Genomic DNA, 273,821 nt, shown 5'->3' with positions numbered 1-273,821 from the left:
CTTGAAAAATAAAGGCCTTACCCCTCGTGCCTTTCTCCTCCCCTTGCTCCTCATTCTGCTCACAGCCTGTGCTGATAACTGAAGCCACATGCAATCCCATGCCCCCTTGCTAGCTATCAAACCCATCAATTTATTAAATCAGTGAACAGCCAGAACTAGTCAATCACAGTGATTCTCTACCAGAATACTTAGAGTGGGCCTGTGAGGCGTGCATCAGCAGGGAACCTTGGGAAACTGATGCAGGGTCCAAGTGGGAGGGAATGTGAGGACGCATGGAAGCTGCATCATGGGTAATGCTTCGGGTTCATCCTTAGCTGAAGCTATTATTAGTTTTTTAGTTAGTAGTTATTTCCCCAGTTGTAATGTGATCTCTATCCACCTACATGGTGTGTGGCTAAATGCACTAAAGCCTTTTGAGATCTGGGCTAGGAAGCTGCTCCAGCAAGGCAAAATGTTTTTATATATGTGTACACAGGATTTTAAAGTATTGGTTCCTGTGTCCAGTGATTTTTCACTGGGTTGTTTACACTTTTCCTTCACCCAAAGACCAACCAGACAGCTAAAGCCATTGATCTGTTCCTTAATGAAATCAGAAGCGTCTCCTTTTCCCTGCTCCCCTAACCTTTATTGATGTTAAGTGCGTTAATTTTATTCCCCATTCTCTCTCCTCAGTTCTTCCTTAGTGTTTTTTATCGATTTTCCTTGGACTGTAGTATTGTTGAAGCCTGTGCTGGAAATCCTCTGCTCCTCCGTTACCAAGCATTGTATATGTTAATGCTGCTGGCAGCATGTTACCCAAGGAAGCTTAATTTCACATTGGTGCCATTGCGCTTATGGATTTTTCTGGCCTCATTTTTATTATCAGGTGGTAAAATGTTGCCCTAGGGAATCTTCACCAGAAAACGTGCAAATTGTAAGCTCTGTGCATGCCTAGGCCACTGGCTGCAGCTGTTATAGACCCAATACATGCATTACAGGCTGAAGTAGTGACAGAAACAACGCTGTTCATGGCCAATTGGAATCCGTACATCATGAGCCTAGCTCATTACTGGTGTAACTCCACTGGCGTCAGAGGAGTTACATCAGCAATGAATTTGGCCCTACTGTGCTAAAACAATCTGATTGATCTGCCTTAGAGGTTCTCATGTACGGAGTGCAAGCCATGGAGGATTGCTCTTAAGAGCTATGGCATACAGGTCAGTCCATTCACGGGAGTGATAACACGCACTGAACCCAGTCCTGGGGAATTTAGAATTAGTGAATTTCCCTTTATAGTGACATTGGAAGAAACAACCAGGAGTCCAGGGGCACCTTAAAGACTAACAGATTTATTTGGGCATAAGCTTTCGTGGGTAAAAAACTTCACTTCTTCAGATGCATAGAGTGAAAATTACAGATGCAGGCATTATATACTGACACATGAAGAGAAGGGAGTTACCTCACAAGAAAGGCCAGAACTGCAAAGGTATGTAGGCTCCTAACTTCCATACCTTTGAGGATCTTTGGTACACACTGCATATTCAAAGGAGCATGCGGGGCGTGTGAGCGCCTCTGAAAATGTATTCTCACATGCCTGTAAGAACATGCACCCAATGTAGCTCCATCAGTTAGATTGAGGAGCGGAGCACAAGGGCCTACAAACTCCAACCCAACAAGCACCCGTGCACACGGTCAGGTGAGAAGGTAGGGTTGCATCCATGGAACAAAAGGAGCAACCTTAGCGAATGCAGCATAGGGATGCCGGGTTTGGTGTTTTATCGTGGATGGAATGATTCTTTCAATGAAACGCAGCTCATTCTTTCCTGGGCGCACACAGGCTCCTCCAGCTGCCATCTGTGGAGACAGGGACAGAAAGATGAGCTACCAGCCACAGAAACTGAGTATGTAGGAGAGAGGGGGTTCTTGTAGTGCTCCCCCTACTGCAGTACAACAGCAGCCAAGTGGGCCATGACACTGCCAATCGTAGTGATGGTGTTCAGGGCGCTAATCACCAGCCTCACCTGTCGGCAGCAATGGCTGGTCCCATCCACTAGCACAATCCCAGGGGAGGGCAGAGGATGGTGGTTGAGAAGGACTTGCTTATATTGGCAGTGATGGATGGTGATGGCGGAGGCAGAAGGACAAGTACCTCGTGCCCTGGCTTTACAGATGGAGAATTCTGGGCACATGTTGCTAGGTCCTTGGTCAGATGAGGAGAGCTAGCAGCGGATGCTACGCTCCAGGCAAGTGCCGGGGGTGCAGCTGCTGGGAAGAAAGCCACAAAGCTCTGAAGTGATGTCTGACCATTCTAGCCCCAGAGCAGAACCTGCATTCTTAAGGCTTCGAATGGTTTTTCAGACTTTATCTTGTGGTCTCCGCTCTCTCTGCCTGAGCATTTTCACTTGTACTAATCCAACCAGTTCTCTCTGAGGGAGCACTACATTGCTGCTCCTGATGGAAAAACGTACACTAAGATCATTCACTCCCAAGCAAATCCTTACGGGAGTGCATTCTTCTCAGGGATCTAGCAGAAGAATTCACATGGGGTCTAGTTAGTGACTCTTGGGGGTTAGTTTATGCCCATAAAGTGCCCATAAAGTACCCAAAACTCCCTGTGAGATGATTGGAAATTTTACTCTTATAGTTCTTATCTGCAATATCACTAGCATCTACTTTTTAAAAAAATCATATTTCTTATCCTGGCAACCAGTGTCTCAGATCCTTCCCCCCTCCGCCCCACCATTCCAGTCACTAGGACATATTCAGCTGTATAAAATGTGTAAATCACATCTAGCCAAGCCATCATTTCTACAGAGCACCTTTCCTCTAAGCAGCCATTTCACTAACATTAGAATTCGTCTACCCATTTTGATGCACTGGCTCAACGGGGGACTTTGATCCAGATCCTCAAAGATATGGAAGTTAGGAGCCTACATACCTTTGCAGTTCTGGCCTTTCTTGTGAGGTAACTCCCTTCTCTTCATGTGTCAGTATATAATGCCTGCATCTGTAATTTTCACTCCATGCATCTGAAGAAGTGGGTTTTTTTACCCACGAAAGCTTATGCCCAAATAAATCTGTTAGTCTTTAAGGTGCCCCTGGACTCCTGGTTGTTTCTTCCAATGTCAGTATAAAGGGAAATTCACTATATCTAAATTCCCCAGGACTTCAGTGCTTCTTTACAGATTCCTCATAACAAACGGGGAGAGGGACAGAGAATAGGGTCACATGCAGGAAAGAGCATAAGGCTAGAGGGAGGAGTGAAAGGAATCTACTGCACTGCAACCACAAGGAAAAGAGTAAAAAAAGATCATGGGCTGTGGTATATTTTTAACCCGTCACAGCAGCATTGCTGTGGAAATGCATCCTAGAATACTCAAGGAGCTAATAGAGGAGGTATCTGAGCCTCTAGCTATTATCTTTGGAAAATCATGGGAGACGGGAGAGATTCCAGAAGACTGGAAAAGGGCAAATATAGTGCCCATCTATAAAAAGGGAAATAAAAACAACCCAGGAAACTACAGACCAGTTAGTTTAACTTCTGTGCCAGGGAAGATAATGGAGCAAGTAATTAAGGAAATCATCTGCAAACACTTGGAAGGTGGTAAGGTGATAGGGAACAGCCAGCATGGATTTGTAAAGAACAAAAAATGTCAAACCAATCTGATAGCTTTCTTCGATAGGATAACGAGTCTTGTGGATAAGGGAGAAGCTGTGGATGTGGTATACCTAGACTTTAGTAAGGCATTTGATCCGGTCTCGCATGATATTCTTATCGATAAACTAGGCAAATATAATTTAGATGGGGCTACTATAAAGTGGGTGCATAACTGGCTGGATAACCGTACTCAGAGAGTTGTTATTAATGGTTCCCAATCCTGCTGGAAAGGCATAACGAGTGGGGTTCCGCAGGGGTCTGTTTTGGGACCGGCTCTGTTCAATATCTTCATTAACGACTTAGATATTGGCATAGAAAGTACGCTTATTAAGTTTGCGAATGATACCAAACTGGGAGGGATTGCAACTGCTTTGGAGGACAGGGTCATAATTCAAAATGATCTGGACAAATTGGAGAAATGGTCTGAGTTAAACAGGATGAAGTTTAACAAAGACAAATGCAAAGTGCTCCACTTAGGAAGAAAAAATCAGTTTCACACATACAGAATGGGAAGAGACTGTCTAGGAAGGAGTACGGCAGAAAGGGATCTAGGGGTTATAGTGGACCACAAGCTAAATATGAGTCAACAGTGTGATGCTGTTGCAAAAAAAGCAAACATGATGCTGGGATGTATTAACAGGTGTGTTGTGAGCAAGACACGAGAAGTCATTCTTCCGCTCTACTCTGCTCTGGTTAGGCCTCAGCTGGAGTATTGTGTCCAGTTCTGGGCACCGCATTTCAAGAAAGATGTGGAGAAATTGGAAAGGGTCCAGAGAAGAGCAACAAGAATGATTAAAGGTCTTGAGAACATGACCTATGAAGGAAGGCTGAAAGAATTGGGTTTGTTTAGTTTGGAAAAGAGAAGACTGAGAGGGGACATGATAGCAGTTTTCAGGTATCTAAAAGGGTGTCATAAGGAGGAGGGAGAAAACTTGTTCACCTTAGCCTCTAAGGATAGAACAAGAAGCAATGGGCTTAAACTGCAGCAAGGGAGGTCTAGGTTGGACATTAGGAAAAAGTTCCTAACTGTCAGGGTGGTTAAACACTGGAATAAATTGCCTAGGGAGGTTGTGGAATCTCCATCTCTGGAGATATTTAAGAGTAGGTTAGATAAATGTCTATCAGGGATGGTCTAGACAGTATTTGGTCCTGCCATGCGGGCAGGGGACTGGCCTCGATGACCTCTCGAGGTCCCTTCCAGTCCTAGAATCTATGAATCTATGGTTGAAAGCTGCACTGCACCGTTTTTCCTCACGGGGGAGCCAGAGAATTAAAAAAAAAAGACTGTACAGTAATTACTTTAAAAAGTAATCTATCCCTGAGATCTGTGGTAGCTCAGTGCTTGTCCCTATCTGTGCATAAGTGTTGGACTGCGGCAGGGTAATCGCCTCAGTTTCTGCTCTCTCTAAAGGGAGTTTTATCCCGCCGAGGCATTCCTGGTGGATTTTCACCTTCCAAAGGGGATGCCTTCCAGCACACACACCTGGACAGCAAACGCAGCTTTGAACAGCTCTAGTGTGCCTGCGACTTTCCGAGTCCCCTTTGTCAGAGTAAAAAGCGACAAAGAGTCCTGTGGCACCTTATAGACTAACAGAAGTATTGGAGCATAAGCTTTCGGGGGTGAATACCCACTTCGTCAGACGCATGACAGAGTCTGGTTTGTCAGAGTGACCTTCGCTGGCTGAGGCAGCTGATCTCAGTGTCTCTCTTTTCCTTCCCTAGGGCCTGAGCGTTAGGAGAGCCCTTGGGTGGGGGGGGGGGGGGGCGCGAGTGGAACTGGGAACCCAGCCCAAGTTTCTCACCTGATAGCACTGTGTGCACAGGGTCACTGGTAACATTTACAGGTAGCCAGGGAGATCAGGATTGCAATTGTGGGGTCCTGGAGGTGGGTGATTAATTGTATCACCAGTGCACTGACCCCCACAGGCCACCTGTTCAGGTACTTGCATGGCCCTTGTCTCTGTAGTATCTAAGGCCCAGCTCCTCCAGGCATTTAGCGCTTCCCAAGTAATAGAAGTAACCACAGCAGTGCCCCCCCCACCATCCCCCCTACACTCTCTCCCCCTTTCCCCCGCTGGAGGAGTGAACCCCAAATAGGATTTCCCCCCCTTCTTCACACCCAGCCTGAAACCTGTCCCCACACTCATTCAAAGCCCTAGTGTCAGGATGCGCCTCCCTTACAGGCACTGGTTTTGGACCCCGCTGTCCAGCACGTGGTCCCGGATGGCACAAGCTGAAGGGGCTCAGGAAGACAGATGGGCATACTCAGGGTGATGGATGATCCTTGCCACCAAGCGCTGCCCCCCTGGGGAGCTGGTCCCACCCCCTGCTTGTGTGCACGGCATACGCTGAGGATTTGCTGACAAAAGAAAAGGGGGGGGGGGTTATGCAGGGCAGCAACCCGATGCATCGTTGCTAGAGGACTGCTGACGTCTAGGTCTGGCCAGCTAGCACAACTTCCATGGGCCAAAGACAGACAAGATGGGATGGGCTTGCGGTGAAGATGCTGGACTGAGACCCAGGAGATCTGGGTTGGATTCCTGGCTCCGCCACAGACACTCTGTGCTATCCTGGGCAAGTCACTTAGGGCCAGATTTCCAAAGATATTTAGGTGTCTATTAATGGGAGTCTGGCACTTTTGAAACACCAGTAGGCACCTAGATGCATCTTTAGACACGTCAACACCTTGGAAAATCTGCCCTTTAAGACTCTCTGGCCCAGATCCTCAAAGACTCCTAATTGCCACTGAAATGAAAGGGCCATGGGAGCCTAAATATCTTTTTCAGGATCTGCCCCTCTACGCTTCAGTTCCTATCTGTCAATGAAATTTTCTGTGTTCCAGCCTTTTGTCTACACCTCAAGGAAGAGACTGCTATCAGTGTATATACTATGCCCCGCGGAATGAGCCCTCATCTCTGCTCAAGCCTCTAGGTCCCAAACAAACTGCAAGGATCTTTGTGCACAAAAAGCACATCCACGTAACTAGGGCCTGACCTAATCCAGCAGGAAATTCAGGGCAAAGACCTAAGGCTGGCAGATGAGACAAAGCTGATGACCACGTGTGCTCATTGAAACAGGATGGGATGGTACATGCAGTGTCCTGGTTATATTTCTGTCTGGGTAATTACCACCTTCCCTCCCTGTAATGCCTTGCAGTATCGGTAAGAAATGGCATTCTTTGCTTTGCTTCCTGGCCTACGTGCAGATAAACAGCTGCCACCTTCCATTATGAAACTGGCAGTGGCGTGCAATGTGCTTCTTGTCTATGTACAGTATGTAAATGCTCTGAGAGCCTTCAAGATAAATAGTGCTACATCAAGGTCATAGGCGTGCGCACGGGGTGTGCCGGGTGTGCCCCGGCACACCCTAATGCCCTGAGCTCTGGGTGGGAAGGCTGCTCCTCCCCCCTCCCCTCCTCAGCTGTTTGCCGGGCAGGCTCAAATCAACTGCTTCCTGCCTCCCTGCTCCGGCAGGGGCTGAGTGAGTCTCACACACACACACAAAAAGCCTTAGGGTTAGGTGTGGGCGGGAGTGCGGGGCTATCAGCAGCCGCACAGCCAGCCCCTGCTTGCCTAGGGCTGCCCCGCACCTCTTGGGCTGGTGGCCATGGCGTCCACGTGTATGGCTGCTCCCTGCCAGCCAGGCTCCACTCTGGCCACAGTTGGCAGCAGGTGACCCACGGGAGCCCAGCTAGGCTAGGGCTGGGTGCAGTGGGAGAAGCTCCAGATACCGGCAGGAGCCATGCGGGGGTGGGGGAAGAGAAGCCCCAGACGGGGCTGGAGCCACGTGGGGGGAGGGAGTGGGGGTGGAGGAGAAGCCCGGACCCCGGCAGGAGCTGCACTGGGGGGGGGGGGGGGGAGAAGCCCAGACCCTGGCAGGAGCTGCACTGGGGGGGGGGGGAGAAGCCCCGACCCCGGCAGGAGCTGCACTGGGGGGGGGAGAAGCCCGGACCCCGGCAGGAGCTGCACTGGGGGGGGAGAAGCCCGGACCCCGGCAGGAGCTGCACTGGGGGGGGGGGGGGAGAAGCCCAGACCCTGGCAGGAGCTGCACTGGGGGGGGAGGGGAGAAGCCCAGACCCCGGCAGGAGCTGCACTGGGGGGGGGGGGGAAGCCCAGACCCTGGCAGGAGCTGCACTGGAGTGGGGGGCGGAGGAGCCACACTGGGGCAGGGAGGAGAAGCCCTGGACCCTGGCAGACGATGTGGGGTTGAAGTCCCCATCTCGGGAGCCCCAGCCACCCTAGTGGCAAAAGTTGCAGGGCTGAAGCCCTGAGCCCACTCTGTGTGGAGCTGGCCTGAGCCCCTCTGTCTCCCATCCCACCTGTGGAGCTGGGGCTGCGTGCTTCTGCGGGGCAGTGTTTGGCTCCGCGGGGAGGCTAGGACCCTCATCTCATGGTAAGGGGTCCAGGGCCAGGGGGGTTGGATAAGGGGTGGGGACAGTCAGGGGACAGGGAGCAGGGTGGGTTGGATAGGGGGTGGGATCCCGGGGGGATGGTTAGGGGCAGGGGGTCTCTGGAGGGGGCAGTCAGGGAGCAGGGGGGGTTGGATGGGGCATGGGAGTCCCACGGTCTGTCAGGGGGCGGATAGGGGTCAGGGCAGTCAGGGGAGAGGGAGCAAGAAAGGTCCTGGGGGCAATTGGGGGGGGTCTTTGGAGGCGGTGGTCAGGGGACAAGGAGCTGGGGGGTTGGATGAGTCAGGAGTTCTGGGGGGGCTGTCAGGAGGCAGGGGTTGGAGAGGGGTTAGGGGAGGCAGGAAGCAGAGGGGGTTGTATGGGTCAGGAGTTCTGGGGGGGGCCTGTCAGGGGGTGGGGAGCGGTTGGATAGGCGTGGCAGTCCTGGGGGTCTGTCTAGGGGCAGGGATGTGCATAAGGGTCGGGGCAGTCAGGGGACAGGTAGGGGGTAGGGTCCTAGGGGGGCAGTCAGGGGACAAGGAACAAGGAGGCTTAATGGCTCTCCATGCGTCTCTGGACCCTCTCAGCTGTCGGGCTTGGACGGAAACATTGCCTGAGGGTAGTGAGAGAATGGGTTATCGGTGAGGTGGGGGTGGGCGTGAGCCCGGTCAATAGGGGCAACCCCTACCAAGATCTGAGCCTTTTCTCACACGCCCGTTAGAGCTCGACATTATGCTGTTTGGGACCCCTCTTTGAGGAAAGCCTCTGGATTGCAAGTCCAACCGCTACCTCCTCGTGGTGAGAGTCGGTAACTGGCTTGGATAGCCAGGCGGATTGCGGAGGACGAACCCACATCCCACATTCAGTGGGGTGTGGGACGGGGTTGGGCAGCCCCATATGGTGCCACATGGATGCCCCCCTGGTAAGGGTAGCCTCCCCCAGGTACGGGTTGACTCCCCCTGGTAAGGGTTAGATTCCCCCTGGTAAGGGTAGTCTCCCCCAGGCACGGGTTAGTTTCCCCCTGGAAAGGGTAAGTTTCCCCCAGGTACGGGTTAGTTTCCCCCTGGAAAGGGTTAGTTTCCCCCTGAGAAGGGTAAATCTTTTAGCTATGGAAAAAAGTAATTTATATTTTTATACCGGATTGGCGCTGGACCGGGTTAATAACGCCCCCGCTGTTGGCTTTGATGCCCCGGCTGACAGTGTTAAATATATTAGGGGTGTGATTAGGGTCGCTGGACCAATGGATAAAATGGTGTGGACTATAATGAAGTCTCATGAGCATGAGAGTGAGAATCAAGTCCTCCCAGTGGAGCATGGAGAGGAGGTAGAGGAGACTGTTTGTGATGATCATGGTGAGGAGATTTTATCTATCTTACTGATGGTTTTTACAAGGGACACTTTTAATGATTTAACTATGGAAAGTTTTAATCCAGATTTTAAGTATTTAAGTACATTTGATGATCCATATGTTAGCGAATCGGGATATCTTAATGCTCATTTAGTTAATGGGTCTAGTTTATTAAATAGTTTTAGACCAAGTACTGATTTTAATAGGGATCGTAATAAGGATCTTAACAGTACTGGTAGTAATATAAATATATTAGAAAGTAGTTCGTGGAAGGATGGGGTTTTTTATTTAGAGTATCCCGTTGATAGTTTTAATTGTCCAATATGTCCCCAGATATTACCAACATTTGGTAAATGGGCCAAACACATTAATGTGGTTCATAAAAGTAAAGCCATACGAGTTGTATGTAGTAAATGTGGAAAATCTTCTCAATATCATAATATAGCTTGCCACTACCCCAAGTGCATACCCAAGAAGGCGGATACCCCAATGAAGAGCCATACATGCTCGGTCTGTGGGCTTGGTTTTCATACTAGATCTGGATTGAGCCAACACTGTAGACATAGACACCCTGCTGTGAGGAATGAGCAAAGAAAAGAAGATATGGCTGCTAAAAGTAAGATCAAAGAGGGATCGACTAGATCTCGTATATGGACCAAAGATGAGGTTGCGCAGCTTATACAGTTGGAAAGGAAATATATTGGGAAAAGGAATATAAATAAATGTATTGAGAGCGAGATGAGGACCAAAACGAATAAACAAATATCAGATAAAAGACGAGAATTAGCAAAGAAGAAGTTAGTGGTAACAGGAGATAGGGAGGAAGTGACTGAGGTAGAGGACATTAGAGTAGATATATTAGAAATTCCGCCCCCAAGAGAGAGGATTTTCCCACTAAAAGGACATCCAGAAGTGGATTTAGTGGAGAAAATATGTAAACGGGGAAAACAAAGTAGGGAGGGAAGAGAAATAATAAATAGTTTAGGGGAAATTGAAGGATTATTAAAGGAGGATTTAACAAAAGCTCTCGGATGGGCAATGTTGGAAAAATTATGTTATTCATTAGTAGAGGGAAAGGACCCTAGAAATGAAAGTCAAATAGAGTTGAGGAATAAAGGAAAAGGGAAGATGAGAAAGGAGGGGAGAAGGAAGCAATTTAATGCAATTACGAGATATGCTACAAAGAAAGCTAAGTATAAATTCTATCAACAATTATTTGATAAGGATAGAAGAAGATTGACTCGCATTATAATGGGAGAGCCAGATAAGGCTAAGTGTGCTATCCCTATGAAAGAAATTGAGGAATACTATGTGAATATTTTGGGAACAATTGGACATGGTAATATGATAGGGTGGCCATCATCCACAGAGAATGCGGATAATGATATATTAATGAGTCCGATCTCTGTGGATGAGATTAGAATAGCTTTAAGAGAAATAAGAAAAGATAGTGCTCCTGGCCCAGATAAAGTAAAAGTGAGCAATTTGTGGGATATTTTTAATTTAGACTCCTTAATACTTACAAAAATTTTTAATATATGGTTTCTAAATAGACAGGTACCAGATGAATTTAAGAAAAATAGAACGATTTTAATACCAAAGACACAAGATGAGGAGGAAATGAAGAAGTTAACATCTTGGAGACCATTGACAATTGGGTCAGTTTGGATTAGAATCTATACCAAAATATTAGCAAAAAGACTGGTGGAAACAGTTAAGATATGTAGTAGACAAAAAGGGTTTATATCCGCCCCTGGGTGTGAGGAAAATATTGCTATATTAGATAATTTGATTAAAGGGGCTAAACGAAATGGGAATGAAATTGCAATAGTGTTCGTAGATCTGGCTAAAGCTTTTGATTCTGTGGGACACGGACATATAATAGCCGGGTTGAGAAGATTTGGTATAGATGAACATTTTATAGATATTATTAGGGACCTTTATGATAATTGCACAACTAGGGTATGGGTGGGTGATGAAGTTTCTGAGTCTATTTTAATTAGGAAGGGGGTCAAGCAGGGTGACCCGTTGTCCCCAATTTTGTTTAATATTGCTATGGATCCCCTTTTAACTAGATTAGAAGTAGAAGGAAGTGGTTTTTATGTTAAGGGCAATGGTGTCACGTCATTGGCTTTTGCCGATGATGTGGCAATTTTAAGCAGCTCATATAAAGGAATGATTAAAAATTTGGGTATCTTAGAGGAGTTTTGTAAAAATACTAATCTCTCTGTTAATGTGAAGAAAACGAAAGGCTTTCATATTTTAACTAAGCATAAAACCTATGTAGTTAATCCTAAGGATAATTGGCAGATAGGGTCAGAGGAGATTGAATATGTTCAACCAGGGGATTTTGAAAAATATTTAGGAGCTAGAATAGATCCCTGGATAGGTGTAGGGGGACCGGTACTTAAAGAAAAATTGAAAGATTGGAGTGAGAATTTAATTAAGGCCCCATTAAAACCGGCCCAAAAATATTAATTTTACAGACATATATTTTACCGAAGCTATTTTATAATCTTCTTTTAATAGAACCCCCTTTTAATCTTTTAAACGATCTTGATGTGTTAGTTAGAAAAATAGTTAAAGAGATTTTACATTTACCTCAGTGTACCACAGATGGGATATTTTATTCTAGAGGTAGGGATGGTGGTTTAGCTCTCACTAAGTTTAGTGTGCAAATCCCAAATATGTTAATTCGTAAATGGAGGAGACATATTGTCTCGAGAGATGATTGGATGGACCTATCTTATCTATATGCAGGAGAAAATCTTGTGGATAAAATATTGTCATTTAGTGCAGTAACATCTCATCCCAAGAAATGGAGGGAAGAGGAATTTTTAAGATGGTCGGAACTGAGATGTCAGGGAATAGGGATAAAATATTTTAAAAATGATTTAATTAGTAATTCGATTTTTAGAAACTCTAGTAAAGTTAAATCGTCAGCGTATATCGCAGCATTGCAGCTTAGGGCAAATATTTATCCTACTAGGGAGACATTAGCAAGAGGAAGAGGAGGTGTGAATGCTCTTTGTAGATGGTGCGGTAAAGTGCGGGAGACTGTTCCCCATATCTCAGGACAATGTTATAAGACTAAGAATGCTAGGATAAAAAGGCATAATAGAGTAGTGTCTGCAGTTGTAGATAAGGTTGGTAAATTAGGGTGGAAGGCAATGATAGAGCCCCATTTGAGAAATAGTAAGGGTGAGTTAAGAAAGCCGGATATTATATTTATAAAAGGAGATACAGCAGTGGTGGTTGATGTTACAATGCGATGGGAGGATAATGCCGGAAGTTTGGAACAAGCCCACAGTGAGAAGGTGGCTTATTATCTTGAGTTAGAGGAAGAAATTAAAAACTTAACGGGAGGTAAAAATATTCACTTCTTTGGTTTTGTGCTTGGGGCGCGTGGCAAGTGGAGTGAAGGTAATAATGATTTGTTACAATTATTGGGAATGGACAGAAGTAAAAATTTTAAGGAGAGTTTATGTAGACTTGTTTTATATTCCACTATTGGTATGATGGCTATATTCAGTGACAGGTAAAGATCCCGGAGTTTCCATTCCGTGTATCTTGCCAAAACTAAATTTTAGCTATTTTGGTTTCCATGCTCTAAATTTTCAAATTTTTAATATTGTTTTGAACATTAATTTATTTAGTGTTATTTAATATCTGTCCTTCAATAGAATGGTTTTAATTATATAATAAATACTTATTAATGGATGAAATTCCAATTTAAATTATTAGTTTATTTTTTTTTTTAATTACTGGATGTGGATGCGGACTGGCCGCGTATAATAACCAGGAAAGGGCAGGTAGTCACGCCTGTACATAAATAGGGGGAGGGGTCCCAGGAGGTGGTAGTCAGGGGACAAGGAGCAGGGGGGGTTGGGGGTTCTGAGGGGGGCAGTCAGGGGGCGGGAAGTAGGAGGGAGTGGATGGGGGCAGGATGGGGGTGGGGCTAGGGCAGGGTGGGGCTCCCTGGGTGCACACCCTAATGAAATGGGCTGCGCACGCCTATGATCAAGGTACAATATTATCTATCATCAGCTTGGCCTAGAGCAACTGATGTGGCTTATTGGCACATTCATCACATTAGCTCTCCCTGTCTCATCTCCACAGCTGGGTCCATGTATCGGTTTTCAGACTGGGGGCACCCGTGTTCTCTCACTCCCTTGCCCTTCTGTTGCGCTAGCGGTATCCATAGAACTTCCTTCCCCTGATTAAAATGAGCCAGGCTGATGGATCTCACCGACACGCACCTGGTTGTGACACAACTTGCCATGCACAACACCCAGCCCTCTGAGATCAGGCTTCCTGCACATGCTGGGTCTCCGTTCTTCCGCTCTGCGGCTTGCCATGGCCACGGTGCATCGGTGTCACCCCCAGGCACCGACGAGCAAGTGCCATAATCTAATGGGAATCAGGTGGAAACCAGTGTCAATGGTCCTATATATTACAGTAGCGCCTGTATTATATACATATACAAATTGAGATGCGGCTCCCTGTTGCACCAGGTACTGTACACACACAGAATGAGCCTTTGTCTACGCACCCAAGTGGCACCGGTTTATCAGGTTGTTAAACTGGTTTAGTTAAACTGGCTCACGGCCCCATGTGGACACATTTTGCTTTAACTTCATGCAATTTTTTTTGACTGGATGAAGCCAAATCAGAATGAGCTACTCAAGTTGAAATGCTGACCTTCGCTACATACTAATTTAGATCCAATTAGAGCAACCCCCTGTGTTGCCACTCCTATTTCAGTTTAAGAGTGGCTTATTTCAGCTCAGCTTAAATCTGTTCTTAAATCGATTTCCGGGCTTGTCTACATGACGGAGCCTTTGCTGGTATAGCTCTGCTGGCGAGGCCCCCTAGTGGAGATGCAGGATAGGCCCACAAAAGTAGTTCTGCCGGCATAGCCACACCACTTCCCTGAACAATATTAGCAATGCTCCCAAAGCACTCTTCTCTTACTATTGTTGTGTCTACACAGGGGTTTTGATGCCACGGCTATGTAGGCTAGGGAGGGTGATTTCCCCCCACACTTGTAGCTATGTTTGCAAAACTTTGTAGCGTAGACCAAGGGTAAACTAACTCAGCATAAGCCTGGTTTAAACCAAAATACAAGTGCCTTTGGCCCTAATGTAATGAAAGTGGTTTCAAATCACACCTGAAGTTAAAACGCTGCAGGGAGACAAGGCCTCAGGTTGGTGCTAGTTTGTGGGCAGACCAGGCCTGAGAGACCGTCCCTGCCCCAATGATCTTCCAGACAAAGGGGGAGAGGGAGGAAACGAACATAAACAAGAAACCGTCTGATTCTTCTACGCTGGGCAGGACAGAAAGGAGTTTGGGGGTCATCTCACCAGAGGAGGCCAAAGCTTTTTCATGTGCTCTGTGGAGTTGATGGGCAAAAGGATCCTTTTGTTTATCGAGATGGTAAAAGTGGTTTTAGACTCTGGAATGTGGACTCCTTGGAATGTGCTAGGAACTGGCCTGGGGCCAGCCACGCTGGCGGCTGGAAGAATGTGTTTGGGTGATGGCAGGGAGATTAATATGGAGGATTTGCCATGAAGGAAAAGGGGTGGCTTTCATCTAAAGCCATGGGATTAGATGTAGCTGCTGGGTGGGGTGCAAGTTTGGACTGTTGGGCATGGGTGGGTGGTTTTAGGGGGGGCGGGCACTGTTTGAGAGAAAAGCATGAGCCAGTGGGTGAAGTACTAGTCTGGGACTTGGGAGAGCCCCCTGCTTTACCACAAACTTCCTGTGGGACCTTAAGCAAGTCAGTCAGTGTCTCTGGGCCTCGGTTCCCCTTCTGGACAATGGGATCCCTGCCTCGCAGGGGGGTGTGAGGAGAAATCCATGAAAGACGGTGAGGCTGGTGACGGGCCATACGAGGGCCTGAGACAGATACTTGTCACTGAGGGAGCAAGCGTCTCCTGGCTCCTCAGCTAGTTCTTATTTACCCTCCTAGGGATCCCTCACCTCACATTGCCAGGGCTTACTGGTGATGTGTGCTCTCCTGAGCTTCATAGCCAGACAGGGGCTCTCTCTCCTGGGTGGGGGCGGAGCAGTTCTCTCTTCTGCAGCAGCCTGATCCTGTACCACCGCAAGCAAAGGGCATTTTCACATTGACTTTAATGGGATCAGAATCAGGTCCTGGTGCATTCCTCAGCCAGAGGCACATTCCATAGCACCTAGGCATGGGCCAGGCCCTGCTTTTCACACCGATGCTTAGTGTGTTAAAAGGTCACAGTAACCCGGAAAAAACACGGCACTCCGGTGCCTGCTGTTGAACCAAGGGCTTGGTCTCTGTTTCCTATCCCACTTGCATGCTGCATTCCAGGCCAGGCTAAATCACACAGGCCTCATGACGGCAGAGGGACAGGGCTCGGAAACACACGCTCACCTCTCACCAGCAAGCTGCCAACGTCCATGGACATTTCGGCTTTGTCCCCTGCGCCCTGGTACTCTTGTGCCAATTCGTGCGCCACCGCGGCAGTGCTGAGCCTCGCTGACGTTTCAATGCCACTGACCTGCAGGCTGAAGTGCTCCGTGAAGGGACTTGGGCTGCAACAGAAGCAGAGGTGGTAGCGGCAGGGAAATGGCCTCTGCCCAGCTCCTAACCCACTCCCCTTTGGGAACAGATGCCCTCGTTACCCATAATCCACCCTGAATGCATCAGAGGCAGGAAGATCGCTAGAGAGGCAGCCTGTGGTACCTGGCAGACCAGTCTGTGCGACCCCTGGCACGCTGCATCCCAAACATCAGGGGAAATCGATCTGGAAGGTTCTGGATGTTCCGGTCTCAGAACTTGGTTGAGACGATCCAGACATTCCCCAGACAGCACCCTGAAATGCGAACTGCGAAACAGCCCGCCGGGGTGCTGAGCGCTCACAACGCCGGCTGCACTCGGCACTTCTCCGAGCCAGGCCCGTCAGAGCACCGGACAGATAGCGACAGACAACGGCACCCACAGGATCTCTCTGAGCCGGTTTGAATGAGCCGGGCCAATAAAGGGGGAGGAGGGGACGTGGTGTGCGGGGAGGCTATGGTGATTTTTATCCCTTTCATCACCTGCTCCTGTAATGTACCGTATGGCTCTGGCCTTTTATTCTGATCCCTCTGGCAGATAAATGCCTCAAAATATACTCCTACAGTGTGAGTGGCCAAAGTCACTTAGGGGCTGTTATGTCCCATTGAATTTTACTGAGACTTTGACTTCTTAGGGCCAGATTGCATTGTTGGGTGCCTAAATACCTTTGTCAAATAGGCACCTAGTAGAATTTTCAAAAGTGCCTAAGCACCTGGGCTTGAAATCAATGGGGGTTCGGCACCTAGTGCTTTTGAACACCTTGCTAGGTGCCTAGCTCCATCTTTAGGTGCCTAAATACCTTTAAAAATCTGGCCCCTGGTGTCTATGTCACTTTGATCATAGGAGTCTAAGTCTTGGTGAAATTCTCCTATGTCATTTAGGCACCTCTGAAAGTTTTACCCTGTAGCAAAATCTAAGGCATCACTAATATGAGTTAATTCATGTGGTCATTTTTTATTTATTAGTACAGTACTTTTAATCATAATCAAGCTATGAAATGTAATCAGTCCTAGGAAGTGTAATACTGTAGTTTGGCTTGTCATTTCTTTGCGGTGTGCGCTGAGGGTGCTGAGAGTGACAGTGAATTTGTTAGGATTTGCTAAACATGTTGATGGTCGTGGGCAGACGCTCTGGGTCTGGTATAGTACTGGGTGAGACAGCTGCTCTGGGATTTCCTTGGTTTTTAGTTACGGCGGTGTTCTGAGGTAATAGATCAGGCTCCAGCCTTCACAGCGGGCCCTTTCGTCAATAATCAGCCAAATCAAAGCCCTGGCCCAAACTCTGGGACAGTCCAGATGTGACCTTTGTGACGCAGCGTTACTACTTTTTAATCCATTTAAGCCACATGGCTAAATCTCAGCTCCATGCAATTGGATAAGAGGAAGGGGAGTAGGAAAGGAGAGAGAGGAATACACACCACGTTATTCCCACCTCTAATTTTCCTAGTGTAGCCTGTTTGCCAGTGTAAGGTCTTCAGGGCAGAGGCTGGGTGACCTGTGTGTATGCATTGTCAGGCAGATCACAAGAGAAAGAGAGCTGGCACAGAACCTGAACATGTCTGCAGACTTCAGGGATGATGAATTTTTGTGGAGACGAATGTCCGTACATTGTGTGTTCAGGAAAGGTGGCTGTGTCCACTAAGGATGTTGTACTGGTTCTGATCAAATACGAACCTGACTGAACACTTGATCGAAGACGCTTGTTTGAGCTTTGGGTTTGTTTGGGTCCTTTTCCTGCCCTTCTGCACCTCACAAAGTAGAAGGCCTGGGATTCTTACCAGGATCACAACTCCTAAAGCATTTCTGAGCCAGGGGCTCTCAGAAGATTTGCAGCCAAATTGATTAAGCTTCTCAAAATTGGGGAGTCTGCCCACCACTACTGTCAACACAGTGGCAAGACTGCGGTTGTGTGATGAGCCAGCATTGTGAAATACACCAGGCTACTGCACCTACCTCAATGCCAGCACAGCCAAGCCCTGGTAGCTCTTGTTCAGGGCACTCCTACCAAACGCACCAGCGATCTGCAACAGAGAGGGAACAGAATGAGTTCCAGACTGGTCCTCCCTCTGGTGGGTTGGGGGTGGATTTCCCCTGTGCTCAGAACAAGGTTGGGCTTTATCTTAAAAATAAAATGTATTTTGATGCTGCCTGAACAGCCCTGGAAACCAACGCCCTTGATTTATCCAAAGCCTGGGCAGCAGCAAGGCTCCCTTTCCACATGGTGTGCCCGCTGCTGTGCCAGGACTACGTGGCGGCATGTGGTAAGAGTTCATTCACCGCGGCCCATCAGTCCGTGACCTCTCCGCTAAGCCACAGCGGGAATCCCAGTGAGAGCCAATAGTGAGGCTGGGTTTCATGATGTAGACGTGCAGGTCCATTAGGAACTGGGTGTGGGAGCACATCTGAAAGCCGATCCCTGCCAACTGGTCTTTCCAGCCAGCTCTCTGTATGACTCAACCCCTCCATGACTTTTCTTCTCCTTATCTCTCTTGCTTTGTGCTCTGCTGAGCTCTATACCGCCTGCTCCCACCCAGCGATTGAGGTCTTTAACCCGAGCAACTGCTGAACTCTGATGAACCAAGAGAGCAGAATTCCACTCTTGTCCATCCTGACTCCTGATCAGAATCTAACCCACTTTGTACTTTCTGCAAGAACTTTATTGACTTTGCAGTGAAAGTCAACTGAGTTTAGAAACCGCGCAACAGTGGAAGGCCTGTGGACTCCTTCATGTAGCTAGCTGAGGTCAGCCCTACAAGCCCCCTCCCCCAACACAGTCAACCTAGTGTTGATCTCAACTAGCTGCACGGAGTAAAACGCCCAGTGCCTTGCCTCTGGGATTTCACAGCAAGATAGCTATCTCCATGCAAAACCACCCATTTTGTGCTGTGAATCATAGAATCGAATATCAGGGTTGGATGGGACTTCAGGAGGTCATCTAGTCCAACCCCCTGCTTAAAGCAGGACAAATCCCCAGACAGATTTTTACCCCAGTTTCCTAAATGGCCCCCTCAAGGATTGAACTCACAACCCTGGGTTTAGGAGGCCAATGCTCACTTGCATCAACACTCAGCCCCAGTTTGTGAACCTCCTGGGAACCTGGCCTGGGTTCTCAGCTCACCGACATCCTACTACTTAGCCGCTTCACTTTCCTCCTTAGCAATATGTCCAAGTAGGGGGAAGAGTTTTGGGTGGGCTATGCTGCTGTCAGAGGTGTGGTTGCAGCTTGGGTAGATATACCCATGCTAGCTTTAATCTGGCCAGTGCAGCTAAAAATAGCAGTGAAGACTCAGAGGCGTGGGCTAGAAACACAGTACATACCCAGGGGTCCCGGCAGGCTTGTACCTGGGCTGAAGGTCATGCCACTGTCGTTCCTGGTAATTTTAGCCATGCTAGCTAGCATGGGTGTGCCCACCCGAGCTGCCATCACACCTCCGATCACAGGGAGGACGCACTGCCACAGGCAGTCTGGATAGTGGACCAGCCCTGCCAAAGCCATAATTAGCTGCTCCCCAGCCTGAAGGGGCAGGACTAATGGGGTCATGTGACAGCCTGGTAAACACCTGGGCTTTAAAAGGGCAGAGGGCTCAGTGTGGGGAGGAACCACAGGGAGCGTGTGGGCTGCTGTGGCAGGGCCTGAAGCGGGGTCTGGAAGGGCTCCAGAGAAGCAGCCGGGAGTCAGGGCTCTGTCCAAGAACAGAGGGACTGGAAGGGAGCCCAGAGGGCTGGAGCTGAGCCCGCAGGGTGGGCTGAAGAGAGGCCCAGCGGGTGGAAGAACCTTTTGTTTGTTTGGCCGTTTGTTACCCTGGGAGGGGTTAAGGTTTAGTGAGTCACTTGGCCAGAGGGCTCAGCTGTGGCACCACCTCCAGCCTGTGTGGGAAGGCAGCAGGGGCCCACCAGGGAGGGGGCAACTGAAGCAGGGAGCAGAGGAGCGGAGGCAGTGCCACATTAGGTCAGCAGGAGTTGCTACAGGTGTGACGGGTTGGATCACAGAAACCCCCTTGGGAGCTGCCACCCAATGTGCAAAGACGACTCCTGCTTCTGTTTTCCCTGCCAGCTCAGGATTCCAGCACCCTGTCTTGCTGAGCCAGACACTCCCGTCTGCTCCAACACAGACCCAGGGTCTGAATCACTTGGCCCAAAGCTGCAAGTTTACCTGAAAACAGCTCACAGAAGTGTGCTTGTCTTTAGCACTCAGATGCCCAACTCCCAATGGGGTCTAAACCCAAATAAATCCGTTTTACCCTGCATAAAGCTTATGCAGAGTAAACTCATAAATTGTTCGCCCTCTATAACACTGAGAGATATGCACAGTTGTTTGCTCCCCCAGGTGTTGATACATACTCTGAGTAAATTACTAAATAAAAAGTGATTTTATTAAATACAGACAGTAGGATTTAAGTGGTTCCAAGTAGTAACAGACAGAACAAAGTAAGTCACAAGCAAAATAAAATAAAATGCGCAAATCTATGCCTAATCAAACTGAATACAGATAATCTCACCCTCAGAGATGCTTCAGTAAGTTTTTTCTCAGACTGGACACCTTCCAGGCCTGGGCACAATTCTTTCCCCTGGTACAGCTCTTGTTCCAGCTCAGGTGATAGCTAGGGGATTCTTCATGATGGCTCCTCTCCCCCTTTGTTCTCTTCCACCCCTTTATATATCTTTTGCATAAGGCGGGAATCCTTTGTCCCTCTGGGTTTCCACCCCCCCTCACTGGAAAAGCACCAGGTTAAAGATGGATTCCAGTTCAGGTGACATGATCACATGTCACTGCAAGACTTCATTACTCACTTGCCAGCACACACATATACAGGGAGACTCACAGGTAAACAGCCATCTGCAGACAATGGGAGTCATCAAGATTCCAAACCATCATTAATGGCCCACCACTTTACATAATTACAATAGGCCCTCAGAGTTACATTTTATATTTCTAGTTTTAGATACAAGAGTGGTACATTTATACAAATCAGATGATCATACTCAGTAGATTATAAGCTTTGTAATGATACCTTACAAGAGACCTTTTGCATGAAGCATATCCCAGTTACGTTACATTCACTTATTACCGTATTTTCTCTAAAACTATCCCAGTTACATTATATTGACTTATTATCAAGTTTTTATAAAACCATATAGACTGCACAACGTCACAACAGGGTAGTCACGCCTGTGACACAAACCCTTCAAGATTTTCCTGTTAATATTTATTTAACCACCGTCCCCAAGCAGCACGAAGATGAGCCAGAGTTGCTGCTTTCTATGCGAGTGAGTGGTGCTTCAAACAAACACGAACGAGTTCCCTGGACACCATGAGAAACAAAGGAAGATGACAAATTCCCTGCCTCCTATAGGCTATGTCTGCACTTAAACGGCTACAGCGGCCCAACTGCAGGGTAGACCCTCACTACAACGACGGGAGGAGTTCTCTGATCGCTGTAGGTGATCCACCTTCCCAAGAGGAGACCGCTAGGTTGGCTGAAGAATTCTTCTGTCGGCCTAGCATTGTCTATGCTGCTGCTGAGGTCGGCTTAACTACGTCACTCGGGGGGGTGGATTTTTCACATCCCTGAGCAACGTAGTTGGGTTGACCCAATATTTTAGTGTAGGCCTGGCCTGAGTCACTGAGGAGACCTGTGTGTTTGTGTTACTAAAGAACAGGGGCAAAGCTTTTGTCCACCATTGCTCTGCCCAAATCCCTTGTTTCTGGGCATGCACAGGTAAAACAGCAGGAACATACAAGAACCGTGTCATCCTCTGCGCTCAGCTGATCCCTGTGTTAGGACAGATGGGCCAGATTTTCAGCTGATGTAAATATCGGTGTAGCTCCACTGACTTCAGCGCAACTCCATCTGTTTACACCAGATCCAGCCTGGCAGTGCTGCCAACCCTAAATGTTCAGAAATCGTGATCAGGCCTTAAAAATCACGAGATTATCTTGAAAATAATGATTTAAAAATATTGTCTTAGACGTTCTTTTCATTTGCCTCCTGTCATTAGTGAGCTTAGGAGTCACATTTTCAAGCTTTTTCTGCACCCACAGTGGCCAGAAGTTTATTTTTTCAGAACCAGAAAGGAGTTCCCGGCCTTAACAGCAGCAGAGCTGGTGTGTCGCTGTGACGAACTGGGACTGTTCTTACTGTGGTCTTTGAATGCTGAGTGGGGAGTGTTGGCTGGGAAGGCAGGGGAGTGTGGCTAGGACGATCTGCATTGGGGGATGGGAGACTGACCGAGGGAAGCTTCCTGAGCATGTAACATGAGAACCCAGGAAGGGGTTAGAGGCCAGGTGACACCTTTGCCTGGGAAACTGAACAAAGGCTGTGGGAGGGGACGCTGGGGGGAGAGTTTCAGAGCTGGCTGGTGGAATGGCTGGGAGGCAGACGGGGCTCTGACCCCCCAAGGGGGCTGTGGTGCCCTGGGACCCCAAGATGCACCTAATTGGGGGGGGATCCTGTTGTCTGTGCCTGCAAGACCTGTCTTGGACTGTGTTCCTGTCGTCTAAATAAACCTTCTGCTTTACTGGCTGGATGAGAGTCATGGTGAATCGCAGGAAGCTGGGGGTGCAGGGCCTTGTGTCCCCCCACACTCCGTGACAGTTGCTATAATGAAAGCTGAGATTCTCAGGTAATAACCTGATTCCAACAGTTGGGCCTTCATGAAAAACACCAAATAATGGAAGAGTTGCAACAGTGAGTCCTTCCAGTTCTTTGCAGTAATTCACGGCTTGTTTTATCATTACAAACCAGTCAGATCTCCCCAGCTAAGCAGGATTGAGCTAGATCAACACTTGGATGAGAGACCTTGGTGATTCGTACATCCAAAGGGATGGATCTGCCAGGCTTACAGGGGTCAAGCAGTCACCTGTCCCAGCTGTGGATCCACTATACCAACCCACTTCCTTCACACGCCATGGGAAGTACGGCCAGATCTGTTGCAAGCAGGGATGTCAACAGAACACCAGTTCTAATTTCAATCCTACATATTTATCTTCCCCAGTGGCACAACATATAACTGCACTGTTTACACAACGCAACGCGTACGCCTCGCTGTGTTTTATACACCAGCCCCTCGTCGTCCCGTTCTAGGCGGAGCTAGCCATGAGGGCTGGCGCACTCACAGAAGTCACAATGCAAGCGGCAACAGTCACTCCGCTGGCCAACAAAACTCTCACACGTGCACCCAGATACCATGGGGACGGGCACCTTGTATGTGTGGGTAATAATAATAAACGATGATGATTCATAACTGACGGGGCAGGCCCATGGCTGTTTTGAGGAGAGAGTTTATCACCGCAAGCTCTTCAGCTCTTGCGCTGTCACCGGTGAGCTTCAAAACAAGTCTAATAACACCTTGTAATCTGTCCAGGAAAAAAGTCAAGCTCCTCTACATTCTGGCTGCATTCAGGTATCTTAATAAGACTCTGTGGACTTCTCACTACGTTCTGCAGACTAGAGCACTTCCCTGAGGAGGGCTTATTACACCTCATTGTGGGGACTGGTCCCTAGGGCCCTGTTTCCTTTCTTTTAACGTTACCGTTTCATGAATTAGTCATGTCACAGGCACTCTTGGCCTCTCCCCCACGTGAAAGCCACTCTCCCTTTATAGATGCATTATGGGAGGAAATAAGCAGGGGTCAGGCTTTAGGATGCTGTGTGGAGTTGCAGGGCGATTCTGCTGATTCACCCTGGCAATCAAACCAGATGGGGCTCATTAGCTCCAGCTTTACTAAGGCCTGCCCTACACCTAAAACCTAGAGCACCAGGGCATCCTTAGGCCTCCATTGCTGCTTGCTCAGTCACATGGGGTCTGAAGAGTGACACAAGGTTCTTCTTCCTGTTCAGATAGTTTTACTGCAGGATAAATGTGTAAATGCTAGGAAAGAAAGCAGAAGCCAGAGATTCCCTGGGCAACAAGGGCTTGCTGTTTTTTCTCCTCTAGGGCACTTATGAAGCTAAGTCCTATGTAAAGTGATCCTGCCACACTGATAAGAGCTTCACAGAGACCTTAGAGAGATGCAGGGTAAAGAGCAAGTGACTGTCTCAGCCTGTTTCCAACAGAGCTCTTTGAAGCGGTGACTGATTAAGATTCCTGCTGCCACGGAAGTGAGGGGATTTGAAATGTCTTGATCAGGTTGTTCTTCACCTCCCGGCTGGGTGGGTCTTCATGGGAAAGGTCAGAGGAAATAACTCAGGTTTGAAGTTAAAGTCCATTACTTCTAAATAAGAGCGTCCACACAGGGGTTTACTGCGCTTTAACGTCACACCTTTAGTTAATTCATCTTACTTTCCTGAGCGTCCCCATGTACACAAGCCCAAAGCGGGGCCAAAAATGCATGATGTGTCTAGACACGTAGATTTCTTCCTCCAAGGTGGGATGTTTGAGTCCACAATGGGCTCTCTCTAGTCATCTTAGGCCTGGTCTACACTTCAGAATTACATTGGCCTAGCTACATTGTGAAAACTGTCATGCCCCAAGCACCGTAGTTAGATCAAACTAGACTCCAGCGTAGATGCAGCCAGGTCGACGGAAGTATTCTTCTGTCAACTTAGCTCCCGCCTCTCGGAGAGATGGATTAACCGCATCAGCGGAACCCTCCCCCGGGAAGCATCTATAGTACGGCCCTACAGCAGCCGTAGTGCAGACATATCCTTCGGATCTCCCAGAATGCTCATCACCGTCATCTCTTAGTGCCAGTATTCGGGCTTTATACAGCGCTCGGCATGATCAAAGCCCTGTACGGACCCCAGCTAATAAATCTGAATTCATTACAGGCTTTGCTGGTTCCCAAGCAGGTCATGTTTCAGGGGCAGAGGATTAGAGAACGAATAATTAATCAGGGGCAAAAAGGTTAAATTCTTTCCCCTTTCCTCACTCTGGAACTTTGTAGGCCCGAAGGAGCTTTACCCCACTCCACATCCCAGCACCTCCATCAGGGCTGCTTGCTTAGCTGTAACCCCTCTTGCCTCTCCAGACAGCAACCTGACAGTCCCTTTCGGAGGGCAGCCCTCACCTACCTTGCCGTGGATTAGCTGGCAGTGGGGAGAGGAGTGTTTCTGTCCATGCTGCCCTTCGAGCCCCAAGGCCGGACATACATCTCCCCAGACCCCAGCTACAAGCTGTGTCATTCATTTCAGACCCATTTTCCAGCATCCCTGTTTATTACTGTCACTTGCAGGCATCACCTATGCTGGTTGCAGAACTGAGCTCATAGAGAACTTGACACCCATTCAAGAAATTAATCCTGCTCGGTGCCTCCGCCGGGCCTGCAATCTAAGGGTTGCAAACCCGTCTACAAACACAGCGGAGCTGAGCCTCACAACCCCCCATGGGGAAGGGGGCGGCGGAAGGGTCCTTATCCCTGTCTTTAGTGATGGGTCCAAACTGGATCCAAACCTCCCCGCTTTCGAGGGGCTGCTCGGACTCAGCTCTGCTCTCTGACAGCGGCCAGCTTTGGGTGCCGGACGGGAAGATGTAAAACACACACAAGGCACCTAATTCTGCGACACGCCAGCGGGGAAGTTCTGTCCGGACCCCACCTCATGCCCTGACACACGAGGTGTCAGAGACCTGGTCACCTGAGCCCACCTACGTTCAGTGGAGAATCCAATGTTTGGCTTTATATCCCCTGTCCCTTCTAGGGGACTGAGTTACCCCATCTAGAAACCTGTCTCTTACCTTCGATCCTTGCCAGATCAGACGCTATGAACAGGTACATAACGGGGGATTTCTGCTGATGCTCCTCCCAGCAGCACTGTGAGAAGGATCAGTGTCTTTGGGAAACGAAGTTGACTTGGACTTTTCCTGCCTCTTATTAGCCTTTTATTTACCGACAAAGCCCTGTAAGATAGGACAGAATTTTCAAACCCGCTGCCTATCAGGCTGACCAATGTTTCCTTGTACTCCCCCCTTCTGTCTGTATCCATTTGTTGTCTCTTATACTGAGATTGCCAGCTCTCTGGGACAGAGACCGTCTTTTTGCTCTGTGTTTGGACAGCACCATGGGGTCTTCGTCCAGGAAGGGGGCTCCTCGGCTCTCCGAGAATACAAATAAACAATAATCATTCATTCATAATAAATCCGAGCGAGCTAAAATGGTGCTAGCTTTGACCTCTGCTCCAAGCCATGTTATTGCTCAGAGATTATCTCGGACAAGTCATTCTGAAAAATTAGGAACAGCGAAATGACTGGTTCCTAGAACTACTGTTCTGCCTTCCCTCGGCAGATTCTTCTGCCATGGCACATGTCAGGCAGACCTTGTACCGTAATGCTGACACAGGAATTACCGTAACTGGCGGGTTCTCCTTGACATTCATGTGTGCAACGCCCATTTGTTATGTTCCTCTTTTATGTCAGTGGGAAGAGTGGGGTGCTTCTCTCTGCAGTCAAAGCTCAGATGAATGAACAGATAGAGAAACGCACAACTCTTGCAGTTTGATCACAAGTCTCGCGATATTTGGTGTTTTTAACTACCCCCTCTCCCCCCGCCCCCAGCTGCTGGATTTAAGAGATTGCAGGGGAATCTCAGCTTTTATTTAACCCCCCCCCCCCCAGCAAACAGCAGTAGGTCAAAGCGCGCTAGGGAACTTTTAGTGTGCAGCAACAGGGTCCACCCGGACAATTAGTGCGTGGCACCCTGGTGCGCTGTTGAGTTACATCTCAGCTTGCCATACTCTGTGCCGTGGCTGCAAAGAGAAGGTTGGAAGTGTGAAGCAAGTGGATCCAGAAGGCAAATAAGAGAGCCCAAAATTTACTATTTAAAAAAAAAATCTCACGAATTTTAAGTCAATCTCGTGATTTTCTGGGGCTTGGCTCCGGATTTTGGCGCTCATGAGTTTGGCAATATTTCAACGCCCCAACAGAACAGCTTCCAATTTCTGACCATAGAGGAACCATGACGTGTACACACATTAAGGGTCCCCTTCTCTTCATGGGATGCACAGCTGGGGCTCCCACTGATTTAAGAGACTCTCCCTCAGAATGTGTTAATGACAGTTGGCATTTCTGAGCTGGTGGTGGCCCTCTTGACTTCATCGTGGCACACCTGGAGTGAGGAGTAGAACTCCTGTGATAACGATTTAATGATTGTAAAAGGAGCTTTTCTACCCTGGGCATGTGCAACGGCGCATGAGATTTGCACATGCATCTGCCCCAGTTGTGTATGCAAATCTTGCAAGCCAGGCATGGCCCTTGCCAGTTAGACACACAACCTGCCATCTGCGTGTGAAACTGCCTGACTGCACTAAGCCCCACGCAGCATCCCTGCTCCAGACGCCCGATCCCCTGATATGCATGTCCCTAACGTCCCCTCATCAGTCCTCCAACATCCCTCCATGCATCAACCATCCCCCGTCTCACAATAAATAAAAACCACGGCAATGAACACAAACGAACACTTACCAAGACTATACACCATTATCATAACTAATGATTACAAAAACTTTGGCAGGGATATTAAATCTTAATACCACCTATGGTGTCTATAGCACTTTTGAGCCATAGATCTCAAAGGAGGTGGGTATCATTATCTCCATTTTACAGGTGGGGAAACAGATACAAGGAGGAAAGTGACTTGCCCAAGGTCACCCAGCAAAGCAGTGTCAGAGCTGGGAACTGAACCAAGTTCTCCTGAGTCCCAGTCCAGTGCCCTATGCACTAGGCAGCATAAGAACATAAGAATGGCCATACTGGGTCAGATCAAAGGTCCATCTAGTCCAGTATCCTGTCTTCTCACAGTGACCAATGCCAGGTGCCCCAGAGGGAATGAACAGAACAGGCAATCGCCACGTGATTAATTAATTAACTTCTAACTATTAGAGACCAGGATGAGAGCTAATGTAGGGGGCAGATTCTCCCCCATCTGCTGCAGTGGGGGGAGGGGTTCTTACATCATCCTCTGAAGCATCTAGTGCTACCAGACATGCATCTGATGAAGTGGGTATTCACCCATGAAAGCGTATGCTCCAATACATCTGTTAGTCTATAAGGTGCCACAGGACTCTTTGTCGCTTTTTACAGATCCAGACTAACACGGCTCCCCTCTGATACGTGACACTGTCAGAGACAGGCCACTGGAAAGGATGGTCCTTGGTTCTGAGCCAGTCTGGCAACTCTTGTGCTCACCCCAAAGCTTTCTGAGCCGCCTCTCGAAGGATGTCCCCGAAGCACCTGGATGAGCGTGCAGGGGAGAAGCCTCCTGCATCTGCACCAGCAGGAGTGAGAGGAGAGTCAGGTACCCCGAGCTCTGCTGGTGGCAGGAAAAACAAACGACTGTACATCTGATGTATCATGGGGTACCAATGGTCAGCACAGCACAAGCTGACGTCCACGGGAGTTTGGACTGTAGGAGTGACATGGCACTGAAATGACATCTTGGGATTTATCTGCTATCAAATCACCCCACAGGCCAGTCTCATTGGCACCTATAGACTCCATGAGGGGAGGGTTTCTCGTCCCATCCCAGACTGAATTTGTGAATGTTCCATTTAAAAGCACTCCCGTCCCCCAGTCTCTACCCAGACACAGGCACAACCCCACTCCCTGGGGATCACCTGAACCTGGGACATCACACGCTGCCCAGCTGGCTGGCGCCCAGGAGAGTGAGCATGGACTTTGGTGCTGAATGGGGAGGTTAAAACCTCGCCCCAGGCGTGAGCTAAACACATTTCACACAAAGAAAAGGGAGGGTGATTTGCTGACCTCATGGAACAGTGGGAACGCCAGAAAACACACAGAGGAGTCGGGGGGGGGGGGGGGGGAGAGCCAGAGAGGATATTAAGTCATTGCCTAATGGTTTGCAGCTCATAATCCAAACTGGGGTCTGGAGGAGCAATGGTGCAGTTGCTTGGCCGCTCCCTGCCTGGGGGAGTTGACTAGTGGCAGAGCAGAGGGAAGCAGGACTCCGGGGTTCTCACCCTCACTCTGTCTAAGCCTCACTTGATGGACCCTCTGTCACAGTTCACTAGTGACGTGCTTTGAGATCACCAGATGGAAGGTCTTTCCCAGCTCCCCCAACGCTTGCTGGATCTCGCCAGACCCTGCACCCCATTCCCTCCTCAACACAGTGTTCCCTTTGCCAACAACTTGGATGAAAGTTCACTCCCCCCCGACACACACCATGCACTGGAATGACCGGCCGTGCCGAGCCAGCCACAGCTGTCACGGGCAGGGCACAAAGGGGAGAAGGGAGCCCGTCCAAGAGCGTAAGTGCTCAGTCATGCACATGCAGCCTGGGCAGGCCTCCCAGCCCTTGGGAACGAACACGGAGCTTCGCAGCCAGAGGGAGAAGGAGAGATGGGGCCTGGGAAATATCATTCCTGCCTAAAGTCGGGGGAGCGTTTGGGCAAGATTCCGCTGCTGGGTTCACGGGAATTGCTGGGATCAGCACTACCATGGGTGCTGCAAGCCCCAGGGTGAACATGTGACCCCAGCCCTGCGGAAGGTGAAGTGACAGACACCCGCTGCTCCAAAGCCCCTCTCAAGCTAGAGTGCGAGGCCCCGAGTTGGCCGGGGCAGCGGGCAGTTGACACACATGGCATACAAAGGTATACTGATGCCAGCATCCCTGCTATGCACTAAAGGAGGAAGGCAGAGTTAGAGGGACGGTGGGGAAGTGGGTTCGGCCGCTGAGCACAGACGTCAGCCCAGCATGTGCCCAGCGGGAGGCCCTGCGTTGGTGCTGGAGGGAGCCGAGCTGAACAGAGCCGGTTCAGGGCAGGAATCTGATACCACCTCCCCACCCAACCCTGGAGATCGCCCCGTGGGCTGGCACTGGAGAAGGGAGGTGCTGGACGTGCCTTGTCCTTGCTGATGTCAGGGCCTGTGCGTATATGCGTGGGGCACAGGCTGAGATGATATCTGTGTTCAGAGGCCTTCACTCCCCAAGGTTCCTTCTGGCAGCCAGATTTATCCCCCCGGTGGTTCCGGTGCCCTTCACCCCGCCCCCCGCCCGCTGGCAGGGAGTCAGCAGCACAGAGCAGCCCTTGCTCTGGGTGATTCCCTCCTCCCCAAGCTACACCTCGTGGTCTGGAAACAAGATGGTTATTCAGCCAATTAACCCACGTCTGTCCCTTCCCTCTGTCCCACGGGCCATGTTTCTGCAGGGATCTCTCTTCTCCCCGGTGCATTATGGGAGGCCTCCAAGGGTCTTTGTCCCCCCCCACCCCAATGCATTATGGGAAATGTTTCCCAGGGGGCTCTCTGTTCCCCCAGTGCATTACGGGAAACATTCCCCCAGCCTCAGGGGTCTCTGGTCCCCACCATATTATGAGAAATGTTTCCCTAAGCCTTGGGGATGGGTCTCTGTTTCCCCCCAATGCATTGTGGGAAATATTTCCCCAGCCCTCAGGGGCTCTCTATTCCCCCCAGTGCACTGTGGGGAACATTGTCCTTAGCCCAGGAGCATTTGTGCCCTCACATTATGGGGGGAGGGATAGCTCAGTGGTTTGAGCATTAGCCTGCTAAACCCAGGGGTGTGAGTTCAATCCTTGAGGGGGCCATTTAGGGATCTGGGGCAAAAATCTCTCTGGGGATTGGTCCTGCTTTGAGCAGGGGGTTGGACTGGATGACCTCCTGAGGTCCAACCCTGATATTCTATGATTATACTGTAGGAAATGTACCCCCAGGCTCCTGGGGCTTCTGACAATCCCAACTCTCTGTGCTGTCACCACAACAGTAAGAGCAAGGGAACCAATTTGTGCCAACTGAGGTGGTTGCCGTCACCGTGGGTCTCCCTAGGGTCTGGATTGAGGCCTCCCCTCTCAACCCAGGGTTACGCTGGGGTAGCTGGTGTTTAGGAGAGAATTGCTCAAGGAGTTGTGCTTCTCCTCTTGAACAGTGCAGAGCTCAATGGCAACATCATGAAACTCAGCCCCACGGAAGGCTCTAGCGCAGAAGGGACTGGGGACCCCAAATCTCTGCCTGGTAATGATCAGATGCATTGCCAAGGTGATACAAGATGCAACTGAGGTTCAGGACGACTCCGTTGCTAGAGCCCCCCTGCTGGCCCACGGAGGGAGCCACTGATGGAGGCACATGAGGGAAATGTGCCTGTTGCACAGCTAGTAACAAGGGGGAGGGAAAGAGCCATTTGGATAGTCAAGTGGCTAGTGCTCGGGCATGTAGGAGACCCAGGTTTGAACCCTCATCCAGCTCTTCTGTCCACAAGTGATCAGGAGCTGTGGGTGCAAAGGCTGGGGACAGCCCGGAGCCCTGGGAGGAAAAGCCACATGCTCCTCAGCAATGACTGGTTGAGGGGAGGGTTTAGAAGGGAGCCTGTTGCATCTTCAGCCAGTGGGGAGGAGGAACGGGGTGAGGGGAAGCCATCAAGGCACTGATGAGGGTGCAATAGGATCCCCTCTCCCCCACTCAGGGAAGGAAGAAAGGCAAGGTGCTCATGATCACAAGGAGGTTCTCAGATATTCCCACCCCTCAGCGTCCCCAGCCCCTCACGCCTTCCCCCATGTGCTATTCCAGGGCTGGCCTGAGAAGCACAAGGAGACAGAGCCATGGTGACATAATTGCAGCACCAGGGGCAGGTTTAGCTCAGTGTATTCCATTCCCAGCCTGGTCCCCATGTGAGTGGGGGCTGCACAGCCCCCATATGCTGTTAACGGGCCAGGTGGGAAACCCGATAACCCTCTCAATGCGCATGCTCAATCCATCCTTTGTCTGCACAGGCAGGTGACTGGCCTTGGTGCCCTGCTTCATTCCAGCTCCGCATAGCCCAGGCATCCTGCTGAGTGGCAAAAAGTTACCCTCCACCCCCGCAGATTTAACTTCTTGTTTTAACTGCGGGCCCAATAATCTGGCTCAGTCAACATGCCATGTGTAAACCTGGGCCTCGGAGCAGGAAGTCTACATGGAGAGAGGATTAGGAAAAGCAGTAATTTAGATAAATGCTGTCAATTACACAGCAGAGCTGCCAGGTTCTCAGCCAGAGGCCCGGGAATGGTCTGAGCAGGGGCGGAAGACAGGAGTAGGGTTGCCACGTCTGACGGCAAAAAATGGGACATAGCAGGGATGATCCTGAGCCCATCAACTGGACAGCGGGCAGGGTGTGCTGAGCCCCCTGACAGATTTCCCAGGACAGCTACCTCAGAGAGGGCTGATCCTGGGGAAATCTGGACAGGTGGCAACCCTAACTAGGAGTGCAGGGATTTCGAGGGAGTCTGGGAGGTCTGTGTGCGGTGGGCAGGGGCGTCTGTATGGGGTGCTGAAGATAAGTCTTGCAAGATCCTGGGGTGAGTTCTCTAGGTGGGAGGGAAGGAGAAAATCTTTGTAGTGGGTGGAGTGAAGAGGTGAGAGGGGGGAGACAAGGCCCAGGAAGGTCTGTAGAGGGGCTGGGGCTGGAGAGGTGTGGAGATTGGGACATCCTTATGGTAACCCTTTGTAACGATTCCTGCTACGGCTGGCCATCAAACTACCCTGCCTCTCAAAACCCAGCGGTGTGTGTAGAAGAGTGGCTCACCCCTAACTTGACCCACCATGGCTGGGGAGGGCAGGACAGACTCTGCTTTGCCTAGAGCCCTCTGCCAACAGCCCTTCCAGCCCCATAGCTGTTGCCCACCTCTTCTTGTGACTCAGCTCTCCGGCCACGTCACGTTTAGTTCCATGCCTTCCAGGATAAACAGAGAGTCCAATAAACTAAACTCGAACGCACCCCTCCCTGGGCTCACTCCTCCAGACTCTTCGCCTCTACCCAGGCTCTGCCAGGGGGTCCTCACTACCATTTCCAGCAGGCAGTAGGGGAACCCAGGCCCTCCCTCTGCTCTGGGCTCTAGTCCAGGGACTGTGTGGTGAGCAGCTGAGGTCTGCTGTCACAGATTCCTCACTGCCTCCTTAGACTTCTTCCTACCTTGGCCTTCCTTCAGGCCTTTTCCCACAGCTCCTTCCTGGGCTTACGGTACAATCTGCCTGTTTCTAGGCCCTTCCTTCACTCTCTAGTGACCAGAGAGGAACTGCATAGTTCTTCCCCTCTCTCCTTGCAGCTCCTGTCTGATCTGGGCTTCCTCCCTTTATGCTCACCACCCAGCTGGGCTTCATCTTCAGTTGGGCCTGGCCCACCCTCCAGGTGCAGCCAGGTTCTTTAATTGAACATGCTAGCTCCAGTTAACCCTCTGAGTGCCAGTGTGGAGTATATAATCCGTCACACAGTGCTTGCGTCCACCCTCCTGCAGCAGTGAGTTCCACAGGTTGATTATCTGCGGTGTGATGAGCTTATTAGTAATGATTGGTTTTATGGTATCACCTAGAGGCTTGAGATGAGGGCCCCATTGTGGTAGGTGCTGTATAAACACATAGTGAGGGACAGTGCCTACCCCAAGGTTTTTGTAATTTAAATAGATAAGTTAGACACAGGGTGGGAGAAAGGATTAATATCCCCATTTAACAGATGGGAACTGAGGTCTGGAGAAATCAAGTGACTTGCCCATGGTCACAGAGGGAGTTTGGCAGAGCTGAGTACCAAGCCCAGTTCTTTTGAGTCCCGGTCTAGATTCATAACCACAGGGCTATCCTTTCCCTTCAGTTCCTTTTACTTGTGTTAAATGCACCTGTCATTAATTTCATAACCTGATCCCTTGTTCTTGCTTTATGGGACAGGTCAAAACAGGAGTGACCCATCTCCACAGTCCCCTTCCTAATCCTCAATGCCCAACCAAGTCTCCTATAGCTCTTGTCCTGTCTACGTTAAATAACCCTAGTGTTTGCAGTCTCTCATCACATGGAAGTCCGGCCCAACCTCTAACCTTCTTACCACCCCTCCCACATCTCTTATTTCAGCCAATGGGATTGCAGTATGCAGATGAGTTGAGGAGGAAACCAAGAAGGCGAGGGAAGAGCTGTAGAGGTGACTTATCTCTGATGCCTCATCTTTACATCTAAGCAATATTCTATGACCCTGGGTCCTCAGCTCAAGATGAAACAGTGCATACTGGGAACAGTAGTCTCTGCGTGGTACACCCCTGAATTAATGAAGGTAGATGCTGGCCATATAGTAAAACACCATAGGCAAAATCCTGACTCTGTTGAGACCAATGGAAGTTTTGCCATTGACTTTAGTGGGATCAGGAGTACACTCCATGTGTGTGATTTGGGACACATTTTATCTACCCCTGAAGCAAGGCACTGGGTAATGAGATAAGGGGAGCGAGGACTGATGGACAGACAAGACAGTAAACAGAGACTGGCTGGACAGACCAAAATGGGGAAGGGACAGCTAATGGAGATACAGATTTCTTGTGTGGAGCATGAACAATGAAAAAGAACCATGCCTACCACGTTCTCCAGCTTCGCAACCTCCCTCTTGAATGTGTCCGAAGCAGAGTCGCTGTGACGGGAATAGTAGATTTCATTCACCAGCTGGAATGAGCCCATGAAATATCGACTGGTTTTAATTCCTTCAGCCTGCCCAGGGATATTTTGGGCTGAAGTTAGCTGCTGAGGAGGCATAAAATTCATGGTTAAGTATCCAGAAAGAATCCTGGAAGATCGAGAGTCTTTCACTAGCATAGGCTGTTGCCTGGGTGTTCAGATGGCAATAGCACCTGTTAGGACCCTGGTTATGTTCACAGCAAACGGTGACACAAGCCCAGAAAACTCTGGAAAAGAACCATAAGTTTATTTTAAAACCAGCTGTTTGTTAGAGATGGGCCCAAACCAAGATCCAGATCTGGGAGGTGGATCTTTCTGAAGTCTAACCTAGACCCAGATTTGAATTTTGCAAATGCTCCCTGAGCCAAATTCTCACAGATGTAAATGAGTATAGCTCCGTTGCCTTAATAATAATAATACCTAGCTCTTATCATCATTAGATCTCAAAGTGCTTTACCAAGGAGGTCAATACCAGTCTCCCCATTGTACAGATTACAGATGGGGAAACTGAGGCACAGAGAGGGGCAGTGACTTACCCAAGGTCACCCAGCAGGCCAGTGGCAGAGCTAAGAACAGAGCCTTGCTCTCCAGAGTCCCAAACCAGGGCCCCTACACACACTATGCCACGGTGCTAGAGCCATACTAGTTCACCTCACTGAACGTCTGGCTCCTTTCTTTGAACCCAAACCTGAGCTTTGGTGTGCTCTGACTTTGGATCCGGTTTTGGCTTGAGCCCATTTCTGCTCTGCATCTGTTTTACTGCCCAGGTTACACCTGTTTAAGTTACTGCAGGCATATGTGGTGGTGTGGGCCCAGAAGTAGCCTGCCTGTGGCTCTTTCATTGCCTCAACCAGGCTGTTCCCAACTCTGCAGCATCACTCCCCAAGATTGTTTCCTCAAAAACTTCTTCCAATGGTAGACGTTTGTAACTTTTGCCTTTCAATTTTGCTCCCAATCTCCAGGGCCTGATTCTTCTCTCCCTTCACCCAGTTTGACACGGGGGTAACTCCATTCACTTCACTGGCGTCAGTCCTGATTTACATCAGTGTAACAGAGAGGGGAATCGGGGCTTTAGGACATGATTCTGCTCTCACAGCAGCTTTGCATTAGCTTAGCTCAACTGATGTAAACAGAGTTAGGTCTGATTCACACTGCTCCCCCCCATGCTTCATTACACAATGTAGCCCTTGCATTAAAGCTACTCTAAACTACTGAAAAGCTTTTACTATATACTCCAAGGGAAGAGACTTTATTGATTGTCATGTATCACTTATATCATCATTGAATATTATTCTTATAGACAATCTGGTTTGCTCTTCTGCACAGCCATTTCTTATTTTAAATATATAGGAATGGAGCTTCATCAGTTTACACTACCTGAGGACCTGGCACCTAATTAATGAAAATTCCTTATTGTTATTATTTAAGCACTGACAATGTGCTCAACACCAGCTTAGGATCTGTCTTCACTGCAGAGTTAACGTGAGTTCTTACTCGTGTGTTGTCCCTCACCCCATCCCGTCCACACATGAAGCCCTCTCTCCTGAGTTTAGTGGTGCTTTTCAACCCAGGTTGGCTGACCCATCCTGGGATATAGGCTAAAACCCGAGTGAGGCTTTCACTTGGGCTTGTAACCCGTCCGCTAGGCAGTGAGGACGCAGGCTAAACCACTCGAGTGCTGACAGTCCTGCACTGCCTTCCCACAATTTTCCCAGTGTGCCCAGGACAGACAGAATCTCCCACAATTCCCTGGGACTGGGCTAACTGCACTGCAGACATACCGATAAAGACAGTCTTTGCTCTGAGGAGCTTACATAACCTAAGGGCTTTACTCACGTTGGGTAATACCATACTCTGCTCAGAAGGCCAAATCTCCCAGTAGGTACACTCCCATTCAGGGGAACTATACCATGTTACTCCAGCTGAGGCGTCTGTCCCACTGGTGTCAGTGGGCTCCTATTCAACTGGTTTAAGGGCATCAGCATCTAGCCCAAAGTGGTGAGACTGGGAGCCCGAGAGGAGGGTTTGGCATATTTTTGTCTGACTGACCTCATTCTCTTCTCTCTCTCTCCATAGGAGCGGTTGGGTGGAGAAGGCTTTTGACATGGGCGAGGGTCTGTGGGTGTTGCAGAAGAAAGGAAACAAATAGGCTACTGAAGTGGCGTTGCTGGGAGCACGATGAGCAAGGGGCAGAATAAGAGAGGAGATCCGAGGGGCAGACTAGAATGGAGGCATGCAGCACCGTGAGGGCAAGGATATGGGGCTGGAGGAGTGCCACTGACATCAGTGGGGCTATGGACCAGTTTAAACGTGATACGATGGTGAAGGGAATGGAGAGCAAGGATACCCTATGACACCCTCATGAAGATGAGGTCCTAGTTCAAGGCTATACAAACTATGGGTCTGATCCTGTAAGCCAGGCTCAAGTGAGCAATCCCATTGGCCAATTTGCACATGTGACTGGTGATTTGGGGGGGCCTCCGTTTTCAGGTGACCAAAGTGAGATGCCTCAAAGTGGCCTGATTTTCTGAAAATCCCCTTCTAGGTGTCTTAGGCAATGCCCGGAAACCTGACCCGAACCCGTCAGGACTCCACTGCAAGTGTCCGATCTGGCTTGGGAGGCCCTCAAATCGCTGGTCACTTTTGGAAATCTTAGCCATTTCAATACACCTGATTCCCCTCGGCATGTCTGAAAGCCTGCTCCTCTGTGGAGTGAGGCCCTTACGTAGAAAATACCACAGCACCGTGAAGACTGATGCTATCAGGATGAGCAGGACGAATCCACCGACCACCTTGATGCAGTAGTAGCAGCAACGCGTGGACCTCCTCTTGGACTATGGAAATAATCACCAGAACGATCTGGTTTGTTCATGCTCCAGATAAGAACCTTGCCCCAGACCCTGATGGAGAAAACATCACAGCCAGGCTAGCTAAGTAACACAATTGCATGTCTGAACATGCACTGGGCCTCACAAACTACCTGGGAAAACTGGCTCAGGAGTATGAGGCAGGGTGAGCTGGTGCTTAGAGCATGGGACTGAGACTTGGCCAATCTGGGTTCAAAGCCTGGCTTTGCCACAGCATTCCTGTGTGACCTTGCCCAAGTCACTGCCTTTCGCTCTGTGCCTCAGTGTCCCTGTGCCTAAGATGGGGATAACCCTACTCATTTAAAAGTACAATGAAAAGGTGGGAAATGTCTTGGGGATGTATAAATACAGGCAGGTACAGTAGTTAAGGTAATCTATATACATATGCTGTTACTACTTTTACTTTTACAGTTCAAATGTTTGCTCAGTGGCAATATTGACTTGCTGGACACATCTCTGACCATGAAAATTCATCTTAAACATGCTAATAACAACCTTAACCAGAAGAAGAGCTCTGTGAGACTCAAAAGCTCATCTCTCACCAAAAGAAGTTGGTCCAATACAAGATATTACCTCCCCGACCTTGTCTGGTCTCAACCTTACCTCTGACCCGCAAGGTGAATTTATGAATTCTTTCAACGATGTGTCATCAATATGTGTGTGTATTTGAATATGTAAAGGATGTAATTAGTAATATATGTACTGTAAGAGTTCATAAGTATCTCTGCTAGGGGGTATTATCAGCAGGTGTAAGTTAAATTTTCACATGCCAGTAGTGGCATTGAATGACTGTATCAACTACAAAGATAATGGTATACTTAACAAGTCAAAGTCATTGCCTATCCTTTCAAGGGCTGAAGATTTTTTTGCCCCAGATCCCTAAATGGCCCCCTCAAGGATTAAACTCACAACCCTGGGTTTAGCAGGCGAATGCTCAAACCACTGACCCCTCTCTCTCACACACACACACACACACACACACACACACACACACACACACACACACACACACACACACACACACACACACACACACACACACACACACACACCAGGCAGTTTGATGACAGTGTTTTGCCTAAGGGTTACATTAATCATTTCACTGTAAGTTATTGAATGTTTAATAAAATATGACTCCTTCACGTTACTATGGATCACAGCACCAAAGTACAACTGACAAGTGTCTGTGATTGGTATTAAAGTCATGGCTAGTGTCTCCCATTGTGCAGACCGTAGCGAGAGACAGGCACTGTCCTAAAGAGCGTACAGTCTAAATGGACAAGACAGACAAAGGAAGTATCATTATCCCCATTTTACAGACTGAGGGTATGTCCACACACAAATCAGTCTGAGCAAGCGCTCAGGAACTGGGTCCTACGGACCCTGCTGGGAGGTGGGTCAGAGCCTGAGTCTCGCTGTAACTCGGGTCCAAGCCCTGACATTTTGCAGTGTGGATGCAAGTCAAGCCGCAGACCTCAGTCAGAAGGGCTGCGTAGTGCAGTGTGGACGCGTTAGCACGGCTGTGAGAGCTGGGTCCGACAATTCTAAACCCAGGTTTACAATGCAGTGTGAACGCTCAAGTGCGGGCTTGGAAACACTGAGTCCACAAACCTGGGTCCCCGAGCCCTGGGTTTACAATCAGTGTAGACATAGCCGTAGAGACTTGCCCAAAATCGCACAGTGAGTCTGTGGTAGGCTAAGGAATTGGAGCCAGATCTCCTGAGTCCCAGTCCAGGGCTTTAACCACAAGACTATTCCTCCTCATTGAAGAGTATAAGATTCCAAGAGGGTAGGGATAGATTGCAAGGGGCACAATCTGGCCCCATGTATGTTACACCGACTTAGATTGCTTTGTCTCTAAAACTTCCTTGTCTAGACCTACACCCCCACATTGCTACAGGTAGGGCATGTCTACACTACAAGCACTAAACCCCGGTGCACCGACGCTGCTGTCATGTAAACACTTGCTACAGGCACAGAAGGAGTTCTTCTTTGCGGTGGGAAATACACCCCCTCCAAAGGCAGGTAGCTAGGTCAAGAGAAGAATTCTCCGATGCAGTGACAACGGCAGAGAAGGAGGCGGTCTGATTTTAACTAAGCGTCTCGGAGTGGGGAGGATGTGTAGACTTGAGGGTTCTATCCTGCCGCGTCAGCCTAGCGTTGTCTGCACTGGGGTTGAGGTCAACTTAACTGAGTCTCACAAGGGGGTGAATTTTTCACAGCCCTCAGCGACGAATTTAGGTCGACCTACATTTTAGGTGTAGAACAGGGCTTAATTTACACTCCGTTATTACACAATCCCTCTGAACGTGGCCCAGAGTCTAGCGGAATGGAAAGAAAGTGAAGTAGGTGTAAGAAAAGCAACTACAAAAAGGTGTGACCAGGTGCAAGGTAAAGTAGCTCCCACCTTGCTTAAACTTATATCTCCTCCGGCTCCTCAGCAGGTATATTACACTCTTAGGCCTGGTCTACACTACACCTTTAATTCGGATTTAGTGGCTTTAATTCGAATTAACTCTGGAACCGTCCACACAACGAAGCCATTTAATTCGAATTAAAGGGCCCTTTAATTCGATTTCTGTACTCCACCCCGACGAGCGGAGTAGCGCCAAAATCGAATTTGTCAATTCGAATTAGCGTTAGTGTGGCCGCAATTCGATGTTATTGGCCTCCAGGAGCTATCCCACAGTGCACCATTGTGACCGCTCTGGCCAGCAATCTGAACTCGCATGCACTGGCCAGGTGGACAGGAAAAGCCCCGGGAACATTTGAATTTCATTTCCTGTTTGCACAGCGTGGAGAGCACAGGTGACCACAGAGAGCTCATCAGCACAGGTAACCATGCAGGCTGATAATCGAAAAAGAGCACCAGCATGGACCGTACAGGAGGTACTGGATTTGATCTCTATATGGGGAGAGGATTCAGTGCTAGCTGAACTGCGTTCGAAAAGACGAAATGCCAAAACTTATGAAAAAATTTCCAAGGGCATGATGGAGAGAGGCCACAATAGGGACACAGATCAGTGCCGCGTGAAAGTCAAGGAGCTCAGACAAGCCTATCAAAAAGCAAAGGAGGCAAACGGTCGCTCCGGGTCAGAGCCGCGGACATGCCGCTTCTACGCTGAGCTAAATGCATTTCTAGGGGGGGCCGCCACCACTACCCCACCTCTGACTGTGGATTCCGAGCTGGGGATAATCTCATCAGGTACACCTGATGATTCCATGGAAGGGGAAGAGGAGGAGGAGGAGGACGAGCTGGCAGAGAGCACCCAGCTCTCCGTTCTCCCCAACAGCCAGGAACTGTTTCTCACCCTGACTGAAGTACCCTCCCAAGCCTCCCAAGCCAGCACCCAAGACCATGACCCCATGGAAGGGACCTCAGGTGAGTTTACCTTTTAAAATATAAAACATGGTTTAAAAGCAAGCATTTTTAATGATTAATTTGCCCTGAGCACTTGGGATGCATTCGCAGCCAGTACAGCTACTGGAAAAGTCTGTTAACATGTCTGGGGATGGAGCGGAAATCCTCCAGGGACATCTCCATGAAGCTCTCCTGGAGGTACTCCAAAAGCCTTGCCACAAGGTTTCTGGGCAGTGCAGCCTTATTCCGTCCTCCATGGTAGGACACTTGACCACGCCATGCTAGTAGCAAGTAATCTGGTATCATTGCCTGACAGAGCCTGGCAGCGTATGGTCCCGGTGTTTGCTGGCATTCAAGCAACATCCGTTCTTTATCTTGCTGTGTAATCCTCAGGAGAGTGATATCGCTTAGGGTAACCTGGTTGAAATAAGGGAATTTAATTAAGGGGACTGAGGTGGCCGTTCCTACTGGGCTGTTTGCCTGTGGCTGAAAAGAAATCCTTCCCTGCATTTAGCCAAGTGCAAGGGGGGGGGGAGGATTGGCCCAGAGTTTTTCGCGTTTTGCTAGCAGGGATCTTCCCTGATACCAGCCACGCGGTGGGGGGAGGGATAAAGCACTCATCCCAGAGAATTCATGGCGGGTGGGGGGGGGGGTGTTAGTTTGGTTCCTGCAGGGATCTTCCCTGATACCAGCCACGCGGTGGGGGGAGGGATAAAGCACTCATCCCAGAGAATTCATGGCGGGTGGGGGGGGGGGTGTTAGTTTGGTTCCTGCAGGGATCTTCCCTGATACCAGCCACGCGGTGGGGGGAGGGATAAAGCACTCATCCCAGAGAATTCATGGCGGGTGGGGGGGGGGGGGTGTTAGTTTGGTTCCTGCAGGGATCTTCCCTGATACCAGCCACGCGGTGGGGGGAGGGATAAAGCACTCATCCCAGAGAATTGGATGGGGGGGGGGTGTTAACCTTCAGCAGCAGAAAACAAGCTAACAGGAAAACTGCAGCACAACGGGCTTTGCTTGGTATGTGGGAAAGCAGGGCGCAGAAGCCTAAAGACAGTGGCTTACCATGGCAGCATGCAAGGTGAATTCTGTTGCCCCGACCTGCGTCTGTGATCTCTAGCAGCAAAGCCACAGGCACTCAATATTAAGAGGCAAAATGCGACCTTGCACAGAAATCACATGTGCTATGTAATGTGAATAGTATACACCGTGAAAGAGTATAAGCATTGTTCTGAAAAATGTATCTTTTAAAAAAATTCTCTCCTTTTTTCACTCCCTCCAGCAGGTGCAAATGTTTCAAGCCTCCCTCCTCCTTCCCGAAGGCTATCCCAGATAAGGCGTCGTAAAAAAAAAACGAGAGAAGAGATGTTTTCCGAAATCATGCAATCCACCAGGAATGAAAGAGCTCATCTGAATGAGTGGAAGGAGACGGTTTGCAAGTATAGGAAAGAAGCCAGTGACCGTGAGGACAGGAGGGACCAACGTGAGGACATGAGGGACCAACGTGAGGACAGAAGGGACCAACGTGAGGAGAGGAGAGACGCTCGAGATGAGAGGTGGCGGCAGGAAGATCAGAGGAGTCGGGAAGCAACGCTGGGGCTGCTGCGTGAGCAAACAGACATGCTCCGGCGTCTGGTGGAGCTTCAGGAACGGCTGCTGGAGAACCGAGTGCCGCTACAGCCCCTGTATAACCCCCCTACCTCCTCACCATGTTCCATAGCCTCCACACCCAGACGTGTAAGAACACGGGGGGGGAGGCTCCATACACCCTCCCATTCCACCCCAGTGGACAGCCCAAGCAAAAGGCTGCCATTTTTTTAACCTTTTTTTACTGGGCTTTTCCTTCCCGCAGATCCTCCTCCCAAACCCCACTCAGGTTCTGTGCCGCTACAGCCCCTGTATAACCCCCCTACCTCCTCACCATTTTCCATAGCCTCCACACCCAGATGTGTAAGAACACGGGGGGGGGAGGCTCCGTACACCCTCCCATTCCACCCCAGTGGACAGCCCAAGCAAAAGGCTGCCATTTTCTTAACCTTTTTTTACTGGGCTTTTCCTTCCCGCTGATCCTCCTCCCAAACCCCACTCAGGTTCTCTCCCTCTTTTTCTAATCAATTCATAAAGAATAAATGATTTTTAAACAATGGTGACTTTATTTCCTTTGAAAGCAAGCTGGGGGAAGGGGGAGGGTGGGTTCCTTACAGAGAATGAGTCAATAAAGGGGGCGGGTTTTCAGGAAGGATAAACAAACATAAATTTCACACTGTAGCCTGGCCAGTCATGAAACTGGTTTTCAAAGCTTCCCTAATGCGCAGCGCTTCATCGTGTGCTCTTCTAATCGCCCTGGTGTCTGGCTGCGAGTAATCAGCAGCCAGGCGATTTGCCTCAGCCTCCCACCCTGCCATAAAGGTCTCCCCCTTGCTCTCACAGAGATTGTGAAGCACACAGCAAGCAGTAATAACAATGGGGATATTGGTTTGGCTGAGGTCTGAGCGAGTCAATAAGGATCGCCAGCGACCTTTTAAACGGCCAAATGCACATTCTACCACCATTCTGCACTTGCTCAGCCTGTAGTTGAACAACTCCTGACTCCTGTCCAGGCTGCCTGTGTATGGCTTCATGAGCCATGGCATTAAGGGGTAGGCTGGGTCCCCAAGAATAACAATTGGCATTTCAACATCCCCCACGGTTATTTTCTGGTCCGGAAAGTAAGTCCCTTGCTGCAGCCGTTTAAACAGATTGGTGTTCCTGAAGACGCGAGCGTCATGAACCCTTCCCGGCCAGCCCACATGGATGTTGGTGAAACGTCCCTTGTGATCCACAAGTGCTTGCAGCACCATTGAGAAGTACCCCTTGCGGTTTATGTACTGGGTACCCTGGTGCTCCGGTGCCAAGATAGGAATATGGGTTCCATCTATCGCCCCACCACAGTTAGGGAATCCCATTGCAGCAAAGCCATCCACTATGACCTGCACATTTCCCAGAGTCACTACCTTTCGTAGCAGCACCTCCGTGATTGCTTTGGCTACTTGCATCACAGCAGCCCCCACAGTAGATTTGCCCACTCCAAATTGATTCCCGACTGACCGGTAGCTGTCTGGCGTTGCAAGCTTCCACAGGGCTATCGCCACTCGCTTCTCAACTGTGAGGGCTGCTCTCATCTTGGTATTCTGGCGCTTCAGGGCAGGGGAAAGCAAGTCACAAAGTTCCATGAAAGTGCCCTTACGCATGCGAAAGTTTCTCAGCCACTGGGAATCGTCCCACACCTGCAACACTATGCGGTCCCACCAGTCTGTGCTTGTTTCCCGGGCCCAGAATCGGCGTTCAAAGCCTATAACCTGGCCCATTAACATCATAATCTCCAAAGCACCGGGGCCCGCGGTCTCAGAGAATTCTGTGTCCGTGTCCATGTCCTCATCACGCTGGTCGCTGCGCTGCAATCGCCGCCTCCTCCTCCTCCTCGCCTCTTTTTTCTGGTCCTGTGTAAGCATAAACTCCACGAGAAAGCGCGAGGTGTTTATAATGTTCAAGACTGCGTTCTGGAGCACAACGGGATCCATGCTTGATGCAGAATGGAGTCTGCAGAGTTCACTCAGGAAAAAAGGCGCGAAATGGTTGTCTGCCGTTGCTTTCAGGGAGGGAGGGGGAGGCTGTACCCAGAACTACCTGCGACAATGTTTTTGGCCCCATCATGCACTGGGGTCTCAACCCAGAATTCCAAGGGGGGTGGAGACTGCGGGAACTATGGGATAGCTATGTAAAAGCTACCCACAATGCAACGCTCTGGAAATCGATGCTACTATGGTAGCTTGGACGCAAACCACCGAATTAATGGTGCCTAGTGTGGCCGAATACATTCGATTTTACAAAATCGGTTTCCTAAATTCGAATTATATAAATTCGAATTAATCCTGTAGTGTAGACATACCCCTACTCATCAGGAAGTAGGTAGAAGTAGGTTTAAGGGAATCCGATTATGAGTGTAACTTACCCGGCCTTACACAATCCCTCTGGATTTGGCTGCTTCCCCAGGAGTGAGCAGCTCCTGCAGTCAAAGCTGAGTGGCGTAAAAAAATAGACAAGCAAAATTGCAAATTCGCCCAGAGGCCCCAATCCCATAGCTGGATCTCGGTGCATTGACCATGGCTCCCGTCTGGATCCAGCTGCTAGATGGGGACCTTAAAACAGAGAAGTTGCTTTCCTGGCATGTGTGGGAGGCAGATAACTCACTGACCTTGGCAGCGTGAGGGGGCGGGTGTTTGGAAGGATGGCACAGCCCCTACTTTTCAAGCTTCCCCCTTGACAGCAGGAATGCAAGTGAGCCTCTTCCCTGCCTTTTCATTTTGGAATATACATCATTACCAGCCCCATAACTACCCCCTCACTGCTGACTCCACTCAGCCTGCGCCCCACACAAGAGACTTTTTCCTATTACAGTAAACTATTTGCATCAGGAATTCTGAGTCATGAAGCTGAGGTCAGAGACAAATGGGGCTTATTTCACTGCAGACACCCCTGAGCTCCAGCTCTTAACTTTGCATGTGTCCCACAGTTGTATTCCAACATCTGGAGGGGTGTAGGCTCCCCTCCAGATGTTGAGCCCTCTATCTTATCTGGCTGCTGTTACTCATTCCCATGCAGCTTCAGAGCCCCTATCTTCTCTACCTCTTCTCCTGAACCAAGGACGCACCAGCAGAACTTATTTTTTGGCTCAGTGGCTGAACTAAAAACTAAACTAAACAAAAAAAGTTTAGTTTCAGGTTGATCCAATATGAAAAAAATCTGTTTTTTTTTTGGCACACTGCAAGGCTCAAAAAATGTGGTTTGTTTGACCTGAAACGACATGTTTCATTTCATTTTTGAGGGTTATTTTTTTTTAAAACTTTTTTTTGTTTTAATGAAACCGAAGTCAAATTTGAAATGAAAAGTTGTTGCCAATAAAAAATTCAAAATGTTGCATTTGGAAACGGTCGAAACAAACCGTTCCCATTTTGGTTTGGGGCGGGGTTTTTTTTTTTTTTTCTGACTGAAATAATTTGGCGGATTCAACCCCGATTCTTGACCCGAATCTGCATCGTTCAGCAGAAAAAGTTTCATCTGAAAAATGTCTCCTGGCTCTGCTCGGCAGAGGGGGAAATAATGGATGAATGGTGGGGAAATACAGGACTCAGCGGGGTAAAACTTGAGCCCCCAAATCAGCACGTAACCAGGGGAGCTGTGGAGCCCTGCTTCCCAGGGGGCTCGGAGCCCAGGGCTCAGCATGAGGGAGGGGGAACATGGGGTAAAATCCAGAGCCTACTGAAGCCAATGGGAGTTTTGCCATGAACTTCAGTGGGGCTAGGATTCCCCCCTCGCCTCTGGGCTCACTGGGGTGGGCAGCAGGACAGGGAGCTCTGAGCTCCGCACTGTCAGCAGGGAAGCATGGAGCCATAAAGCTTTATTACAAAAGCTTTGCCATCCACCTCTATCGCTTTGTGCTTCTAGGCCACTTTTCCCTTATCCCCACAGCCCCTTTCCCCTTCCCCCCAGCCTTGCCGGACCTTCCCTGGACCAGACTCCCAGCCAGCTCGTTATATAAGAGGCTGAGGAATTGCTTGTTTGTGTCTTGGCATTTATACAGCCACACACTGAAATGTTGAGAACGCCAAGGCAGGCCGAAAATGGCAGTGAGCCAGGCGGTGAAAACTGTGCAATGCGCCCAGCACAGCATGGAGAGTGGGTCCCTGATCTAATCATGGTTCCACACCCCAGTGCAGGGGGCACAGGACCATACCCTGTTGTAGGGGGCGCAGGGCCATCCCTCAGTGCATGGGGAGCAGATCTTTGCTGGAGCATATAATCCCGCACAGATGGGTATTGTAGGCCAAGAACTGAAAGGGCTCTGTGGTTGATGCACACTAGCAGGGAGTGCCGTGGCGTGGGCAAAGCCTGCACTGCTGCGGCCTGCGTTGTACCTATGCTGTGACTAGTGAGAGGATGACAGTTTCCACCAGAGCTGTTAAGCAGGCATGTTGCCCCAGCATGACATTCACTTACCCATGCAATGCAGACTATCCTGCCCTGAACTGGGGACTTAACCACAGCAAACAGCCTGCAAAGAGTTAACAGTCATTGGGTAGCAAGTTTCTTACACAGAAGCGAGATCATAGAGTGGGAGGCATGTGGTCTATATCAGGCTCCATCTGGTCCATCCCCTAGAGTCCTATAGAGTCTTTTCTCCAGAGTATTGTCCTATGGCTCTCAGGGTATGTCTACACAGCAATGTAGGCCCAGGGTTTGAACTCAGGCTCAACCCTAATCCCCCTTCCGTCTACACCCAAATCTCAGGGCTTGGACGTGGACTCCCAGAGCATGAGTCTATACTACAGTGCAATAGGGATTGAACCCTGGGTCCTGGCTTGATTCAGGCTTGGACCCTCCACCCCAAGTGTCTATGCATCAAACAACTGGCTGGTGGCACCTGTTTATGCCTTCCAGCATAACAATCCCCTTATCTCTTTTCTGCATGCCCTGCCAATAGAATTTAGCATGCTGACACCCTGAAGGACTTTCCTCCAAGGCAAATAATAATGGTGGTGGAGGGAGAGGGAACGGGAATGTGCCGAAAGCCCCTGGCATGGGAGGAGAATGGGGGACCATAGTATGGAGGGAGGGGGCCACACAGAATGCCTAGCATGGAGGGGAAGGTGGAAATGGCTAGTGAACCCTAAAAGATTTCCCCTAAGGTGTCTGGGAGCTCCTCCCTGAAACCGGGTAGCTCTTTGCTGCATCAGTTCTCCCCGCCTTTTCCTCCCCCTTGCTGTTACCTCTCAGACAGCTCTGCTGCTGGGCTGGGAACCTGCAGTCACCGAAGGATTCCCAGATCCTCCTATAGCGAGACTGAAGGGCTTTTGGCCTCCGCAGCTTTGCTTCCTCCAGCTGCATGGCAGCGATGTTTACCCTGCTTCAGTAACGTCCCAGAACAATGCCCAGGGATGGCTCTAACCCTGTCACTGGAGAGCTGGCCCTGCCCATCCACCCTCTACAGATGGCAGCCTGACACATCACCGGTGCTAGCAAGGACAGTTGCTTTGCGTAGCCTTATCAGCCCAGCAGGTGCAGGCTGGCTTAGGGGATGCACCAGGCAATATGCAATTATTGACAATGGAGATGGGCCAAAACCAACCTGCCAGCCCCAGCCCAATCAAACTCAGATGAAGGTCAAATCCAGATTTCAAAGCTGTCTCCTATCTGTATAATAGGCCAAACCAAGCCTCTGGATTTAAACGCCGTGCACTCTGGGGAACGGCAGCTCTGGTTTGGCTCTAAATGGGGCATATTGTATGACACAGGCTGCAGCCCTTCTGTTATACAGTGTAACTTCAAAATGATCGAGGCGTGGAGAGGAGGCTAAAACGCTTGTCTTGTCTAGCTTGGCAAAGCGGAGGCCGTGAGGTGATCTGATTGCTCTCTATGAATACCTGGTGGGGAGGGCAAACACCAGGATGGAGAAGAGCTATTGAAGCTATTGGACAATGGAAACAGGGATACACTGGCCCTGAATAAATTTAGGGTGGAAATGAAAAGATTTCTAACCATCAGTGGCAGGAGATTCTGAAACAGGCTCCCGGTAGGAGCTGGGGGAAGCAAACAGCCTAACTAGGTTTAAGATGGAGCATGGTAAATCGATGAGTGGGATTGCATGACGGGGCTGCCTGGGCTAGCAGGGGACTGGACTCGATGACCCAGAAGGTCCCTTCTAGTCCTATGCTCCTAAGATAAGGCTGGAGGGGGGGAGGAAAATGAGAAGAGCCAGTTTGCTGTATGACACCAGCCTGCAAAGCAACCAGCCAAAGTGAGCTGGGCTCTGCCCTGCAGGTGCCATTATCCAGCATGTCCTGCGCTCACTGGTAGGGCTGGTTCTAGGGTGGGTGAGCGGGGCCGCTTCCCTGGGTGCCAACTTCTAGGGGCTGCCATGCCACTCGGCTTTTTTTGCTCCTCTCTGATTGGCCAGCTGGTCCACTCGAGGGGTGGGGAGGGGCATGTGCACTGAAAACGTTTTCCGCCCTGGCTGGCAAAACAGTGAGGGCTTCTATTGTTCACAGGCCTTTCCTCGTGCGCAAGAGAGGCAGCATGATACGAAGATCTACTGCAGTGTTCCCCAAGTTGGTGACCCTTTATTTGAAATCAAAATTTTTCACGCCCCTCCCATCTACTATATGAGTAAAAAAAAATGCACCAATGATAATAACGCTAAGCGGGTATCACTTATTTGTGCCTGTGTTCCGAGAGACTGAAGGGTCTCTAAAGGGTCAGGGTGGGCAGGGAGGTGAGTGCGGAGCAACGTTTTCTTTTCTTTAGATTGTAATAAAATGTTCAGTGCTTCCCGATCTCCTGCCCCGCTTGTCTTTTGTGACCAGCTCCCCCACAGGGGTCATGTCCCACTGGTTGAGAAACACTAGTCTAAGCAGGGGACTGGCAGCCAGGAACTTCTGATTTCTAGTCTTGGCCCTGCTACTGACTCCCACTGTGACCTTTGTCAAGTCAGTTGACCTCTTTCTACAGTCACACTGAGCTGATGGTAACAGTACTAGCACTTCCCAGATAGGCCCAATAGTTTCTGCAGAATTTAAGCTTCTGTTTTAAACCAAATACGCTTCTGGCTTAGCATTCCCATTTGAGGTGGCAGATCAACACTCTGCCATGTGGCAAAGGTGTGACTCATTTCAGGGTTGCTCAAGTTGTCTGGGTGAATCACTACCACCTGCTTACAGTAGGAGGGAGCCCTGTCTGCGTTCACCAGGGGAATCTCCCCAGCCACTGGCTGATGGCAATACAGGCCCTTCGCTCCAGGCTCTGCGAGCCCCCCACTTTCCCCCTGCAGGCTAGCAATTTAGAGTCTGCATTTTGTTACACTCAAGTGCCAGTGCCTTGTCTTCTGGACACCCGCCGTTTACACTGATCTGCTGCCTCGGTGAAAGGAGTGCACCCCAGCTCACTGATTTCATCTCAGTCCAACATGCTTGTTAGCACACGAAGCTACGGTTTATGGTAAAACCAAACTGAAGTTCATTGAACAGAGCTTGTGATAAAGAATCAAATAAAAGCAAGTAGTAGGATTTGGAAACACCAGAAAACATAAGATGCAATCCATAGTCTAGACTTATTAACAGGTTACTTTCCCGGCTAATAATGTATTCCTCATTATTGCTTGCAGCACTAACCCAGTCCAATGAGCGGGGATCTGCTTTTCATAAGACATCCCCGCTGGCAAAGGATGTCTTCCTGTAATGGATCACAACTTGGGCCTTTTCTCCTGCTCCTATAAAGCTACAGGCCACTGTTTCTTAGCCCAGGGCACTCCCCTCTTCAGAGCACCCTACCAGACTTCCTTTGTCTTTGTGGATGTTCAAGTCTCCACCCGGCCCAGACAGTAAACAAGGGGCTGTCTCCATGATGTCCATTGTTCCCAACACTGATTGAAGTAGTCCTGAGACCGCCCCTCACTTCAGGTGACAAGAAGTCTGAGGGCAACAGTTTTGCAACCTAACATTCTATCATTTTACATACGTTATCTGCTCTTTCCCATAAAACATCTCGCAACACCCATGACAATCAGCTAGTTTTTAGCTCTCAGCAGAGACACCACACAATCCCTTTCCGTGTAATATCGAGAAGACATCCAGACGCAGGTGTTACCCCCAATCGGGGATATTGCAGATTATGTATTCCTTATGCCACCCGATCTTAAACCAAACTTTGCACCCTCGATAATCTGTACGTTATTCCCTGATAACCAGAAACTTCTATGCTTAAACTCTGTACCATTCACTTTTTTTTTTTTTTAACGTCATCTTAATAAAAAATTTTATACCCACCTAGGCATGTTTTGAGCACGTCTGCGTCACAGAAGGGTACTTTGTTGGTGCTAACGGTACAATTGCTGTGAATGTGAAGTGGTTGGGGTCATCCAGGAGGAATGATAAGGTATTTGCACCTGGCTTGGGCGTGGCTCCGGCATGTTGGTGTGACTGATTAAACATTATTATTACTACAGGTGGAGCTGGTAGATGTGGAATAATAGTATGGGAGCATGAGCACGTAGTTAAAAACTGTATCATAATGCAGACACATCAGGGGTCAAAATTAAGGTTGCACAGGCAACTTTGGGGTGCTTGACTTTGCACCTTAACATTCTTTTAACATCTTTTTTTTGGTAGGTAATTTATCGTTTATACTGCAGTACCGGCCAGACACCCCAGTAAAGATCAGGGTCCCATTGTGCTACACAGCTATGGCTGTAACCCTGGCATCTCGTTCTGTGTCATACGCTGGGGGAATACGATGCTGCAATAGCTCGGGGGAGAGGTGTGATGCTTTTATTGGCCAGTTGTGCTATTGTTTATATAAGGAATATATTCGTTCATGGAACTAATGACAATCATTGCTTTCATGCCCAGCTGCTTCTGCCAAAGGTAGGTTGACCAGATACCAACTGTGAAAAATCGGGACGGGATGGGGGGTAATAGGAGGTAATACATAAGAAAAAGCCCCAAACATCGGGACTGTCCCTATAAAATCGGGACATCTGGTCACTCTAGTCAAAGGAGCTCTTTATCCTTGTATTCATCTATACCCGTGATATATATTAAAGCAGACCTAACAGAGTGGTTTTCAACCTTTTTTCATTGGTGGACCCTGGAAAAATGTTGAATGGAAGTCCCTTTGGAAATCTTAGACATAGTCTGAGGACCCCCAGGGGTCCGTAGGCCACAGGTTGAAAACCACTGGTCTAACAAAAATGCCAGTAGGAGCAGTTGCCACCATTATGGAGGAATTAACTCTTTTGCTCCCAGGCTCTCAAGAAGTGACCTGCTGTGGTGCGCACACCTCTACCCCGATATAACGCGACCCAATATAACACGAATTCGGATATAACGCGGTAAAGCAGTGGGGAGCCCCGGGCCCTTTAAATCACCGCCGGGGAAGCCAGTCCAGTCTGGCACGACATACCGGCTCTTGCCGGTACACCATACCGGCCCGAATCAGATATAACGCGGTCTCACCTATAAGGCGGTGAGATTTTTTGGCTCCCGAGGACCGCATTATATCCAGGTAGGGGTGTACTTGAAGCATAGACTGATGAGGAGGCAGAGGGGAAAGTGTCTTTTGCCTCATGTACCACACCTGGATCGGTGCATGAGGCAAAAGGGTTCTTGGCCCTGCGCTAGGCAACATTTCTGTTAATGACCTGGAAGCAAACAGAAAATCATCACTGATAAAGTTTGCAGACGACACAAACATCGCGGGGAGGGGTAAGTAATGAAGAAGACTGGTCACTGGTACTGAGCGATCTGGATTGCTTGGCAAGCGGGGCACAAGCACACAATATGCATTTGAATATGGCTAACTGTAAAAGATCTGCTCTAGGAATTATTTTAGGGAAGTTCTCTGGTCTGTGTTATGCAGGAGGTCAGACTAGATGATCACAATGGTCCTTTCCAGCCTGGGAATCCAGGCAGAAGGAGACTGCCACGCTGCTCAGTGCCCTGGTTACATCCTGTCTGGCTGCCCCAGCAGTGCTCCTGAATGACTGAAGTGTGCAGGTAGCGCTCCTGCTGCGGAGTTGAATCTCTCTACGTGCACTTTAATGCTCTGTTGATTTCCGTGAAATACTGAGAAATGAGGGCAGCCCAGCAGGTGTGGTAGAGGGCCAGCAGTGAAAAAGTTAATTGTGTAACCAGCTGTCATTTAGACGAGAACACTGGCCTCTTCCACAGAAACGTGCAGATTCCATACTGTAGCGTATGGACAGGAAAGTACAGAGCGTCCCTAGGACATTTCCCACTAAATATGAATTCTCATTTCTGATTCTAAGGGGCTGGGCCACGGAGCAAAGGCAGAGCCCCCGCAACTGGGTTTAGCATAACCCCTCCTCCCTGCCATCTCCGCCCTTTCCACATCTGACTTTCCCTTCAGCTTAAACCACGCAGGGTCAGCCCTGGAGATAAAAAGGAAATCGGAGGGCACGTCTCTGCAGGCAGCTCTTCCTTTTGCAGATACAGTCAACTCTCCAGCAGAACTAAAGAGCCCCAAACCTTGTTACTCGGCTTTATGTGGAATACGGACCCCAGAAAAGGACCCTGCCTGTGGACGTGTGAATGCAGCAGGCTTTTCCACCTCAGGCAACATCATATGATACCAACTGGATGGTAAAAATCAATCGATCAAAATAATCAAAGAACCAGGACAAGAAAAGAGCCAAAGCTGGTGATATTGGGCAGATCTACCTTTGAGAAGGTTGGTGGTCTTAGTTCCTACCTGCTGCATTCACTTTGACTAGTACCCACAGTTGTTGTGCCTGTATAACTCGCAGTTAGGGGGGTGATTTTTACTGGTACAACTCCTTGTGTGCACACAGTTATATGGGTGTAAAGGTGCGTAATGGATAGAGCACTAGACTGGGACTCAGGAGACCTAGGTTCTAGTCCTGGTTTTGTCCTGCTGGGTGACCTTAGGCAAGTCACGTCACTGTCCTGTGCCTCAGTTTCTCCATCTGTAAAATGGGGATAATGATACTGACCTCTTTGTAAAGTACTTTGAGATCTATGGATGAAAACTTCTATGTAAGAGCTAAGTATCCATATAGCTCATTCCTCTTCTATACTATACGAGTATAAACACTTTTTATACTAGTATAACTTGGTCCAGACTAGGGGGCTTTTACTTCTTTAACTATACCACTTAAAGCAGTACAACTTTTGCTTGAGGACAAGCTCAGGAAATCTTTATAGCATGTTTGACTGGTCTGGCTTCTGCTCTGGCGGTCACCGGTTTGCTCTTGAATGAATATTGATTGTGTAACAGAGGCAAGGGGCCTAAGTCACCACTGTTACTTCACTTTTATGATGATGCAACTGCTGAAATCACTAGTTGGATTTACACCAATGTAAAGATGGAGGATTGCAGTGGGGAATCAGACACAGGAAATCCAAGGAACTGTCTGAACAGTAACTGGAAACAAAATAAGAGTGCTCTACTTTGATATAACTTACATAATTAAAAATCAGCTTAAAATTATATATAAATCAGACATTCTTATTTTTAAATAAGTGTCCTCACACACACTTGCACTGAAGATGCGAATTACAACCCATTTAGTTATTTTGGTTTTAGTTACCTTGTAGACAAGCCCCAAGACCAAAATCTGGCGGTATTAAAATAGGTTTTCCTTCAGCGTTAGATAGTGAATTATCTTTCCAGGAACAATAGTTTTTTAAATTAAATTTAAGAGCATGTAACATTGATATTAAGTGACTCACCCATGGCTTTTTCTTAGGAAAGATGCTCTCGCAGAAAATCTTTTAGTCACCAACTCTGCCACAGCTTCCCTGTTTGACACTGGGCAAGTCATTTAGGCCACGTGTACACCATAGCCGCTACAACAGCACAGTGTACACTTGCTACATCAACAGTAGAGGTTTTTCCATCAATGTAGTTAATCCACTTCTCTGAGAGGCAGTAGCTAGGTTGATCTTCTGTCAACCTAGTTGCATCTGTACCGGGGTTAGTCGCCCTGTGTTGTTGAGGGTACGAAGTTTTTCATCACCCTGTGCGACGTAGCTAGGTTGATCTAATTGTTAAGTGTCGACCCGACCTTAGGCTCATGTCTTCAAAGGTATTCAGGTGCCTAACGCCTATTGATTTCAAATACCTGTGAGGATCTGTGCTTTAATTTCTCCATGCCTCAGCGCCCAGCTGTAAAATGGGGATAATACTTTGTCTTGTCTAGATAGACTGTAAACCCTCTGGGGCAGTGACTGTCTTTTGTACAGCTTCTAGTCCCATGGGGCCCCAGCACCCCCATCCTTCCCCACCCCTCAACTGGGCCTTGCATCCTGAGCCCCCAGCAACCCTCCCCCTGCCCCCCAACTGGCTCTACACCCCAACCCCCCCATCTTCTCCCCACCCTCCAACTGGCCCTACATCCCAACCCCCCCATCTTCCCCCCACCCTCCAACTGGCTCTACACCCCAACCCCCCATCTTCCCCTGCCCCCACAACTGGCTCTACACCCCAAACCCCCCATCTTCCCTCTGCCTCCAACTGGCCCTACATCCCAACCCCCCCATCTTCCCCTGCCCCCCCAACTGGCCCTACACCCCCAAGCCCCCATCTTCCCTCTGCCCCCAACTGGCCCTACATCCCAACCCCCCCATCTTCCCCCTGCTCCCAACTGGCCCTACACGGTACACCCCAAACCCCCCATCTTCCCGCTGCCCCCCAACTGGCCCTACACGGTACACCCCAAACCCCCCATCTTACCCCTGCCCCCCAACCGGGCCTCCCTGGGCGGCGCTGTCGCTTTAACACCCTCCCCCCCCGCCCCACGCCGGCGCTCGCGCGGACTGTACCAAGTGGGGCCGCGGGGGGAGCGGTGTCAGCGCCGCTCACCGCTCCGGGAGGTGGCCGGGGGGCTCCTCAGGGGAGCTCCGGGGGGCGCCGAGGTCGCGGCCGCTCCGAGGTCCGGACGGCGGCGGCGCAGGAGGCCCCGGCGGCGGGGTTGGGCCCCGTCCCCCGTCCCGAGGTGGTAGGTGCCGCCGGACGTGCCGGCCCGGCTGTACTGGGCCCAGCTGCAGCCGCTGAGGAGTTTCAGAGTAGCAGCCGTGTTAGTCTGTATCCGCAAAAAGAACAGGAGTACTTGTGGCACCTTAGAGACTAACACATTTATTAGAGCATAAGCTTTCGTGGGCTACAGCCCACTTCTTCGGATGCATATAGAGTGAACCATATATTGAGGAGATATATATACACGAGGAGGAGCTGCAAGGTGGGTGCGGGGGCCGGGGGGGTCTATTGGGTGAGAGCAGCGGCGGCTGGGAGCCAGGACTCCTGGGTCCTCTCCCGGCTCGGGGTCTGTGTGGTCTATTGGGTAAGAGCGGGGGGGTGTGAGAGCTCGGACTCCTGGGTCCTCTCCCCGCTCGGGGGGTGAGAGCTAGGACTCCTGGGTCCTCTCCCCGCTCGGGGGGGGGGGGGGGGGATCTATTGGGTGAGAGCGGGGGGGTGTGAGAGCTCGGACTCCTGGGTCCTCTCCCCGCTCGGGGTCTGTGTGGTCTATTGGGTGAGAGCGGGGCGGTGGGAGCTAGGACTCCTGGGTCCTTTCCCCGCTGGGGGGGTCTGTTGGGTGAGAGCAGCGGGGGCTGGGAGCCAGGACTCCTGGGTTCTTTCCCCAGTGCTGGGGGGAGGTGTCTAGTGGGGTACATAGTGGGGCTGGAAGCCAGGACTCCCCTGGGTTCTCTCCCTGCTCAGGGAGGGGAGTATGTGTGTGGGGTCTAGTGGGTTAGAGCGGTGGGCAGGGGATTGGGAGCCAGGACTCCTGGGTTCTTTCCCCAGTGCTGGGGGGAGGTGTCTAGTGGGGTACATAGTGGGGCTGGAAGCCAGGACTCCCCTGGGTCCTCTCCCTGCTCAGGGAGGGGAGTATGTGTGTGGGGTCTAGTGGGTTAGAGCGGTGGGCAGGGGATTGGGAGCCAGGACTCCTGGGTCCTCTCCCCACTCGCGGGGGGGTGGGAGCTAGGACTCCTGGGTCCTTTCCCCGCTGGGGGGGTCTGTTGGCTGAGAGCAGCGGGGGCTGGGAGCCAGGACTCCTGGGTTCTTTCCCCACCATTGGGTGGGGAGTGGGGTCTAGTGGATTCAAGCAGGGGGGTGAGAACTCCTAGGTTCTGTTTCTGGCTCTGGTGGATTTGAGCCAGGGAATTAGGACTCCGGATTCTGTCCTTGGCTGTCTGAATGCTGACCGAAGTCTTATAGAGCTGTGTGGCTCCTGGTGCTGGCTAGCCAGGTCTGCCATGTGCCCCACAGAAGAGCTGGGTGAAACTCTTCAGATGAATAGTTCATTTGTTGGAAAGTGCCGGGTTTAATTGACCTGAAACTATTGGCAAATTCGACAGGAGTCCGTCAAAAATGCAGTTTGGTCAGAAGAAGAAAGGCAGGCTAGAGTCACAAAACTGGGGAGGAGGTAATAGGGGGTAGTGCCACTGCCCACCTTCTATTGCGGTGGTTAGGACCTGCACCTGGGATGTGGGGACCCAGGTTCAGATCCCCATTCTGGAGCAGGGATTTGAGTCCAAGTTTCTTCTCTCCCAGGTGAATGCCCTAGCCACAAAGCTATAGGCTATGCAGGGGTCGGCAACCTTTCAGAAGTGGTGTGCCGAGTCTTCATTTATTCACTCTGATTTAAGGTTTCGCGTGCCAGTCATACATTTTAATGTTTTTAGAAGGTCTCTTTCTATAAGTCTATAATGTATAACTAAACTATTGTTGTATGTAAAGTAAATAAGGTTTTTAAAATGTTTAAGAAGCTTCATTTAAAATTAAATTAAAATGCAGAGCCCCCCGGACTGGTGGCCAGGACCCGGGCAGTGTGAGTGCCACTGAAAATCAGCTCGTGTGCTGCCTTCGGCACACATGCCATAGGTTGCCTACCCCTGGGCTATGCCTTTCTCAGTCTCACCCGTTGAAGCTGTTCCACTTTGTGAACATAACTAAGTATTCATTGGCACAAGGACTGGAACCCCAGGAGAGCTGGAGGAGAACTCCCCCAGAATACCCTATAGCCTGGTGGTAGGCTCTGCAGTCCAGTGATGTCTGTTCCCGTCCAGGTCCTGTGCTGGGGTAGAGCTCTGACTTGGCTACTCAAACTCCTGTGTTATCTCCGCAGCTGTTTTTCTTGCCATGTAGGCAGCTTGGCCCTGGAAAACTTTTTCCATCTTTCAAATATCTGTAGCCAAAGGGACATCGCTAGAAGTAGTGGGGTGAAGTTTTTTTTTAAAAAAAAGTAGGTTGAAGAGACTGAAGAACAATCTCCCCAAAGGAGGTGGTGGAGATTTAAAACTGATGGGACAATCTGCAGGGAACATAATGGCCAAGTTTAATCAGCGGAGTGGATGCCATCATTTATCAGGTTTCCTCATTCATAAGAGTAAGTGACCCATCCTGCGGCACTTAGACTGGGTTTTGGCCAAACATTTTATGCAACCTTGGTTGAAAGGAGCTATTGAAGCTAAAATAAGTTGTCAACTAAGCCACCTATTAGGGGAGGATCTGGCCAAACTAGTTGTTTACATATATTCTCATTCGTAGGAGGGAAACACCATGGAGTTATAATAAAAGCAAATAAACTCTTCCAATCTCTTTTGTTTATACTAAGCTTACCTATTATTTTGAAGTACAAAATTTGAACAATAGGTGGAAAAAATTTGAGACTATTTGGCTTTGTAAGTTGACGTCTCTTTAAGCAATTAACCTGTACTTACAGTAATTTCAGTTACAGAGCAGTCTGTTACTGAATAGTCAGTTTCTCACTTTTCCTCTGTTGTTCATTTGATCAGTTTCCCTGGTTTGTGGGGATCTTTTATACATCAACAGGAATGAGAAAAAGCAGGAGAACTTGCTTGTGAAATCCACCAAAATGATTGGGGGCCTCAGAGGCAGGTGTAAGACCTAAATGACTTTTAACCTTTTGTTTTGTTTTGTTTTGTTTAAACTGACTGGAGTTCAAGTTAACAGGGCCCTCTGAGCTTCAGACATGTGAATGAAGCAAATTTGCTTCATAAGTTACAGATAAAGAGTAACTATAGAATTTCATAGGGTAATTTTTTAGTCACTCTTTTGACAATAGCCACACACCAAAGGTTATGTGTTACCTTGTTCAGTCCCATACTCATCCTGTTCTCTCCCTTTTTCTCTTATATAAAAAACTACCAAGAGTTTATAGTTCTCTTATATAAAAAACTACCAAGAGGATGTTATCTACCTTGGATGAACTTTGTTCTTCTTTCTTAACTAAAAAAACATGGTTAATATCTTACGTAAGTTGCTTTCCCAGTATAACTTGATCTAGTGCTAGGATTACGCTTCACAAGGTATTGTAAAAGGTGTGTCACATGTTCTACTGTATTGGTGTACACCTATTCAAAAGATCAATATTTAAAGAGTCTTTAATAAGCTTAATTACCTACTCTATCGTATGCAACATGGACAGTCTGAAATTTAATAATCTGTGGTTACCTCTTACTCGGTTAAACGCCAAAATCCATTTGTGTGCTGCTTCTGGGCCATAGAGCCTGCAGAAAGAAAACATTGAACAAGAAGTCTTTGTAATACTGAAGGCTACTCCTAAGAACCATGACAGTCCAAAGTGACACATAGGGACAGTTGGTTTGACTTTTAGCTGCATATTATTTTAATGTTCTTGCTTAGTTAGCAGCTAAGGGAGTTTTCCTAATTGTGTGTTTTGTTTTTTTTAAATGATACTTACATAGTTTCTTTGGAATGTTCCGAGGAGTACTAATAGCCTAATTGTTCTTTTACATTTGTACAGTGCCTGTACAGTTCTGAACATTTCGAAGCACTTTGCTAGCAGGTCAACTTCATCACCTCTTGTGAGCCAGGTAAATATGTTTCTGTTTTACAGATCAGAAGAGGAGATGGATTGGAATTGTATAGGGAAGTGAGTCATATTTTCAACTCTGAAAATCTGGCCTTAACTGGGGGTATTGAAATTTTAAAAAAAATCTGGCCCTAAGTGCCATGTTTAACTCACTATAAGTTGGTAGCAGAGCTGGAAATAGAAACCAGAAGTCCTGGTTCTCACTTTTCTGCACTGACAACCACACTATCTCTCAGTATAATATCCAGATACCATGCAAGTCACTTCTAAAATGCAACTATTGATCACCTCTCATGGAACATAACGAGGGTTTATTCCAGTTTCTGGTCAGCCACTATGTTGGGGTATCAGCCTGGTAAAGTACAGGATAGAATCATTGCACAAGTCATGATTATGTAATATTGGAGTGGCATCTACGTAACTGTGTGAGGCAAATGATGAGCCGCTCACACTGAGACAAAGAAAAAACACTCCAATAATTCTCAAGTATATAAAGAGAAAACAAATACACGTGAAATATTTCATGCTCACTAAACCCCAACTGCAAAGACTCTGTCAGAGAGCACTGAATTATAACTGTCCCCGTCCCCCCCCCCCCCAAATGTTTCCTGGTAAAATAAAGCTCTTTAACTCCGATTTCTTAACCTTCAGCAACTATCATGTTCTTGCACATTTTGCATAGGGTGGTTGTATTTAAAACACAGGACTGGGAGTCTGGGGATCTGGGTTCTGTTTTGTGCACTACCACTGTAGTGTGTGTCATGGGCAAGACACAGCATCTTTACTCTCTCTCATGTAAAATGAGGGTAATAATACTTCGCACCCTTGCGGGGGCATTGAGACAAACATTTAATGTATGTGACGTGCTTTGAAGAAATAGTGCAATAATATACTAATGATGAAATCTTGGGTTTTAAAACAAATCATACTGATATTTGCTACTTTGGGTTAATAATACATATTTGCAATTCTTAAACTTTGCAGAATTTAAGCTTTCATTTAACATCCCTCCCCCATCACCCACATTCTTTTTTTTTTAAATCACATATGGTTGCAAAGAAACTGTCAAAATAAGAACAGAGGAACCGCTGCAGGGCTGTCTGCCTGATTCTGCAGCCAGACCGTTCTAGAACCTCTGGTGCTGCTCAGTGCTTTGCCAAGGGGCATCAGAGTGAAAACTGTCTTGTCCCTTGTCAGGGCTGCTGCTGGAATCATTGGGAAACAGTGAAACTGACAAAAATTAGGTCAGTTGCCTTCTGCTGGTTGGGAAATCTGAGAGCAGCAGCAGAGGCAGACACTGGAGTTTCTCACTGGGGAGCAGGATTTGGAGGCTGGGAACCTACCCTTGCGACAGCCAGGAAACAATGTGCTGAGAGAGAAGCGCTTTCCCTCCTTACCAGAAGCCACAGTGTGGGGGATGATGGGACTTCACATTTATCAGACACCTAATGAATCCCCTGGCCAATTCTGGTGGCTTTACAATCACATGTTCATCACATGCATCCGAAGAAGTGGGTATTCACCCACGAAAGCTCATGCTCCTATACGTCTGTTAGTCTGTAAGGTGCCACAGGACTCTTTGCTGCTTTTACAGATCCAGACTAACACGGCTACCCCTTTGATATATGTTCATCAATGTATCTTTCCCCCCCTCTGTCCCCTTGCTGTGTGAATAGCCTATTTCCTATTTGTGTGGGTCAACTGAGTACAAGGAGGCTCAGTGAAAGGCGTATGCACAAAGTGCTCTCAAATGCCCAGAGTAAAGAAATTGATAGAGGGAGAAGATACAGTGATTGTAGGTGTTGCTTGTAACATTTTAAGACAGGTGTGGGATATGTAAATTGGCAGTATCCTTTTAATCATATCCAAGTCTCCAAACACAGCCACCTGCAGATAAATTGTTAAACCCTCCACAATATTCAGATTTACATGGGGGCTCTTAAAATTCTGCTGCCACAATACAGTGTGCAGGTTTGAAGTTAATCATCTCCTGCCCTGTCTGGATACATGGACTTTTTTACAGTGTTGGTTTTGCCCTTTACCACGCTGCTGTTTACAATCTGAACTTGTTTTCCACTGGGAAATCAAACTGGTCAATGGTTTTGGTTGGAAGAGGGTGTTCTTTTACCTTGTGCCCTCTTTGTTTCAGTTTATCTAGGGTTCAGAAACAAAAACCTCCATGCTGACACACGTTAATCTGTGTATAAGGAACTGTGGAGTTCTTGGTAGGGCAGTTTGACATTGAGGCAAATACCTCACAACGGTTGGTGCGTAAAATCAAAAACAGGCAGGCTTTTCAAGGCTGGAAGCTTGCAAGGGAAATGATTCAGGGCTACTGAAAACAGCTGTTCTCTAAGATCACAGTAACTAATAACATCAAATTAAATACAAGAGGCATCAAACGACAGAAATAAGTTGACCTGAATTGGCATGCAATATACATCTTTTCAAGTATCAGGGGGTAGCCGTGTTAGTCTGTATCTACAAAAACAACAAGACTCCTTGTTGTTTTTGTAATATACATCTTTGTCAGCCCCAAGGACAGAATTCTCTCTCTGTCCCTGTGAAACCATCCTCTTCTTTCTGATGTTCTGTCTTCTAGCTTTTACAATCATTCTGCTCTTCTCAAGTGAGGGCTGCTGCCAGTTTTTTTGTTTTTGGTTGATAATTAAAGTGCAAATGTACAATGCTTGAAGCTGAGATCATGTTTAAAAAATCTGCTAGGAAGAAATGCACTTGGTTTCTATATTGTACTTAGAATAGAATCTGTGCTAGTCTCCATCTTGTGAGTTACAGCATCAAGGTTTGATTAGCAGGGAATGCATTGTTGAGTGGTTTTTTTGTTTACTCTGTGTACGTAAAAAAATACCCTTCACAGTTATGCGTTATGCAACATGTTTTTTACTCCTACTTCACTTGCTCCTAGAGCCAAGCCATCTGCTTTAGACTAGAAATTCTGAGCTGTTGAAAATTGTCAAGAAAGCAGTGTCTTGCAAGGGAAGACAACAAAAGTGCTTTTTGGTGAGGCTGTACCTCATTGCTCCATGCCCTAGTTTCCTTATCAGAAAAATAGTACCTAGTCCTGGTTGTGATGCTTCATCAGCGCTGCTTCTGCCCTTGGTTGGAAGGTGGTGTAGAAGTGCCAAGCAATGGTATAATAAATATTTATGCAAAGCAAGAAGAGATTTATTTGAGCTTTTCCTCAAAACTTTTACAGGAGGAACAGAAGATTTAAAAAAAATCTAGCTCACATAAAAACTGTGGAGTAGGTGCCTGATCCTGGTTGGCGCTGAGCAATCCTAAGTGACCTGGATTTTGTCAAGAATTGATGGAGCTGAACATCAGTCAGGGCTGGGCCCGAGTGCACTGAAACATTGGCAGTCAGGGTAGGAATTGGACTAGGAATGTGCTTTGTGTCTGTGTATTATATTACCCTCTTCATTGAGATCTGTGAGAGAAGAGATGATTCCTTGTGTCGAGGCTTGGGAAGCTCATCATGCCAATTGTGGGGAGTTAGGAAAAATTCTTTTCACCCAGAGCGAATAGAACTTTTTTCTTTGGGGGGGAAGGGGCCAAGAACAAATGAGTAAAATATTCTTGATAATGAGGAGGAAAAACTAACCACGTGGGTAGATGGCAGGCAAATAGACTTTGTGCCTGGGCTGATGCATCTTCGTGGAAGTTGTGTAAGGCTGGTTAAAAGAGGTTTTGGCATAGTAGTTTTTCTTCTACAACTGGGTATTGTCTTCTATCATTGAATCAAATAGCTGCATGCAAAGTTATCCTTGTATGTTTCAGCATCCCCTCTGTAGATTTCTCTGTAGTTTCCACCACGGATTAATTTTATTGACAGAATCTTGACATCTTTCTGGACCTTTTCTGTTTCCCTACTGGAGAAATCCCATTTTCCTACTGGAAGCTGTATGTTGGATTGCTGTCCTGTATTCCCACTGACCACAGTGGGGGTTCTGTCTGCATAAGGAATATAAAATCAGGCCCTTTGACTATAGCAGGCTGAGGTAGTGCCATGCTCAAAGAAATGCTGCTGGATCTGAGAGAAGATGGGTGAGGTCTTGTATTGGACCAGCTTCTGTCGGTGAGAGAGACAAACTTTCAAGCTACACAGAGCTCATCTGCAGTCTTTGTGATCTCTTCACCGTTGCTGAAGTGAGTGTGACAAGCACCCCGAAGCAGAGGTCACTTGGGCTGCTGTGGGGCTTCCCTCCGCTGTCTTTTTTTGTCTAGATACCAAAGAATATGTCTGGTACCAACCAAGAAAACACAGAATAGCTGGTACTTTAGCGGGGACAGCCCTATAAGTATGATGAGGGACCAACTGTTTTTCAGCAGGATTTATTTTCAGAGGTCAATTTTAATGAAAGTTGGTTAAATTCCCGGTGGGTGAAGTGGGAAGGAAATGGTAATACCCATAGCAAGCCACCCTGACGTGAGACACTCAGCAGCACATCTGTTCAGAGTCCTCCCTGTTTTATCTGGTCAAGTGAGGGAGTATTATCAGGGTAGGCCATGTGCTTGGGACTGGGAAGGTGTGGAGGAAAAAAAATCTACTGAACTGCCCTGAATTCAAGAGGTGAGGAATAGTAAACAATCCACATCAGAGCCTTTATTCTAGTGAATTGTGTTTGTTTAGGAAAATGGTGCTGAAAAGACATGGAGAAAACCCATGGTGCTTTCAGTCTAATGTTGTGATGTATAAATGCCATTTACCACAAAGGCTGTGAGATGGGTTTCTGTGCTGAGTATCATGAAACAGAGGGCACTGATTTTTAAGGCACAGGGTGGTGTTAATAATGAATACCTAGGCGTTGTATAGCATTGTTCATCATTAAATCTCAGCAAGCTTCACAAAGGAGGTCAGTGTCATTATCCCCATTTTACAGATGGGGAAACTGAGACTCAGAATGGGGACATGACTTACCTAAAGTCAACAGCAGGCCCATGGCAGAGCCTGGAACAGAACCCAGGTCTCCTGAGTCCTAGGGCACGTCTTCACTACCCGCCGGATCGGTGGGTAGCAATCGATCTATTGGGGATCGACTTATCGCGTCTAGTGAAGACGTGATAAAATCGATCCCTGATCGCTCTGCCGTCGACTCCGGAAATCCACCGCGGCAAGAGGCGGTAGCGGAGTCGACGGTGGCGCGGCAGCGGTCGACTTGCCGCCGTCCTCACAGCCAGGTAAGTCGACCTAAAATACGCAACTTCAGCTACGCTATTCACGTAGCTGAAGTTGCGTATCTTAGGTCGACCCCCCGCTGTAGTGTAGACCTAGCCCTAGTCCAGTGCTTTAGCCACTAGGCCACAACACCTCCCTTAAGTAGCCTTAGTTTATGTATCGCTCCAGATATGTGTCAGTTTGTCTCCTCACTGCTTATTATGACACTGGTTGGCTAACATTAGCTGTGCTCACTTTAATGCCTCTCTATTAAATATGTTTTAATAACATCTCTCTCTTGTAACTTTGATAGCTGAAAAAACGGAGTCCCTGCCCTATATTTCAAAACGAACACCTTCCTTCATATATATTGCCTGTTAAAGGTCACCCCTTGCCCTGTTCATAAGAGCCAGGTATGTGTCCGTTCTTCATCTAGGCTGCTGCCCTCCACTCCAGAAGTGGTTGCATTTCAGTGGTGCTGTTTGTGTACAGTTTGTAAAGTGCTCTCAAGCACTTTACCCTCGCACCTCTCCCCCCGCCCCGATATTTTTATTGGTATTTCCAGTTAAGTTGTAAAGAGGAGCAAATGGTTCTGCTGTGCCTTATCTTTGTGTTCATTTCTGCTCAGCTGCACGCAGGGGAAAAGTTCCGTTGTATCCTAACTGGGAGAGATGATGATTTCTGCAATGATGGTGTAATCCTTCGTGTTCTTAGCAATGCCAAGGTTCCTGGGGATGGAAAATCATTGCTGCCTTGTGTTTCAACTTCCTTTTTATTAATGGTATCTGTGTGTTGAGTCATGCCGATTCAGGAACATCATGTGGCTGCAGAAATGTGACACAGAGTGTGGATCTGCCAAGTCATCCCATCTGTTGCCACAGATATTTAGCTGTGATTCTCTATATCGGCAGCATATGTTCTCCGCTTTCCCTTTCCTTTGGTTACTTGCGTCAGCATTTTCTCTGTAGCCGTCATGTGTTGCTCTGACTGGAACTTCTGCTTCAACAACTCATTCTTAAAATAAATATTTTCAAGCAAATTGAACTTTGCTTAAAGCTTTGAACAGGGACTTGGGGGCTGTTAGTGTTTGCCCTTATGCTGTTGAAGCCACTGCTAGATGTGGTGATGGTTTTTGTTCTCTGCCCACCTTTCCACAAAGAATAGCACAGCCCTCAACTAGTAAGGACTTTCACTTAATATCTGCGTGGTGGGATCCATTATCAGTTCTCTGACTCTTGTCTATAATTGGAATGTACATCTTGGGTAATTGAAACTATTCTCTTCAATTCCTAATTGCAGGCCTCTGAGTATGTGTTGCCAAACATGTCCTCTGCAGATCTGCCAGCAGCCTCTTATTTTAACCTCCATCTCAACCTCCTACAGGCGGCGGCTGCCACTGATTTTACATGTTTGGAAACAATGAGCAGCTTGGCTTATTGCTTAGACTAAAGGTTCAGGGTAGAAGAGTAATGGTGCAGAAAACCTCACTCTAGATCTCTTTTCTTCTGTTTTCTGCATTGCAAAGCCCTGGACCAAAGGTGCCAAAGTCAGTGATTATATAGAACCAGATTCTGGATAGACCTTGCGTGGGTGCACTGTGGTTGTGGATGGAACTGGAACACTTTCTAGCTTGCATGGCTTGTCTATGGGCTGGGCACAGGTGCAGACCTGATAGCAACGTGTCCTGGACGATCCAGTGCCTGAAAACTCTGTGAGACTGAAATGGGCAGAGCCCGAGTTGTTAAGTTAGGGAAAAGGAGGGAACAGCCCAGAAGAGTAGCTTGGAGCTTCGCTTTGTGCAGCGGTCCTGAATCTTCTCATGCATGCATGAATGTAACTCGGTGTCAGTGGAGCTACACCCGATTTACACCAGTACAAGTGAGAGGAGAATCGGGCCCAGAGATTTTGTCACTAGGTGTGGTAGGGAGAACCCTGAACTCCAGTCGTGGGGCATATGTAAGACATGGGGTAATTCTTTCACCCTGTGTGACACTGGCGAGGCCTCAGCTAGAGAATTGTCCAGTTTCGGGTGCCACATTTAAAGAAAGACGTGGGCAAATTGAAGAGAGTTCAGAGGAGAACAACAAAAATGATAGAAGGTCTAGAAAACCTGCCCTATAAGGAAAGGTTTAAAAAACTGGGCATGTTTAGTCTGGAGGAAAAACGTTGGAGGGGGCCTGGTAACATTATTCGTGGTCTGTTACAAAGAGGATGGTGATCAATTGTTCTCCATGGTCACTGAAGGCAGGAAAGAAGTAATGGGCTTCATGTGTAGCAAGGGAGATTCGGGTTAGATATTGAGAAATCCTTTCTAACTATAAAGATAGTTAAGATCTGGAACAGGCTTCCATCGGGGGCTGTGAAATCTCTGTCATTTGGAGGATTTTAAGATCAGGTTGGACAAACACCTGTCAGGGACAGTCTAGGTGTACTTGGTCCTGTCCCAGCGCAGGGGTCTGGACTAGATGACCTCTCCAGGTCCCTTCCAGCCCTTCAGTCTTATGATTATGTAACCTGGAAGTGAAGCTGACTTAATATATGTAATTTCAACAATGTCTCTACACCTATCTGTTTCTATTAATGTTGGGTCACAGATGTTTGTATAAATAAAAGGCCTCTTTGTTTACCTTGCAAAAAGCCACAACGTTTATTTTTTTAGAAAGTTGGTTTGGTTTTCACATCTCTGGGCTTTTGGGGCACGTTCTGAGTTTTGATTCTTTTCTAGTAACTTCATAGCAAGGGCTCACCACCACAGTCCAAGCCCCACTATGGCGACAGGATGAGTAGCTTAAACCTGTATTCTTGCACACCCACAACTGCTGTTGAAGTCTGATCAATCCCAAAGTCAGCTTTGGGGAGTGAAACTTTCCTTGCAGATAGAGAACAAAACAACTGTGATAGAGAAATCTTTGAAATAGGGACGGGGGAACTCCTTTACTTTCTGGCGGTAGGCTTCTGTACCTTGTGCCAAGTAACTTGAGTTTTAGGGCTCTCTCTCTTGTTCTCAAGGATGTCTGTGCATCTCCATTTATCGTTGACATACACTGTGTGCCAGAGTTGCAGGGAGAGTTTTTTAGGCTGCCGGCAACTTTTCAGGACATTTTCTGCCAAGGACTGTGTTTGTACTAATGACTTAATTGACAGTAATTCACTAGTGTTAGGGCCTGGTCCTATGACGTGTTGAGCACCCTCCACTGACTCTGAACTCAATGGTGGAGGGTGCTCAGTGCCTTTCAGAATCGGGCCCTTTGATGCTCCTGATTTCGTGAAATGTCTGGCGCTGAAGTTAGATGACTTTTAATTAAAGACAAATTAAATGTGCCTGAATTCACTGCTGTAGAACGTCTCTGCGTGACTTCACAATGACCTGAACTATACATGGTGTTTAGAGACCAGACCTTCTAAATCTAACACAATACAGAGCTGAAAAGGGACCGTTTCAAAGCTGAATGGGCTAAAATATAACCTTGCCTAACATATCCCCCCATTACTACCTTATTTGTATTCTATTACTGCCTAGAGGTCCCAGCTGAGATGCGGGGGGGGGAGGGGATTCTGCATTTTGCTGACGGTCTAAATAGACAAGGCCGAAAAGGAAATATACCCCACTTCACCGATGGGAACCGAGGCTCACAGAGATTTAAGGCCCAGGTTTTCAGAAGTGATTGGTTATTTTTGGGTGCCTCAGTCTTTGCCCATCTTCAGTCGCCTCAGAGGGGCTCAGCGTTCTAAGTGCCCACCGTCTGTAAAACAGGCCTTTTAAGGTGTCTCAGGTTGTGCCTATTTGAAATCACCCCCTGAAAGACACAAGTGATGGGAGTCTCTGAAGTAGAAATGCTGGTTTGGCTTTGTGCAAAGGGACAGTGGATGTTAAGAAGGGTGGGTGAGACATCTAGTGCTTGGTCCTGCAGTCCTTCCTCATGTGTAACCCCACCGATGCCTGTGAAGCTACTCCAATGTGAGTTGGGTTGCAGGATCGGGGACCCTCTTTATTTTCTGCATGGACTGGCAAAAATGCACCTTGTGGAAATATCTATCTAATCAGCTGCCTACTTGTTAGTAGGCCTTCCACTTCCTCCTTTCTTGGGCAGATCGGGGCTATAAAACAAAGCAGCTACCATGTTCAGTTTCCCATGTAGGAGTCAGCAACTTCCATCTGTACTTTTTGCTAAGACCTTAAAGAGAAGTTGAGAATAAACAGGGGCATAAGGTAGGAAGAATTAAAGAAAACAGAAGTGTGTATGAGAATGTGTCTTATCCAAATAGTAACTCAGGGTGTTAAAGGCAGGGCTTTCCTTGGAAACAAGAGGCCAGGTGGGGTCAGAATTAAAACTTGTTAGCTCTTGTCAGCTGAGACTCAGTGTCTCATCTGCCTACAGATAAGTTTGTATAGGCCAGTTAATACTGAAGAGCAAGTACAGCAGTATGAGAGAGCTGGATTCTTCCCTGACTCATGCATCATTCTGACAATGATGTTCCATTTACAGAGGCTTTATCATAAAGCCTACTCTGCAATTGCATCTATGGTATGACCCACCTTAGTTGGCTCAGGGCAACCTGTGGTGATGCTTAAAGCCAAACCTTACCTCACGGTTAACACTCAGGTCTCAGAGTTAGTTTGCAGAGCTGGTGGCTAGAAAAAACTTCACTTTTAGGAAATCCAGGCAATAAACAAGGAGCCCCATGATGTCTTTTTCAATCACTCCTCAGAGTAGAATTGCATTCTTAAATTCTTGAGTCAATTAGAACTCTGAACAGGTCTGAGAATCAATTGTTCTGTGTTTATTCCTGCACTAGCCTTGCAAAGTTGGAAGTGCAAGCTCCTTGAGTGGTGTACCTGAAAGGCCTGTCAAATGTCACTGCAAGGTGCATATGTGCTTCTCTACACCCTCTGCTGAAGTGCTGATTGTAACTTTCTACAGCAGTGCTTTTCAGCCATAGTCCCACAGCAACATCCCACTAGAAGGGTTCTCACAACGAAGTTTTTGGTGGCCTCAAAGTGTATATACTCGTTCATTAGCCCGTTGGTTTATAAGCCGACCCCACAAGATGGTTAGGTAAAAATAGCAAAAACTGTATGTCCCTTTCATAAGCCGACCCTATATTTCAGGGGTTGGCAAACTTTGGCTCCTGGCCCGTCAGGGTAAGCCGCTAGCGGGCCTGGATGTTTTGTTTACCTGGAGCGTTCACAGGCACGGAGCCCCTCAGCTCCCAGTGTCCGCAGTTTGCCGTTCCCGCAGCTCCCATTGGCTGGGAACGGCGAACTGCGGCCACAGGGAGCCGAGGGGCTCCATGCCTGCAGACGCTCCAGGTAAACAAAACGACAATGTATTAGATATTCAATTCAATAATTCCATAGAGTTTAAAATCATTAAATTTTGGTGTAGACCCATTTATAAGCCGACCCCCGCTCTTTGATGCGTCACATTTTTACCAAAGAGATTCGGCTTATGGACGAGTATATACGGTAATTAACTTTAGGAAAAACAAACAAATATGGACATATACACGTCCAAGTCATTGTAATTTATTTATATAGGGTTTTTTTTTTGCAGACTCAATAATAAAAATAATGTAAAATTGTGTGTATTCTTTACTGGACCTAAACAGAATAGAAACACAAATAAGGTGCTTTGCACGTTCTTGTCTTTTTTGTTGTTTCTTTTGCTTTCATGTTTGTTTTTTTTTTTTAATGTCCCAGCTAGTAAGCCTGCTGCTGTGAAAAGTGATACTTGTATGTTAATATCACTTTTCACAGCCTTCCAGCTAGCTATTAAGTCTGCTGTGAAAAGTGATATTAACAAACATACAAAGATCACTTTTCACAGCAGATTTACTCAGCCTTGGCAAGACCAGGGACAAATTAAGCCCTGGATGGGGAGGTGGCAGCAGGGGCCAGGGACGATGGGAGGGGTATGAGCCCTGGGATGAGAGCCTGGGGGCCGGAGCCCGAAGCCCTGTGCCTGGGGGGGTGGGAGCCTGCCACCGTGCTGCCGGAGCCCAAAGCCCCACAGCTTGAGCCTGCTGCCCACCACCCCAGGGCTGAAGTCTGACCCCATCGCCTCCAGGAACTCAGTGGCTGCCTGCTCCTCCAGTGTTTGTCTCTCCGGAGAGGGGCAGGGCCTGCTGGTGGCCCCAGGGAGAGGGGCCACTGCTTTGGCCCCCCACATCACCGCTCAGGAAGCTCTAGCCGCAAGAAAAGCCCCTTGTGGCAGCGTTTGAGAAACGCTGCACTAGAAGAAGCCATTTCATCCTGCCCTCACAAAGCTGTGCCAAACCAAGTCACTGGGACCGATATGTACTTTCCCCTTCAGATGTCTGCATGCGTCTCCCCCCGACCTCAGTGAGAGAGAACCTCTTGTTTAGAAGCGTGTGTTTGTGTGAGAGAGAGTGAGCTCTTTTGAGAATCTAGGGCATGTGAGCTGAGCGTGAATTGCCAGCCTTTGTCAGGGCTTGGCTCCATGAGCAGTTGGACTGTAATTTACGGCAATTCACAGAGCTTCCAAGCGAGTGAATTTTATGCTAACATACACATCCTGTCTTGTATTTTTTCTGGAGGATGTCATGCAAAAACCATGCTGCCTCAGGCTGTGATCTTGTGAGCTATGCTTCCTTATACTGGTCCGGTACTTGTAACAGGAGACACACTCCAGGGGCTGCCCGGAGGGGTACTGATGATTCAGTATACGTGGCACACTTCCCTATGATTCAGTGCTGGACCAGCTTCCCCATAAGGTGTTCAGGGACTCTGTTCTTGTGGTGGCACCATCTTTCAGACCAGATATAAAATCAAGCCTTTGATTCCCTTTGACTATTAAATTTTCTACAACACTTCTTGCAAGCTTGTTAACTTCTGCCCTGGCGAGATTTCAGCTTGACCTCGGCCTACCTCAATTTGCCTGGTGGTTGTACTTCCGGGTAGTGTCCCCCTTACTGCCCTGCTATGCATTATTGAACAGCTGGTGACTGTAGTTCCAGTGGGAGATAGAGGATCATGGGCTGGTGGGTGGGCCTGGCTCTTTCATAGCGATTAAACCATTTTGAAATCCTTCAGGATGAATGGTACCATATTTTCCAAAGATGCAGAATAAATCTCTCCTCACTTTTTAGGGGTTGGAGCTGGTTCAAGATGGTGAAAACAATATTGTTGAAGCATGTGTCCAGTGGCTGCTCCCTCTCCCTTTGGGATAGGGCAAGTGGCTTTTGAAATTCACCACCTATCGCACTAGACAGTTTTCCTTCTACGCTTCCAGCCCTGCAGTGAGGTTTGCGAGTGAAGCCCAGATCGCACTGTGATTTATGCCTCCTATAAATGCCTTGACAGAAGCCAGCTGTAGCTAAAAGATCTGGAGCTGAACTTGGCTTCTTGGTCTCAGGCAAGGCTCTGTACTATAATTGCTCTTGGTTGTGCTGTCGCTTGGCATTTGTCTCTTTAACACGAGGCAGCGACTTTGCCTAAACTTCAAAACAGGTGGTGCTTATTTGCATTGCTTGGGAAGGAGGAGAGTGAGCATTCTGATTATCCTCATGTGCCATAGCGTCATCACTCCTAACCCTCTGGCCTTTGGATGAGAGCTCTGTGAATGCAGAGAGTGGAAGTGGCATGAGCTGTAGTAAGCTGGTGGGGAGACTCTACATTAATCGGCTGGGTTTTTTTCAGCAGGAGCTGATCTTTGTTACTTACGGTAACGTTGTCTAGTATGTTTTTGATAATAAACACAATAGAGGGATCCCTCAGCCCTCTGCTTCTGGGAGTGTGTCTCTACACAGCAGTTTGGAGCAAGCCTACCAGCCTGGGTCAACAGACTTGGATGAGCGGGGCTTGTGCCGGCTCTTTAAAATAGCTTTGATGTTGCAGCTCAGGCTCTCACCCCCTTTCTTAGGCTTCAGAGCCTGCACCCAAGGAGGAAGGGTCCCAGAACCCAGGCTCCAGCCCGAGTTCAAATGGCTACACCTCAGTTAAACAGCCCCATAGTCCGAGCCTCGTGAGCCCAAGTTAGCTGACATGGGCCAGTGATGGGTGTTTAATTGCAATGTAGATCTAGCCGGTCCATTGGCACCTGGCGGGGGGGGGGGGGTAACTTAATCACATCATTTCTGCATCTAAGAACAAAGAATGTCGGCCACACTTCCATGACGAGGGACTCTATCCTGGGAAGCAGCAACTCTGCAAACAGTTTGGGGCTGTGGTGAATAATCATCTGAACAGGAGCTCCCAGTGAGATGCTGGGGCCAAAAGAGCCAATGTGATCCTGAGATGTATGAGAAGTAGGAGCAGAGAGGTTATTTTACTTCTGTATTTGACACTGGTGAAGCCGCTTCTGGAATGCTCTGTCCAGTTCTGGTGCCAGCAGTTCAGGAAGGATGGTGATAAATTGCAGAGGGTTCAGAGAAGAGCCCTGAGAATGATGAAAGGATTAGAAAACCTGCCTTACAGTGAGAGACTCAAGGAGCTCAATCTATTTAGCTTAGCAAAGAGAAGGTTAAGGGGTGACGTGATTACAGTCTTCAAGTCCCTACATGGGCAACAAATACAGTCTAGCAGAAAAAGCTCTAACATGATCCGTTGTCTGGAAGTTGAAACTAGATAAATTCAGACTGGAAACAAGGTGTCAATTTTTAATTGTGAGAATAACTAACCATTGGAACAATTTTCCAAGGGTTGTGATGGGTTCTCCATCACTGACCATTTTTAAATCAAGATGGGATGTTTTTCCAAAAGATCTGCTCTAGGAATAATTCTGGGGCAGGTCTCTGGCCTGGGTCACACAGCAGGTCAGACTAGTTGATTACAATTTTCCCTTGAGATCTATGAATCACCACTCTGCCAGTTTCCTAATGTGACACCACCATTGCAAAGACCTCTGCTGCCTACTCTTCCCCTCTGTCGACTTTGTCACTACTCTGTACACAACACGTTCAAATGTCCATAGTCTGGATTGGCAGAGTGCCTGATCATAAGGGAAGGAGCCACTCTGCTCTCATGGATCATGGTTCAAGTTAATCATCTGCTTGCCCACTAAGAAACTAATCTTCCAATGTGGAGCTGGATTAAGAGGAGTTGGCAGCTTGGGGAAGCAATGGAGGAGGAAAAGCAGTAGCTCTTTATTCTCGAAGGGCAGGATGGCAGTAGTTCAGGCAGCAGCCTGGGACTTGTGAGACCTGGGTTCAAGTCCCTGCTCTGCCACACGCACCGTGTGTGACCTTGGGCAAGTCACTTAACCTCTCTGAGCCTCAGTTCCTCACCTGTACAAGGGGGATAATAGCGCTGCCCTACCTCACAGAGGTGTTGGGAGGATAAATACATTAAAGATTGTGAAGCACTGAACTAATGTGGTAATGAGGGCCAAATAAGTACCTTAGCCAGATGGATCAGGGGAACTGCTAGTCCGACTGTGCTCACAATGATCAGCTCTTTTTTTGATGCTTTTCAGGAGTGGGTAGGAGAAATAAGAATCATTGATAAGAGATCGGTAACACACGATTAATTGCATGCAAATCAACATAGAGGTGTTCCTTGAACAGTCCCATCCAATCCATTACATTGCTCTTTGTCATTTCAGAAATCTGTCTTCATCTAACCACTTTAATGATCTAGAACAGGGGTCGGCAACCTTTCAGAAGTGGTGTGCCGAGTCTTCATTTATTCACTCTAACTTAAGGTTTTGCGTGCCAGTAATACATTTTAACGTTTTAGAAGGTCTCTTTCTATAAGTCTATAATCCATAACTAAACTATTGTTGTATGTAAAGTAAATAAGGTTTTTAAAATGTTTAAGAAGCTTCATTTAAAATTAAATTAAAATGCAGAGCCCCCCGGACCGGTGGCCAGGACCCGGGCAGTGTGAGTGCCACTGAAAATCAGCTCGCGTGCCGCCTTTGGCACGCGTGCAATAGGTTGCCTACCCCTGATCTAGAAGAAAGAAAAAAGCAGGTATTAATAAAACTGACAGATACTAAATGAGGGCAAAGGCAATACTATAAATGGACCTAGGATTTACTAGAGAGAATAGAAAAGTGGACAAAAATGAACAAACTGGGATTCATCTTGTGGAATGGGAACGCGAATGCTGTAGTGCCAACAGGGACCTAGAGGTGCTAGTGGAGGGCAAATTAGACATGAAATTGAAGCAAAACAAAAATGAACGCAGCTTGGGGATGCATCCAACGAGGCCTCGCACCACTATGGAGGAAGGTAACAGGCTCTCTCTGTGGCTCTGGTGTGGTTGAGTCAGATGGCAATAAAGTCTGCCCCAGAAAGATACAAGAGAGAAGAGCAACAAAAATGATCAGGGTGGCTGAAGGAATTGACTCCTCCAGAATATGTATTACTGAGGCAAGGGCCAGCTGTGAGTTTGATCTGGCTCCCATCACAAGCTTTGCCACTGATGTCGATGGGAACCAGATCACGACCTCTGGGAGAGGCACAAGGCTACAGCTGTTTGAAATGTGCTCGCGCCAAGGATGGAGTGCAAGCTGGCTGGGGTTGAAACAATTGGAAAGCAGGAAGTTTGGCTGAATATAGCAAAAAGCCGCTTTTTCGCAGTGAGATGCATTAGGCTGTGGAATGATCTCCTAAAGGACGGGCTAGCTCTTGGGACATTGAAAGCTATACTGGACTCAGCATGTACTGGTTGGTCTTCTAGGTCTCTCCCATCTCATTCCAGTGATGCTCTGGCACTGTTTGCACTTTCATTATATGTAATTTATTTTTTTTCTCTTTCCCCTTTCTAGTGTTGCCGGTTGCCATGGGGGATTCTGCCATGGACTCCACTATCCCCCCTCCTGAGAGCGCTGTCCCGGAGGGCACTCTCTTTAGCATGACCGATGTGTTCCTCTTCTCACTCATCGTTGGCCTCCTTTCCTACTGGTTCCTCTTCCGCAAGAAAAAGGAAGAAATCCCTGAATTCACCAAAATCCAGCCAACGTAAGTGACTGTCCTGATGAACTCGGGATGAATGTGCTTCTAAATAGCATTGGTATGTTGTGAAGGGGAATGCTCACCGCCAGTCACACCTAGTGTCAGGCAGGGGTGTGGCAAGTTGTCTTCCTCTTGGGTGATCCCCTTTCTCATTATATAGTTGCCCTGTGGTGATCTGTCCTTTCAGTGTCTCAGCACTCCGGCCGGGTCACATGTTCAAGTCTAATTTTTTTCGGGTTACACAGAGTCCAATGATGAAGTCTTCAGAAGTCAGCGAGGGCTTCAGGGCTTCCTCCCTTGCATCAGGGTCTTGGGTGTGGACCCTCTTACCTGCAGGGTCTTCCCAACTTGGTTTCTTGGTGAGGGATAGACTTCTGTCATTGTCTCCTTTTTAGGCGCTGGTAGAGGAGCCTGGGCCCACCCTCTCCACTGGGTGCCAATCTGGGGCCCCAGTGATTGGCAGCTAAGCCCTGCACATTGGGGTGCTCTGCAGCTGCCTCCCTGGATCACTTCCTGCCAGTGCTCTCTCTTCCCATAGGGTAAAGTAAATCACTGAACACACAGATAAAGTTTCTGACCTTCAGAAAGTCACCAGTCCCTGCTTTGCAGGCTGGGTCAGGTCAGTATCACCTGGCTTCAGTCAGCAGGAGCCCCTGTGGTGCTCCTTCCCAGGAGTTCAAAGTACAGGTCAGCTCACCTCTGTTGTGTCTCTGCCACTGAGTTACTCAGCTTCCCTTTTTACCAGCTTTGCAGGTGTGTGTTTGGGGGGGCTGCCTGGGCCCAGAGAAGCTCCTTAACCCTTTCTTCTCCAGTGTGGGGTTTGTATGCCCCATCACATACAGTCATAAAGTTTCTCCAGTTTCCCCTCCTCCCACTCCTCTGTAACTTCTCTGTTAAGTGAGATTAGCATGTAAATCCTATTCTTCCCAGCCAGGGTGGAAAAGCCAGGCTGGCCTCACACCTCTGCCAGAAGGGGAGGAGCTGCATCCCCAGCTACCAGAGAGTAGTTAAGTGGTACCATCAGTGCTTGTCTTTACCTTGTCCCACTGCGTTGTAGGGTGGGATGGGGAGGCTTGCCACTCAGAACGGTGCCATGTAGAACAGGAATAAAGTCCGCCTTGGTGCCAGCTGTTGTACCTGGCCTCTGCTTTAAACATACTTCCAGAGTGAGGAGAGAAAAGGCTGCCCTGTTTGGTTATTCTCTTCACTGTCATCCACTGCTTTGATTTCTGCCAGCCTGGAAGGTGAGACGCCAGGGATCAAATGAATTTCCTGGGTGGCAGTGTAGATTCAGTAGACTCCTTCCCATGCAGCCGCAATGGTATTGCCCAGTATTGACTTCCTCCACTAAGGTGTGGGGTTAATGTCTCCAAAGGGATCCTCCTTCAGAAGAACTGTGATGTGGGGCCGTATGGGTGGATGGAGGCTCTCCGACAGTGGGGGGGAAGGTCGGAGAAGCAATGATCGCTTAGACAGGCCTTTGTTTGGGGCAAAGAGCACCTCACAAAAGGATTGGCATGGTGGGGTAACGTCAGGAGACTTTTCTTCATAGTTTCCAGTGTAGAGGAATCATTAACAGAACTAATCAGATGACCCACCGGCCTGTGACCTGAATATAGAGCTGGATTAACGGAATGCTTTTGAAACCCAAAGAGCCAAATTCATGCCTCTTGCAAGTGCTTGCGATGCCACTGAAGTCAGCGGAGTTGTGCATGCTTAGAGGGCTGCCCCACATCTCTTCGCTCTTGACAGGTATTAGAGGGAGGAGGAGAGTTAATGACTGTCTCCTTTATTTATTTGTGGGCCGTTTCACCCTCTCCTCGTGTTGCACTTGCCCGTCTCTGAAACACCTCATAAGAGCAAGGTGGCAGTGCTGGCCGATGAATCACAATGGCCCACGTCCTGGCTGTTACTCCCCTTACTGGTGCCAGCCTCCAGCAAGACAGGAGCAGCCTGTCTGAAAGTATCAGGCTGTACCTTGCACTGCTTAGCAGTCGCTTCTGTCTCTGGCAACACGAGCATCACATCTAGGGAAGCTCCTTTATTAGTTACTGAATCAGAAAAGCACTCCAAGCATTCAGGGGTTTAACTGGGACTTGTCTTTGTGCCTGACTTTCTTGGGCCTCATATATCTGCCCTACAACGTTATAATTCTTCTAGATCAGGGAATATATTGGGAGCACTAGCCCTGGGCACAGTATTCCCCAGTGTTAGTTGGGGCTGGGTGTTTGAACTCCCTTGTCTCAGTAGTGTGTGAACCCCTCCAGCCAGTTCCTTAGTTCTCCCCATCAGCATTTTTAGTCATTGTCCTTTTATTTTCTCCTTTATAAACAAAGCCCAGCTTCATTAGTGCCACCTTAAAATCAAGGTGTCAAACCCACAAAAGCTAAGAAATTCAGAGTTCTTCGAGTGCACATGTCCAGTCCCCTTCAGGTATGTGCGTGCCCAGTGCCCCACGATCAGGGATTTTCCCCTTAATGTTACCGGTTGGGGCTGCACATGCGGCCTCTGTTGCCTCGTACTGCGGCATGATGGTAGAAAGGGCGGAGCTGCCCTGGACCCCCTCCATTCTTTCTTGTTGTCTGTGATCAGTAATCGGCGTGTGTTGGCTTGCTTCTGCAAGTTTATCCCCTTCTGGGGAATCTCTCAGCTTTACTAGAAATAGCTGGCACTTGTTAGTGGTTTAGATTAATGTATGTTTCATTTGTTGTTTGGATTGTTTTATTGGCGCATCAGTTCCCCTTTTGTACCGGGCGCAGACCCCCAATACTAGGGTATGCCGCGGTCTCCAGTGTTTAAGCCTTGTGCCGGCTGCAAAAGATCTGTGCCGGTAAGTTACCCTCATTCCACCTGCCTAAAGCGTCTCAGCAAGGGTCACATTAGGGACCGCTGCCAAATTTGCAGGGACTTTCAACCTCAAACGAAGAAAGACCGAGATGGAGGCTGCCCTGCATCCACCTTCTGAGCCTTACCGCTTGGGGCATGCAGCACAGGGCGCTTCAGCGTGGGTGCGGAATGCCTCTCCGGACACTGTCTCGGGATGTCGGCAGTGGGTCCCAGGTGAAAATGAGTGCATGGGCCTTCATGGTAGTCTCTCTTCGGCCACTGCTTTAATCTCGCTCCGGTGTTCGGCATAACTGAGGCTGTGCCCTGCACTTGCTGGGCTGTAACTCCCCCGTGTGGATGCTGTGGGCATGAACTGAAAGCTTCCTAGTTTTCAGACAGGATTACGTGAATGAGGAGGAGGATGGTAACGTGGATTAGAAACCTTTCAGTTCGTGCCCGCAGCAGCTGCACTGGGGAATTACAGCGCAGCACTCCATTGCAGCAGTGTAGACAAGCCCTGAGTCTCTGCTCAGAAGAGAGGCCGGGAGTGAGGCGGATTGTGAAATCCCTGAGGCGAAATGTCACACGCTAACAGAGAGGAAACAGCATGGCTTAGTAACCTAAACCGTAGGAAAATGGATCTCGCCGGAAAGAGGGAAGTTCACTCCCTGGCTAGAAGTTTAAAGGGAGGAACCCACATTGTTCGCAAGCATCTTGCAATGAAGTCGCTGTATGGGGCAAAGAGGGGTGTGTGTGTGTGTGTGTGTGTGTAAGTGTGTGTGTGTGTAAGTGTGTGTAAGAGAGAGAGAAGCAGCTGGTACTATGCATGGTCGTTATTCACTAATTGTCATCTGTCCTAACTTCAGTCCTAACCTGTGAGTTTCCTTGGACCATTCAAGCACGCCTCCCCCCACCAATGGACTTCATTGTGAATGGTGTATTTAGGGTGACCGGATGTCCCCTTTTTTTAGGGACAGGCCTGATATTTGGGGCTTTGTCTTATATAGGCCCCTATTACACCCCCACAGCCCCACCCCGGCCTGATTTTTCACACTTGCTATCTGGTCACCCTTGGTGTATTTATCTGCTCCAGCCTTCATCTCTGGGGAGTTTAATAAGAACCAATCTATCATGATGGGAGCTGGAGTAGCCAGGGAACTCAAACTGGGACGCTGAATTAGATTCCTGTCTCATCATCTGCTAAAACTCCCAGGGACAGCTCTTGTGAATGCGAATCGCACACAGCTTCAAAGGAGACGGTCTTGCGCCTTGCAGAGAAACATGCCATAGAGGAACACTGAGATTCATCTAGCTCGCTTTGGGCTGTTTGCTCCTGCCTGTCCAGTATGTGACCATCTTCCATGTAAAATCAGTAGCAATTAGCAACATCCCTAAAGGACTTCACAGAGTCTCTGGCACTTCCCATTTGATGTGCACTGAAGGAAGAGGGCATGCCAGGGTCATATGAGAAACCCCTGTCTCCCATCCTCTGTTGCATATCATGGGATGGCCGGCAGTATTAACCTGATTCATCTCAGGCACTGCAATAAGACATAGGGCAGTGATGGCCTCTGAGATAGCTTGGCCCTGTATTAAGGCTTTAACTGTAAGACCATGGCCCCTTGGCTGGAAGGAGCATCCCAAAGCCCCCGCTCCCCCCTTTTATCTGCAAGAGTCATGTTGCCCCTAGTTTTATATTTTTGTTTGGACAAGATGATTTGGTGTTTATGAAAGTGAAGGAGCGAATCACTTATTGGGGCGGGTGGTTAGTGCAGCGAGTCTCCATCCTGAGCTTCGGTCCTGCCCATAAGCAGAGACTGCTGGCGTTGCGAGGCTCTTTTATTTATTTTTGTGATGTTGGCCAACTCTTTTCTGGGGCTGAGAGCCGCTGGCCATCTTGTAGGGCCTGATTTCCCCCCCACCCTCACCCCCGTCCTGTGCCTTGTGTCATCATTTACTGCTGTATGGGTGGCAGCTTTTCACACTCACTTTGCACAGGTGTCCGTGACTACACTAGTTGCAAGGCTGGGGAGAATCAGGCTCCAGATCTCATCAGGACCGTCTTTGAGCTGAGAGGAGCTCATGTCCTAGCACCCCTTCTGTGTCTCCCAGCAGAACACGTCATCCATTCTGCACTGAACACCAGGTCTGTCTGGGCTGCTTTGTATGGTGGAAGCATCCAGCCACACACATTCCGTTCTTTTCCCCGCTAAACCTGAGCAAGGCGTATGGGCGTTTAGCTCAGAATGTAGCTAGAGGCTTGGGGCCAGTGGGAGTCGGTTCACGGGGTTTTCACCCCTTTATCCTGCACTGTCACTTATTCTAGTTCTAGCGGTTTTGCACCGTTCACACCACGCTGTCGTCCTTGTGTGGCTGCACTGGTGCTCCACGGCGGGGTCATTAGGAGCTGTGGAAGAGCAGTACCCCCTGTTTTCCCTTGAAGTGTGAACATCTCCTGCCCACTGGGACATTGCCCGTTTCCAACAGCTGAATGAATGCAGCTCGCAAGGTTGTTCTGTAACGGGTGTGGCTGTAAAGGGGGCTGGGAAATGAGCCTTGAAGTGGCTTCTTCCCATGCAATCCGGAGTCGGCTCTGCTGAGTGACTGGCTGAGGCTTCATAGCAAATTGCCTGGATGGTTTTACTAGTTGCCCGAGCCGTAAGCCAGTGGCCCCAGAAGCTGCGTGCCTGCCACCAAAGGCAAAACTAGCGGCTGCAGCTGGATTGGGGCCCTGTGATTATGGTTGTAGCTACATTTTTAGGATAGTTGGAATCTGGAGGGAAAGGAATGAGCGAGGCTGTTTTATCTGGGGATTTACTTCCCTCCCATCCTCTAGCCCAGGGTAGGGTTTCCTACTTGATAAATATGCAAAATCAGTGCATTGCAGAATGAGTCTATCAGTTACTACTAACTCTGGCTTAAAGATCTGGCAGCTAGCCTAGCCCTCTTGATGGCTTACCCTGACGCTGATCATGGATTGACTAGTCAGTCGTTCTCAGCTGGGTATATTAACCAGGCAGGACTCAGAAGGCCTGATCCTAGTAAATGCTCAGCACCCTCAACTCACTTGGATTTCAGCGCAAGCTGCAATTGCTCAGTGCCTCTGAGAATCAGGCCCACAGGGGCAGTTGGCTCTTGGCTGAGGCTACCAATGACTTAAGCCCAGACCTTTATCGTTACAGTGTGTTGGGTTTATTCAGTGCTGGGATTTTCCTCCCTCTCCTCTGGCTCAAAGAGGCTCCGTCATCTCCCTCTGGTGGTGGCAGACGTCATGGCTGGCAGAAGGCTTCCCAGGTTGCATTGTCTTAATACCACTCCTCAGACTGTTGTGGGCATGTTTGTCCCTATCACGGTATAAAGTTGCCGTTTGTTTCCTACCTCTCTCAGTTCAATCCGTAACTACAGCAGTGCCGAGCTTTTGTTTTTTAAAGTCATGAAAATCAATGTGGCACATTACACTTGTTTCCCTTGGTAGATTTCTTCACTATGCTTTGATTCACGTCACTTACTAATATCACCCTTCACTGGTGCTAGATGTTTGCAACAGGGCTGTGTCCAGGGCCGGCGCAATCCATTAGGCGACCTAGGCGGTCGCCTAAGGCGCTACAATTTGGGGGGCGGCGACCGTGGCGGTATTTTGGCGGCAGCATTTCGGGGCGGGACCGTCTGTCGCCTAGGGCGGCAGAAAAGCTGGCAGCGCTCCTGACTGTGTCCATTTAAACAGAAGAAAAATCAGTTGCTTGTCGTCTTCATGGGTATTCGCTATTTGCTCAGCATCCACTGGGTGTGTCAGGGCAGTAAGCATTGAGTTAGGTTGCTGGCTCTCTGTTGTTGCAGTGTCTGTCTGTGCTGATTATGGAGCAATTTAGTGTGTAGCCTAAACTCACGGGATGGAATTTAATCGGTTGCCACGATGGATGGAAGAGGCCAGATAAAAAGACCTCACCTCTGCCCGTGAAAGGAGGGAGCTATTGATAGATTAGTCCAAAAGACATATTGGATATGAAAATGCTACTACTTGAGAGGTGGATTAAATCCCAAATTGAGATGTAGCTGTCAGTAAGTGAAGAATTTGAGTAGCTATCCAGATTTCAAAGAGGATAATTCCTAGATGCCCTGCTGGAGAAAATGCTGCAAATCAAGACTCTTCCGTAATTGCATTGGGCTAGAGGTTGCAGCCTGCCCAGATCTCCACGCAAAACAAACTGAGCAGTGGAACCAGGAGTTGGGAGGGAGACGGGAGGTGTCCGTGCACTGTTACTTCCCAGAAGGATTTAGTTAGTATGAGCTGCTGCTGGGATGTTTAGATTGCGCTTTGTTAGACAGAAAGTGTTCTCTTGATTGTGATCATGCAGAACAGGATGTGATGGTTCCTTGGATTGTGTGTGGTGGGAGTCTACTACTGTGTTTCTGACCCCAAATGCGGCTGTTGAGATTATTATGATCACTAGGGAAACAGTGCTTGAGCCAAAGATCCTGTTCTGGACAGTCTGAATTGGATGGAGAGCATCCAGCAATGCATGCGATGTGCCGCGGTAGGAATGGCAGCATTCTGTCACGGCTGGGGCATAGAAATAGAAATCATGACTCCAAAGCTCACTCGCTGACTTTCTCTTTTGACTTGAGCAAGTCACTTGACTCCTCTACGCCTCGGCTTTCCCTCTGCAGAATGGAGGTAATTTCCTCACAGGATGGGATGTGAGGCTTAATGTCTGTAAAATGCTTGAGACCTTTGTACAAAAGACTGTGTCTAAATGCACAGTATAGTTGGCCGTTCATGGCAGCTAGCACATTGAAACCTAGAGAAGTGTGCTTGCGTTTTGACCATTCAAAGACTTAATTGAAACCGTTAGGGTAGCAATCTTCGAGCGCCTGCTCTGCAGATGTCATTAGAGAGGAATGTCCCTTTGATCTCCATGGGCTCAGGGACCAGTGAGTCTGCAGCTTGCCTTTGGGTGGAATTTTTGGGGAGCATCTTTGCAAGGCAGCATATGCATTTTTTGTGATCTTAGACTTCTCGCCAGGCCCCAGTGCATTTCTCTGCTGTGGTATTTGTGAGACAGAGAAAACGTTGAGACATGTTAGATGGTATGTAATTATTTTCCATCTGTCCTGCAGCATTATTTGGGACGGAAACTGGCTTATCTGTATCCTCAAATGTTAGCAAGATTCATTCCCTGTATTTAAAGGGCTTCCTAGTTTTAGGAATGGCTCCAGTTTCTTAGCTTGATTAGTTAACTTATTGGGGGCGGGGGGTGAGAGAGAGCGAGAGAGCGAGACCATCTCTAATTTAATTTAATATGACCCCAAAGGGAACAAACTCGCTATGATCAATACAGCCTTTCTTCCTAATGGATGGCACTACCATAGTAACATTCAGCGCTGCCTCTCTGGTGTCTGGAATCGCTTCATTCAACCTACATGGTTTCCTTTTTTAAAAAAATGAAAAAAGCGGCTATGATATAAACTGTTGCTGAGGTAACAAGGGTACATGGGATACATGGGAGGGAGTTTTATCCCCCCCCTTCCATACAGAAGAAGGGAAGTTGCGGGGGGGGTGGGGGTGCGGGAGTGTGCTGCAGAGAATCATGGGAGGTTTCATTCTCGACTCCTAATTCCTTTCTGCCACTGCTGCCAGATGTTGCAGTTTCTCAGGGTTGTGTGGATCTGCTTGGTAACTTTCAAAGCGTCCGGCGAGAACCCTAGCGAACTGGACTGCTCCGACCATGGCCTGTGCAGGGACTTGGCGTGCAGGCTCCGTTCTCCGTAACAAAAGGAAACTGCCGATTTGGCTTTAAGCTCCGAGAGGTGCAGAATGGAAAGGCCTGCGTGCACATTTTTCAACAGCTAAGTTAAAATCTCTCCCTTCTCTGACGGATACAAAAGCTGTGGGATTCTTTTCGTTTGCCTGTTTTCCGCCCTAACCATGGGATGTCTGTACTCGGTCCCACAAGAGGACCTGACTCTGGGGAGGTGAGTCAATCTTCCTGATCAAGCAAACTGTAGATCTTACTCCCAGGACCGCGTCTCTCTTAAGAGCTGCATGTAATTGTATATTGATCTCCCTGCTGAACTCTGAGGGCAGGAAGAGAAGGGGAAAGGAGGTTCTGCCTAAGGCATGCTACTCGGGCAGAGAAGTACAAGAGACTGCTTGCTCTCTGTCCAGCGGGGCGGAGGGTGTAAAAGGCAGTTCCTGTCTTTTTCTGACTCAGAGCGACATCTGGACCTAGGATCTTGTGCTGAAAAATACGTACAAGTTAGTGCCATTGGGGGTCCTAAGGAGGAATATTTTGGGGGCCCCCCCACACAATACGTGCCAATAATAGGGGGACCCCTGAGCTGCTCCAGGCCTAAGCAGTTGCTTAATCTGCTTATGCCTAGCGCCAGCTTGCAAGTTGGTGACTAAACAAGACTGCTCTGCTGGGAGGCTGCTGCCTCGGGCGCTTTCTGACGGGATGTGGATGGTTATGATCTGGAGACTTCGACCATCCGGCTGCGTTGGCGTTTCTCTCTTTTGAACTGTTGGCTTTAAACTCAAACCAGAGACAGAGTCTCAGGGAGGTTCTCTGCATTTTTGGGTGTTGGTAGGAAGAGCGAGAGAAGCACAGTCTGTATAGTTGTATATTTTAAAGCTGTAGGTTAAACCGAGTTAACACCCCCTCCCTCTGCCTGGTTTCTCGCTTGTGGTACAAACCGTACCATAGACTGTTAGAAATAAAAGAGCATTGTATATATTGATGGTACTTTTCACTCCTTAGGTTTACTGTTTTGGTTCTCTCTCCTTTTGGGGCAATGAAAATAGACTTGTGGTATGGCTTTTATCATCAGTTTCTGTTCATTTTCACATTCAGGTTCTCCTGCTCTATCAGGGTGCTGCAGTGGGTTGTAAAAACCAAAACCTGTTGTCTTTAATTTGTTTGGTGTTTATGGAGCGCCCATCACCACAGTAGCTAAACGCTAGATGAGTGTGTATCTAAATAAGAGACACAATCTTCATACTGTGTATGGAAACATATTTTCTTTTGGTCTTAAGTTGTGTAACAGCTTTTAACAACCTAATCCCCTGATGGCTTTCCCTTAAAATTGGTTTAGTACAGCTGCTGTGTACGTTACAATGTCTCCGTGGATCCAATCGTTGTCTGATGCTAGTTTCTTCTAATAGCTTAGACCTCCTTGCACAGTTCTCTCTCCCCTGACACTTAACCTGTAGCCGCAAGGGACTTATTTCTTGCAAAGAGAACAGGGTCCAGTCAGCCTAGTGAGGGGAGCTGTAGCAGTTCATTATTTTGGGGTGGGGAGAGGAGGCCTGGAGAGAGATGTATTTGAGCACATCCCCAGTGCAAAGAGAGCTTTAGACACATTCTCTGGGATCCTTCCCTCGGGGCCGCGCGGGTTAGGAAACTGTTAGCGCGCTCTCACACGGTCAGAAGCCAAAGCCTCTTGTTTTTGCCCAGAGGCTCCTCTCTTCCCACGGGAGACCCAGCCTCGCATTCTTCCACTGTGAAAGGGAAATGGGAACGCGTCCCATGTTCCTCGCTTCCTGCGTGCGGCGAAAGCCCCAGGCGGTGAATGAGTGAGCAATCGGCTGGCACTCATCCTGCTGTCTGGGAAAAGACCCCAGTGTCTAATATGACTATAGCTAGAAAGCCACAGTCTCTCCTGGGGTTCCCGGGACTGGATCGCGTTCTCATATAGTTTATTGCCGTTCACTTCCAGAGTCATCTGGGTCGCTTACACCAGTGTCACCCTTGTGAGGCCAGTGCGGTTGCACTGGTGTGACTGAGCCCTTGTTTATACTGCCTTTCTAGCCACTAATGTCCCTAGTGTAGACACTATTTGGGCTGGGGCAGTTTGTCCCTGTTTCAAAGTGGAGCAAGCTGCACTGATACACATTGCACTATGCTAGTATAAATTGTGTCTATACCAGGGGCCTGCATCAGTGGCTGAAATCCTTGTGTAGACAAGGCCTGAGAGGAGACTTTAGCCCTCAGATGGCAGCAGCCTGCTTGCAAGGGATTTTTGGTAGCTCTAATCAGAGGTCTCCAGGTGTTTGGTTCTTAGAGTGTGTCTACACTGTGACGAAAGACCCGCAGCCGGCTTGGGTCAGCTGACTTGGGCTTGGGCTGCAGGACTATAAAATTGCACTGTAGTCGTTCGGCTCTGCGAGCTGAAATCATCTGGCCCAGGCTCTGACACTCGGTGCTGTGGGTTTCTGATCACGACGTAGACATACCCCTGGAGGCTTGTGGCGCTGGTTCATTCTGTGAGCAGAGCAGCCGTGTTCCTGCACATCCATCTAGGCTTGTCCTAGAAGCTTTGTAATGAGGGGCAGCTGCGCCTGTGGGCTGATGTGCCTGCCTTCTGAGTTAGATGTTGTGTTTAAAACATACTTTGCTCTAAGGCTAAACTGATGAAAGAGCATCCCTTTACTGCCCCTGGAGAGAGGCAAGAACTTCATCCTTCCCTTCTCTTGCCCTGCATTTTCCTCAGCCCTGCCCCATGGACAGCGCCAGGAAGGGGATATCAGTGCGGGGCAGTCATGAGAACCCCGTCAGATAATGAATCTCAGAACGGATCATTTCAGCCAAGAGGTGGGAAAGGACGTTTGAAGGGACTCGGGTGGAAATCCATCTGAATTGGAGGCCGGTGTTGAGCCGCCAGGTTTCGAGCTTACGTCACATTGAAGTTTGCCTGAGACGGGGAGGGAGTTCCGGGGAGCTGTGCAAACTGGAACGTCTGTTCGCAATAGTGAGCAGCTTGTTGGCTGGATTTTGAGATGAAGAAGCCCTGTGGCTGACCAGCCGGGGTCCTTGAGGCTTCCTGAACGTAGGGACTGCCAAACCAGAAGAGAATAATTGCACAGCTAGTCTGGTAGCATGTCTCCAGCAGTGGTCATTGCCTGCCGGCCAATGCTGCAACACTGGTGGGAGAAGGAGGTGGGAATCAGCTTTTACTCAGGCCAGGTCTCGACTAGGAGCGCTTTGCTGGTACCGCTATACTGGCAAAGCACTTGTAGTGTGGACACAGCTTATCCCAGCAAAATTGCGCTGATCCCAGGCCCCCGTCCTTGCTGAGCGAAGCAAGCTATGCTAGCAAAAGCCCAGTGTGATCGATAGAACTGTGTCTGCTCTGCGGGGTTTGCCCAGCACAGCTGTGTCGGTCAGGGATGTCTCCCCAGCACACCTCTGACTGATCTAGCTAGGCCATCCAACGTTGGTAGTGTGGCTCTGGACTTAGAAGCATGAGGAATAGCAGCTCCTTGTCGTTTGTATCCTAGCTAGCTTAAGAGCAGATGCTGCTTTGATTCATATAGATGACGAATCGTTCTTCCTCCACTCGAGCTCTTTCTTCCTGCTGTAGTGAGTTCAGTGGTTAACGTTGCATAAAAACATTTTGAGTGTTTCCTTTGCATAACTTCATTGAGCGCCTTCTGGGACTGGTAAATAAAAGCATTTGAGCATCTCTGTGCAACTTGCTGTGTTTACAGACGTCTATCAGAGCTCTGCTTGCTAGATTAAATAGTCCTTGGGGTAGATTTACAAAGGGATTTAGACGCAGATGGGCACCTAGAGGGATTTTTAAAAGTGCCGAAGTGAGTTAGGCACCTGACTCCCATGGATGCCCCAACCCCAGTGACTGATTATTTCTGCTGTCCTTGTCTGTCTGTCTGTCTCTCTCGTGGCCAAAGCTGAAGCACCACTGCTCAAGGTGAGGGTGTACCCCTGGATTCATAAAGCAGTGATATAATCTCGGTGGCTAGGGCAATTAAACCAAGAACAGTGTCTGGGAGAGAGGGAGCGTCGCTGTTCACTGTGTGTTCTTGGTTTCCAGTGACGGTAGCTTGTGAAGATGAAGGAGGGAACAGAAGTAGTTAGGCCCTACCACCATGAAGAGGTTTATGCTTCCAACATAAGTTTCAATCCATAGCTCAGTGTTCCCCAGTCTGGGGGAGGCACCGGGGAGCAGAAGGTTCATGTATAGCATGCAGCTAGCTCAATAGATCTTTGTAATCCTGAGTCTTGTCTGCATTTCAGGGTGGGAAGCTTAGGAGAGGGGAAACAGGTGTGCGTGTGTGAGTGTAAGTTACTGCCCATCTCCTTTTGGGGCTGACTTTCCCCTCCCCTTCCTTCCCCACCCATTGGTCTCCCCTGCACGTGTCATTTTGTGGATCATCCAACTGCTAGTGCTCTTGGAGAGGGCTGATCTCATCTCTCAGGGTGGCGAGGGAAAGTCCTCTCTGCCCCATCACTGCCGTCCTGCTCCAGGTTCCATGTAAGTAGGATCTCAGGGTTGTTAATGCACCTGGGCCCTTGTGAATGGCAGCGGGACATGTTCACCAGGCTGCTCTCCTCTGTAGCCTTATCCCGCCTCTATGAAGCAGGTCTCTTCCCTAGCCATGTGTAGCAATCCCCTCGTCTCCTCCCCGACCTGCTCCAGGCTCTCCGACTGCCCCATTCTGCCTCTCTCCGGATTACACATCCATTGAAAGGGAGGCCTTTGCTGTCTTTCAGAACATCCTCGGTGAGGGAGAGCAGCTTTGTTGAGAAGATGAAGAAAACGGTAAGTTTTTCTTTCTCCTTTCTGAGGCTGTGGAAGGAGCAGGGTCTTCCTGTTCAGCCGGCGTGGAGGGGATGGAGGCCTCTTCCTTTCCAATTCCTGCCACTGTTCATGGCACTCTGGCAGCGGGCGGGTGGGCAGCTTCTTGTGTGAGGTACCGGCCCCCTCCAGCGCTAAAGAAGCAGGAGCCGCTTAGCAACTGAGCTGTCTAGCTAACATCAGCAGGGAGCTGCTGGGAGATGGATTCGGTCCTGCTACTAATGAGCATCTTCGTGCAGTAGCTGAGTTCTGGAAGGCCAGTAAAATTAAATAAAAGGGGTGTGTGTGTTGGGGCAGAGTGCGGGGAGATCAGGGCTGTTTCTAGAGCACTCTGCAGATATCCTTTTGTACTAGACAGATGAAATCTGCCTCTTTGAAGAGAGAGGTAATTCGGGTGAGGACTCAGCAGCAAAGGGAAGTGTAATGTGAGGTTGGGGTCAGGAGGAAAATCGTGGAAGTCCTTAAACTCCCTGGCTGATCATTATTTATGGTAGCACCCACAACATGCTAGGCGCTTCCCAAATGCTTCAGAATGACCAGTTCCTTCTCCAAGGAGTTCCTACTCGAAGGAGCTGTTCTCCAATCACACACTGTTCATCGCTCCCCCAACCCCCTCCACAGAATAATCACGTGTCACATTTTAGCAGGTTTCCATGGTGGATCTCAAAGCACTATACGAGCAGTAGTTTAGCCTTCCAGTCCCAGTGTGTAGGTATTACACAGAAGCCCAGAGATGTGATTTTGCCCAAGTTTGTGTCAGAGCCAGGAACAGAATCCAGGACTCCTGACTCCCGGTCCTTTCCTTTAACCAGGACAACACCCTCCTCTCCCCTGAACTCCAGTGACTGGCCAAATTAGCAACTCCTGTGTAATTGGGTCTCTGTCTTTACAGGGGCGGAACATCGTGGTGTTTTATGGTTCCCAGACTGGTACAGCAGAGGAGTTTGCCAACCGCCTGTCCAAAGATGCCCATCGTTACGGCATGCGGGGCATGTCAGCGGACCCGGAGGAGTATGATTTGGTAAGTTAAACTTCGCTGCATACAGCATCTTTACTCCATTATCGAATTCCATGCGTGCGAAGAGTACATAAGTGGTGCCTGCGACCAGCTCTGATGCTGGGCACACTGAAGGGATATGTTGTTAATTAACAAAGAAGGGGATGAGCTGTTAGCATTGGCTGCTTGCAGCCATTATTAAGTAACTGTGGGTCCAGTAAGATATGGCACAGAGAGATGAGGAATGTGCCCTTGAACCATTTAGTGCTAGCAAAATCAAGGGCTTTAGCCCCTGAAAAGTTATGTGCTGCTTGCTATGGGAACGAGGAGAGGTTACCACCTTCTTTACAGGGTTATTCCCAAAAGGGGAGTAATTGTGAACTGAACCAACCATTTTTAGGCTCCCCCAAAGAGCCAGACCTTCCCGTCTGCTGGGAGGAGAGATTGGGCCAATGGATTTCTCCCCTTCTGGCAGTGGGACTGAAGGGGGAATGGGGCAGGGCTGTGAGCTGCAGAGCTTGAGTGTGCTCTGGGGCTTCAAGCAGCTGCTTGGCTTGATTGTGCCGAAGGCAGGAGCTGAAGAGGGCATATCATGCTGGGCAGCAAAAGGGTGGGAACAAGCAGGAAGCTGGTGTGGGCCGTTTGGAAAGAATGAGCCAGCCGCTTCTGGAGAGCTTGCCCGCTCTGGTCCGTGTTCCTCCATTAGCTAACAGCCCGCTGAACTGAGACCTCTGTGACCTCGGCATGACAGTCAGATGTGCTACTGACGAGTATAGAAAATAATAGCTGCTTACAAAGTGAAGTGAGCCAGAACCCCTCTTCTGAGGGCTGGCTGGGTGGGAGGCCACCTTGCTCTGGGATCTGAGTCGGAGAGCAACTTCACACCGAAGAGGAATTGGACCCCATACTCTGAGAACCAGTGGGTGAGAGAAATCTCTCCGTTGGGGCCAGAGCCAGTGCAGATGTTCCACCACCTCCGTATCACAGAGAACACCTCGGTTCTGGTGATTTGATAGGTCACCTTTACCCTGGGAATCTGTCGCCAGGCAACCTGAAGGGTTCTGAGGTGCCATCTCTTCGATTAAACATTTGGCCTGACCACTTGTAGCCTGTTCAGAATATTCCTTGGTGCTTTCCTGCAGAGTAAGAGTGTTAACTGCAGTGTCCTAGCCGCAATCCTGTTGGTTAACAATGCGAAGCAACTCCAAACAATTGCCACGTTGCACACCAGAGGCGGTTGCATTTTAGTGGTGGTGATGTGAAACCTCTCCCCCCCCCCCCCCCCGAAATAACGTTCGCAATAATTGCTTTGGGATCCTCGAAGATGAAAAGTGCTACATAATGTAAGGAACTTAATCTCTCTGGCCTTGTTTCTAGTCTGATCTGAGCCGCCTCTCTGAGATTGACAATTCCTTGGCCGTGTTCTGCATGGCTACGTACGGAGAGGGTGATCCCACGGACAATGCCCAGGATTTCTATGACTGGCTGCAGGAGACTGATACTGACCTGACTGGTCTCAAATTTGCAGTAAGTAAACCAGCTCTGTGTTACTGCTTATGCCTGATTTAGGCATGAAAGTCCCCCATGCATATGCCCAAATCGGACATGAATTTACAGGTGAGCATGCAATCTCAGTTTGCATGCCTTGCATCCATGACTTGCACATCTGTGTCAGGTGCGCACCGTTGTGTGCTGCACATGTTTGCAAACATGGGTCTGTGTGCTTTACAAATGACTCATGTCTCCCTCCTTCCCCTCTACATCATATTGCTGCAGACGGCGTCTAGCACACACTTGAATGCGAAGGCTGTAACTAAGTTACAGGCTACTGTTATTGTTTAGCAGGCTAATTGGACAGCCTTAGGCCAGATATTCTCCTGCAAATTAGATTATTCCAAGAAATGTATTATTTCTTTCCTGTACTTAAATTTAATCATGGCTGAGATGGAACTGCCTTACCTACCTCCCCTGCAGATTTCTGGGTGGTACCCAGAATTGCAAAGCATGAGATAATCCATCGCTTGGTCTCCAAATTAGGTAGTTTCACCCCAGTGGGGGTATAACATACGGTACAAACACGTCCATCGCTGACAATGGAATGGAAGGGATGGTAGGTTAGAGGGCTGGGTACTGACGGTAGGGGGAGATGTAGAGCCAAGTGCTCTGATCAGCCCCGGAAGAGGTGCCACTTCCCTCACTCTGTCCCACTCCTGTGCCTGGTGGATAGCGCTCAGGCCTGGGACTCAAGAGACCTGGGTTCCATCCCTGGCTTGACTGTCCTGTGGGGTGACCTTGGGCGAGTCACTTCCCTGCAACATACCTCAGTCTCCCCCTCTGTAAAATGACCACTTTTGAAATCTACTGATGAAAAGTGCTAGGAAAGAGCAAGGCGGTGGTATTCATGTTATTTATAATGGGGGAGAGGACAATTCAGACGCATGGCTCATTCAGTGCTGGGCCTCTTTTTTGAGGCTTCTAAAAAGGAGCTAGTTGTGGTGGTGCTTTTTAGTGCGGTTCTGTGCCCCAGGAACCAAACCCCCCGGCTCACTTCAGAGAACACCGAATAATCGGCAGATGGGGACGGCTTTTGGTCACTGTGGATCTGGGCTGAATTTAAACATGTGACCTACAATAGTGGTGAAAGTTTATAGCCACAGAAAACCTACCTCCTTAGCCAGCCAGAGCCCTCCAAATGGACTCCCTGGCTCCTTTTGATAGAGATATTGTATGTATAGCCAATCCTCTTTGGCGTGAGGTTTTTGAATTAACGCATTGGCTTCGTCTGATGGATTGCCTGTCATTCCCTTCCAGGTGTTCGGGTTGGGCAACAAAACTTACGAGCACTTCAACGCGATGGGGAAATACGTGGACAAGAGGCTGGAGCAGCTCGGAGCCCAGCGGATGTTTGAGCTCGGCACGGGAGATGACGACGGGAAGTGAGTAGAGTTGGATGTATGGTTTGAGCATTGGCTGGCTCGGAGCAAGCGCAGCAGAACAGACCATATCGTGTGTGCACGTCTGTATAAAACGTAGGAGAGCTTGCTTGGTGTAGTGGAGCTGACTTTCTGCTAGGTAGCATATGTACCTGGCAGGGGTTGGTTGGGGGCTAGGATGTCTGCTGAAGTGGGCTTTACATCCTCACTAGGGCAGAGACCTGTGGGATTGCTGTTCGGTTCGGAGTCCCTTAGTTTGCCAGATCCCTTGGCGCTTTTCATAGAGGCGGTGGGGTGTAGCTTCAATTCTTTCCCTTTCAAGTGTATAAACTAGCGGGACCCCTCTGTGTCTTTCTCAACCCCCACGTCCAGCTCTGCCTGACACACGGTTGTTACTGTAGCTTTTGATTTGCTTTTACATGCCCGGGTGCGATCACTCCTGTGATTGTCCCAGCAAATGGAAACTTGCATGAGCCCAGAGCCTGCCTGAAGTGTTCTCACTCTGAAGTTAAACCTGTTCAATAAAATAAAGGCCTCCTGAAACCTCCATTGATCTTTCTAGGTAACGTTGCCTGCAGACTCACCACCTAGGGCTCTGACCTTATTAGTGAGAGTCAGGTGTGGAGAGGGAATCTCTGGAGGAAAAACCCAGAAGTGCAGAAAGCATTGCTGCACATTCTTCTATGTGAACTGGAGTTCACCAGTATTGCACCAGTACCCTCTTGCATGGCTGCTGCCTGAATCACTGATGATATTGCAGAAGTGGAGACATGGCTCGGGTCTGAATGTGAATTTGTCATCCTAGCTCCCTGGGGTCCAGCTGAAATTAGTTATTTGGTGCGTGAACTAGAGGAGGGCAGGTACGGAGGGGAGCACAGGGTATGGGAGGAGATATTGCGTTGGGGCCTCACTGCAGTTTGCTTCCGGAGCACCCCTCTGGCTGTCCAGGACATGGCATTGACGTTGCTTCTTCTCTCCTGCCTTGAACAGCCTGGAAGAGGACTTCATCACTTGGCGGGAGCAGTTCTGGCCGGCAGTGTGCGAGCACTTTGGCGTGGAAGCTACCGGAGAGGAGTCCAGGTAAGTGTGGGAGCAGAGGAGATACCAGCATGGATTTTTTGCAGAAATCCCAAGTGAAAAGCGGCATTTTGGCATCCAATCCCCATCCAGGCCTGAGCAAAGACTCACCCCATTGAGACTTAAAAGTAGCGAGAAACCTTAAGTAGATTCACCCTTGTAAAGGAGAGAGGGTCCAGTCCAAACATCCCTACGTCCTGGGGTAAGTTTGACTCCAGATCAGAACTTTGGCTCCATTTGTTGAGTTCACTACTCCATGGCACAAAACCCTTTATAAATAGCTGTCAACTAAATAACCTGGCGATGAGTCCAGCGATGCTGCTGCTGTTTCTCTGGTCTCCCTCTTGTCTCTCTCACTAGGCCATCTCCCAGGCGGTACCCTACCCCATTTATCATGGTCTGATAAGCTACTTAGATCATCTCCCATAGCGAGCCTGGGCACCAACACGTCACGCTGAACACTGATTGAATGCAATCTAGAACCAGAGCCAGTCAGATGAAAGCTGAAGTCCCCAGTGCCCCTCGCTGAAGGCTTGTGAAACAAACGCCTCACCCCTCCCTAAGATCTGCAGGGGGCACACTGCAAAAGCTCAGGGCCTTGGAGGCAGTTACATGGGCAATAGCCTGTCTGCCTCAACAAACCCCTGCTTCCAGCCGGCACAGGACAGTGGGGTTGTGCAGGGAGGAGGAGTGTCCATTAAGGGCTTTAAAAGCCCAAACCTTGAACTCCATCCACCCGAGGCGTCTAGAACGCGGCAGCAGCTTTCTGCACCAGAGGGAAGCAGATTCCCTACGTGGTACCCTCGTACTTAACGCTAGCTGTGCCTGACAGAGGAGCCCCTTGTGCGACTCTGGCCATGGCACGTAGGCTGCTGACATGGTGTGCTGGTCAGGTCAGCTTGGGAGAGAGAGGGACGAAGTCTTGCTAAAAACCTATCCTTGCCGTAGCTTGCACCTGAGCCATCGGAATCCGCCCCTGGGCCAGGCCGAAGCTGTGCAGCCGCTCCCCATTAACAGCTGGGGAGACCCAGGGAAATGTCCGTGTCTCCCCAGAGCTCCCCGTTGACCCCAGTGGCATAACTTGGTTGGTTTATTCTTAGCCAGCTGAATCACGGATAGAGCACTGCACTGGCCCCCTCAGAGCTCAGCGGGAGTGACGTATGATATCTTTGGCGTAGCAAGTGGAACCCACTGTACATACAGGGAACCTCGTAGAGAGACAGCCCATCAAGCAGAGCCAGCGCTCTCTCCTCGCCCAACCCCAATGCAGCCCAAGGGCCCGGACCCAGCGAGAAACTCCTTCGGCACGTTCTCACTCCTGCCTAACGCTTGTCAGCAGAGAAGCCAGGGCGCGGATGCATGTGGAGAAGGAGCTAGCCTCTCCTCCCTGGGCGTGGTCAGTTATGAGAGACCCTGGGGAGGGCATGGATGAGCTTTCCCCCAGGCAGTGACTGCACCTGCTGCAGTGTAAAGCGGTGGCTATCAGTCTCCAAAGCTGTCAGCCTGGCTCTTTCCTATCCGCTTTAACTTAATGTATATAGAGCAAATAAAATGCTTAGGAACGGAACGTTTCATGCTTTGGGTTTTTTAGGAGCTGCAGTATTAATATTCAGATTTTGAGCTGCAGGACAGATAATAAATCCATCATTTCCCCAGGGCGGTAACTGTTCTTTGCAAGTGGGAGATTTAGCGTTGTTTCATGAGTGAATCTGCAGTAGGTTTGAATTCCTGGCACGCTCATTTCCACAAAACATAGGGAAACGGCTTCCTTTTCTCTCGGCTGTCCCTGTCGTTCATAAACGGGGAATGTTTGTCCAACAGCCTGAAGCTGATGAACTTTGTGTCGATTAACAGCTCGGGAGCAAAGTCCCACGAAGACTGTTTTCCAATCAATTGTAAAGAGTTCAGCAAAGTTCAGTACTTGGTGAACTTTGTTTTTCCTTTGGAAGCTTCCCCAGGTAGCTCTGGCCCTGATCTCTTCGGAGTAAGCTGAGGGTTGTGCCAAATGACTAAGTGTTTTTTGTGATGAGGCCTGTGGTCTCTAGGCCATTAGACTGAGACTTCCAGACTTGTGTCATGTGTGACCTAAGCAGCTCTGACCAGCATTTTTGAAGTTTAAAATGCTAAAATAACCCATCATGCCACTACTTCCAAAAGTGCTTTCTCTGCATAGGGATGTTGACTGGGAAAAGAGGGTTGTTGATTACACCCAGCAAACCAGATGTTACACATTGTCCAAGCCGTGTTCAGTGGGTCACAGCTGCCTCTTTCTCTCTTTCTCCAGCATCCGTCAGTATGAGCTGGTGGTCCACACAGACATCAATATGAACAAGGTCTACACTGGCGAGATGGGCCGGCTGAAAAGCTACGAAAGCCAGAAACCGTAAGTACCGGATTATCCCATGTAACTTTGGCTGAGAGTGGTCAGTGCAGAAAAGTCAAGGAGCATGTCCTTCAAAGCCTGATATTAAATGCTCTGCTGGAAGTTGTCATTGCCCTAACACGGCCTCCTAAAATCCACATTATTTGAAGGTGTGGCTGTAAAATACCAGGGTCGAGATTGAAAAACAAAAGTGGTGTCCCACAGTGACTTGACAGAAATGCTGCTACTAACTTTCACTTAGAACTCTGTTCTGTCCTGTCTGATTCCAGAGCCCTGATTTAGTTTCCAAGAAAAAGCATTCTGCAGGCGAAGAGCTGACCATTTCATTTGATTTTATTCCCTTTGTGCTATATTGAGTCAGGGGTTGGTCTGTATGGGATGGGTAAGACAGTCCTGATACCAGCTCTGCTGGAATGAGAGAAGCAGGCAGTGATCAGAGGCCCTGAGTTTAAAATGATCCAGTAGCTTCAGCACTGCACTTGTGACATTGGTTTAGGTATTGCAGCTTTATTCATCTTTATTTACCACTTTCTCAAGAGACAAATGCATTGGCGAGGTCAGAGCAGAACCACAAATGTTGTAATGAAAGATTGAGGCCTGGGAGGAAGTCTAAGGGGGAAGCCAGCTGTCTTCTGCAGGGGAGAGGCATCAGTTTCATGTAGGACAGAAGGAGGAAGGAAGAGATCACTTGCAGCAGGGTAAACTCAGGTTAAGTATCAGGAATAACCGTAAGGATCAAGCTGCCAAGAGAGGCTCTGCCCGGATAGTCAAGGCTAGACACCCATTCCTTAGGGATGGTGTAAAGATAATGAGATCAGGCCTGTTGAATTGCAGCGTGATGGATGGGGTAAATGTCCCACTAGAGGGCCTCTTCAGATCCGATGATCTAGTTTTCCATGCTACCAGGAGGAGCCATTTTGGGCTAGTGAGAGAGAGAGCATTGATGCATCTTATAACACTTTGCCAGCTTACAAGATTGCATTGTACTAACTTTCAACTCATTTAGGGGGGTGGAAGAAGAGAGGAAGGGTGGCGCAGTGGGTTAGGCCCTAGACTGCGACTTGGGAGATCAGGGGTCAATTCCCTGCTCTGCCACAGACTTTGTGTGACCTGGGGCAAGTCACTTAGTCTTTCTGTGCCTCAGTTTGCCACCTTTATAATTGGGATAATGGTACTACCCTCATGGGATGTGGTGAGGGTAAATATATTACACTACAGTAATGGGGGCCATATAAGTACGATAGATAGATAGATGGAGGGGGTGGAAGGAGCTTCCAAGCCATAGCCCTCTCTTAGCTGCCCTTCTGGAATGGCTGTTCCTGAAAGGAAGTCCCAAGTAGCAGCAATGAGGGATTCAGAACTCAGTGTGTTGTGAAATACCCTTTGCTCCCTTGAGTGTAGAAGGCCAATGAGGAAAACCCATGTGACTCTCAGAAGACTCATGCACATGTTGCAATGTCTATTGAAACCTGCTCCAGAGAGGGTGGGGACAGCATCACCAATTTGCAGACAGAAACCAGCGCTTGGCACAGAACCTGGGAGGATGAAACCCCATGAAAAGTCCATTGCATTTTCCCCGCGATGTCTGTTTAACCTTCAGAGGTTTGGCCCTGTAAAGCCGCGAAGCTGCGATCCAACAGAAAGTCACCTGATACCAGGTGCAAGGTCACCCTCTGCGTTCTCTCAGTGAGGACACTGGTTGTTCTTCCCCTTAGGCAACGATTCTTTGGGTTGGCTCATGAGCAGCGCCGCATTTGGTAACATGACTCTGGCATGTGTGAAACGCTGCGCACCCTCCCGGAATGCTGTGGAGGGAGAAATGCTAGCTGTGTTCAGGTCACAGGAGCTGCTTTCCCTCTTGGGAGCTACAGGGAAATTGCAACACTTAGAACAGGCTGTAACAAAACACCCCTTTCTGGCAGGAAGGAACTGGTACTTGCTCTAAACACCAGAGGCCACGTTTTTAACCAGGGCTTTTTAACAGTGTGCAGATTTGAGAGGCTGAATGCTAATTTAGCGTCTCAAACACCAGTCCGATCAGGGGTCTGTTCTTGGCTTTGCTACTCAGACCCCTGATCGGACTGGTGTTTGAGACGCTAAATTAGCATTCAGCCTCTCAAATCTGCACACTGTTAAAAAGCCCTGGTCAGAAGGGACCATCATGAGCATCTAGTGTGACCTGCACATTGCAGGCCACTGACGTGCTGGATGGCCTTAGAGGAAATTGCTTCTGCACTTCGTTCTCCCCATCAGTACGAGGGGAGGTTATAATCCTTCCTTATCTCACCTAGGCATTTGGGTTAAATTCGCTAGTGCATATGAGTTGCTCAGACACTATGATGATATGTGCTCTAGAAAAGCCTTTTAGTACCTGTTGCACCTACATACCAGGTACTTAAAGTGCTACATGCTGGCATCTGCCTCTGGGCAGGAACAAACTTACAGGCCGGATTTGAAGCCCTTTCTTTGTAACCTTGATTAAAGCAACACCTGTAGCAACTTGGATTGGGTGGGCATTCTGCAAAACCTATTGATTTTCCTTGGACTTTTGGGGAGGTGGGAGATGCATGAGGGTGAGTAAGATTGGGAGGGAGTTGGGGGTCTCTCCTCTCTTTGGTTTGGCTACTTTTGTGCTGTTGGCGAAGATTCACTGCTAGGTTTTATTATTTTTGTATGGACTGTTTTAAAGTTTATCAAAAGAACCTGGGCCATCACATCTCTAATTGTAAGTGGAAAGAGACTAATTTGTAATCTCGCAGGCACCTGCTTGTAGACTTAATGCAGGGAGCTCTGCATTCGTCCCCATGGGTCAGCAATCAGGCTGTAGGTGGTGACCTGGGAGTCTTCTAGAACCAAGTGCTGCAAAGTGGAATAAAGTGTCTTCCTGCCATATAGGGAAGTGGGAGTGTCAGATTGTGGTGGGAACAGTAATATTAATACCTCGGTCTTATATAGTGCGTTTCATCTGTAGATCTCAAAGCACTTTACAAAAGAGATGGTATCCCCATTTTATAGATGGGGAGACCCACAAGTAGGAGGACCTGGACAGGGAAGGTCTTGTCCATTAATGTTTTCGTGCTACCAAGCCAGCCAGCTGTTACTCTGTGTAAAGTCAACTACTGACCTATCAAAAAAAAAAAAAGAGAAGCTCCATTACAAAAAGGAAGAAAACGAACCCAAAGATCAGTGCAGTGGGGTGAAACTACTAGTGCTTTAAGTTGCACAGAACAAGGATACAGTAAAGTCTGGTTGTAAACGGAGTGCTTGCTGTTCCCCTCCAGCCCGTTTGATTCAAAGAACCCTTTCCTGGCACCTGTTACCCTGAACCGAAAGCTGAACCAGGGAGGAGAGAGGCACCTCATGCACTTGGAATTGGACATCTCTGGCTCCAAAATCAGGTACCCCTCCACTGGGGGATATTTTCCTTAGACTGGGACGAGGTGGGGGGGACCATAAGTGAAGCTTGGGAATTCACGTGCCTGACTCGTCCAGAGCTTAGAACGGAGGCTCACTATTGCGCTGGCACCAAAAGGTTTTGGATCAGGATAACTTTGATCAATTTTTCTATTTTTCCTTGCAGTTATTTCCTCCTGTCTTAAATACTGTGCCGTTTCGTCACCGAACGGCTGCCGTGTTCCACCCCAGAGGTGGCGGTATGTGTCGGTAACAGTTGAGGAATCCCTAGAGCTGCAGTCTAGTGTTCTTTGGGCTCCTTCTTCAGTAAATATGCTAGAAGAAGAGAGCATCGGAATGGGAGCAGGACACTAAGCTTTTTGGCTGCACTTCAAACAGTGCTGTTCAGGCATCCCTCTGTGATGGGCTGAACCCCCTGAGATATTACCAGAGGTGCTGAAGATATCACTGAGCCTGCCTTTTTCTGCCAGCCTGGGCCCCCTTGAACCCTGTCTTGCTGAGCCCGGCTCTTAAGCCTCCTCCAGCAAAGCGCACAGGCAGGGCCCACCCCAGCTGCAGAAGATACAGACACTGAGATCAGCTCTGGGAGGACTCCACTTAAGGGACTTACTACAGCACCCAGATGTTCACACCCCCCTTTGGGGGTACAAGCCCAGAGTTATATAAAGTTCGCCTCCTCCCTTGAAGTGGAGGAAGGTATGCACAGCTCCCCGCCCCCCGGCTTAGAAATTGTATAAACTTGGTTCTATTATAAACCAGGCGTCAGCAACCTTTCAGAAGTGGTGTGCCGAGTCTTCATTTATTCACTCTAATTTAAGATTTCGCGTGCCAGTCATACATTTAAACGTTTTTAGAAGGTCTCTTTCTATAAGTCTATAATATATAACTAAACTATTGCTGTATGTAAAGTAAATAAGGTTTTTAAAATGTTTAAGAAGCTTCATTTAAAATTAAATTAAAATGCAGAGCCCCCCGGAATGCTGGCTAGGACCCGGGCAGTGTGAGTGCCACTGAAAATCAGCTCACGTGCTGCCTTTGGCACACGTGCCATAGGTTGCCTACCCCTGTTATAAACAATAGATAATTGTATTAACTACAAAAGGGCGTATTTTAAGTGGATAAAGAGGTGGCAAACAGAGCAAAGCAGATTACTAAGAAAATTATACAAAGCACGCAAACTAAACTAGATTCACTAAAGAAACTGGTTACAAATAATAATTCCTCACCCTAGATATTGGTTCAGGTAGAGTCCTTCACAGGCCAGAGGTGTCTTTTCTAGCCTGGGTCCAGCAGGTCTTCCCCCCCCCACCCTTTCAGTTCCAGTCCTTTTTGCTCCATGCATCTGAAGAAGTGGGTTTTTTACCCACGAAAGCTTATGCCCAAATAAATCGGTTAGTCTTTAAGGTGCCACCGGATTCCTCGTTGTTTTTGAGATTGAAACAGGCAACCTTATACTTAAACCTCTGTAATAGTAGTAAATGGCTTTGCTAGTTCTGGTGTCTGGAAGGCTGAGGCCTGTAGAAGAGGGTGCAGAAACTTAGCTGGTGTACTCTTAAAGCAGAGGAAGCTGTCAGAGGCCTTAGGGTCCTTTGGATTCAGAGGCAAAGGGCATCTTTTCTGGGGTGAAATCCTGGCCCTATTGAAGTCAGTGACGAAACTTCAATAGGGCCAGGATTTCACCCCTAAACTTAAGTTTAGGGAGTCTTCAAGAACGTAGGATGATCAACCTGGTGCTGTTTAGCTTAGTTTCTAGGTGTGTTGGCAGTGAAGGACCAGATTCTGCTCTCTGCTGTGCATACATGGCTCCCTTTTCACTCTGGATATCAAGGGATAGAATTTGGCCCTATGCTTTTGTGATCGCTGGGGGAGAGGGGGGAAGCTGAATCTAAAGATGAAATTAACCTGGACCAAATTTTTTTTTTTCCCCCCCAGTCCCTCTTGGTTCCTTAACCCTTATTGAGCTCTGATGAGCCAGATGTTCCTGGAAGCTGATGCTTTCGTATGGAATAGTGCGGTGTTCTGGAGAGTGGGGAAATGAGGAAACATCAATATGTTCATTATAACTTCAAAACGTTGCCTCACGCTCATCAGTTTCTAGCTGTGTTAGCTCTGTCATCTGCTTGCAAACATGTTAGATAGGATCTGACATCAAGTAGTGATGATATTTCACTGAATTAACTCTGAAGCTAAGCTATTGCACAGGGGGCATGGTGTGTCTGTCCGTCTTCCTGAAAAGACACCTTTTAAAAATGGTTATTCCAAAGGGGCCACGTAGTGCAAAAGCATGTAATAAAATAGCTTTTGCCTCCCTGTTATGACTAGTATTTGGCTTTTAGATTAAACAAGCACGGAGAATCTCCCTGACCCCTACAGATCAACGCAGATAATAATTCAGTGCAGATTGTAAAGGAGACGCTTTTTGCATGTTCCACTTTGTGCTGCACTTCTAGCTGGTGTGCTTGCACCTGTTTGACTGGACGTGACCCACTGTTGGTGTTGCATGTTGACATCCTTTTCCTCTCCCTAGGTATGAGTCCGGGGACCATGTTGCTGTGTACCCAGCCAACGACACATCACTAGTGAACCAGATCGGCGAGATTTTGGGTGCAGATTTGGATATGATCATGTCCTTAAACAACCTGGATGGTTAGTAGTCCAAACAAGAGCCATCTTTCCAGCAGCTGAGCGGAAAATCGCTCCTTTTCTTTTACGCGTGTCTGAGTTTGTGTGTGTTACTTATGCAGATCAGGGTTATCCCTAGATGAGACGAACTGAAGAACTGCTTTTGATCACGCGATCAGTATTTTTGCAGAGACGGATCGTTTGGTTTCGATCCTACTTGGCCTGAGGCTCTCCGAATCAGGGCAGTGGATTTGCGCCTTCTGCCTTTCCGTCAGGACCCAGATTAGGAAGAACGTCCGATCCTGCAGTCTCTGTGGGGCGGGGACCATGTTTTAGTTCTGTGTTTGTACAGCATCTAGCGCTGCTGAGTTTTGGTCTGAGACCGTGACTTATTGCCACCAAAATACAGATAATTCATCCTAGAAACATAGGGCTCAAAGGGACCTCAAGAGGTCGTCTGTTACATCCCCTGCACTGAGGCAGGATTACTGCCGAGTTTGAGTGCTGTTACATAATTAAGTAGCTCTATTGTGACCGTGCTACGCAGCTGTATGCACAAGTGAGGCAACTGACATGCTCCTAGTTACAGGGTACCAGAGCGAGCCTGCTGTGTCCTCCCTCTACGTTAGCTGATACTCTGCAGCACCAGAACCACACTTGTTCCCTAGCGCCATGATTTAATCAAAGGGTTCGTCCCTGACTTGCGATGTATTGAACTGTGCAGTGATAACGCCCTCGGCACAGCACTGCCCTTACACACACTGTTCTCAGCAGACTCAGCCACGGTTGCTGACCCTCCTCGACGGCGCTCTGGCAGGACAGCTTATAAAAGCTATGAAAGGACACCGCGTGGGGCGTGCGGCCTTCCCACCTACCATTCTGTTCTTTTGTATTGGGCAGTAGCCTAGCCTGGACTAGCCTGAAAACAGGTTGTTATAGGGCAGGGACACCCAAGCTTTGCCCTCTCAAGGCAACTTCCTGGTGGCCGAGAACCAGTGCCCCAGTTTCCAGAAAGTGAAGCAGCTTGTCCACTGTAACATGCAGGTAGTGACGACAAGATCCCGGCCTGCAGTGCCCTCTCGGTCTGTTACAGCCACAGGCAGCATACCTTGGGCTCTTTCCTAGCTCACTAACCTGAATTAACTCCAGCTTACGTGGCTGGTCATCGGGGGAGTCACGGAGCATTTGTGCTGGTGATTAGAGTGAACTACACTTAGTGATTACAGATTTGTTCTGACGGTGCTTGATCCACTAGGCCACACTGCCTTCCATGAAGTCAGTTCCCCTTTCTGTGTCTGTTTCCCCATAAATGTGGTCTTCCTTGTGAACTTCCTTTCTAACGGCCTCCGAGTCTCAAGTGTCGCTGAATTTCAACCTCTTTTCCCTTCCCCAGAGGAATCCAATAAGAAGCATCCGTTCCCCTGCCCCACCACGTACCGAACAGCCCTGACCTATTACCTGGACATCACCAACCCGCCGCGCACCAACGTCCTATACGAGCTGGCTCAGTACGCCACAGACCCCAACGAGCAGGAGCACCTCCGCAAGATGGCGTCTTCCGCTGCCGAGGGGAAGGTGAGCACGCCACTGCTTTGGTGGGCAAGGAGGCTGTTTAACGGGGATTCTCTCTGCGTGGCCTGTCTAGGAATTGCCAGACGGGTCTGTCTAGCTCAGTGTCCTCTTTCTGACACTGGCTGCTACTGGATCCTTCACAGGATGGTCTGAGGAAGCCCTGGATGGATAACCAGGGAGTATCTTGTTTGTAGAAGTTCCTTCCTGACACCTGTCAGAGGTTGGCTTATGCCTTGAAGTATGAGGATTTACATACTTTTTTTTTTTTTTTGTAAATATAAAATATTTTACCCTCTTTGTAATGTAACTGGGGCTGAACTAATTATCCATCTACGTGTCCAAGGCTGATGATGTGTCAAGACAAAACAAGGGGGGAAGATCATACTTAAAGTAAATAATGGCCCACAAACCTTGTAATTGGTTTTGCCACTAGGAAAGGGTTAACTAGGTGTCATGAGTAGTTAAACCCCTGAATATCCACCAGAGACAGCCAGGTGTCTACAAATCCCTGGTAGAGCCTTGGGCAGCAGCAGGTAGACGGGAGAAAAAGACAAGGTTTTGATGAGTGTGTGTGTTCTTTCCCAAAACATTGGTATTAGGAGCCTAAATCTCATTGACCTCCAATGAGACTCAGGCACCCACGTGTCTCAGTCACTTCTGAACATGGGAGCTTTGGAGCCTACGTGTCGTAGGCATTTTTGAAAATTTTGCCCCTAATTTTTGTCGGTGCCAAGTGTCTGGGTGCCGGTGGAGAGAACGAACAGAGGCCTTAGCGGTGGCTTGCCTTGGTTATTAGGAGGGAGGTTGGGTGAACCCCAAGAGTCCTATCATGCTTGGTCTGTGCCACGTGACAGGGCAGGGAGGTAGCGCCTGGCAGGGTGGGGTGGGCGGAGGAGTGTTCTGGGGGAGAAGTTAAAGGCCGCGAGTGCAGGTATCCCTGGGAGTGGCTTTGCTGATGGCAGGCAGAGTGCTCTCACCTGCCCTGCAGAACTAACTTTCCGCAGCCCCATCCATCTCGGTGCAACTCCCTGAGTTTCCGCTACGATGTCCTCTCATGTTGTTGAGCTCCCCTACACAGAGCTGCTCCTTCGTTGTGCCAAAGGAAGGGATGGGAAACCTGGTGACTGATGTCCGATAGAGTCACCGATTTTAAGTCCACGAGGGATGGTTAGGATCCTCTCGTCTGACCTCCTGTGTCTCACAGGCCATAGGATTTCACCTTTGCCTTGTTCTCCTGTCTATACCCTCTGTGCACCTAGACGCTGTACCTCAACTGGGTTTTGGAGGCCAGAAGGAACATATTAGCCATCCTGCAGGATGTATCTTCTCTCCGACCTCCCATCGACCACCTCTGTGAGCTGCTGCCTCGCCTGCAGGCCCGTTACTACTCGATTGCCTCCTCTTCCAAGGTGAGCCTCCAGGAGCCAGGCAATCTATCAGCCCTGGTGAAGGACTTTGTTTCTTGGCGTGACCTAGGCCACTGAGCAACCCTGAGAGAGTCCTCTCTCCCTTTCCACCCCCCACCCCCCCCCAGCCATCCTGACAGATCCCTGCATGGTTGGGCATCTGGGGGCTGGGACAGGAATGCAGAGATTTCCCCTTTAAGGAAACACATCCTGTGCACAGGTGACTCCCTGTTATTCCTGGTCGCAAAGGCAAACAGTACTTTGTCTTTCACACATGGGATGCAGATTCAGTGTCTCCACCACAGCTACCACTCTGGTGCCCTGAGGCTGCCTCGCTCTGCTCTCGCTGCTCTAGGGCCCTGCTTCCATGGCTTGGTAGTGAGGTGGGTTCTGGAGGTAAATGCTCCGGGCCTTGGGATTGTTTTCATTCACATTTTGTACCAGGAGCTCAGAATGGGGCAGAGCCCTATACCTCCGCTCTGAGTGTGCGCCAGGCCGAAGCCGTAGCTGAGACTCAGCCTGGCTTTAGTTCTGCTGCAGTCATAAGTGTCCTGCGAGGCTGGAGACGCCGTTACAAGCTAGCTCAGGACAACGGGATGCTGAATCTAAACTGTCCTGCGCTGTAATTTGGAGAGAAGCAGCGGAACAGCTCGGGCCAGGGATCTGACCTGGTTTCGCGTGAGAGGTGCATCCTCGGGAACTCCCGGTGCAGATCACAGCATCCTTTCACGGTTACACGTCCCGCGTGCACACACAGAGCTCACGTTCCCCCCAGTTGCCCCTCTGGCTGGAGGGAGGTCTGGCTCCATCCCTAGCTCTAACAGAGAGAACTTGGGGTGCAGCAAAACCTCACTCTTCTTGCAATGGGGGAGGGATAGCTCAGTGGTTTGAGCATTGGCCTGCTAAACCCAGGGGTGTGAGTTCAATCCTTGAGGGGGCCACTTAGGGATCTGGGGCAAAATCAGTACTTGGTCCTGCTAGTGAAGGCAGGGGGCTGGACGCTATGACCTTTCGGGGTCCCTTCCAGTTCTAGGAGATGGGTATATCTCCACATATTTATATTATATGATTATAATGCAGGGAGATGGGGACTGGTACAGGATTCAGGTAGAGAGCATGTCATACCAGCACTCCGCCTCCTCCCCGTCCTGCTGGGCAACTAACCCCATCTGCTCAGGGGAAGGGAGATACCAAGATCCGCTCACCAGGGCTCTGGCATTCCTCCAAGCAGGGGGGCACTAAAGGACAACTCCCTTGATGATAGACTCTAGCACAAGGGTAGGCAATATAGGTGGACTGCGGGCCAAAGCCAGACCCCCAAATGCTTTTGCACAGACCCTGAAATTTTTTACTTGTTGTTGTTGTTGTTGTTTTATTATTATTATTATTATTTTCTTCTCTGGAGTCTGGACCTTGACCAAGAAATTTGGACCTTGACAAAAAATAGACGACCCCAATAGCATCTTGTCCTGGTGCTTCTATTTAGCACAGCCTGTGGGCATGTCTGCTCTGCAGGCAGAGGTGTGACAGCATCTGTAGCTTTGATCTAGGGAGCCTGAACAAAGAACAGCAGGGAAGCTGTGACAGCATTGGCGGCGGCCGCTCAAGTACAAACCCAAGGTCCCAAGCGGGCTTGCATCGCCATGACTTCACTGCTATTGTTACTCGATCAAGGCTGGTGCTGCAGTCACACCTCTGACTGCAATGGAGATGTACCCCGCGTGGAATATATAGAGGCAAAATTGTTCCTGTGGAGCCATGTAAGATAGAGGGGGTATAAATTGTGTCTTTAGCAGGAGGTCCACTTGGGTTGTCATCTGAGAGCTGCAGGAAAGAGTGGCTTGAACTAACCGTTGGGTGCTGGTTCTTGTCTATGGACAGCCCATGGGACTCATTCCCCCGCAGGGGCTGCCCAGAAGCCAAACGGCTGACTGCATTTCTCTAAAGCTGCTGCCAATTTTGGTTTTGCTCCAGGTTCACCCTCACGCCATCCACATCTGCGCTGTGGTTGTGGAATACGAGACCAAGACAGGCCGGCTGAACAAAGGAGTGGCCACTACCTGGCTGAAGAACAAGGTGCCCAATGAAAACGGGCACAAGTTGACGGTGCCCATGTACGTCAGGAAGTCACAGTTCCGGTTGCCTTTCAAACCCAGCACGCCCGTCATCATGATCGGGCCCGGGACTGGGATCGCCCCGTTCGTTGGCTTCGTTCAAGAACGGGCCTGGCTGAAGCAGCAAGGTGAGTGTGCAGCGGCGGTGCCAGATCAGCTGGTCCCGGAGTAGCCATCGACTGGATGTGCTGCCTCTTCACGATAGTGCCAGTATCCAGTGGCTGCCAGAGGTGGGCCCCCTCCCATACAGCTGTGGCTCGTTCCTGGGGGGCTTCAGAAGTAGCTCTCTCGTAGCATGTGTGGGGGAGCCGGGGGGGCGGGAGGGGAGAGACTTTCAGCAGCCGTAAGGGTTTGGCGTTTTTGAAGGTTAGAATGTAAAAGCCCGTCTGTTACGGGAGCATTGTTCTGATTATTTCCTGTAAACCCCTCCCACTCCGCACATCCCCCAGTCACCAAGGTCAGCACGGTTTGCTGCAGGTGTGCAGGCTTGTAGGGGGCACCGTGGGCCAATCACGGCTCTCTTGTGATAGTGGGGCTCTATGGAGCAACCCTGGGGTGCACTTGGGACACCAGCAGCAGCCCATTTTCTGTGTTCACTTGCAACCCGGGGTCCCTGGGATAACGAGGGGTAACTGCCCCCTTTTCCCCCAGGTTCAGCTCCTACCCCAGCACACACTGCTGGAGGGGAGCAGGTCCCTTTTCCTCTGTGGGCTCCTCGGAGCAGGAGGTTATGTGGCTGCAGGTGTAGAAGGTTGCTGCCTTCTGCTAGCCCTGGTAGGGTGGACGGATGGGCCACTGACCTGGCTTTGATTCCCTGCTCCGCCACAGACCTTGTCCAAGTCACTTAGGCCTACATCCCTTTGAAAGCAATGGAAGTTAGGTGCCGTGGAAGTCCCATCAGTAGCTGGCTAGCTAGCCACGTGGAGGTGGCGGGCCTGGGCTGACAGCTGTCACGTTGGGTCCCAGGGAAGGACGTTGGCGAGACGGTGCTGTACTACGGCTGTCGCCATGAGAACGAGGACTACCTGTACCGAGAGGAGCTCGCCCAGTTCCACAAGGAGGGAGCCCTCACCCAGCTCAACGTCGCCTTCTCCAGGGACCAAGCCCAGAAGGTAAAGCCCAGCAAAGAGGCTCCAGTCCCTCCCTCCAGCCCATGTGCGGGCGGCTGGACTCTTCCAGTCGGGTGGGTGCTGCAGGAGGAGAGGCCCTGGGAGCTGCCAGCCCCAGCCCAGGCTACTGCTCCAACCGCGTCCTGGCAGCATCGGCCTGTCCCCTGTGCTTCAGAGCAAGGCGGCTCCAGGCCCTGCAGAGTGCACCTGGCTGGGCGTGAATGGGGAGGTGCCCCAGCCGTGGGGAGCGCCAGTCTGCACTCTGGCTTGGCTTGAGAGCCTGCCCTAATGTCCCTCCCCTCCCCCCCAGGCTGTTGCCGGAGAGGGTCAGGCCCACTGACGTCCCCTGAGCAGCTTTGGTTCCCTCCCGGAGGGACATGCAGCAGCTCTGGGACGAAGCGGCCAGCTCGGCGCATGGAATCCGCGTTGCTCCCTTCCCCGCTCTTCTAAACCCAGCTGCCTTTGTTCTGCAGGTCTACGTTCAGCACTTGCTGAAGAAGAACAAAGAGGGGGTCTGGAAGCTGATCCACGAGGGGAACGCTCACATCTACGTGTGCGGGTAAGGCCAGCCCGGGGTCCTCGCGGGCTGAATTGCATCGGGGCCCTTGGCTGGACTGTGGGATAACCCAGGGTTTCCCATTGCTGGCCCCTATTGTCGAGGGGGCTGGCATGTGGCTTTACAAGGAGCTTGCACCTTGAGTTACTTTAAGGGTTGCACAATGTGGCTGGATTCACTTAAACCATCCATTGGGTTCGGTGACGCTCCCGTGTGTGTGTGAAAGGGAAGGAGCAAAGCTCTCGACTCTCACACGTGGGGGCTGGCACCTCAAAGACGGTGGAGCCATCCCCGTCACTGTCCTGTGCTAGGCTCCGCTCCTGGCCACAGTCCCTGGGGCTGCGTACGGGAGGGAGGGTCTGCCAGCAGGTGGCAGGCTCGAGGCCTTGCTATGGGCGCGGACATGGGAGCCCTGGGTTCGGTCCCCAGCTTCCCCTCCCGCCCTGTGTCTCTGTAGCCGATGAACCCGTTGGGGCAGGCTGTGTGTCTGTATGTACAGCTCCTAGCACAACTGCGTCTCTCAGGGCCCAGCAGACACAGGCTGGGAATAGAACCATTGCAGAGCGTCCGCGGAGAAGGGCCTTGCTGAGCTGATGGGGGGAGGTAGAACCAGCAACTCCCTGGGCTGAGGGCTGCCGACTCAGTCAGTGCCCACAGCGGGCCTGGCCCCTGGGGAGCACCGAACACCTCATGAGGCAATCAGAGTATCCTGGGCTAACTGGGAAACGCCTGGGGCAGGAGGAGGGGCCATTTGGGTTCCAGGGAGGGAGGAGAGGTGGCTGCAAAGGGGCCAGGGCCAGGTTTGGTGAGTGATGTGCTCTCACACCTCACCTCCCCTTCCCCCCAGCACAGCTGGGGATGGAATAACAACAGCCTGGTCTAAGCACAGGTCTGGGAGCCAGGAACTCCTTGGTTCTCCCCCAGCTCTGCCATGGACTTGTCAAATAGCCTTTGGCAAGACACCTCCCCTCTGCTGATTTCCCAGGCTGTGAGCTGGGGCAGCTCCTTGCAATGCAGGGGTGCTGTGAAGGCCACTGGCCCCGGGGATTGTGGCCCACGCTCCATAACATGGAGTTTACCTGCTCAGTGTCCCTCTGATCCCTCACTAGCCAAGCTCCTTAGACCTGGGGCTGATCCTGGCTAGGCCAGCCTGGCCTCTGCCGTCTCCCCTTCCCACGGGAGGGGGAGGAACGACTCACGTCCTTGTCATTCCAGCGACGCTCGCAGCATGGCGCGGGACGTGCAGAACACCTTCTACGAAATCGTGGCCGAGTTCGGGAGCATGACCCAGCCCCAGGCCGTGGACTACGTAAAGAAACTGATGACCAAGGGCCGCTACTCCCTGGACGTCTGGAGCTAAGCCGGGCTCCCGGGCGGGGGAAAGAGGAAGGATTCCCCGACGGCTGCTGGACCTGCCCCAGCCAGTGCAAGAACGTGCCACTGAAATGAAACTAATAATCGCCCTCTGTACCCGCCTCCCCCCTCCGCTAGACTGCTCTCGAGAGCCCTGCGAAGGGCGGGGTGGGAACTGCTGGAATCCCCCTGGGTTTTCTGGGGGAAGACGTGTCTCCACTGCGATGGCCGGGCTCACCCCTGGAACTAGCAGGAGCCAGGGCTTGATGACCCCCCCCCCCTCCCCCCCCGGAGCTGCTTTGTGCTCCCGTGGAAACTGACGTGGGGCCACCCTTCCCGTCTCTCCCCCCCCACCCCCCGGCCTCTCAGGCTAGTCGCATAGGCCCCAATTCCGTCTCCTCTCCCAGGGAGCTGCCTTGGTTTTTAACCCGTTCTTTGGGGACAATCCGGTGCACGCAAAGGTGCGCCCCCAGCTCAGGCATGGTGTGGTGGTGATCCGGGCCGAGCTGTGGGCGGGCAGCAGTACTGGATCCTGGCGACCTTGAACAGATCCACCCTGGAGCATGCTGGGTTGGAAAGCGACCCAGGGCTGAGGGCAGCGAATTGGAGAGACTGTCTCGCTCCCTCGCAGGGCATCAGAAAGTCTCCACTGGTAGAGCCCCGTGTCTCCCTTGCCCCACGAGACTTCCAGCACCAGGTCCTGTCCTGGTGGCACTCAGCCTTAGCAACGGTGCTGGGGTGTGCCCCCCCCACTGTGACGGGGCAGCCTGCAGCTCTGCCCGATGGGCCAGGGCCCCTGTGCCTTGCGCACCAGAGTCAGTGGCCTGAAACCAGCCCTGGCCAGCTGAGAGCCTGCGAGACCCAGGCTGAGCCCGCACTGCCCAGTCCTTGGCCCTGCTGCGATTGGAGTGTCTGTAGGAGAGCTTTGGTCTGGTTAGAGACCTGCTCTCTGAACCCGTTAGCGCCTAGCGAGAGTTGTGCCAGTCACTCCTACCTGAGCCTGCTCTGGTCTGCCACCAGATCCGCCACGAAGCTCTCCCCAGGCCAGCCCTGGCCTGGCCTCACTCCCCGCTCTGTCCTAGGGGCCTAGCAGTAAGTTGGCTAGTGGTGGTGGGGAGCTGACGCCCAGTGGCTTAATGCTCAAGTCTCAGCAAAATGGTGACTCTCTCTGTAACTTCCCAGCCCAGCGACAGACAATCCCATGGGGAGGATGGCTCGCTCCCGGCCATCACTAACCTCCAGGGACTAGCAAGGCAGCTCCCAGGGCTGCTTCCTGGGCCTTGAGTCTCCTGTGTAGCCACTGCTGTGGTGGGTCAGGGACTTAACTGCAGCACTTGCCTCCACTGAATCTTGTTTCCTTAGTCACAGGGGACAGATGGCTGAAGCCACCTCCTGTGAGAGGGGGGAGTAATTCCAGATACTGGCCTGCAGGGGGCACTAATGTGCAGCTGCAGTCAGCCCAGGGGAGCAGGGAGAACAACTGGGCCCCCGTGTGCTTGGTAGTCACATGAACTGAACCCCCTTGGCCGCTTCTCCACACACGGTTTTGGTATCTGTGTTTCACGTTCACCCCGGCTTGAGACCTGCTCATGGAAAAGCTCTCCGCCTGTCCCATGAATGTAAATAATTTTAAATATACTGTCCCCTTGGAATAAAACAGGGTCTTTATTTTGCCTCGTGAGATCAGTTGCCTCTTGCTTCATTTCAGTGAGAAACAGACCCAAGAGGCAAGAGCTGTGGGCTGCTGCCAGCCAGTAATTTCCTCTTGCCTGGGGTGTCACCTTCCCCCCCCCCCCCCCCGCCCATCCTTTCACAAAGCCAAGGGGAAAGGTCACAAGGTGAGAACAGCTTTACAGGTGACCTGCCTATGCTTCAGGGGCAAATCTGGGACCAAGAGCCCCAGCTTCCGTTCCTGCTTTGCCACAGCCTTTCCTCTGAGATCTTGGGCAAGTCACTTAGCCTCTGGCTGTGCTGGAGAGATGGAGGGAGGGATCCGAAGCCCATCCTGTCTCCAGTGTGTTTAAAGCTCACTTCCCAAGGTGGCTGTGCATGCAGGCTCCACCTGGCCTCATTTTCCAGTAGCCGTGAACCCTCAGCAACCTGGGCTAGTCCCACACGTACAGCCCTAGGCAGGCTTGAAGTGCAGCTCACGGCCGTGATCCAAACGAGCTCGGGCCTGGCTCCCCACCCGGCCGTGATCCAAGCGAGCTCGGGCCTGGCTCCCCACCCGGCCGTGATCCAAGCGAGCTCGGGCCTGGCTCCCCACCCTGCTGTCACACTTCCGCTTGCAGTACAGCCAGCCCCCCAGAGCTCAAACTGAGGCAGAGTTTCTCCCCTCAGCTGCTCCCCTCATTTGCAGACTGTGGGCCTCTCTCCTTCCCTCCAGACCCACCTCTGTTCATTCCCAGGCTGGCCCAGAGCACCGCTCGCTTTCCAAACAGGTTTCCAGGGGGGAGTTGATGGAAAACAAACGTGGACTTGCAGCCAGTCACTTGTTCAGCAGTATGATTAACACTCACTTCCCCCGTCAGAGGAAATGTGGACTGGCACCAAGGCCGGTTCTGTTACAGCTGCACTGCGGCAAGTGCAGACACACCTGGGCTAGCTTGAACACAATTAGCAGGGACGCTGCAGCTGCCAGGTACGTCTACACTAAAAGGGATAAACCAGAGCCAGCCCCATTTCCAGGACAGGAGAGCAAGGACCTAGCTCACCTCCCTCAGCTGGAAATCAGGCTCTGCCGCAGGTGCTAGTTCAGGCCCGTGCAGCTCCCTCCGTCCCTGCCAGGAATATCCTGCCTGCTGCAAGCAGCTAGCAGAGGGGAGGACAAACGGCTGCTGAGTTTAGCTTTGCACAGAGCCCTCCCCTGCCAGGGGGTGCCTTCCCCTTGCCCCCTCTCACACTTACCCCTGCCAAGTTATCCCTCAGCAGCAGAGCTCAGGGCCTAAGCAGTGAGAATGGACTGCCCCCCCCAGCCCTCTTCCGTCCATCAAAACATCAACTACCCTGCCGGTGGATAAAGAGCGGTTGGGGTCAGAGATGGCTCTGTCAGGGGAAGGGATCGCCCTTCCTCCCTTTATTTTGGATGAGCTTCCTGTCAAAGAGGCACAGACATTAATACAGGTAGGACAGCTCCCTCCGCGACCCGTCTTCCCCTGCACCAAAGCTGGGTACCTGCTCAGACTTCCCCCAGCAGCTCACAAGTCAGCCAAGCACAGCTGCTCCAGCCAGGAGACCTGCCCTAGGCACCTCAGGGAACCTGCTGGCTAGGAAGTCAGAGCTCAAGGCCCCAAGCTACTTTCTAGCACCAGCTACACACACTGCTTCCTTTACTGTTTTTGGCATCTCTTCCCTCACTCTGCTTCTGCTGCCCAATGAATTGATGGGGGAGGGCTGGGACATTAGGCTGCCCCAGTTCCCGGATCATGCTTCGGAGTCCCCTTAAAGCATCCTGCTGGAGCAGAGAGGATGCGGAGCGGCCCCAGGGTGCAGACCACTGTAGTAAAGAGGTCAGGACACATCTGAAGCATGCATTTCCCATCGCTAGAAGGAGATTTGCGCAAGAGCCAGGCCTTGGGAATCCACGCCCATGATGGGGCTGGGAGAGCTGTGCTCCCCCCGGCAGCCGGTTCTCCCAGCCGGAGCGCTTCCACTGGGGACTCAGCAAATAATAAGCAAGGAGCCTGTTTCCATGCAATGGGGCTGGTTCCCTAAGCGGGAGTTGCTGAGCTGTTCGCCCCTTGTGTCTCAGCAGCACTGTCCATGGGGAGGGGAGCTTGGAATAAGCCCAGGGCTGGGGGCTGCTCCCTCCCCCTCAGGCCCAGCTGGCCCCACTGGAGGGTTCAGGGAAGAGGCTTTGCCCCACCAGCTGTCATGGGCAATTCAGTTCTCTGGTTGCTTGGAGCTAGCTAGTGTTCGTAGTAGTGCTTTGGCCTGACCCCCAAGAAAGGGGTCACATTAACATCTGAGTAGCTGCCCTAGACACCCCACTTCTGGAGCAAAGGGAGGGGAATGCCCTGGGGGGCAGAGAGGGATAACAACTGCCTGGCTAGCCACGGTGCCCTCGGGGGAGATCGCTTCCATCCTCCCGCATCGCAGCAGGCCCACAGTGGCTCCAGCCAAAGGCAGCGTGTCCCGGGGCTGGGATGGTGAGGGAGCCTCAGACTTCAGCAGCTTGGTTTACTGGATCACATACATTCCCCCGAGGTTCCCTGGACAGTCCCAGTGGGCCTGCCCCTGAGCAACGGGCACAGGTTCAAGGGGCGAGGAGGAGAGTCGGACGGCAAAGCCTGGAGTGTGGCTAGGAGACAGTGGGGGGGAGGGGGAAGGCGGTGGAGAGGCCCCTGTCCCCCCCTGGTCTCAGCATCAGCTCCTCTTCTCACTCGGCCTTAGCGTCTTGGTTCTGGTTCTGGAATTTCTGCTGGACGACCCGCAGGGTGGTGGTGAAGTTCCCCACGAAGAGCACCAAGAAGGGGAGCCCGCACATGAGAACCTGAGAGTTTGACGGGAGACACTAGAATTAACCCACCAGCAGGAGTCCAAGAGGCTGTGTTGAGCTGGGATCTCCTAGGCCACTAAGAGGGGCCACAGCCCATCAGTCACGCTGCTGCTGCTCCAGCTGTGTCGCTTCCCAGCAGCCGGACTCAGACCTGTATTCCTGCCTCAGCACAGGGGGAGGGACTAGACCTGAGCTCCCAGCCCCACAGCTCTCTGCCTTTGTGGTGAGGGCACAGGTGGGCCCTTCACCCCTGTTCTGACACCCACTGAGAGTGGCAACCAGACCCAAACTGCATGTGCCCCAGCCAAGTGGGCAGCAGGCAGTGAATGAGAAGAGGAAATTGCCAGAGGCTGCGATCCTTACACAGCAGAATGGCTACACACACACACACACACACACACACACACCCACCCCTCTTCCCGGGCATCTCATTCAGCCAAGCACTCAAGCTGCTGCTGGGAGGACGAGGGCTGGCAGCAAGGGGGAAGTGGGGGAAGCAGTTTCTAAGGCATTTTCTCATTTCCATGCTCCACCCCCCCTCCCTCCAGGCTCCCTTTGCCCGAGCCGCTCGCTCACCTGCCATTCCTTGCACTGCGGATGTCTGGCCAGCTGGAAGAGGGTGACCGCGTTGTAAAACTGCCAGAACTGAAGGAGACGCGGGGTTAAGGGACAGTTTTCATGGAGACTCATGTCAGATGCTCCCCAGCGAACCCAGCACGGACGTGTCCCAGGCCAGCGCCATGGGCCTTGCCTCCTGCTGCCCAAATACCCAGCCCGAGGCACCCGGCAGCTCTTCTGAATGTCGCTGGGATTGGGGGCAGCTCCGCCTCTGAAAAGCCCAACTCACGAGGCAAGAGCAGGTGCTGGTTTAAGTATTTAAGGAGCCTCGTTTTATGCACGTCTCTATCAGGAGGGGCCGTCCAGCCTCTCGCTCCCCCAGCTACTCTGCTCGCACTAACGCAGCCGAGCCTCTCTCCTCCACTGGCACCTGGGTGGTACCTCCCCTCCCTCTCGTCCGTCTCCAAGGACGAAACCCATTCGAGCCCCAGTGCCAAGAGGCACAGAGATGCCTGGTGCGGACTCACCTGGCCAAAGAAGAGGAACGGCAGCAAGAAAGTGAGGCCCCTCCACATCCACGACTGGAAGCCCTCTGCAGAGACGGGACATACGAAGGGGACCTTAGAACTCAGTGCAACAGGGAGGCGCTGTGCCATACCGCTGTGAGTATGGGGCTGGATTCAGTCACCCAGCCTTGGACACACAAGGGACTCAGAAAACGTGATTGCAGAAAATTTTATAAGGAACCAAAAACTTCCCACTCCAATTGGTGCCAGTGCCTCATGGGAGTTGTAGTTCAGATGCTCTGCACTCCCTTTCTCCTCTAGGGGCTGGGACCTCTGGCCGGACTACATCTCCCCTGATGCACAACTGCCAGGAACCCCTCTGACGCATGCCCTCCTGGTGCTCAGAGGGGAGAAGCAGTGCGCGGTAGGAGGTGTAGTCCAGCCGGAGAGCGACTGAGCCAGGTACCCTAGAGAAACATGCCCAGCGGCCCCAAGTGAGGTAGGCATTTGTGGGATGACCCAGCCCATGCCGTGCCGTAACGCCAGCAAGGGGAACACCGACTGTGCAACCGGCCCCGAGCGAACTGAGCTTCAGGGGGAGAGCAGCGGGGCTGCTCCGGCCCCCGGATGGCTGACTGTCTGCACTGAGTTTGGGGATGGGCCAAGCTGCCCCACGGGCATGAAGTCAGGGTCGGGGCCTGGTCGTCTCCGCTGCTACGCCAGCCAGCTGAGTGGTAGATTGCAGCTGGACACAGGAGGCAACTTACCCACGGTGAGATCCATGTTGTGCCTCTCCCCCAGCGCCCTCAGCCGGTACAGGCACCCGCTCTGATAGTAATACTGGAGGAACTGCACAAAGCCTGCAAGGAGAGGAGAGCTTCAGGAAGGGGAGATTCCTGCACAACTGCCAGCGTGCAATCCACTGGCCTGCGGCGCTTCCCCGCTCACCAGGCCCTCCCAGCCGCCTCCTTGCTCCGGGCGCAGTGCCCTACGCAGGCCAGGCCGGCGCTCTGTCACCGCTTCCCGAGCCTGCAGCTTCGCAGAGCGCTAGGGAGGAGAAACCGTCTCCTGGCTCCTGGGGACCTTGCCAACCCCCCTGTAAGCGCTGTGGACCCAGAGGGCACGGCTGAAACAGGCTAACAGGAGAGGGACGCAGCCGCCAGCCTGCTGATCCGGAGGCTCCGGCTGGGTTTCCAAAGCCCAGCACCCAGGCTGGCTCCCCGCCCACGCAGGGACACTCACTCTGATACATGGAGAAGGAGAGGAACTGGTTTCGGAACATCTGGTACATGAGCCCGTCCGGCCTGCGGGGGAGAAGAGACGGTGGGGGACGCTCAGGGTGTCACCGCTGGCATCAGCCTGCTCTCTGGGTTTTATTTGCGAGCATCCCACAGCCCCGGGTGATGTCAGAGATCCCCTGGCTACTCCCTTTGAGGCCCCCAGGGCAGCAGGGACCCAATTTAGGGGGAGGCTGGCATGAGCCCACCCAGGTGAAGTCTGTCCTCTAACATCCTCGCAACCCAACTGCGAGCCAGGGAGGAGAGGGCAGGAAAGCAGGATGATGCGGGATCCCCAGCGACGGGCAGCGATGGAGACTCACCAAGTCAGCATGACGCCCGAGAGGAAGGTAGAGACATAGTGATGGAAAACCCACCAGCCTTTGATTCTGGGGGAGCAGAGAAGAGGGAGCCAGAATTAGACATCCACACGGGGGCTAGGCTTGCAAGGGAGGTGAAGGCCAGGCTGGCCCTCCAGCCAGGGAAGACAGGTCAGCAGCTCCCCCCTGCTCACAAGGAGCGGGAAGAACACAGGGCCAGGGCAGATGCTCAGCCGGCACCAGGATGGCGCTGGCACCGTGGCACGAAGCAGGGACTGCTGTAATCAGCGAGCCAGGCTGCTAGACCTGCTACCCCCGAAGCTGTTGGTTCTCCTCCCATGGCCCCTCCCCCGGGAGCGCTTCACAATACTGAGCAAGCTGTTCCCCCAGTTAGCAGAGGTGACCCCGAGTGGGGGACTCTTTCGCCCGCTCCCCTGGAGCTCGGGGCAGCTCTGGGAGCAGAGGCTAATGCAGCAGGTCAGGATCGGTCTGCTCAGCCTGGGTGAGGCTGTGGCACTGGGAGGGTGGGGCCCTGCTCACCTGGACCCGTTGGTGATGAGGATGCACTCGCGGATGGTGAGGGTGCAGTAGTACCAGACCAGCAGGAAGTTAAAGACGGCGTCCGTCACCCTGTCACACACAAAGCGGACGGTGAAGAGGGGGAGCAGAGCGGAACCTCTGCGGCTCCACCAGGAACCGGGCAGACCTCAGGAGCATTCAGCCGCAGTGCTGCTTCCCCTTCAGTCCCTATGCAGAGCAACTGCGTTGGGTTGAGGGTCTGGCCCATTAAGCAGCTTCCTGCTACCACGGAACTGCTGGGAACAGCCACGCCGGCGCTGGGGGAGGGAGGGATGCAATACAACGCAAGCTCTCTGGTGCATTCCCACTGCTGCCGGGAGGCAAGCTCTGGGATAGCAGCTAGGGGCGTGGCGTGGGGGGGCGCAGGACAGGCGAAGCCTGCCCAGCCTGCGGAAACACGGGCAGGGAATGTAAGAGTGTGGCACTGAAACAACCTAAACCGTGAAGCAACCTAACCTGCTCACATAGGGTCAAGCTCCTTGGGAAGGACGTGAAAGCAAGGGCGTGACTTTGGAATAAAGACCGGAGCACACTTTTGACAAGCCAGGGGTCTGACCGCACCCCCAAATGGGCATTTCCAAGTCTTATTTCAGCAGAGGCCACCGGCTCTGGTCTCAGTGGGGAGCTGCTCCAGCCACATGGAGAGGGGTGGAAGCTTCTCATATAGAAACCCAGATGCTGAGACAGGTACGGGGGGGAGGGATAGCTCAGTGGTTTGAGCATTGGCCTGCTAAACCCAGAGTTGTGAGTTCAATCCTTGAGGGGGCCACTTAGAGGGATCTGGGGTTAAATCAGTACTTGGTCCTGCTAGTGAAGGCAGGGGGCTGGACTTGATGACCTTTCAGGGTCCCTTCCAGTTCTATGAGATAGGCATATCTCTATACATTTCTTATTACAGTGACACCGAGCGGCCAGGGTGTGTGTGCACAAAAGGGTCACCGACTATTTGGAGAGTCCTGATCCCCGAGCCAGTTACAGACCATAAGCCTTTGGCCCAGTCCAGCCACGCTGCCCCTTGGATGCTACATTCCTCACGCCTTCGATGAGATAGAAATTTACTGCAGGACAGGCACCAGGAAAATCCCACCCGACTGCGGGGTGGCAACTTGTGGAGGAGCCTTGTTCAGCCCCTGGACTGCTCACCCAGGTGGGTCCCATTCCCCATGGCCGGCCAGCCTCAACCACATCAGAACCCAGTGGGCTAGCAGCAGTGACGCTGCACACCTGCAAACCGGATCCAAGCTGGTGAGACGTGACTGGCCCAGTCCATTATCCAGGGTCCCATCTCCAGCCCACCAGGGGAACGTTTCTGCTCAAGATCATGTTACCTCCAGCAATCCTATTGCATGTTACCTCCAGCAATCCTATTGTAGCCCCACAGTCCTTGAAGGATCCTATATCCTACAGAGGCACCAGTCTGCAGTTTGGTTCCCATCATTCGGGGATGGTAGCCTAAGTCAGAAGCTACTCAACCCGACACCTTCCACACAGATCCCATGCATCTCAGCTAAGCAGTCTGTTAGCAGACCCTGGTTTCAGCCCAGGAGATGGTCTCTCTTATAAGGCTGCCCACATGGCTTGGTGAGCATCTTGCTGCTGCCACAGACTCACCTGGAGTTGAGAAGGAACCTGCAGGAGAAGGAGATGATGAGCAGGATGATGGTGAGGTAGAGCTTGAATTTCTCGTACTCATCTTTATAAGCAAACCTGCAGGGAAGCACAGCGAAGGGTCATGGTGTGCAGAGAATAAACCCAAAGTCTTCAGGCAACGATCAGTGGACAAGGGCCATCTCCCATGGCTACAAAGAGCAACCGGGTAAACCTGAGAGACCCTGCGGCCGTACCAGCTTGGACCATGAGCTACTGGGTCTCGGACAGGAGACCCAAGATGCTGTAGGGAAGGGTGCTGGGGCTGTTGGTTGAGCAAGCCTTGGATCATGTCTCAACATGGCATTAGGGGGCACTGTGCTGCCAGAGGCTCCGCCTGCCCTTAGACCAGCCCCAACCCACCAACCCTAACTGGGAGGGAAGAACGCCACCTACTGAACCACTAACAAGCCTGTGTTTTCCTGGTAGGTCTCCCATCCAGGCTTGACCTAAAGACCCCTGCCAGAGGCAGGACAGTTGCAAGAACATGCAAGAGAAGATCAGGTGTCAGAGGTTAACTCTAGGGGAGGGAGTGTCCTAAACCCAGCCCTGGGACGGGTCAACGTGACGATCAGTCCTGCCAGTGGAAGAGGGTCTCTGCGGATGCTGGGATTGGGAAGAGCTTGGCAAGGGTCAGTGCCAGACACGCTCACGTGCCGGCAGAAGACGACCCGCCTCTCCAAGAGTAAAGGGAATTCTACTGCCTTTAAGCGGCCACAAACAGATGGACAGCAGAGGGGCATTACTTAGCCTGCTTGCTGAGTAGAGTCACATTCACGTTCCCAAGCACCAGACTCAGGTACAACCTAGATGAGAATGGAAGGAGAAGTGAGAACATACGCAGGAGGCATACAGCACCGCTGTGCCGGTGGCAGTACTTGAGATTGAAAGGGCTCCTGCTGCGTGGCTAAGGTGTAGCTATCACACACGCATTGTATGGGCTCCAACGCCAAGCTTTACTACGGTCACGACGTACGTAGGCTTATTCGTTCATCGGTCGGTCCCTTTGCGGGAACACCGGCTGGGACAGGCGCCCATCCTTCTACTTGTCAATGACGCAGACGCAGCTCTGTCACTAGCACAGCGGAAGGCGGCCTCTGCCCAAGGCTGCCTCGGGCACCCGCAGCAGTCGGGAGAAGTATGGCCAAGTGCAGAACCTGTGCCCCCTAGGACCTCCCCACCAATGCTCACGAGGGTCCCCGATTGCCGGCGACGCGAACTCTGCACCAAAGAGGGGCCACCGCGGTCACAGCCAAGTCAATGGCAGGAGGATGTAGGAAAGCCACTAATGGCAGCCATTAGCATGAGCGAGGTCTGGAGACAGGAACCCTGCACGTCACATCAGGCAAAATATGGGGCAGTTCCCGCCCCGGGATTGGGATGGTTCCTCCCGCTCTGCCAGCCTGCAGAGTAACTGCTGAATGGAAGGCTCCTTGCTTAACAGCACATTACTGATGCTGTGTGGGGGAACCAGGAACATAGGCAGACCTGTGCTCCGTTGCCTGGTAACACACCCGAAACATCCTGCCAGGGACCTTAACTCCACCCCCGGCTTTCACCTTCACCTGACACTAAGCAGCACTTGCTACTGTTCACCCCCCACTTTACTGCATTAAGGAGAGACTGTTACCCTAGAATAAACATCTGTTCAAACACCGCACTAATGGGCCTCTTGCCCAGCCAGCGGGAGGTCAGGCTGCTGGCCACGGGGCAACACCAGTGCCTGCTGGAGAGCGAGCTTCGTGCCAGCGGTGTCCAAAGACACTGCTGCTCCAAGCAGCCAGTCCCAGGGGTTATACTCTGCTCTGAATTGGCAACTCTCTGTGCCAAGGCCCCTAGCCTAATCTGTCTCTGGATGGTCACGCCGAGGTTTTCCCAAGCCCAGTGGAAACTGGGGGCTTGGAATCTGAATCGGGAGGGTGGAGATTGAAAAGGAGCGATGAGAAATTAACTAGCACCAGCCGTGTATCAGGTCTTTCACTGACATCCTGAGAGAGTCTGGGCAGTTTTTGGCTGGTAACCCAAGCAATCTCTGGTAACCGTTGCATAGAAGTCAATAGCTTCAGTCCTTTTACTGCTGGCTAAGACCCCAAGACCATGGGATGGCTTCTTACCCATTCTTCTTTGGCAAATACGCCTCCATTTCAAAGAAGATGCTCTGCCTCTCTTTGATGAGGCTCTGGATCTCCCGGATGGACTCTTCCTGTTCGGCGGTTATCGAGGACTTGCAGCTGGGGAAAGGAACGTGACTCGGTCTGACAAGAAGGACCAGCAGCTGCTGCTGTGTGACGTTGTCCCATCACAGGACAGCAGGAACCGAGAGATTAATTCGGAACTAACAGGGGGATGAAACCTGGGAGCTAATCCCCGAGTTTCAGAATGGGACCTAGGCTAAGAGGCAGCAGGGTGGAAACCATAGACTCATAGACTTTAAGGTCAGAAGGGACCATTGTGGTCATCTAGTCTGACCTCCCGCATGATGCAGGCCACAAAAGCTGACCCACCCACTTTCCCTTAACTCAGCTGTTGAAGTCTCCAGATCGTGATTTAAAGACTTCAAGTCGCAGAGAATCCTCCAGCTTGCGACCCCTGCCCTATGCTGCGGAGGAAGGCGAAAAACCTCCAGGGCCTCTGCCAACCTACCCTGGAGGAAAATTCCTTCCCGACCCCAAATATGGCGATCAGTAGAACCCCGAGCATACAGGCAAGAATCTCCAGCCGGACCCTCATTTTACCAGCGATGGCACGTTGAACCAACATGAACAAGCAGCCACCAATTTTCTAAGCCTAGGAAGGCAGCGTGGGGAGCTGATGTCTAATGTGGGCAGGGGATGAAGACACTACTGGAGAAAGGAAAGGAGGGTATGAGAGAAGCGAAAGCTCCTTCGTCCTACCCAGCCCCCATGGTTCACCTACCCCAAACCATTCCTCCCCCCATCCTACGCCGTGGGGTGCTGAACGTGGCTCACTAGGCTCCCACGCGCCCTCCGACCAGGGCTCCGCAAGGATCTCCTTATGTTGCCCCACGTAGCTCCTTACTTTTTGAAGGCGAGAGACAGCTCCTTCAGCTGCTTCTTCTGCCGTGCAATGGAACTGGAGATCCCATCCTGAAGCTTGGTTAGTTCTTCGAGCTTCTGCTTGTACTGCTTATGGGCCTCCTGGCAATGGAAAGGACAGACCAGCGGTGAGCCCAGGTGCCTCAGCTGGGAGCCCGTTTAATTCTCCGGGAGGCTGGGCTGGGGATTTGAGCAGAGGAACAAGAGGCAGGACCTTTGAGAACTATCCCCAGCTTCACCGCTGACTCGTGGCATCCGCTTGGGAAGCGTATTTGCCCCTCCAGATGGGGTTGGTACTCCCACTCAGAAGGGGCCTGGGAAACTCACTGGGTAAATGCTTAGAGACCGGCGAAGTGGGGTTTGCTTTCCTGGCCTGACGCAGCCTCTATAAGCAGTGGGAAGTGAGCCCAGAGCCAAGCGTCTCACCCCCCGCACGCCATGCAGTCCCAAACTGGGATTCAGCTTCCATTCGAGACTGGTTCTCACACACACCCGTAGGGGGCACTGTGCGGCTGGAATAAGCTTGCCCATTGTGTTCCATTGCTCCTCCTTGCCTCGCCATGCCAAAGGAGGAACAAATGGGCTGGCAAGGAGCCACCTCTAGCTGAAGCCTAGACTAGACCTCAGATCCTGGCTTCCCTTCCCAGCCTGCCACTGACCTGCTGGGTGACCTAGACATCTCCCTCCCGCACCCTGCCCCGCGCCTCCATTTCAGATAGCGGCTGAAGCCTGGCCAGCCAGCTGAACTTCCAGACCCCGGAAGCCAGAAGGGACGAGCTGACTCAGCATTTCCCAGCAGCCTCCCATCCGGACCAAGAGGACGTTCGCGCAGCTGGGACCCGACTGTGACCGAGGGGAAGCTGCTGAACTAAAAGCCGCCTTATAGACCAGGCGTTCGTGAAGAGCCCAGCATCCAGCTTCCAACAGTGGCCAGTGGTTCAGGGGAAGGTGTCCCTGTAACACCGTCTGGTCCAGTACTGTGCTGACCGACATAGCCTGGGGGGAGGAAGGAGCCCCTACCTTCCCCCAGCTGGTGATCGTGGGTTATGCCCTGCAGCGTGGCACTGATTGTCTTCGAAATGCTGCCCTGCCTTGTGTAGGTGCCATTCTCATTTTAGGTTTGGAAAATCAGTGGTAGCCCTTGCCTCGTCAATGCTTACCCTTCTCCTGAAAGTCTGCTGAGAGATGCTACACGTTTGACACTGATGAACAATTCAGAATAGCACCTTCAACTAGAGAATTAAAGCCGAGCTCACAATTAGTCTTGTAACGGACCGTCAGTTGCAGATCTAGAATCCCAAGCTCTTCTACAGCTTTTATCAGTAGCTCTCAAAATGCTTTAGGAAGTAGGCCAGTATCATTATCCTCATTTACCGTTGGGGAAACCGAGGCACAGAGGCGCAATGACTTGGCCAAGGTCAACCAGCAGGTCAGTGGCAGAACCAAAGTCTCAGCCCTAGCCCAGTGTTCTAGCCACTACCTTTTGAATTACTTTTCTCTGTCCCCTGCAGCAGGGAGTCCCTCAGGTTAGTTCTACACTGCTAAAAACAACTCTCCACCCAATTTAAATTTGCTGCCTTTTAATCTGCACGTTGTGGTGCAAGCAGACCAGCTTTGAGTGCACTGTTATCTCGCAAGTTGCTCCTTAAACGGCATGTTCTTTACCCCACTGCTTGTAGCAGGGAAGAGGAAGGAACTGAATCTGTTAAGATGTTAGATTAGACCTTTGCCCACTTTTCACAAATTGGCCACAAGAGCAAAACGAGGATAGGTCTCTCAGGAGCAGGTCGCTTTCCCAAGAACAAGACTGTCCCTTCTATTCCGAGGGTGAGGGAAGAGCGCAGATTGCACCACTTCTCCGCCTCCTCAACCCTTCTTCACACAGCAACTCTGGTACATTTCACTTAACCCTCCTGGGCCAAGATGAAGTTTTTCCTCAAGGTCCCTGCACCACGCTCCCCCCGTTCCCGCTCCCCACACCTAATTGTGGGTCAGCACCAGGAGAGAAGAGTAGATGCAGTTGATTTAATGTGGGATCCGAGACAGTAAAGAGAGTTTAAGGAGTTTTTCACCAAGTGATCTGTGTGTCTTAACTGAACCCTGCTTCACTGAGCCTTCTCCAGGACGGGAGATATTCAGGGGGTTAAATAAAGCAGGGATCGAGAAAGTTCTGAGACACAGATGGTAGCTTGCCACACACCCCGTCCCTTTCCCCGCAGCGACTGGGAGGAATCTGGCTCCAGGATAGACTAAGGGCTTGTCTACAGCAGACTACAGGTGGGGGATTTGTAGAGTTCTAAAGCAGTCTTAACGCAAACCAGGTACCATTTAGTTCACACCAGCGGAGCCTATACAGGGCAGTTTGAGCGCTCTACCAATCACACCCCTGCGGCACTGTGTGGACAAGCCCCAGGAGCAGGGATAGAAATTTCAGTGCTCGCCAGGGCAGCAGCGACTTTGCACAGGAGAAAGAACAGGAGGGTTTCCTGTTGACAGGCCGTGGGAGGAGGTGTGAATCACTGGATGGGAAGCGTGGTTCTGAGTCTGGGTAGCAGGCCAGAACGGGGAGAGGCACACACATGCTCTTGGTAAATCAGAAGGGCCTCAACCAAGCAGAGGGCTTGGAGTCCAGCACGTCCTGAGACACCAGTGAAACGAGTTGGCTGGTCTCACTCAGGTGCCCCTATTTGCCCCAATCAAGAGACCACGATGCAGTTTGTGCTGGAGAGTCCCTTGTCTTGGTACGCTGGGGGGTAGGGCAGAGGTAAATTGCTGTAACCGCACAGGAAAGTTTGCAACACTTCATTCCTGGATGTAACCCATGCCAAGCAATATAACCACCCTGATTTCTGCAGATCCCACTTCTCTGAGCCGCTTCCTCCGGCAGTGAGCCTCCGAATGGGAGTATGAACAACCAATGGGGCAGGAAAACCCCCCGCTCTATGACTAACTCCTGGAGAACTCCCATGTACTCTGCTGGGGATGTGTTAGTGGGACTTGGCCACCTATACATCACGGGGCACGACACTCAGAAGTTAGGAGCAGCCGTAAAAGCCTTGGCAGGAGCCAGTACAAGTGAACACAGTACTTGGCAGTCATTCAAAGCAGATGCATCAGCAGCCGGACGTCTAGGAAACACTGACAGTACCAGAGGCGGCTGTTTCTGAGCCAGGACACCCGCAGCTTTCCTGACTTCCCGCTGCACGAGAAGGTATTACACAAAAGACCTTCACTGACGCCTAGTGTGGCCCCATGCTGCAATTCCCATTCACGCCCCCTCCCCCAGGCCGAGTGTCTTCCTAGAGCAGTGGTTTTCAAACTTTTTTTCTGGCGACCCAGTTAAAGAAAATTGTTGATGCCTGCGACCCAACGGAGCTGGGGATGAGGCGTTTGGGGTGTGGGAGGGGATCAGGGCTGGGGCAGAGGATTGGGGTGAGGTTTGGGGTGCAGGAGGGGGCTCTGGGTTTGCGGGGGCTCAGAGCTGGGGCAGGGGTGCGGGAAGGGGTCAGGGCTCTGGGCTGGGAGTGCAGGCTCTGGAGTGGGGCCGGGGATCAGGGGTATGGGGTGCAGGAAGGGGCTCTGGGTTTGGGGGGGACTCAGGACTGGGGCAGGTGATTGGGACGCGGGCTTACCTTGGGCAGCTCCCGGTCAGCGGCGCAGCAGGGGTGCTAAGGCAGGCTTCCTACCTGTCCTGGCACTGTGGACCGCACTGTGCCCCGGTAGCGGCCAGCAGCAGGTCCGGCTCCTAGGCGGAGGCGCGCAAGCAGCTCCGTGCGGCTCTCACCCGCAGACACCGCCCCCCCCCCCCAGTTCCCATTGGCCGGTTCCCGGCTAATGAGAGTGCGGAGCCAGTGCTTGGGGCGGGGGCAGTGGGCGGAGCCCCATGGCCCACCCGCCTAGGAGCCGGACCTGCTGCTGGCCGCTTCCGGGGCACAGCGCAGTGTCAGAACAGGTAGGGACTAGCCTGCCTTAGCCGGGCAGCACCGCTGATGGGACTTTTAATGGCCCGGTCAGCGGTGCTGACCAGAACCGCCGTGACCCAGTGCCTGACATTCTGTGACCCAGTATGGGTCGTGACCCACAGTTTGAAAACCACTATCCTAGAGTGTAACCTCTTCCCTAGTCCGCAGCAACGGATGCCCAGTCTGTAATCACGGCCCTGACAGTGGTTAGTCATCTGTGGTCGCAGCTCCGGGACAAGTTGAGTCCTGGGGTAATAAAGTACAGCTCCACTGACGACAGCTCTGACTTTAGCCCTGTGCGCCCCGCCAGGGACCGGGAACATTGGGCAATCGGTGGTAAGGTTCATTGCACTTTGCACTGGGGATTCCTAGCAGGAGGCACAACGTCTAAGTCCTCCGTGTAGTCGCAGCAGAAGCGAATTTTTACTGTCACTAATTTCAACTATTAAAGGGGCAGGATGGTCCTAGGGATTAGGGCAGTAGCTAGGACTTGGGAAGCTCAGGTTCAGTTCCCCCGCTATGCCACAGACTTGTGTGTGGCCTTGGGCAAGTCACTTAGTCTCACTGTGCCTCAGTTTCCCCATCTGTGAAGTGGTACTTCCCTACCTCACAGCGGTGCTGAAGATTAAAGATTATGAGGTGCTCAGATACTAGAGTGACAGGGGCCATATAGGGACCTAAAATAGATAGAACCTTGTACTGAAAGGTGTCGTAAATATGCCATTTCATCTACTACACCTCTACCCCGATATATGGCTGTCCTCGGGAGCCAAAAAAATCTTACCGCGTTATATCGAACTTGCTTTGATCCGCCAGAGCCCACCCCCCCCAGAGCACTGCTTTACCGTGTTATATCCGAATTCGTGTTCTATCGGGTCGCGTTATATCGGGGTAGGGATGTATTTGGTAGAACATATCTGCTACTAGCTGTGAGGCAAGGAAATTGTATCCCATTTCGCACAGGACACACTGACTTACCCCAGGACACACAGGTAGCCTGCAGCTGAGCCAGAACTCCACCCGGGTCTCCCAAGTCCTCATCTAGTGTTCTTACACCACATCCCTCTTGTAGAGCACAGCACTACATATGCCGTGCAAACCAGCTTTATTGTTCTAGGGTGGGATTTCTAAAAGCAGCACGTGTTGCTCCATCACTGAGATGACTTTGAGAAGCCCTCCTTGAATCTGATCTCTTTCTAGTCTTAATAAATCTTGTTCTGTCAAGGCCACTAGAGTGACTGATTAGGAATTTCACAGGCTGTCCCAAGAGGCAAAAAGCCATCAGCATCTGAGAGGAGCCGGTGAAGAAAGGCTGTCCTGAGTATACGCTATACTCATGGTCTCCATCAAAAGGACACGGACAGAGGAATCTTCTCCCAGGAAGCATGTCACTGGTAGGTCTCCAATCTAAGTGACACAGGAACCACCCAAGTACCATGGACAAGAACCAAGTGGAGAGGAGGGGAGTTAAGGTGACATGTATTCATACAATGTAGATCACAAAATGCTTTGGAGAACAACATACATGACAGTATGTGTAGTAAAAGTCACACCAGGCAGTGGGGCAAACACACTGTAGTGTATTCACTCCATAGTGAACACGTTAAAGCATTCAATCATTTACCAAAAGGAAAGCAGTCACGAGGCAGGAGCCTACCAGTATAACAGATGCAGACAACAGCCTTCTGAAAGAGACCTTAAAATGATGCTGTTTCCTTTCCAGCTGCATCCACACGAGATGTAAATCCCAAACAGCTCAGCCCAAAAAGACACGAGGGCTTCCCCAGCCAATGAGACTGTTTAGTCCCGGTTGTCAAGGACACCCGATAACCAGTATGCGACAAAGCAGGAGAGACATAGCAAAGGAAGTGTGAACAGGGATGGGGAAGCTCACCAGCACTCCACTGATCACTGACTGACAAAGTGTACGGGAGGAAAACCGACGGCCAAACATGGTAGACACAGTTACTGAATGATAAGCTCAGCAGCAATTAAATCCTCCTGTTTCCCACAGACAGGGATACAACATGGGGGCTGAACGGCTCTCTGCTATTTCACCTCTATTAATTTTTTCTTCTCCCCTTGCCTGAGATCACACCTCCAGTGGGTGTTTTGACAATAGATTATAAGAGTCACTGAGTCATAATTCACTCAGCAGCCAATGGAGGCAGAGTAAGGACATCATTGGAGCAGCAGCATTATACTTCCATTAAAGGCCACCATTCCCCCCCCCCCCCCCCCGCCATGGCATTAATAAAGTCAAGATAAAAATTCCCTCCAGACTAGAAGCTTGGCTGGCCACAGCAGGACCATTTCTCACTATGCATTTATATAGTCCCCAGCACAGCAGAGCCCTGATCCCAATGGGTGACTACTGAGGTAGAATGATTAATATTCGATATAAAAATAAACGAGAATAGAGGCCCAAAATGGCCACGCTTACATGTCTTGACTATCTGTTTTCCTCCAGAGCCAGAGATTACAGATTGTTGTTTTAAGAAAGTTCTTTTGCAGATGTTTAGCTCTGTTGAGGCAAGAACCTTTGGCAACATACAAAATAATGGAGACTAGAGTTATTCCAAAACCAGCGGCTACTCGTGTATCACATCCACCCTGAACAATACGGGACTGGATGAATGCCACTCCAAAGGCAGTCCCACATCACACCAGCACTCATGGCCTGTACTGACTGCCTGTTGGGGGACTGTACGGAGCCGGGCACTAGCCTATGAAACCGTTAATTGTTGGTGATCTGGTTGCCTTACTGCCTCTGCCCCCACACAGCACAACGGTTGTGATCAGTGGAAGCGCTGGAGTCCCCAGGGACTCAAACAGGATGGGGGTGCCAACAGGGTATTTTTAGTGGCGGGTCCTCAACTCCAAGATGCATGTCCCCTCTGTCCACCAGAGCTTGGGTGTACCACCCTTCTGGGCACAGTGCAAGGGCCAGCCTTCCGCAGGGACACGTAGGGCACGGTTGACAGCCTGTGGGTGGCAGCCAGGCGTGCTATGCCAACGTCACTGCCACAATCGCTGGGTTCTAGGCAGGCAAGTCACATCTTGTGTCCCACGTGCGAGTCAGGGATCAGTTATCAATGTCTTACCCAGGCGGTAGGTTTGAAGAAGCTTTGTGAAGCCTCCAGAGCTTGGAGAGGCTGCTGGGTTCATTGCTGGGGCCCAGTGGCTGCTTCCCACGTGCACCTGCTGCCCCATGCCAGGGAGAGGCCACACTCCGGTCTCCTCGCCCCCCCCCCCCTGCTGGGCCTGCAGCGTGGAGCCCAGCGCTGGGTCCTCCCAGCCCATCACGGGGGGTGGGGGGGGGGAGTAGGGGGACAGGCCTGGAGCCGAGCGGTCTGTGGCCACCCCAGGCAGGGGCACAGGACCCTCCCTCAGCACCAAGCAGCACCGCGCCAGGGCACTCGGGGGGCAGCTAAAAAACAGGTCTGAGCCTGAGGGAGCCGAGACATTATCCAGCCCCTGCGGGCCAGTGCGCCGCCCGCCCAGCCTCCGCCACCTCATTGCACGTGCAGCCGCCCGCCCAGCGAGCTCCCGCCCCCCCGGTATCTGCCTCCCCCCCAGAGCTGCCCCCGGCAAGCCGCCCCCACCCCCCAGAGCTCCCCGGCGCCTGCCCGCCCCCCCGGCAAGCCCCCGCCCCCCGGTATCTGCCTCCCCCCCAGAGCTGCCCCCGGCAAGCCGCCCCCGCCCCCCCCCAGAGCTCCCCGGCGCCTGCCCGCCCCCCCGGCAAGCCCCCGCCCCCCGGTATCTGCCTCCCCCCCAGAGCTGTCCCCGGCAAGCCGCCCCCGCCCCCAGAGCTCCCCGGCGCCTGCCCGCCCCCCCGGCAAGCCCCCGCCCCCGCCCCCTGGTACCTGCCTCCCCCCCAGAGCTGCCCCCGGCGAGCCCCCGCCCCCCCGGTACCTGCCCCCGGCGAGCCCCCGCCCCCTGGTACCTGCCTCCCCCCCAGAGCTGCCCCCGGCAAGCCCCGTCCCCCCGGGTACCTGCACGTGCTGGAAGCCGCCCTGCAGCTCCTCCCAGTCCCGCAGACACTCGCTGACCGAGGCCCGGAGGCTCATGGCGGCACCGGCGGGGTGACGGGGCGGCACGAACCGGCAGCGCCGCTCCGCTCTCAGCGGCCTCCGGACAGGGGCATTTCCGGGACCCGCCGCGACCAATCGTCACGGGGGTGCGGCCGGCGCCGTCCTGACGTCACAACCAATCGGCGCTCGGGGGCGGCGCTTTCGAACGCCACGCGACGGTGGAGCGAGGGGAAGGTTGCGGCAACAACAGCCTGGGGTGGGGACCCGGGGAGCAGCCGGGGGGTGGCGTTGGGGTGGGGACCCGGGGAGCAGCCGGCAGGTGGCGTTGGGGGGGGGGGACCCGGGGAGCAGCCGGGAGGTGGCGTTGGGGGGGGGGACCCGGGGAGCAGCCGGGGGGTGGCGTTGGGGACCTGGGGGAGCAGCCGGGAGGTGGCGTTGGGGGGTGACCTGGGGGAGCAGCCGGGAGGTGGCGTTGGGGGGAGGGGCCCGGGAAAACAGCCCAGGGGGCGTCGTTGGGGGGGACAGCGTTGGGGGTGACCCGGGGGAGCAGCCCAGGGGGTGGTGTTGTGGGGTGACCTGGGGGAGCAGCCTCGATGGGGGCGTATCTAGGGGGATATTTCCTTCCTTTCCCTTAGGGTCAGTCACAGATTTTCTCACTGGCAGTTCAGTGGGAAGTCTCTCAGTTCTAATCAGTCTGAAGTGATCGATGCTGATAAGTCTGAATTTGAAAAACACAACTGACATAGATCTCAGACTGCAGGTGGTTGGCCTCTGATTTTACATCCCAGACGGCATCTCCAGCCGCACAGTGCCCCTAACTTGGGCTTTGACATAGTACAGAAGCAGATGGTACACAGCACCACAGAAGCAACCTCTTCTTAGTATCTTGGGTTTTCCTTTCTACTTGTTCCTGTGAAGTACTAGCCTGGCCTGACCCGACCCTCCTGACCTTGGGAGACCCCATGAGAGCAAAGCCCAAAGCGCATTGACTACTTTTAAGTACTGTCCTTAAAATAAACAAATAACCTCCCTATGAATCCAACTGATGAAACCTGAGCTTCTGCTCCTCCTCATTTAGAGGCCGCAAGGCACCAGTTTAACAGTAGACTTTGTACCTCCGTTACAGACCTTCCTGATTTTTGACTGAGAGTTGCTGTGACCCATCCATAAAAGATTTGCCTTGCATTTAACAGTAATACAATCTGTGAGGCACAAGAGGTGGTGGGGTATTTATCTCTAGGGCCAGACCAAAAGCATGCTGACACCAATGGAAATCTTCCTATTGATCTCAATGGGCTTTGGCCCGGTCCCTTATACCACACAGTGTCTGAAGCCCAGATCCTCAGATGTATTTAGGCACCTAACTCCCACTGATTTCAAAATCAACAAAATCATCATCACTTTATAGGTCACACGTGGTCTAGATTCTTCCCTTCTTCCTCTGAGCCTGCTGGGGATTTTGTATTCCTCCTCCATCATCTGCCTTCTTTCCTTTCCCTGTTGTTTTCCTTGTGGCTGTGGCTATATCCGCAATACCATGACGTCTATCTGCAGCCCCCCCCCATCCAATGTGTTATTTTGATGTTCTTGTTAGATTAGAGTGATATTTTTTAATGTGAGGAAATTGTTCAGATCCTTGTGCAGTGTTGGGGATCTTGGATGTTCTTTCCTTGCTTATTTTCCTCGTAGGGTGCTAACTTCATCGACTGTTTGCCCTTTCATTGTAAATCAGCACGTGCCTTCGGCACTGCATACAGTGCTCACTTCTGGAAATCCTTCTGGAGGGACATTGAAATCAGTACATTTGAGATACTAATGCAAGTAGAAGCCTTGGGGCTGGAATAGTCAAAGGAGTCTAAGAGAGTTAGGTCTCCAAACGCCATTGAAATACAATGAGAGATGAGTGTCTAACTCCCTGGGGCCCCTTTAAAAATCCAGTCTATACATTTGCTCCAGGGCAGATTGGAAGACTGCACAAGCCTTGTGGCCCTTTAAGGCAAGGAAAGAATTGTAAGTAAGTCCTTTATTGAGAAGTGCCACCAAGTGGTTAGTGCTTGGAACTGAATGTCAGGAAGCCTGAGTCCTAGTTCCACCTGTCACTGAGGGTATAAACAGCAGTTAAACCTCCGCAGCTGCCCCGGGTCAGGTGACTTGGGCTTGCTCAGGCTGTGGTGCTGTAAAACTGTTCTGTAGATGTTTGGGCTTGGCCTAGAGTCGGAGCTCTGGGGCCTAGTGAGGCAGGAGGGTCCCAGAGCCCAAGCTCCATCCCGAACCCGAATGTCTACATCGCAGTTAAACAGCCCTGCAGCCCAAGTGCCGTGAGCCCAAGTCAGCTGACATACTGCAGCATAGCCATACCCTCACTCACTTAGTGATCTTAAACAAGTCACAACCACGCTGTGCTTCTGCTCCCCCTGTGCAAAATGAGTAGAATGAGATCCACCTTTCTAAATTGCTCTGAAATCCTGGCAAGTAAGGGCAGATCCTCAGCTGGTGTAAACTGGCATAATTCCCTTTAAGTCAATGGAGTTTTGCTGATACACATCAGCTGAAGATCTGGACCATAAGGTGCCACATAAGTACATAGTATTTTCTTAAAAAATAATGGTTCTGAAACAACGTACAAAACTGACAGACCCATTTATAGATCTCACTGCAGTGAAAAGACATTAGTACAGAAAATCTACCTCTGATTGCAATTTACAGCACCGGTGTTTAGTTCTGGTCATCCAACTTCCACAAAGCATACACATTTCAGCACTCAGAAGTAGTTAGTTGTCTCAATTCATTAGCAAGAATGTCAAGGTTGAGTAATTCTGTCCCAGGCTAGAGTTATTGAGGCTGTAATAATGTTTTGGTACAAACCTGTCAAAAAACCTTTGAAGGTTCAGATTTAGGATGAAGATTTAAAATGAAGGACATAATATAACTGTCAGGATAGGGAGGTCAAAATTTGGTGTAAGGCCTAAGTAACATTTTCTATAAGCTCTTATGCTGTGCTGCTAATGTATGGAATTTACAACGTTAAAAAGGAGATAGATGGTACTGAGCTTCATCATCATCATGTTCCCATTACACCTCTGGTGTTAAGGGCAGCGACGAAGCTCCTCCACTCCTGTCTGTTTCTGGCAAGGCTTTCAATGGTTCCCCAGCTGTGCCCCAGGTTTTTCAGCTCAGTTTCCATAGCTCTTTGCTGTGCTGTTTTCGGGCGGCCTCGTTTTCGCTTGCCTTCAGGTGTCCATCTTCTTGCTATTCTGGGGATGGAATCAGCTTGGGCAGGGCTTTAATTTGGCTTAATATAATAGGACTGGAGCTTCAAATAGAACTTCAAAGCAAAGAAGTCTGACTGTTGCAATATGAGGATGCAAGTAGGAGGCAAGACTGGAGAGCCTGGGCCCAAATAAATCAATGGGAGATACATGGGTGTGTGAAGGCATTACTCCATTTTGGGATTGGACTGTACATCTGCGAGAATGCATTTGTAATGGATTAATTCCTGAACTGTTGAAATTCTGTATCACATATTTATCTGTTTGTCTGGTAAAGTACCCGTTTACCATCCAAGGGTAGAGATCCATGGACGGGTTTTCAATGATGCTGCTCACCAGCAGCCCCTACTGGCTTCAATGGGAGCTGCAGGTGCTCAGCCCTTTGATAATCAGCCCGCAATGGACCTAGCCAACAGAAGGGACAATTAAAACAAAACGAGCCAAATCCTGAAGTCGTTATTCATGCACAACTCCCACTGACTGTTCAGCAAATGTGCCTGAATAAGGGATTGGATCCCAAATGATGTAAATAATAACATGTGAAGATGAAAACCAATCCTAAAGGTTCCGATTATTATATTATTCTTGTTGTTTTACTCACAGCAACCAATTCTAGTCAAACCTTACCTAAACAATACAGCCCAAGTTAAACTGGGGTACAGATGGAAAGGCTTCTTTGCCTGTTGGATGTTCTCCTTGCTGCCTGTCAATAATGTGGTTCGGAGATATCTGTGATCGCTGACCCATAGATTTGGCTTTCCCAGTCTGACAGCTGTTGTACAAAGCCACGGTTTGGTCTCATGTTTGTTTTGCATTTCTGGATGTATTTCCAAGCCCTCTACAAATACAAGTAAAGACAGGGAGAAGACTCAGGAACTTGCTTACTTTGTATTGTCCAGGTTACAATTACACCTCTACCCCGATATAACGCGACCCGATATAACACAAATTTGGATATAACACGGTAAAGCAGTGCTCCGGGGGGGCGGGGCTGCGCACTCCGGCGGATCAAAGCAAGTTTGATATAACGCGGTTTCACCTATAACGCAGTAAGATTTTTTGGCTCCCGAGGACAGCGTTATATCAGGGTAGAGGTGTACCTCTAAGTCTTAGAATGATTAATTATTTGCATTTTCATAGCATCTAGGAGCTTCACTCATGGCCCAGAACCCTATTGTGCCAAGTGCTGAACAAATACAGAACAGAAATGAACCAATCTGGTATCTGGACCAGTAGAGAAAGAAAAGGACACATTGAATTACAAGTATCAGAGGGGTAGCCGTGTTAGTCTGGATCTGTAAAAAGCAACAAAGAGTCCTGTGGCACCTTATAGACTAAAGATGTATTGGAGCATAAGCTTTCGTGGGTGAATATTACAAGGTTTTTTTTAACCCCTGCCCTCCCCACATAACTCCTTTATGGGTCAGGACCCCTACAATTACAACACGGTGAAATTTCAGATTTAAATAGCTGAAATAATTAAATTTATGATTTTTTAAATCCTCTGATTGTGAAATTGATCAAAATGGACTGTGAATTTGGTAGGGCCCTATCTATAATGAACCAAACTGATATCCTGCAGTGTTCAGCTCAGGCCTCTTACTTCATCTATGATGTACCTGCCATCATTCTGCAGCAAGACAATGCCAGAGCCCTACCTTGGGCTACTGGGTCTGAGTGTAGTGTAAAATGCTAACGATCTTTTTCAATGGGAAAAGCAAAGAAGCAGCACCTACCTACAGCTGCACGACAGAGGGTCTCCTGTTCCTGGATTGGCACTATATGCTATTGCACAGTGGTGATCTATAGCAGCAAAGCAGCGGTCCAGCTATCCCAAAGTGCTAATTACAGCCATCTCGATGGTTTGTTAGTTTCAGGTAATTAGCTTGGATTGCTGTTACGCGGCAGGATTGTTACACAAATGCACTGCACTCCTCTCTGGCTACACGACTGAAGTTACTGAGTAATGTCCCTCTCACCAGATAAAATCAGAATTTCTTATAGCAATCAGGAGCATAATTAGGATTGCTTAAGCTTAATGAGATGAAAGGTGAAATGGTATTGCATGGTTTCTTCCGGATCTCTGATACCGGAGACCAACAGCCTAAACCTCTAACCTGTTTATGATTAATTCCTAATCACACAAGTAATCAGTGGGTCTCCACACACACTAATTACTCATATGAGTAAGGGTTTGGCAGGAGCATGTTCTACCAGTGCATTTCTTTTAACATACTCATGTCTCCAGATCCCTGAAGCCTCACTAAAGCATTCCAAGACTTTTGTCCAAACTGGGTCAAAGACCTAATTGAAAGAGCAGCTTGAGTATATTTCACTGCTGCAGTCCAGCAAGATTGTCTGTTTGAATCATCCCATAGGAAAGCTTCGTGCAACAGGAATCTCAAGCATTCAACCTGTTTCACTATGGGCAGCCTGTGGGGAGGGTGCTCTGGAGTAGATGTATTTCTGTTTAGACTTGACAAGATGTTAAAACAAAAACGTTGATCACAATAAAGGGAAAAGTCAGTTATCAGCCTTGGACTTTTGCACTGTGGGTGCAATAAGTTAAGTATTTTAGTAGGGCTCAGCATGGGAGGGTGTGATAGTGATTGAACTGTTATCAGTCTGTGGGAGCAATCAGATCCAGTATTAATAGGGTAGGTTCCAGTGCCTGTGCAAAGTAGTATGCAGCGAGTCTCTGTTATTCTGCTGGCAAACTCATTCTGCAATTACTCTGATGTGCCTTGCAGGGTAAGAAGCCTCATTTTGTGTTGCAAATGTTTACACACAAAAATGGGCCAGATCCGTGCTCAGCTTCAGGATTCAGTTTGGAGTCAAATACATCTCTACCCCAATATAACGCGACCCGATATAACACGAATTCGGATATAACACGGTAAAGCAGTGCTCCGGGGGGGCGGGGCTGTGCACTCTGGGGGATCAAAGCAAGTTCGATATAACGCGGTTTCACCTATAACGTGGTAAGTTTTTTTGGCTCCCGAGGACAGCGTTATATCGGGGTAGAGGTGGACTCAATTTCCAGAAGGGGGCTCCTTTTCCAAACACAACCAAGACTTTTAGCGGGCCTCACTTCAAAGGCATGGAGGAGATCAGATAGCACTGATACCCCAGTCTGCCCAGAGAAGGCAGAATGAGAGACAGACCCATCTTTTCAAAATGCTGGGACACCGAGTAAACTGAGGAACATCCTGGAATTTGGGGATAAGCCACCAATCTAGTATACAGCTAGGTACTTCTCAGCCTTCACCCAATATTTTTCTGAAGACTTGTGGAGCTACGTAATGAGATGTGCTGGTCCGTTAAGGTTGAGGAGAGCACTCCTCGTAGACTAAAAGAACAGGAGTACTTGTGGCACCTTAGAGACTAACAAATTTATTTGAGCATAAGCTTTCATGGGCTACAGCCCACTTCTTCGGATGCGTAGAATGGAACATATATTGAGATATATATACACATACAGAGAGCATGAAAAGGTGGGAGTTGTCTTACCAACTCTGAGAGGCCAATTAAGTAAGAGGAAAAATTTTTTTTTGAAGTGATAAGAAGTGTGAGAGTACATGGGGAGACAGATAGAGACACTTCTTATCAAACTGTCTGTACTGGGCTATCTTGATTATCACTTCAAAAGTTTTTTAGTTAGTCTCTAAGGTGCCACAAGTACTCCTGTTCTTTTTGCAGATACAGACTAACATGGCTGCTACTCTGAAACCTCTTAGACTAGTGCAACCCTATTCTGGGTTTCCCTAGAACAATATCTGTGGGTCAAGGGATGTGGTCTTGGGGAAGCAATCTGGGATTTTAAAGACACCCATGCTGCTGACCTCAGCTTTAGGGCATAAAGCCAGAGTTCCACCAACAGGGTGGGCTGGACTTCCTATATCCCGCAAGAGTAAGGGACAAAGCCAGGTCTTGGTAGCTCCCAGACTCAGAAAGTCTCTCTCTCTCTGAGATCCAGGAGAGCAGAGTTGCTTAGATTTGTAATTCTTCCAGTCAGCCATGTTTGTAGTCCTGGCTTCCGGGCAGGTCTGTTGGCAAACGGGAGGGTAGATACAGATCACTCTCCAGCAGATACTGAGCTGCGTTATCACAGGCCCAGGAATCAAACCCAAGTCTCCTCCTTGATGTTACAGATATGTCACACAATGTATTCAGGGAGTCTGAATTAAAGTACAGGTTATTTGCTCCTCATTACTCCAGCACCTCAGAACAGTTCAGAAATAGAAATGTACAGGAGACCACGTCACTCTCTGCAGAAAGCAGAAGTGCGGATGTACCTTTAAGGGATAATGGGATGAATGCATGAGGAAGGCCATTACCGCCGTGCTGCTCCGACTTAGACCCAGGGTAGAGAAAACCAGAACTGCTCCAAGAGCCATCTGAGAATCTAACCAAAGAAAAGTGCATTACAAATTAGTGTCTTGAAAAATCAAAGCCAGAGAACTCTCCCCACTCCTCTTATTTTTTAAATGAAATTTCTAATGCTGGTGAAAGGTGCCAGATAAATAGTCCCAGAGACACAAGCCCGCTTAAACCACTGAATAGGTACAGCTGGGCAGTGTCAGGACACGTTTCTCTACACCGCCCCAGAGGGGACTGTCTTGGATGGATTGGGTTAAGAAGTTAGCTTTTGGACCTAAGTTAGCCTAAGTGTAGAGGAGTATGGAAAACTGAAGTTGCTAGTGTGAGAAATTAGAGTGTTATGGGAAAGTAAGAGTTAGCAAGGATCTGATTCAGGGTCATGTTACTGTTATGTTTTGATTATAACTAGTTTAAGCAAAGTTTTTAATGAGTGTTTTTGAGAAATGTGAATGTTTTATTAAAATGCTATCAATACTGACAGTGTAGGAAGGACATTGGTGCAGATAGGGTGACCAGACAGCAAATGTGAAAAATCGGGACAGAGGGTGGGGGGTAATAGGTGCCTATATAAGAAAAAGACCCAAAAATCGGGACTGTCCCTATAAAAACAGGACATCTGGTCACCCTAGGTGCAGATGTTAATTTAAATAATATGTAAAATAAAGAGCCAATAAGGATCCCACAGCTGAACAGGGGCCAGATCCCACTCTAGGGAGCACAGATGTGTGTGACTTGGGGTGGGGCTCAGAGGAGGAAGTTAAGAAGAAATTTGGGGAGTACAGGAGTGTCTCCTCACTGATCACATGGGAGGGTTTGCCCAGAACAGATTTGCTGGGTCGGCGTCTGTGCTCCCAGGCACCCAGCCCGTGGCTCAGGTTTTAAGAGGGAAATGTGTAACTGACCTCCCAGAAGGGAGCAGTCAGACAACTGACCTTTTGGGAACAGAGAGAGGCGTGACAGAGGGTACCCCAATACAGGTCCCACTTTTTCAAAATGCTGTTCCTAATGTACTTGTGAAAACTAACTCTCTTTAAGACAGGATAAGAATCCTACTAACGACTTGGGTGTCAGTGAAAATGCTAATGACCCACCTGAGAAAGGGGAGGAGGAAGCAATCTCCCGGGCAGGTGAAATCCACCCAGAAACTAAGCAAAAGCTGCTGAGAGAAGAGGGTGGGGAAAGTTCCAATATTTGGAGTGAAAATTACAAAGAAGCCCTAGAAGGGAGGGTGGATTTTTTGCATGGGCACAGCCTTGGAGATGGAATGCAGCTCCACAGGGGGCCGACCAGTTAACAGCAGTAATAGCTGGCACAGCAGAAAAAGCATAACAAACCTAGACTGCTTGTGTGGAAGGGGAAACTGAGGCACACTGTCTCATGGCATTGGTGGCTAAATGCCAAGACACCTACACTCCAAAGATATTGAGATCTGCATTGTGTTAACAATGCTACACACAAAAATGTTTTCAGGCATCCTGGGAAAAGAAACACAGAACTTTGCTAAAACTCCTGTGGATGACACTCCAATGTTTGTTAAAACTTGGGAGTTGTATAACCAAGACATAAGGAGGACATCAGGCACACTGCTTTTGCATTAGTCAGTGACTAACCCTCTGGCAGTAATCTAAGGGGGGAGGCGTGACACTCTGCCCCATATTCTTCATAGAGATATGGTTATGGTATGATTATGGCATAACTAAGATGCATTTTATGCAAGATAGGTCAGGTGAGGTATCATTGAAAAGGTTATGATTCACTGAATATGATTATCTTATTTGTATGCATGTATCATTTTTGTATCTAAAGTTAGGAATATTGTCTATGCATTTATTACAAATGTGTTTACACCTGAGGAACCCCCACTAGGCAGAATGCAATCAATCTAGATTGCTGGCTGGAAAGGGCCATTAGGGAGAACAACAGGTCTTGGAAGATGCTAATCTCTCACCAGGGAGCAATCCTGGGAAGCCTTCCTGAAGACCTTACAGACAGTCTCTGTCTCATGGCTGCTGTGGTCCTACAGAGACATGTGACCAAGTCACCTGGTACTGGACTCCATGATAATACAAGTGTTTTTCCATTGACGGGGTGTGGGAATCAAACTGGGAGACAAAGGGGTGAAAGTAAAGCGGTACGTGCCGGTACAGCGTACCGTTAAAATGTGGCCGTCGGTACCAGCCCCTACCACCTTACTTTAAAACACTGCCATGGGAGCACGCGGAGCTGGTTGCCGTACCACTAAGTTTTCAATTTTACTTTCACCCCTGGTTCCCGCCATATGTAAAACCTATTCAAGGTAGGGGAGTGACATCATCATGGTTCCTTCATCACTGACTCCCTGCCCAAGAAAGAAGACTGCTGAAAACACCTGAGAAACAAAAGACTGAACTTGGGGGAAGGGCTGAGCCCAGGCTAGAGGGTTTACTAGCCTGTGAAAGGAATATCTGGAGTTTTAAGCTGCTAGCAAGTGCAGCTTGCCTTCAAGAATCTCTGCAATCTGCCTAAAACAACATTCAGAGTGAGAATTTTCTACTTATAACCAATTCATTAAGCTTAGACTGTGTTTTTTGTTTTATTTGCTAGGTAATCTGCTTTGATCTATTTGCTATCCCTTATAATCACTTAAAATCTATCTTTTGTAGTTAATAAATTTGTTTTTATTTTGTCTAAAACCAGTGTGTGGAAATCATAACTTGGGGCAGAAAGTGGTGTATATGCCTCTCCACTTTGAGGGAGGGCGCGAATTTCATGAGCTTACGCTATACAGTTCTCTGTGCAGCGCAAGATGGTATAATTTGGGGTTTACCCTCTAAAGGGGGGTGCGTGCCTTAGGAACTGGGAGGTGCCTTAGCTTTGCCTTCCCATGCAGGGGCTGGTTAAAGAACCTGTGTGTGTAGTGCTGAGTGTGTCCTTACCTATGTGTATGCTGGTGAATTAGCAAGCTTGGAGAGCTTAGCAACTTGTCACAGCATTACAGGGTGAAAAGGGAGTCCAGGCTGGTGGATCAGGCGGGCTCAGTGGTACCCCAGTTCCAGGCGGCATCCCGAGAGGGGGAACCCATCACACCAGTAAATGGACTGAACAGCTCCAGTTGGGACCATGCTTCTAGGTGTTAAAAGACTACGAACCTCCACACTCAAAAGAACAGTGTGCACACTTGATAGTTATAGATCAGAATCCACTCACCTATGAAGTGACAAATGGTGGGAAAAAAGGAAAAAAGATCTGCATCGGGAGAATCTGCCACAGAAACATGAAGAAGTGTTTTGCTTTCATCTGTGAAACTGGAAAGGGAGCACACAGGAGAGATGTTAAACAGGCCAATAAAGTAGTTCTGCCAAATTCTACTTGCCTGGGGCAAATCAGCCATATTTTATTTGACGTTACATGAGTAATAACTTTTCATTGTCATCATCATAGTAAGGAACGGTGAGTAAGACACTGAGGCTGCATTAGGTGCATAACCAATAGTTCCATTATCAGTCAGCCAACCTAAACTGTGTTAGTATTTATGTATTAACATGACCCTATAGTATGTTCTACCTGGGAGCTTGATGAAGGCAGATAGCTGAAAGCAAGTGTTCTTTCATGTCATACATGTTTTGGGAGTTTCCTAAATATATAATTAATGTACACAGACGCTGCTTCATGTGGTTTCTTATTAAGGTGTCATACACCTTACAACGTATCTCATCTCATTGAGAAACGGCTGCAAAACAACGAAGAGGAATTTTTAAGCTATTCAGATGCATTTCATGTAATGAACAGTGACTTAGAGCTGAGAGGAAGCCCAGTTCTCTGAGATTTTTGAGGGTTCTCTTTGGAGCCAGATACACAAGAAATGCTTGGTTATTGGTAAAACTGGCTGCAAAAATGTAGCCAGGCAGAAAGCTATATTTGTCCTCACTCGTCACATCCTTGCAAAATGTCTCTGGGTTTTTGGCTGTATCGAGCTGTAGTTCTAATATAGCTCGCCCACTGACTTGAGTGGCTAGTCAAATAGCTTCAGTCAGTGACAAATACAGAAAAAGGAGTAAGAGAAATCACACAAAAGGTAAATGAATTGCATTTGAAAGCATGTTGGTTTGTACATTTTCCTCTTAAATGTAGCATTAGGTTCATTGTGAAGGTTGGTGTTGAACTCTTAGGCCCAGATTCTTACAGGTATTTAGATGCCTAATTTCCATTGATTTCAATGGGAGGTAAGCACCTCGGTACCTCTGAGGATCTGGGTCCCAGTGATAACGATCCCATTCTTGCTCTACATAGTCTCACTTCTTCTGAGTTACGGTAGGCTGAGGCAGTAACGAGTCATTGCTTTGCAACCTCTAAAGTAGAGAAGTCAGAAGAACAAGCTTTAAATAGCTTTAAGTTTATCCCATACTTCTAATCACCATCCTACTCTGACTGAATGAGTATCTCACAAGGTTCCTGGAAGGTCCACAAACATGCAGCTTCTGCTACTGGGCTCCCGTGCTGTACTGCATAACTTGGCAGCTTTTCACACACACAACCATCGATGCAAATCCAACTGGACCATTTGACTTACAGTGTTGCAATCTCCTCTGAGATGTTGACTTGTGCTTTGATTTTCAGATCCTTCTGAATCTGTTGGTCACAGGCCTGCCTGCAATCTCCCATATATAACTGAGCAGGCAATATCTCTACAGGGTATGGCTGAAAAGCATCCAGTTCCTGCACAAGAGAAACAAAAGGATTAATACAGTTGAAAGAACTATCTATTTGCCTTCATATATCTATTTCTATATCTATTTGCCTTCATCTTAGCTTGGAAAGTTCTTAAACCTGAATCCTGAGAAGAAATGAACCAATGCTCAGTCAATGTCCTACACCTACATTCAAACAGAAATGGGGTACATTCATTTAATCGGACAGATACTCTGAAGAACAGAAGTTATCACTAGACTCGGTCAATGAAATGAACATGGTCACTGCCAATGTGGCCCTGCTGGAATAAAAAAAAAGAATAAGAGATAGACTATGTCCTTTGTAATGCAGGGAAGGACACTAATACCTCAGATTAATTAGAGTTTGCTAATTACTTGGTCCAAGGCCAAATGAAACCACTTGTCAACCCGGACTGGCAGGTGTAGTGTGACTGCATAACACAACTCCAACTCATCGCTCCTACCAGAGCAGGAAAAATTCTGAGCATAGCTTAGCACAGCCTACTCTTTGGGCAGCATGAAGGCTAAGGACAAAATTCTGTAGCCGTGCCAAGAGTGGAAGGGAAGATAGTTGAGTAATGACTATGCACCAGTGTTCACCACTGAAATGCAGCCCTCACTAGGGTGAAACACAATAGCTGTTTGACAGCACAAAGCAGCACTAAACAATAGTTTAGAGAAGGAAGTATAGGAGAATGCTGTATCCAACTGTAACTGCAGGGAGAATTGAGGTAGATGGCGTGTCAGACATCATAAAGAAGCAAAAAAGGTCACCAAACAATTTATTTTCTCCTTTGCAGATCACTCGTAAGCCACCAGCATACCTGGAGCACTACACAGGCCAGCAACTTATTACACAGCTTATGTGAAACAGAAGGAGTAACAGAAAGCAAAGACATGTTGCAGAGACGCGTCACTACCTTTTTTTTATAAGCCTTGTCCTAGATGTTAAAGTGGGATGCTTATCTCTCACAGTCTAAGCAGGCTCCAGTCAGGTTAATGTTTGGGTAAGAGAACAGAACAGGATGCTGTTGGAAATAATGTAAGTGACTCAATAGGTGGCACTTTTCTCCCTGAGTCAATACTTGAAAAAATGTATCAGTTTGCTTTGTGATCCTTTGGGATGAAAGCCATTGCATGTAAGACGTTATTAAAGACATATCTTAAAAAAACAGTCACAATTTCTGCCCAAACATGTTTACCTGCTATTGTTATAACACTTCAGATTACTATAACTGAAAGATTTGTTTAATCTAACAGCACTTTACGGTTAGTCAGTTTCCCATGTTGTTTTTGTGAGTTTTTCCACACAACATCAGGAAGAGAAAAATAGATACTTGTGCTTGTAAAAGAACAAAAATTAGCAGAGGGACTCCAGGGCAAGGGTATTACTTGAAATGACTTTTGACTCCTTTTTTAAAATTGACTGGACATCAGATTGACAGTGTCCCTTTAATTATTACTAGGGAATTCACTGGAATTAGTTGAATGTACATAGAAAAATTCTATCTATAGCTGAAGACCTGGCCTGTCTCTCCAATAATCTCACCTGAGGCATCCAGAATATCTTCTGAGTCCTCAAGAAATGGTAGCACGCAGTGAAGCGCTCATACCCTCCTTTCAGGATGCGGACTGGGTGGCGGGTGAACTGCTCTAAGACTCTGGCACACTGGATGGCAGCCCCTACCTCAGCATCTAAAGACATGGAAAATCTATTACACATGGTTACTGCAGGGAATCGGATGGGGAGAGGGTTATTTCCAACAGGCCCTGAGTACTTGGGGTGAAATCATGACCCTAGACATCAGTAACTAAACTCCCTTTGGCTTCAATGGGGCCAGGATTTCACCCCGATGTCTGAAGGACCTTGAGAGAGCAGGATTAAAAGCTACAATCACTCTCCAGCCACTGCTGCTGCAAGGAAGCCTCTGGGGATGTTTCTGACATTCCCTACGAACCTCTTGTCTGGAGAGCTCCCTTTTTTCTATTGTCATATATTTTTTTTCTTTCTCTTGTTCCTGTCATATCAAAGACAAGGTATGTGTTTGTTCACTTCTTAGGCCTGGTCTACACTAGGAAATTAGGTCGGGATAACGACATCTCTCAGGGGTGTGAAAAATCACACTGTGCTGCTGTATGCGTAGACAAGCCTTTAGTTAGGTCTTATGGACAATTTTATCAAATCTGCAAATAGATGGATTTTAAGAATTCACAAAGCTATTTTTAACAAACTAGCAGTTAAAATTTCAACTTTCTTAGCTTTGTCAGTTTCAAACTAATGCCGGAAACAAGGTGAAATGTGCTGAAAGTGGATCATGTCCTCTTAAAAACATCTGTGTTTGCAAAATACTTCTATGCTAACTAGAACTGTTATAGTCACTTTGCGACACCAGATAATGGGGGGCAGGGGAGATCTAGAAGCCAGGACTGTGATTCTGCAATGAGCTGCAAGGTCACTACAAGTTCAGGGTCTAAAAGGTAATCTGCCGTTTGGGAAAAATAATTTCAATGTTTCCTGGTATCTTTAAATTAACTCAACAGATGCACAAAGCTATCAGTGCCATGATCTGCGTTTTATTCTCTGGGTTTCCAGACCTAAGCATTTGCCACAGAACTTCATCTAATTACTACTCTCATTAAAGATAAGTCCTATTTTTGTTACTATGATAACGCAAATTCTTCTTTTTTTTAATCCTGAGCTTACTAATAAAAAGAAAGAACTCACTTTGTGAACACGAAGAACTGGATTCATCTCCTGAGATCTCTGAGGCAGCTTTAGTCCCTAAAAAGCAATAAATAAACACATTAAACCCCAGCTGAACTGGGAAAAATAGCCTCTTTTCCACTTAAATGGTTTTGAAAGCGAAGGGTTCACATATTGAAAGATGAGCCAGCCTAGACCCAGGGACCTTGAAAGAAAATCTGGATTTATAAAGCCTAGAATAGAACATGTGAAATATTATGACAGACAGAGGCTTATTGATGGTGTAATGTTACCAAAATAAAGGCAGTGCACTTAAGTATTCTTGTCAAGTGATTTGAAAGAGAAATAAACATACCTTTTTCATCCTCCTCCTTCTCTTCGTAATCATCATAATAGATATCGTCCAAAGAGCTGGTTTTGCCATCATACACGACACAATATTTGACACACTCCAGCTCAACTGATTCAGGTACCAGATAGTCCCCCATAGGATTCTAGCAAAACCACGAGAGAATCTTATTAAGAGGGGGACTGCATTTTTCCTCATGGAACTATCCCTAGCAATTTCTTCCAAATTACCATTATACCTTATTTTGAAGAAAGTGGGCGGAATTCAGAAGTGATGTAAGTTACATGTCAGCAAGTGGGTCTGGGTCTAAGTCTATGGGAGAGCTAGGGTGGTGTGTAACTTATATGCTGAGGAACTGCAAGAAGATGTAAGTTACACCAACTCATTCCTGATTCACTGTTGCCTCTCACCCTGAGCAATCATTTACCCCAGTGTAAAGTTGGTATAACTACTTCAGAATGGTAGTGATTTACCTCTACATTGCACAGGTGTAAATGCAAAGCAGTGGACAGTGTGGCCTCCTCCGAGTCACCCCTTTGTTTCATCCTGTCTTTTGAGCATCAGCTTTTTTCCCCAGATCTCTGAATGTGTTTTTCCCTAAGTTCGCTGCCTCCAGCCCTGCAGTATTTATTTATCATTGCAATGGTCACCATGGAACTATTTTAGACCAGCTCAAGTGTTCCTATTTTCTTGAAATCGTCACTTGTACTTTCTATCGAATGCAGTGATGTTTACCAGTGAAGGCACTTAAGGCTGAGATTTGCAAAGCCACCTAAGGGAGTTAGAAGCACAGTTCCTATTAATGGGACTTGTGTATCTAACTCCTTTAGGTGAATCCCAGAAGTTAGAGATGGAAAAGACCTAGGAGGTCATTTTGTTGGCCTACCTGCCAATACAGTAGATTTTTGAATGCTTTGTCCTCTCTAATGTTAGACATCTCAAGCGATGAGGGTTTCACCTCAGCCCTTTGTGAGACAACTCTGCAATAGCTCTTATTGCTGGAATATTCTTCCTGATATTCAACTTCAATGTCTCCCTTCTTTAGGCTACTGTAATCTCACTTCCCCTCTTTTCTACCCCAATCTGCATCACCTCTTGTGGGATAAATCAAACATTCCAGAATCAGGCAGGAGAGAGACTGGAGCAGTTCCTCATCCTTTTTGGCTAATTCTATCTCACTGCTAAATGCTGACTCCTAGAATCATCAGTGTGTGTGACTCATTAATGATCCAGAGCATTCACCCCTGCTGGAACACAGGGATACAAAGTGTTCTCTTCCCATGACAGCAGGGGCTGCTGTGCCTGAGAAAGATACCTCCCTGAGAAGCCTAAGTGGTGTTTGCATTGCGACTTTCTGTAGGAGGGGCAGCTTTAGCTTGCTGTCAGCTCCCTGGAGCCCTTTTGGTGACACTGACCAGGTGAGATGCTCATTAGTGCAGAACAGAAGGTCATGGACAGCACACATGAATGATAAACCCGCTTGAAACCACAACTTACCTGTTTAACCCTTCTTGCTGTAATCACATGGCTTTCATTGTACTCACGCTTTGTACGGGCATCTGAAAATAACAATGAAGATTGTGTGAATGGTTTACATAGTGCCTTCAAGGCAGAATCCAGCTCCTTCTGAAGCCAATGGGAGTTTAGACTGCAAAGAGTTCTACAAACCTTACAACTAGATACCCACCACCGAAATACAGATTGTATAAATTTCTTCATGGGATTCCATGTTTATTGTGCCTATTGACTTTCAGATTAAATGTCTCAGTTTGCAAGCAAAACAATGTTTTTTCAAGATGTCCGCCTTATGAATTTAACCTGGGATCTGAAAATCAAGCTGCATTATTTCCGTCTCACTACCATTAATCAAGATTCTGCAGGACCAAAGTCTGCAGTCATTGCACAGAGATTGCATAAATGTAATACAGGGCAGAATTTGATGCGGCAACTGGAATTTAGCAAACAATTCTATTGATGATGCAAAAGTCAGACTAGAATCCAGCTATTTCTCCCATAACTCTATTCTTCTGCTGTGCTAACCCAAATAATAGTTACAATTTATTTTGTCATTACATTAAATAGATATGATGGAATGCACTCAGAGAGGAAGTGTGTGGAGTACGTAGGTGCCATTTTTACATGACCACTTTTATAATATGGCAACATTAAAACAATGTCTATGAAAAATTCCTAAATGCATTAGGAGTTCCTATTATAAAATAATATAATAACTCTCATTAACATTTATATAGCACTTCATATGTTCAAAGCACCGAACAAACATTAACTAATTATTCCTCCCAACAACTCTGTGAGGAAGGCACTATTAGCTGGTGAAATCCATCACAGGTGTAATTGAATGGATTTACGCCAGGGATGAATCTGGCCCATTATCTCCATTTGACTGAGGGGAAACTGAGACACTGATGGCCAATTCAGAGGTGATATAAATGGTGTTGTAAGTTGCACCCAAGTAAGGTGACTTACGGGTGTTTAACATGGTGTAATTTACATGCTGAGGGGGTGGGACTGGAGAGTGGTGTGTCAGATAAAGCAAATAATAGAAATTGGTAACAAAGCAGGAGGTGTCTGCTTTATCTTAGGTTTCAGAGTAGCAGCCCGTGTTAGTCTGTATCCGCAAAAAGAACAGGAGTACTTGTGGCACCTTAGAGACTAACACATTTATTAGAGCATAAGCTTTCGTGGGCTACAGCCCACTTCTTCGGATGCACTCTATATGCTCTAATAAATGTGTTAGTCTCTAAGGTGCCACAAGTACTCCTGTTCTTTTTGCTTTATCTTAAGCCTTCCTATGTTTTCCTGTTAGTTGCTTTTCCTGTTATACCCCTTTCTTCCACCCCCACAGCAAGTACGTTACAGCTGCTTAAAGGCATGCAATTAACACTTTCATTTACACCATTTCTAAATTTAGTCCAGAGAGATTAAGTGGACAGCAGCAGAGCAAGCAGTGGAACTCAGCCTTTTCCTGGGTTCCAATCACATGCTCAGTCCTCAAGACCATTCTGCCTCTTCTAAGGCTATGTCTGCACTGCAAATAAAGGTGTATTCATTACATTAAAACACCTATTCTGTGAAAGCCACCTCAATGTGAAATCCTAGTGGACACAAGTCAACTCCTGTGTCTTGTCTCACCTAGGCTTTCACATTGAGATGCTTATCTCCAAATAGTTATCTCGACGTAAAACACATCTTTATTTGCGGTGAAGACACAGCCTAAGAGAAATAGGTCTTCCAAATTTTAATCAAAGATGCAGCTACAAAGTAAAATACTAACTGCTATACATAAAATCACAGTGACCCACAAAGATCTCTTCAGAGTAGCAGCCGTGTTAGTCTGTATCCGCAAAAAGAACAGGAGTACTTGTGGCACCTTAGAGACTAACAAATTTATTTGAGTATAAGCTTTCGTGGGCTACAGCCCACTTCATTGGATGCATGCAGTGGAAAATACAGTAGGAAGATAGATATATATATACACACACACACAGAACATGAAACAATGGGTGTTACCATACACACTATAAGGAGAGTGATCAGTTAAGGTGAGCTATTATCAGCAGGAGAGAAAAAGAACTGTTTGTAGTGGTAATGAAAATGGCCCATTTCCAGCAATTGACAAGAAGATATGAGTAACTGTGGGGGGGAAATTTCCCCATGCTTATTTTTTCCCCCCTACAGTTCCTCACATCTTCTTGTCAATTGCTGGAAATGGGCCATTTTCATTATCACTACAAACAGTTCTTTTTCTCTCCTGCTGATAATAGCTCACCTTAACTGATCACTCTCCTTATAGTGTGTATGGTAGCACTCATTGTTTCATGTTCTCTGTGTATCTATCTATCTATCTATCTATCTATCTATCTATCTATCTATCTATCTATCTATCTTCCTACTGTATTTTCCACTGCATGCATCCGATGAAGTGGGCTGTAGCCCACGAAAGCTTATACTCAAATAAATTTGTTAGTCTCTAAGGTGCCACAAGTACTCCTGTTCTTTTTACAAAGATCTTTGGGCACCATACAATCACATGCATGCTAATGGTTCAAGCAGGACTAAAGGAACTATCCCTGTTGCCCTGAACCTTATACAGACATGTACACAAGTGCAAAGGGCCTGATTCAACTCCCATTACTGTTAATAGGCATCTTTTCACTGACTTTTATGGCAGTTGGGTCACTCCCAAAGCACATACAAAGTTTTCCAACAATCTAGCCCCAATAATTAAACAAAAGAATGACCTATATGACAAATTGCACAATAAAAATACATATCAACACTCAAATTAGCTTACCCAGTAAACAGAGATAGTTAGGCTCAGTTAACCTGGAGAGCTTCGTGGACTGGTTCAAGATGTTGTAAAGCTCTGTGGGCTCACAGAGAACCAACCCTGCCATTTTACTGAATGGAAATAATAATTAAAGTAAATACATTCTTAAAAGGTGAGTTCTTGCAAAGTAACCAAGCTAACGTGAAGAATTTACTTTTTATCCGTTCCAGCTCATCTGTGAATGAAAACAATCGCTTTGAGCCCAAGCTTGAGTCCTTAAATCCTTGCCTTCATAAGGGATATTTGCTCCATGAGAACTGCAAGATCAGGCTTTTTAAAATATAGAGGTCAGAATTCCATCTAAAAAAATCTAATTTAAATAGTGAAATATAAAAATGGAATATGATGTACAGAGCATCCACACCTGTGCACATCACTCAGATATGAAATGAACACGGAGAGATCCTATTGCCTAAAATCAGGACTTACATTTCTTAAAATTGTTTTCTTGGAGAAAAAATCCATGTTCAGCATTTCTATATTTAGGGACTGATCTTGAGTGGTGCTGAGGCTGACTCCACTGGCAGAGGTAGGAGCTCAGCATTTCACAGGATTGGGGCCATGGCCATTAACAATTTATTTCTCCGTAACTTAGAAACGTGTTCCCCAAGTATCAGTGTTGTTAGGAAACAGAATAGATGGACACCACTCCTGCAGGCAATGGGAGACTGAAAAGCCTGAGATCTTCCTCTGACCAGATCAAATCTTCCCCGCCCTCCATCCCCTTGGAGTTTCTCTCTATATTTTGTAAAAATAAAAAAAAATTACATCAAATTTCAATAAATACAAAATAAAACAATATGCCCCCAGCGGTAAGTGATCCAGACAAAGGCTGGGGCTCCAGAACTCCACATTAAACGTCACCTTTGCAGCTTGCACAGGTTCTCCCACTCTGTTCAATGCCACTTCCGTGGAGTTTGTAGCCGTAGTACCCAGGGTGTCTGTTGCTATGGCATCAGTTGCCATGGCACCTATCACACCTGTGGCATCTGTTGCCATGTCACCTATGACCTTTGTTGCCATGGCACCCATGGAGGTCTGTTGCCATGACACCCGTGGCACCTGCAGCTGTGCCCCCTGTGGTACCCATTATGACTGTCAAGATCGCGCTAACTCAGGGAGGGGCCTTCAAAGCCCTGGGCCCGGTCCCATTCCCATCTCACCTCCTGGTTGCTACGCAGCGACGCTCGGCCGTAACCAAGGCTGACGTCACTTGGGACCACCCCTTGCCCAGCTCTCGCGATCCTTTGGTGGGCACAGTCTCGGCCCGGGCGCGCCTTGAGCGCGAAATCTCGCGGTGCTTCGGGGCTGTCTCGCGTTGCCTGCAGGCCGGAGGCGCGGTGGCGATCTCGCGGTGCTGGCTGCGCGCTGCCTGTGGTGGAGGTCGTTGGAGTCACCGTCCCGGGCCCGTCATGCTGCTCGCCCGCCTCAGCGGCCTCGCCGCCGCGCTCCGCAGGGGGATCGCCACCTCGGCGCAGGTACCGGCCGGGCGGGGGCCCGAGGCCTGCCCTGCCCCCCTCCCCCGGCTCTGCCTGCGGCCTCGGACCCTTCCCCCCTCCCCCGCGTGCAGCCGGGGGGCGCGGGCCTGGCCCTGCCCCCCGCACCCCCCTCCCCCGGCTCTGCCTGCGGCCTCGGACCCTTTCCCCCTCCCCCGCGTGCAGCCGGGGGGCGCGGGCCTGGCCCTGCCCCCCGCACCCCCCTCCCCCGGCTCTGCCCCCCGCACCCCCCTCCCCCGGCTCTGCCTGCGGCCTCGGACCCTTTCCCCCTCCCCCGCGTGCAGCCGGGGGGCGCGGGCCTGGCCCTGCCCCCCGCACCCCCCTCCCCCGGCTCTGCCTGCGGCCTCGGACCCTTCCCCCCTCCCCCGCGTGCAGCCGGGGGGCGCGGGCCTGGCCCTGCCGCGCCGCCCCCCTCCCCGGGCGGGCTGCGGCCTCGGACCCTTCCCCTCTCCCCCGCGTGCAGCCGGGGAGCGCGGGCCTGGCCCTGCCCCCCGCACCCCCCTCCCCCGGCTCTGCCTGCGGCCTCGGACCCTTTCCCCCTCCCCCGCGTGCAGCCGGGGGGCGCGGGCCTGGCCCTGCCCCCCGCACCCCCCTCCCCCGGCTCTGCCTGCGGCCTCGGACCCTTCCCCCCTCCCCCGCGTGCAGCCGGGGGGCGCGGGCCTGGCCCTGCCGCGCCGCCCCCCTCCCCGGGCGGGCTGCGGCCTCGGACCCTTCCCCTCTCCCCCGCGTGCAGCCGGGGGGCGCGGGCCTGGCCCTGCCCCCCGCACCCCCCTCCCCCGGCTCTGCCTGCGGCCTCGGACCCTTCCCCCCTCCCCCGCGTGCAGCCGGGGGGCGCGGGCCTGGCCCTGCCGCGCCGCCCCGGGCTCTGCCTGCGGCCTCGGACCCTCCCCCCCTCCCCCGCGTGCAGCCGGGGGGCGCGGGCCTGGCCCTGCCGCGCCGCCCCCCTCCCCGGGCGGGCTGCGGCCTCGGACCCTTCCCCCCTGCCCCGCGTGCAGCCGGGGGGCGCGGGCCTGGCCCTGCCCCCCGCACCCCCCTCCCCCGGCTCTGCCTGCGGCCTCGGACCCTTCCCCCCTCCCCCGCGTGCAGCCGGGGGGCGCGGGCCTGGCCCTGCCGCGCCGCCCCGGGCTCTGCCTGCGGCCTCGGACCCTCCCCCCCTCCCCCGCGTGCAGCCGGGGGGCGCGGGCCTGGCCCTGCCGCGCCGCCCCCCTCCCCGGGCGGGCTGCGGCCTCGGACCCTTCCCCCCTGCCCCGCGTGCAGCCGGGGGGCGCGGGCCTGGCCCTGCCCCCCGCACCCCCCTCCCCCGGCTCTGCCTGCGGCCTCGGACCCTCCCCCGCGTGCAGCCGGGGGGCGCGGGCCTGGCCCTGCCCCCCGCCCCGGGCTCTGCCTGCGGCCTCGGACCCTTCCCCCCTCCCCCGCGTGCAGCCGGGGGGCGCGGGCCTGGCCCTGCCCCCCGCACCCCCCTCCCCCGGCTCTGCCTGCGGCCTCGGACCCTTCCCCCCTCCCCCGCGTGCAGCCGGGGGGCGCGGGCCTGGCCCTGCCCCCCGCACCCCCCTCCCCCGGCTCTGCCTGCGGCCTCGGACCCTTCCCCCCTCCCCCGCGTGCAGCCGGGGGGTGCGGGCCTGGCCCTGCCGCGCCGCCCCCCTCCCCGGGCGGGCTGCGCTTTGCTGTGCGCAAGGGGGGTCCCTGCCCCCCCCCGGACCCGACTGCTTGGGGCGAAGGGGGGGTCCCTGCGCGGTGCCTTTCACCCGAGGGGCGCAGCTTTGGCCACGAGCCCCCCTCTTCCAGGCAGCCCCGCCTGGGCACCCGGGAGCGTTGGCTGCAGGCAGGCAGCCCCCTCCCTCTTCCCCTCTCCAGATGGGGGAATCGAGGCGCTGCCCGGGGTGTGACTTCCCCAAGGTCACCCCGCTCATCCGAGCCCTGGCTGCGAGGCCGCGCTCCCTCCAGATACATCACTCGCTTCTCTATCCTTCTTCCCCTTGACGTGGGGTCGCAGGTGCCAGCGAGTCTTCCCCATGCCGTGCGGCCCCGTGGCGTGAGTTTGTAGGTTTTAGACTTCAGGCTTTTTCTCTTCAAATGTCTCTTGACACAGTCTTTCCATCATCTCTCTGCTCCTGCTCATCCTTTTCTGCTGTCCTTCTTCCCTTACTTTCTTGTTGCTTTTCTCCCATTCTTATCCTATGTCGAGCCTGCCTCGAGTGTGTACTCTCCCGCCTGTCTCCCGGGAGATCAATCAGATGTGTTAATGGAGTCTTTTCAATATAACTCTACTATGCTAATGGCATGTGTAGACAGTTATGGTGTTACTCTGCTTGTTAAATTGAATACTTACCTTTAAATGACAAGTATTAACTTGAGAGACAAGGTGGATGAGTTAATACCTTTTATTGGACCAACTGTGGTCCAATAAAGCTCTGGGTGGCTCGAAAACTTCTCTTTCACCAACAGAAGTTGCTCCAATAAAAGATATTACCTCACTCACCTTGTCTTTCTAATATTCTGGGACCAGCATGGCTTCAACCACACTGCAACCAAGTATTAACTTATTTAAGTTGGATCTCATGTTAAATAGTTACTACAGACAACAAAGCAGATTAGAAGTGGGTCAGAAACCCTGAAATCCTGGAGTGAAAGATGGGGCATATTGGGCATCTTTAGGTGTCCAGCAACATAAATAGTTGACACTGGGCCACAAAATAAACGTGCCATTCTGCTTCTCTATCCCTTTGGTGATTCACTTCTGATCAGGACAGACGTGGACTCTCATTGGTCAGATGTAGCTAGTACAGGTCTGTCTCATCTTACGCGGGGGTTCCGTTCCGCGGTTAGCGCGTAAAGCGAAAGCCGCATATAGCCAAAACCCCATTGAGTTCAATGGCAGGCAAAATTGCCCGCACTACAGGTATAGTATTAAAACTGTTGTTTTTCTCTTTTTGGTTTTTGCCGACCACGTAAAGTTGAAATCGTAAGATGCGACAGACCTGTAATCAGCAAGTGTGTGGCAACTGAGTATTGGCAAATTTTAATGGAGTTGAGAGATAGATTGGTATTGATTACTTCAATCCTTTCCTGAACATAAGCATCTAATTGTTTCAAAATAGTGATGGGAATTAAGGGTGGAGGCTGCAGATTAAATCTGTTTATATCAATTTATGCATGTAAATAGAACTCTAGCCTTCCCCTACCAGAGTCCAATTGCCTTCTATCTTAAGTAAATAATTTCTCAATGGTAAAGTGCTCATTTAAGAGGACTGTGTCATAATTGCAAGAGAATATAAAGGTGATTGTGTAAAGGGGGGCTAATAACAGAAACATTCAAATATGATACTTAGAAATCAACTTACTGCCTATCAATTTTCTCATGACTTCAAGTAATTTAAGAGATTTATAAGACTTCTTCCCCTAAGTGTGATTTCAAATAATATAGACTTGAGGTTCATTGGTCACTTCATAGCAATACACTGCCTATGACCATTGCTAGATTTTGATCTTTGCGGGAGAGAGCATTTATGCAGAATTTTACTTCAGTAACAAGCAGGTTGGATTACTGCCAAAGTGAATCCACTTTTTGAAAAATAGTCTAATTACTGTTTTGTCACAGTGATATAGTCTTCTCCCTTTAAAGATAGAGCCACTTAAACAGATTTTTCAAAGGGACTGAAGAGTTTAGGTGCCCAATTCCCATTAATTCTTAATGGGATTTGGGATCCCAACTCCTTTAGGCCCATTTGAAAATCCCAGCTTTAAACATTAGTCATTAAAGCTATATGATTTATGTACTGAGTCAGTACATTCATTTTAAAGGGGCACTGATTCCAATGTACCGTAGCAATATAACTCTATCAGTAAGTAAACTTTCTTCTATTAAACGTCAACTACATTTAATCTTCCTTCTAAAAATATGCACGTGAGGCAGTGCAGAGGTGAGAATGCAAAACTTCATTTTCGGCATCCCTTATATGAGTTAGAAACTACCTCTGAGAAATGCAGCAGGTAACCTAGTCTAAACAATAAGTATTAATGAATATTCAATCTCTGCAATCTAAGTGGATAGGCTTCTTAATCAGGAACCAAGAGCAGAGTTCTGCATGGCAAAAGCTAACTGCTAAAATTAGTAGCTTCTGTATAATTCAGATTTCCGTTTTCAAGCAGTAGCGCTAAGCACGCTCATTCAAGAAATCTATCCAAAGACTTGCACTCAGCTTTTATGCTAATCCATGCAACCGGATTGCTGGGTAGGAGCATACCTTTGTGTGTTCATGTACTGCTTGTTAAAGGCTCAGAATTGTCAATCAGGCATAGTAAAGGCCCTCTAGTCACAGAAGATGGTACAGCAAGGCAGTACGGGTGTTCCCTCTCACTGCTCTCCCAGCGTGTCTTCATCCTGATCTAGTGCTGTCAGATGGCAGTTTAGTTACGTGAGTTGGGTTTCATCAGCTAGCAATCTATTGTAGAAGATAGAGGCTTCATAATGATTCACCAGACTATACCATTTTAACACAGCAGTTAAGTGGTTCCTGCCACTCCAGTAGCAAAATTGATGCAAAGCTTATTTGAGAACACAGGAATTTAGCTGCCACATCTCAGGATTTTTCTATACTGCATTGTTAGTTTGAACTGTAACACAAGATTTGCCCCTAACGCAACTCCCGTCCACAAACCCATCTAGCTCGATCGTGGTGCTTTAAGCTAGAGCTAGCTGGCCTGTTATGGAGGGGGGGTTGAAGCCCAAGTGCTGGTACTGCAGTGGAGATGCAGCAGCTCAAGATACAACTCATCAGCTGCTAATCCAGTAAGTAGCTGGAACAGCCTGCAGCATGGTCGGTCACTCACTCAGCTAGCTTAGGAGGAAAGCAGATTCTTTCTTCTAATATTGGCAACTAAAACTGGAATAGCCACAGAATTGTGTATCCCTAATAAACCAGAAGGTAGACCCATAGCTAGGGCCCTACCAAATTCACGGTCCATTTTGGTCAATTTCATGGCCATAAGATTTTAAAAATCATAAATGTCATGATTTCAGGTATTTAAATGTGAAATTTCGCCGTGTTGTAATTGTAGGGGTCTGGACCCAAAAAGGAGTTGTGTGTGTGAGTCACAAGGTTATTGTAGGGGGGGTTGCAGTACTGCTCCCCTTAATTCTGCGCTGCTGTTGGCAGCAGCACTGCCTTCAGAGCTGGGTAGCTGGAGAGCGGCGGCTGCTGGCTGGGAGCCCAGCTCTGAAGTCAGAGCCACTGGCAGCAGCAGCGCAGAAGTAAGATTGGCTTGGTACGGTATTGCCACCCTTTTGCTCTGCTTCTGGTGGGGCGCTGCCTTCAGAGCTAGGCGCCTGGCCAACAGCTGCCGCTCTCCAGCCGCCTAGGCAGCGCAGAAGTAAGGGTGGCAATACTGTGACCCTCCTAAAATAACCTTGCAACCCCCCTGCAACTTCCTTTTGGATCAGGGCCCCCAATTTGAGAAACGTTGGTCTTCTCCCATCAAATTTGTATAGTATAGGGTAAAAGCACACACAAGACCAGATTTCACGGTCCATGATGTGTTTTTCATGGCCATGAATTTGGTAGGGCCCTTCTCCTAGCAGAGTTCTGGACGGCATTTGCCATGGTGGAAAAATTTCTAAATTGAGAGACAATTGTTTGAGTACCTTTCCTTACTGAAAAGAATCCAGCTTTGAAGAAGCATGCATCTCTTAAATGTTTGTCTTATCTCTCCAAAGACTTGCTACTGATACTTCCTTTAAGAAATTATGTCTTCCATAAGAGTTTAGTTTTGAATGCAGTTTGCCCACTGTCTGGTTTAAAAACAAAACTCAACTGAGACAAATAGAGCTCTTCAAAAATCAGAAGCGAACTTAAGTGTGATGAAGGCTCCAAAGCCATTATTGAGGAACTGCCAAAAAACATCTGTGTCCTTCTTTCCTTTCTCCTCAGAGCAATGCTAAAGTGGCAGTGCTTGGTGCCTCTGGAGGGATTGGCCAACCTCTTTCCCTTCTACTGAAGAATAGCCCCTTAGTGAGCCACCTCAACCTGTATGATATTGCTCACACCCCTGGCGTTGCAGCTGACCTCAGCCACATTGAGACAAGAGCCAATGTCAAAGGTATCGTAAATCATTATTAATTATCTGAGTCATATTACTGTGCACACAGAGGTCCTAGATTGAAGTGATTCTTATTATGTGTTATGTGTAGGATACACAACAATATTACTATATATATGACGTGGGGCACTACTTGTCTTTTATAAATAATTACATTCCTGTTAACTTGAAACTAAAACTGGAAATAGTTTTTCTCCAAATCACTTCTCAGAACAAGATTTAGTTAAATAAATCAGCTGCTGCTAAGACGGTCAGAACATCTTTACCTACTTTTTCATTATTATTTTTTTTTTGTCCACTGAAAAACTGTTTTTGATTAATGTGAAAGTTCACACTGGCTACCAGAATAAATTCAATAAAAAATGAGAAATTTGATTGTAGACGTTAGCTAGCAGCTGTATTTTCTTACTTTGATAAACTCAGAACTTTGTAGGAAAATACAGTTACCATAGTGTAGCTCTTTGAGAGAGCCTGTCTGAATCTACACTCCTAGAATGAATCTCCCAAGGGTGTGGCTTGGTATAGGCAATCTCAAAAAAAAAAAAAAAAAATTCTATCTAAACTTTCACTTTTACAATATATTTACTCTTCTGGTTTCCATTTCATTTATAGAGTTTGTTGTTATCAAAGGAGAAAGTTTTGCTTGCTGCTTGATAGGAGGCATAGGGATTTGTTTTGATTCATGGAATATAATTACAAACATTTCTTCTGAGGACAGAGGTATTTGCATATTAGATTGTTTGAGTCTCTCTAGTAAAATTCAGCCATTCTCATTCTAAGGGATGAAATTAATATTGAAGAAGGCGAAGGCTACATTAAAAATTAACATGGATATCCTTAAACATACAGTTTCATACACTACTAAATTTGATTTGGACAGTTTAATCTTTCACTGGAACAGTGAAATGCATAGTTACCTGGATCTTCCATTGCAGGTTTTATTGGATCTGAGCAGTTGCCAGACTGTTTAAAGGGCTGTGAAGTTGTAGTTATTCCTGCAGGAGTCCCTAGAAAACCAGGTAGGTCTTAATTTTATTGAACGTAGCACTCTAAAATGTTTGGATTATTGTGGTAAAGCCTGAAATGCTACGCCACTACTTCTGTCTTGAGTCTGCAAGTCCCTCAGAAGATCATCTTGGGCTTAGAGCACTGGACAGACTCTGGCTTTTGGGGTCTGTTTCTGGCTGTGCCATAGAATTCCTGTGAGACATTAGACAATCTTTCTGTTTCCAAGTTCCTCATCTGTAAAAGGGAGATACACACCTGCAAGGTAGACAAGTATTTAATGAATTATTGAATATATGAGGCACTCATGCTAGAGTTATGAGCATCATAGAAAAGCCCATAAAGGCTTCATGCTGAAAGTAGTACTGATGGACGTTCCAGGAACAAAACTTCATTTTATCCTGCTGGGAACTGGGACTAGAGACTAGTCTTGGGAGTATACAATTAATGTAGTACTGGCACTTTTATAGTACTGTCCCTTCAGAGGATCTGAGAACTGTACAAATATTAATGAAGTTCACAACACCCTTGTGATGTATTACCTGAATTTTACAAATAAGTGAAAATTGCCTTTTGTTTCTTGGTGGTTTTTTTGGGGGGGGGGGGGGTGTCGGTGTCTCTAAGATCATACAGGGAGTCTATTTCCCAACTCTGCTATATAAACCCAGACTTCTTGACTCTAAATCTTGTTCTTAAACTGTTGTGTTAGGAACGTAACCAATAGTGGGTCAGACCAATGGTCCATCTAGCCAGTTACCCTGTCTTCTGACAGTGACCAGTGCCAGATGCTTCAGAGAGAATGAAAAGAACGGGGCAATTATTGAGTGATCCATCCCCTGTTGTCCAGTCCCAGCTTCTGGCAGTCGAAGGATTAGGGGCACCCAGAGCATGGAGTTTTTTTCCGTTACCATCTTGGCTAAGAGCCATTGATGGACCTATCCTCCAGGAATGTATCTAATTCTTTTTTTAACCCGGTTATACTTTTGGCCAGCACAAAGAGGGCTGTGGCACCCATACAATGAGCAGAGTATCCATATTTGACAGTTTAATGACAAGATACTACAGTGATAAGGGCCTTTTAAGTACCTGGATACATAAAATGGGGTAAAAACTGTGCACCTGCCCCTACTCTGTGCACTCTTCTTTCAATGACTGCCCTAACTGGTATTTGTCCGGACTGATGTGGTGATAGTAATACATTAGGCTGCTGTCTCTATCATCTGGGTTATGACCTGTGCTACCTGTTCCCCAGGCCAGTAGGTAGTCAAGCATATTTCAGGAGTGAGAAGTTTAGGATGTGTCTACACTGTGGAGACTACCAGCAGAACTACATTGTCGTAGCTATGCTGACATAACCCTGTAGCGTAGACACAACCTGCACCAGTAGAATGGATTTTCCATTGCTGTAGGAATACCATCTCTCCGAGCGATCTATGCTGGGAGTTAGGTTGGCATAGCTACATCAGTCAGGAGTGTGGACTTTTCACACCCCTGACCAGTGTAGCTATGTTGACCTAACCTTTAAGTGTATACCAGGCCTAAGTCTCTTACTAGCAGAAGCTAGTTGTAAGGGATAACCTTGACACTAGCCTTGGAGGACGTGAATTGCCTTCTCGGAAGTGGAGAGTCTCCAGCCAGAAGTAGGACAGAATTCGGTGGCGTCTGACACAACACTGTTCCCTCCTGGTGTTATGATTGGGTAGAGCTTGCCCACATTCCTAACCACTGTAATGGGAACAACTTGGTTAACTTCTGGAATGATATTCAATTTGTTGATTCCCAGGTATGACCCGTGATGACCTGTTCAATACCAACGCTACCATTGTTGCGAATTTGACGTCTGCCTGTGCCAAGCACTGTCCAGAAGCCATGATCTGCATTATTGCTAACCCGGTAAACATAAATGTCTGGGATACTCTGAATACATAGTGGAGAGAAGCCAAGGGACTAGCAGCGTTAGTTAACTGACTGTATTAACAAGCCAAAAATTAATGTTGTATCATCCTTATTAACACATTTTCCAATCTTGTCGTGACTGAAAACAAATTGGCTAGAGCTAGATTTCCAAGTTCATGTTTAAGTCCTATGAATATGACCAGTTCCATAGGTATAAAATGGTATAGAGGTCCTAAACAAATATCATGCAGTACACCCACAAGAGACAGCTACACAGGATTTATATGTCTACCAGTAAATTAATCTGCTTAGAAGCTTTAGTTCTTTAATATGCAGCCCTTCATAACATGAATGAACCAGTGAATGTCTTGATCCAGGCTTGATGAAGCATTATTTCAGCCAGTCTGAGTTCTCCTCTTCAGTTTTGTTATTGACAAAGACTTTGAATAAACTTTTGTTTGCTGAAGGCCTTTAACACAGGAAAACCGCACACTAGTGTATACAGAGGTATTTGAGCACTACTGTCAGCTTGCTTGTGTAATAAAAATTGTGATGGTACAGTAGAAATGACATAGGTATTGTAAAGAGGCTCACTCTACCATGTTAGTGAGATCTGTTTATATTATAACTTTCTCTAAACAAGCTCAGTTTTTTGTAATGATTATTGTTTTGTTTGATATTTACATGGTAAGGATTTGTAAGCCTGTTAAAACTTCATAAATAGCTATAAAAAAGTATTAGTGTGGTAATGCATGCCTACCTGCTTCTCAATTATAGGTAAATTCTACCATCCCAATAACCTCTGAAATTTTTAAGAAGCATGGGGTTTATAATCCCAACAGAATCTTTGGTGTTACCACACTGGACATTGTCAGAGCAAATACTTTTGTGGCTGAACTAAAGGTAGGTTTTAATCTTCCTGCTTCAATAGATTTGTCGCTATGAACCTTTATCATTCATATTAGCAATGCTCTTTGTTATAAATCATGAGTGAACAGAGCCAAATGGTCTCAGATTCCCTAAGAACTGGAGGATATGGGGACATGATTTGCTATTTCCAGTCTTTGGATAGTCTAAGGATAGGGTCTCTGTCCTTCACGGTGCAGTTGTAGTCAGAAGAGAATTTCATAGCTGCACCTTGAGAGTCTGAGCCACATGTTTACCTTACTGATAGTGGCATTTTCACTCCTGCTAGTGCTAGAGTCCAACGCAACTGTGGAAGAGTGAGTTGGTTTCTAACATGCCCCACTGAGCAACAGACTTGTTGCAGGATGTGTTCTCGTGGGAGAACAGCTTGACTTTCATACCCCAGGTGGAGTTTGTAGTGTTGGCATTTCACTTCATTTATAAAAGCCTACTGAGAGTAAAGTCACTGTGATAATAAACATAGATTTCTATGATGTGGTTTTAATTCATTCTTCAGAACATGACTAGACTTTAAACTGTTTCCATTATTCTACACCATGTAGCATTACGTTGCAGATGTCTGATTAAATGTCCAGGATAGAAATAGGGCACAATGTCTCTAAAGGCATACTGCTTTTCTTGCCCAGACACTTTTAAAAATAATTGCTAAAGTCATGAGTTTTCCTGCAGGGCTTAGATCCAGCTCGAGTAAACGTTCCCGTTATTGGTGGCCATGCAGGGAAAACGATCATCCCTCTGATCTCTCAGGTATGTTACAGTAAATACCCAGAGTATGGAAATGTTCTTTCTTCCCCATTCAGTATTGCATTAATGTTGATCTGAAATGCTGTTGCTGATGTCTCTTTCCAGCTGTCCGTGTGTGCTCATTCACAAAAGACTGTGTTGTACGATTGGAAATTCATTCTGCACACTTCCAAAGTCCTAAACCTAAATTCCTCTGACTTTTAAAGCACCATAAACTTATGTGGCATTTGAGAGTAAGACCCTTTTCCTCAAGGAGCTTTTAGTCTAAGCTAGACAAGACCATGGCACATCTGCTTAGGGAAGAGAGCTGGGAGAGATCATTAGTACCTGAATTTCTGTGATATTCACTGTATTATGTGTACACTTTATAACCGTAAATTAATTAAGCTGCATCCACCTCTGAGACATGTCAGTAACTGAAGCACCAGAGATGAAATGAGTGGCCTAGGGTTGTCTGGGGAGTCTTCGGGCAGAAATGAGAAGAAAACCCACATCTGACTCCCAGTCCTGTGCCTGAAACACAAGTCTTTGAGGAAAGGGAAGGAAGGAATCCTGGAATTGGGTTGTTGCAATGATAGGATATCTCATTATATTATCTCTTATCTCCTAGAACTGGAAGGGACCTCGAAAGGTCACAGAGTCCAGCCCCCTGCCTTCACTAGCAGGACCAAGTACTGATTCTGCCCCCGATCCCTAAGTGGCCCCCTCAAGCATTGAACTCTCAACCCTGGGTTTAGCAGGCCAATGCTCAAACCACTGAGCTATCCCTCCCCCCCCGATGTGTGATAGAGGAGTGCTAAAAAGACATGATGGGAATAGTAAGGAGAGAGGGCTGGGAATAGGAGGAATTATGCTCAGGTGTAAGGGAGGAGCATGATTATATGGAGCTAGGAAGGGACGGTCAGGGATCTTGAGATTGATGTAGTAAAAGAAGGAAACTAGTAAAGGGGGGTGGCCAAAATGACCGGAAAAGATTATTTTAGCCATGCGGGGAGCTCATTTTGTCAACTGTGTGGATGATGACTGTAGTAGAACAGAGAACTTTAAGTGTTCAAAATCCTCGTAAACACCAGCAGCAGACGAGGTTCTCACCAGAGACCTTTCCTTGATGTAATGCCCTGTGCTAGAAGTGTGGAAATAGGGTGACCAGACGTCCCGATTTTATCGGGAGTGTCCCGATATTTGCTCGTTTGTTCCGTGTCCCGACCGATGTTCGGTCGGGACACGGGACAAACAAGCAATTTTGCCCTCCGCTCTGGCGCACAGGCGGAGCCCAGAGGGGCTCGCCCCCCTGACTCCGCCCCCTCCTTTCCCCCATTGGATCCCTCCCCAAATCCTGGCCCTGGCCCCGCTTCTTCCCCAAGCACGCCACATTCCTCCTCCCTCCCAGGCTTGCGCTGATCAGCTGTATGGCGGTGCAAGCGCTGGAGGGAGGGGGTGGCGCCCAGCACTCACTCTGCGAACTGCTCCAGCTTCTCCAGGAAGGTGAGGATGGCCCGACAGATCCCACAGTGGCTCCCTCCGCCCGAGCCCCCGGTAGAAGGCGAGGCAGGCCTGGGCCTCCTGCGCCGCGCCCATGGCTCACGGAGTGGCCTGGGGGGGGGGAGGGCGTCCGGGAAGCGAGCCAGGGTGCCCCGGGGATCTAGTGCAGCATGTGGGCTTGGCAGCTCCGGGCCGGGGCGTGCTCAGCTGTTGCAGCCACCATAGAGTCGGGTGGAGACGGGGTTGTGCCGCCTGGCGGCGGCCGTCACAAAAAAACTCTGCCCTGCAGGCGCGCCAGCCCCCCATCTAGTGCTGCAGGGGGTCTAGCCGGGCTGCAGGGAACTGCCGCTGCTCCCCCGGCCCAGCTCGGCTCCCCCCAGCCCGGCTCCCATCCACTGCAGCCACCGCTGGAGAATTCCGTGGGCGCAGCTCCGCTGCTGGGACCCCGTTTCTGCTCCTCTTTGCACTTGCTCGGCTGTGGTCCCCGTCATGCCTGTCCCTTGCTGGGCTCCCCTGACACCTGCGGTGCGGTTGGAGGGGCTGGCTGAACGGCTGAACTCGGCAGTGGGTTTTTTTTTTTTTGCTCCGCCGCTGGCTTTTTTTTCCATTCATTTTCCCCACCGCGTCCCGATATTTCACCTTTGTCATCTGGTCACCCTGTGTGGAAACCATTAGCGTATAGCTTTGAGAAGTCAAAAGCCTACTATGCATGTTACTCAGCGGAAGTCTGTCTGGTGAAAGAGGCTGCAAGATGGGTCTGCCGAGTTCCTAGTTCTACCATTAAGCGGCAATTTGACCTCGGGCAAATCACTTGGTGTGATCTAGCTCTATTTATAGTCAATGAGAGCTTCTCTGTTGGCTCTGATGACAACTGGATCAGGCCACATAATGGCTTTGCCTATCTCTGAAATGGGGATACTTGTCTGCCTGCTTTGAAGCACTTATGAAGCACTTTGACTGTGTGCTGATGAAAATTGCTATAGGAATATAAAATATACTATTGGGTATTTAGGCCTCTGAAGCATATAATGAATGTAAGGGGATGTTGAGATTTACTGATGACTGATACCTTTCCACTTTAGTGTACACCAAAAGTGGAGTTCCCTCAGGATCAATTGGAAACACTTACAGGGAGAATTCAGGAGGCTGGTACTGAAGTTGTGAAAGCTAAAGCAGGAGCAGGTTGGTTCTTGGAAACTGTTCTGAATCTTAATTGTTTGACCAGTTCTGAATCTTAGTTGTTTGACCATTCTGAGTGCGAGCAGTACTCTTATATTCCAGAATAGACTGGAAACTACAGAGCAATGTAATGCATTGGTGTTTATTACAAATCTTTGCAAATGGGTTAGTGCTGCCAATGGCATGCTTAGAAGTAATTCAGTCTTTAAGGTGGAATTAAACAGTAACCTACTATATGGAATCTATTACTGTGCAACAACCCTCGTCACAAGCAAATTAAACGGGTCAAACACATACCACTAAAATGGCATGCCAGTGGCCAAAAGTTACTGTTGAGTGTTAGCTTCAGGGCTTTTGATCTTGTGCTATGACATCCCTTGGACTTGACGAGTGCACGGTTAAATATGAACAGTTAAGCCCAACTCTTGTCCTTTACTGCTCCCTTCTGCTATACAGCTCTTCTTTATTTAAAAAACAAACAAAAAAAACTTGCTTATCTCATTGCAACACAGAGGGAAGTAAGGACCAGATAGTGCAAATGTGAAAAAACAAGCAGAGGAACTTCAAAGGAAAAATTATTCTGCTCCTTTTGATATATAGTGCAGTAAAACACTTTTTTCCCCTTTGTGCAGCCTCTTTAAAAGAAAACATGCACTTGGTGTGGTGGGGACAGGTTCTGATGCTTCTGAAGTATTCAAAATATGTAATCACACTATCTTCTGAGCTTGTGCAGCCACCTAGCCAAAAATGTGACACACTTATTCAAATGGCAGATTGTAAACCAGTTTCCATTCTACACTAGTACTAACTTCTCAATTGGGCATAAAGTTTAATAACAAGTGTATAAGTCCATACCACTAGGATCTCTCATATTTTTGTTCTGATTCCTATTTGCACAGGATCTGCCACCTTATCTATGGCATATGCTGGTGCCAGGTTTGTCTTTTCTGTTCTGGATGCAATGAATGGAAAGGAAGGGGTTATTGAATGTTCCTTTGTTAGATCGGAAGAAACAGAGAGCCCATACTTCTCCACACCTTTGCTACTTGGGGTATGTATCTTGGATGGTGGTGCTTTTATCTGGCATGTTTAATGTAATAAATTGTACTTTATTAAGCAGGAATGGTGTTGCAGAATTAGCTTGCTTGGCTAATGCAACACTTGTTCAGAAAGCACTTTAACGCTTTGGATACTTGGTTCAGGCTTTTAATAATCATATTCTAATGTTTTTTTTAAGACCGGCAGTGGCGTAACTCCTAAAACTATTTTAATTTCTCATTAAAAATGTCAAGGACTATGGAATATTTTAAACAAATATCTGCAATAGCTTTTGAGCTCCTGGTGTTTCAGCAAAACTAAATAAGAGAAGGGCTTGCCTATTTTAGTAACTTATTTACTCAGGCAAGTGCAAATTTCATGTTTCAGTTGCTTCCTGTCCTTAGTTCTGCATTTGAATTGACTGGGTAACCAGGCCCTCTAATTTAAATCAGCGTCTCAGCCTGAACTTTTGGTTCCTAGTCACTCTAAATAGGAAGTTGTAGTGTCTCCATTTATGAAGAGCTTTCAAAACGTCAATAAAAGCCCAGTAGTCTGGTCACCATAACTTAATCTACTAAAATAAATCCTTTACACATTGACTCGTGTGTGTGGAAGTCACACTGAGGCCATCAAAGTTCTACTGGTGAATGGGAATCGCAGTTTGATGGCCAGTACAGGTGCTGGGTTAAGGATCGTGCTGTGGCCTTTGGAAGTGACATAAGAGTGTTTTATTGTGTCATTAAAACACAGTAATGTAGTTTATTTTATGTGGACTATGTAAAGAGAAGCTTTTGAGGCAACAAAAAGAAAAGGGAGTTTCAGTCCTTGAGGGAAGGAATTAATTATGGACAGTGAAAGGGTATCGTACGCACTCTGGTAGGTGGACAGAAGTAAAGACTGGATTGAAATAAGTGGGCCCAGCAGGTCAGATACAGGATGGTAGTCTCTAAACTCTATGGGCTCTAGAAAGCTAGAAGGGTAACTTTGAAGTAGATTTGAAAATTCATTGGAAGCCACTGGTGAAAATGTATGTGATTTGTCTTCTTCCTGCAGGGTAAATTTCAGGTCCTTGGACTAGTGTGTGGTTTTAAGAAAACAACAAAACACTTGAGGGGAAGGGATGAAAACACCAAAGGAGCAGTTGGTATTTCAGCTCCTCTTCTAGGAAGGAGTCAGTCCTAAAATTAGACAGGACACATTCTTTTCCCCCATCCTGATGGGTGGGTAGGAAATTCATATTGAAATATAGTAGCTATGTTTGAACTGCTTTGTTCAACTCCTGCAGATATACCAGTTAGAGAGAGCTGAGGAGGAAGTTTGTTTTTTAAACTCAGTTTAACCCTCTAACTAGGCACAGATACGAAAGCTATTCCTTGCTAAAGAATGCAATGATTGTGTAACCCAAAAACCCTTCTTCCCCTGTCAGAAAAATGGAATTGAGAAGAATCTAGGTATTGGCAAGATCTCTCCGTATGAAGAAAAGATGATAGTTGGGGCCATGACTGAGCTGAAAGCTTCTATCAAGAAGGGAGAGGAGTTCGTGAAGAGCATGAAGTGAAGAGCGGATGGGGAAGAAGAATCACAGTTTCCTTAATTTATTAAGGCATCATGTCACTTTAAAAGACTCCAGATGCAAAGCACAAGCTTTGATCGAAGTCACTCTGTATTAGTGTATTATCTGCTCTCAATTTGTCAATTGGAATCTACTCATCAATAAAACAGCCTCCTATTTTTTTCAGGGTACTCATTGTGGAACTCTCCAACGTGATTTCTGGCTTTCTAAAGCTGTCAATGCTCAAATATGAGAATGGGCAACAGTATTTCAAAGATTCTGCTTTCAGGTCTCACCCATACTGCAACACCCAGTTATGCTGCCATTTGCCTACTTAATATTCATGAACACAAGATCAGTTCTTCCTTCCTTCAAAGAAGGGAACACAGTAACATATGCAGAAGCTGATATACACTCCATAACTCCTTGAGCTCCTCTTTAGTCATGTTTAGTCTCTGGGAAATCGTGAGGTTCACTTCTGGAGAAATTTTGGGAGCTTTTTGAGTAAATTGTACACCACCCTCTCTAGAAGAGAGGCAGATGGACTTGGCCAACTGTTGCAATAAGATACGCTCCAGTTAAATTAAAGAGAAATTTTCACATTGCTTTGTAATATTCCATTCTGTAGCTGCATCAGGCTTCCCCAGCACAAATCTGCAGGACATCACCTCAAGCTTGGCCTTGCAAATCCCTTGAGCAGCTTCTTTGTAAAACTAGCAAAGACCAGGCTACTGAAAATGGCCAGTACCCCCAGACCATTGTAACATTCACCACCTAGTTCTAACCTCTGACATATAATACAACAAAGGACTTCTATCCACACAGCCTTTTCCTCATTTTACTAAAATCTTCGTTTTGGAAGGCTTTTACTCTCTAGATGGTGCTGTTCTCCCAAGGCTGGCATTCTAGTGGTGGTCTGTTCAGTATAACGTTGGTATGTGCTACACTAGACAGCATGCTCTCATGAAGACACCAGTAATGTTGGAAGGTTTATAAAAGGAGAAACTTCTCTGGTCAGGCTGCCAAGTCAATCGCCAGAAATTGGCTTCTGCTGCTAGTCATCCTGGGCCTAAACTTATGGAGAGGCAAAGAATACAGCTGAGAGGAAAGACTAGAAGTGAATGCTTGGCATTTCAGCTCTCTTGCAGGAGGATCCAAGTGATTTATCAGCCCTACTCTTACTTTACACAGTTTAACTAACTAAACCAAGGTCTCAGCCAAGACTCAGTGGGAAAACTGACTGTGGAATCCTGATTTTTTTTGTCTCCACTCCTGCTGTTACTGACTTGTTACCATCGTGCCTGGGGCCCTAGACCAGGACTCCATCCTGCTAGCTGCTATACAAACAAGCTATAATTAGTGAACTGCTGCCTTCTATAACCAAAATTAATAAGGTACTGTCATGGCCGTTGAATCAAATCACATACAGAGGTCTTGTCTACATGGGGAATTTACCAGCATTGCTATAGTTAACTTGTTGCCTCCAAAGTATAAGCCATAAAAGGACACTTACTCCAAGTAAGTGTACATGTTGGTACATATACTAGTATAGTAATGCCAGTAAATCTCTCTGGATAGGCAAACCCTGAGTCACAGCAAATAACATATGGCACTGGATTGGATGTACCTTCCCTTCTATTTGACGCCTGGTCCTGCATCAGGCATTTTTTAGCCCCAGCGCAGGACTTGCTATGGCCCGTGAGGCCTTTGGAATGCCCCTATGGTAATATGGTTATTGTGTTGGAAGGCATACTTAGCCTAAATGGGATAAATAGAAATTGGCTTTATTTAAAGCATGAGGTAAGGATCTTAATTCTTGTTTCCAGGGTTCATGAGCTTTCCTCTATTGCCTGCTTCTTCAGCATTCGTTGGTAAGGTATAAAGCAGGTGTCACCTTTCCAGATGATCTTCTCATACCCAAGAGAAAAGGGTGAAAGACCTATTTCCGCACAGGTAGAGCATGCATTTAGCTTTTTGCTATGACTTCGCTCCTAGTTTTGAGTATCTTCAGTGTGTGGGACCTAAGGTCACAATTATCTGATCAGCTGTTTTGCTGTTTAGGCTGAGGAGGGGATCATTAGTTAGAGAGCAGCTGAGAGTCCTTAAAACCAAGAACCAAAAAGGAAGTAATTAGTAAGTGATTACTACAAATGTGCTGTGCAGGATATTCTCCTGTACAGACTCCATGGGGCTTGCAGAGATGAGCTGGTTTCTGTTTTTGCACTGAAAAATTAGTGGTTAAAATACAAAGCAGTGAATTGAAACAGTCTTGAGTTCTGTGACGGAGGGCTTACCAAGCTAACTTTATGTAGAAAACTGTTCAGGACTTCCATAATCGATGTCACTTTTATGTTAATAATACCTAACTCTCATATAACACTTTCTATCAGGTCTCAAAGTGCTTCACAGTCTTTTTTTAAAATGTATGTAGGGGCCCATTGTTGCTCTTGTCTTGTTTAGCAGTCCTCAACTGATCCATGAGCTGAGTTGTCTTTAAATTGCACCCATGACAACTTCAGTTCCTACTTTGTTCTATATTTGGTGATGAGCCAGAAGGGAGAGTGAACTCAACCCCGATAAACCTGCAGCTAACGCACGTGGGCGAGAAGCAGCAGATTGTCATAGCTGCAGTTGGGGAACTATGGGCTTTAGATTCCCCAGAAGGGAGGGAGACTTAAATGGTCCTGATTCTGTTGTAACTTCAAAAAGGCAGATTAAATCCCCAGGTAATGGTGACTGTTTGTAGTGTGGTAGCACCTAGGGGCTCCAGTCATGGACCAGCACCTCATGGTGCTAGGTGCTGAACAAACACTGAACTAACAGTCCCTGCCCCAAAGAACTGTCTCTATCTAACTACAATTACCTCGTCCAAGGGTTTAGTTTTAAGAATTCCTAACTCTTTGGCTGGAACTATCTTGCCTGGTTTCTAGAGCTGAGCTCTAGGAGTTCTTAGCCCAATCTACTTTTCCATGTTTATTTTGTACATACATAGTTTCCCCTGTCAGGCCCTGCTAATCATTGTATGTGGCTTGGGCTTTTGTTTTAGCTTTCTCTGCTCAGCTGGGGGTACCAATATTCTGCTACTCACGGGGGAGTGGCAGAGAGAGAGAGAGAGGGGTGAAAAGTGAATATTTAGCAGTTTTTCTCATTCAACTCTAAAGGAAGCAGCAGTAGTATTTATTGGCCATGATGGGGAGTTGTATGGGGTTATATTTTAGTAACACTGCCAGGTCTGCTCCCATGATTCCAAGCTGGTAACTATTGCTATACAGGTTCTTGTATAGTGCCTATCATTGTGGTATCTGGGCACCTGGCTTGTTGTGACATCCTGCATCCATAGGAGACCCAGAATGCTATTGGTAAGAATGCACAACTCTATTTTAACATTAGCGGCAGATAAAAGATGAAAACAAGCTCTGCAGTTGGTTTATCCTCTATATTTCCCTTGGGGCAAGTTTTAATATAATTAGGATATCCTTCAGGGTTAACCCTTTAGTGAATCTTCCCTCTTCCGCTGTGTCAGGCTGGCGGGTGGGTTGCTCCACCCTATAAATACATAAAGTACATTGAACATTAAAAGAGATCCCGCTAATCTGAGAACTAGAACAGAGCAAGCTGATCTTTAGTATAAAGAAATGCAGAAGATAACACGGGGGAATTAATAACAGACTCTGCCAATCAAAGAGAGGAGACCCTTATCAAGGAACCGACTCCACAGAAGAGATTTATGGGTAATTGACTAAAAAGTGGTGCCTGACCCTGAAGACTGATGCTGTTGCAAAGAGCAACTAGTTCAGCTCTGGGCTGTGTTTGCACTGGCATCTTTTGCTAGACAATGTTCCAGGCAGGAATGTTGAGCTGATCTAGCGTAGCATTTTCCATGTTCCCATCCCCCTGTATTGATAAGGCTGCACCTCGAGTGCATGGCTGGGTTCTCTTTAAAAGGGATACTAAGAGACCAGACAGGCCCTGAGCATATAACATACCAGGAAAGAATAAATGAATTAAAACATTTCACCTGCAAAAATTCACTTTGGGGCAATGCGGTGATGCTAATGATTTAGAAGGTAAAAGAAGCAGCCCTTGGGCACTATTAATAAATCAAGGGGAAGTGCATTAGAGCTTGAGAGTGATAAACTGAACTTGCATAGGAAGAAAAATGGCTTGAGAATGGGGGAGTGGAGTGGTTTGCAGAGTGCAATAATTACAGCTCAGACAAGCTGGTTAGATAATCATATGGAAAGCCTAGCACCGAGGGCGTCTTGTGGAGGCAGGTGGCTGGACTTAACCCGGGAGGTCCCTGCCGCAACAGAAGCTGGTGATGTTGGGTTATTATTTGACTACGGGCTTCATTTCCACCTGGAGCTGGTGAGCAGTCAACCAAGGCGGTTTGCTGAAAAGGAGGCTACCTCTCAGACCTGCTCCCGTCTGACCCGATAGCAACCGTGAGGGGAAATGCAGATAGGTGCACCCTTCCAGTGGGCTCCTCTATCCAAGGCTATGTTGCTCCTTGGCTCTTGGTGGCTACGTCTCTTCCTTTTGTTTCCAAGAGCTAAACCTTCTTGCTAGTACTCAGTGCAAGTAAACGGGCTGTGGGTTGGGAAGGGATGGAATCTGCCCTCTGCTCACCACACCACAGCTGCTGTGCTTTGGGTTGAGGGATGAGTTGGCTGGTGGGGGATACACCAGGCTTTCTCCCAGCCCTGCAGTTCCTCATGCATGCTTGGCCATAGGGAGCATGCTACTCACCCTGGACTGGCTTTACGCATCCCACCGCTGTGTGCACATGCAAAGGGACTGCACTGGTCCCACTGAATTCTGGAGTCAGACCTTCCTCAGCCAGGGAGCGGTGATGGGAGGCAGGATTTACCTCTTGGAGCTGTGGTCAGTGAGGGGCAAGGCCAGCAGGAGGAAGGTTTTCTCCTTTGTGCAGCTAACAGGCATAGAAATTACCAGACTAGATCAGACCTGAGGTCCATTAGCCGTGTATCCTGTCTCTGACTGACCAGCGTCTGGTGCTTTGCAGGAAGGTGAAAGAAAGACGTAGGGTAATCTGCTCCTCACCCTTATTTCCTTGCAGCTGGACCCCTCCAAATTGCACCCTTCCTATACTTGCCTTGCTGCTTCCCCTGAGAAGTGCTTGGAAGCTATTCCAAGCAGGCAAATCGGTCTAGTCCCTACCCACAGACAGCAAGTCAGTGCCATATCACAAACGCATGGGGGGGTTGTACCCAGCCTGCAGTCAAGGGAGGCAGAGTCAGCAGAGACTGAATGCACAGTAAAGGAGTCAAAAGAAATATAAAGTAGCTGACAGTTTCCATCACGGCTAAGCTGACCCCATTTGCTTTGGCCGCTCTGTCTTGTAAGAGTTAGCTCCCAGTGACGTGCCCCCGCGAGATACGTTCTGTCCTGGTGCTAGAGGCAGTCCTGTGTATATCCTTCACAGCACACCATGGCCTTTATAGCGGCAGAAGCGTCCAATGGAGACAGCATTGTGCGACACATGGAGAGTTTTCTTCCATCTCTTACTACTTAAGGATGTATGATTAGCAATAACTCCTCCATGCAGATCGACAGTGACAGCTGTGCTCACGTCATGGGGCCTTCCACCCAGTGCGCAGAAAGAACCCTTTGTATTTGTTCCCCCATCTTTCTCTGGTCTTGTGGTTAAGATAATGGACTGGGCAGGGCCTGGGGTCACTTCAGGGCTCTGTCACAGACTTCCTGTGTGCCTTTAGGTAAGTTGCTTAGTAGAGCTGGTTGGGTTCCCCCCGCCCCCACTGAAAATGTTGAACTTTTGCTGAAAAACTGAAAACCAAACTAGTTCAATTCTGAAATGCCACAGCAGTGCCTCATGGTGGTTGTAGTTCAGATGCATCATGCTTCCCACTCTCCTCTACAGGCCATGTTCCCCAGTCACACTGCACCTCCCATGATGCACCACGGCCTCCCCTCTTGGTGAAGGGTGGTGGTGGACTATGGCAGTTGTGCCGCTGAGGTGCATTATGGGAGATGAAGTCCATTTGTGGAGCCTGGGTGCTAGTGGAGAGTAGGAGCATCAGGCTTCTGAACTACAACTCCCCTGAAGCATCGGAATTAAAACTCCCATGAGGCACTGCAGCAGCATTTCCGAATCTAAACAATTCCGTTTTTCAATCAAAAACTGAAATTGTCTGCGGAAAGCAGACACTTTTCATGCAAAATTTTAGTTGAAAACCCAATTGTCCATCAAAAAATGGTTCCAATGGAAAATTTTTGACCATCCCTATTGTTGAGTCTCTCTGTGCCTCTGTTTACCTCTCCTTAAAACAGGAACATTATTTCCCACGTCACAGGGTGCTGTGAGAATAAATGCATGAATGGTCTTTGAGGGGCTCAGATATTATAGTCACGGGGCCATATTCATAGATTCCAAGGCCAGAAGAGACCATTGTAATCATCTAGTCTGACCTCCTGTATAACTCAGGCCAGAGACCTGCCCCAAAATAATTCCTAGAGCAGAGCTTTTAGAAAAACATCCCTTCTTGATTTAAAAATGGTCAGTGATGGAGAATCCACCATGACCCTTGGTAAACTGTTCCAGTGGTTAATTACTCCCACTGTTAAACATTTATGCGTGATCACCAATTTGAATTTGTCTAGCTTCAACTTCCAGCCATTGAGTCATGTTATACCTTTCTCTGCTAGTTTCGAGAGCTCATCACTAAGTATGTATTCCCCATGTAGGTATTTATAGACTATATAGCCTGTAATCAAGTCACCCCTTAAACTTCTCTTGTTAAGCTAAATAGATCGAGCTCCTTGAATCTGTCACTATTGATTGATCTATCACTAAGGTTTTCTAATCCTTTAATCATTCTCATGGCTCTTCTCTGAACCCTCTCCCATTTATCACCATCCTTGAATTGTGGACATGACAACTGGACACAGCATTCCAGCAGCCGTTGCACTAGTTTCAAATACAGAGGGAATTAACCTCTCCGTTCCTACTCAAGATTCCCCTGTTTATGGAACCAAGGATTGCATTAGCCCTTGCATTAGTACGGCACTGGGGGCTTGTGTTCAGCTGCTTATCCACCACGACCCCTTAATCTTTTCTGTTGCTGCTTCCCAGGATAGAGTTCCCCATCCTGTAAGTATGGCCTACAGTCATTGTTCCTAGACATATACATTCACATTTAGCCATATTAAAACCCATATTGTTTGCTTGTGTCCAGTTTACTAAGAGATCCAGATCGCTCTGTATCAGGGAACTGTCCTCTTCATTATTCACCACTCTCCCAATTTTTTGTCAGCTGCAAACCTTATCAGTGATGATTTTATGTTTTCTTCCAAGTCATTAATAAAAACATTAAATAGTGTAGGGCCAAAAACCGATCCCTGGGGGACTCCCTCGAAACACACCCATTCAATGCTGATTTCCCATTTACAATTACGGATAAACCTAGCAAGATTGACAAGGAACAGATCTTACATCCATTTCTATGAAGTGGCCTTTTGTAGTGTTAAAGATCTGGGCAACCCCTTTCACTGATCAGCCCGTTAGCACGTAAATGAAGATGAGTTCTTTGCTGTGATGCGTGAGTGTAAGAATCATAGGAGATGCACGTTAAGAACAATAAATACAGATATCCTCCCAATGGTCACTTTCATGCTATTGACTCAGCATAATAAAGTGAAAGAGAAAAGAAATCAGAGAAAGAAAACCACATGCAGATCCTCATATGGGGCTAGATTGCGTTGATACAGTCTGTCTTGGTTAGGGGGCAGCTGCACTATCCCATGGGGGCGACTCAGCATTACAATTCTGTCCCTAATTTCTCCCCTTCCTCCTGGGGGAAGCAAATAGCTACTTCCCTTTGCATTGTGCAGGTTACTCCCCACTCCATGTCAGCTCAGCTGTGCATTGAAGAAGGCAGTGGGGTCAGGGCTCTGCCCTCACCCACCTGTGTATTTAAATTCAGTTACAGATCCCAGGCTAACTATTGGTTGAAAACTGATCACATGCAAGGGAAGCATGACCTAATAAGCCAGACCCACAAAGCCATCCACAGCCATAGCTCCCCAGCCCCAAAGCTCTGGGAAGGCGAAGAGTTTGTTATAAACGGTGGCCCCTACAAATGTTAACCTGGCAGTAAAACCGCTGTGATTGGTAGAGGGGTGGCCTGTACGGTTCTGAATGCAGGACTGGCTTGCTGTCCCTGTGCAGTGCTGAGCACTTCCAGGCTCCGTTAACTTAACCTAGAGATGGGCTTCGGTGGGAGTTGTGGGTTTTCAGCACCTCTCAGGATCAGCATTATTGAGTAGTGCTCATAAAAGGCAGCATGGCCTAGTGGCTGGCGTACTGGCCTGGGCGTAAGGAGACCAAGGGTCTGTTCCCATCTCTGCCACTAGCCTCCTGGGTGACCTCAGATAAGTCATCTTGTTGTTTCCTCTCCCAACCTGTCTGTCTTGTCCAGTTAGATTGTAAAGGCTTCAGGGCAGGGTGGCTGTCTTGGACCTATAGTTGCTCTTGTCTTATACATAATAAAATATACAGTGGACTTCTCTGAGCATAACCACCCTGGAAAAGCCTCCTGCCCTGGAAGAAAGTCAGGGAGAGTTGGGTGCCGAACTCCCTGAAATGCTTCAGAAAATCCCTCCCTTCATCTCTTCATAGGAGCACTTCAGTGGCTATTAGCCAGGATGGACAGGGATGGTGTCCCTAGCCTCTGTTTGCTAGAAGCTGGGAATGGGCGACAGGGGATGGATCACTTCATAGAATCATAGAAGATTAGGTTTGGAAGAGACCTCAGGAGGTCATCTAGTCCAACCCCCTGCTCAAAGCAGGACCAACACCAACTAAATCATCCCAACCAGGGCTTTGTCAAGCCGAGCCTTAAAAACCTCTAAGGATGGAGATTCCACCACGTCCCTAGGAAACCCATTCCAGTGCTTCACCACCCTCCTAGTGAAAAAGTTTTCCCTAATATCCAACCTAAACCTCCCCCACTGCAACTTGAGACGATTACTCCTTGTTCTGTCATCTGCCACCACTAAGCACAGCCGAGCTCCATCCTCTTTGGAACCCCCCTTCAGGTAGTTGAAGGCTGCTGTCAAATCCCCCCCTTGATGGTTACCTGTTCTGTTCATTCCTTCTGGGGCACCTGGCATTGGCCACTGTCGGAAGACAGGATACTGGGCTAGATGGATCTTTGGTCTGACCCAGTATGGCCGTTCTTATGTTCTTATGTTTTTCTCCACTGCAGCAAACCCTTCCTTATTACACCCAAATGGGAGCAAGCACTGGAGTGACCAGGAGATGGCAGCAGTGGCTTACTTCTTTGGTATTGCTCTTCTGCAAACAGCAGGAGCTTTTGAGCCCAGGAACAATCAATAGCATTTCAATGATATTTGATGGAAGGATGGGGGTGGGGGGGGGGAACAGGCTGGCATTTGACTACAGGATGAGCATTGGCAGAGCTGGCTGGACTCCCAGCTCCCAAAAAAGGAATAAAACTCCTGGGCCTTTGATGGCAAGAAGGACTTTACAAGGGTTGTAAAATGTCACTGCAGGACCAGTGGAATTGACACCTGTCCCCTTCAGACAGCAAAGCTGATGTTCCTGCAATGGTATTCCCACTCAGTCATATTCCCTTTGGTTTAGTGGGGCTTGCAGGTCACACTGGGCTTTATTATTGATCATGTTTCAGTGGGTCATGCTTTATTCACCAACTTCGACAGGTTCCTTGTAAGATACTAGAGCCAAATCCATCTCGTAGCTCCTAGATAGCTCTTTTCCTCAGTAGATCTCAAAGCGCCATACAAAGGAGGTCAGTCTCATCACCCCCATTTTACAGATGGGGAAACCGAGGCACGGAACAGTGATGTGACTTGCCCAAGGTCACCCAGCAGGTGTATGGCAGAGTCACTCGACAATGGTTAGGCTGCTGGTGTGCTAATAGCACAGCCTGTCATGCTGACCAATATTTCCTTGTGCTCCTCAGTCTGGCTGTAGCCCTCTGGTGTTTCTTATCTTCGATTGTAAGCACTTTGGGCAGGGGCATTGTAGCACCTGGTCCATGACTGTCGGTCCTAGATGCTACGATAACACAAACAATAAATCATCATAATAACAGAGCCAGGACTAAAACCCAGATCTCCGTGCAGTGCCCTACCCACTAGACTACACTGCCTTCTCAGTCACATCCATCCAAACCCATGCCCAGTGTAACCTAGAAGAGAATTTGGCCCATAAGGATCCAGTTCCAATGGGCCAAATTCTACCCACTTATGTGAATTGGGTTGCACAGGGTGTAAGTCAAAGAGAATTTGCCCCAATATTATTTGTATTACTGTAAAGTCAAGAGGCTACAACTGAGACAGGGCCCCATGGTGCCGGGTGTTCTACAGACGCACAGCAAGAGGCAGTCCCTGCCCTGAACACCTTACAATCCAAATAGACAAGACAAAGGTGGGAGAAAAGAAGGATCATTACCCCATGTTACAGACGGCGAACTGCACCACAGAGAGACTAAGTGACTCGCCCAGGGAGCCAGTGGTAGAGCCAGGTGTTAAACCTAGATCTCCTGAGCCCCAGTCCAGGCCTTAACTACAAGACTATCCTTCCTCTCTGAGACCTAGTTTATCTTAAGGCTTCATGCATGTTGCAGTGGGGAGCAGAGGTAGTGGGGCATAGCCACTCAAAGCTGGGTCAGGAACATGGGCGGGGGGGCGTGTTGACTTGTAACTGCTAATGCAGCAATAATAGCTCTTGTGGCCTATGTAGCTGGTATCTGTTATGACTCTTCCACTGCCCCTTTATTGGGGGAAAGCCCAGCTTCCTAGCTGCAGACACAGCTGCCATGTTTGTGTCCAGATGCCACCAGCTACAAATGAGTCACATACACTGTGCTCTCTTTCATGGAGACCTTACTTATGTTCTTTCTTGGGCTGTTGTTTTCTTAGCTTAAAATAAAGGACAGTGGTGCTGACAGCTTGTGCTTGCTCTTTATGAATGGCAAAGCCCAGCATTGCTTAGCGTTACAGAAGCACCGCACAGACACTGGGCCGTCCGAGGTACTATGGAACAAAAGGGACTGGAGTGGCAAATTCATGCTACAGGTGCTGGGCTGCACAGCTGTACCTCTGCTGAAGTCTGGCATGGTAAGTGATTACAAAGGAAGCACCTGAGCTCTGAGTGGTGCTGAAATCTCAAGGAGCAGGCGAATTCTCATTTCAAGTGCCTGATGTCCTTGCTCTCCAGGTCACCTTTCAGGGATGCCGGGGAACGGAAGATGGTGGAGGAGAGAGTTTCATGTGTATAGCGGGGAAGAGAAGCCACCTAATCTGCAGTTTCTGTAGTGCAGGGGCATTGTTTGTCAGTTTCTCTTAGGCAGCTCAACCTGGCACTATGCAGTTTCAACTCACTACCTTCTATTCACCCTCCATGATTTACTACATCCCCGGAGAGCTCCTGCTTCCCTCCTGGCCGCTTTCAAGGCAGATTTGGAGCGCAGCGATGAGACAGGAGGGTCTGTTTGCATTTCCAGTGAAATCTGTCAATAAAGGACACCCAAGGGACAGCTCTTTACCTGGGTGCTATAACAGATGGCTGCATAATGCCATGCAATTAATACACAGCCACGCCTGCAGGGCCTGAGATTTCACTGCCTGTTCGGAGAGGTTACTGCAGTTAGCAGGTGACTGTTAGCACAAGCGTCCCTGTGCTTGTTCCTCTCTAGCACCCACCATCCCAGAATCTCATGGCCCTTGACGGATATTAGTGTCCCCTAGGAGGTAGGGAAGTATTAGCTGCATCCAGGGCCAGCTCCAGGCACCAGCTGAGCAAGCTGGTGCTTGGGGCAGCAGATTGTTGGAGGCGGCATTCTGCCCAATCCTAGGGCGGCACGGCCGCTTTTATTTATTTTTTTTGTTCTTGTTCCGCTCCGGCCGCCCTGTAGGGGGCGGCGGCGCAGAGAACCAGAGCGCCCTGCAGGGCAGTCCTCTTCCTTCCCTCCCCGCAGACCGGAGCGGAGCCCTCGCGGCAGGAGGCGGCGCAGCGGGAGGGGCCGCGTGGCAGCGCCCCTGCTGTAGCCCTGGCCGCCCCCTTCTCTCTCTCTCCCGCCCGCTCCCTCCCCCTCCCCCTCCCCCCCCCAGCCGGTCCCCCTGCACCCGCGCTCCGGCTGCGCCGCAGGTTTTTTTTGTTTTTTTTGCTTGGGGCGGCCAAAAAGCCAGAGCCGGCCCTGGCTGCATCTCACAGATGAGGCCCTGTGAGTTGAGCAAAGACACACAAGGAGTTTGTGGCGGTGCTGGGGGTAGACACAGCGGGGAATGTAGGGAGATACGCTGAGAGGGAGGTGATATCAAAAAGCTTGCTCAGTGGGAGTCACTGCCTTTCTAGCCAGGTTCTCCCGCAAGTTCCAAAAGGGGCAAGTCGAACTGGTCCCAGAGGTAGTGCTAACAGCAGAATCTCCCAGGGACCCCGCCATTAGCTGGGAGCTGCTGGTGTACATTGTCCAGACGGAGAGGAATTAAGGCACGAATTGGGTGCAGTTTTCCAGCTGACTCGGCCCAAGCGCCTCACTTTTTAAGGACGTTTTTGGCCGGTATGAATGAGGGTTCGGCTCAGCTCCGTGGAAAGACTTTGCAGAGTCCCAACAGTGGAGCGGATCGAGAACTTCCCAGTGCAAAGATGGTGCATTGAAAAATGCATATTTGTCGAAACCCCAACTTTTTGCAGGAGAGGGCTGGATTGGACAAAACTTTTGTCTGGAAGGTTTCTTGGGGGTGTCTAGAAGAGGATGCACTAGAAGAGCCCATGTGAGAGGTGCAAGTCCTTCAGTCTCTCCTGTTGGAGATGTTCCTCTTTGTATAAATAACTGACTATTCATTGGGCCAGTAAGAGACTCCACGGCCCACTAATTAGGTCACCTCGGACGCAGGGCTATATGCCCACCTGATCCCATAGACAGCAGTTCAAACCCCCTCCACCCTTGGGAAAGTTGGCAAAGGAGCCAGCGTGGCTGCATTTCACTCTCCCCCCCAAGCAGTGGGCAAGGCTGGCATGTGTTTCAAGGGGAAGCCTGCTCTGTAGCTGCCTAACTGTGCCCATTCCCTGGATGAAGAGATGAGGGCTCTGTTCCCTGGGGCTTGTCAGTGGGATTGAGTCGCTGGAAAAGTGGGATAACGCCAACGTTTTTAGAAAGATCTGGGGATGCCCCGGGTTACTTGGCGAGGAGACAAGGAACTTTTGCATAGTCCACTCCCCCTTGGCATCAGAGTTTAACCTAAATAAGCACAGTGAATAATTTAGAGAGAATTCAGAGATAAGAGGCTTTTTTTTTTTGGAATCTCTAAATGGGCTAATTGAAAAGGTCCTCGTGAGACAGCCGTAATTAGGAAGTGGGGTGGCCCTGAAAACATATATTCTGAGCTGTGAAAGAAAGAGGCACAGAAGCACCTACTGGGACAAAAATTGACTGCCTGTCAGTTACGGCCTATCTCCTGAGCCCCTGGGATGGTTAGTGGACCATTGAGTAGCGTTATTAACAAGGGGTGTGAAATCACTGAGCAGTTCCGGCGCGCTCTCTCCCCCACTTGCAGATGAGGTTTCAGAGATTGCAGTGATTCAGCCGCCCAAATGGGACTGGTTTTTTTAACAGTGAAATGTGACGTGGGCACGTTCCCACTGGGGAATCAGAACTCCCTGGGTTCTGTTCCTGTTGCTACTTCCCTGTTGTGTCAGCTGGGTGGGGAATGGGTTTCCCATGAGATTTCACACGTTTTCCCGGTCTGCATCAAGATGAAACCAAGACCTTTCCAAGTTTGTCACAAGAAAACCAGAGAGCAGCCTATACCCGAAGAGCCAACAACCCAGCAGTTAGGGCAAGTTAGCTCAAGGCCCTGCTTTCCCTGATTCAGAAGAAGCACCATTGAGGACAAGGGAGCCGTGCTCTCTCCTGAAGCTGACTCTTTGCCAGGCTTCCCACCTGCTCGTGCTGTTTGCACATGTATTTACAGCCCTGCAGAGATCCTTCCCTACAATCAGGGCTATTGTCATCCTGATTAGTGGCTGGGAAAGGGCACAGGCGTGTGTACACATTAGCTAGCTCGCTACTGCTCCTGGGGGAGTCTTGGAGCAGCATGGAGGAGACAGACCTCTCTCTCTCTCTCCAGAAGAGCTGCAAGCTGAAGGGACCAGACCAGAGCATGCCGAGGAAGCACTGATTGCAGTTGCGGTTGTGCATATCCGGCACTTTCTAAATAAGGCCCCACTGGCCAGCTGTTCCAAAGAGCTCCGCACCCACCATCGAGCGCTTTCCCCAAGCTCATGCTGGAGACGGGGATGAAACTCAGGCCAGTCCAGTGCCTGAATCACAAAACCATCCCTAAGAACTTTGCCCCCGAGCCCTAGTTCTATAGGAGCAGAAAGCATTGGTTGGAATAATGAAGGCGACAGCCCGTGACCCGAATGCAAGGCAGCAGACTTGGCCTGTTTTCCTGTTCACTCAGGCCCACAAATACAGTTGGATTCAAGGTTCTGTCCCATCTCCAGCAGCCTCCCAAAACCTTGGGGTCCTTTCTCCATGCCGCACGGCCGCTGATGTGACAGACGGGGGGTAAGTCTGTGTCAAATGGTGAACTCCATTTTATTGGACGGACGCTACTGATTGTCACCTTCACTCTGTATTGGAACCTCCATGGTGAAGAAGATGTCCGATGGGTGGGGCAGAGACCCTGGCTAACCTGGACACGGCCAGTGTATTCTAGACGCTGTCCTGCTAGGGACTGGGGCCCCTTGGAGGCATCTAGCAATGCGAGAGCTCTCAAGGCCAATTGATTTTGACCGTCTTTCAGCTGCCCGCCTATCCAGAAGAAGGCGCCTGGCTGGGGGAAGGAGTTCGTTCCCCAGCCGGGGGAAGGAGTTCATTCCCCAGCCGGGGCACGTGGCCAGAGGGGTTAGAGACTGCATGAAGGGGGAGCACAGCCTCTCTGTGACCACTGCCACGTGCAAGCAGGCCAAGCCAAGAAGATAAGACCTGCTTGGTCTAAGGACACTGGCCAGGCCTCAGACTGACAAGAGGGCTGAGATCAGACTGCACTAGAGGGGCTGTTTGTTATAGCCCACAGCCTGGGACTCTCTGGGGCTTTCAAGAGTAAAGTGACTGTAGTTCAGAAATCCCTTGGCTAAGCCTATGTTCCTTGCTTGCCTGCTGCCCCATCCCTCCCACTGGGGAGCGTGCATAAGCAAGGGGGCAGGGAAGGCCCAGGTCCTGGGGTCTGAGGCAGCTGGATTTTGGGGACCCGCTGCTGCCCAAGAAGGGTGTCAGACACAGGGGGTGCCCCTGGGAGTGTGCCTGAGCGACCCAGAGCTAGGCGCAGTGATCACTGCCCAGACCCGGGGAGAGGGGGGAGGATAGCAGCACATGGGTTCCCGCAATTGGGTTCACTCACAACAGCCTGGTGTCCATGCAGAGAGGGGGAGCGAGTCAGCTGCCTGTCAGCCCCCTGCTCTCGGCTGGAACACGATATTTTATATATCAGATCAATACCTGCCTCTGTAATTACACTGAGCCTTCTGAGGCAGCCAGCCAGACCCTTCACTGCCGTGGCGCTCTGTAATTAACCCCTTGGGACTCCTCACCTGCACACGAAGGGCTGAATGTAACTTTGTATTATCAGCGTGCCTAGGCGCCTCGGCCCTGGACCAGGACCACATGGTGCTAGGCGCTGTACAAACAAAGGACAAAAAGACACTCCCTGCCCCAAGGAGCATCATCCTTGAGTCTCCTGCCCCCCCAGATTCCCCACCCCACCTTACGTAAATCCCCCAATTCTAGGGGATATTATTTATCACAGTAGCACTGAGAGGCCCCCAACGGTGCTGGGTGCTACATAAGTACATAGGGAGAGGCCTGCCCCAGCAAACGTACAGTCTGATTGGACAAGGCCGATGCAGGGTGGGAGGTCGAACAGGCCCAGAGAGTCACTCGGCCAAGGCCCCTCCCACAGGCCAGTGGGAGCCCAAGTGTCCTTGTTCCCCATCTAGTGCCCCGGCCAACAGGACGTGCTGCCTTTCCTGGCCATGCCCCCCCCCACACACACACCTGTTCACCTCTCTGCTGCTGGGGAAGAAGACGGCCTGGTTCTCCTACTGCTCCCATGGCTGCAAATCAAGAGTAACTCCTCTGCGGGCAGCTGCGGTGAGAGGAGAATCAGCCCCCGCTGGGGGCTGGAGGGGGGTTGGCAGTCAATGGGGTTTGTGTTTCTGAGTTAGCCCTAGCCAGGGATAGTCAGGCCTGAATTTTCAGAAGGGCTCAGTGCCCTCAGGCGGGGTCGGGCTTTCAACTGCTCAGCACGTTGGATGCTGCAAGAATCCAGCCTCCAGCGTCCCAGTGAGAGTGGCTGGGAGCAGAGCACACCTGAAAATTCAACTTCTATTTAGGCGCCCCCCTGGGAGCTGAGAACTTGGAAATCCGGCTCCTAGGCTCTGACCCAAAGTGCCGGGACGCCAATGGGAGCCTTTACATCGGCTGCCATGACTAATTTACCTGAGGTTACACACGTGGGGTATAAGGGAGAAATCAAAGCCAGACCACCCATCTCAGTCCCAGACCGGGGTCCCCTGCCTTAGCCACAGAGCCACCTCTCTCCTGCTTTGCCTTTCTTCCAAGCCCCTGTCAAACTTTTCCACTGAGTCCTTTGTCCCAGAGGGGACATCTACAGCAGCTGGAGGAGCGATTCCCAGCTCAGGCAGACGTACACGCGCTAGCTCTGCTTCAGCTAGCGCCTAAAAATAGCAGTATGGCCGTGCCAGCAGGGGCAGCGGCTCGGGCTACAATCCCGCCTGACCCCCTGGGTATGTACTTGGATGGCTCATCTGAGTCACCGCCAATGTGCGGCGGCCTCGCTGCTATTTTTAGGCGCTGGTGTGAGCAGACCTAGCACATGTAGGTCTACCCAAGCTGGGAATCGCATCTCCTAGCTGCTGTGTGGATGCAACATAGTTTTAGTCCCTCGCCCGATCCCAGGCCTCGTTGCATGCACCAGGGCGGATCTGCCTGTCTGGCCGCTCCAGTATGAAACGTTGCTTCGCTTCTCTTCCATTTGCGGACATTCCTGCTCACTCATTACCATCTTCTCCTGCTAATACTAGGTCACTGAGCAGCCGGGAAGTCAGGGCTGGGCTTTGATCAACACGATGACTCCTTTGCCCCTCACACTGCACACCTCGAGTTTCAATAGCTACTATTTCAAGCCACCCTTTCTTGTGTCTCCTGAACCTCATGGAGCTTTTGAATCCCAGTATGAATCTTCTCAATTAGACCCTATTCTGATGCCTTCCCCACTTGGGTTTCCTTTAATTATTTATTGCGTTTTTCTTCCCCTCTGTATCCCTGGTTTCTTTCAAGTGATTATTTTCTTCCGTTTCCCTTCAGCTGCGGCTCTCCCTGCTTCGCTGCAATTAATGCGCTTTCTCCCGAGTTGTTTTTATCTCTCTCTGCCTTTTGCTCTCTGAGAGATCTCTCTGCTCATGCAGCTAGCACAGCTGGACTTTTTGCACAGCTTCTCTGGCCTGCCTCAGCGTAGTTCTTTCTTGGGATCTTCTTTTTTCCCCAACCCCAACCAGTTTTTCTTCTTGGTCTCTTAGGGTTTCTTCATGGCTTTTTTCCTCATCCACACTACATTGATGGAGCATCTATTCTGTTCTATTCACGTTCTTATACTACTTACAGATCAATGTCTGCTCTTCACCTAGCCTTTGCTTTCTGAATTCTTCCACTCCCAGGGAACTGACTTAAAGTCAAGTAACTTTTCTCCTGTACCTTCCTAGGATTGTTAATGTCAGTACTCCTGAGGGCATTCTGCGCCAAAAAATAAAAAATTCTGCGCCAAAAAAATTAAAAATTCTGCGCACAATATTTAAAAATTCTGCAAAATTCTGAAAATGTTATTTATTTGTCAAATAAATGTGGAGGCTCCAGCATGGCATTGGGGAGCACAGGCCACTGGCTGCACGGAGGTGGGAGAGCACTGTGCAGCTCCCCCCAGGACACGGACTCAGCAGTGAGGCTGCACCCAACCCTGGCACAGCGCAAGGACCGGGCCTGCCCCAGAAACACCCCAGGGCCCTGCCCCTCCATGCCAGGTGCACCAGGTGTGGGCAGGCAGGCTCAGCAAGGCAGGATCCAAGTGTGGAGGGGCTTAGTGTGGGGGATCCAGGTGTGGGTTGAGAGGGTTCTGTGTGGGGCAATCTGGGTGCGGGCGGCTCAGTGGGGGGGAGCTGGATGCACAGGGGCTTGATGGGGGTGGTTCTGGGTGCAAAAGTATTGGGACTCTGCAGGGGGGTCCAGGTAATGGTGGTTGGGGCTCAGCGGGGGGGAGGGTCTGGGTGTAAGGGGGGATAGAGCTTGATGGGGGGTATGGGTGTGGGGGGCTCAGTGGAGGGTCCAGATGCAGCTGGTTGGGGCTTGGTGGGGGGGGATCTGGGTGCGGGTGGCTCGTCGGGGTGGTCCAGGTGCAGGGGGAATGGGGCTCATTGTGGAGGGGGGTTCTGAATGTGTGTGGCGGTGAGACTCAGTGGGAGGGTGTGAATATGAAGGGGTCTGGATGCACAGGGGTTGGGCAGATGGGGGAGCAGCTCCCTGTACAGAGATCCCTCCCCCTGCAGCTGAGGAGCAATGGGTGCAGGAAGGGGGGGAGTTTGCAGAGCTTCCTTCAGCCGGGGGAGAAATCTGGGGGTGAGTCTGACCTGGCCCCGGATGCCGTGCAAGGGAACAGAAAGTCCCGTCCTCCACAGCCCAGCCGGGAATCTATCAGGGAAAGGCAGAACAGGAACCAATGGCCGGGAGCTGAAGTCGGACAAAGTCCATTTAGAAATGAGAGACAAAAGTGCGAGGGATTAACCATTGGAGCAAACTCCCAAGGGAAGTGGTGGATTCTCCAGCAAATCAAGATTGGAGGCCTTCCTGGAAGAGATGCTCTAGCTAGGGTTGCCAGGTGTCCGGTTTTCGACTGGAACGCCCAGTCGAAACGGGACACTGGCAGCTCCGGTCAGCACCGCTGACCAAGCTGCTAAAGGTCCAGTTGGTGGTGCAGTGAGCGGGGCTAAGGCAGTCTCCTGGAAGTGGCCGGCATGTCCAACTCCTAGGTGCAGGGGCGGCCATGGGGGCTCTGCCCACTGCCTGTGCCCCGAGCACCGGCTCTGAAGCTCCCATTGGCTGGGAACCGTGGCCAATGGGAGCTGAGGGGGCGGCGCCTCCTGTGGGCGTGGGCAGCGTGCAGAGCCCCCAGGCTCCTCTGCCTAGGAGCCGGACATGCCAGCTGCTTCCGGGAGCCACCTGAGGTAAGCGCCACCCAGCTGGAGCCCGAATCCTGCACCCCCTCCCATACCCCAACCCTCTGCCCCAGCCCTGTCCCGCCTCCCACACCCCAGCCCCCTGCCCCAGTGCTGAGCTCCCTCCCACATATTGAACCCCCCAGCCCCAGCCCGGAACCCCCTCCTACACCGCAAACCCCTCATCCCCCGCCCCACCCCAGAGCCCACACCCCCAACCCCCTGCACCTCAACCCCCTGCCCCAGCCGGGTGAAAGTGAGTGAGGGTGGGGGAAAGCGAGAGACGGGGGGAGGGGATGGAGTGAGCAGGGGCAGGAACTCAGAGAAAGGGTGGGGCCTCAGGGAAGGGGCGGGGCAAGGGTGTTTGGTTTTTGTGCCATTAGAAAGTTGGCAACCCTAGCTCTAGCCAAACCCAAGTTATTGGGCTCCACACTGGTGACTATCTGAAATGTAATGGCCTGTGCTAGCCAGGAGGTTAGACTGGATGATTTAATGGTCCCTTTTGGCCATGAAGTATCTATGAATGTCTGTGTATTATACTGGCAAAGCACTGCTAGTGTGCCCACAGCTTTACGGGCAGTACGCACCTTTGCTGGGATAGCTTAGTCTGGCGTCTGGTGGAGCAAAACAAGCTACACTGGTAAAAGCACAATTTTGCCAGTAGAGGGGCATCTCCACTTTTGTACAGGGCCTAGCACAATGGGGTTCTGGTCCATGACCTAGGCTCTACCACAACATAAATAATAAATATACTAGGGGCTTTTATCGGCCCCGCTGTGTCAGTCAGGGCTAACGCCTTCTCACACCCCAGCTGACATAGCTATTCCGGCAGAAGTCTGTGGTGAAGATCTGGCCTAAGATACTCCTCATTCTTATATTGACTAGATACTTATCATGATCCTGGGGGCCAGATAGCCGAGTGCCTCACAATCCCTCATGTATTTAGCCTCACAATGCCCTTGGGAGGCAGGGAAGTGCTGTTATCCCTTTTGTGCGGAAGGGGAAACTGAGGCACAGAAGGGGTACGTGACTTCCCCATGGCTGCACAGTCACCCAAAGTCTGGGCTAGAACCCAGTTTCTCTGAGTCAGTAAAAAATCACACCCCTAACTGACCTAGTTATGCTGGTACAAAAACTGCGCATAGCCCAGGCCTTAAATCCCCCACTAACCACTAGGCCATGCTGCCTTCCCATCATTTCTGTAAACACAATAGGTGTCCCCTTGAGTCTAACCGAAGCGTGTGTTTGAGAACATAGATTTAAAGCACTGCCCTCCACGGACTGGTCCAGCACTCCGGCCTAATAACGTGTTGTGCTGAAGTTGGGTATTTCCCCAGAGATGCTGTGCGGGGAGCTGCCACAGTGAAAATGCTGCAAGAGACTCAGGTGCTGTAATAGTCCAGGTGCACCTGGGTGGAAGAGCTGCCGAGCCAGTTCCTCTCTCATCCTATTTGCCTTGGATCAATTATTCAGTGCTGCAGCCATGCCAGGTGGTTATAAAAAGATCACTGCTGAGCGCAGGGCAAGGTGTCCACCCTGGGGACGCCGGCTCACTGTCTGTCTGGGCTCACTTTCACTGTTCTGCTACCGGAATTCACACGGCAAAGGCATGATCCACGAGGCAGGTTCTTCCCACGATCGGGCATCTGCTCTCGCTCAATAGAAGACATAGATGTTAGTGACGACAGCACGGGATAAAGAGAGCAACAGACTTTTGCAGAGAGGCGGGGTACGGCGTAAATGAGAGTGAGAGGCAGCGACACAGAGTCGGGCTCCCCCGGGCCTCTAGTCATCCTTATTTTGCTAAATGACAACCAGCAAAGTTGTGTGTTTTCTCTCCCCTCCTCTTTCCTCTGTGACTCCAACAGCAGCTCAGAGAAAGCGCTCTTACGGCTTTACCTCCAAGCAGCCCCACCTCCATCCTGCGGAGCTGATTCCCGGATGCTGCAAATAAAAGAAACAGTCCGCTCCCCTCCCCCCAGATTTCTCTCTCACGGAGACACCTAGTCAGAGGGCAGCTGGCGCTTGCTGTGCTGGGTTAGACTGGGAATATGAAGGTTGATTTTTGTCCCAGAGGCCATGTCTACACTAGGGGTGCTGCAGTGGTATCGGAATACCGGTATACTGTACCAGTAAAGCTCTTCTAGTGTGGATGCAGCTATACCGGCAAAGCTGTGCTTCGTACTGGTATGGGAAAACCAAACCCATGAGCAAAACATGCTATCTTGGTATAGGGGCAGCATTGCGTCTGCACTAGGGACTTTTGCCGGCACAGCTGTGTTGCTCAGGGGATCTCACCTCTTCACCCCTAGGCTAGCAGAAGTGTATAGTGTAGATGTGGTCAGAGAATCTCTCCATCCCTCCCCTTCCTGTGCATGGAGAATGCTTTCCTTGGTTACGAAGTCAAGACCTGAACCAAACCCGCTGGATCCAAACACTTCATCATTGGGGGACCAGACAGGAAGTGTGAGAAATCGGGACGGGCATGGAGGGATGATAGGCCCTATATAAGACAAAACCCCGAATATCAGGACTATCCCTATAAAATCGGAACATCTGGTCACCCTAGGGGTGTCTGAAATCCTAACCCAGATCCACATTCTACGCCTGGCCTCCCTTCTGTATGGGGCAAATGCTTCTTCAGGCTGGGTTAGAAACTCCAGCATGGCCGCCTCCCATAGCCCGCTGCAACAGCCGACACACACACATGCTTAACCTCCCCATCAGTCGCCTTGCGCGCCTCATTGTCCCCGTCCCTGTACTCATGTTGCCAAGTTCTGCCGGACCCTGGAAGATGCTGAGCCCCGACAGCGTCCACTGCCAGGGCAGGCAGCTCTCAGGATCCGGCCCATAGACTGTCAAATCTTTGCCCCAGGGACTTTGTCTTTTTCTTTGCAAAAGGCCTGGTTCTTTGGCCCTTACTCCCGTTGCTTTCAGACCCACCCCTTCTCTACCCACCCCCTGCCGCTTTCTTGTGCTGAATGAGGGAGCGGGGGCGCCGGAGGGCCTGGAGACTCAATCCCACTCATCGCAGAGGGCTGCCCCCTGTGCTTCCCCATGCGTATCTTCCATTTGCAAGCAATAGCCTGGCAGGAGCCATCTGTGCCTATTCAGAACAGACATCTGCTAGAAGCTAAGGGCCAAGATCCTGCCACCTGGGCTCACACTGAGCGACACCGTCATTCCAGGAGTCAGATTGGGCTCTGGGCTGGCCAGGGGTGTCAGGAAACCTTCACCCCTCAATGGCCCTACACATCCTTTCCAGCCTGTGGGTCCGGGTGTACAGTGCTACATATACAGGTGGGCAGGGAGGCTGATGGCATGGGGCCCTAAAGGGGGTGAGCCAGCAGGAGCACCCTGGCAAGGACACGGATCTAGTGGCCGGAAGCCGGATGACTGTCGCCCTGCCTCTCTCTCCACCCTGTCTGGCTGTAACATACACAGCCCGTGCAGATTGAATTCTCCCCGGTCCCTAAAGGAGCAATTAGAGAGAAGAAGGGGGAAGGCTGGCCGCGGTGCTGAAGCTAGCGCTCGTTAGTGATGCGCAATTAAACACACTGGGCCAATTTTCTCCCGGGTGCCACCCCACTAAATCGCTGGAGTTAAGCGAGGGGTGAGTGTGGCCCATTGTTTATTTTGTGGGGGGGCTGTAGGGCTGGTGTCTCGCTTCTGCACTCCCAAGACCTCAGAGCCAGCCTTGTGGGTTCCCCAGGCTCGCTGGCACCCACGGGTGCTTTGTGCATGCTTTGCCGGAGGAGGCGGGGGCTGAACCCAAGAGTCTAATTGTGCTTTCTCCTGGGGGGGGGGGGAGGGAGAGATGCTTTGTGGTGGGGTGTGTACCCCCACTGGCAGAGAAAGAGTTAATGGGAGCCCGAGAGCAATTAGTGCACTCAGGTGCACCTGCAGGGCAGGCCTGACTCAGCTGAGGAATCCCTGGCCGGCTGAATTAAGGAATACCTGACCCAGCTGAGAGGAGTAGGGGGACTGAAAAAGGAAGGACTTGAGGACAGTAGAAGAGAGACAGGGGAGAGCAGGTATTGGGCCCCTCTCTTGAGAGGGGAGCTCTGGGAGAAACACTAGGAAAGGAGAGGAGTGGACCCAGCTCCTGTGATGAGCCTTGATAAAAGAGCCAGGCACCATGAGGCTCCTGGGGTTGGGGAACAGAGGGGTACAGCCCCAGAGAGCCTGGGGCGAGGAAGTCGAGGAGCCAGCCCTCCATTGAGAAAGCCCAGGGAAGCACTGCCTGGCACTGGAGCAGGAAAGAAGTCCCCAGAACCTGGGGTGGGGTGAAGAGTTTGGGGCCCAGCCCAGGCTCCCTGTGGCAGGCAGCTGTGGTCTGCTGGCTCCTGGCCTCTGGGGATGGTGGTGTGAAAGCCCCCTGATGCAAGGGAGGTGGGCTGAAGGCCTGCTGTGAGTTGGTTGGTTTGTGGGACTCTGTTACCCTGGAAGGGGTAGGACTGAAGGTGACATGGGCCAAGTCCTGAGAAGAAAAGCCCAGGCTGGATTGCTGGAGGAGAGCTTGCTACACCATGCCGGCCATGAGGGGACACGGCAGCCGGTGAGTCACTCTCCTACACACTTACTGACCGTGGGCTTGACCAGTGGTTCTCAATCAGGGGGACACGTACCCCTGGGGGTATGCAGAGGTCTTAAAGGGGGTACATCAACTCCTCTTGATATTTGTCTTGTTTTACAACAGGCTACCTAAAAAGCACTAGGGAGGTCAAAACAAACTAAACTTTCAACGATGACTTGTTTATATTGCTCAATGTACTATACACTGAAATGTAAAGACAATCTTTATTATTCCAATTGCTCTATTTTATAATTATATGGTGGTAATGAGAAAGTCAGCAATCTTTCAGTTATAGTGTGCTGTGACACTTGTATTTTTATGTCTGATTTTTGTAAGGAAATAGCTTTCAAGGGAGGTGAAATGTGGGGGTACACAAGACCAATCAGACTCTTGAAAGGGGTACAGTTGTCTGGAGAGGTTGAGAGCCACTAGGCTAGATCCTCCACTGGGGCAAATCAGCTTTGCTGTATTGATTTCAAAGGGCCGATGGCACTGATGTCAGCATAGCTGGGCTGATTGATGCCAGCTGGGGATCTGGCCCAGTGCATTCTGGTTTATGTACATTGCTGGGCCAGCTAGCTGGATATGTCCTCCATATGTGACAGGCCTGATCCTGAGGGGTGCTGAGCCCTTCACTTCAATAGGAGTTAGAGGTATTCAGCCCTGCTCAGGATCAGGCACTGGTGAAGGCTGTAGGCTTGACTGTCCATCACCCACCTCTGTGTTCACACCAGCGTAACTCCTCTAATCTCCCTGGACTCGCTCCTGACACTCACCAGGGTGAGCATGCGGAAAGGCAGACCCTATTGCTGCAATGTGACGGGGGTGAACTCCTCCAGATCCAATGTCCTCTGCTAGCCTGGTAGCAGAACTCCCTGTGGCAGATGGAGTGGGTGGAGCAGGCAATGGGATTCTCTGGGGATGCTGGGTGCTATTTAGGAAACCCAGGCCCTGGTGAGGCTGTGGCCCCAGGTTGGGGTCAATGACCACTTCGGGCCATCTTTGGCTGGCACACCGCTCACTTCAGCGGCTCTGAATGTGTGATGGATTTCTTGCTTTAGAAACCATGGTGTGGGAAGGAAATGTATACACAGCTAGGGAAATCCCTGACTAGCATGAATCAGCAGGTATCTCAGTGGGCTAAGGGGTTCTGAAACTGGGGATCGTGACCTCTCAGGAGGTTGTGGGGGGGTCGCGAGCTGTCAGCCTCCACCCACAAACCCTGCTTGGCCTCCAGCATTTATAATGGTGTTAAATGTGTTTTAATCGATAAAGGGGGGTGTCACCCCTTTTGCTGTGTAAAAGGGGTCACCAGTACAAAAGTTTGAAAACCACTGGGCTAAAGGAATCTGAGATGGAACTCTTGAGTCCTCGTCGGAAAGGGGTTTACTTACCTGCCCTTTCTACATTGTCTCATCCGAGCGCATCTCTATATGTTAGGCCTGGGAGCGATGATGACCGTAGGCCTGTATCGTGTTCTATTGACTGTGTGTTGCCAGTGGTGGAGGTTCGTGATTAGAGCAGAAACACTCAATACGGTGATTTTTAGAGTCTCATCAATACATGCTTAAAAATACTTAAAGTAAGTTCCTAGCCCTCATGACTAGAGAAAAGCGTAAGAATGGGAGGCAGTAGGGCCCTGTGGGTGCGGCATGAGCTTGGGACATCTAAGATCTTCCTCTGTTACCCAAAGCAAGTCACTTGGATCCAGATCAGGGCTCCTAATGTCCATCGCCGTCACCTTGGTCTCTGTTCCTCAGTGCTGCCTCTGCCCAATGGGGATAAAGCACTGCCCTTCCTTGGGAAGAGAAATGCATTAAAGATTGGGAGGCGCTCATGTACGATAGTAATGGATATCCTACAAGTGCCTTGGATAGAACATGGCTTGAATCACCCTGAAGGCTCCAAATCCAGATGGCAAAGACAAACCTTCATTCTGGGGGCCTGAGTCCTAGGTTTTGCAATATTGCCAACCCCCAAATGTTCAGTAGTGGAGGATCACAATCCGTTAGTGTCTGGTAGCTCCTGTGTGGAGGGGGAGACACAGGCCAGCTCTTGGTCCCTTTCCAAAATGGCTCCACCCAGGAAGTGAGGACAACCCGCCTTGGATCCTGCCCATAAAAAGCTCCTTCCCCTGCAACACAAGTGGTTTCAGCTCCCTCCAGAGAGGCTGAGAAGGGGGATGGGGAAACTCACTGAAAACTCTAGCTTGGCGCCAGGCTCTCTGGGTATGTCTAAACTGCAACATGAGCCTGGGCTCAAGCCTAATCCACATTTGCATTTACACTGCACTTGTGCTGTCCCAGGACCCTGCAAGGCTGGAGAATCCGAGCTTGAGTTAAGCCAGGACCCAGGGTCCAAGCCCTATTGCTTTGCAGTGTAGACGCAGCCCAGCTTGACTTGGGTCCCAGGAGTCAGCCAGAAGTATCCCACAATTCCATGGGATGACTTCCTTAGTCCTCTCTCTCCTGCCCAAATCTGTAATCCACTCTATTGAAAACGGAAGACCCTACCCCCGCTTTTGCGAACAGCAGCAGCGGTAACCCACTCTCTACTGACCACCGATCTGTGAGCCTCCTGGGTTTGCAATGGAGAGTGAACCCATCGAGCCTTTTGCAAAATGAGCGGCTTCGGACTTCCTGTAACATGCAGGGCAGGCAAGTAAAGTTTTCCCACGGTGCACCACTGTCCTAGAGCTAGAGCAGCCATGTTTTGTGGGGTTGGCGCTAGGGACTCTGGGATATGGTTTCTTTGACTCAGGTCTGTGCACTACAGAGTGGATGCTAGAGCCTTTGGTTCGAGCACAGGTTAGAAAAGCCTTAATGTAGGGTTAAAATACAATGTAGACGCTCAAGCCCTAACATGGGTCAGCTGGCTCGAGTCCCCCTAAACCTGAGCTTACATTACAGTGTAGGCATACCCACTGTCGGAGAAAAACAGAGTTCTCACACTCAGGTTGGGTGCAGCAAGTCAGATACGTCATTATCTCTAGCAATTGCGTGGAGGGAGAGAGCTAAACAGGTCTCTCACCAGATAAACAATTACAGCAAGCGTTTATACCTTTTGTTACAAACAATAATGGGCAACACTTGCATTTTGTTTTTACATAGGTCATCCTGATATCTTCTTTTTCTCACCAATTTAAACTATAGTCTACATTCCATGCTTATCCAACTCGAGGTCGCAACAACTTCTCTCACAGTTCTTTCCCACTCACCTCACACAATCCTTGCTTCTACAAATCTCGCGTTATTAGGGTTACAGCTAGCCTGACTCTTGTTCACAGACTAATATGAAATCCCCTTCAAATCCCTGTCAGTTCTTTCTCTACTTGGGCAATGTCTACACTTAAACTGCTGCAGCAGCACAGCTCAGCGCTTCGGTGTAGACACTTACTACCGTGATGGGAGAGGTTCTACGGTCGGTGTAGTTAATCCACCTTCCCCGAGAGGTGGGAGCTAGGTCAATGAAAGAATTCTTCCATCAACCTAGCCCTGTCTAGACAGGGACTTAGGTCAGCTTAACTACGTCGCTCAGGGATGTGGATTTTTCACTCCCCTGAGTGACCTAGCTGGGTTGATCTAATTTTCTAGTGTAGACCAGCCCTTACTCTCAATGTCCAGAAGGCTTCTTACCCCTTCTGGAAGGGGGAGGCAGCATCGGCATCATTCACTTGACAAAGGCAGTAGTTGACATGGGTTTGTCGTATGTTTCTATGGCAACATGCGGGCCGTCCACACTCGTAAAAGGTAATATTGGGAGACTTCTTTATTGGCTGGTTTACAAGGCGCAGAGAGTCTGAGAGAGACTAGCAATGAGAGCAAATCCCTTAGTGATAAATGAACCTGATTTCTTTTTCTGACTCTCTGTACTCAAGCATTGTCTGGATTCACCAAATAGCTCAGGCATGGGCAGGGGGTATAATAGGCCAGGGGAGGCTAAGGCTCCCCTAACCCAGGCTGTGGCCCTATCCACACCTCGCCCTGCCCTCTCTCCCCTGAAGCTGGCAGGGCTCAGCTTGGGCTGGTGGCCTGGAGCTAGAACTGGGTTGGCTGGTGGGCCAGGGTGGACATGCTGGGGGGTGGGGTAGCTGGGGCAAGGGTGCTCTGGCCACAGTGTGGGGCAGGGCTTTGGGGCTACAGTGGGTGAGGATGGTGGTAAGGGTGGGGCTGGGGGGGGCAGCCTCCCCAAAGGCAGGGGGCGTGGTGTCACACTCCACATATGAGCTCAGGGCTCAAACCTGAATAAATTCTCTGCCAAATTGCCGGGCTTTGGAAACTGCAGAGATGCAGGAGGAAGGCAGAGGCGATCAAGAAATGAAGGACACTGAAGGCTACAATGGCTTCCCCTGGGCATGTGGTAAGACCTTGAGAAAAATTGGTCCCCACTATAATCAGGAAATTCTATCCTGGATTCCCCTCTGGAAAAGCTCACAGCGCTGGGTGTTGAATTTCTCCTCCTAGGAAAGAGGACACTGCTGGACCCTGCTGCCTGACACAGTCCCTAAATATGGTCTCCAGAGAGGGAGGACGGTCTTGTAGCTGAAACGGATGCCTGCATATGGCCAGATTCTGCTTTCATTGATGCCAGTGCAATGCCCTTGAAGTTTAGGGGCTTGTACCGGTGTAAGGGGAACCGAATATTTTGGGCAAGGCATTGGCTGGAGGAGCTCAGGGCTCAATCCCTGGCTCTGCTGCATGGCCCTGAGCAAATCTCGCTCTCTTTGGGCCTCGGGTCCCCATGTGTAAAAGGAAGAGTTATCTCCCTTTTGCCCACCCTTTGTCTTTCCTGTTCAGATTTTAAGCTCGCTGGGGAAGGGGTTGTCTCTCGCTGTGTATTTGCACTGCGCCTGGCACAGCAGAGCCCTGATCTCAGTTGGGGCCCCTATGTGGTGCTGTAATCCTAATATAGCCCAGGAATTCTTTTCCTTTCTCTGCCACTGTCTGTGGTGTGTGACCCTAGGCAAGTCACTTAGACTCTCCTGATGTGTCACTTTCCCCGCCTGTAAAACAGAGCTACTGATGATTCCCTGGTGTGTGTGTGTGTGAGGGTTAATTCATTAATAGTTGAAATCCTTGCATGTAAGTGCTTATAGTCTCCTGACGTTTGCAGATGGTGGAAATATTCCAAAATAGCAGGCAGTATTCCTCTGCTATTGTGCACCTAGCAATCACATTCCTTGCTTTCATGTGTTTCCTCTGGGTACCTTTTCAGAATTCTCAGAAATGGAAGGGTACTTCATCTATCCAGTAGCATTGAGCCCAGGAATGGGGCTTCAAAGACCCAGATTCTATTCCCAGCTCTGTGGCTGGCCGACCTCGGACAAGTCATTCGACCTTGTCGTGCCTCAGTTTCCCCATCTGTATAATGATGATACTGGCCTCCTTGGTAAAGGGCTTTGGTATCTACTGATAAGAGCTAGGGTTTATTATCCATGACTTCATAATCCTTTCACACTGGTGTATAATTCTGTGCAACCCTGCATTGTGCTGCACATTTTGAAATGGGAGGGATCCTTGTTACATAATGTAGGGGTATATGCCCCACATATTTTGGGGGGAGGCCTTGTCTATTGCTAACCCATCTTATTCCAGTAGAGCTGAATAAAAATGAAGGAGTTAAAAGCAAAGAATCCCATGTTTTGGGGTTTTTGTTTTTCAGTGTGTAAATCCAGATGTTTTCATTAGTGTTTGATTCCCAAGGGTATTGACTTAATAATGTGTGTGATTTCAGGCATCACCCCTATATTTATAACACACTGCTTCATCAGCTATTACAGCAGCACCGCTACAGCTGTATGGCCAGCCCCAAGTTTTCAAATATCATGAGTCAGCCCCCTCCCCCAATCCAAAGATAGTTTTTTTTGTTTGTTTGTTTGTTTTTTTTTTTTTTTAATCTCATGGTTTTTTTTAAACTTAACAGATTTGTGATTCTCGATGCTATGGGGTTCTTTCCTCACTGCTGCATCTATGCACTATAGTCAATTACTCTCTCTCTGCATGTGGCTGTGGTATTAGGACACTTGTGCCCTCCTGCGACCATCAGCCAGCACTGCATCCTGTTAATGTGGTCTGGGGGTAGAGCTGGTACTGACCTGGCTAGCCTAGTCTTGATTACACATTACCTTTGAAAGAGCAGACTTGCACATCAATGAAATCAAGGCAGTGACCCGTTTAGAACCGGGGTGTGCTGGCCACTTTTACCCAACATGCAGTTCTGCCACCCCACCTGCCCTGTGTTCTCAATCCATCCCTGCGTTTGGGTAAGACAATGGCGGGGGGTGTCTTTGTCTCCATCTAGTGGCTGGGCCATGCAGTGTGCTCTGAGCCAGCTACTACCTGCAAGCTCTGGGAACTGTCCCTTCTCAGGCAGGGGAGATGCTGCTTTTAGATCCAAAGTTTCCCGGGTACAATCCCCACACATGATCCAATCAGCAGCGTCTCTGCAGCCCTGTTCTCCCAATTTTCCATCTGCCCTTCAGCTCCCCTTCCTTAGGGCCTATGCCGACGCTGTTGGATCAAACGCAACGGGATGGGAGATAGCGGGACAAGGACATCGCCGTTCAAACTTCAGTCTGATTGTGAGAGTCTCCGGAGCAGGATAGCTGCCCCAGACGTCCTCTGCTGTGTCTCGAGCAAGCACTCGTGTCTCTGGAGTGCTTCTCATCAATCACCTTGCAGGGGGAGAGCGATCCCTCGGAACTGGATGGAAATCTGTAACCTGTGACGCGGGCAGGGAACAGTCGGCTCAGGAGAGGGCCCTCTGCTCACTAAAGTCACCCAAGGATGAGCAAGATCAAGTTTAAAAGGCAGATGCTGCTTCTTTGAATCTGTATGGATTCTAGGCAGCTGAGCGACGGCCTTTGGGCTCTGCACGCGGACACCAATCACAGGGTGAATTCTGCCCCCCATCAACTTGAGAGAAGATTTCACCCGCAGGGTATTGGGCCCAAAGGACCTGCCAATAGGAATAGGGCTGGGAACATGTCATTAGGCATTGGTGGGGTGCACTGACCAAGGAGAACATGTATGATCAACGCTCTGTGGAATTTGGGCATGAGCTTCTCTGCAAGACCTGGGCATAGCTTGGCATGTGCACACACACACCCTGTCCCGATTCTTTTTTTTTTTTTTTTTTTTTTTTACACTTGCAATCTGGTCACCCTACCTCAAAGGATATTCTTGGAGCACATAGGAGCAGCCTACAGAGGCATCTCGTCTCCCTCCCAGCCACCTCTAGTGTGGCTGGCGTTTTCCCAGGACCTCTGTCTTTCCCAACATTGGGCAATGCTACATAAGAAGGATCTTTATGGTTCTTAAAGGGACAGCAGTCTGCACGCTGATCTTTAGCTTTGAACAAGCTGCAAAAAGTGAGACCATAGCACAGAGTGGCAAGCTTTGCTGGAGAGTAGGTTGAAACTGCAGACAGATGTAGTCTCCCTTAGTTTATTATGACTTTCCATACCTAAGGGGGAAACCCTGTCACTTCATTGTGAATCCCTTTAATTTTAGATTAAGGGAGACAACGAAAGTAAAGTGTGTGTGTGAGAGAGTATGGTGTGCATGTCTCCTCTCTAACATGCTGCATTAACCTCACCTCACAAAATGGCAGCTGCCTTCTGCAGCTAGCAGGCTCATAGACATTGAGAGGTGCTGTTTAGAGAAAAGCAAATATGAATTATATGCACCAGGCAAACATTGTTGAGAAACTAGTCCCATAAAAGTAAACTGTTTCCCTTGAAATTAAGACAATTTGGCCAGATCCTCAGACTGCAAATGGCCACAGCTGAGTGCAATAGACCCATGGCCATTTCCACCAGCTGGGGATCTGTTCCATTGACGTTCGGCTCCGTTTTCTGTGGGGCCTGGCCGTGCCCCCATAAATCCCTCTCTTGGGCAGAGTTATTGCAGCCCCATTCCTGTGAGGCCCTTGTGACAACGTGAAGCAGAAGAGCGGCGGCGCCTTTGATATTCCTGACACCCTGTGGATTTGTTCAGATCCTTAGCGCTGTGCAAATGGATTCTCCCCCCACCTCCACCCCTTTGGTAGGATTATGCTTCTAGCCCTCAGCCACCGATTGAGAATGCAGACCCTTCGTCTCTGTGAACGAGAACCTGGCAGGGCTAGAAAGAAATAAGCACAGGGAGAGTTAAATGAGCGACAAAGACTTTGAAATAGACGCAAAGCGGCCTGTGCGTGTTTCAATCCCAGATGCTTCAGAGAGTTGTCCTACAGGACCAGCCCAAACTCTCCTTGTTGCATTCAGTTTGTGATTTGATGGTGACTGGGAGGAGAAAGGAAGCACAGAGGGGCTGCTGGCTTCAGCCCATATTTGCAGCTAGAACAACCTGCTGAGAAATACCTGGAGACCTCTTGTGTGTTGTGATGCTGCGCATGCCCTGCCTGTCTTCTCTCCAGTCTGTTAGCATCACCTTGCCGTTCTTGGCAGGTTCCTAGAGTCACCGCCCCCTCCCCAGGCACTGGACTTCAGACATTCAGGGCGAAGTGACCGTTAGTGTGGATGGCAGCACCACACCTGCCTTTCTTTGCCAAGGGCTAATCTGAGTCGTCTGGAGCACCCAGACATGTAACCCTTCCCCTGCTACCCGATCCCTGTGCATCCCAGTCAGAGCCATTGCCCTGCTGCCGCACCAACCCCTATAGGATCTAGGTGCTGGCTCTCTTTTCCTGGGAGGTGGACATATCCACGTGGGCAGACAGAGAGGGTACTCTGTGCCTAGGGCTATTTGGAGATAGGTAGAATAGGGTGACACTATGTGTACTGCACCAGGCAGAATGGGAGCCTGATCCTGCCTGAGCTCTCTAGGGGCTGATACCAGTGGGGTTTGCTGCACAACTGTCCTGAATCTAGGGACGTCACCTTCAAGATGCAGAAAACCCAGACGCTGCCTACTCTCAACCCCCTCCCCCCCCTCACGTGGGTAGTGTTACAAGTAGGGGGCTGGGGGAGGTTCAAGGCCTGTTTGCCGCTTGCCTCCCCCACCACAGTCCCTGCTCCTTACCCCTCCCTGTGGGTGACCCATGGGTCTGTCCTGCTTCCTGGGCCCTGGCGCTAAGAGTTGCTGTAACCAGTTTTGGTAGGTTGAGGGGCCAGCATGCAAAGCAGGACCTGGGTGCTGGGCCAGCTCCCAGCCATGGGACGAATGCATCCTAGTATCCAGATCACTGCCGTGCATGTGTGCAGCTTAGAGGGAATGTGGGTCCCAAATGGGGAGGTGCAGGGGGAATGCACGTTTTTACCTGCACCTGGCATGGCAGCACAAAAACCAGCCAAGAGGCAAACCCACCTAGATCCTGAGCCAGCAGATCTCTCCTTTCCCATCCAGAAAGTGGTGGAGGGGGCTGTTCTCTCCAGGTCTGTCTGCACTGCAGCTGGGGGGGGGGGTCATTTTCAGCTGCATTATCGAGAGCACGCGCTCAAAATTGCAGTGTAGTCCCAGCTGTATGGGAAGCAGGGCGGGCTGGCCACCCTGGGCACAATCCCCTCCGAAACCTTCGTATGTTCTTAGGGGTCTATCCCCTGACACCCCACGGTTCCAAGGCTAGTTGTAGTGTTCTAGCTCAGTCAAAGGGAGCGCAGGTACATCCACCCAAGTGGGCAAATGTAGGCCTTGTCTGGACAGTGGAAGGAAACGGAGGTTAACAATGGACAAAGCTTGAATGTTCAGGTGGCCTATAGCTGGTAGATAAAGAAATAGTAAGAAGGAGAGTAATGTGGGATACGCTTGCAGCTGCAGTTTTGCTCACTAGCACGCTTTGTAGCATGGTCTGCTTATGATCTGTACAGAGATTGGCTTCCTAGTTTTGTGAACCAATCATAAAGGGTGTAATACCATGCAAGACCAGCCATACTGGGTCAGACCAATGGTCCATCTAGCCCAGTATCCTGTCTTCTGACACTGGCCAATGCCAGGTGCTAGAGAGGGAATGAACAGGGCAATCGTCAGGTGACCCATCCCCTGTCATCCAGTCCCAGCATCTGGCAGTCAGAGGCTTAGGGACTGTAATGTGCATTTGTTCATGCCCTTGGATGGCAGGAGAGAGAGATCACTTGATCATTGCCTGTTAGGTTCACTCCCTCTGGGGCACCTGGCATTGGCCACTGTCGGTAGACAGATACTGGGCTAGATGGACCTTTGGTCTGACCCAGTACGGCCTTTCTTATGTTCTTATCTGTTTTAGAATGTGTAGCATCTGATTTATAATCATGTAGGTTGGAGTTGTGGGGCACCCTGCCCACCCCCTGCTCCTGAGCCTGACCACAGGTGTGGCTTTATGAAACGCCAGCAAAGAAAGCTCAAGAGCGAGGCTGGATTTGAACCGAGGCTTGTGGATTCCAGGGAAGTGGATACCATGTTCTCCCAGAACTGGCTGAAGGGTTCTCAATAGGCCATGTGGAAAAGGTCTCGGAGGGAATCCTAACAAACCACAGCCCTGGCGTAGACCTGCCATTAGTCAATACTAACCCAGTGCTGCTGTGGGGTGCTCGGGGTCCCTGTATTGCCAGGGGTGCTGCATTTCAGATGCGGGGGTCAAGCGCTGGGAGCTGCTCACTGCGGTTCCCATTCAAGAGTCTGTTAGAAATTGAACTCCTGTGTCTGGGTCAGCTTCCGGGTTGGGTGATTCCATCCTCATTGCAGCTGGATGTGGTGGTCCTCCACGTCCTGTCACAAACTGGACCTGGCGCCTCCCCTTGTTTGACGAGCCAGTTGTGACTCCCAGCGCTGCTCCTTGGCCTTTGGGTGCTAATGGCAACAGGCCTGGCAGGGGGAGCGGGAAAGTGCAAAGAGGCCAGCGTGGGGATTTCTGCTACAGCAGGGGCCCCTGCTCTCCGCATCCCCGTGCTCCATCATACGTGCTTCAAATGTGTCTGCGTGCGCTTTTGATTAAAGGCAGGCCGCCCTCTCCTGGTGAGAAAAGAACAGAGGCTTTGCAGCCTCTCTAGATCACAGGAGTGATACATGTGACATCGAGTCCGTGCCCGATGCTCCCTTCCCAGTCTGGGTGGGTAATGAGGCACGTGGGCTAGGACCTGGCTCTGCTCCCTGGCTTTCTACAGGAGCAGTCGTGGGCTTCTGTTACCAAAGCCCTTCAGTGCCCAGGCAGTGTTCAGCCAGGCTCAGGAAAGAGACTGCTGGTCTGAGCCACCATCAGCTGTCAGCAGCAGTAACACGTCTCCTTGATCCTCCCGCAGTCCTGGGATCATTCCCTGCAGTGCACTCTCCAGCACTCTGGCAGGTCTAGCATTGAATGTCAGAGCCATTGGCGCTTCCCCTGGGGCCCAGGCATCCTCCCTTCTGCAAGTGGGGAGAGGATGGCGTGGTGGTGAAAGCACTGGCCTGGGGCTGGGGGGTTAATTCCCTGCTCCACCCAGACTCCCTGTGGGACTTGGGTAAGCCACGCGCTCTCCCTTGGGGTCACCAGCTGGCAAACGAGGACCGTTGTACTCCCTTCCTAAGCTGCTCAGGGGAGAGGCTGGCTCTTCGGTGTCTGTGCAGCCAGAGACCCAATGGGCCCAGACTTCTATGTGCTCTCTGGGGGGCTGCTCCAACTTGACCAGCCCAGACTGAACTGGAGACCTCCAGAGCTAAAACACAAGCTGCTGTAGTGTGTGCTAGAGAGTCACGGCTCTGGGGCTGGGGCTGGACCAGACTCGTGTCTGTGGCTTGGGCAGCGGGTGGGACCCGTGACACACACTCCCCAGTGGGTTAGGCTATCGCAGTACAGCTACAACAGGAAGTGGTGCCTGATCCATCTGTTCTCTAGCTCCCTTTCACCCCACTCCTCCCTCGCACCAGGCTAAAGCATCTTCTCTGGCCAAGGTGTTTCTGCGTGTCAGGGTCACGGAGGAGTCTAATTATGCCCTTTGTTGCTAAGCAGGATACTACAGTGATGGGGTGTGCCAGAGATGAGCTACTTTGTGGGTGGGCTTCCCTTCATCCATTGTACGCCACTGATTTACTAGAAGCTGGAGTAACACAGAGGGGAATTAGGCCCTCTGACCGCTCAAGTATTTAGCCCTTTATTCTCCCCTCCTAAATCGACGTCTTCCTGGCTAACCTTCCTAGGGGCCCCCTTTGCTGTGCTCCCCTTCTCGGTCCAGTCAATGCCCAGAGCCCTTCGCTTTGGCTTCTGTCTCCCAAGCGCCCCTTCCAGTGGGGGTTTGCATCCAATTTTTCAGCATGCTACCACAGAAACATCCCCTGTCGGGCTCGTGGGATAGGCAGGTAGGTGGCTTCTGACAGATGCGACGGTGACCCGTATGCCCAGCGAACAGTCTGTCTGCTCCCTGGGCACATCTAACCCAGAAGCACCAATGGCATCGTCTGTCCCCCCTCTGGAGGCAGCAGGGGCCTTTGGAGCCTCACCGGGGCCTTGTGACTAGACAGGACTCTGCTAGGACTGGGAGCTGCTCTGGCTTCTTACACGCAGCAGGTGCAGTCGGGGTATAGAGCAGCATCCATTCAGATCATTGTCGTCATGGCAAATCCCACAGGGGCGTGGCACCACCTGGATCAGTCTCTAGCATCCGTTCAGAGCGAGGAGACAATCTGATTAGCCCCCCAGCCTTCTGCTCGGGTAGGGTCGGGTCTCCCCTTTACCCTTCTTCTGTGCTCCCTCAGTGTGGGAGGCTCTGTTATTCCCAGCCGGCATCCACCTGTCTCTAGCACCACGGCAAATCCCACCGCTGTTGGCTGGTGCCCTGGACTACCTGTCCGGGGCTCAACTGCCCTCCATGAGCGCTTCAGCTTGTCTTTCTCGTGTTCCTACATCCAGCAGGTAGGAGCACGTCCCTCCCCTGGCTCAGCCGGCTTCCATTACCAGATGTGTTTCTGTTGGCACCTAAACCCCTCGCCCATGGCACAGAATAGGCAGACTGGCCCTAGCGCAGGGGCTGGGCACTCCCAGACCAGGTGAGCCAGTGCTCTGAGGGGTACTGAGAATTCAGTCTGGTTGGTTCTTGCTCACATGCTCTGGGTCTAACCCATCGCCATGTGTGGGGGTAGGAAGGAATTTTTCCCTCAGGGGACAGTGGAGGATTCTCCCCTTCCTCTGCAGCGTGTGGGTTTGATCACTTGCTGAGATAGTCTGGTTCTCTCTCACTTAATCAATTCCCTGCCTCTGGCACTAGTGAGCTGCGGTCCCTTCTGTTCTCTGCCTGTGGTGCACAGCAGTTCAGGCTCCTGAGGGCTGGAACATGCTGGGCTTGATGTGCAGATGGTGGCCTGTGATATGCAGGAGATCAGTCACTAGATGATCATAGAATATCAGGGCTGGAAGGGACCTCATCTAGTGCAACCCCCTGCTCAAAGGGGGACTAATCCCCAGACAGATTTTTGCCCCAGATCCCTAAGTAGCCCCCTCAAGGATTGAACTCACAACCCTGGGTTTAGCAGGCTAATGCTCAAACCACTGAGCTAACCCTCCCCCGGATCTGTTGGTCCGGAGGCAGGCTGGGCTGAGGAAGGCCTTTTGCTCTCCCTCAGCTTGCGTCTCTTCCGTACAACACTACCTGATCACTGCAGTGATTCCCTTTCCAAGAGGTCCTCTTCCTGGCCTTGCGAGGCCATCGTGGTCTGTAGCGCTGCAGCCCACTCCTCCAATGCCGCGGAGCTCTTTCTGCAACGGACACTGATAAATAAAGACTCCCAGAGAGTGCACTGGGTGTGGATTATTATTCTCTTCTCCCCCCCCCCCCCCCTTGTAGCTTCCTAGCAGGTTTTAGGCCTCTCTCCATTCGTCTTGGCTTATCTTTCTCGTGGCGTAACCTTTCCCTCCCCTGAAGCCCGCCGCAGCCCCGTAGGCTCATCTTTCTATTGCATCCATTTTTGATGGGCATTGAGCTCTTTATATTCATGCTCATGGGTTGAAGACCCCCTAGCGTGGGGGCAGGGGCAAACGGGCAGTCCAGCCTCTTCCCACTTAATTTATATGGAAACTGGTCCCCGGCACTTCTCTTGCTGTGCATAAGAGTGGTCATGTGGCCACGGCTGGGACTCGCCCTCCCCTTACTCCTCCTCCTGCCTCTGTGAATTACTGCTGGGCAAAGGCTGGGGAATGCCAGCCCTGGAGCGTGAGGCCTGGCTGGGCACAGAACAGGGGTGCCAGCAGTGTGAGTATCCCATGGATGGCCCACCTCTAGGGATGAGTGGAGCTCTGTCTCTGGCCTGTCGCTGGAGAATGGCCCTGATGCGGGGGCTTAAGGAACTGGACATGAATTATGGGTTCTATTGCCTGCCCGTCTGCCGGCTCAGAAAGCAACTTGCACAAGCTCACATGCTTGCTCCATGCCTCCGTTTCCCCATTTGTAAAATGGAGTGTGTGATACTGGCCTCCAGCGAAGGAAGCAGGTGCTTGGGGCGGCCAATGGAAAGTGGCAGCACGTCCGGGTCTTTGGTGGCAATTTGGCAGCGGGTCCCTCAGTCCCCTTCTTCCTCTTTGAGCTGCTGCCAAAGTGCCGCCGATCGGCTTTATCTCCCCCCCCCCCCCCCCGCTTCATCGCTTGCAGCGGCAAAAAAGCTGGAGCCAGCCCTGGCTACAGGAGCGTTGGGAAGGTCTAATTCGTTAACAGTTGTGAGGCCATGAGGGCCGTAGAAAGGCCTGCAAATAAATGATGCATACACCTCTCCCATTTGGACTGGGAACCCAGGCTCCTTTCCACAGCCAAATGAGCTGGTTGGACGGTAATGGCGGTAGTGAGCTGGAGACACCTCCATGGCAGGTAATCCTTGGTGTTACAGCCACCCGTGACACTCTGGGGGTAGTTTTGGAGATGCCAAGCCTTCTCCCCTCTTCCCCCCCCCCCCCCCAATTTAGCTTGAGTTGCCTGGGAACAGGTTTGCTAAACTGCAATGAGCCGCTCTTAAACTGGCCTAAGAGCATTCACCTAAGGGTCTGCATCCCTTTAACTAGCTGCATTTAGAGCAGGAGGGGTGCCACTGTCCCCTGTAGACAAGACCTGAGCGTTGTTACTTCTGACAACATGCATTGGTGGGTCTCAGTCCAGTTGTTGGAAAAGTCTCCCATAGGCTCTCATGGGCTTTGCACTGGGCCCAATGGGACCTAGCGTCTGTAGCGCTGTGCCTGGTGAGGGATAGGCTCCAAATCCCCTAGAGAAATACCCAGGTAACCTCTCGAGCTGTACAGTCTGGAGTGATCAGGGTGGAAGCCGGTTGGCTGGTCCTGCTGCTCTCCTGTTCTACAGGCACAGAGGTGACTCTAGGTACCAGAGCCATCAATCCATCACCTCTCTCCAGTGCACCATTCAGTCCACCAAAAAAAAAAAACCTCCCAAGTTCCATTTACTGCAGCAAAATGTCTTCAAAAGATCAGACAAAGGTATTACCAGTGACATGCACAGAATATCAACTACAACCCCATTCGGGGAGGCAGTGAGCAATTCCAAGTGGCTGAAGGCTTGGTGCAGAGAGGCAAGAGAGATGCCTGAGAGCTCGGATTAGGTGTCTGGGTTTTATCGCTGGAGCCTACATTGTGCATAAAAGAACCTGTGGCGAGGGGTGCTGGGGAGCACCCCACCAACCCAGATATGCAGGGGGACTGCATGATATGTGAGAGGGATTCAGTGGGGACCAGGCCATCTTCTGTGCCGGCGTGGGGGAGGGGGCTGATCCTGGGTGTATTTTTAGTGAAGGGGGGGGGGGGGGAAATCAGATTCGTTCATCTATGGGTGTAACCATTGGGTAGGCTGTGGGAGTGCGGTGCCCCCTAGTGGCTGATTCCACTTACTCACAGCCAATGAGGTAGTTCCCTTGGCTCAAGGGGGTTGGTACTTGTGGGGCTATAGGTCCAGGGTACAAACTCTGAGGTGGGGGGGGGCGGGGTATCGTAAATATAGCATTTAAAGCAGCCAATCCTGCTACTGCTAGAGAAAACTCAGCTGCCATCTCGGAAAGCATTGGGTGCAGACATTAGCTCTGGAGCATTTCCCATAGTTTAGGGGATGGGCTTCTAGATAAGGCAACAGACTGGGTCTTGGGAGATCTAGGTTCAGTTCCTGCCTCTGCCAGACTCCCTGGGGGACCTTGGATGAGTCACTTAATCTCTCTGGGCCTCAGTTCCCTGTCTGTAAAATGGGGATAATACTCCATCCTCTGTCTGTTTGGAGTGAGGGGACTGTCTCTTACTAGTGCAATGGGCCCCCATCTAGCTGGAGCCTCCAGGAGCTACCTTCCTAATACCAGAAGGTTTTTTTCAGACCGTATAGGCCCCCTTCCATAATGTGACCTGAATGAGTGGAACAAGAAGGGATCAAACCCAATACATATGTGGGAGGTGGCATGGATCTAGTGGATGGGGCACTGGACTGGGAATCAGGAGAGCTGGGCCCTGATCTGAGCTCTGCCACTGATCCACTAAGTGGCCTTGGGCAAGTCCACTTCCCCTCTCTGTGCCTCTGTTTCCCCTCCCAACCTGGGCTTGTCTTGCCCACTTAGATTGCAGGCTCAGCAGCATCTCCCCTGAGCTGGGCCAAAGAGGGCCATGTTTCCGGAGGACCTAGTTCTCTGTCACCAGGGGCTCAGGGACTCAAGCGGGGGCCAGGCACCTCCACAAACTCTCCAGCCTCAGCGTGCCCAATAAAGATCTCTCTCCTACAACTCTGCCTGTCCCCCCCCCGCACCCATTAGTGTTGCTGAAACAAACCTGAGGGGTCGTTGTTCCCCCTCCTTCAGCCCCCACTCCAAATGCCAAGGAAAACTTGACACTCAAGTGCATGGAGGGGGTGTGTCGGGGTAGAAGGATCCCTGGTAACCGAACCATCCTGGCATCATTCTCCCTCTGTGACTTTCATCTAAAATCTGCTGCCTTTGCAAGCTGTAGCGAGTTGTTTTCCCTTGGCTGAGCGTCTGCAGTGCAGGTTCAAGCTAGCGACTGCGGGGGGTGGGAGGGGAGGAACAATTCCAAGCTGAGCTCCTTCAGCTCAGCCCCACCGCTGCCACCAATAAAGCCGTGGGATCTAAGAGCAGCTGGCAGTTTGGCTGATGTATGAGGCAGAATAAGGACACCTGTGGTGCCGAGGGGAACACAGCCTTGTGTTTTGTTTTTGGTCAGGGAACTAAATAGCTCTGACCAAGGAGATGCGTGCAGGGAGCCAAAATGTGGCAGCAAGAGGGAGGCCGGGCTCAGAGCCATGCATCGGAGCCCTGCCACACGTCAAAACAAGAGCAGGATCCTGCTGTCTGTTGCTTTCTGTGCCCCTGCGGTGTTTGCAGCTGTTCCGTAGATGGAAGCTGTAGCAGATATAGGAATGCTGTACGTGCAGAGCTGGAATGAATCTATAATCCGCTCGGCACTGCAGTATCTATCTGTGCCTAGCCAGGGATGTTGGGGTGCTGGAGGGGGGACGGCAGGGGTTTGAGGCAGGGGACAGAGGGCGTGGCTGGGGCAGGGGACGGGGGGGGGGAGGAGTGGCTAGCCCACTGCTGGAGTGGAGGGCAGCAGTAGTACAGCATGCCCCAGGCTGGAGCCAGTGTCTAAATACCATACTGCTCTGGAATCCAGGTGTGTGAACCGTCTGCTGCAGAATCAACATCGGGAGAGCAAGGCTGGATTGGCTGCAATATAAAGGTCCAAATCCAACGCCCATTAAATCCATCCGACCAGCTCTCTGTGACTTCAAGGGACATTGGAACGGCCTGGATCTGAGAGAGGAATTTAGCTGTGTATCCCAGCCAGCCAGACCAGAGAGCCAAGGACCCAGGGTCGGAGCCGCTCCCACTGAAGTAAATAGGAGTTCTCCCCGAGTGAAGGCTGCGGGATTTGCTCCACACAGGACAAATTCTTCTCTTGCATACAGCCAGAGAAACCGCTCTCCCACTTGATTGCTAAGACGGTACTCGACTCTTTCCGGTTTTCTTCCACCTCCCAGCCTTGGCATATCATGCTGCTATGTTCAGTTTCCTGGCATCTCCCCAGCATGTAACAATTCAGCTCCATTTAGCAATCGGGCTGGATTTTGCTAGGAATAATTCCTTTGTTTTGGGGGTCCTCCCCCATTATAACGGGAAGAGCAGCCAAGATCAGGACTCACCAAACTGGAGGGAAAGGTCAGAGGCCAAATGAGTGTTTAGATTCCCAGTTAATCGCTGTATCTTCTCCTTCCAACAAGGCAGCCTATTAGACCAAGGCCGTGGCACACGGGATAAATCTCCGTAGTTGTCCTTGCAGTTCCAGCATCTGGTGTTATTACGCCCGTTAAGTTTGGAGCGCTCTGGCTGGGAGCCGGCCAGGGCCTGATTTTCTTTGTTTGGTCCCACACCTTGCAAGGATCTTGGAAGAGTTCTGCAAATTCAGATCCACCGTTTAGCAGCGCTATTGAGGTTTCGGTCGAGTTCCCCAACTGGTTCTCCATTTGACCGCGGGAGGAGAGGGTAGGAAACTGTTGCGGCTGGGTACGGTGCCCGGAGCTTTTGCAGATGGTTATAAGGAGGTGAACAGGCCACAGTTGCCTTCACGTGGAAGGCTCCGTCCCGCTTCCATTGCGCTCAATGGCAAAGCTCCCGTAGAATGCAGCGAAGCAGGGACTGGTTCTGTATTGAGCAGCTACATGCACCTGTCTAAGGCAGGAGTTCTCACCACGGGGATTGTGACCTTAAGGAGAGTTATGCAAGTCACGACTGCTAGGAGGCCACCACTAGATCCTGGCCAGATGGGAGAAGGGCCCCAGACAGGAGCAGGTTGAGAAGCTATGCTCTAAGCCTGTGTGCATTGGAGAAATGGGCCGTTGGACCCACCCTGTGGTACAGCCGTAACGCACCTCATGGCCCCATGCAAGCGCTCCCGGCAGGTACCAGACCCTGTCGCGTTAGGCTTGCTTCTGGCTGGGCTGTCGGCACCAGTGTGGATGGAGATCGCCGGTGTGACAGCAGCCGGGGTGCGGACGGTTCTCCAGCTACCGCCTGCTCGCTGCTGAGGAGGCCTGCCTGGCTGGTGCTCTATACTCTTCTAGCTTGCACATAGCGCTACATGTCTCATGCAGCCCAGTTGTTAGCTACCATGTTGCAATGGGAGCTGTTTAAAATCTGGGCGGGCTGTGGGGGCCGTGCCCTTGAAGTTTGGGCCCCGAGAGGTTATTGCCCTCTTGATCTCTCATTACCAGCTCCAGAAAAGCGCGCGGCAGCTGGCTTGTGATCACCTGAATCATGGCGCAGCTGTAATTCTGGGACGATCCACCCCAAGGCTTCCATGGGCAGCAGCGTTTTGGAGCAGGAAGGCCTTCCTTTTTCATCTCTGCTGACAGAGAAGTTCCTTAAATAGAAAGAGGAACATCAGAGTTGGAGAAATGAATGGGCAGAGAGCTCAAGACGTGCCATTGCCTGGGGAGGCCGTTCAGTCACTGTCAATTCTTTATTGGGCCTAATCTGGGGTCGGGATTTAATTTCACAAGATCTTAAAGACTTCACTAGATTTGTCTCCAAGATATTTGTAACTTATAAACTGCCAGCCAGCAAAGGCGAGATCTGAAGCACTCTGCAGAAAGCAATTTTGGTTCTTAGTGCCAACATATCCCAGTTGGTACAATGGGAGACAGTGGCGTGGAGTGGTTAGGGTCCAGGACTAGCAGTCTGCAGACTTAGATTTTCTTCCCAGCTGTGTGACTTGGGTATATCACTTCCCTGTCTAGATCAGATTTGGCAAAGAGCTCCCCTCTGCTTTAGGCTCCTAAGAAAGGGCCAGATTTTCAAGTGTACCCAGGAGCCAGGCAGAAAGCAGGCCCTGCGGACTGGGTGCCGAGCTCTTTTGACCATCTGACCACACTTGTAGGTGCTGAGCCCCTTCTGAAGGGTCTGGCCTCTGTGCCTCAGTTTCCCTGTTGTAATTGGGGTTATTTGATGCTTAGTTGCCTCTGCCAAGTGTATGGAAGGCTGCAGATGAGACACTGCTATACATACTGAGGATTATTTTTTGATATTTGCCTCCTTTAAGTGTTCTCAGACTGACACGCAGGCTGGAGTCTGCAAGAATGAGTGTGTGACCTTGTGCTTTCCCACTGAAGGGCCAGGAAGAGGTGACAGACGGCAGCCCCAGGAACAGTTTTGAGACCTAGCCCGTCAGCAGCCTGGGCAGTGGCGGTACCAGCTCCTAGCACAGAGATGCCTGGACTGCTCAGCCCTGGGTGGTTTCAGCAAAGAACCTGCCGAGGAGCCAGTTGATGCTGGTGCCCTTTGTGAGAGGGGAAATGGGCTGACCCCCCCCCCCCCGGTGTATTTCTCACTGGCCTAGTGATTCCTGCAGCAAGCCCATACCTTGTGGTTGAGCTAGACTGTGCTTTTGAGAGACCGGCAATCTGGACGTAAAGACTCCAAGTGCTGGTGACCCCACCCCATCCCCGGGTGATCTCTTCCAACAGTTGATTACTCTGATGGTTACCATGATGCCCCTGTTTTCCAGCTGGAACGTGGCGGATTTCAATGTCCAGCCCTTAGATCTTTGGGCTTGTTATCACACAGTGATGAGTGTTGGCTGGATCTGGTTGGAGTGTGGGGTCCCTGCAGGGCTGGGTTGAGGCACAACTAGCGTGGACAAGTATCAGGGGGTAGCTGTGTTGGTCTGTATCTACAAAACAACAAGGAGTCTGGTGGCACCTTAAAGACTAACAGATTTATTTGGGCATAAGCTTTCGTGGGTAAAAACCTCACTTCTGCTTATGCCCAAATAAATCTGTTAGCCTTTAAGGTGCCACCAGACTCCTTGTTTTAACTAGCGTGGAGACATTCCTGGATACCGGCTCTGATGTCCCTGGCTGGTGGATACAGGAGCAGAGCTGTCAGTCTGGCTTCTTAACAGCACTTAAAAAACAAAAAACAAAAAAAACACCCCAAATTCCTGTATGGCCAGCTAAAGCCCCAGTCCGTGGGCTTGAGTGTTCATTCGCTCTTTGCTCTCCTTGTTCTGGACTCCCTTTTACCAGGCCCTGGATTCTATTTTTTTCTCTGGTTCTTTCCATTGATAGAAGTGGCTCATCTGTTTGTCCTTGTCATATCCAGCTCTGCTATATCCAAGCATCAAGGACACAGATTCTGTGATCTATGCTACTTTTTAGCCCTACGCCAGCTTTTCATGGTTACCAAGGGTTTCTAACCCCCCCCCCCCATTTTTAAATATGAAGTAAAAACAAAAACACCCCAGATCATCAAAAAAAGCTACCTTTTATTTGGTAGAGATCTAGGAACAGAGCTGCTGATGCTCTGGGGGTCTGGCTCTTGGGAGGACGGTATATGGCGTACAGAGCTATTAATACAGACCTTGGACGGGCTTTGAAGCAAGGAGCATCTTTTTTGTTCTGTTTGTACAGTGCCTAGCACAATAGGGCATTACGGCCATACAGATCAATCATAAGCAGGGTGGTATAAGAACCAGAATGGAACAGAATAGAGAGAGAGAGAGAGAGAGAGAGAGGTTGATTTGCTGGCTATTTGGTTACAGATTGAATTATAATGTCCCATCCCCACACACCCCTCAATGGAGAGAACCCGATGTCCCCACCGGCTCTGGGCATCTGCTCCGTCCAGATGTGCGTTCATTTCAGAGACCACACCCTTCCCCACACTTGCATTCGTCTCATGGGAGAGGTCAGCAAGCTGGGCCTGAACACACTTTGTTTCAGGATTGCTGAAGCATTGCACGACCCGGCTGGGCAGAATCCGCAGGCTTGTGTATGTGTAGAGCAGTGGTTCTTAACCTGGGGTGCATGCACCCCTTGGGGATGCGAGATGCCCTTGCTGGAGGTGCAAGACATGCCAGATTTTTTTAGAAGGTAAAGCATCAAAAACACAAACTAAGCACAGGCACGTAACTACAACTACTTTGTTTCATCAAACCTATGTATTTATTAACATTATACCTTTTTTAACGATTACTGCGTTAAATTTTAACTGCAAAATTAGCATTATATATTTTATCTCTTTCATTCTATAGGTATGATATATCTAGGTTTAAAGAACTGACCTACTTCAACGATTTTTGATAAGGGGTGCGAGAACACATTTCTGAGAACCAAAGGGGTGCAGGCTGCAGTAAAGGTTAAGAACTAGTGTAGACGCATAAGTGTAAGAGACCAGCACACTGCAGAGAAATACAAACACATCAAAACTCAACTGCCCACTTGAGAGCATTGCTGCAGCCGGCATTTTGAGTGAAGTGGCTTTCTCCCGGAAATCTCCTTTTGGATCCCAAGGGTTCCACCCTCTTGTAGCCATTAAAGATCCCGCTGAGCTGTTGGAAAGGAATTGTTAGCCTAGAGTCCTGGCTCTGCTCCAGTTGGTTAATAACATTCTCTTGGCCTACATTCCACCCGCAGTTTCCACTGGATGTGATCTTGTGCCTCACTTTGTGTCCTGCGCGCAGTGGTGCTGTGGGGCGTTAAAGAGCTGACCCGCCTCTCCCCAGAAGTGGTTGCACTTCAGAGGCGAGTGATTTGCCTATCGTTGGTAAATCACTTTAGGGTCCTTTGGGCTGAAAGGCATGATAGAAATGTATTCAGAATTCTAACATGGGGAATGGGGGAAGAGAGCTCTTATCCGGGGCTCCCTGACTTAATTTTAAAGAGACAGTAACATAAAACCAGCACATTCCCTCACGTCCCCAAGCATATACGCACGCACCCATTATTTTTATATATATATATATATATATATATATATATATATATATATATATATATATATATATATATATATATATATATATATATATATATATATAATATAAAAATACACACACACACACACACACACACACACACCTCCCTCTCTCCAAAAGCCTTGGTGAAGAAATAGACCATGTATCATGCCCTGAAAATCAAGATATTGTGATATCAGTTGACATCCACGAAGCTCTGGCTAGGACTGAGGGTTCTCTTTGATACAGTTTAGTTAGTTTAGCACCAGCTGTGATTTCAAAATGATTTAGTTAAGCTGGTGAAAAAGGCAGTGTAGATGCTCTTAGGGGTGTTGACAGAGTTTTTTGTTGTGATTTAACTCAGTCAGTATAAGAAACTGACATAGTTAAATCAGGGAAACCCACTACTCTGGACGCAGCTATAGTGATAGATGCATATTTACATCAGTGGAGCTTGTTACAGATGCAAACTCAAATATTTGGATTGTATTTATTTAGCTATCTAGATTTAAATAACCATGAAATACGCCCTGATGAAAAGCTGTCACAGCTAATTAGATTCAGCTAATTAATTAGATTCAGCCAGCAGCAAAAATTTAGAGGAGGGTCCAGCACTCAGGATTTAGAGGAGGGTCCAGCCGCCCCTTCGTCCACTAGGCCACCTGAATGTTTTTGACATGTTGTCTGGCACCATGTTACCCTCTGTCTCCCCCTAGTGACTTGTTGAAGTGCTGACACTCCTAAATTATTCATACGTCTCTGCTAAGAAAAGAGGGTGTTTTTCAGAGCTGGTTGGAAAAAGGTTTTGGGAGGAAAATTCTGTTGTTCAAAATCTTTTGAAATATTTTGAAGTCTCAATTTCAATGACATTTTGCCACGACGCTCCCAACATGCAGGATTTTAATAACAGCAAAATGTCTCCTTTTGATTTTTTTTCATTTCAATATGAATTTTTTTTTTTTTTTTTTTTTGCAATGACAGTCATTGTTTTTATAGATTAAAGAACAAAGTCAGAACATTTCATTGAAATGATTGACACAAAACAGGCTTTTTAAAAACAAACTTAGTCAAAATTTTCCATGAAACTTCCCCCCCCCCCCCCCCCCAAAAAAAAACCATTTGCATTCCCCATGAAACAGGAAATCTGCTTCCTACCCAGCTCTAGTCCTTTTTCTACAGCCCCTGGCTTTCAGTGTTAGCTTTGGACCCTTTACAGGCCCTGGATATTCCTTAAAACCAGCTGTTCCAAACCTTTTCCATCCCAGGTCCCTCCCTCTCTAGTACTGCCCACCGATCTAGCCAGGAGCTGCCCAACACCCTCCTCCTGCCTGCCACATGTTGGTAAATGGGGTGATTTTTGGCCCCGGTTTGCGAATGCTATAGCTGGGAGTGGGCTGCCTGGGAAGGACACAGGGGAGATCTATCTGGAGAGCCCTATTTGCAAATGCAGTGTTAATACCCGGGCTGCAATTGACAGCAGACCTGTGGGGAGAGAGCTTTAATGCAGGAAATGTCAGCGCCTGCCTAGAAGGGGACCAGTTTAATCCCAGACTCTGACAGCGAGGCCGGCAGATGGCTTGGGAGCCCCCGGCCAAGCAGACAGAATGATTTTTCGTATTGGCACATGGGAGTCGTGGCCTTTCAGAGAACGGCTGGAGCCTCGCGTAACTAGGGCTTGTCGTCCCTTAGCAGCACTCTGGTGCATGAGCGCGTGTCGGGACGGAGGGGATCTGAACTCCAAGAGGGTAATTGTCAAATTCTTGTGCTGAATTGCCTCTGCCTTGGCTGAAAGTGGACCTGTGTCCTCCATTGTTAACAAGTGATGCAATATTGCAGCAAAAGACTTTAGGGAGACAGTGTGGTTAGCGGGCTGCATTGAGACCCAGTAGACCTGGGGTCGACCCTCAGCTCTGCTGATGACCTTGGGGAAGTCACTTTGCCTGTCCCTATTTTGCCAACCCAGCTTACGAGCGCTCTGGGGCAGGGCCTGCCTCTTGTTAGATGTCTGTACCGTGCCTAGCACAACGTGGGGCTCTACTCTCTCACGCAAGGGCTTGTCTAGATGGACAGTTAGTCTGCAGCAAGCTGTGTGTGTGTGAATCTTCTGTGCACTAACTGTCCATGTGGACCCCATGCTACAAGTTCCCTAGCACGCTTTGATGTGCTCTGCGTTGAACTGGGCGCAGGTTAATATGCACAAGGACCGTTCTAGTGTGCGGTGGCAGGGGCCATGTGTGCTGTAGCTTTGCAGCCCGGTTTTCCATGCACTAAGTTCCCCTGTAATGCTCCTACAAAGGAGGAGGAGGGACACCCTGCCTGGATGTGCACAAGGACCATCCCCTTTGGGCTTGTGAATTCGGCCCCTTTACTCAGGGGCTCCAACTAGGGAAACCTACAACATGCATCAGAAAGCAGCTCTGGCCCTTCAGCCATGGTGCGTGAGAGGTAGGAGCAGGTACATGCTGATGCCACCAGCCATTAGCTAGCAGACAAATTCTGAGATTGATGCAAAGTTTAGTCCGTCCGGGGGGGGGGAGGGAAGAGAGCTGGAGAAGTTTGCCTGACCCCAGCGTGCCTCTCGCTGCTGCATCTCTTCCCCCACTGGCGTATGCCCCTTGTCTCACTTAGCTTTAAGGTCATTGGTTTGGCTTCTCATTTAGAAAAGGTTCTTCACTGCCTGTTGTCTTCAGGGAGCGCCTCTGCTTATTCCCAGGGGGTGGGGAGGGGTCATTGCTTCTCAACCAGGGCTTGTCAGGCCAAGTCCCTCCTGGCCTAACGGGCGGGCCATTGCCGCTGAAATGCATGTCATGGCAGCGTGGGCTACTGTACATACTTTGCCAGTGGCTCACACCCAGGGAAGGGGAGAAATGCCCACGGTCAAATGTCATCAGCAAGACGCCCATGTTGATGGTTCCACCTTGAGCTAACAAGGCCTGCTGCAGTAACCATCGCCAGCCAGCTGCCCTGGTCACATGGCATTGAACGTACGCCGCACTAAATAATTGCAGCCTCCAGTGCTGAATAACACTGATTAGTGTCCATGTAAATCACATCTTTCCGTCCAGAGGATCCTGCAATGCATTCGGGACAGCCATTCCTTTATTTGCTACTGAAATGCGGCTGCCTCTGGATGGAGCGAGCAGGCAGTTTAACATTGCACAGCAGCTGCTATTATTATTTGTGTTGCCGTAGTAGCTAGAAGGCACCAGCTGAGATCAGGGCCCCATCGTGCTAGGCACTCTACAGACCCCGTCGGTGCCCCAGAGTGCTTGTACTCTAATAGACGTGGCAGAGCGGGGAAACTGAGGCACAGAGCTGGGACGTGCCCACGGTCACACAGTAGGTCAGTGGTAGAACCCAGGCTCATCCCCAGTTTGGCAGACTCTGGTCCCTCCCCAGTTAGGAGCTATAGCAGGATGCGTAGAAGATTCTCCTCCCCAGCTGTAACTGGTCCAGAGAAGCAGGATGGAATGACCCAGGCTGAGGTGTGCCAGGGGCTCTTTTTAATGGCCATGAGTGCTCGGGAGCTCAGCTTCCCGTCTCCTCTGGAAGGCAGTTCCAGGTGCTGTAAATCAAAGAGAGATGTTTCTCTGCCGCTGTAACTCTCCTCCCTGGAGCAGGGCTCCGCGGGGTCTCGCTCTGCGGTAATTGATTTGACTCCGGCCTCCTGAACCGCCAGCGCAGGCCGGGAAGAGACAGCAGCAGACGTTTCAATTACCCGGCGGAGCAGGGGCCGGCATGAGCTTACCAGGCAGTGCCATCACACAGCATTTTAATCTCGGTTGGCTGTTTCCGCCCGCCTGCCATCCCCGTCTAATCCTGGATGAGCAGAGAGCACATGGCAGTCACTGGCTGGACCCTGCCTCTGTCCCAGGCGGCCTGGCAATCTGAATCCACGGGCAGAGGGCAGCATGTGCCTCCTGGTGCCGGCACAATGCGATGGCAGGTGCTAAGGCTGGGTGTTTGGCTTGTCTCTCTGCATGCAGGTCTGTGCGGGTAGCTTTCCAGTTATGTGTTGCCTCTGCTGCCCACGCATCGGCTCTTTACATGCTCCCCCTCTCGCTGTCCTCTCCCGGCTTTTCCCCTTTTCCCCCCCCCCACAACCATCCCCCAGACCCACTGCTCCTTCATATCCCCTCCCCGGTGGGGGGCAGCCCACTCCCAGCACTGTGAGGAGAACCAGCTCACCAGCAGCCTGGCCGGCAGGTGCCTTCCTTCCCCTACTGCCTCTGGCTGGGCCAGTGCCCTGGGAAAGCCCAAGACCCTCCGTCCCGCAGCACTGGCCAGGAGGAGCCGAGCACTGGCATGGGGAAGCCTCTGGAGTGGTGGTGGGAGGAGGGAAGCGATTTACAGCTGTTCCCGCCCCGACCCTGCAGGCTCCACGGCAGCCCCTGGGAGAGGGGGCTTAGCACCCTCTTCACCCCACAACCCTGCGTCCTGCCCCCAGGGAGCGCCAGGCTGCTCCGTCCCCTAGGCACCCTCCCCTGCTGAGCCACCTCTCTGGCCAGTCTGCTGAAGCCCTGCAGTCCGGTTCCCTGGGCCCTGGTGCACAATACATCCTTAGGGCTTAACCCCTTCCTGCCCGTGCTGTAGCTGAGGCGGCCGGGTTATGTCAGTGGGGAGCAGCAGCCTGGAGGTGTTAGCTGCCTTTTGACACTGTGCGGGGAAGGGGGGGATGAGCTCTGCAAAGACGGGTCATCGCTCCCCGCCCCAGCTGGAAGCTGCTCCCATCCCTTCCCTCCTGCACTGTGCTGAAAGGCTGCTGCTGGCCACATTCTGGTGTGAACCCTGGCAGAAATCTGGGGAGGGGGGCATGTGACCCAGCGTGCTCTCCCCACCCCCTCATGTGTTGCCTCGGGAAGATGCAGCGCCAGGTACCAGGGGAGGCAGGTCCAGCCCAGTGAGGCGTGGAGGGCAGAGAGCTCCGGACAGGGAGAGTCCGGTTGGTCAGTCACCGCCCCCCCCCCCGTGTGATAGAGGCATACAGGAGTGTGAGTGAGTCACCTGTCCCCGTGTGAACCCTAAAGCCTTAAAGATAAGAAGGGAAATAAAAAGAATCCAACTAGGCAGTATTTCTTTTTAACGGGCTCAGTCAACTTGATGTTAATTTGAACGTTTGTACTGCCTAGTTCTGATTGGTTGCCGTTGATCTCGCTTGAATATGAGTAATTTTACCAGGTGTCCCGTATTCAGTCTAGGGAAATATGGTCACCCTAATGTTTGCTAACTATATATCAGGCCTACTCCACACAAACCTTTTGAAGGCATATTACTAGGGGCCTACCAAATTTGCGGTCCGTTTTGGTCAATTTCACAGTCGTAGGATTTTAAAAAAATCATAAATGTCATGACTTCAGCTATTTAAATCTGAAATGTCAGGGTGTTGTAATTGTAAGGCTCCTGATCCAAAAAAGGGTTGTGGGGTGTGTGTGTGTGTGTGTGTGTGTGTGTGTGGGGGGGGGGGGGGTTGCAAGTTTATTGTAGGGGGGGGGATACAGTACTGCTACCCTTACTTCTGTGCTGCTGCTGGCGGCGACGCTGCCTCAGAGCTGGGCTGCTGGAGAGCGGCGGCTGCTGTCCGGGAGCCCAGCTCTCAGGCAGAGCCGCTGCCAGCAGCAGCATAGCAGTAAAGATGGCCTGGTATGGTATTGCCACCCTTACTTCTACGCTACTGCCTGCAGAGCTGGGCCCTCAGTCAGCAACCGCCACTCTCTGGCCGTCCAGCTCTGAAGGCAGCGTCGCCACCAGCAGCAGCGCAGAATAAAGGATGGCAATACCATGATCCCCCCTCCCCCCCCCCCCCCGCAACTCCCTTTTGGGCCAGGACCCCAAATTTGAGAAACGCTGGTCTCCCCGTGAACTCTGTATAGTAGCGGGTAAGAGCACACACAAGACCAGATTTCACGGGGCGGGGGACCAGCTTTCACGGTCCATGACGCATTTTTCATGGCTGTGAATTTGGTAGGGCCCTAGATACTACCCAAGTCCTATGCACTACAGTAACCTTAAAATGAAACAAGCTCCCATGCACTCAATGGGGAACCGACAGCAGTGCTGTAGCCTGGCCGAATACAGTGAAAGCCGGAGGCTGGGCTTACAGCCTATCCGACATGCACGCTGTTGGAGAGAGCGATACAAGACAAACTTCCCAGAAATAGGACTGGAGCTCAGGAAGGATGCCCCAGAAGGACAGTAGTTGATACCCTCCAGCTGCACTCTGCTGTGTCAGTGGTATCGTGCCATTTGCCGCTGCCACTGAATTTCCTGGCCGGCGTGCGGTCTGAACGAAATGTAGCGGGGACCCAGCCATTAGCGAGTGCTGAGCGTTGCAGTTTCTAGGTCTAATTTAGATTAACGCTCCATTATTTTGGCCTGTTGCAGTGTCTCGCCACGTTTTTATTTAGAGTGATGTAATGTTTAAGGCATGGGAGGATCGATGAAGGTTTCCAGATGGCTGCTGTTTTCGCTTTCCCCATTATTAACAGTAAGTCACGCAGACAGCTCTCTCTGTTGCGTTTGCTTTGGAGACATGGTTTCTTTCTATGCAACTGTCAAACTCCCCCCCCCCCCACTTTTGTTGTTGTTTGTATTGCAGTCAGAGCCAGGAAAACTTTTAAAACCATTTTAATATAAATCCAAAGGAAATTCGGAAATGTAAAAGTCGTTTTAAACAGACATCTCTGCCCCACCCCCAAGAGGAACAATTTGGCGAAACTGACACGGATTTGTGAAATGTCTTGGTGCTGCCAGCACTGCAAAATTTTTGCCCAGCTCTAATTACAGGAGTAGCTAGACTGTGAGGAAGATCTGAACCCTTTGCTCTATTCTATTCTTTATAGAATCATAGTACAATCATGAGGGCAGTATATCTGAGAACCTTCCAGTCCTTCCTAAACAATATGACTCAGGTTTTTAATCCCCAATTATTATTATATTTGTATGTATTATCGGAGCGGAGATGAGCCCCTGTCATGGACCCCATTGTGCCAGGTGTTGTACAAACACAGAACAAAGAGACAATCCCTGCCCCCAAAGAGTCATAGAATCATAGAACATTAGGGTTGGAAGGGACCTCAGGAGGTATCTAGTCCAACCCCCTGCTCAAAGCAGGACCAACCCCAACTAAATCATCCCAGCCAGGGCTTTGTCAAGCCGGGCCTTAAAAACCTCTAAGGAAGGAGATTCCACCACCTCCCTAGGTAACCAATTCCAGTGCTTCACCACCCTCCTAGTGAAAAAGTGTTTCCTAATATCCAACCTAGACCTCCCCCACTGCAACTTGAGATCATTGCTCCTTGTTCTGTCATCTGGTACCACTGAGAACAGCCGAGCTCCATCCTCTTTGGAACCCCCCTTCAGGTAGTTGAAAGCAGCTATCAAATCCCCCCTCATTCTTCTCTTCTGCAGGGTAAATAACCCCAGTTCCCTCAGCCTCTCCTCATAATAAGACGGTGAGACTCAGATCTCAGTGGTGCAGGAGCCAAATTAGCCATCAATATTCCCCAAAAGAGCCACAGTGCTGTGAATTCATTGCTTCATTTACTAATAAATATGTCTATTAATCTCCCAGCAAAAGGACTGGCCAAGTGTTCTACATTTGGTTAAAAAGATAGTAAAAGCATCCTGACTGGTTGTTCATTAAATCACATGATGTTTTAATGTCATGGGCTGCACAGCCAGGAGACCCATTAAAGAGCCACTTGCAGCTCCTGAGCCTCAGTCTGAGTACCACAGATCTAAGACAAGAGCCAGCAGGTGGAGACAGACAGAGGGGACAATACGAGGAACAGTGAGGCAGCAGGATGGGCCGTGAGCGCAACATTGTCAAGTGTGTGTTTGTTTGGCGTCACAGCAAAGGAGTTTTAAGGAGGGATGTGGAGGGAAGAATTCTCCCCAAGGTCCCTACGTTCCCCACACGCAGATGCGGAGCGTCCCCCTTGCATTGCTGGAAAGGATTAACAGCAAAAAGTGCAAATCATGGAGCTGGGCCCTTAGGAAGGGTCGTTTACACGAAAGGAAGGAGTCACACGGCACTTTGTTTCGTGGCATGGATGATTTTTTTTTTCCTCTCTCTCATTTTGGGTCTTTGGCCTGCATTGTGCCCCACGCCTGGGCTGTGGCAGGCTGAGAGGTACATAAGGGCTGGGCTACATTCTAAACAGGCAAAAAGGGGGAAACAGATGGATTATTTCAGTTTTACAAACGGGGAAACTGAGGCACAGAAAACTAAGGGGCTTGCCCAAGATCATAGCAGGAGGCTGTAGGAACCCAGATCTACTGAGTTTGACTCATGCTTTAACCACAAGACCTTCCTTTCCCCTTGTTGGGGGAGGGATAGCTCAGTGGTTTGAGCATTGGCTTGCTAAACCCAGGGTTGTGAGTTCAATCCTTGAGGGGGCCATATAGGGATCTGGGCTAAAAATCTGTCTGGGGATTGATCCTGCTTTGAGCAGGGGGCTGGACTAGATGAGGTCCCTTCCCACCCTAATATTGTATCTTATTCCATCCATGTAAAGCTAGGATAACTGGCTGGTACCAGTCAACTTCTTCGGGATTTCCATGGTGTATGAGTGAAATTCGCTATAAAGCGAACGCAAGGCTGTGACTTTGGGGTGGTTTCCTGAGATGGAAGGCAGCCACCTCTGGGTATTCTCCAGACCAGGTTTTTGCTTAGCTCACTTGTAAGAGGAAGGTTTCCCTGCTGTCAGCACTGCAGAGCCGATAGAGCTGTGTGCCATGCTGAGCTGTCCCGACTGCCTCATGCATCATCCCAAAGATTGCCGGCGGAGTTTGCTGTCAGTGATATACAAGGTAGGAGAGAGCAGAGAAATTCCACCTTGACCGCACCAAGGCCGACAGCGAAATCTAATTTGGGCTTCTCAAGCAAGCAAACATAACCGTGGAAGTTGCTGATGAATAATAAACACGTACCACTGGGATGCTGGTTTTACAGAGCCGTCTTTCAAAAAACAACCAACCGGGTAGTTAAGGCTCGTGAAAAGAGCTGGCTCGACATCCCGGCAGATTGAGATCCTTTGTTCAGCCACCGAATGGCACAGCACAGGCAACAGCAGGGCACGTCTACCTGCCACTGCCGTGGGATTCAGCCCTGCGCTGGAAGGACCTCCCCAAAGGGGTGGGGAACCCAACTGGGAGGAAGGCTGGCCCAGTGGTCGGGGCACTCGCCTCAGGCTCAGGACACCTGGGTTCATGACCCTTCTGCCGCTGACTGTGTGCCTCAGATTGCCGTCTGTACAATGGGGATAATAGCATTGCCCTACCTCGCGGGAGGGGAGTGGCAGTAGATACATTGAAGATTGCGAGGTGCTCAGACCCCATGGTGATGGGACCCCTGGAAGTCCTGTAGCTAGCTAGTTGCCATGACCCGAGAGAGAGCCAGCGGTGACTTGGCTACTCACCCGACAAGAGCTAGAATGAGATCACCCGCCAGCCATCGGGAGATGGCCACAGCTCGGGATTGGGAATGGTGACTCGGTGGGAGAAGGTTCTGCCCTCAGCGATCAACCCCCCTGACCTGCTTTTTGACAGCATCCTCGTCGAGGCACTGCCTTCCCGGGGAGGGGATTCTGTGCAGGGCTGCTGTTAACAGCCTCTGGGCACCGAAAGAGATGAGATTAGGGGGCCTGCCAGGGAGGGAGAATTGGCATGTAAGGGCCCCACATCCCCGTTCCTCGCTGAGTCCTTGTGCGGATGCCGCTGGTACTGGGTGGGTCCGGAGTACAGCCGAGGGAGCTGGGCACTTCCTCTGCCATCTGCCAGCGAAGAGCACCTAGAATGGCTGGCTGCAGTGGTGAGCAGCCCCTGTGCCAGCAGAATTAACAGTGCTGAGGTTTCTCCTGGCTCCAGCTTAGGAGCTTCTTAAAGCCTGAGCAGGTGGACGCCTGCTTCAATAAAGCTGTAATAACAACCCTGCATAACACCCCTTCGGCGCTCTCCACGAGCCACAGATCCATGTGCAGGCATAGGCTGGCCTTCTCGCCAAAGGCCTCGCAGCTTTGCTCTGGGCATCCAGCCTGGCGAGAGGTCTGTTTCGGATGAGCCGTAAAGCCAATGTCCTCATCGCATGTCATCACACCCCCACACACCTTTTCAGAACAGCTGGCGGGTTAGCTTGGGACTCCTGGCCTAATTCCAATATGGGGAACCACATTCTGTTTCCAGCATGCAGCATTTCTCCTTCCCTACCGCTCTCAGGCTGCCGTGCGGCGGTGCTGGGTGCTGGGCAGAGGCCTGCCGTGTCCCACCCCAGAGGCAGCTGCATTTCAGTGCTGTGGAGGGACCATTTCCTAGATGGTTTGTGTAGTGCTTTGGGTGAATGGTGCTGACCTTTATCATTTTCTTTCCTCTCCCAGCATGCACTTGGCAGAACCCCTGGGATGGATTGTTCCAGGACTCAGTTCTGGTCCGGAGCGCGGATGGGAATTTCCCTGGAGATTCCAATCCCTCTTTCTAATGAGCTCCTGAGCCATGGCGGGGGAACGCGTTTCTTCCCGGGGAGCGCCGGGTGGCGGCTGGCCTGCACACTGAATGACACCTGTGAGCCATCAGCTGCTTCTCGCTTCCTTTTTATTTTTAGTTCCCGCTCATTAATGTCCGAGGAGGGAAAATGGATAGCCCTCCCGGGGGCCGGGGCAGAGAGCCCGCTATGGGAGCCGATGCTCCATCCCAAGGCTGGGGCTGATGCTGCCACTGCCTGTCAGAAACCATTTGGAAGATAAATAACTCCCCGGCTCCCCAGGCTCAGCGGGAGTGAGAGTAAGCCAGGCCCCTTCATTAATTCGCCACTCGGAAAGAAGGAGCCAAATGAAGGCAGGAGCTGTGGCAGGAATCCCAGTGCACCACACGGCGTCCGTAATAATTAATGTCGGGGGAAAGGCCTGTTCCGGTCAGGCGTCGCGCTTTATTTTTCTCGGGAGGGGTGTGCGTGTGCGAGGGGTCTTCTCTCCCCGCAAACCGAGCTGTGACATCGCCGGGGCGAGGGCGTGGGGGGAATCTTGGCAGACGTGGTGCTTGCAGGGCTCTGAAATCCTCTTTGAAGAGGAGAGAGAGAGATGGAGGAAAATAGCAGCTGGCCACCCAATCAGCAGGTTGGGTTGCCAGCTAGGCTTGGCTGTATTTCTGGAGGTGTCATCCCAGGACATCATCTTCAATCAAAGATGAATCTTTAATTCCTGGAGACTCCAGGACAATCCTGGAGGATTGGGCCCCCCCCCATCTGACGGGCCGGGTGGCTGGGTAGCTAGAGAGGAACTGCTCTTAATGATAAGCCATGGAGCGTTAAGGGCCAGCTCCTCAGCGGGTGTAAACCAGTGACCGCCTAGTGGCCTCGGTGGAGCTACACTGATTTACATCCGCTGAGCTTCTGGCTCTCCATCTTCAAAGGGCTCTACCGTCTTAACTCGTTAATGGTGTCGGGACGTGAGTCTCATCTTAGGTGTTCAGATCTACAGGTTTATGGTGGGTTTAAACCCATCTCTACTACTCTAGCCTCACAAGAGGGGGCTGGACTCGATGACCTTTCAAGGTCCCTTCCAGTTCTAGGAGATGGGATATCTCCATTATTTTATTTAATTTAATTTAAAAAGAGTCTTGCGAGGTGGGTATTACTAAACTCGTGTTATGGAGGGGAAACTGAGTCACAGAGGGGTGAGGTGGCATTCACAATTCCACAGATGGGAGGCAGGGCTGGGAGCGGCACTTGGGAGTTCCTAGCCCCATGCTCAGCCCACTAGATCATACTGCCTCTCTCTAGGGGGGCGCATTCCTCTCCCCTGGGGCTTGGCTCATCACTTCTTCATTGGACTAACCCACAGCCCCTGGCTAACTGCTGGCGTGGCGCCTGGAGCCACTCATGCCATCCGCGCTGCTGCCATTGCTGCGTTTGAGAGCGACCTCGTGCCAGGCTGGCCGGCCAAGGTGGAGCCCGGCTCCCCTAGCGTCAGCCCAACTCCTGATTGCCAGCTGACACCTCAGTGGTTAGGGCCCCTGGGTGCCAGCCGGCCCCTGTGCTGCTGCAGTGCATGGCCCTGCTGGGAGCACCCAGCCAGCATTGCTCTCTTGGCGCTCCTCCCAGTGCCAGCCCCCCCCCCTCGCCGCCCACTCGGGTTACCTTTCATTATTCCCTGGGCGCACCGATCCTGGGGAATGATTGCGTGTGCTTGCAGGGAGAGCAGCTCTCTTCCAGCATTAACAACGTAATTAAATCCTGTCGTAATAATTTAATACCAAGGCAAGCGCCGAAACGGTAATTGCGGCCATAACTCAAAATCATTCCTAATACGTGTGTTGCAAATAACTGACTGGAGGGAAGAGCGAAGGTCGTCCGGAGCCACTTCCCATTCCAAGCGCCAGAGCATCCGACTCGCTACACAGGTAGCGAAAGGCCTCGGGCCGGAGACTCAGCTGCTGTCCGGTGATGTGATGTGGCTGCGTCAGCTTCAATGGAGTAAGGATACTTTGCAGCAGCCAGGGATCCGGCTCATTGACTTCAGTGAAGCTATGGCTGATTTACAGCAGCCAGGGATCGGGCCCCTCCAAGGTAGATGGCAACGGATGAAGGAGGAACAAAATGCTAATTCACAGGCTAGCATCACCTAAGGCAGGGGGTTCGCAACCTTTTTTCTTTCTGAACCCCCACTCCCGACATGCTATAAAAATTCCAAGGCCCACCTGTGCCACAATTGTTTTTCTGCATGTAAAAGCCAGGGGGTAACAAGCAGGGCAGTTGCCTGGGGCACCCATGCCACCCCCCCCCCACCAAAGCTAAATTGCTCTGGCTTTGGCTTCAGCCCTGGATGGCAAGGCTCAGGGCCCTAGGCTTCAGCCCCATGCCGTGGGGCTTCGGGTTTCTGCCCTGGGCCCCAGCAAGGCTAATGCTGGCTCTGCTGGGCGGACCCCGGACCCCTGGTTGAGAACCACTGACCTAAAGACCCCTTTGCTCAGGCTGAACTGACGGGTGGGGCTATGTAATAGCATAGCTTGCCCCAGGCTGGGACTGGGTTCTCCTACGGGCCCCAGGGAAAGGGGCCTACAAGCCCAGACGCTTTTGGACTCTTCTCTGGGACAACTGTGATCATGGAAGGGGTGGACTTAAGATGGTAGAGGGCCAAGTCCCTGGAAGAGAAGCCACCGCTGTGCTTTAGGGTCTGTCGGCAGGGAGGCGCTAGAGAAGCAAGGGAGCTGTGATGGGGAGGCTAGTGGTGGGTGGTTACGGTTGTAGATCGGTAACAAGGACATGTTGGACAGATCCTGACCATGGCCGACTAGCCAGCCCTGATTTGGAAAGGGTCCGAGCATAATGTCACGATCTAGCTCATCCCGTTGTTATTTGGGTCAGTAACGGGGAAACTCTGCTGTATGGAAACTCGCTTGCTAAAACCCGGCAGTTATGGAAGCTGAATAAAACCACATGAATATGAAAAATGAGACCCGATCTGAACAACTCCCCGTGGGCCCTTAGGAACGGGCTGGCTTGGCGGTGGGTTATAGACACTTTCAACACTGGTCACCAGCTTGAATCTGGGTTGGGCTTGCAGTAGGGTGTTGTACTGAGCTGGCGCTGGGCATCTGTGTGTGTGTGTGTGGTGTGGTTTTTTTTGGGGGGGGGGGGGGGAGACTTCTGCCTTGTGCTCCAGAATCCTAAAAACCATTCAGCCTTTAGCCCTCTTGATTGCAAAGATAACCTGCAACGTGACGCTTGGGTGCCACCTTTGGCAAAGGGATGGGGCCGGCGTCACTCACTTGTGGCCCAATGCTGGGCGATGGACTGGCACACCAGCCCTGCTCCAGTGTATCCGATGGTGAGGTCTGCTGGGCCGCAGAGAGAGACTGGCCGGCCCTGCCTCTGCAAGTGAGCAGAAATTCTCCTTGAGCTCAAGTGTTGGAGGCTGGCATTGCAGGGGGAGAAGGCGCTCAGTTGTCTACACTGCAGTCAGAGGCGTGCCTGCAGCAGTGTAGACAGTGTAGACAGGCCCGAGCTAGCTTGAATAACGAGAGCAGTGAAACTGGCAGCACGGGCTAATTGCTCAAGTACATAACAAGGACACCGGGCAGGTTTCTACAGTCCCTGCTGCTGCGGCGTCACTGCTCATGTTGGTGCGAGTCAGATCAAAACGAGCTCAGGTCTGTCCACGCCTACTGCAGTCACAACGCTATGATAGTGTATGGCCCTCCTCCTCCGCCCCAGTGGCGATGACCCGGCGGGCCAGGCTGGCTTGTTTACCTGCCGCGTCCGCAGGTTCGGCCGATCGCGGCTCCCACTGACCGCGGTTCGCCGCTCCAGGCCAATGGGGGCTGCAGGAAGTGGCGCGGGCCAAGGGATGTGCTGGCCACGGCTTCCCACAGCCCCCATTGGCCTGGGAGGGTGAACTGCGGCCCGTGGGAGCCGCGATTGGCCGGACCTGTGGACGCGGCAGGTAAACAAACCAGCCTGGCCCGCCAGGGGCTTTCCCTGAACAAGCGGCGGCCCAAGTTTGAGAACCACTGGCATAAAGGACTCCCACCCAGACCCTCAAAGGTATTGAGGCTCCTAACACTCATTCAGATTTTCTTTTCCCTTTCCTCCTCTTCTCTTGTATCCTCTCCAAGTGATCCGCCCACGGCTACAGGAGGTGTCCGATCCAATGTGGGATGGAGGAATTCTTGACTCTCTGTTTTTTATGTAGGTCCTAATTTGTGGGTGGGATCCGAATGACACAATGAGGGCCAGATTTTCAAAGCAGCGCAGAACATTAGATGCTGAGTTTGTTTGAAAACCTTGCAAATCTGGCCCTGAGCCCTTCTGAAAATCTGGCCCATAGTATTGTTCTGGGGAAAGGTGCTAATGGCTGCCAGCAGGTGAGTCTTTGATTCAAAGACAATCACAGACCTAGTCAATGGGTATGGTCAAACACGCTTTCATGCTCCACTGGAGGAGTAATTAAGTTCCATTATGTAGCAGAGAGAGCTACGAACACTGGAGAGACTGTCCAAGGCACATGGGAGCTTAGAGCTGAGTTGTGTGGAGTGAACTTGAGGATTGCGATCACAGGATACGGGCTCTGTGGCTTGTGCGTGTTAGAGGCCTGGGGAAGGAGCTGTGGGCGTGACCCTGAAAGGAGGCCGAGAGACATGGCTTCTTGGGCACAGAGCTCTCTGGAGTAGCAGACTTGGGGATTTCTGAGCAAGGAAATCGCTGTTGCTGGTTGTATCTGCTATATTCAAGGTAACAGGATTTTGTGAAAGTCCCTTTGGCTACACCAAGGAAGATCCCTGGCTTGTCTCACTGATTTCTCCCAGCAGAAACAATCCTGAAAGGATCAGAATATTGGCCAACAGATTGGGCCGACACGGTATTTATGTCCATGCTTTACATACCAATGCCACACTTGCACCACTGGACCTCATCCCGCCCCCCCCTCCCCTGGGTCTCTCGTCTCTACCCGTGACAAACCTCCATCCCCACTCGTTTTCCTGCTAGCGAACGGCAGAAGGGAGAAGGCAAGCAAGCAAAATTGCTTCCTAACCATTTAAATGGAATTTAAGTGGTTCGCAAAAGGAAACTGGGTCTCTTTGAGCAGCTGCTTTTGAACTCCAGCCCCTTTGATGTGTCGCAGGGATTGGCACGTTGGAGCGAACGGCGCGTGAGCAAATTACCCAGGGCAAAGCTCCAAAGGGAGGCTGAGATGAAGGGAACTTTGTGAATGGTCTGTCCCGAGGCAGATCAAAGGAGCTGCACAGTAGGCGACCGAGAACGTGAGAGAGAGAGAGAGAGACCGGCTCAGTCCCAAACTGGAATTGAGCAACAAGAGCGAGAAGGGCTTAAATTGGGCCACTCCAGGGCGAGGGCAGAAGAGGGGTAAAGTGGGGGATAGATTCAGGAGTCCGTTGCTCATAGCTGCCATCCAAGCGGCAGAGTTAGTCCCAGGATCTCCATGCTCTTTGCGAAGAGAAGGAATTAAGCCACCCGCCTGCGAGGTAGGCATCATGGCCTCCAGTTTACGGATGGAGAAACTGAGGCACCAAGAGGGCAAAGGGACTTGCCCAACACCCAGAAAGTTTGGGGCATAATTGGGACTAGATCGGGGTCCCCAACACCAGTTCTGTGCATTAGCCCATCAATGTCCCAGCTCTTTCTTGGCTTCAGCTGCATGCTCTTGAGATAAAGGGCCAGGTATTCAATTCTCAAGGTGAAACAGCTGCTGCCTTTTGCCCCAGAGGTGGATGCCATTCAGTGGTGGGGGAGGGAAGTGATCGCTATGGATAACGCAGGGCTAGCAAATGCTTTAGGATCCCTCTGGCTGGAAGGTACAAGACACTCAGACAAATTCTTGTTGGTTGTTAAATACCAACTCAAGAGTCTCGCGAGATTTGGTGTCATTTCTTCCTTAAAGCCCCAGTGCCTGGAGTCAGGGGATTCTGTGCCAATCTTGGCTTTCACTTCCAGTAAAAAAAAAAGTTCCAGCCCTCCTGGTTGTGGGGAAAAGCTGGAACATGTGACTCCTAAAGGCTGAAGAGCAAGAAGGCAAATAATATAAAAAGATCACTTATAATACCTCCATGATTCATGAGTTCTGACCACTTGGAACTAACTGTGCTGAATTTTCCATGCATTTGACTCCACTTCGCCCTTTACCATAGCAATCAACAGGCAGCCCTCTCCTGGTTCAGGGGGTTTTACCGCACAGGCTGTCCGGCACACTGGGGTGAGATGGGGATAACCGATTTGCTCCTTTATCTCCCAGCATAAATAACATCGATGCCACGAGGAGATGACAGCCTCAAATCAAACCATTCGAATGCTCTGGGCTCAGCTCCTCATGCGGCAGGTAACCGATCGAATGCACCCTTTCCGCATGCACAGCGGGCCCCAGCCCCTTCAATCGCAGCCTTTCTGGTGACTGGGGAATGCTCAAAGCCAGGATAATGATGGGGTTAATGTCGCTGTCGCCATGGTTTCTATGTTTCTGCACTCTGATTGAATCATAGAATCTCAGGGTTGGAAGGGACTTCAGGAGGTATCTAGTCCAACCCCCTGCTCAAAGCAGGACCAATCCCCAATTAAATCATCCCAGCCAGGGCTTTGTCAAGCCGGGCCTTAAAAACCTCTAAGGAAGGAGATTCCACCACCTCCCTAGGTAACCCATCCCAGTGCTTCACCACCCTCCTAGTGAAATAGTGTTTCCTAATATCCAACCTAAACCTCCCCCACTGCAACTTGAGACCATTGCTCCTTGTTCTGTCATCTGGTACCACTGAGAACAGTCTAGATCCATCCTCTTTGGAATCCCCTTTCAGGTAGTTGAAGGCTGCTAGCAAATCAAATCCTCCATGCGCGGTTTAGTAGCTAGCCAGTCTCGACTCTAGCACAAATGTGACCTGCACTAACACCGGTGGCTCTCTGTCTCCTCTGGGGGCTGGACTATGCATACAGAGCTTTGTATCTCCAGCTGGTTCTGTAGCTCATCAATAGAGGTTCACGCGTGTAGGCCTCAGGTTCAGTCCCTGCAGCAAACCCACCCTGTGGCATCATGCGAGGATGAGGCGTATCCTGGTCCAGTTGACCTCTTGGGTTCTCTCCTTGGCCAAACACAGTGATGTGAATGAAAAAAGGCATCTAGAATGGCTCTGGCTGGAGCCGCTCCCAGCGCATAGCTCAGAGCTCTGTGCCACACCCCTGGCTCCGTGGTTCTTCTGAAGGCAGAAAGCTCCTCCACTGGTCTGATACCAGGGTGATGGGGCATTGTAAAGATCCAGGCAGGCAAAACTCCTATGTAATTCAGGGTAACCAAGTCCTATTTAAGCAGCTTGGCTAAGATGTTTCAAATCAGATGCCTTCATTTTTGGGTACCCAACCTATGACCCTTTAGCAGGGCCGGATCTCTGGAGGGCAAGTGCTCAGCACGTGCTGAAAACCAGCCCCCTGGAAGGGGCATCGGGCCCAAATCACCAGCTACTTCGGACAATCTGGGCCCTCGGCAACAGTGGCTTGAGAGCTGTGGCGGCTCAGGGCATCTGGGAACGTGGCCCCTTTTGTGCGGGTGCCTTAGCCTGGACTGAAACTAACTTTCAGCGCCCAGATTTGAAAATGTTGACCAGACTTTTACTGATATTGATTATGGTTATGAGAGCGTCATGGACTGGGGCGTGAGGGGTCCGGCCTAGTGGGCGGAGCAGGGATGGTCAGGCCTAGCGGTTGGAGCCAGAGTCCGGAACGAGGAGTCAGAAACTGAGCAGGGCTGGAGCCAGGCAGGCCCAGGAGCTATCCCAGCTTCGGGTGTGAGCATTGAACAGCCACTGGCCAAGTGCTGCTTCGGGGCCTTCAGAGCAGTGTGAGCCGTGCGGCTCGGGCGACCTGGCCGATCAGGGGCTTCAGCCGTGGTTTGCTGACTGCCCATAGGCCCAGCTGCAGGGCCTCCTTCTGGACAAAGGGAAGGACAAAATTATGGCACAGATAAATGAAAGGCGAGGAACTAGGGGAAGGTGAGTTAAAAGCCAACGTTGCTTGGGCTAGGACTACTTATACAGCTCGAATTACCATAGCCTCTGAGCACCCTCACAACACCCCTGTGGGGCAAAGCAAGGCAATACCGCATTATACAGATGGGAAACTGAGGCACAGAGCAACCAAGTGGCTTATCTGAGTTCATGCTTTGAGTCTGTGGCGGGATAGGGAATTGAACCAGCATCTCTTGAGCCTAGGCTCTTTCCCTAACCACTAGGCCAGCCTTCCCCTTAGGGCAGTGAGAGTTAGTGTGTTAAGCTTTTATCTGCTGCGTGTTGCTCTCTGGCACATCTCCCAGAACTCCCATTTTAAACTAAACTAGTTATAACACTCTGATTGTCCTTTTCATCTGGAGTTCTCCAAGCTTTACAAAGTTGGGTAGGAATTCTAGTCCCCATTTTACAGCTGGGGAAACTGAGGTTCAGCAGGGGGAACTGACTGGCCCCTTCCATCTCAGGCACATGCTGGTTTGTTATTGTAGGGTTACTTGGCAGCAGTGAACATCAGAACAGCCGTACTGGGTCAGACCAAAGGTCCATCCAGCCCAGTATCCTGTCTTCCGACAGTGGCCAATGCCAGATGCCCCAGAGGGAGTGAACCTAACAGATAATGATCAAGTGATCTCTCTCCTGCCATCCATCTCCGCCTCTGACAAACAGAGGCTAGGGACACCATTCCTTACCCATCCTGGCTAATAGCCATTAACGGACTTAACCTCCATGAATTTATCTAGTTCTCTTTTAAACCCTGTTATAGTCCTAGCCTTCACAACCTCCTCAGGCAAGGAGTTCCACAGGTTGACTGTGCGCTGGGTGAAGAAGAACTTCCTTTTATTTGTTTTAAACCTGCTACCCATTAATTTCATTTGGTGCCCTTAGTTCTTATCTTATGGGAACAAGTAAATAACTTTTCCTTATTCACTTTCTCCACACCACTCATGATTTTATATACCTCTATCATATCCCCCCTTAGTCTCCTCTTTTCCAAGCTGAAAAGTCCTAGCCTCTTTAATCTCTCCTCATATGGGACCCGTTCCAAACTCTGGTTTGTTGTTGTAGGGTTACTCGGCAGCAGTGGACTGTACACACTGGTTTGTTATTGTAGGGTTACCCACGTACACTGACCTACTGGAATATTTTAAAAATTAGCAGCCTCGGAGCACTTGTTCTGCCAACACCCATGTAACCCAAGTTCCATGTACTTGGCTAACACAGGAAATATAACAAAACACTGTCTATTAAACGTGGGCCCTGTATCCTCCGCGGGGTCTCTTACTGAGCTGTTTTGCAATGGTCTTGTCAAATCTAACCCCCCCCTAGAATTATCTTGAGGGTCCTGTGTAAACAGAGACGTCGGGCGCCTGTCATCTGCAGGCTGATGGACACCTCCGGATCTGGGATCGGGGAGGACACAGCGCTTGGCTCTGCTCCTCTACCACAGGGAGCCGCCCGGAGCGGTGTTGCAAGAAGCAATTTCTACATCCCGTGGCAGGCCAAGTGAAGAGGTAGTCAGAGAGCAAAACGAGCGTGTTGCTTGGGAAGGACGAGATCTGGACCCTCTCGACTGGGTTCAAGAGAGGCTGCATCGTGAGCGAGAGACCGAAAGGCAGGGAAATAGGTAGGGAACGAAGTCGGCAGCACAGTCAGCCCGCAGCCAAGCTGCCCCCAACCCCACCCCTCCAGCAATGGCTTGGCTCCGTGCTAGAAACACGAGGTGCACTGGCTCCTTAAGGGACGCCTGGGCTATAATCTTGCGCCTTTCACATTGAGAAGCAAAGCATCCTCTCTCCGTGCAGCTGCAAGGACTGATTATCAGCAGAGCAGGTGTCCCAGAAACTAGCCTCTTTCCCAACCCCCTCTCATGCCCCCGGGGCTGAGGGCAGCGAGTCCAGAGAGTTAAAGCTCTGGGCAAGCTGCCCTCTGCCAAAGCAGCCTCCCACCCTGTAGCCGGTCTCCAACAGAGGGCAGCACCAGCTGTTTCCAGATGTGGTCTCTTCCTAACCCCTTAAATGTTTGAGGCTAATTCTAGGGATGGGATTCCCAGTCCACCCCCACAATCTGCCAAGCCTGAGCTGTAGCATACCTGATATCCCAGGCCTGGGCATTTCCAGAGTCCAGGTTGCTAACCTGCATCGCCACACCCGGAATAGCATGGCTAAGTGGCCAGTCGGGACGTCTCTAATATGACCCCTGATTCCTGTTCTCGGCAGGACAATCAGGATTTGAGCCCGTGCTTCTGGAAATGACACTGCTGTGGGAGCTCAACGTTCCTCTTGTTCTCATCAGCCAGGCCAGTTAGAATGGGAGTCCATTCCAAGCACTTCCTAGATCCATAGAGTCCCCGGCCAGAAGGGACCACCGGGATCACCTAGTTGTACCTCCTGTACAATACAAGCCAGACAACGCCCCCCGATAATTCTTAGAGCATAGCTTTTCGAAAACCAGCCCTGGTGCTGCGACCCCCCCCCCCCCATCTTGATTTTAAAAATTCAGACTGGAGAATCTACCACGGCCCTTGGTAAGTTGCTGCAATAGTTAATGGCTCTCACCATTAAAAATGTACGCCTTATTTCCACTCTGAATTTGTCTAGCTTCAGCTTCCAGCCACTGGCTTGTGTTAGACCTTTCTCTGCTAGACTGAAGAGCCCATTATTAAATATTTGTTCCCCATGTAGGTACTGTGATCGAGTCACCCCTTAACCTTCTCTTTGAACTCCTTGAGTCTATCTGCTTAGTTTAACAATCATAAGGGAGGCTTTCTAATCCTTTAATCATTCTTGTCTCTTCTCTGACCCTCTCGGATATACCAACGTCCTTTTGGAACTGTGGGCACCAGAGCTGGCCACGGTATTCCCAGCAGTGGTCCCACCGGTGCCAAAGACAGAGGTCAAATAACCTCTCTACTCCTACTCGAGAGAGATGGCATTAGATCTTTTGGCCAGTCATGTTGAGCAGATTATCCCCCACAGTCCCTGCTTCCCAGGATCGATTTCTCCGTCCTGTAAGTATGGCCTGTGTTCTTTGTTCTTAGATACGTACAGTTTACATTTAGCCATATTCAAAATACATGTTGTTGGCTTGCGCCCAGCTTACCAAGTGAGGCAGCTCACTCTGCATCAGGTACCTGGCCACTTCATTCTTTTCCACTCCCCCAATCTTTGTGTCAGCTGCAAACTTTACCGGTGATGACTGTGTTTTCTTCCAGGTCACTAATAAAAATGTTCAGTAGCACAGGGCCCCACTAGGAACCCACCCATGCGATGACGAGTCCCTTTTACAATTACAGTTGGAGACCTGTCAGTCAGCCAGCTTTTAATCCATTTAGCGTGGCCCATGTTCGTTTTAGATTGGTCTAGTTCAGCGTTTCTCAAACAATGGGTCGGGACCCCAAAGTGGGTTGCAACCTTGTTTTCAGGGGTCAACAGGGCTGGCATTAGACTTGTTGGGGCCCAGGGCCGAAGCCATGTTACAGGCCCCTCGCCTGGGGCTGAAGCCCTTGGGCTTCCGCTTTGGCCCCCTCTCCTGAGGCATCCAGGCTTGGGTGGGCTCAGACCCTTCACCTGGGGTCGTGTAGTAATTTTGTTGTCAGAAGGGGGTCGCAGGGCAATGAAGTTGGAGAACCCTGGTCTAGTTTTTTCAATAAGACTGTTGTGCCATACCAAGTCCAACGCTGTCTGTTACCGGAGCTCCGACTCTAAGGCCTCTCCTAGGAGAAAGAGTTTTAAAAGACAGAGAGCTCTGTCCATTTTCACTGTTCCTTCGCTATCCGTAGACTCTACCCTGGCTAGCCCGCCCCCAGTTCCATCCCATGGGGATACTCGTTAACAGCCTGTGCGTTGCTAGGCCTGGCCAATTCCTTGGCCTCCGGCCAGTGAGCATCAAAACCCCAGAGCAACTTCACCGCTGGACCAGGGCGGCACTGCTGCTCACCCCTGCACTAGCTGAGCGCCCATTGTGTGCCTCGCCGCCGCCCGTCCGTTCGGATGGCTCCCCTGGAGCTGGGGAGCCTTTGTGAGTGCTGTGTGTTAGTTGCGGTGCCTTTCCACATCCTCCGAGGGGTGGCTCTCCGACCCCGGTGGTGTTTGAATTGGCGCATCCGTCCCGAGGAGCAGGAGGGAGACAGGCCTCTGCTGTGCCTCGTGAAGGAGCTGGACAGGCCGGCGAGGGGTGGGAATGCCCAGCCCGCACGGGTTGCTCCGTCCGGGGAAGAGGCAGGAATAGAAAGGAGCCTCTCTTGAGAACTCCACTCGCTCTTCCCCATCCGGGGCTTTGCTAAGGCGACACCCGCTGGGGCAAGCTGCAGGAAGTTAACTGCCAGTCAGTGGTGCAAGGGGAGCAGCCCGAGCAGGGCCCAGGAAGTTGGGGGGGGGGGGGGGTCCAGCCAGAGGGGCTGTTGGAGCAGGGCAGCATCTGGAATGGGGGGGTCCTTAGGCTGGGCTGATGTCAGGCCCTGGGTGTGAGCAGCTGGACAGGGTGCATGGAGAAGGCATGGGGGGGTCACAGGACTAGGGGATATGTGTGGGGGACATGCTCCCCCCTGAGATGGAGCACAAAGTTGGCCACTTTCCATGGGGTGGGAGAGTGTGTGTGTGGGGGGAATGAAGGAGGGGCAGGGGAGCTGGGAGGCTAGATCAGGGCGGGGAGAGGGGAAGGGGAGTTGGAGCAGACCTGGGTGGAGCTGGGGGGCTGAATCGGGGCTGCTGAGGGTGGGGGAAGGGGATTGAAGCAGAGCTCAGGGGGTCTAGAGCAGAACTGGAGGGATGGGGGGGGGTTGGAGCAGACTGAGGGGGGTGCTCGGGGAGCTGGGGGAGGGCTTGGGGGGGTCTGAAATGGGGCTGGGGGTGGAGCAAGGAAGTTGGGGTCAGGAGGGGCGCTAAAAGGACCTGGGGAGCTGAGGGCTGGACTGAAGAAGGGTGGAGGAAGAGCTGCAGGGTCCGGATCAGAACTGGAGGGGGAGCAAGGGGGAGTTGGGGGGCAGGGGGGCTGGATTGGGGCTCTGGGGCTGCAGATGAGCTGGGGGCTGAGATGCTGGATTGGAGCTATTTGGCTGGAGAGGAGCTGGGGGCAGAGACGTGGGATTGGGGCTGTGAGGGGCACATTTGGGGTTCAGGAAGAGGTCCCCTAACCTTTCTTTCACCAGGGCCCTCTGCTGCCTTTGTACTATAATGGGATAGATGCAGATCTCAAGGCACTTCACAAAAGAGACTAGTATCGTTGGCTCCATTTTAGAGAGGTGGAAACTGAGGCACGGGGAGGGGAAGTGACCTGCCCGTGGGCACCCAGCAGGTCAGTGGCAGAGCTGGGACTCAAATCCAGTCTCCTGACTGTCAGTCGAGGCTTCTCGCCACCAGACCACACTGGCATCTCCGTGAACTATTGTAATTTGACTGATTTCCAAATGAACTGAAACCCTTCTTGATTCCAATGGCTCATGAGCTTTTGGCCGGCGTCTGGCACGTCCGGATCAGCTCCGCAGGAAGCCAGTTCTGATTTTTATTCTAAAGAGTGGTACCGCTTTTTATTTATTAAAATGCTCTGGCTCTGGGTGATCTCTCTTTGCTCAATATTTATTGTTCTTGCACCTGCCTTTAAATTGGAACTGCTGCTCACACTTTGATGAATGGTTCAAAAGGCTTGTCTGGGTTCTTGTCTGCAAGGGCTGGTGTATCCTCTGCTGAGATGCTGCTTCTAACTTCTCGCGGCTGAGCCTGCATCAGCCATAATGCTGAATGGGTCACTGGGTAACTGCAGGGGTGCTTAGACCAGACCCCAGGGGCAAGCCAGTGTTGTTTTAATTGGTGTATTCCTGGGGTAATGGGAGGGCAGTAGTTTGAATATTACAGTGAGTAGCATCCCTGCATAGTTCTGCTAAAACAAGATGCTACAGCCAGCCGGCTCTGCTCTAAAACACAAGCGTAACCCGCTGGGGCGTGGGCTGCAGCCAACCTGAGTCAGTCACAGCCCAAGTTCGAGAGCTTTTGTTCAAGCTGTAGCTTTGCTTCTAGAGGTCCCCCGTGTGTCTCCAAGACAGCGGTCGTCGTGCAAGCAAGGGCTATTGCATCACCACGGATGTCCCTGCATCTCATAGATGATGCCATGACAGCTGGGCGGCTGGTCCTCTTCTCCCAGCACAGGAGTGACGTCAGTGTCACAAGGCATCAGAGCACCGTCCCCGTCTTCAGAGACGTGTGTGGGAACTGCATAGAGGGCCTGATTTTTTCTGAGGTGCTGAGCACCTGCGGGTCCCGTGAGATCCAATCAAAGTGGTGGCTGTTCGGGGGTCTGAGCAACAGATCCTTGGGGTAGAATCCTGACATTCTTACTCATTCTGTATTCAGACAGATTCCCTGTGGGCCAGATTCTGATCTCCGTTACACTGCTGTCAATCTGGAGTAACTCCACTGGTCAGCAGGAAACCAGCACCCAAGGTGGAGCGCTGCTATTGTTCCAGTGCCCCATCAAAGAGATGCTTAGTGGCTGGTACTTATTAGTCCAATGGGCCAGGTCCTCAGCTGGTTTGAAGGCCGAGGGCCAGATCCTCAGCTGACTGAAACCGGTGTAGGTTGGCGGAAGTCAGTGGAGCTATGGCAGTTGACTCCAACTGAGGATCTGCTCCAATAGGAGCTTGTGGTCTAGGTGCTGAAGCATTAAAGCATGGGCCAAATTCATCCTTGCTTTGAACTCCATTGACATCAAAGGAGTTACACAGGAGAGCAAATGGGCCTTCCACATCCATAGGGGTGATGGACTGCAACCCAAACTCAGGATCTGAACTTGGAAAGTTTCCAAACCCCGGGGCTCAGACACAGTAAGGTAGGCAGAGCACTTTCCCGTGCATCCAGAACTCAAATGTTCCTTGCCATCCTCAACTTTGTCCACAAACCTATCATGCCAGCATCCATGGTAGACACTCAAGGACCCGACAAACTCCAGTCACGTGCATGTCGTGAAGGCTGGTATTGCAGAAGCTACTCTGTAAGACTCCGACCCAGCCAGGATGTTCGTCTGCATGTATCTACGGGCAACCATTGGGGGAACTGGTCAGATGATGTGGACTCAAGTGCCAGCAGTAGGCAGATGTCACCCAGCTCTACCTGTCCTTCCCCCACATATGACCACACCACCAGCACCAAGATGGCCCTGTGCTTGGAGGAAGAACAGTCGGCTGAACGCATTTTGAGGAGTTTGCAGCCACGGTGCAGCCTGCTCTTGTTGGAAGTACACCACCACAATTGGTCAGCTCAGTCCGGAGTCGAAGGTACTTTTGGATTCCTTGCTGAGGCTGAGCTCTCTCACCCCCGTGGCTGCACATGACACTTTCTACCACCTTTCCAGGTGGCTAGGAGATTCCATCCCATCTTGGTGGACAAAGACCTGGCCTCCGTTATTCATGCCTGCATCACCTCTCTGCTAGACTACAGCAATGCAATATACCTTAACCTGCAGCTTTTAGGACATTCCAACTAGCACAAAACACTGCAAAGCATCTTCTAGGTGATGCACGCTACTGTGAGCACATCACGCCTGTCCTTAGTTCAGTGTCTCAGTCCTCTTCTTCAAAGCGCTCAACTGGGGCCAGGATACCAAAAAGATCATCTAAAACTCCAGGATGAAGACCATGGGCAACAGCTTTGCTTTTGTGGCACAATGGAACTCTCCACAATAAAAAGCGTGTCCGTACGGGAGACAGAACCTTCTCCGGGAGGTCCAGGACTGTGACGTGAACTCTGCCAGGAACTAAGGCTTTCTTCTGTTAGTTGTCCGAAGTTTCCAGATCACAGGGCCCAGTTCTCATGGGGGACTTCAATCACCCTGACATCTGCTGGGAGAGCAATACAGCAGTGCACAGACAATCCAGGACGTTTCTGGAGAGTGTTGGGGACAACTTCCTGGTGCAAGTGCTGGAGGAACCAACTAAGGGCCATGCTCCTCTTGACCTGCTGCTCACAAAAAGGGAAGAATTGGTAGGGGAAGGAGAAGTGGGTGGCAACCTGGGCAGCAGTGACCATGAGATGGTCGAGTTCAGGATCCTGACAAAAGGAAGAAAGGAGAGCAGCAGAATATGGCCCCTGGACTTCAGAAAAGCAAACTTTGACGCTCTTAGGGAACTGATGGGCAGGATCCACTGGGAGGCTAATATGAGGGGGAAAGGAGTCCAAGAGAGCTGGCTGTATTTTAAAGAAGCCTTATTGAGGGCGCAGGAACAAACCATCCCGCTGTGCAGAAAGAATAGCAAATATGGCAGGCGACCAGACTGGCTTAACAGAGAAATCTTCGGTGAGCTTAAACACAAAAAGGAATCTTACAAGAAGGGGAAACTTGGACAGATGACTAGGAAGGAGTATAACAATATTGCTCGAGCATGAAGGGGTGTAATCAGGAACGCCAAAGGAGTTGCAGCTAGCAAGGGATGTGAAGGGTAAAAAGAAGGGTTTCTACAGGTATGTTAGCAACAAGGTGGTGGTCAGGGAAAGGGTGGGACCCTTACTGAATCGGGGAGGAAACCTAGTGACAGATGATGTGGAAAAAGCTGAAGTACTTAATGCTTTTTTTGCCTCGCTCTTCACAGACAAGGTCAGCTCCCAGACTGCTGCACTGGGCAGCACAGTATGGGGAGGAGGTGAGCAGCCCTCAGTGGTGAAAGAACAGGTTAAGGACTATTTAGAAAAGCTGGACATGCACAAGTCCCTGGGTCTGGATCTAATGCATCCGAGGGTGGTGAGGGAGTTGGCTGATGTGATTGCAGAGCCATTGGCCATTATCTTTGAAAACTTGTGGCCATTGGAAAAAGGCTAATGTAGTGCCCATCTTTTAAAAAGGGAAGAAGGAGAATCTGGGGAACTACAGCCTCACCTCAGTCCCTGGCAGAATCATGGAGCAGGTCCTCAAGGAATCCATTTTGAAGCACTTGGAGGAGAGGAAGGTGATCAGGAACAGTCAACATGGATTCACCAAGGACAAGTCATGTCTCACCAACCTGATTGCCTTCTATGATGAGATAACTGGCTCTGTGGATATGGGGAAAGTGGTGGTCGTGGTATACCTTGACTTTAGCAAAGCTTTTGATACGGTCTCCCACAGTACTCCCAAGTTAAAGTATGGATTGGATGAATGGACTATAACAGAGGTGGGCAAACTACAGCCCACGGGCCACATCCGGCCCGCAGGACCGTCCTGCCCAGCCCCTGAGCTCCCGGCCAGGGAGGCTAGCCACCGGCCCCTCCCCTGCAGCTACACTGCCGCGCAGGCAGCATTCTGGGTGGCGGGGCTGCGAGCTCCTGGCTGGGATGATTTAGTTGGTGTTGGTCTTGCTTTGAGCAGGGGGTTGGACTAGATACCTCCTGAGGTCTCTTCCAACCCTAATCGTCTATGATTCTAAGGACCATCACACACCCCTTGTGCTCCGAGCACAAGGGGTGTTTCTCTGACCTTGCCTTCTCTAACACAGATCCAGAGCAACGGATGTACTTATGTAACAACCCCAAGAAAACCCTAACAAAACAAGGTGCTCCACTTCGTGTGCTTCTCCCTCTGGGGAGAGGATGAGCGAACAAACATGTGTCAGATGTGTAGGCATGTTGCTGAATGCATGACCGGAAGGCACTCAGATACTAGGGTGAAGAATGCAGTTTAAAAACCTCCCTAGAATAAAAGGGGCTGTGGGTGTTTTGTATGTGATCATTTCAATGGATCTATGACCTATTGCTCTTTCATCCTCATGGTGACTTCTCTTTTCCCCCCCACCCTGCTTTTCGTTTGCATAAGCGGCATCCAAGTGTGTGTGTGTGTGTGTGTGTGTGTGTGTGTGTGTGTGTGTTGCTATCAGCCTTCCTCTAAAGACACATTCCATTTAAAGCATTTTTTTGTTTCCCTGCGATCGCCGAGGTTAAAACGCATCCAAAGGAGAGTGTTCTCAGGCGGCGCTGACCTTCTGTTCCCGCTCCCGGTTCCTCTCGAGAGTGGAGTCTGTTAATTGTATAGTGTCTTGGAGATAGATGCCGCTGGAAAAATAGCTGATGACTGAATCATCTTCCCAGAGATTTAATTTGTAACTCTACATGGCTGGAATCCCAAAGCCTTTTCTTAGAGACAAAGCTTCAGAGATGAGTCTGGGCTTCTTGGGATTTTAGTCCTCGGAGGCAGTGGCTGTTGTCTGTGGGATGGATTGGGATCAAATCGTCTCTCACTGCTCATTTGCAAACCCCTCTGGCCAATGACTGAGGGGCTGCTGACAGGGCCGGCTCCAGGGTTTTGGCTGCCCCAAGCAGCCAAAAAAAAGCCGCGATCGCGATCTGCAGCGGCAATTCGGCAGGAGGTCCTTCGCTCCCAGCGGGAGTGAGGGACCGTCCGCCAAATTGCCGCCGAATAGCTGGACGTGCCGCCCCCCTCCGGAGTGGCCGCCCCAAGCACCTGCTTGCCAGGCTGGTGCCTGGAGCCGGCCCTGGCTGCTGATGGGGACCAGGAGCAGAACCTGCTTCGTTGACTACCTGGATGCTGTGGTTCACCACCTCTGTGCTGGGGAATAAACAGTGATGCAGGGGATGTCTTTGTGTATGTGGATGGGGTCCACACACTCCATGATTGGCATCCTTAGAGGTTACCACAGAAGTAAAGTCGTGACATTAATGTGGCTGGAAACAAAGGGCGTCCTCACGGGAGCAGGGCTAGCCTGGACTGTCGGCGTGACTGTCGCTCCAGAAACACACGTCTTTCTCTCTAACGCTTTGTAGCTATTCAGAGCTGGACGCAGGAAGCCAGTTCCAGTTCATAAAAATCAACTTTATTGCACCTTGGGAGGGGGTGTACAGGCCCAGCACTGACCTGGGGGTGGGGTTCATGAGGGCCTGTGGATCCTCTAGGGGCTGGAGCGGGACCACAAATCCTCTCTGTAGGCCGCTCAACCACCATCAGCTTTGACAGCTTGAATGGAAGGTTCTCCCAAGCTTGGTTTGTCAAGCCACTACCCCCTTCTCGTTCACATCCTTCCCGAAGGCCCTCTTCAAGGGTGGAGCCAACCGTGCAGCCCGTCTCCTTTGCCTGGCTCGGATGTAAGCTCGTCCGGGCAATGGGTCTCTATCTCCTGGTTTTGTTGGGTGCTCAGCGAATACTGAGCTCACTTGCCGTCACTACCATCCAGGCTGAGGGGGTGAAAGGCTCTGTCCCCCCCCCCCCCTTACCTGGCCCCTGAGCCATGTATAATATCATACAATGACCCAGACCAGTGGGTCTCAGAAAACAAATCCCGGGCCCCATCTAGCTACAAAGAAAGGGGGATCGGCGCCCACCTCCTGTTTGTGGCCCGCTGGCTGAATGATAACCCAGGCTCCAGTGTAGGTGACCCTGTCTCCCTCTAGGGGCTGGTCTCGGTAACTACATCTTGCTGCTTTCTCTGCTCGCGGAGTTCTCCTTCAGCTGGAGTGCCAGAGGCCTGTGTGTTTACAGCTGAAGACCCTGGGTTTGATTCCCGCTGACAGACAGATGCTGTTTCTGCATTGACAGTTTGTTACTCAGGCACAGATCTACGCCAAACCCTCCGAGTTGCTCGAAGGATATTTGCAGGTGGACTTTACTGCACTGTTTGGCAGAGGTGGGGAAGGGGTAGAGGTACAGGCTAGAAGCCCTGGGTTGCTGGCGTTGGAAAGGTTCAGTGACTGAACGAAGGCGCTAAGCGAATACCCGCTGATGGATTAGCACAAGGCAAGGAGGGATGCTGGGATCTTGGCGTAGGAAGTGTTCTCAGGCAGCAGAGCTCTGAGATAGAAAGATGCAATTCAGTTCGAAGAACTGGCTGTGGAATGGCTGCCTGAGATGCCACCTGGCTTCCGCCTTTTCGGCACTGTGACCTGCCACCTCTGGCCCAGAGAGAAAACGCCGTCTGGAGGGGTCTCTGCTCCGGCAATCCCTGGGTGCCGTCCTGCTAAGGTTCTCCAAACTGGCCTTGTTCTCCGCTCATCCCTGGATTTGGAGATTTCCAGTCACGGTCTCTAGGTTTGTTCTTTTTCTTTTGACTCAAGACCTTGAATTTTTCTTCCTTGTTCCTCCTCTGTCTCATTGAATCACCCACACTGGGTTAAGTGACAGAATCAAATCACCAGGTGTAAGATATCAACCTGGCAACCTGAACGTTCGGCTGCTGATGGAGGGATTGCCTCTCCAGCAGGCCGTGTCCCTGGGCCAGGCATAGCAACAGTAGTACAAGTGTTGCCCCCTTCCCCACACCAGCCTGCCCCTCCTCTGAGCTGCAGGGACCCCTGCTTGGAGTCCAGTTGCATCTTGAGGGTCCAGCAGAGTTCAGGACCCTGTTGTGCTGTGCATAGAGAGACACTGGCCCTGCCTTGAGAGAGCTTCTGCTCTAAACAGACAAGCTGGATGAAGGAAGGGTTCTCACCCCCGTCTTACAGAGGCACAGAGATTAAGTGACTCGCCCAGGGAATCTGTGGCAGAGCTGTGAACTGAGCCGGATTTCCTGAGGCCTAGTTAGGTGCGGATTCACTGCCGCTTGATGCATGCTGTCTCTTCTGAGTCTTTTGGCAGAGAGGGCCTATCCGCACCACTCTCTACTCCCCGGGGTTCTCAAACTTCACTGCATAGAGACCCCCTTCCGACAACAAAAATTACTACAAGACCCCAGGAGGGGGGACCGAAGCCTGAGCCCACCCGAGCCCTGCCACCCCGGGTCGGGGATCCAAAGCCCAAAGCCCAAACCCCACCACTCCAGGGCTTCAGCCCCAGCCAGGGGGCCTGTAACCTAAGCCCTGCTGCCCAGCACCCCAGCAAGTCTAAGCCAGCCCTGGCGACTCTATTAAAATGGGGTTCCGACCCACAGTTTGGGAACCACTGCTCTACTCAACCTCGTCAGCTCAGTGACCGCGGCGGAAGGCACTACAGAACTGACTAGAATGGGAGAACCTAGGGCTTTCGACCCACCCCGTGTAGAACTGATCAGAGAATTCTCTCCATGCAACAGGATTCTATAAGATGGTTCCAAAACCCTGGAACCTCGTTCCGTATTCAGTTCTATAGGCTTTTAAAATCTCTTCTGGAGCTCCCTATTAAACCTCTCCAGAAGCCCACTGATTTCCTTCCTATCCAATTCTATAGGGCTTTTTTCCGTAGGGGCAAAGCGCTATCGGATGGTAACAGCTTTCACGCCCTGCTGATCTAGGCTGGAGTCAAATCCATGACCTCAGCGCAAAGGGCCGTATCCTATTGCCTGAGCCATCCAGGCCCCATCCCCTCCTGTTTTTTCCCCATTAACATTTTATTGGCTCTCTGCAGACAGTTACAGACAACTCAGAAGAATCTACAGGCGATTACTACATCCCCCAACCAATTCAGCAGACAAAAAAGATGCAAACTAGCAGGCGGTAATCAGGAAATGGCTTGGCCTCTTCTTTCTTTTATTCTCTCCCTGCTGGATGAATGGCTACATTCTCAGCGCTTAATTATCTTTTATCATCCTCAAATACGCCTTCATTTAATGGAAATAGCTAAGCAGGTTGGAGAAGCAAAACAACATGATCTATAATATTAAGTCTCATCTGAAGGACATTTTGCATGCTCAGAGAATGTAGATCTTGGTATGAGCTACAGAGCCTGTCAGGCGCTAGATCCGCTGACCCGCTCCAGTGGCACGAAAGGGCTGGAAAGCCAGAGTAACTGACCGGCTGGGGACCCTGCTGCTCACACCAGGACCAGGGGACATGTGGGTGTGATGCCCCCTGGCAATCCTTGGGCTTTCAGCATCATGGTCAGAGGGTGTCATTTAGAGCGGCCTCGAGGCTGCTCCAAATGATTCTGGGAACGGGGGGGTGTAGAACAGTGGCTTTCAAACTTTTGTTCTGGTGGCCCCTTTCACATAGCAAGCCTTTGAGTGCGGACCCCCCCGTATAAATTAAAAACACCTTTTTATATATTTAACACCATTATAAATGCTGGAGGCAAAGCGGTGTTTGGGGTAGAGGCTGACAGCTCATGACCCCCCATGTAATAACCTCGCGACCCCGTGAGGGGTCCCGACCCCCAGTTTGAGAACCCCTGGTGTAGAACAAGCCCCAGGACTGGGGAACTGCAAACGGCTCCATTGTGGCCCACCCCGCTGCACCCAGCTCTGACTAGCTGCAGCTGAGGATGGCGCCTCTTATAGGAACACGCTGGGGCTAATTCTGCTGTCAATGGCCTGACTCGGATCTCAGCCTGGGTTTTCGCTGCTGTAACTCTTCTGAAGACAATGAAGTGACTCCCAGTGCTTGCTACTGTAAGAGAATCAGACTCCGGATCAAGCCCTCCCTGCTTCACTGATGGGGGAGGGGGGGCTGTGCTGGTTTAAAGGAGTCCGTAAGGTTCCATATCTTCAGGGTCGCTGTATAGTCACTTAAAAAAAAAAAAAAAAAAGAAACATTCCAGCTCAAATTTAGCCCAGATACTATTGTCAGGGATGCTGGTGTAAATCCACTGACCTCAGACACACTTACGCCACTTCTATCAAGATCAGAATCTTGGCCTTCAGCTAATAGCTTTCCAGTGAAAATGAGGGCTGGCCAAGGTCTCCTACTGGTGTTTTTTCATGATGTTAACATAGACTCACTACAATCAATTCTGGTCCAGATCCTAAGCTGGTGTAGACACTGTGCGCCCCCCCGACTTACACCAGCTGCAGATCTGGCCCAAGTGGCAGTGGTTTCCTTTTGGTTACCATCTGCTGCTGGGTCTGGCAGCAGATTCATTCCCCGCACTCAGAGGTGACTGAAGCCGCCTTATCACTGAATAGATGGGTCAGATTTAGGACGGTGCAGTGGTGGAACCCCAGGGACTGAGCAGCAGGGCGACTGTGGCTCTGCCATTGACTCTGTGATTTTCTTTGGTACGTCACTTCCTCTCGCCAGGCCTCACTTTTCCCAGCCACGTAATTGGGGCTGGTGGTGATTCCCTAACTTGCAAGCTATTTATAAACCGTGTGGCATAGTTGCTAAAGCACTGGCATGGGGCTCAGGCGATCTAGGTCTATTCTGGCTTTGCCACGGGCTTCTTGGGCAAGTCACTGCCCCTCTCTGTGCCTCAGTTTCCCCATCTGTACAACCTTTGCAAAGCACTTCCAGCTCTCTGGATGAAAAGCTCTATACAAGAACTAGATATTATTATCGCTGTTATTTATTTGTGACATGCTTTGAGATCCTGGGATGGGACGTGCTGTAAAAGGGCCAAAGATTGTGACTCTGTGGATTGCTTCATGCCTGTCTAATATTACAGAAGTCTGAGAGCGCCGTCTCCCAGTGAAGGTCTGGTGCATGGGGCTGTACATCCAGGCTGAGGTTTTCCAAGCTGCCGAAACTCTGCCTGCCCACATCTTGTTGGAAACTGATGGGAATTTTAGCACCTGAATCCCAAGGGTGGCATTTGAAAATCTCACACTAGGAGCTTCCCAAGCATTTTTCTAGCTGCTTTCCCGTGGCCTGGTTTGTGCTCGACACTGACAATAGCGTCTGGTGCCTTCCCCTCCGGGGGCCTCATCTGCTGGGCTCCTGGGGCTTGTTTTGAGGTCTAGCTGACAGCATGCGGCCAAAGGAGCTGGATAATTCTGCTGCGCCTCCCGCCCCTGCGTCTGCTAATCCCCGGCCAGATAATCTAGCATTAACATAACTGCTCTGGCTGGGCGGTGGCTGGGGGCTCCGGCTGGCATGCTGCAGGGATGGCAGGGGGCTCCTGACGCGTGGCAGCCTGGCTGAAGGCGTGGGGGAGGGGCCATAGGAAAGAGCAAGCGGGGCCTGTGACAGAGGGTAACGATTAGACCCATCTCTGCCCCCCCCCCCCTTCAGAGACAGAAGGGGGCAGGGAAAGCTGGGATAGGGAAACGAGCTACTCGGTGCTCTGAGCAGTGCCGCTGTGTGTGTGGGTGGGGGGCTGTTCGTATCCTGATTTACAGAGGAGTCTGCTGTATAGGGAGACCGGGTGTGGGGGGAGAAAAGAGGCCAGAGACGGGGTGGGAAGAGGAACAGAGGGCCCGATTCTTCTCTCCCTTCCACCAGTGTCCCCATTGGAGGCAGACTCTGCTTCATACTGGGGTGTGATCAGAATGAGCCCCAGAGAGTGGAGGCTGGAGCACGCTGAGGGCGTGGCAGGAGGAAGGGGGAAAGCCCCTCTCTGAGCCCCCCAAACCATTCCGAGGTGGCACCTCTCTCCGCAGAGATGTGGTGGTGGGTGGGAGAAAGGTGATGCTGAGACAGCTCCTCTCCCCAGCTGGCCGCCCACGGAGCAGCCGCGTCGCTGGGCCGCAGTACGTCGGGGAGGGGGAGACGTGTATTGTTTGGGTGCCAGCGCTCTGAGCAGGGAGTCCCGTCGCTGCCGGGTTGCATGTGATTTTAAAATGGAGGTTTATTGTGCATGTCCTGTTCCGGAGGCATTGGGTTGTCTTTTGTTTTCCTCTGTTTAGCAGAGTGAGGCCTGAAACTCCGAGCTAGGAGCAACCACCCTGCTTCTATAGTGGGGTTCAGAGCCTGGCTCTGCCACTGACTTCCCTTCTGACCTTCAGCAAGTCACTTAATCTCTGGGCCTTAGTTCTGTAAAATGGGGAGAATAAACCTTCGTTTGTCTGTTTCGACTGTACACTCTTGGAGGGAGGGGCTGTCCCTCACTGTGTGTCCGTGCAATGCCTGTCACAGTGGGCTCTGAGCGCCACGACCACCATGCACGGGGTGAGAATGCAACCCAATCCGGAGAGCATGCCCAGCTCCTTGGCGAGGGAACTGCCTCGAGTTCCTTGTTTTGGGGCCGTGACTTGTATCACACCCCACATTTGCCAGCTGACAGGATGACGAGTGCGATTCGGCTGGAGCAAGAAACCCCTCCTGCTGCAGCGGGGAGGGGGAGACGTTCCCTGCCTCCGCTAGGCCAGTGCCTGTCTCGAATTATTGTCTGCTGTCTGTTCTCCCCTCGCTAGCAAGGCAGCGTTCGGCTCACGCGTGCATCATCAAGGAGCGAGAGCCGAGTGCCGCCAAGGCCTGGCGCATCAATGGGGCTGCGGCGTGTGTGTTAGCCAGACACACACCAATGGGAGAGCTGCTCCCCTGTGGGTTCCCCAACAAAATCAACCCCACCCCCTCCTCCTCCACCACCACCACCACACACCCCCCACAGATTCACTGAGAGAGGATTCCTTTGGTTAGTGAATTAATTCTGATCCCATTTGTTCTCCAGTAACAAACAGCTTTAGTTGTACTGGGCCAAATCCAGCCACGGTGTAAGTAACTGCATGGGGATCGTCCCCCTCTGAGCAAACTGACCTGGGCCAACCTTGGCTGCGCCATGGGTCTTTTGTTGAGGTGTGGACGTACCCTTGGCATTCCAGACATTCCTGAGCCAGGCCTTGCCCAGATGTGGAGTAATCTGTGTGCCCCCCTTCCCGCCCCCATTAGGTTTCACCCTGCTTTCTAATTGGTTTAAGCCCTGAAGCAAGAGGTTTAATAATATCCCTTCCAAAACAGTTGTCGTTAATTATGTTAACTCAGGATCGTCTTGTGATCCATCTACACAGCTAATCCCTCCATTCTGGGCCTCAGCACCTTCCTGTGGCAGTGAGTTCCACCGCCACACAGTGTGTGAAAAAGTTTTTCCTTTCCTCGTTGTTTTGAAATGCCCGTCTTTCACGTTCATTGGCCGTTCCCCGGCTCCTGTGTTAGGAGCCAGGGGATTTCTGTTTGCCCTAGCTTCTCTAGCAAGTCATTATTTTATATACTTCTGTCTTGTTCCTCCTTATTGTCTTCTCGCCACGGTAACAGTCCCGATCTTTTCAATCTCTCTCTTCATCTGAGAACTTCCCTTGATCATTTGCCTCGCCCTACTCTGAATCCCCCTCAAGTTCTGCAATATCTCCTTTGAAGCAGGGTGGCCAGTTCTGCATACAGTATTCCATATGAGGCAGCACCATTGATTGAGTTATATAAAGCCATCAGAATATTCTCCACCCCGTTCCTTACGCATCCTAACATCACATTAGCCGTGTTTGACCACAGCCACGTGTTCAGTAGAGATCTTCCCTGAGCTCCCACCTTGCAGCGTCTTCAGCTGTCTTCTCCTCTCCCCACAACTGCCCTCTCTGCCTTCAGCCCCTGCCAGGCACATGGGCAGGAACTAGCCCCGCCACGGCCTATGTGTCCACATCTTTCAATGGCACCAGATTCACCCCGGCCACTCAAAGCCGCTCTTCCATAGAGTCGAAGGCCTCCAGGGACCATTAGACCATTTAGGCTAATCTCCTGTAGGCACCGGCTGTTCACTTCCACTCAGTTACCCCTATGTTATGCCCAATAACTGGAGCATGAGCTAAAGCATTTCAGTCCTCAGGAGTCTGAGCTGTTGGGTGCTACAGGCAAAGAACAGGAGAGATTGAAATGCCACCGATGGCCAAGGCCCCTGCAATGGGATATGGCTGGGCTATGCCCCCATGATTCCACCAGTGATCTGTGCCCTATACTGCAGGGGAAGATGAAACCCCCTAAAGTCTCTGCTATTCTGATCTCCAGGAAAATTCTTTCCTGACCCCAAATCTGGTGATTAATTTAACCCTGCAGGTGAGCAAGACCCACCACCTGGGCACCTAGAACAAGGATTCTCTGCATCGCCTCAGAGCACTGGGCCACCCTGTCTGCTGTTGTATTTCCAGCTGTGCCCAATGGCTGATGCTCCTGAGGAAGGCATTGGGGGGAGGGAATACCAGAATACAGCTAGCCAATTGTGCATCCCTCCTGACCCCTGCAGGCACCTTGCTGAAGCCCTGAAGCATGAGATTTGAAGCATGAGATTCTTAATCCAGAGCTGCAAGTGTCATGAGCATGTAGTGGGCAATGCAGAGCTTCCTGTTTTCCCCATGAAGGAAGGGGATGCACAAGGGGACTCAAATGCACAGATTCCAAGACCAGCAGGGACTACCAGGACCATCCAGCCGACCTCCTCTGACCTCCCCCCACCGGCCGTAGAATTTCTGTTAGAAGCTGGATTAATGCAGATATGTAGACACCAGGTCTACCTCTCTGGAATGGCTAGGGAGGGGCGCGGGCCAATGGACATTCTGGCGACCCAAGATCTGGGGGATAAATAAGGGAGAGGAGAATGGCATGCCCATCTCTCTGTCCCAGGGTAGGACGCCGGCCCCTTAAGAGAGGTGGGGCTAGCCCCAGCTGTGACTATTTAACTACCTCCTCGATGATGGGTCTGAGGCCAGGGATTGGTGATGGCCTGTGGCTCACCTGGTCCTTAGTGAAAAAGCCTCTCAGTTCTCTTGCTCCTATCCCCTGGCCAGAGGAGTTGGGCCAGGCAGCAGGGCCTGGGCTTTGAGGCACAAGCCCATCCCTGGAGGAAGAGATTGAGATTCTTCTGCTGGTGGGAGCCGTAGCTGATGCTCTGGCTGAGTGGGCCCCACTAGTTGCAATCCTCAGTGAATAAAGCTTTGCTAGGAACCTTAAGGCATATTTCTTCCTCCATTTCAATTTTGGGGCTTGAGCCTTACCTGGTCTCCTTCGCCCATTTCCACCACTTAAGCAGCTGGCCCTCTGCCGGCATCTCTCCGTGTCATGGCTTGATGGCATCGTGTAATCACAGCCCTGCTTGGGGGTGATCAGCCAGTGTCTCGCCCTCTAGAGTGGGGAGGGTCGTTTGTCTGTTCTTGGTATTTATCAGCTGTCACTGTTACCGCAGATGCGTCACCCGAAGGTTAATATCGGAGAAGTAGGAAAACTGCCACTGCATTTGGCATCCCCTGCACTCGAGGAAATGAGAATTAATTACAGCACGCCACGCTCGTTAGCTCTGGCTCATTGTCTTTGCCACAAAGCATTTGTGGACGGCACTTCGACAAGCTGCTCAGGTTGGGACAGCGCTGGGGAGCAGAGGCAACCAACTTCAGAGCTTCCATGGAGAGGCAAAGAGCCTGTGGAGTGGAAAAACAAACCTTAGACAGGCACGACTCGGCCTTAGACAGGCATGACTTGTCCTGGCCTCTTGCCTTCTGCAGAGTGGATTTCAAGCACTCCTGTGTCTGGGGCGGGAGTGGAGGTGGGAGTAGGGTGCAGGCTAAAGCCCCTTTTCTACTCCATGATACTGGAGGCCACGTAGGGGTCTGCCTGGTGCAGGAGTGAGTTTGAGCAGCCTTGGGGCTGCTCTAATTTACACTCCGCAGCTCATCGCTCCCACTGGGCATTGGGAAGTATTCTATTCCAGCCACGATCTCCTCCTTACATCTGGCCTCTATGCCAGGGCTTGAGACCAAGACTGGCATCGAGCCCTTCTGCCAAGTCTGCCCTGCAGCACCAAGGGGCCTTGGTGCCACTGAGAACCAGGCCCAAGCACTTTGAGCGGGTAGCACTGTACTCACTCTGCACAGGTGTGGCGGCTGACACAAGGCAGGGCAGAAATCGGGTCAGTGTATCTTTCAGTCTCCATCCTGTGCCTTGCCCTGCTGTTACCTGCCTAGAAGCTGGCGGGGCCAGGGTCTCCTGAGAGGTCTCTGCCTCGGGGGATTCCCTACAATCTGAACAGGCCTCTCCTTTCCTTTCTGGAGAAAGGGGTAACTTGGCAAAACCAGTGAAGACGCTGCGGGGCACTGGGCCCCAGGGAGGCTTGATGGGGCGGCTGTCTTACAAGGCCTAGGCTGGTGCACCCACCCGGATCTCCATGGAAGGTGCTGGCGGGAGTAGCCACGGAGTCGGGTCCTGCTTTATGGCTCTGCTTGAACAGCCCCTGGCAGGCATAGTATGAAGGAAGGGATAGCTCAGTGGTTTGAGCATTGGCCTGCTAAACCCAGGGTTGTGAGTTCAATCCTTGAGGGGACCATTTAGGGATCTGGGGCAAAAATCTGTCTGAGGATTGGTCCTGCTCTGAGCAGGGGGTTGGACTAGATGACCTCCTGAGGTCCCTTCCAACCCTGACATTCTATGATTCATGCATCTAGGTCAGTTTCCCCATGTGGGTGCAGAGATTAGCGGGGTGGGGAGACCAGGGGCAATGGAGGGGTGCCAATATGCAAGTTCACCCAGGGCACCCTTTCCCTGCATACTCCTTGGGGACCCAGCCCTTTCCCCATTACATGGATTGACACGGGGGTCAGGGAGCTGAGTTAGGCCCTAGCTTTGCCATGGTGAGGAAGCAGCGCAAACCGGCTGGGGGCTACCCCCTGCCACAGTCCCGGCCTTCATCACCCAGTACTGTGCTGCTAGTGTTATGAGACCTGCTTTCCCATTGAGGTGCCCCATCGCTCCCTGAGCCTCAAACCCATGGTGGGGAGGATCCCACAGGAGGAGTTGTCCTTTGATAAGGAAAAGGGCCGAGACCTGTTAATGCTGGTGCCGTTCCTATCATACCATAGCAGTGGCCACTAGCCCTGTGTGAGGTCAGGACCCCAGCGCACCAGGGGATGGATGTTCAGACAGTCTCTGCCTCACAGAGGCTGCATAGACAAGACAGACAAAATGCGGGAGGGGAGATGACTCGCCCACTCCACGGTCAGTGGCAGTCAGGGGTCTGGGCCCCGCTGCCGCCCTACTTTCCATTTGTCGATTGTCTTTAACCCATGGTGTCCCAGAGAACTTGGTGAGCGTTAGCTAGCTTAGCCTCCCTGTGACTGGCCGCTCCCACGTTCCCCGGAGGGCTGAGAGAGCTGCCCAGGGAGTCACTGGCTGAGCCGAGCGGAGAAGTCAGGAGTCCAGGGGGTGGCGAAAGGAGGCTGCCATGCTTGTCCTCACATCTGACACCCCGTGGGGGCCCTTGGCACGAGCCGCCATCTAAATAAGGATTCTCCAGGACCTGAGGGTGCTGTGACCGAGGTGGATGAAGGTTCCTTCAGCTCTGATGCAGCCCACGGGGAATCCCCAAACATCGTCCCCTAAAATCCACCATCCGCCCCCAAGAAATATTGCACCCGCCTACTGATGCCCCCATGGTGACCTCTAGCTCTGCGTCTTCCTCTCTGCATCTGAAAGCACCGAAAAAACAGAGGCAACCTGCATCCCCCACTTCTGCAAACAACACGGTGCCTGCGCCTGAGGGACCCCGGCCGATGACTGTTCTACAACTGGTGGCTGCAGATACCGTTGAAATGAAATCTACAATTTCCACCCCACAGACCACCATGGCTGAGATTCGGCCTGCACGCCAAGCTCTGTCCAGACGGGTGGGTGAAGCCGAACACAGAGTTTCTGAAGTGGTGGAAGATTTCAAAGAGAACAAATGACAAGTTCTGAAGAACTTTAATGATGCCAAGTTTAAGAACAAGCTAATGGGTCTCGGATTGTGGGTTCCCTGCGGGAATAGAGAAAAGTCAACCCTCTGAATTTGTCCCTAAACTGCTAAGTGGTTGGATCTGCCGGTAGATTTTTGTTTTGATATAGAGTGGGCACACCGGATCCTTACCCCGAAGCCCGCTCCAGAAGGTTGGCCTACGGTATTGATTGTGAAGTTCCTGAAGTTTACCAATAAGGAGCAAAAATCCAGAGAATAAGGAGGCGCAATTAAAACACTGCTTTTTCAAGATTGCAACTACATCACAGGCGTAATGAGAGCAGCTTTCAACCAAGCAAAATCACTGGCCAGGAGCATGGACTTGAAAAGCATTTTATTAAATACCCTGTAAGAATGGCAAGAAGACAGTATCATGCAGTTCCCTTAAGGAGGTGGAAAAATACCTCAAAAATCTGCAAACTCCTCTCTCACAAGAGGAGACATCTCTGGGCTGATCAGCCATTATGGGATTTATGTATTGCTCCCTGAGATCTGATATGGTTGCGCTAAAGAAGTTGATGGGCGCTAGTTGATATTAATATGTTAGTTACTTTTCTTTTTTTCTCTCTCATTGGGCCTGAAGGGTTAAAGGGCTATTATTTGATTAGTAAAGGCAATAGGATATAAATTGATAGATTTTTACATTAATGCTCCTTTCCCATGAGTTATTATAGATTGTCATTGCTTAATTATATGGTGCTTCCTTATGGACCCATGTGTCCAGGTTCTATTGGTAGTAGGTGATGCTTGGGGTCCCGGGGGCTGTGAGGATCTCCAACTTTCACCTGATCTGGCTGTGGGTCTTCTATTCCAGTGTGGACGTTTCTCCTGTGTCGTGTCTATTTTTGGACTGTTTAAACAGATTCTTCTGGTTGATTGTTTGGTACTAATGTGTATTTTTCTCTCTCCACTATCTTTTCTGTTTTGTTTTTCCACTTATTGAAGTCCTCTTTTGGTCCATCTCCTGTTACCCTCCAAAGCTTGGAATTGCCTTCCCACTCCTGTAGAATATGTACTGGGAAGGGATGCCCTATGCCCGGATTATATAACCTTTGCTGCTTCCATCTGCAAGAGCTGTATGCTGCTCAGGAAAATTTGCAATTTCTCATTTCTTCACAAGGCGACTTTATAGTCTATCAGGTATATTTTAACAATGCTGGCTCCGATAATTAAATGTGTCTCCTGGAACATAAAGGGTTTTAATAACCCTATTAAAAGAAAAAATATACTCGGTGCTTAAAGAGCATGCTGGCATTGCTATGTTATAGGAGATACGTCAGACAGAACTTGAAGCTTGTAAACGGAACAGAGGTTGGGTAAGCCTCTCTGTTTCTAGTTGCTTTAATTGTACAGTGCAGGGCGTTGTTCTAATCAACCATAAAAGGTTGAATGTTAATGTTCTGAGCACAAGGTCCCTCAGTGAGGGCGGATTTACTGTCCTCATGGCTGAAAATGGAAATTCTATAATCCTCTTTGCCAACCTCTATGTTCCCTCCCCCACCCGTCTACTCTCCCCTGCCTAGGATGATCCCAAATGTTTTTCCTACATTTTTGATGAGTATAAATGACATGGGCCATCATTCTATTATAGCTGAAGACTTTAATGAAAGTCTAGACCTAGTCCTTGATAAATCTTCTCCATCTCTATATCGAGGGAAGTGATTATTCCCCTCTATTCGGCACTGGTGAGGCCACACCTGGAGTATTGCATCCAGTTTTGGTCCCCCCACTACAGAAGGGATGTGGACAAATTGGAGAGAGTCCAGCAGAGGGCAACGAAAATGATTAGGGGGCTGGGGGGGCACATGACTTACTAGGAGAGGCTGAGGGAACTAGGCTTATTTAGTCTGCAGAAGAGAAGAGTGAGGGGGGATTTGATAGCAGCCTTCAACTACCTGAAGGGGGGTTCCAAAGAGGATGGAGCTCGGCTGTTCTCAGTGGTGGCAGATGACAGAACAAGGAGCAATGGTCTCAAGTTGCAGTGGGGGAGGTTTAGGTTGGATATTAGGAAACACTATTTCACTAGGAGGGTGGTGAAGCACTGGAATGGGTTACCTAGGGAGGTGGTGGAATCTCCATCCATCCTTAGAGGTTTTTAAGGCCTGGCTTGACAAAGCCCTGGCTGGGATGATTTAGTTGGTGTTGGTCCTGCTTTGAGCAGGGGGTTGGACTAGATGACCTCCTGAGGTCTCTTCCAACCCTAATATTCTATGATTCTATGATATAAAACCACGAATACTGGTACCTCATACATACGTGGTTGATTTAGGCTCACAAGATGTGTGGAGATTGGGTAATCACACAGCCAGAGGCTATAGGTTGTCTTTCTGCAGCTTATTCAATGTATTCAAGTTTGGACTATTTCTTAGTGTCACAAGACTTGATCAGTTCTGTCACTGATTGTGGCATTGGTACTATTGTGTAGAGTGACCAGATAGCAACTGTGGAAAAAATGGGATGGGGGTGGGGGGTAATAGGTGCCTATATAAGAAAAAGTCCCCAAAAACGGGACTGTCCCTTTAAAAACAGGACATCTGGTCACCCTACTATTGTGCTATCTGACCATGCTCCGATACATGTATCTTTTAGGCCCCCTAAGGTATGCAAACCCCACTAAAATGTGGAGGTGAAATACCTCTCCGCTGTTTGATACGTCATTTGTTAATTCTCTCCAGCAGGAGTCAGAACTCTTAAAAAAACAACCCATCCTGGACAATGATCCCTCACTTTCACAGACCTTGAGAGGCAGGCCAGTCCTCGCCCACAGACAACCCGCCAACCTTAAGCATATTCTCACCAGCAACCACGCACCGCACCATAACAACTCTAACTCAGGAACCAACCCATGCAACAAACCTTGATGCCAACTCTGCCCACATATCTACACCAGCAACACCATCACAGGACCTAACCAGATCAGCTACAACATCACCGGCTCATTCACCTGCACGTCCACCAATGTTATATATGCCATCATGTGCCAGCAATGCCCCTCTGCTATGTACATTGGCCAAACTGGACAGTCACTACGCAAGAGGATAAATGGACACAAGTCAGGTATCAGGAATGGCAATATACAAAAACCTGTAGGAGAACACTTCAACCTCCCTGGCCACACAATAGCAGATGTAAAGGTAGCCATCTTACAGCAAAAAAACTTCAGGACCAGACTCCAAAGAGAAACTGCTGAGCTCCAGTTCATTTGCAAATTTGACACCATCAGATCAGGATTAAACAAAGACTGTGAATGGCTAGCCAACTACAGAAGCAGTTTCTCCTCCCTTGGTGTTCACACCTCAACTGCTAGCAGAGCACCTCACCCTCCCTGATTGAATTAACCTCGTTATCTCCATACTGATTTATACCTACCTCTGGAAATTTCCATTACTTGCGTCTGATGAAGTGGGCATTCACCCCCGAAAGCTTATGCTCCAATACTTTTGATAGTCTTAAAGGTGCCACAGGACCCTCTGTTGCTCTTAAAAAACAAATACCCTCACCTCTCCGTCAGCTGCCGCACTCTGGGAAGCCTTAAAGCCGCCTTCTTCGGAGGCCGTATCATTTCTTACACCACCTTCAAAAAGAAATGGAGAGAAATATAGAATCGATACCCTTGCAAAGGAAATTAAGGCCTTGAATGTAAACTGTGCTTCTGCCCCATCCCCAGAGAACGTCAGAACCCTCGTCAATCTAAGATGTGAAATCAACAAACTTCGGTCCCGAAAGGCAGAGTTTGCTTTATGCTGTTTGAAGCAAAACTACTGGGCATCTGGCGAGAGAGTTGGCAAACTGTTGCCAGATAGACTTAAGCAAAACGCTAACCGAAATACGATCGCTGCTCTTCGTGGAAGTATTTATATAATCTATAAATTAATCATATACAATGCAGTCAGCTGTCAATACACAATTTCAGTAGTTTTATTCAAAGCTATTTTTAGCTGAAGAGGGAATCAGCAAAGATGGCCTACATAACTTCTTTTGGGCATTGTCTCTGAAGGGGCTTTTAGCAGGGGGGCTGGAACAATTTGTAGAGTGGGGGGGCTGAGAGCCGTTGAATCAAACTGTAAACTCTGTATATAATGGAAACCCCTTCAAGCAAGGGGGTGCGGCTATAGACCTGAGCCTCTGGCTTATTCACCAAAAGACACTTTTTTTAATATACTGGTCCCCACGTAGGCTAATGGTAACGGGCCTCGTAAATGCCGACCGATGTTGGAAATGCAATTCCCATGGTGCTACGTTGGCTTATATGTTTTGGGAGTGCCCCTCTAGCACGAATTTCTGGGATGAGGTGGGTCAAAGGACCAGTTTGCTATTGGCTGCTGCGTGGGGGCCCTCCCCCTTAAGTTTCACTCTTGGAGGTATTCCTTATATCTGGATCACCTGGTAATGTCCAGCTTTGGTCACTAAAAAATGAATCCTGCAGAAATGGAAACGTTGATCCCCAGCCGATATGGCCGACCTTGCTGCTAGTGAACGACTGGCAGTCTGCCCGAAAAATTCAACCTTATTGAGGCTGACTTCTTAGGGATCTCTGATTAATGTAGGCCCTAGACACGTTGCTTCCCCCGCCTTCCCTTTAGCCTGACCCTCTTTATTGGCTTTGCATAGGCCGATGAAGCTGGTCATTTGGTATCGTGGTTGAGTTTGGAAAATTCAATGAAATTATAAATAAGCCTCCAAGCCGATGGGTGTGAGGTGAAGGCACTAGTTGATGTTCACCTTGACACAGGGTTTGATTAATGGTTTTCTTGCGCCACTTCTCTCCTGTTGTCTCCAGATTATCCCACTAACTGGACAACCTTGTCTCTTCTTCCTCCAGACAGTCTGAAGCACTGAGGGTGGGTGGGTTTTGCCAGGGGTGGGTGGGCGGATGTTTGCTGCTTTGCTTTCCCGCAAGGGTCTGGAAGTGTTTTGCTGCCGCCCGCTCTTTAAAGAACCCCAGCTCTCTGCTCTTGGAATTGGAGAGGTGCACTTGTGCCAGTCGGAGAGCTTTGTTCCCTAGCTAGTGCAGATCTGAGCAGAGCCTAAGGCGTTGGGCTGCACCTCCACTGTGCGATCATCCACTCTGCATTCATCTCACCAGATCCAGCACGGCTGGTGCCCAGGGGCCAACCAGAATGTACCAGGGATATGCAGCAGACCAAAGTGAGTGGGTGGAAGGCAGCGCATCAGCTCTGAAGCTAAGTATCCGCAAAGCAACGGCATCTGCCAGGGGCAGGAGTTGCTGCTGGAGGCTCCAAAGGCTTGATGAGGTGCCAACACGCCTACTGACATCAGCCCTGCATATGGGATTGGCTGAGCAAGCGCATCCAAAGGACTGGAGCCCCGCCAAAGGCTGACGTATTCGGTTCGGGGTGCACCAAGCGTTCAGACAGACTGGCTCCTCTCCCAGATGGGACCAAAGCACCGACATAGCTTGTCCAGGCTGTGCTGCCCCAGAGAGAGGAAAGGCCCTGGCAGAGCCCAGCTGGCATTCTTTGCCAGATTATAGACAACCTGCCGAACTCAGGTCTGTGGAAGGTTGTTTGATTAAACCAGCGACAGGATTTGACCCAAGGTCAATTTCTGAGAGCTGCTGAGCAGGTACGTGTTCCCACGGGGAGTTGCTGGCGCTCAGCGCCACTCAGAATTTGAGCATGTATATTTTTATTCACGCTAGGACAATTCAGTCTCATGCTTCAGGGTTTAATACTGATCATTTTCAGGGGTCGGGAAGGAATTTCTCCCTGTGTGTGTAGCATATCGGCACTGTGACGACATGGTTTGCTTTCTTCAGAAGCGTCTGTCATTAGCCCCTGCCAGAGGCAGATACTAGATGGCGGAAAAGTCCTTCACAATGATTATAACACCGCAAACAGCTGTTGCTTGATGTCTGCTTCCAGGCTATAGTAGTCAGCAGGTTCAGTGGCGGAGTGGGGGGTGGTACAAGGGCAGCCGGTGGGCGATGCTACACGGGATAGTTGGGCTCCTCATGGACCTCATAACACGTCCTCCACTCCTGATCTATGAAGATCCGGCACAGCCATCGGTTCTATCAGATTCAAGGTGACGTCTAATGGGACCGTGTACTATGGACATTTCAGGATCTGGGGGGGAGAGGGAAGCTGCCCGCATGAGCTAATAGATAAAACGTCGGGGATGGGGGAGCCTTGAAACATGGGATCATGGTATGGAAAGGCTGTTGGTAACACTGGAGTAGGGAGATTGTTCCTGGCCTATGGTCAGATCCCTCATGCTGAGTACAGAGAGGACCTGATCTGGGACAATCTTAAGCCCTCTTCTGTGCCCCCATTTCACTGGAGCAGGGTGTCACTGCCTGGCAAATTGTGGAGTGATGCCACTGGAGCTATGCATGGAGCAGCAATTCGGGGGCATAGGGAAGGCAGCCAGCTTGTTAGAGGCAGTGTAGCCTGTACGGTCCTGGTTTGAGACTCAGGAGGGCTGGGTTCAATTCCTGGCTTTGCTGCGCCATGACCTTGGGCAACTCAATTCTCTGTGCCTCGGTTTCCCCACCTGCAAGATGGGAATAATGATACTGACCTCCTTTGTAAAGAGCTTTGAGATCTACTGATGACAAGAGCAGGGGATTATTATTATTATTATTATTATTATTATATGGAAAGAAAGAATTCTACTCATTGATCATTAACCCCTCTACTCCTGGATACCCCATTGATCTCTCTCTCTCTCTTTCTCTTGGGTTTTATAATGTAGCCATTGCCCTGCTATCTTAATATGTCGGCAAGCACTTGAATCAAGTACCTGGCTTACCCCATGTATGTGTGTGTCTATAGTAGCCCTCCTTCTGGCTATACAGCCCCCTGCAGTGGATTCAAAATGACACAGCAAAATAAGTTTTGCTGCAGAGCGGGTTCAGATTGAAAGCTTGCTCTGTGCACGTCAGATCTGGGTTCTTGGCTCAGCCTGCTAGAGCTGTGTTGCTTGGATCTGGTTCTAAACTCCGTCAAAAGCTTAGCGTGTGCGGATGAGGAGGGGAAAGGCGGGAGAGTTTAGTCCCAGGGTTCTGCCCCAGCCTGCTAGAACTATGCAGTGCGTGGGTCTGGTTTTGAAATCCCCCAGAGCTCAGCGTGTGGGGATGGAAGGAGGACATTGGCCCACTAGAACGGTACAATTTGGATCTAGGTCTGAACCTGGCTCTGAATACCCTCCAAGTCCAGGGGGTTTCAGATGCAGGCCCCTCTGTAATGCCCCCATGCCGACTGGCTGCAGTAACTTGGCTGCTAGCGCTAAGACAGAGCCTTTGGCTCACCTCCAAGTTTGCACAGTCTGGCTCTCCCAGTTAAACCCTGCTTTCGAGAGATTTGACTTGCAGATTAATCCAATGTGATTTCCTTAACCAATCGCTCTAATGCTGAGGTTCTGTCCCCCCCAACCCCAATAGCAATCATTTCCTTCCAGATTTATTCAGGTATTTGGAGATTTTATGTTTTGTATTTATTGGTTTATTTAGGAATTTTAATTTCTGTGGCTGTGATTTACCGTACTGCCTGGCAGTGCATGCTGGCTTCCCCTGCGTGATTTTAAAGTTTATTAATACACGCCGAGCAATATACAGGCTTCCAGCAGCCCTATTTGATTACACGTATTTCCTTTTTATAGTTGCAAAGCTATATTTGCAGGACAAATCTATTACTTCTGGGGCATAACATCCCTGATAGAAGCCTACAGGTATGATAATGCCGAACAAACATCTGACACTAAACATTCCTGAGCTCATTAGAACATTAACCCTTGGCCAACCACAAGCAGGTATGTCTCTATACATAAAGAAAGAGGCTGCTTTTTGGTTAAGATGCTGGGCTGGGGTTGAATTCCCTGCTTTGACACTTCTTGTGTGACCTCTGCCTCATTGCCCAGCTGTAAAACGGGTAATAATTTCTTTTCCCCACCCTTTATCTTCCTTGTTGAGTTAGATTATAAATTCTCTGTGGCGGGGACTGTCTCTCACGAGGCGTATGTACAGCGCCTAGCACACTGGGCGCGCGATCTCACTTGGGCTCTACTGTCATGAGAATAGGTTGTTCTAAGCAGTTATTTGCTTGGGAGTTCGGGAAGCGTCAGTACTTCGGAATTCCTGGGCCTTCCGTCTTTTCATAGATTGTAAGGCCAGTAGGGACCGCTGTGATCATCTAGTCTGACCTCTTGCATCACACAGGCCGGAAGTTCTCACCCAGTGATATCTGCCTCAAGCCGGAAATGTCTGAATATAAGAACGGCCATATAGGGCCAGACCAAAGGTCCATCTAGCCCAGTATCCTGTCTTCCGACAGTGGCCAGTGCCAGCTGCCCCAGAGGGAATGAACAGAACAGGTCATCATCAAGTGATCCATCCCCTGTCGCCCATTCCCAGCTTCTGGCAAACAGAGGCTAGGGACACCATCCCTGCCCATCCCGGCTAATAGCCATCGATGGACCAATCCTCCAGGAACTTATCTAGTTCTTTATTGAACTTTTTTGAAGTTTGATGTCTGTTTGAGCTATCGCATATCTTTCAGAAAGGCAGCCACTCTTAACTTAAACATGGCAAGCGATGGAGATGTCCCGCAGGAAGCTGTTCCAAGGGTGAATTACCCTCACTGTTAAAAACTTGCACCTTATTTCTAGTCTGAATTCAGCTTTTGTCATTGGTAGACTAGACTCCCCCATCCCTCTCTCGGGAGACAACAGTGTCCAGAGGTTAGCGCGTGAGGCTGGCAGGCCAGGGTTTGGGGGTTTTATTCCTGGCCTTGCTGTGTGTACTTGAGGGAGTAGCTGGGGCTCCGGCTCCGAGAACCCTGCTCTGAGTGAAGAAGTACCCCCCCACCCCCCTGCCAGCATCTCCTCGTTTAGTGAGCTCTGTCGTGCTGCGCCAGAGAGCTGGAGGCCCTTCCTATTAGTACAAGTGTGCAAATGGCTGGGTGCAATGTGCTGACCACGGGGGTCGTACCCAGGCCACAGCCAATGAGGGGTTAATCTCAGCTGAGCTGCCCCCACAGGCCAAGGGTTACGGGGCCTGATCCAGAGCCCATGGGAGTCCCTGGGAAGCTTTCCATTGATTTACATGGGCTTTGGCTCAGGCCCCGTAAATCTAGCTGCTCCGGACCCCTCTGGGAAAGGGGAGCTCCATTGCCAGGGCCTTGGACTCATGGGCAGCAGGAATCATAGGCAGGTGTGGCCCCACCCATGTTCTGCCCCCAGGCCCCTCCTGCCAGTTCCCCTTTCCCTGGGCCATGGCCCTGGCTCAGGCTGGGGCCGCCCACCCTCCCGGCGCTCTGGGGCTGGGGGTGCTAGCCTGGGGCAGGGGCCGGTGACCATGGTGGGGGGGCTCTGGGCTCTGGCGGGGGGGCTAGTCTGAGCCATTGCCAAGCTCCGGTAGCCTGCCCCAGGAATGAGGAACAGGAAGGAGACCCAAGCTTGCATCAGCTCCAGATGTGCAGGCCCTTCCATCTCACGTAGCCTCTCACTTGCGCGGCCTACGGGCCCACGTGGCATGCCAGCGTCCTGCGGCCGACCTCTCCTTGCCGCGGCTGGCATTTCGCTGGCAGATCCCGCCGAGCGTCTCAGCGCAGATTTACTGGATCAATGTGAAAGATCGGCCAGGCTGCCGGTTTCGTTGACGCTGGCGCTTGCGGCTGCTGGGAGAGACGGGCGCTGACCCTCCGGCGGGTTAGCTCCGCTTATGTTTGACCTGGAAGGGGCAGGGGATTGTGGCTTGTCCATTTCTTGCCTGAGCTGGCGGCTTGTATCCCCAGATGCAGGCCCCCCAGTCTGTCTCTCATCTCCGCCCATCCTTCCCCTGGGCCTCACTCTAACTGCAAAAGCATTTGGACACGTGTGTGTGTGTCTTGCCGTCTCCATGTGCACGTCCCAGGGCGCTGCACATGTACAAGAAGAACATCAATAACACTTAGTGCTGATACAGCCTCGGCTGCATCCCAGAAAGTCATTACCGTTGCTACAGGCCAAATTGAATCAGTTGGCCTGGAGTTTTGATTGGAAAAGGGGCTGTGGGGAGAGGGAAAAAGCTTTGCCTGGTGAATACCAACTGGGGAGGGAGATGCTTTCCTCTCCAGCCCCGCTCGCCTGAATTGTTTTGAGCCTAATTAAGGCTGGTGTAACTCAGTGCAATTACAGCAGGGCTGAATTTGGCCCTTTGTCTTTAGAACCGGTTGATTTTTATTGTGCGAAATCTCTATAGTTAATCTAATGTGTTTGGGGGGCTGGGGGGAAATCTTGCCCAATCCCCGGGCTAGATTAAGGCACAAGCACTATAAACCCAGACCCAAAGTTCCAGCTCCTGGAGTCACGTGATGAGATCAGACTCTTAGCGCGCTCTCTTTTTTTAAATCACTATTTGTAGCCTTCGTGGATGCAAAGAAAAGTTTGAAAACAGGACACGTGTAGCTGGTGCCTGCCTGAGTCTGTAGAGAGCCTGAAACAATAGCTCAGAGAGGTGTGAACTTCCCCCTTCATCTGAACTTCAACAATCCCTGGCTGGAGAATGGCTCTTTAGAGGCTGTGGTTTGATGTAATTTAGAGTAACCCTGAGGTTGCTCTAAGTTACATCAGGTGTCAAACCAGCCTGTGGCAGCCCTGGGCATCAGGGGGAGCACAGGATTGAGCCCAAATACTTTGCCGTCCTCTGGCACCATCCAGCCAGGGATCTCAAGGGAAATGGTAATGAATTAAGCCTCACTACTGCCCTTGTTTAGTATCAGTATCTTCATTGTACATTTGGGGAAACTGAGGCACGGAAAGGGGTGGTGATTTCCAGGGGTAGAATCCAGGCCTTCTGACAGCCAGTCATGCGCTTGAACTGCAATCCTGTGCCTCCCTTAATAGCCAGGACCAGGAAGTAATGTCTGTGATTTCTCATTCCGAACAGTCGCATTACCTCCCCGGATTAAGTTTTTAAAAACGTGATCCATTACTGTCATCTGTGCCTTTAAATCAGGAATCCCGTGGCACCTCATTAGCCGGTGTAATCAGTTACTTTCACAGCCCTGGCAGGGGCGAGTTTCGGGCATAAGCTGGCTCTTAGTGACGGACAGGCAGGACGGCAGCGGGGCAGCCCCAGTGTCCGAGGTTAAAGAAAGAGCTTTGGCCCATCCATTGATCAGCGAGAGCTTTTCCCCAACAGCCTCTTCTTGCGGTAGCTGCTTTCAGGTTTGGCTCGTTCTAGGACTAAGGGCACCAGGCTTCGGGCCTGTATTGTGAATTTCCATAAAGCATTCTGGGCTGCACGGGTGTTCTTAACACTTCTGTTCCTGCAGTGCCTAGGTGCCAGGGCCCTACTGTACCAAGTGCTGTACAAACGCATACATAGTAAGTGCCAGTCCTGCTCCAAGTGGGTATCTATTGATGGTAGTTACATGGTCCCTGCTACCACGGAATCTGAACACTTCCTAATCTTCAGCATATTCAGCCCAGCCCAGCCGTCAGATATGGGAGTGAGGCAACAGCCCAGATCTTCAAAGGCTAAGCTCAACAGGAGTTACATAACTTTGGAGATCTGAGCCTAAGTGACTTGACCAGGGTCACAGAGGCAGACTGTGGCAGAGCAGGGAATTGTAACCAGGTCTTCCAAGTGCCAGGCTAGTCCCATCCTTCCTCTCTGCATTATGTAAAGGGGGGTATTTAGTGCTGCTGGAATTGTTAGTCTGGTTTAGTGGTTCAAATCCAGACAAACAGAACAGAAAAATCTCCCGTGCATATTCGAATCATTAAATGCATTTGTTCTACCTCTGCCACTGACTTCCTATGTGACTTTTGGCAAGTCCCAAGAGGCCAAAGTTTTCCAAGGTGATTAGTGATTTTTGGGTGCTCTGATTTTTTGGGGCACCCAGCCTGAGAGACAATGCCAGACTGCCAGAGGGCAGGCCCCTTCAGATGGCTCATGTAGAGCATCCAAAATTACCAGTCACTTTGGAAATTCTTGGCCTGCATCTCTCTCTGTCTCAGTTCTCTAGCTATAAAATGGCTCTTACCTTGTTAGATTGTAAACTCTTCAGGACAGAGACTGCCTGTTACTGTGTGTATGTACAGCACATAGCATGGTGTGGTCCTAAATCTTGGTTGAGCCTCTGGTTGCTACCATCAAACAATACTACTACTACTAATTCTAGCTAAGGGGCCAGATTGTCAGCCGGTGTAAACTGAAGTAAATGCTTTACACCAGCTGAGGATTGGCCCAGTGAATTTACTGGGAGGGATGTTTTGGAAATAACCAATCTGAAGGGACTAGAGAATGCTTGTGGAAAAGTGAATTATGGGCTTGCAGTTGTGAGCGTTCGCACCAGAGAACTGAGACGTGCCACCAGACCGGCATATGCCAGCCAAACAGCTGAGAGTTTGCACGCTTGCAGCTCGCTGCTCACAAACAAGCTACCAACTGGGAGTTGTTCACAGGAATGATTGAGCAAATCATTTCAAATAACCAGTGGATGCTGGGAAATGTTAATCAGTTTGTGACCAGAAGGAGGCAAAACCCCATCCTCATGCCTCGCTCTTCTCTGGATGCCTGGGTTCCACCCCAGCACTGCCACCGACGAGCCAAGTGACAGTATTTTTTTAAATGATTATTTCTATTGTGGTAGCACCATCATAGACCAGAGCCCCATCGGACTGGGTGCGATACAGAAATGATTCCTGCCCTGAGCAGCTTATAATCTAAATCCAAAAAAAGGCTTTAACAAAGGCCTTGTGCAAAGCAGATGTGCCTCCATTTCCTCCTCTATGAATGAGGGCAACAGTGCTTTCCTTACCACACCGGTGGCTTTATTCTGTGAAGTGCTTTGAGATCCTCAGATGAAAGGCGCTATGGCAGGGAAGTGCAAAGTAGTAGTATATTTATTATTTGTCTAAGTAGCCCCTAGGGGCCCCAGTCTGGCGCAGGACCCCCACTGGGTAGGTGCTATACAAACACTGAACAAAGAGATGGTCCCTGTCCGGAGAGTTGTTAACCTCCTAAATACCAGGATCTGCGTCTCTTCTGCAACTGCTAAATCAGGATTCAAACCTGCAACCACTCGCAGACAAAATACAGCACTGTCTGCTTCTCCCCCAAGGCCCTGCTGTCACGGAGTTTGGGGGAGTCAGGGCCCTGCACCCCCACTTCCTGCGATTCACCGGGACTCTCAGTAAAACGGAAGATTTATTGGACGACAGGTACACGGCCCCAAACAGAGCTTGTAGGTACAACCAGGACCCCTCAGTCAAGTCCTTCTGGGGGGCAGGGAGCTTAGACCCCCAGTTAGGGTGACCAGATGTCCCGATTTTATAGGGACAGTCCCGATTTTTGGGTTTTTTCTTATATAGGCTCCTATTACCCCCACCACCACCACCACCACCCCGTCCTGATTTTTCACACTTGCAGTCTGGTCACCCTACCCCCAGTTCTGGGGTTCCCTCTGTTTCCCCAGCCAGCTCCAAAACTGAAACGCCCTCCAGCTGTCTCACCCAGCCCCCCCCGCCCCCCCGGCTCCTCCTCCAGCCTTTGTCCAGTTTCCCGGGCAGAAGGTGTCACCTGGCCCCAACTCCCCTCCCGGGCTCTCATGTTACATGCTCAGGTATCGTCCCTCAAGGAAAGTCTCCCATCCCACACACAGTCCCAGTAAAACTCCCCTGCAACATTCCCAGGTCAGTACTCCCCACTCCCTGCTGCGTCGCACCTGCACCATGGTTATAGCATGTCGTTAGCTTGGGTTGGCCCTGAAAAACATTTGGCACCCCATTTCTCCCTTGGAGCCGGCGGGCATTTAGTGGGATCTCTTCATTTGGGTTGCCAGCCGGGGGCCGATTTGTGGCGCTGTCCCATAAAAGCCTCCGCCTCTGGAAACCGCGCGCTCTCATTTCCATTCTAGGGTCTTCTTTTCCCTCGATCTCGCTTTTCTGCCCTAAAACTCCCACCGCGCAGCCGTTTTCCTGCAAAGTCAGGTGCAGCCAGTGACATGCTTTGCAAAAACGGATCTGTGTGTGTGTATGTGTCTGTGTATGTGTCTGGGGGGGGGGGATCCTGTTTTGCTGCATCAGCCCCTCCTGGGCTCCAGGTGGCCCTGTGGCAGAGGATGTGGTGAGCAGGCGACTTTCTTGCGTGAGGACGGGAGGCCTGCTCAGTGGTGCTGAGCTGTCCAGCATTTCAGCATTGCATTGAGCACAGGCTGCAAAAGGGATTCAGGGACAGGTGCTGGGAAGAGGGGTGGGGAGGCCGGGGAGAGCCCTACAGGGGGTAGGGTGGGAAGGAGGGAGCGGGATCGAGGGGGATCCGGGAGGAAGGACAGCAGGAGAAGAGAGACGAGCACAAACCCAGCACAGAGGCTGGCAGGGACACAGCCAGCCTGCAAAGCACAAGTCAGCCACGCAGGAGTCTCCGGCGAGGTAAGGCGGGCAGGGCCCGCTGGCTGGCCTGGATGGAGCAGGGGGGCGCGTGGGGATGGATGCTGCGAAAGCCTTGTTGGAGCAGAGCCATGGCCATGGTGGTGGCTGGGGGGAGGGGGATGTATTTTGGCTGCGATCCCGTCTGTTGTGTATTTGTAAGGGCATGGGTTTTTTTTTCTCTTTCTGACGGAGCAGTCGGTGTAGGATGGGCAGGGGGAGGAGGCCGTTGTTCTGTCTCCGAGGAGTCCTGGGGGAAGGGGGCCAGGCGTTTGGATTAACAATACTTCGCCTGCGCGTGGGTTTGCGGGTCTTTCGTTACACCCATGGGTTGGGTTGAGGCTGCCGAGGTTTGCTGGGTCCAGAGGGGCATAGATCACCTTCGCTGCTGGAAAAAGGCTGAGATGCCAGCCGGGAGAGGTGCACGCTCCGGAGAGAGACTCTCCAATTTCTAACTACAGCAGTTTTACAGCTCCCCTTTGCAGCGTGGCCGGGAGAGAAGGACATCCAGCTCTTCTCCTTGAATGGATAAAGCAAAGAAAGCAAGGTTGCCCGTGGGCAGGGATGGAATGGCTCTGGGGACCAGGGGACCAGGTCATTCCCTGCTAAGGAAGAGAAAGGTTGCTAAGCCAAGACTGTACCCCTGGGTTCAGTCCTAATAGTCCCCACTCACCCTAGGTGTTGTTTAAACCCCAGCAGCTTCGGAGGAGCACGTTGCTCGGGAATTTTTTTTTTTTTTTGTACCTGGAATGTGATTCTCTCACCCAGTGAAAGAGTTTAGAGCAATGCCAGCAGCTCTTCTAAAAACCAAGAGGGACGGGCGAGGAGTAGTGGGGGGCAGGGGGATGCAGGTAAGAGGGGCCCACTGCCTTCTTAGCGGTGTCTTGCACTTCTGTCTCCTTGGAGCTGGGGAATTGGACTCTTCTAATTGCCTTTGTGTGCTGCTCTCCAGTTTAGCTGGTGGGAGGGCCGGAGCAGTGGGGGTGGCTAAGAGGAAGTTTAGCAAATTTCAGGTTGGCGTGTGATCTTTCATTAATTAATTCATCCTGGAGCAGGGAGGGGCCTGACATTTTCCTAGGAAATTTTGGATTGCAGTTTGACTTTGTTTTTTGTTGTTTTTTATTTGCACAACGAATGGTTTCTCTTTAAAATAACGTGGTCTGGGTGTTTGGGGTTTACAGAATTGGGCTTTGAGACAGCTACAGCAGAATGGTTTACGTAAGTGAGGAATAGTTAGAGATTATCCTGCAAATATATCGAGACACATAGACCATGGCAACATATAGTCCTGCAGTAACAATACAGTGGATACAGTAGAAATACAGTACAGATATGTGTATGCCACTGTTTGGGGAATGAGTGTTAGATGATAGAACTGTGTGCATGTGTGTGGTATATGTATGTAGATATATAATGTACACACACACGTACACACACACACACGTTCTGAGATCTAGGTTTTCCTCTCCTTGCTTTAGAACAGGGATCAGTAACCTTTCAGAAGTGGTGTGCCGAGTCTTCATTTATTCATGCTAATTTAGGGTTTCGCGTGCCAGTAATACATTTTAACGTTTTTAGAAGGTCTCTTTCTATAAGTCTTTAATATATAACTAAACTATTGTTGTATGTAAAGTTAATAAGGTTTTTAAAATGTTTAAGAAGCTTCATTTAAAATTAAATTAAAATGCAGAGCCCCCCGGACCGGTGACCAGGATCCGGGCAGTGTGAGTGCCACTGAAAATCAGCTCGTGTGCCGCCTTCGGCACACGTGCCATAGGTTGCCTACCCCTGCTTTAGAAGATTGCTCCTTGGCAGGGTCCCATGTCTGACATAGTGAGATCCAGACCTGTCCTGTGCTTGGCCTTTGCACGGACTGCTGAGGCTATGGCTTTGAAATGCACCAGAACACCTTCGCCAGCCGCCTGAAGCCCCACGCTGTGCTGCTTGACTGGCTTATGCGTAACTAGTGCCCGAGTCAACTGGCCAGAGGGCTCCTCTGCGTGCCATCCAGCCTTCCCTTTGGATGTGTTCTTGCAACAGGAGTCCCTTGGCATCTGAAAATGGGTGTGTGTGTCCTCCAGCTCCTCCTGAGCCCTGACTGTTGTGTGTGCCAAGGGCCCTAACCCCCTCAGTGACCCCAGGTATCAGGGGTTGTAATCTGCATGTTTCCCCTTGTTCTGGGCTGCACGTTTCCACCCTTCGTAATCGCATGACCTGTCTCACACGTGCAGACAACTTACATATGTGCGCACCTTGACACGTATGCATGCACTCCCTCCCTCCCTCTCCCACGATCTCACTGCCAGCACCTGCTTTGAACGCCCCTTCCACTCTGCCTTGCAGCTGGGAGCCCAAGGAAGTTCCCCGGAGTGGCAGGGGATCTGCTGAGCTAGCTGCAAAGGAGGCAGAGGAAAAACGCAAGATGTTTCTTTCCATAGACTCGGAGCATCCCCAGCCAGAAACGGGAGAGTCTTATGCATGCCCCTCGGTCTCCTAAGGGAAAACGCTTCCCCTTCCCAGATGAGCCACTGGATCAACCGCCCCCCAGACGGCTCTTCCACTCAGGAGGGTGCAACTGAGAACTCTGTTCCCCTAGAGAAAGCCGTGTGCCCTTGTAAGTCCAGGACTTCCAGGCAGACGCTCTTATCTCTGGCCAGAGGGTGGCTGGACATGCTCGGAATCTATGGACAGAAGCAACGTCTCGCAGATTTCCTCCGCGTCCCTGCGTGACTAGCCGGAACGACCTCCATGGCTTCCGAATGGGGCTTATTTACGGTGGTTGTGACTGCGAGGGAGAGACCGTGGGGCTTTTTAAAGCAAAGCTTACACCGATCTGCTTGTCCTTAAAAGGACATTTCCTCTTGTACGTTTCCTCTCTGTGTCACGGGAGAAGTGGCAGAGTTCCAGACAGACTGCTTTTCAGAAAGAGACGCCGCACATTACCGGGCTCAGTGGCTGACGAGCTCTGGCCGGGGCTGCGCAGGTCAGACTCCATGACCAGAGTAGTCCCTTCTGGTGTTAAAATCTATGATCAGTGACCATCTGAGCTGCCACTGGACCATATCGCTGTCTGTCTAGTCCCATAATGTGCCTGCTGCTGGACCGGACCGGATGAATGATCCATCTTTGTTTGGTGTCCTGCCTTTTGCCAGCCCATAACCATGTTGATCTAGTCCCGTGTCCTGCCTCGTGCCAGATTGGAGCAGATCCCTGACCCCTCTAGTCAGAGCCGTCCTGGCCTGCCCGATGCAGGAGGTGAGCTGAAATGATCGCAATGGTCCCTTGAAACCTGTGAATTTACTCTGCTTCTTTCCAGACGGGAAGACAGCAGTGGTCTGTGTAGTCTGCTCCCCTGGCTCACGGAGCATAGCGCGATCACCTCCTGGACAGAGTGCTCCGTTTGCCTCTGCAGCACCCTGGGAGCTGCACAGGTTAATCAGAGGGGGAAGGAGCTTTTTCCTTCTTACTGCTTTTGAATTTGATGCCTTTACATTGAAGGCAACGCTTCCTCTTTCTTGTTTTCTGGGAAGTGGGAGAGTAGCTCCCCTTTTAAGCTGGGCAGTAACATAGTTCCCTTGTCCTCCTATTCCATGGGGCAGATACTGATTCCTGACCACCACCAGCCCCCTCGGACCTGTACTTACTCCCCCCGTGAAACAGGCCTGGTTTTGCTCTCACCCCGCGACATGGCCTCGCTTAGCACCTTTCAGGCCCAAACACCCCTGCTTCTCTCTTCCCCTCAGCATCTGTTCTCAGCTGGGAGAAGCGTATTAGTTTTGATGCAGTGTGTGTGCCGCAGAGGTAGGGGCCATGGTTGATGGTTTGATATTTGGCAGCAGGGGGTTTTAAAAGAAGTTAGCTGGGTGCAGGGCCGGCTCTAGGCACCAGCAAAACAAGCTGGTGCTTGGGGCGGCACATTTTTAGGGGCGGCATGGCCGGCGCCAGAATGCCGCCCCTAAAAATGTGCCCTGGCCCCCCTAGCTCACCTCCGCTGCTGCTGCCGCTTGCGCGCCGCTACTCGCCCTCCCTCCCAGGCTCTCAAGCCTGGGAGGGAGGGGGAGATCCTGAGCGGCCGCGGTGCGCGAAACAGCTGTTTTGTGCGCCGCTGCTCCCCCTCCCTCCCTCCTAGGCTTGAGAGCCTGGGGGGAGGAGGCAGGGCTGGGGATTTGGGGAAGGGGCGGAGTTGATGCGGGGCCGGGGGTGGGGTAATTAAAAAATGGGGGGGGGGGCGGCCAAAATTGTTTTTGCTTTGGGCGGCAAAAATCCTAGAGCCGGCCCTGGCTGGGTGGATGGGAGTGCGGCTTAGCAGTCGGTTATTGCTGTTTCTGATTTGTATTTGCGGTAGCATCTAGAACCCCCAACCCAAGACCCAGGGCCCCTTTGTGCTGGGTGCTGTCCAGACAAATGACAGAGCAGCCAGTCCCATGACCCCGATTGCTCGCACCCTTCATGTCAGCCAAGGCGTGGCCGGTGGACGAAACAGACGAATGG

At 50.3% G+C, this 273,821-nt stretch overlaps 4 protein-coding genes across 5 annotated transcripts; 2 read left to right on the top strand and 2 right to left on the bottom strand.

The window, feature by feature from the left end:
- Positions 1 to 55,302: 55,302 nt before the first annotated feature.
- On the top strand, positions 55,303 to 110,155 carry LOC135890772 (NADPH--cytochrome P450 reductase). Its single transcript, XM_065418194.1, has 18 exons — positions 55,303 to 55,369; positions 58,919 to 58,988; positions 74,897 to 75,089; positions 77,334 to 77,336; positions 88,421 to 88,469; positions 89,398 to 89,526; positions 90,880 to 91,029; positions 92,314 to 92,438; positions 93,426 to 93,515; positions 95,797 to 95,895; positions 99,177 to 99,293; positions 101,837 to 101,955; positions 103,325 to 103,506; positions 104,763 to 104,912; positions 106,884 to 107,151; positions 107,990 to 108,135; positions 108,606 to 108,691; positions 109,904 to 110,155. Exons 3-18 carry the CDS (start codon positions 74,911 to 74,913, stop codon positions 110,046 to 110,048), a joined length of 2,037 nt encoding a protein of 678 aa, XP_065274266.1. The 5' UTR covers positions 55,303 to 55,369; positions 58,919 to 58,988; positions 74,897 to 74,910; the 3' UTR covers positions 110,049 to 110,155.
- Positions 110,156 to 113,081: 2,926 nt separating this feature from the next.
- On the bottom strand, positions 113,082 to 130,558 carry TMEM120A (transmembrane protein 120A). The gene is made up of 12 exons (XM_065418189.1): positions 130,440 to 130,558; positions 122,466 to 122,584; positions 121,541 to 121,657; positions 120,173 to 120,232; positions 119,391 to 119,486; positions 117,741 to 117,830; positions 117,204 to 117,269; positions 116,846 to 116,907; positions 116,371 to 116,463; positions 115,625 to 115,689; positions 115,116 to 115,184; positions 113,082 to 114,533 (listed from the first exon to the last, which is right to left on the bottom strand). The coding sequence occupies exons 1-12, from the start codon at positions 130,512 to 130,514 to the stop codon at positions 114,420 to 114,422; spliced, it is 1,026 nt and encodes a 341-aa protein (XP_065274261.1). The 5' UTR covers positions 130,515 to 130,558; the 3' UTR covers positions 113,082 to 114,419.
- A 3,895-nt stretch (positions 130,559 to 134,453) lies between these two features.
- Positions 134,454 to 150,286, bottom strand: STYXL1 (serine/threonine/tyrosine interacting like 1). Of its 2 annotated transcripts, XM_065418447.1 has the most exons (8): positions 150,184 to 150,286; positions 147,366 to 147,427; positions 145,875 to 146,013; positions 144,365 to 144,510; positions 142,677 to 142,822; positions 141,314 to 141,411; positions 138,043 to 138,152; positions 134,454 to 134,585 (listed from the first exon to the last, which is right to left on the bottom strand). In XM_065418447.1, exons 1-8 carry the CDS (start codon positions 150,284 to 150,286, stop codon positions 134,454 to 134,456), a joined length of 936 nt encoding a protein of 311 aa, XP_065274519.1. The 2 variants fall into 2 exon arrangements, with proteins under 2 accessions (XP_065274519.1, XP_065274520.1); XM_065418448.1 differs by lacking the exons at positions 144,365 to 144,510; positions 145,875 to 146,013.
- Positions 150,287 to 151,505: 1,219 nt separating this feature from the next.
- On the top strand, positions 151,506 to 167,825 carry MDH2 (malate dehydrogenase 2). Its single transcript, XM_065418093.1, has 9 exons — positions 151,506 to 151,697; positions 157,643 to 157,811; positions 158,747 to 158,830; positions 160,600 to 160,709; positions 161,490 to 161,615; positions 162,309 to 162,386; positions 164,948 to 165,047; positions 165,944 to 166,095; positions 167,509 to 167,825. The coding sequence occupies exons 1-9, from the start codon at positions 151,632 to 151,634 to the stop codon at positions 167,638 to 167,640; spliced, it is 1,017 nt and encodes a 338-aa protein (XP_065274165.1). The 5' UTR covers positions 151,506 to 151,631; the 3' UTR covers positions 167,641 to 167,825.
- The last annotated feature ends 105,996 nt before the right edge of the window (positions 167,826 to 273,821 follow it).

The sequence above is a fragment of the Emys orbicularis genome, chromosome 17 (assembly GCF_028017835.1).
Source record: "Emys orbicularis isolate rEmyOrb1 chromosome 17, rEmyOrb1.hap1, whole genome shotgun sequence".
NCBI lineage: Eukaryota > Metazoa > Chordata > Testudines > Emydidae > Emys > Emys orbicularis.
This window is presented reverse-complemented; position numbering and strand designations above follow the sequence as displayed.

What these genes read in the sequence shown, in the direction of transcription:
- LOC135890772 (XM_065418194.1), top strand. Translation starts at nt 74,911, where the DNA reads ATGGGGGATTCTGCCATGGACTCCACTATCCCCCCTCCTGAGAGCGCT. An exon ending in TTGAGAAGATGAAGAAAACG is followed by an intron (nt 88,470 to 89,397) that starts GTAAGTTTTTCT and finishes CTGTCTTTACAG; the next exon opens with GGGCGGAACATCGTGGTGTT. An exon ending in TGACTGGTCTCAAATTTGCA is followed by an intron (nt 91,030 to 92,313) that starts GTAAGTAAACCA and finishes ATTCCCTTCCAG; the next exon opens with GTGTTCGGGTTGGGCAACAA.
- TMEM120A (XM_065418189.1), bottom strand. Translation starts at nt 130,514, where the DNA reads ATGAGCCTCCGGGCCTCGGTCAGCGAGTGTCTGCGGGACTGGGAGGAG. An exon ending in CTACTCAGCAAGCAGGCTAA is followed by an intron (nt 119,487 to 120,172) that starts GTAATGCCCCTC and finishes GCTTCCCTGCAG; the next exon opens with GTTTGCTTATAAAGATGAGT. An exon ending in CGCAGTGCAAGGAATGGCAG is followed by an intron (nt 114,534 to 115,115) that starts GTGAGCGAGCGG and finishes TCAAACTCTCAG; the next exon opens with GTTCTCATGTGCGGGCTCCC.
- STYXL1 (XM_065418447.1), bottom strand. Translation starts at nt 150,286, where the DNA reads ATGGCAGGGTTGGTTCTCTGTGAGCCCACAGAGCTTTACAACATCTTG. An exon ending in GAAGGAGGAGGATGAAAAAG is followed by an intron (nt 144,511 to 145,874) that starts GTATGTTTATTT and finishes CCATGTCTTTAG; the next exon opens with ATGCTGAGGTAGGGGCTGCC. An exon ending in CATCCCATTATCCCTTAAAG is followed by an intron (nt 134,586 to 138,042) that starts GTACATCCGCAC and finishes TTGTATTTGTAG; the next exon opens with AGGGCTTGGAAATACATCCA.
- MDH2 (XM_065418093.1), top strand. Translation starts at nt 151,632, where the DNA reads ATGCTGCTCGCCCGCCTCAGCGGCCTCGCCGCCGCGCTCCGCAGGGGG. An exon ending in GGATCGCCACCTCGGCGCAG is followed by an intron (nt 151,698 to 157,642) that starts GTACCGGCCGGG and finishes CTTTCTCCTCAG; the next exon opens with AGCAATGCTAAAGTGGCAGT. An exon ending in CCACACCTTTGCTACTTGGG is followed by an intron (nt 166,096 to 167,508) that starts GTATGTATCTTG and finishes TTCCCCTGTCAG; the next exon opens with AAAAATGGAATTGAGAAGAA.